At 42.3% G+C, this 288,358-nt stretch overlaps 7 protein-coding genes and 1 pseudogene across 9 annotated transcripts; 2 read left to right on the top strand and 6 right to left on the bottom strand.

Annotated features, from left to right (window-relative positions):
* The first annotated feature begins 6,561 nt into the window (after positions 1-6,561).
* On the top strand, positions 6,562-10,838 carry smpdl3b (sphingomyelin phosphodiesterase acid like 3B). The gene is made up of 7 exons (XM_038977506.1): positions 6,562-6,738; positions 6,952-7,049; positions 7,170-7,313; positions 7,801-7,970; positions 8,231-8,411; positions 8,681-8,814; positions 9,789-10,838. Exons 1-7 carry the CDS (start codon positions 6,695-6,697, stop codon positions 10,149-10,151), a joined length of 1,134 nt encoding a protein of 377 aa, XP_038833434.1. The 5' UTR covers positions 6,562-6,694; the 3' UTR covers positions 10,152-10,838.
* A 6,392-nt stretch (positions 10,839-17,230) lies between these two features.
* Positions 17,231-25,132, bottom strand: LOC120030769 (annotated as a pseudogene).
* Positions 25,133-44,026: 18,894 nt separating this feature from the next.
* LOC120030763 (protein lin-28 homolog A-like) lies at positions 44,027-58,980 on the bottom strand. The gene is made up of 4 exons (XM_038976183.1): positions 58,950-58,980; positions 57,954-58,126; positions 48,176-48,360; positions 44,027-44,246 (listed from the first exon to the last, which is right to left on the bottom strand). The coding sequence occupies exons 1-4, from the start codon at positions 58,978-58,980 to the stop codon at positions 44,027-44,029; spliced, it is 609 nt and encodes a 202-aa protein (XP_038832111.1).
* A 12,620-nt stretch (positions 58,981-71,600) lies between these two features.
* On the top strand, positions 71,601-100,044 carry LOC120030826 (glycoprotein endo-alpha-1,2-mannosidase-like protein). Its single transcript, XM_038976287.1, has 4 exons — positions 71,601-72,096; positions 80,743-80,852; positions 94,867-94,943; positions 99,408-100,044. Exons 1-4 carry the CDS (start codon positions 71,601-71,603, stop codon positions 100,042-100,044), a joined length of 1,320 nt encoding a protein of 439 aa, XP_038832215.1.
* Positions 100,045-101,939: 1,895 nt separating this feature from the next.
* Positions 101,940-105,845, bottom strand: yrdc (yrdC N(6)-threonylcarbamoyltransferase domain containing). Its single transcript, XM_038976774.1, has 6 exons — positions 105,627-105,845; positions 104,550-104,745; positions 104,163-104,277; positions 103,839-103,958; positions 103,097-103,227; positions 101,940-102,910 (listed from the first exon to the last, which is right to left on the bottom strand). The coding sequence occupies exons 1-6, from the start codon at positions 105,799-105,801 to the stop codon at positions 102,841-102,843; spliced, it is 807 nt and encodes a 268-aa protein (XP_038832702.1). The 5' UTR covers positions 105,802-105,845; the 3' UTR covers positions 101,940-102,840.
* A 3,902-nt stretch (positions 105,846-109,747) lies between these two features.
* LOC120031693 (metal regulatory transcription factor 1-like) lies at positions 109,748-130,750 on the bottom strand. Of its 2 annotated transcripts, none has more exons than XM_038977487.1 (11): positions 130,576-130,750; positions 127,390-127,941; positions 122,475-122,713; positions 118,953-119,084; positions 116,874-116,947; positions 116,458-116,594; positions 115,901-115,976; positions 115,587-115,691; positions 114,832-115,490; positions 114,319-114,385; positions 109,748-112,772 (listed from the first exon to the last, which is right to left on the bottom strand). In XM_038977487.1, the coding sequence occupies exons 2-11, from the start codon at positions 127,873-127,875 to the stop codon at positions 112,231-112,233; spliced, it is 2,517 nt and encodes an 838-aa protein (XP_038833415.1). In that variant the 5' UTR covers positions 127,876-127,941; positions 130,576-130,750; the 3' UTR covers positions 109,748-112,230. The 2 variants fall into 2 exon arrangements, with proteins under 2 accessions (XP_038833415.1, XP_038833416.1); XM_038977488.1 differs by having other exon boundaries at positions 115,587-115,683; positions 115,899-115,976; positions 130,576-130,749.
* A 101-nt stretch (positions 130,751-130,851) lies between these two features.
* LOC120031692 (type II inositol 1,4,5-trisphosphate 5-phosphatase-like) lies at positions 130,852-156,548 on the bottom strand. 2 transcript variants are annotated; one of them, XM_038977484.1, is made up of 22 exons: positions 156,475-156,548; positions 156,274-156,371; positions 156,134-156,163; positions 155,933-156,043; positions 153,183-153,326; positions 147,524-147,620; positions 146,668-146,862; positions 145,294-145,395; positions 144,711-144,825; positions 142,492-142,608; positions 141,531-141,718; positions 140,818-140,929; positions 140,296-140,405; positions 139,789-139,924; positions 139,179-139,289; positions 138,159-138,324; positions 136,821-137,056; positions 135,564-135,671; positions 134,409-134,493; positions 134,041-134,168; positions 133,638-133,749; positions 130,852-131,427 (listed from the first exon to the last, which is right to left on the bottom strand). In XM_038977484.1, exons 2-22 carry the CDS (start codon positions 156,344-156,346, stop codon positions 131,318-131,320), a joined length of 2,586 nt encoding a protein of 861 aa, XP_038833412.1. In that variant the 5' UTR covers positions 156,347-156,371; positions 156,475-156,548; the 3' UTR covers positions 130,852-131,317. The 2 variants fall into 2 exon arrangements, with proteins under 2 accessions (XP_038833412.1, XP_038833414.1); XM_038977486.1 differs by lacking the exons at positions 153,183-153,326; positions 155,933-156,043; positions 156,134-156,163; positions 156,274-156,371; positions 156,475-156,548 and adding an exon at positions 152,248-152,350.
* A 50,344-nt stretch (positions 156,549-206,892) lies between these two features.
* On the bottom strand, positions 206,893-221,099 carry LOC120031537 (endoribonuclease ZC3H12A-like). The gene is made up of 6 exons (XM_038977337.1): positions 220,880-221,099; positions 217,422-217,893; positions 215,664-215,803; positions 211,766-212,000; positions 210,187-210,293; positions 206,893-209,887 (listed from the first exon to the last, which is right to left on the bottom strand). The coding sequence occupies exons 2-6, from the start codon at positions 217,814-217,816 to the stop codon at positions 208,761-208,763; spliced, it is 2,004 nt and encodes a 667-aa protein (XP_038833265.1). The 5' UTR covers positions 217,817-217,893; positions 220,880-221,099; the 3' UTR covers positions 206,893-208,760.
* Positions 221,100-288,358: the final 67,259 nt, after the last annotated feature.

The raw sequence follows: 288,358 nt of genomic DNA on the forward strand, positions 1-288,358 counted from the left end.
GTCATCTCTGGGTAAAGGTGGATAATAGTTACAGCTGCGATCCCATAAAAGAAAAAGAAATGGTGTACATAAAATAACAATTGCTGAACACCTCAGCCGAGTTCCCAAACAACTCGACACATCCCGTTGGATCTATTACCCCCACGCTCAGTCTCAATTCTGTGTTCTGAAAAAAACAAAAAACCGGGAACAGTTTGCAACGCACAACGTCTCCCCCTCCCCACCAAAGAAATCCCTCATCCTCTCCGCCCCGCATTGAGTAAGTGACAACGTAGCCCCCGTCCAGACCACATTAAAAAAAGAGGGAGAAAATAAAATCAATAGCCCAGCCTACATATACCTCCCCCAAGGGACATAGGGCTAATCGTTTGGACCAAATTAAACAGAAATGTGGGGCAGATCCTTAAGAGGGATCTATAGGATAAGTTGTTCGTTTTTATTAAAACGTAATATCATCAAGATAAGGCCATAGGCATAAAATTGACACATTGAGCTTCTCGTTAGGTCTCTAAATGTGTCGTAATCGACACCCTATAAATAAATGGTGGAGGCCTATGTGAAAATGATAACTACAAATAATAGTAATACAAAAAAAGGGGGAAATAAAAGTAGGCTGAAACGTTAGTAGACCTAGGTTAGGCTATAGAGCCTATTCCTCTCAGCTAAAGGAAAATAAATATAAATTCGACGGCTATAATGACATTTAGCGGGGCGGGTGGTAATAAGACCTTTCTTGACTTCACCCGGAAAAATAAGTCTCACAAACTAAAAAAGTCCGTCCTTTCTAACAAGAGAGTTGGAGGTCTAGAAGTGTTGGATTTTGTTGACATAAATAACACTTTCAAGATCAACTGGTTGAAAAGATGTTTGATCAATACTGATTCAATATGGTATTTCATTCCAAATAATGTGTTTAATAAGTTGGGAGGTCTTCAATTTTTACTGAAATGTAATTATATTCCTGAAAGTATACCTGCTAAATTGGCTAGGTTTCACCAACAAGCTTTAATGGCCTGGAAAATATATTTCCTGCACAATTTTTCCCCACTTAAAGCTCTTTTGTGGAATAATTCAGACATAACTGTAAGGAATAAGTCATTGTTCTACCCCAGCTGGCATTTCGACAACAAGGGTAATATTCTCATATATGACCAATTTATAACATTAACATTGAAAGAGTTCCCAATACCTTTCAGATGGCTTTGATCACAGAAATAAACTGTTCCCAGTGGTCTAACTGCACTAATGAAAACTCATCTTAGCTTTGGTAATGATCACAAAGTGTATCCAGAACTCAGATTGGAAGGCGTGGGCTTACTTGAGAAATCTTGTTGTAATAAATATATACGACAAATTCTTCATTCACAAAACCAACTTACACCGAGATGAAAGTTTTTCTGGAACATGCTTATTCCTGACATTGTCTGGAAAAATGCATGGTTAAGGCCTTACAAATATTGTATACCAAACAAAGTTAAGGAAGTGCACTTCAAAATTGTACATAAGACATATCCATGTAATTCTATGATATCCACATTTGTGGCTATTGATGATATCTGCGTTTTCTATGAAAAAGGTGAAAATCTGTCTCACTTGTTCTTTGAATGTAAATTTGTGTCAGAATTTTGGGAAAACCTTGCAAAATACTTTTTTACCATTATGAACACTACCTATGTTTTTGACATGAAAGATATAATATGTTACTATTGCAATAACAAGACCACTGAAATGATTGTGATTTTTTTTAAATTCTTGTTGCCAAATACTTCATACAAAAATTCCAAAATTACATTTTTTTTGATTGAATTTAACTATTTTATTAAAACATTAACCCTAGTGAACAATAACAAGAAAAACATGTTCCTAAATCATTACAATAAGATTTTTTCAGAGTGATTACAATTGCACTAGAATAGTTTATTTTTGTAAATATCTTTTGTTTGTTCCAGTATTTTCTCGTTAACACCTCGTTAATGTAAATTGTTGATCTGTATTTTGAATAAAAAATAAACACATTTAAAAAAAATGAGTATGTGGTGGCACTTGCTCGTAAAACATCTCATTCCAAAATCATGAGCATTAACAAAAGGCGACTCGTCATTCAGGGCAGGTGGGTAGAGCCCTACTTGTTTAGCTACAAAAATATATATACAGTATATATATTTTTTTTGTGTGCCTGTTTTGCATGTTATTTTGGCATTAATTCATGTCACATATCAGTTTGCAAACAATGTAAAATATAAATAATAACCACTGAGTTAATAAAGCTGCATACAAACATGGTCTCTTTTTTGCTTTCTTGAGTAAGGCAGCTCCAAAATGCAGGTGTTTCAGCCTAGCTCAGTGCTTTCTGTGATGGAGGGGCAGCCAGCCGAATACACGGAGTGTAGGGGTTGGACATCTCTAGGGGAGAGCTTGAAAATTCATGCCCCTTGAGTGCTGCCATAGAGTTACATTAGAAGTGCCCATCCAAGAAGGCTCAAGGTCATAGGCCAAAGATAAAATTATGTCAAATCACGTTATATCTACCGTAGCTTTGATTGGACTGATGTCAACATACTTTCAAAATCTTAGCTAGCAGTCATCACCCTGAAGTAGACAATCTACTGGCAAATCCTTTCCAATCCTTGTCATGTGAAGAGAAATTTTAGATAAAACGTATTGGTGCTCATCGGCCATTGGATATAAAAATGACACATCAAGTTGGAAATCGCAAATTCAACAATGAGTGGTTTGGAAGGAATCAGTGGGTAACTGCAAGCATTGCTAAGCAATCACTAGCCTGCTATTCAGTGGAGTGGGTATGTTGTCCAAGTTGGGTTTAAGGGTCTCTTTTCCAAGCTTAAAAGGATAAACATTCAACATTTGCCATGCAGTCAATCCAGCATGACTTCTGCCGCGTTCAAAACCACTGGAAACTCGGAACTGGGAAATCTCAGACTTCAGTGAGTTCAAGAGAACTGAACGGTCATCCAACTCGGAATTCCAAGTCGGGAACTCAGGCCTCTTTCTAGAGCTCCGACCTGAAGATCACTGACATCATGATTCAACCTTGTTTTTTTCTGAGTTCCCAGTTGTCTTGAAAGCACCATAAATCCAGAGAATGCCAGACTTTGATGACAAAGTTTGATGACAGAATTTTCCAATGAAGGACCTCCACGCCACCTTCCTGTTGAAGTGGGCACAGAACAACAAGGTGAGTCCAAAAATGTCTTGTATGCTGCTACATAAATGATGTAATATGACAGGGAGATATGTATACTGTAGCTAAGAAAGTAATACTAAGTGTACATTGTGTAGTAAGCTGTTGTGCCTCACCCTAATAATTTGATCCCTTTTCCCCTCATAACTTAGAATATACTGTTCTGACTTGGTGGTGCACATGTAGCCTATAGTCTGTTTCAGAGAAATGTCATCATCGAATATTGTAAGAGCTTTCATTGTCTGTGGTGTGGTGTGGGGGGGGGGGGGGGGGGGGGGGGGATTTCCGCAACATCAAACCTATTTTAAATGTGGTCACCCTAAGCAGGATAGGAGAACTTATGCAGCAGGTTAGGAGACCAAGTTTAAGGTTAGGAAAAGGGTTAGGGTCAGCAAAATTGAAGGGGAATCTTTCCCTTAAATTGGTCAACTATCACATTTACAGCTACCCTAGTACCCACGCCCTTTCCTTGACAGCAAAACAATTCACATCTCTTGTCGCCATTCGTTTAACACTCTCTCTGACCAGCAGAAACACAATTCTCACAAGACCATTTCTGGTTACCTTCACCGATTCCACAGCACCCATCTCTGTTTTCACCCACCATGAAACCACAAATGGATCAGCAAAAAGGCAAGGGTCCACTTGTCCCAAAAATGTCACTCCTACTGTCACAGACTCATCTTTATCCTGACCAAGTGCAAGCTTCGGGCTCCGAGAACTATCACCTCCGATACTTCGCCCTCATTCACTTCCATTTCTCCTCCTGTCTTCAATCTGGCGTACAGCTCACTCAGCTTACACTTTATACCAATTTTTTAAAATAAATAATCTATTTTTTCCTCTGTTTTTAACCGACTCAAGCTGACCCTCTTCCTCTCTTCGACCTCCTAGGTCTCTCTTTTTCCCTCCATTCCTCCTCCGTATTCCAAGTATACGTCTCTTTATTATAATAATTCACTTCTCCTGACATACATCTTGTTCATGCTCTCTCAAAGGATGCCAATTAACCAGCTGTCACAATCTCTGTACAATCAGCACGAACCTCTCGCTGTTCAAACCTTCTTCGATGAGGTTTAACGACGGTTGGCATCCAATATGTTGCATTACCGCCACCTACTAGACTGGAGTACAACTCCCTTATACTTTGCTTGAACATTAAATAAATAAACATATACCCTACCATCTAACACTAGAATCACTAAAAAAATCTAACATTTTAATAACAACACCCTACTCTACTATTTAAATCTATTTAGTCCTACCTCATGCCAACACCCTGAAAGGATGGGACATCACCATGTGTTAAACATCCAATCTTACTGAAACATATATCATTTGTTGGCCTATCCCTCTACTGGTACAGACTTACTACTCACACCACTCCTCTCATGATCCCTCCCCCTTGACCCATCTTCCTCTACTTTCTTCACTGCCTCAGCATATGACACCTTCTGCACTACTCTAACCCTGGAAACCTCAAACTGCCTCTCTCGCACGGAACATTTCTGATCCTCAGCCCCATGCGCACCCCAACAATTAACACATTCCACTACTTTCCCAAATGCTACACATTCCTTTGTCTCATGTCCTTCTGCACACTTCTCACACCTGGGAACCTCCCTCCTACCGACTGCTGCCACATGCCCATAAGCTTGACACCTGTAACAACGTAATGTATTCAGCACAAAAACTCGTACAGGATAACTTATATATCCTAACATCACTTTGTCGGGCAAAGACTCACCATCAAAACTCAAAAGAACAGACAATGACTCTTCATCGTTTCACCACTCTCGCCACCCTGTCTGCACAAACACCAGGAATCTTCCCCTTCAGTTGGTCAACTTTAACATTTACTGCTACCCCAGTAATCACTCATTTCAATGGCGCCCTTTTCTTGACAGCGAAACAATTCACATTTCTTGCCCCCATTCGTTTAACGCTGAGCGTCTTCTCCTTCTGACCAGCAGAAACACAAACAATTATCACAAGACCACTTCTGATTACCCTCACCGATTCCACAGTACTCAACTCTGTTTTCACCTACCCTGAAACCACAAATGGATCAGCCAAAAGGCAAGGGTCCACTTTTTCCAAAAACTTCACTCCTAGTGTCAGTCTCATCTTTATCCTGACCCTCGGTGCAAGCCTCGGGCTCTGAGAACTTCACCACACCTACCACTTCCGATACCACACCCTCATTCACTTCCATTTCTCCTCCTGTCTTCAGCTCACTCTGCTTACACTTTCTACCATTCTTCTTTAGCAAACCATCTCCATTTTCCAGCCATTTTTCAGACTCAAGCTCACCATCTTCCTCCCTCTCTCAGACCTCCTCTGCCTCTCTTTCCCCCTCCATTCCTCCTCTGTATTCCAAGTATACATCTCCTTATGATAATACTACACTTGTCCTGACATATATCTTGATCTTGCTTTCTCAAGGGACGCCATTTAACCGGCTGTCACAATCTCCGTACAATCAGCACGAACCCCACGGGACGTAGCGCTTAACAGTTTATTCCACTTATAATGCAGTTGCTTTGTCTTGATGTTATTTTTCATCAAAAGCTACAGCAACACTTTTCAATTTCTATCAAGCGCGATCTCTGCCTTCCTTCTCCCTTGCCGGTCACATGACAAGTTCCACTTCGTTGAAACCGGACGCTGTCCTAACCTACTACGAAAGTCACTTTTTATCGAATTGGCGTGAAAAGGGTGTGTCCCTGTTGCAGAGGACATGTTCTACTGCTGGGTCATCACACGCTCCATTTTATTGGAACCAAATTGCAAAAGAAAACATTAAATCTAGTTGTTGATTAGTGTTACAAATTGTATTTGCTAAAGGTCACAATAAATGTATGTTTATAGCCTATTTTGACAAATATGTTTAACCATATATGCCTAAGTCTATTAGTAGGTCTAATAGAATATAGAGATGAATAAGTATAACTTTAACCCAGCTGTTTCTTATCTTTCATTTTAGAGACTAGGCTATTCAACTAGGGACATGAGTCATGACTTCATAGATTACGGCGTGCACGTCTGTCCAGTGAGTCTACCTTCCCCATGACAGTCACAATGGCTGCGATGCAGACAATCCTCCTGTCCTGTCTTCTTTTCACATGCGGGAAAGTTCTGGGGCTGTCAGGTGAGTGCATAAAATGGCCTAACAATATACATTCAACAATTTAAATAATGTATTTAATATAGCCTAATCAACAATAGAAAACAATGCAGCTATGTGTTGTTAGTTGTTAGATAACCATTCGATAATGCTGTAGTCGATCTATCTGCGCGTCACCAGCACTTCTTTTTCCAGGAAACTTTTGGCACATCACGGATATTCACTGGGACCCATCCTATAAACACACCGAAAATCCCGAGCTTGTGTGTGCATCCAGTGGAAAACGTCCTGCGCCCAGTGCGGGAAAATTTGGACACTACCTCTGCGATGCGCCATGGGACCTTATTAACTCCACAGTGTATGCAATGAAACACATTCTGCCAGATCCGGATTTCATCGTCTGGACAGGGTACAACAAACTAACATTTATTTTATGTAGCCCTTGTGTGTGTGTGTGTGTGCGTGTGTGTAAATGTAACTACTTGTCCATTTACCTTCTTAAAGTCAAATGTTCCGTTGAAGAACATTGAGGATTGCTCCCATGTACTGTATATAAAGCTACACATGTGATTGACTTTATCTAAAAGAGGCCCCTTATAACAACCTGACATTTTCCCTACAGAGACAGCACGCCACATGTCCCGAACGAGGATCTGGGAGAAGAGAAAGTTCTCTCCATTATCAGCAACCTCACCCACATCCTAAAGCTTGTTTTTCCAAGTTTGTCTAACCTCCATTGCTTTTGAGGTGGAAGTCCCTCTGGGGCAAACTGAAATATATTTTGTTTTCCTTTTGGATATATTCGTCAAAGCCATATGATCAACTCATGCTACCTTTCAGGTACTAAAGTGTACTCAGTGCTGGGGAATCATGACTACCATCCGAAGAGCCAGCTACCCCCAGCCCAGAACAACATCTATGAACAGACAGCACAGCTGTGGCAGGGCTGGTTGGAACCAGAGTCTCAAACAACCTTCCGCACAGGTAAACTACAACAGATCCTGCCTAGGCCTGGTCAAAAGTAAAAAATATATATATTGGTCACATGCCCTGAATACAACAAGTGTAGACTTTACAGTGAAATGCTTACTTATGAGGCAATTCCCAACAGTTTAGAGTTAAAAAGTAAGACACATATTTGCTAAATAAAAAAAGGAAATGGTAATACAATAAAAACAATATATATACAAGGAATATCAGTACTGAGTCAATGTGCAGGGGTACGAGGTAGTTGAGGTAATTAATACAGTATGTGCATATGGGTAGGGGTATACCACTTGGGGCCAGTTTCCGGGGCACAGATTAAGCCTTCTGGACTAAAAAGCATGCACAATTGAAATAATTCATTAAAATAACTTTTTAGTTCAGGACTAGTGTTAATCTGTGTCTGGAAAACCAGTCCATGGAGTCTGGAATGGAATTAGTCAACTCCAGTCCAATTAGTATTGTCTTTCCCTTTTTTTCTTTATAGGTGGATACTATACAGAGAACCTGCTGAACCGACCAGGTTACAGGGTTGTAGTCCTCAACACTAACCTATACCACGACCAGAACAATGCCACAGAAAAAATTGACGATCCAGCCGGCCAGTTCAACTGGGCAGACCAAGTTCTTACAGAAGCTGCCAACAACAAAGAAAAGGTCTTACCACTCTCTCTATGTTGCAAGAAATAGCAAGAGAAGATAAGTGCCTAGTAACTCTGCCAGTAAAAGCCAAGCATCTGTTAGAAAATATAGAGATAACATACTCCTGTTTTCTTCGTATGTAGTGGAGGTGATTTGGAATCAAGCTCTCATGGAGAGGTAGCCCTGTCTGAGACTTGTAAAGCAAATGTTGCATACAGACTTTGAGGATATCCCTTTATGATTTAATCGCAATCCCACACCGATTTCTCTCTTAGGTTTACATCATTGGCCACGTTCCACCAGGGTTCTTTGAGAAGAAGCGGAAGAAGCCTTGGTTTCGAGCCAACTTCAACAAACGTTACCTAGAGCTGATCCAGAAGCATCACTCTCTAATTATCGGACAGTTCTTCGGCCATCATCACACTGACAGCTTCCGCATGTTCTACAGCTCGGAAGGTACAGTGTCATTTAACAGATGCACATACTATACATTTTGTTCCACCATCTCAAGACATTCAACATTAGCCAGGGCCATAGTCTGTTTCTGCTCTTTTGCCAACATTGCAGTAGAGTTGGCAAGAGCACAAACATATCTGGGACCAGGCTAATTCAACATTTGAACATGATTGTTCAAACATTGGATGCAGAGAAAAATGTATGTGTGCTGCCAATTTATAGTACTTGTGCCTCTAATCTATAGTATCTCACCAACTGTCTTTCCCCAGGTTCCCCCATCAGTACCATGTTCCTTACCCCTGGTGTCACTCCCTGGAAGACCACCTTACCTGGGGTTATAGACGGAGCCAACAACCCTGGGGTCCGCGTCTTTGAATATGACACCCAAACTCTTCTAGTCAAAGTAAGAGCCGTTGGACTCTTCTTAAAAGCCCCAAAAATCTGTCAATTTAATGGTTGCTCAGAATCAAAATCTTGCCACTCTGCCTCCTCCATTATTGCCTGATTAACACTATAGGGCCGAACCGAACCATACTGTGCTCGCTCAGATAGTTTCTTTTCACATTGCTCTTTCCTGTCTACCTCTCTAGCAGCACACACGTGGTCGACAACTGTGCTGGATGTGCTACCCTGCTGCTTACAGCTTTGTGGAGTATTTTCTGCTTTAATAATAATAATTTCTTAAACTTCTAAACTTAAACTTCTAGCGCTTTTCATAAAATAAAAAAATGTCAAGGCGCTTCAAAAGCAAAAACAAAATGGAGAAGGTCAGTTCATGGCTTTATCAGATGACATTTGTCAGGGAGATGGAGATGAAAAAAGCTGGTAGTGTCCAGATGCATCATTCAAATAAAAAAATTGCCAGCTAGCAGGAGGTGGCAGGTAGCTTAGTGGTTAGAGCGTTAGGCCAATAACGAAAGAACCCTGGTTTGAATCCCGAGGTGAAGAATCGGTCCATGTGCACTTGAGCACCGTTAAGTCGCTCTGGATAAAAGTGTCTACTAAAATGTAATGACTAATATGTAGCTAGCCAAGCCAAAAAAGAGTTGACCTGCCAGTCCATCTGCAAAATCTGTGGGTAAAAACCATCAGATATAAGCAATAAACTCACAATGTTATCCAAAACAGCTGATTAAAATAACTACACATTTACAGCAGCTTTGTGCTTAGGCTGCTACTATGGTGCCATGGCTTCTCTCTTTTCCACATTGTTCCCCTTACTTCAATGCTGTTCCCTATTGTTATTTTTAATGACGTAATGTGTGTTGTGAGTGACCCATGTAAAATGCACTTTAAATAATTCAGACTTGACTTCACTAAACTAGACTCATTAGTGTGAAAAAGGTATTAGTGTCTCCAATCTGTCTCAACCCACAGGACATGGTGACCTACTACCTGAACCTGACCCATGCCAACGTGGCCCAGGCACGCTGGGAGAAAGAGTACCGCTTCACTGAGAGCTTTCGTGTGCCTGACGCCTCCCCGGCCTCCATGCACCAGGCCGTAGAGCGCATGGCCAGCGACCGCTGCTACCTGCAGAAGTACTACGAGTTCAACTCAGTCAACTACGACCTGACAGAATGCAACAGTGACTGCCGAGTCGACCACGTGTGTGCTGCTAGAGAGGTAGACTTTGAGAGGTACGAGCATTGTCTGGAGAAAGAGAGGGCATCATCGACTGGTGTTGCCATGTTGCCAGTTCTATCTGTGGTGATCAGTATTGTCTGGGCAAGCTGTTAATGATCTCAATGTGCACCAAAGACATGGACCCATTACTACTGGCTGCCGACAATGAAAGGACTGAACGGCTGCTCCAATCTATGGAGTCCTTCTCCCAAATGTTGCGATTAAGGACATTTACCTTGAATGATTTAATCAGATAGATGAATGTATCCTTTTCTAACATAAGATCTTTCAAGAATGCCTCTTTTTGAATATAGCAATCAGAATTCACAGATTGACTGTATGCGGCATTTTCCAGTCTGTGCATCTCAATTTCAATCATGTACCACGCTTGTTAAAGTACGTTATGCTATGAAAATTTTAAAGAAAATAGTTTAATAGGAAGATCCACGACCTTTGATTTCAAAACTCTTTTTGTGACTTATTTTAACTCGTGTTAATTGGTGTAAACTAAAATTTATACCACCTGAAAATCTTTTTGATACTCTAGAGAGGCCCATCCTTTGTGGTAGACTGTAGCAAGAATGATCAATGGTTTAATTTGAATTTCTTTCTATATAGTCCCTATTTTAATAAATCACTTAATAATCTTTTGAAGATCAAGTTGGATCATGAAATTGTCAGCCGGTGATAGTCAAGCAAATAACTGTTGTCTCACGGTAACTGACCGTTAATTAACATAAATGGGTTTATGTCCTGGCTTGCACGCATAGCCTACAAGCCACTGATGCAGACCTTTGGAACATCTACACAAGTCTAATTAAATGGATATATATAGCCTACACCATCACAATAAATCCACTATTTATTCTAGACCGGTCTAAAGAAACATGATATGAAGAAAATGTAGTCTATTTTGTCCTTATGTTTGGCACTAATATGGCTGTAGTTCATTTAGCAGACAAGATTTTCTTAGAATTTCGTGGCATTATGTTTTATTATTTTCTAGTATGAAGAATACAATTGAACATAGCTGAATAAAATAGAAAGGATATTTTCTCCAAACGATTTCCAAGGAAGTCCGCACATGCAGCTATTCTGTCGAGCGGTTAATAAACATGTCCTCCTATATGCTAAATTTAGAGTTATTTAGTTGTTACAAACGTTGGGCTAAATGTGTAGATTAATACATTCTAAGGCTGCATGATGCGACTAATGATGATTTGATTTTTTTTTACATGAAAGGCATGATTTGTTTCTTGTGCAGACTGCACACACTTCTTCAAGCTCTCATTCACTCACCACGCCTCAAGTTTCCTGGCGGCATCCCCCTTGTGTGGCCATATGTTATGAATTTTATGAATAATGACTAAATGATGTATACATTTAACGTAGAACTATAACTAACAGAATTCTACCCTGTCACTGTATGATTGTATGAAATGTATTAGAATCATAAATCTAAATCTGATGTGTGTAGTTTTAGTCAGAACTAGTACAATGACTTTTTGTTCCTTTTTAGTATGTAAGCAGGGTGCGTGTGTGAGACAACGTATGAGATAAGAGGAGCTATCGACAGACAAGCTGTACTACTGTGTTCCTTTCAGGACATTCTGTCCCCACCCAGGGAGGGGAGAGACCTTGGGCTTGTAGTAGATTGTATAACAGGTGACAGGCAATGTATGAGAAGGGGAAGACTTGTGAACTATATTGTCATTGTTTCTGAGAGGAGGAGGGACATTTATGACAAAATGTGAGGTATATAGACCAATGTACAGGAAATGATAAGCAGAGCTCTCGTAAATAAACCTGCTGCCTAAGTAGACTGGCCTCTTTCATTGAATTGGTTAATGAACATGAGAACAAAATTCTCCTAACACCATAACATCCTCTAAAAAAATCCATGCCTTTTGCAGCCAAAGTGGCCATTGTGCCCTTGGGCTGAATATAATAATTATAATTCCCTCCTCCCGGCTGCAGTGCTCCGAAGCCACTTTCACTCACATGGCTCTCTCATATCTAAATTCTTATTAGCCAATGCCCGTCACGTGATCGTGTCCTTCTCACAGGCATCTCAGCTAAGAAGTAGGCTACAAGTGAAGACAGACACATCGGGGATGCAACTGCATGCGTCCCTTTTATTGGAGGCGCATATTGAAGACGTTAGAAGAACTGTCCACATTTAGCCTAATTTGTCAGCCAACAAAATGAGTAGGTCTAACAAACAGAAAAAGCACTAGCCTATAGTGCATTTGGAAAGTACTCAGACCCCTTCCCTTTTTCCACATTGTTACGTTACAGCCTTATTCTAAAATGGATTACATTAAAAAAAAGCCCAATCTGCACACAATACCCCATAATGACAAAGCGAAAACAGGTTTAGACATTTTTGCAAATTTATAATAAAAAAATATATACTTTATATACATACAGTACCAGTCAAAAGTTTGGACACATCTACTCATTCAAGGGTTTTTCTTTATTTTTTACTAGTTTCTACATTGTATGGAATCATGTAGTAACCAAAATATATTTTATATTAGATTCTTCAAAGTAGCCACCCTTTGCCTTGATGACAGCTTTGCATTCTCTCAACCAGCTTCATGAGGTAGTCACCTGGAATGCATTTCAATTAATAGGTGTGCCTTGTTAAAAGTTAATTGGTGGAATTTCTTTCCTTCTTAATGTGTTTGAGCCAATCAATTGTGTTGTGACAAGGTAGGGGTGGTATACAGAAGATATCACTATTTGGTAAAAGACCAAGTCCATATTATGGCAAGAACAGCTCAAATAAGCAAAGAGAAATGACAGTCCATCATTATTTTAAGATGTGAAGGTCAGTCAATCCGGAATATTTGAACGTTTCTTCAAGTGCAGTTGCAAAAACAAACAAGAGCTATGATGAAACTAGCTCTCATGAGGACCGCCACAGGAAAGGAAGACCCAGAGTTCTCTGCTGCAGAGGATAAGTTCATTAGAGTTACCAGCCTCAGAAATTGCAGCCCAAATAAATGCTTCACAGAGTTCAAGTAACCGACACAACTCAACATAAACTGTTCAGAGGAGACTGTGTGAACCAGGCCTTCATAGTCGAATTGCTGCTAAGAAACCACTACTAAAGGACACCAATAAGAAGAGACTTGCTTGGGCCAAGAAGCACGAGCAATGAACATTAGACCGGTGGACATCTGTCCTTTGTTCTGATGAGTCCAAATTTGAGATTTTTGGTTCCAACTGCCGTGTCTTTGAGACGTAGAGTAGGTGAACAGATTATATCCACATGTATGGTTCCCACCGTAAAGCATGGAGGTGGTGGTGTGATGGTGCTTTGCTGGTGACACTGTGATTTATTTACACTTAACCAGCATGGCTACCACAGCATTCTGCAGCGATACGCCATCCCATATGGTTTGCGCTCAGAGGGACTATCATTTGTTTTTAAACAGGACAATGGCCCAACTCACATCCAGGCTGTGTAAGGGCTATTTGACCAAGAAGGAGAGTGATTGAGTACGGCATCAGATGATCTGGCCTCCACAATCACCCGACCTCAACCCAACTGAGATGGTTTGGGATGAGTTGGACCGCAGAGTGAAGGAAAAGCAGCCAACAAGTGCTCAGCATATGTGGGATCTCCTTCAAGACTGTTGAAAACCATTCCAGGTGAAGCTGGTTGAGAGAATGCTAATAGTGTGCGAAGCTGTCCTCAAGGCAAAGGGTGGCTACTTTGAAGAATCTCAAATATATATTTTGATTTGTTTAACACTTTTTTGGTTACTACATGATTCCAAATGTGCTATTTGACCTCCAATAGTAAAATAAAGAAAAACCCTTGAATGAGTAGGTGTGTCCAAACTTTTGACTGGTACTCTAACTATTCAGACCATTTCCTGTGAGACTCGAAATTGAGCTCAGATGCATCCTGTTTCCATTGATCATCCTTAATATGGTTCTACAACTTTATTGGAGTCAACCTGTGGTAAATTCAATTGATTTGACATGATTTGGAAAGGCACACACCTGTCTATATAAAAGTCCCACAGTTGACAGTGGATATCAGAGCAAAAACCAAGCCATGAGGTCGAAGGAATTGTCCATAGAGCTCCGAGACAGGATTGTGTCGAGGCACAGATCTCAGGAAGGGTACCAAAAAATGTCTGCAGCATTGAAGGTCCCCAAAAACCCAGTGGCATCCATCATTCATAAATGTAGGAAGTTTGGAACCACCAAGACTTTTCTTAGAGCTGGCTGCCCGGCCAAACTGAGCAATCGGAGGAGAAGGGCCTTTGTCAGGGAGGTGACCAAGAACCCGATGGTAACTCTGACAGAGCTCAAGAGTTCCTCTGTGGAGATGGTTGTCCTTCTGGAAGGTTCTCCCATCTCTACAGCACTCCACCAATCGGACCTTTATGGTAGAGTGGCCAGACGGAAGCCATTCCTCAGTAAAAGGCACCTAAAGACTCTCAGACCATAAGAAACAAGATTCTCTGGTCTGATGAAACCAAGATGGAACTCTTTGGCCTAAATGCCAAGTGACACGTCTGGAGGAAACCTGCCACCATCCCTACGATGAAGCATGGTGGTGGCAACATCATGCTGTGGGGATGTTTTCAGTGGTAGGGACTGGGAGACTAGTCAGGATCGAGGGAAAAATGTACAGAGAGATCCTTGATGAAAACCTACTCCAGAGCACTCAGGACCTCAAACTGGCGCGAAGGTTAACCTTCCAACAGGACCACGACCCTAAGCACACAGCCAAGACAACACAAGAGGGGCTTCGGTACAAGTCTTTGAATGTCCTTGAGTAGCCCAGCCAGAGCCCGGACTTTAACCTGATCGAATATCTCTGGAGACCTGAAAATAGCTGTGCAGCAACACTCCCCATCCAACCGAACAGAGCTTGAGAGGATCTGCAGAGAAAAATGGGATAAACTCCCCAAATACAGGTGTGCCAAGCTTAGCGTCATACCCAAGAAGAATTGAGGCCGTAATTGCTGCCAAAGGTGCTTCAACAAAGTACTGAGTAAAGAAAGGGTCTGAATACGTATGTAAATGTCAGATCTGTTTTTTCTAAAAACCTGTTTTTGCTTTGTCATTATGGGGTAGTGTGTAAATTGATGAGGGGCTGTAACGTAACAAAATGTGGAAAAAGTCAAGGGGTCTGAATACTCCTCCCGAATGCACTGCATGTCAGTCTACTATCCCCCATAGTACAAAAGTTGACCTATTCTATTGGTCAACTTGTCCTTCTACTCAAGAAATAAATATTCCAAACATAGCCTACTCTGGGACAGTCGTGGGATGCAATAGAGCCCAAATTAATACAACCCCTCACATCAAAAAAACTTTTAAAAGCAATGAGGCTTATGCAACAGGTTAGAACGTTTAGCTTAAAATGTTGATAAACTATTAGTCTATTTCTTCACATTATAAGCGCAGCAATGCGCAAATGGCAGTAGGCTATAAGCGCAAATGTTCCTAAATGCAATCAATCAGCGGGAAAACTGTTCTCAAAAATGACCGCAAATGCGATTGTGTGTAATGCTTTATTATATAGGTACATTTTTAATGGTGAAAATGATCTTCCCAAACTTGAAACTCACACACCATCTACGTATGTATGCCAGTTTGGCTCTACACCGGTTGTAAAGCAAATGAATGTGCTTAATATTAAGAAGTTATTTGGCCACTTTAGTTGTGATACAAACCTTGTGAAAACACACAGGCCTATGGGCTAGGCTACAGGCGTGCGACTTATTTGAAAAAAAGTCGCAAAAAAAAGGCATGTGCTGTTTCTTGCCTTACTGCACATTCTGGGCATCATTGACAATTGATAATACATCATTCACAAGTGATAAGCTAATATTGTCACCCATCAGACTATTCTTCATTTAATGTTGTCTTTGCATATACTAAATAATGTGTTAAATTAGTTTTGAGTTACACCGAACAAAAATATAAAACGCAATGTGCGAAGTGTTAGTCCCACGTTTAATTTGCTGAAATGAAAGATTCCAGAAATGTTCCATATGCACAAAAAAGCTTATTTCTCACAAATGTTGTGCACACATTTGTTTACTTTCCTGTTAGTGAGCATTTCTCCTTTGCCAAGATAATCCATCCACATGACAGATGTGGCATATCAAGAAGCTGATTAAACAGCATGATCATTACACAGGTGCACCTTGTGCTGGGGACAATATAAGGCCACTCTAAAATGTGCAGTTGTCACACAACACAATGCCAAAGATGTCTCAAGTGTTGAGGGAGTGTGCAATTGGCATGCTGACTGCAGGAATGTCCACTGGAGCTATTGCCTGAAAAAGTCATGTTAATTTCTCTACAATAAGCTACCTCCAATGTCATTTAAGAGAATTTGGCAGTAGGTCCAACCAGCCTCACAACCGCAGACCACTAATAACCACGTCAGCCCAGGACCTCCACTTCCGTCTTCTTCACCTGCGGAATCGTCTGGAATTTGTTCACGTGGAACTTGACTGCAGTCATGACTCGTGACTGCCGGTGGCGGTAACATGGTCAGTGTAACAGCTCTAGTTGGACCCTGCAGTATTGTTTTTAAAGTAATAAACCTGTCTAATACGCGTCATGATCGTATTTGCTCGTGTCCATACAACAAGTAATGGGAACTCTATAAAATAGCTTAATCTTTCCCAAATGTTTATTGGTGTTTTACCAGAACACCATCTGTTGCATAACCACGTTAGCCTGGTCCCAGATCTGTTTGTGCCGTCTTGCAGAGTAATAACCATAGGAGTTGCCAAGACAGCACAAACCGATCTGGGACCAGGATATAACAATGTTACCATGCAGGAGAAATAAACATGTAGACAATACATAAAGTTGTCAAGGAATCCATGACCATTCTGAAAAAAATTCCATGAACTGTTGTCAGGAAAGATGACTTAAAGTGGTGCTAATAACATATATAGTGGACTTTGAGCCTCTACGGAAAATACGTGTGCTTGAGCAATGTTTTTCCGACAATGATGAAGCGGCAGCCTTGGGGCTGCAACCGTTGAACGTGCCGGGACTTCGTTTTGTATGCAGGGTCGTATTCAATTGGGCACCCAGTGCAAAAGACTGTTTCTTATTAGACAAGTCCAGGTAGTCCCTTCCTGTTTCAGTCCGTTTTCTTCCGTTTGGTGCCAAATGAACATGACCCTGAGAACAGCTGGGGCTGGTCAAAAGAGGGGTCACACGACCAGGACCTGTTTGGCTGAGGTGAACGGCTGCATGGCAGTGTCCAGTGCTTGCCGGAAGTCTTGGAGGCCTACCTCGGAACAGGCAGGTGCGGTCAGTTTTCCCTGGCGGATCAGGGAGCAGAGCTCATCCAGCAGTCCCCGTAAGACCCCCTCATCTGGGGAGACAGAAAGATCAGATCAGATCAAATCCACTTGAATCTCAGAACATCAAGCTATGGCAACGAAGAAAGTTCAGTTCAGTCACCTGAATACTTACTGTAAGTGATGGAGGAGTTCCGTTGTACTCTTGCCCCCAACTCCGTTCAGTGCCAGCTTAGGCCTTGGACAGGTCTATAAGGAAATTAAATAATGATATTTTTTGGGATGTAAATTCACTATCAGATTTAAGCCTTCAGAGCAGTGTTGAAATCAACAGACCTTGAAAAGTTCCTTCATTTCATGCCGCCTCAGGGTCTCCTCTTTGATCACGTGACTGGCGCCCATGGCCTTCAGCCTGTCAATAAGCTGTGTGAGGTCTGGCCTGTGAAAAGGGACACACAAGTACATGCAGTTCTTCAACACGGGCCTTCTTGAATACGCAACCTTGCTTAATATAATCACTGCTCTCTACGGAAGTTTCTATAGCAGTCTCTCTCACACATAGACATCACTTTATTAGGGTAGTAGGCTATATTATCACAGTGGGTTACTTACAACAACCCTGTTATAGAACAAGACTCAGTGCTGTTTTCATTATATCAGATTCCCAGCTGATAACCCAGTGTTATCATGAGGGCTGGAATCTCCCCCCTAAATTGTTTTACTTCAGCTGCTGAAAGGTCACATTCTTAAATCAGTCACTAATTCAGATGTTCTCTTTTTGAAATGTAGCTTAGTGCAGTATGCATTGGTTCTATTCACTCGGCACCAAAGAAATCAGACTGAAACGGGGAGGGAGTCGAGGGACTACCTGTGTCACGATCATCGTGGTAATCATACTCGGACCAAGGCGCAGCGCACGTAGAGTCCCACATGTTTATTAATTGAAACTCACAAAAACAATAAAGAGCAACGAGACGTGACGTTCTGTAGAGCTCACAGGCATCAACACGAAAACAAGATCCCACAAAAACCAGTAGGGAAAATGGCTGCCTAAATATGATCCCCAATCAGAGACAACGATAAACAGCTGCCTCTGATTGGGAACCATACCAGGCCAACATAGAAATAAATGCACTAGATCACCCACCCTAGTCACACCCCGACCTAACCAAAATAGAGAATAATAAGGCTCTCTATGGTCAGGGCGTGACAACCTGGACTTGACCCAGAAGAAACACTCATTTTTGTTTTCTGTTGGAAAAGATTTTCAGTTTCGTGCCCTAATGAATACGAACTGTCCGTTTGGATTTACCTGTCTCTGACCACGTTGATGGTTTGGATCTCCCCTGCAGCAGCAATCTGTATGACAGCCTGATCCACACCACTGTTGGCTGCATTCTGGATCACTGTGTCACCTGGAATGAACTCACATACAAAGAGCAGTGCAATACACATATTATCTAGTGTACTGTGATGAAGGAAGGTTAGGTTCTGTATAAAAGACTGAAGCTCACTTGTATCCTTTTCACACTATTGGGCCAACCCGAACCTACTTTGCTGGCTCTGACATTTTACTTTCATGTTTCTTTTGATAGGTTTGGAATTATGAACTTTAAATCCTTATTAATCATTAGTTGTAATAGAGAAATGAGGGGTGCCATAACCATGAACCTTTGGTGTTAATAGCCCCTTGGCTATCTGAAGGAGGAAAGTATATGGTGGGGGCAATTAAGCTAGGAATGTACTGAGGGTAGGGGAAGCGATCACATGTGGCAGGCATTGATAAAGGGAGAGAGCCATGGATTAGTTATGAAGGGGGGGGTTGAGATCAGGTCAGGGAGAAATAAAAGTTTATGGCCCGTATCACTTAGTGTCCTGCCTTGCAGGAAAGACACAATGTTTGTACAGATGTGTAGGAGGAGACTCAGCCTAGGAGGAAGGGTTAAATATCAGTGTGAAAAGGTTTTTGTCTATTGCAGCTGTATTGATCCTCTGGGAAGAATACACTTGGTTAAGCTTTCACAGTGTCTGTTGAGTTTTTACTCTGAAAATCAGAACCTAACACTTTCCAGCAACTTAGGTGGATGTATAACAAGGCCAGAATCATATAGCACCGCTTGGCTTAGCCGCAGTAGTGTGAAAAAGGTATTGGATAAGGGTACAATGGGCAAAAATGGGTAACAGCTAGCTTAGCATCTACATGTTGAAATGGTGAACTTAGCACACCCGGTTTCAGCTCCTCAAAGTCAGAGAGCATCCTAATGGCAGTGCAGGGGTTAACCTCCAGTGTGGCTGCAGAGAACAGGGGGATGTCATTGGGCAGCGAGATCACATCGTCTTCAGCTATAACCGCTGCTGCCCTCCACGTCCCTGCTCAGAGAGAGGGAGAAAAGGACGGGGTCGTATTCATTAGGCACCAAATAGAAGAAAACGGACTGAAACAGGGAGGGACCACCTAAACTTGTCTAAGTACTTGTTTTTGTTTTCCGTTGCAAAATGTTTGAATACTCTGTACCCCACCCTAATGAATAAGGCCCTGCGGCCTAATTCATAAACATTGTGTGGGCACAAAATATGTCCCAAAACATAAGTATGCCAGTTCATGTAAAGGTTGGCATTTATAAAAACTGGACTTCACGCAAGAATGCCTCCTGCAATTCTTTAGACCATGGATATGCACAGTTTCTAGTGGTTGAAGTATTGCATTGCAAGAACGCATGAGTAGCCTAGTAGTAGCCTTGTGCAAATGCGTAATACGATGACACTCTTATTCGTAACAAAAAAACAGGTAGGCCTAGCGAAATATAGGAACAAGATGCAATCATTTGCGGTTAGTGAGAAGAGCGTGAACCCAATTTATATATTTGCATGCTAAAATAATTAGAAATAGGCATATACTGTGTATCTGTATCCTAGTATTTCATTTTCATGATCATTGCAAAATAAATTCTTCACCTATTCTGACTGCGATGGTTTCATAGGCTACTCGCATAATAGCCTATAGGCCTACAACAAGTTAGGATAGATGACCATTTGTCCCATCATTTAACTGGACACACTTCACAGTAGTAAATAGTACGATAAACTGCGCTTCAGATTGTAATGGTAGAACAGACGGTTCACCTTTTCTAAAGACGTTTGTAGGCTACGCCTGAGTACTGTAATGTGAAATGTATTGAGGAGACAATTTCATATAAACATAAATCATACACTCTAAATACAAAAGTATGTGGACACCCCTTCAAATTAGTGGATTCGGCCATTTCAGCGACACCGGTTGCTGACAGGTGTATAAAATCTAGCACACACCCATGCAATCTCCATATACAAATATTGGTAGTAGAATGGCCTTACTGAAGAGCTCAGTCACTTTCAACGTGGCACCGTCATAGGATGTCACCTTTCCAACAAGTCAGCTCGTCAAATTTCTGCCCTGCTAGAGCTGCCCTGGTCAACTGTAAGTGCTGTTATTGTGAAGTGGTAACGTCTAGGAGCAACAACGGTGCCATTGAACACCTTTGGGATGAAAGGTGTTAAATGGAGTTGAGCCAGGCCTATTTTCCTAACATCAGTGCCCAACCTCACTAATGCTCTTGTGGCTGAATGGAAGTGTCCCCGCAGCAATGTGGATGCTGTTATAGCAGCAAAGGGGGGACCAACTCCATTTTAATGCCCATAATTTTTGAATGAGATGTTCGAAGAGCAGGTGTCCTAATACTTTTGGTCTATGACATGTATATCATAACCTTTTCAGAATAAATTCCTCACCTTTTCTGGCCATGATGAGTTTATATTCCCGTAGTATCCATACACCAAATTACCCTGCACATCTCTCAATTAATTGTGACTATTAGTTAGGCTATTATAATTTCAAGTTTTTGCTCTATGCATCTGACAGGGTGCGCGGTTGATAACATACAGTAGAATTTAACATATTTACGTTCGGGAAAAAGTGAGTGCAGGTCTACAACAAATTACAATTGTTTTTGTCTTTCAGAGACGGTCAGATACCGCAAATTTCACTGCAAAAGAAAGCATTCTGCCAACACCTCCAAAGACATTTAATCAAGTTCACCATTGCTATATCCTTTAGATACTGTCTTGACCTAATTCCAATACTTCCAAACAGCAAATAAAGGCGTTATTGTGACCACAAAAGGTGAATGATGGGAATTCCTCAGGCGGAGTTATAATGCTCGTTCACGCGTGCACAGTTTCACGACAGGTCTGATTTATAACGAGAAACATGCATACGAATGTACGAACCGCGGCGTAAATTTCACACTAAATATCTGCGTGCGCCATTTATGTAAAGACTGCACACATACAAAATATTGAGATTTATAAACTTGGCGCACGCCATACATATGCATGTTTCCGTTATAAATCAGACCCTTCCTGAAACTGTGAAAAACGCCCATCATTCACCTTTTATGGTGACAATAATTCCCTTATTTGATGTACACTTTGGAAGTATTCGAATTAGGCCAATGCATTTTCCTAAAGGAAATAGCAATAGCAAACTTGATCAAATGTCTTCGTAGGTGATGGCAGAATGTTAAACTTTTGCAGTGACATTTACTGTAGGCCTAGGCTATCTGACAGACAAAAGGTTTATGAAAGACAACAATTGCAAATTGCTGTGGACCTGTAACAGACCGTCTGAATTTAATAGGGACTAATGTTTTGGATTTACTTATTCTCGAACCTATGCTGCACTGCCCGAATTCTGAAACATTGTCTACTCACAGTGGTAGCCATACACACATCAATGCAAAAGATCAACTGTCTGTTCACCTGTTCAATTCTACTGTATGTTATAAACCAGCTTCCTTTCTGATGCATAGAGAAAAATACTTGAAATAATAGCCTATCTAATAGGCTCAATTAAATGAGAGATGCACATGATAATTTGTTGTAGGCTATTGTAGGCACAAGGGTGCGTTCTGAGCCCTCTCCTGCCCTCTCCTGTACTCCCTGTTCACCCACGACTGCGTGGCCATGCACGCCTCCAACTCAATCATCAAGTTTGCGGACGACACTACAGTGGTAGGCTTGATTACCAACAACGACGAGACGGCCTACAGGGAGGAGGTGAGGGCCCTCGGAGTGTGGTGTCAGGAAAATAACCTCACACTCAACGTCAACAAAACAAAGGAGATGATCGTGGACTTCAGGAAACAGCAGAGGGAGCACCCCACTATCCACATCGACGGGACAGTAGTGGAGAAGGTAGAACGTTTTAAGATTCTCGGCGTACACATCATGGATAAACTGAAATGGTCCACCCAGGAGGCTGAAGAAATTCGGCTTGTCACCAAAAGCACTCACAAACTTCTACAGATGCACAATCGAGAGCATCCTGTCGGGCTGTATCACCGCCTGGTACGGCAACTGCTCCGCCCACAACCGTAAGGCTCTCCAGAGGGTAGTGAGGTCTGCACAACGCATCACCGGGGGCAAACTACCTGCCCTCCAGGACACCTACACCACCCGATGTCACAGGAAGGCCATAAAGATCGTCAAGGACAACAACCACCCGAGCCACTGCCTGTTCACCCCGCTATCATCCAGAAGGCGAGGTCAGTACAGGTGCATCAAAGCAGGGACCGAGAGACTGAAAAACAGCTTCTATCTCAAGGCCATCAGACTGTTAAACAGCCACCACTAACATTGAGTGGCTGCTGCCAACATACTGACTCAACTCCAGCCCACTTCAATAATGGAAATTGATGGAAATTGATCATAAATGTATCACTAGCCACTTTAAACAATGCCACTTAATATAATGTATATGTATATACTGTACTCTATATCATCTACTGCATCTTGCCATCTTTATGTAATACATGTATCACTAGCCACTTTAAACTATGCCACTTTTATGTTTACATACCCTACATTACTCATCTCATATGTATATACTGTACTCGATACCATCTACTGCATCTTGCCTATGCCGTTCTGTACCATCACTCATTCATATATCTTTATGTACATATTCTTTATCCTTTTACACTTGTGTGTATAAGGTAGTTGTTGTGGAATTGATAGGTTAGATTACTCGTTGGTTATTACTGCATTGTCGGAACTAGAAGCACAAGCATTTCGCTACACTCGCATTAACATCTGCTAACCATGTGTATGTGACTAATATAATTTGATTTGATTTGCCTACTTCGAGAATATGAACCCATCATGACCAGAAAAGGTGAAGAATTTATTCTGCAATGGTGATGAAAAATGGATTATGTGTATGAATGCAATATTGTCTACTCAAGAAATGTGAAATTACAGTATTCAGAAGTAAGCTACAGAAGTAACCTACAACTGTCTGTTCCACTGTTAATAAACTGTGCTCCGGAACGGATGGCATAGAGCAAAATACTTAAATGAGCTTATCTATTTTACTACTGTGAAGTGGGTCCAATTAAATGAGAGATAGGACGAATGGTATCCTTGTTGTAGGCCTATGCTAACTATTTAGGCAAATGCTACCTCGTAATTATAAAACCATCACAGAAAAGGTGAGGAATTTATTATGCAATGATCATGGAAATTAAATAAATAATAGCCTAGGAAATAGATGCCTATTTCTAAATATTTTAAAATACAAAGAAATCAAATATATTTTCTCTCTTCTCACTAACGGCAAGTTGATTGCATATTGTTATTAACCTGTTTATTGTTATAAATAAGCCTGTCCCTCATATCCCCCATTTGAACAAAATTCTAATCAACTTGTATGCTTGCAACGCAATACTTCAACCACTATAAACTGTCCGTACGCATGGTCTAAAGTTTGCGGGAAGGTGAGCACATTTTCACGTCAAGTTCAGGTTTTATAAATGACAACTTTTGCATGAAAGCTGGCGCATGCATGCTTTGGGGTATATTTAGTAGATTCGCACAGTTTATAAATGAGGCCCCTGGTTTCTAAGGCATGAAGGGCCATTGAAAAGGCTTGAATGTAAACCTAGACAGATATTTCATCTCAGTAGTATCTCGTGAGCATTGAAGTATTAACTCACCTAATCCAGCATCTCTTGGGATCACCTGGGCCACTCCCTCGTTTCCTCCTACTGCTGGAAGGTCAGGTAGGATGGCATAGGTACCTGCAGGACCAAATACGGACATTGGCTTTGGATATAAAACAACTATGGTTAGGATCAATTTGATCTCGATCCAGTGCATTCATGACAGGAACTAAACAATAAATGTAATTGTGTGTGTCACCACAATAAATGTAATTGTGTGTGTCACCAGTGTGTGTTGTTTTTTTATTTCCTTTTAACCTTGGATCATGTTTATGTGAGAAGGATTGACTGGGGCTGCCAACAATTTTACAAGGACACTCTTAGCACCAACAGAGGGAAGCTACATGCTCTCCAACCTGTAAAACACACAAGACATATTTGAAGTCTTCTGGATTCTCTCTTCCGAGACATCTGTAACTATGACAGTACGTCACGGCAGCATTGCATTTACATCCAGACTCAATGGTACATAGTACTCAATATTTTAACATAGCTAACAGTCTTACTGAACAACTTGAGAAGGCTCCCCGTGGTTTCTGTACAATAGGGCCATACAACCATTGATTGAAGATTCAGTTGAATACTTACAAATACTACCCCTCGCGCTTGATAGCTGTTGTTGTTGAGTGGTGCATCCACTGGTGAAGGTTCTACATACTGTATGCCTCCTCACCTCGGTTCTTTTACATGATAACCATGCGATACTTGACACCCTCATTTTAAAACATAAAAAGCATAAACCCGTAAACCTGGCCATCTTGGATTAACCCTTGGCATGTCAGAGTCAAGTAGGCGTTCCACCACTTCCGAATTCGCCAGAGAATGTTCCGCCCCCACCATTCATTTTCAACAGGAGCACGCAGAGCAATGCGCAGGAGCGGTGCTCTGCTCTACTTTATGCAAATTTCACGTTGCCACCACTGCGGTTAAGCAAGCAGGTGAGTAGTAGAAGATTGCTCATGAAACACAGATCAGCCTGTCATTAGTTCTGAGCAAGCACACCAAAAAAGATGGAGGAAAGCAATGTCTGGTTTTCCAATTCTATAAGATTTTGCTTTGCTATACTCAGCAAATAAAGAAACGTCCTCTCACTGTTAACTGCGTTTATTTTCAGCAAACTTAACGTGTAAATATTTGTATGAACAAGATTCAACAACTGAGACATAAACTGAACAAGTTCCACAGACATGTAACTAACAGAAATTGAATAATGTGTGCCTGAACAAAGGGGGAGGTCAAAATCAAAAGTAACAGTGAGCATCTGGTGTGGCCACCAGCTGCATTAAGTACTGCAGTGCATCTCCTCCTCATGGACTGCACCAGATTTGTCAGTTCTTGCTGTGAGATGTTACCCCACTCTTCCACCAAGGCACCTGCAAGTTCCCGGACATTTCTGGGGGGAATGGCCCTAGCCCTCACCCTCCGATCCAACAGGTCCCAGACGTGCTCAATGGGATTGAGATCCGGGCTCGTCGCTGGCCATGGCAGAACACTGACATTCCTGTCTTGCAGGAAATCACACACAGAACGAGCAGTATGGCTGGTGGCATTGTCATGCTGGAGGGTCATGTCAGGATGAGCCTGCAGGGGAAGGGTACCACGTGAGGGTGGAGGATGTCTTCCCTGTAACGCACAGCGTTGAGATTGCCTGCAATGACAACAAGCTCAGTCCGATGATGCTGTGACACACCGCCCCAGACCATGACGGACCCTCCACCTCCAAATCAATCCTGCTCCAGAGTACAGGCCTCGGTGTAACGCTCATTCCTTTGATGATAAACGCAAATCCGACCATCACCCCTGGTGAGACAAAACCGCGACTCGTCAGTGAGAGCACTTTTTGCCAGTCCTGTCTGGTCCAGCGTCTCACATTACGGACATTGCAATCTATTGCCCTGGCCACATCTGCAGTCCTCATGCCTCCTTGCAGCATGCCTAAGGCACGTTCACGCAGATGAGCAGGAACCCTGGGCATCTTTCTTTTGGTGTTTTTCAGAGTCAGTAGAAAGGCCAGAAATGTTCATTTCTTGTTTATGGTTCATTGAATAAGCATGGTAAACCGTGTTTAAACCCTTTACAATGAAGATCTGTGGAGTTATTTGTATTTTTAGGAATTATCTTTGAAAGACAGGGTCCTGAAAAGGGACGTTTCTTTTTTTGGCTGAGTTTAGAATACAGAGACAAAATCAATGGCATGGAGGAGGATTGCAGAGATTGTTGGTGTTGATGCTGGGTGAAGAGGGATTTGCTCAATGTTTGCTTCTGCTGCTAGCTACCTATGAACATCAAGCAACCTTAACCTCAAAACTGTGATCAAAGCCACCATTTGTGAATGTGTTGAGTAAATTAAATTGTGAAATGTGCCCACCAAAGGACAGAAATCACCAGTAACACACAGTATAACATTGTAAATGATACAGAAAGCATGAATTTACCATGTAATATGCTATCAATTGGATTATGGTATCTTAACATTATGATTCTCATCTATTTTAGCTAATTGCTCTTTCACTTTCACTTGTGTCATGACTGATGGTTATAGCTCACTTCCTGTAAAATACATAGGCCTACATGCACATGAATGGGTACTTTGGGTAAAGGAAATTGTGGCTTTGCAAATATATCTTTACCCACCTTCAACACCAATATCTCTGCAATCCTCCTTTATGTCACTGACCTTCTTTTAAATGTACGAACTTTAAAAAAAACAGCCTTCAATTTATTACAATTAGCCCTATTATCTCTCTGTCTCTGTAGTTTTCCTCTCTAGAGACTAAAACTGGAGAATATTTTCATGTCATCCCACAACCTGCCCTATCTAACTACTACACCTACTCAGTGGCGACTCGTCATTCACGGCAGGTGGAGAAAATACCCACCTGTTTTGAGCCCAAAATGTTTTTTTGTTGTTGCCTGTTTTGCATGTTATTTTGGCATTAATACATGTCACGTATCAGTTTGCAAACAAGGTCAAAAAAGAAAATCATTGAGTTGATAAAGCCGCATACAAACATGGTTTCCTTTTTGCTTTCTTGAGTAAGCCTTGTTCAAAATGCAGGTGTTTCAGTCTAGCTCAGTGCTTTCTGCAGTGGTGGGACAGCTAGCAGAAAATACGGAGCATAGGGGTTGGTAATGTTCTCTAGTTGCGCCATGATTGGTTCATCGTTCTGTCAGTCATGGGGACACTACATCACCGCAAAATCTACGGGGAGAGCAAAAACATTCAAGCCCCTTGGCTGCTGCCACAGAGTTACATTAGAAGGACCCATCCAAAAAGGCTCAGGGTCATTGGCCACAGATTAAATTATCTACTGTAGCTTTGATTGGACTGATCATGTCAACATCATACTTTCAAAATCTTAACGAGAAAGCTAGACAAGCAGTCATCATCATGAATAACGTCGACAATCTACTGGCAAAACCTTTCAATCCTTGTGATGTCAACAGAAATGATAGATAAAACGTATTGGTGTTCATCGGCCATTGGACATAAACGTTACACAACAAGTTGGAAATCGCAATTTCAACAATGAGTGGTTTGGAGGGAATCAGTGGCTAACTGCAAGCGTTACAAAGCAATCACTAGCCTGCAATTCAGTGCAGTGGGTGTGTGGTCCAAGTCTGGGTTTAAGGGTCTCTTTTCCAAGCTTAAAAGGATAAACATTAACATGCCATGGGCCAGAAAAGTTTTAATATATTGGCCGCGTTCAAAACAACTGGAAACTCAGAACTGGGAATTCTCAGACTTCAGTGAGTTCAAGACAACTGGGAACTCTGGGGGGAAAAAACTAGCTCTGACTGGGAAAATACGTTTTAAGTGGTCATCCAACTTGGAATACCAATTTGGGAACTCTGGCCTTCTAGAGCGCCGACCTGAATATCACTGATGTCATGATTCAACCTTGTTCCCCACCCCCCGCTGCTGCATAAATTATGTAACATGCCAGGGAGATATGTACAGTGGCAAGAAAATGTATGTGAACGCTTTGGAAATATCTGGATTTCTGCATAAATTGGTCATAAAATTTGATCTAATCTTCATCAAGGTCCCAACAATAGACAAACATAGTCTGCTTAAACTAATAACACACAAACAATTATACGTTTTCATGTCTTTATTGAACACTCCCAGTCAGGAGCCGCCAGAGCCGCCCGCCAGTCAGGAGCCGCCAGAGCCGCCCGCCAGCCAGGAGCCGCCAGAGCTGCCCGCCAGCCGGGAGCCGCCAGAGCCGCCCGCCAGCCAGGAGCCGCCAGAGCCGCCCGCCAGCCAGGAGCCGCCAGAGCCGCCAGCCAGCCAGGACCCGCCAGAGCCGCCAGCCAGCCAGGACCCGCCAGAGCCGCCAGCCAGCCAGGACCCGCCAGAGCCGCCAGCCAGGACCTGCCAGAGCCGCCAGCCAGCCAGGACCTGCCAGAGCCGCCAGCCAGCCAGGACCTGCCAGAGTTGTCAGTCAGCCAGGACCTGCCAGAGCTGCCTGTCACGCCGGCGATGCCGGAATTGCTCCTCAGTCCGGAGCTGCCCCTCAGTCCGGAGCTGCCCCTCAGTCCGGAACTGCCCCTCAGTCCAGAGGTGCCTTTCAGTCCTATGAGCCCATTTATTGGGGTTACCAGGCCAAGGTCGGCGGCGAGGATCGCCGCTCGTAAGAGGCCACGGGGGCGGTTAAGGAGGCGGACAAAAACTATGATGAAGTGGGGTCCACGTCCCGCGCCAGAGCCGCCACCGCGGACAGACGCCCACCCAGACCCTCCCCTATAGGTTTAGGTTTTGCGGCCGGAGTCCGCACCTTTGGGGGGGGTACTGTCACGTTCTGACCTTTATTTTCCTTTGTTTTGTCTTTAGTTAGTATGGTCAGGGCGTGAGTTGGGGTGGGCAGTCTATGTTATGTGTTTCTATGTTTAGGTTTGTCAATTGGCCTGATATGGTTCTCAATCAGAGACAGGTGTTTTGCATTGTCTCTGATTGGGAACCATATTTATGTTGCCTGTTTTCACTGTTGGTTTGTGAGTGTTTGTTTCCTGTGTCTGTGTTCATGCCACACGGGACTGTTTCGGTTAGGTTACTTTGTTATTTTGTATTTTTTGTCGTGTTCAGTGGATTATATTAAAACATGGACACTTACCACTCTGCGTCTTGGTCCGATCCCTGCTACACCTCCACCTCTTCAGACGAAGAGGAGGAAATCAGCCATTACAAAGTGTATGTTGTGTAGTAAGCTGTTAGTAGCCCATGTGCCTCATCCTAATAATCTGGACCCTTTCCCCCTCATAACTTAGTCTACTGTTCTGACTTGGTGATGCACATGTAGCCTATAGTCTGTTTTAGAGAAATGTAATCATCAATTATTTTAAGTGCTTTCATTGTCTGCTTATGGTGTACAGGAAGAATACTGTAAGAATGGCCCAAGTTCCGAATTCTGTCGCTGTACATTTCAAAAGTGCTGAACAAATAGTTATATTGACTACGTCCGTCCTAGCTCGCTCATTAATGTCTTAATCTGAATTACGGATTGCCTCTTATGCACTAGTCGTCCCCTTATGCCATAGTTTGTACATCTCAATTGTCAGTAGAAACCACATTTGTTGAAGCAAGTGAGCCATATCAGCTATATTGTTTTGAAAGGAAGTAAATGAGGCTGAATGAACTGTTTCACTGCCAGACAAAGCTCCGCTCATAGCCAGGTTAAACAGCGGTAAAGATTCACTCCATGGTGCTGAAAAGAAAGTTCTGCTGTTGGGACAGGTTTATGTAGGTCCTAACAGTTTGAGGGCACCGTTTGTCACCGTTATAATGCAATTCATGTATTGTTTAGCGTTGTGCTGTGTAGAGGCTTTGCTGGCATGCATAATATATATATATTTTTTAATTCCCCACCAAGATTTACATGCTAAAATCTCCACTGCACCTACTCCCTTTGATAGCTGGAGCAGAAAATTCATTCACCCTCTTCCATTGCTGTTATCTACAAATGGATTTGGAGCATAAGTTTTTAATTTACAATGATAAATAGGCCTACATCAAGATAACATGCTAATATGAAGTTAACTAGCTGATGATATTTCACTTAGCTATAGTATGTAAAGTTGGCTAGCTAGCTACCAAGCAGACAACATTAGCCTACACACAGTGGCCTGCTGTAGCCAGCCAGCTAGAAGCTATAGAGAGAGAATGGCGCCCGAGGGGATGGCTGCCGTTTGACAGGGTCCTAACCAACTGTGCTATTTTGTTTGTTTTTTCGATTTGTTTGTAAATTATTTTTTAAACTTATTTTGTACATAATGTTGCTGCTACCATCTCTTATGGCCGAAAATAACATCAGAACAGCGATTATTCACCTCGAACTGGACAAAGATTTTTTTTTTTTATGAGCCTGACGCGAAGGATATACTGCTTTCTTGGGAATGGGCCCAAATCCCTGTCATTTGCATTAAGAAAAGACGGCGAAAAAGGGGTCCGAGGTCGGGCTGCCTTCTGAGAATCCGTAGGCTAGTGAGTAAACCTCCACTACCATCCGTTGATATACGATCAAGACTATCCTACCAACAGGACATTAAAAAACTGTAATATCTTGTGTTTCACTTGAGTCGTGGCTGAATGACAACACGGATAATATAGAGCTGGCGGGATTTTCCATGCATCGGCAGGACAGAGAAGCTATGTCTGGTAAGATGAGAGGCGGGGGTGTGTGTCTATTTGTCAATAACAGCTGGTGTCTGATGTCTAATATTAAAGAAGTCTTGAGGTATTGCTCGCCTGAGGAAGAGTACCTTATGATAAGCTGTAGACCACACTATCTACAAGAGAGTTATCATCTATATTATTCGTAGCCGTCTATTTACCACCACAAACCGATGCTGGCACTAAGACCACACTCAACGAGCTGTATAAGGCCATAAGCAAACAAGAAAATACTCCTCCAGAAGCGGCGCTCCTAGTGGCCGGGGACTTTAATACAGTCCAACTTCAATTCATTTTACCTCATTTCTATCAGCATGTCACATGTGCAACCAGAGGGAAAAAATCTCTAGCCCACCTTTACTCCATACACAGAGATGCATAAAAAGCTCTCCCTCGCCCTCCATTTGGCAAATCTGACCATAATTCTATCCTCCTGATTCCTGCTTACAAGCAAACACTAAAGCAGGAAGTACCAGTGACTTTCTCAATAGGGAAGTGGTCTGATGATGCGGATGCTACACTACAGGACTGTTTTGCTAGCACAGATTCGTCCAATGGCATTGAGGAGTATACTACCTCAGTCATCGGCTTCATCAATAAGTGCATCGACGACGTCGTCCACACAGTGACTGTACATTCATATCCCAACCAGAAGCCATGGATTACAGGCAACATCCGCATCGAGCTAAAGGCTAGAGCTGCCGCTTTCAAGGAGCGGGACACTAATCCAGACGCTTATAAGAAATCCCGCTACGCCCTCAGACGAACAATTAAACAAGCAAAGGGTCAATACATGGCAGGGCTTGAAAACTATTACGGAAAACAAAGGGAAACACAGCCGCGAGCTGCCCAGTGACACGAGACTACCAGACAAGCTAAATGCCTTTTATGCTCGCTTCGAGACAAGCAAGACTGAAGCATGCATGAGAGCACCAGCTGTTCCGGACGACTGTGTGATAATGCTCTCGGTAGCCGATGTGAGCAAGACCTTTAAACAGGTCAACATTCACAAAACCGCGGGGCCAGACGGATTACCAGGATGAGTACTCAAAGCATGCGCGGACCAACTGGCAAATTTCTTCACTGACATTTTTAACCTCTCCCTGACCGAGTCTGTAATACCTACATGTTTCAAGCAGGCCACCATAGTCCATGTGCCCAAGGAAGTGAAGGTAACCTGCCTAAATGATTACTGCCCCACAGCACTTACATCGGTAGCCATGAAGTGATTTGAAAGACTGGTCATGGCTCACATCAACAGCATCATCCCGGATACCCTAGACCCACTCCAATTCACATACTGCCCCAACAGATCCACAGATGACACAATCGCAATCGCACTCCACACTGCCCTTTCCCACCTGGACAAAAGGAACACCTATGTGAGAATGCTGTTCATTGACTACAGCACAGTGTTCAACACCATAGTGCCCACAAAGCTCATCACTAAGCTAAGGACCCTGGAACTAAAGACCTCCCTCTGCAACTGGATCCTGGACTTCCTGACGGGCCGCCCCCAGGTGGTAAGGGTAGGCAACAACACATCCGCAACACGCTGATCCTCAACAATGGGGCCCCTCAGGGGTGTGTGCTTAGTCCCCTCCTGTACTCCCTGTTCACCCACGACTGCGTGGCCAAGCACGACTCCAACACCATCATTACGTTTGGTGACGACACAACAGTGGTAGGCCTGATTACCGACAATTATGAGAGCCTATAGGGAGGAGGTCAGAGACCTGGAAGTGTGGTGCCAGGACAACAACCTCTCCCTCAATGTCAGCAAGACAAAGGAGCTGATCGTGGACTACAGGAAAAGGCGGGCCGAACAGGCCCTCATTAACATTGACGAGGCTGTAGTGGAGCGGGTCGAGAGTTTCAAGTTCCTTGATGTCCACATCACCAACAAACTATCATGGTCCAAACACACCAAGACAGTCGTGAAGAGGGCACGAGAACACATTTTCCCCCTCTGGAGACTGAAAATATTTGGCATGGGTCCCCAAATCCTCAAAATGTTCTACAGCTGCACAATCGAGAGCATCCTGAGCAGTTGCATCACCACCTGGTATGGCAACTGCTCGGCATCCGGTGTCAGAGGAAAGCCCAAACAATTGTCAAAGACTCCAGTCACCCAAGTCATAGACTGTTCTCTCTGCATGCGGTACGGGAGTGGCCAAGTCTAGGACCAAAAGGCTCCTTAACAGCTTCTTAGACTGCTGAACTATTTATCAAATGGCTACCTGGACTATTTACACTGCTGCTACTCGTTGTTTATTATGTATGCATAGTCATTTTACCCCTACTTACATGTACAAATTACCTTGACTAATCTGTACCCCTGCACATTGACTCAGTACCGGGTCCCCCTGTATATTGCCTAGTTATTGTTATTTTATTGTGTTACTTTTTAGTATTTTTTTAATTTTAGTTTATTTGGTAAATATTTTCTTAATTCTTTCTTGAACTGCATTGTTGGTTAAGGGCTTGTAAATAAGCATTTCACGGTAAGGTCTACACCTGTTATATTCGGCGCATGTGACAAATAAAGTTAGATTTGATTTAATAATACAGCGTTTTTTAACATTTAACATTAACATTTACTTAGCCTATTTACTAGAATAGGTTCACGCCTAGTTGAGCAGTCTGAAATCCTGGCACTCCGTGTCCTTTCCAACAGCTCTGCTAAAAAACACTGTGCTCACATGAAAAAATACTGCCACTCCAAATTCGCTACATTCATTAAAATCACAATTTAACCAACACCCATCTATTTTTTTGAATACCATTTGGTTTTGAAGTATTGAAACCAAACCATATGATTTGAATGAAAAGTATTTTAATAAACTTTTTGGGGGACTTTTTTTGGCAGTATTCGGAAGTTTGGATGACTGAGGTGCCCAAAGTAAACTGCCTGTTACTCAGGCCCAGAAGCTAGGATATGCATATAATTGGTTGATTTGGAAAGAAAACACTCTAACGTTTCCAAAACTGTTAAAATAATGTCTGTGAGTATAACATAACTGATATGGCAGGCAAAAACCTGAGGAAAATCCATCCAGGAAGTGGGATTTTTGTGATGTGGGTACTTTTCAATTGAATGCCTACACAGTATGTAATGGGTTAGGACCCAGATTGCAGTTCCTATGGCTTCCACTAGATGTCAACAGTCTTTAGACATTGTTTCAGGCTTGTTTTCTGAAAAATGAGGAAGAATGAGACCATTTTGTCAGTGGACTGTAGAATGAAGCGTGACCGATTGCGCGCCCTTTGTTGTTTATCCTTTCTATTGAATACGCTATTGTCCAGGTGAAATATTACCGATTATTTAGACAATAGACAACCTGAGGATTAATTATAAACATCGTTTGACATGTTTCGACGAACTTTACCGGTACTATTAGGATGCATTCGTCTGCATGTTGTGACCGCCTTTGAGCCAGTGGATTACTGAACAAAACGCGACAACAAAACAGAGTTTTTGGGATATAAAGAGGGACTTTATCGAACAAAACGAACATTTATTGTGTCACAGGGACTCTTGTGACTGCAACCAGATGAAGATCATCAAAGGTAAGTGATACATTTTATTGCTATTTCTGACTTTCGTGACTCCTCTACTTGGCTTGAAATCTGAAAAAGCAGATTTGTATGCTTTTGTAAGCGGGGCGCTGTCCTCAGATAATCGCATGGTATGCTTTCGCCGTAAAGCCTTTTTGAAATCTGACACAGCGGCTGGATTAACAAGAAGTTCATCTTTAAGCCGATGTATACCACTTGTATCTTTTATGAATGTTTATTATGAGTATTTCTGTATTTTAAATTTGGCGCTCTGCAATTTCACTGGATGTTGTCGAGATGGGTCGCTAGCGGAACGCCTATCCCTAATTAATAAACATGAAAAGGTGATCGTAAGAAGCGCTCATCATTTCAAATAGGCTACATGCAGGGTTGGGTCGGTTACTTTCTAAATGTAATCCGTTACAGTTACTAGTTAGCTGTCCAAAATTGTAATCAGTAACATAACTTTTGGACAGGGTTGGGGAGTAACAGATTACAAAAAACTGATAACTGTAATATGTTACATTACCAGTAAAAATATTGTAATCAGGTGACAGATACTTTTGAAAAACCAGATGATTACTTCAAGGATTACTTTTAAATTCCGAAAGATGTTCGCAGGAAAAAAATCTTTGACACCTCTGTTTTCTCAATGACATTCAAATTAGCCTTGAAAAAAGGTGCAAATGTAAGTTTGTTCCACCTAAGTGAGTCTGACCACAAGTCAGAGCCCACTATGATGACACACCAAATGTGTTTGATTGATCGCGGGAAAAGCACAGGAATAGGCTTTTGTAGTCTACAGTCCAAGGTATGTCTTCCAATGGTGCGACTGCTGTCGTCATCCAAAGATTATCCAACTTGAATAAACACTTGGAGGTAAGGATGACAGCATTGGTATAGTCTACGGCGATAGGGATATCACTTATTATTGATATGTACATAGCGCATTGATGTGAATCACATACTAATAAACATACTTTATGAATTTAAAAGTAATCCTCGAAGTAGTCATCTAGTTTTCTAAAAGTATCTGTAATCTGATTACAATATTTTTGCTGGTAAGGTAACGGATTACAGTTACTGTTTTTTGTAATCCCTTACATGTAACAGATTACATGTAATACATTACTTCCCAACCCTGGCTACATGTCATATTACACAGCATATAAACACTCTAAATAGATCAGGAGCCAGACAGGGAGCCTAAGAGGAATGGAAATGAATTATCTAGGCTATATTATTTCAATTATTTCAAGGCTTACAAAGCCTACAAAGAAGTACATTGTGAAGGATTTTCAAGTGGGACACACTAGGCTGGTAGAGAGTCATGGACATTAAGCGCTCAGCATTTAAACACCATTTCATTGTATTAAATCATTAGGCCTGTAGTCTATAAATTGGCATATAGGCTGTGACTTACTTAGAATTAAATCCAAATTAAACGAAAAAAATGCATTATTATGCTCAGTCTACAGCAGTGTATGTGAGTAGTGGTTGAGTGGTCGGAAATACCGCTCATCATACATGGAGTGGTGTTTAAGCACGACTTGCCACATTCTTTCCAAGCGCTCTGCTAAAAACAGTTCCACTCACAGGAAATAAAACTGTGGCACCAAATTCGCTCCATTCATTAAAATCACAATTTAACCAACACCTATCTATTTTTGTGACTACCTGGACCAACCATTTGGTTTTGAAGTATTGAAACCAAACTATATGATTGGAATGAAAAGTATTTTAATAAACATGAAAAGGTGAATGTAAGAAGCTCTCATCATTTCAAATAGGCTACATGTTATATTAAACTGCATATAAACACTCTAAATAGGTCAGGAGCCAGACAGGGAGCCTAAGAAGGAACGGAACGGAAATGAATTATCTAGGCTATATTATTTCTATTATTTCAAGGCTATAGCCTACAAAGAAGTACATTGTGAAGAATTTGCGAGTGCGACTCTAGACTGGTAGGGAGTCAGGGACATTAAGCGCTCAGCATTTAATTAAACAACATTTCATTGTTTAAAATCAGCATAGTAATTACATTGCGCACGTAGGCTGACTTACTTATAATTAAATACAAATTAAGCGAAAATACCTTATTAGGTTCAGTCTACAGTGCCTTTGAATTCATTTTTAGAAACACCAGTTTGGCCTTAATCTGTGTCTTCACCCTCATGCGATGGTGCCTGGAGAGCAGGCCAGAAACGGAGAATATCACCTCAGCGCTTAAGCTAGGAATGCTAAACACCATTTTGGTCACTCTTGGCAGTATGGGCAGGGATGCAGATTATTATTTTTTTCTATATCTAGGCCTAAAGGTTTTTTAGGTAAAAACATTTAATTGAAGCCTGTTTTTTTTAATGTTCGTCCTCGGATATGGAGAGCTGCGAAAGCCTGTCTGCAGATGAAGAGGTCCCAGTGAATGTCCCAAGAGACTGCTGGCACATCCTTGTATGCCATGGGTTGTATCTGTACATATGTTAGCAAATGTTGTATATAACACACAATGTAGGCTACAAACGTATTGCAACTGTAGCAGGCCAATCCTTCTCCTGGAGGTATGCTGGGTGTGCAGGCTTCTGTTCCAGCCCAGCACTAACACCCCTGATTCAATTTATCAAAGCTAATGAGTTGACTATAATGTGTATTATTGCTGGGCTGGAATAGAAGTCTGCTCAGATCAGGTAATGGAGCTCTGGTGGCCACATCTGGTATGGACTTTTTTTCACTCTAAATGATGCTTTAGTTATAATAGCTTATGAAGATGTGTAACATTACCAAACAAGTTAGATTATTTGTACATTTTGAAATATATTTTGATTCATTCATTGAAGTGAAGTGTTTGAACTTGTTTGAATTGTTAACTTAAAAACATGATTCAAAATGAACTAGTGTCAATGTAAATTCATCACAGATCACAATTCTGCAATAAAAAGGTGTGAAGGGGATCTGTCTCTAATATGTCTGTGTTTCTGTGTTGCTTTCGCAAACGAACATGGCCTTTTTATCCTGTTGGGAGCTTTCCAATCGGTTTTATTTGATTGTCACTGTCTCAGGATATCAGCCATGTGAATCAATTTTGCAGCTTATCATAATGGCATGCGTCACCAATGAAGCCAAGAGGCCTACAGTTTGATGGTATAACTGTGCAATCAAAGTGCCCCTTGTCATTGCACATCTGAAGCAGAGAATAGCTAAACTCTCACATAATTTGCATATTGATGAGCTAGCTATATGTTCTCAATTGAAAATTATACCAGTAGATAATGTATAGGAGGCTAACCATAAACCTGATTTTACATGATTTTTCAGACATAAAATTGTTTATTGCAAATCCAATACTTGTATTCTAGGTACAGCACTGCACCTGAAAATAAGGAGCTGGCAATTTGTAGCCTAATTAAAAATATAAAAAAGTAAAATACCTTGTTTATTTTCTGAGAATGATTTTAAAATAAAAAGACAAAATCAGAAGGTCAGTGGCATGGAGGAGGATTGCAGAGATATTGGTGTTGATGGTGGGTAAAGATATATTTGCAAAGCCACAATTTCCTTTACCCAAAGTACCCATTCATGTGCATGTAGGCCTATGTATTTTACAGGAAGTGTAAATGTAAATAACCTAAAATATATAAGAATCCTAATGTTAAGATACCATATTCCAATTGGTAGCATATTACATGGGAAATTGATGGTTAGTGTATCATTTACAATGTTATAATGTGTGTTACTGGTGATTTCTGTCCTTTGGTGGGCACATTTCACAATTTAATTTACTCAACACATTCACAAATAGTGGCTTTGATCACAGGTTGGAGGTTTAGGTTACTTGATGTTCAAAGCTAGCTAGCAGCACAAGCAAATATTGTTGTGCAAATTTCTCTTCACCCAGCATCAACACCAACAATCTCTGCAATCCTCCTCCATGCCATTGACCTTGTGATTTTGTCTCTGTATTCTAGTAAAGCAAAATCATATGGAATTGGAAAACCAGACACAGCAATGACTAGTGGGCTCCCGAGTGGCGCAGCAGTCTAAGCCACTGCATCTCAGTGCTAGAGGCGTCACTACAGACACCCTGGTTTGAATCCAGGCTGTATCACAACTGGCTGTGATTGGGAGTCCCATAGGGTGGTGCACAATTGGCCCAGCATTGTCCGGTGTAGGCCGTAATTGTAAATAAGAATTTGTTCTTAACTGGGGTGGCAGGTAGCCTAGTGGTTAGAGTGTTGTGCCAGTAACCAAAAGGTTGCAGGATCAAATCCCTGAGCTGACAAGGTAAAAATCTCTCATTCTGCCCCTGAACAAGGCAGTTAAGCCACTGTAGGCCGTCATTGCAAATAAGAATTTGTTCTTACCTGACTTGCCTAGTTAAATAAAGGTTAAAAGCTGACTTGCCTAGTTATATAAAAAAATGACTGGCTGTCCTCCATCTTTTCTGGTTTTGCTTGCCCGGAACTAATGACAGGCGGAACTATGTTTCATGAAAGGAAGATTTTCAAGCAAACATCTGCTCCTCACCTGATTGGTTAACGGCAGCTGTGGCGTGCAATTTGCATAAAGTATAGCAGCGCTGATCTTTTTCTATCGCTCCGCTAGCAGGGTTCGCACCGCTGACCTTCCCACAATCCCCTGCGCATTGCTCCGCGTGCTCCCGTTGAAAATGATTGGGTGCGGAACTTCGTTTGTCGAATTTGGAAGTGGTGGAAACCGTCAGCCGCTATCATCTGGCCGCCACTCAAGTAAGAAGAGGACTAGAAAACCTATGGAAAACGTTATTGAACAGCTTTTGTGAAAGGAAAAATGCAATCTGCGGTCATAAAGAGAGAAAGTAGTATTCAACATCTAGCGAGAGCGCTAAATGGACCAGAAATAATTGATCTCGTCGCACGGCTCCAGCTGCGCTCTGCTCACATACTCTGGTCAGAGTATAAACAAGAGTAGACTGCCCCTGGCGGATGAATGCGGAACAGTTTTCGACCATTTAATGCAGATAATCAGTGGCCAGACAAACTTTTATTCTAAAGTGTAAACATGTAAATGTATATGAGCAGCATTGTGCATATTGTTGCATTGGGAGAAAAAACTACAACAGGAAACACATTGAATAGTGGCAGATGTTTATTATTCACTAGTAGGAAATTGTATCTTCACAAATCAGTAAACTGTTAGTCAGTTTTTTTGGAATGCATGCTTTACACCATTTAACGAAATGAGGAAGTGAATAACAAATCCAACCAATCATCCCAGTATCCTGAGGTGCCTGAGATACCTGAGCATAAGATTATATGGTTCAAGAGCCAAAGGTTTATGGCAGTAAACATTGATACATTCCTCAGTATAATAAATGCACATTCTTTGGAAATGACAGGCAACATCCCCCATAGATACCACACCACTGCATCAAATGGCCTATGATCACAAATGATGTAATAGCACAAAAAGCATAAACATGACACAAGAGTCACTTGTGTATGCAGTAGCATATATGTTTTTCTGTGGTTTCCATGTAACCCCGAGGACATAATAATATACCCAGTCCTTTGCCTTTTAAGATAAATCTAACTCATCTAACAATCAACAATCAAATCACAATGTGACAACAACACATCAATGGGGAGTCAAAATAGGTTGAGGTAAAACAGTTTTGCTCAAACACACATAGTTCAAAAACAACTTTAGCTGTGCCATACAAGATACCAATTTAGCTAATATAGTTATTGAGGTACAACAAAGCTTTGTTTACATTATATTCATTCAGTTTGGCACTTGCATTGCTTATTTCTACTCGTCCAGAACAGTGAAACAGTGTTATGATCTAAGCAATGACCTCTGCAGAAATGAATAATATTACTTTTCATCAGTCCAGTGGAGAATTTGAGAGATAGTAGAGGGTTGTGAAACAACTCTGATGTCATTTAATCATCAGAGGGCTTACTAACCAGAGATGAGCAAAATACACGTGAGTTGTGTCTCTCTTTTTTAATGGGAAGGGTTTAGGTCATCAGTGGCAACCAGCATTCATTGACATTCATACCGCAACATTTTCTAAACCCGGCAAGTACAAATGTTCATTTAAAAAAAACTTGAATCTTATTATACACAGACGTCTATGCGCGCTATAGTCCCCCACATGACTGAATCAATGGCCATGTGCTTTCACCACATTTCCTTACATGACAAAATCCAGAGTTAAAACATGTATCACTTCCTTAAACGTGTACGACTTGGAAAATATTATATCCCATCACCCAATAACAATCTGGGAAATCTTTGATAGTCTGAAATACCATGTTTTAGCCACGTATTGAGACGAGACAACCCCAATGTGTATAATACTACTAGCCCCAATCCCTTAATATGGTAACAATATTCTCATAAACTCCCCATCAACAACGATTATAGAGGGAAAAATACAATAATAAAGGAATATTATAGGCCTGTCATGACATATTATTATGTAGGGCAAAATAATACATCAGCAGATGTGGTATTAGATATGTTGACTAAGTATATAATATAGTGTGTAATAACTCATATAGTCTCACATGTCAAAACATTTTAAGACTAGTTTTAAGGACACGCTATGAATTTGTTTTATTCTTCATGATTAACTGCCATTTGAAAGCATTTTGTGCGGATTAGAGAAAAAGAGAGTTTTACTGTTTTGCCGAGACATTCAAATCTGGACCCAGAGGTCCTCTACCGTTTTCTTGTCATGCACTTTGATTTGGCACCAGAACACTCCCTTGTCTTTCACTGCACACATACAACTAATATAGACAAACATTGCACCCCAATCCCATCCCTCCCCAACCCTCCTCCATCGCCCCTTCCAAGCCTTCGAAAATAAATCGGAAGTATTCCCTGAGTTTTCAGATTTGTGATTCCTGAGGGACGAGCCTGAGTGGAGGTTATATATACGTTTCGTTCACCACCTACATACAACAAGTATCTTGTAAATCAAAATATAAAAATATGGAACACATATTCATAAGATTAAACTGAATAGAATAGAATAGAATAATGCATCTCCTACATGATTAGTGCAAGAGTGACATTTGCATTGGTTTTGGCATAGATAAAAAGAGAAGATTCACAACACTGGAACGCTAATTGTGTGTAGCAGTAAATCATACAAATGAATTATTAAAAGGGTCATTATAAACTTTGTCAGATATTTTTAGACAACAAAAGTCGTCTTATGTCAAGATGAATCCACATCCTATGCCATTGGTGGTGTAGATGCAGCTATATGCCTCAACTCCAAATGAATGGAAAAGATAAGCACTGCAATTCCATTTTGGATTATGGCATAGCTGGATACAAAACTTGCCTGGGACATGGATTTATCTCAACAGGAGACCCCTTTGAGGTATCTGACAAACTTAGATTTTAGGTGTTACGTCCCTTTAAACTCAAACAGCATTGAACACGATAAAGGCAGACACGAGTGGCTAAGATATCCGATGTCTAGTATGTGATGGAAAACCCACCACAGTTAACCTGGTCCTAGATCTGTTTTTGTTTGGCGTAACAATGACCATAGGAGTTGGCAAGACAGCACAAACAGAGCTGGGACCAGGCAATCACGGAGTGACCTTAACCTGAATATGAGGAGAAGCTGCAGCGCAATTTAGATACAAATAAATAACAAGCACTATTTTAAAAAGGCTTCGTAATAATTCTAAATATATATTAATTGGATGTTAGAGGTCTGTCTTTCAGCTTCTCCTGTAAAACGGGAGTAAAGGCTGATTGGCTTAGCTAGTTCTACATGCACCTCCATGCAGGGCTGGGTCGATATTCATTAGTGCACGCCGTAGCAGAAACGATTCGCGACAAACGAAAACAAGCGTTTCTTATTGGACAAATTCTGGTAGTCCCTCCCTGTTTCAGTCCGTTTTCTTCCGTTTGGTGCCTTGTGAATACGACTGTGGTGTTCCTGTATAGTCCTCACAAGCGGCTTTGGAGGCAATGTCTTAAATAGGTACCTAGTAATTGACGACACTGAATAAAAATGTGCTGCTCCCGCTTTTACTCTTGAAAAAATGTGTTCTCAAAGGGGTTCTTTATGGTGGGAAAGGGTTCTATATGAAGCCTTTTTCACTCGAAGAACCCTTATGGTTCTAAGCAGCACCTTTTTTTCTAAGACAGTAGACAACGCCTGATGCTGCCGCCTGATGCTGCTGCTGCTTCGACTGTCAAGTATAAACAGGACAAGTATGATTATGTAGATTTATGAATCAACCTCAGTAATCCATTAAAATCTTGCATCTGATTTCAACATGATAAATTACTTATGTTGGATACATTTCACAGGTATTGGTGCGATTACTGGAGTCAGTGATTAAATTCCAAATACTGATGTATGTAGTCTAAGCAGAGGATGATCAAGTTGATTATAGAGATGTAAGATCTTAATTTAAGGCAGTTTGCTATGGCAGGAAAATAAATCTGCAGCAACAGGAAATGTGAATTATTATGTGGATTATAATTAATGGACATTTTATATAAGGGTTGATACATATTTCTTTAGGGCAAATCAAGTCTGACATTTTCAAGTGGAAATCACAAACTTTAGAAGCCTTGAATACACTACAAGTTGCATTTCCTGCGGTGCGGGAAAATTCTCAGCAACAAAAGAGTGATCAAATTAAGATCCTACATCTGTAGGGTTCTAGTGTATGGTTGTAATGTAGCAGCAGCAGATCAGACATGTAACAGAAATGACGCAACCACAACAACAACCGAAAGCTGGCCATAAATGCCATACTTTTTGGTTTGACATTCATTTGTCCCCAGGACATCTGGATGGTCACCTACAATATTGGTACATTGCCTATAGCTATTACCCATTACCCCGTCCCGTTGGTTCGTATGTACCCGCCCATTACCACCCATGAGTCTAACATTCACTGCAGAGGTGTAGTGTCACAACTCTGTCTTTCTCGGATATAGTGGGGTGTAAACAATCAGGAAAGTCAAGAAGTTGTAAGGCAGCAAAAGTGTTGAGCTATCTACTTGACACTGTGATTTTAAGCTTCCTGGTGAGTTTAGTATAGTAGCGTGCTAGTGTGAGTGGTTTCTCATGATCTGCTCTGTGAAAAATAAACAACTTTCTATTCTATAAAGACATCAAAATAGTATGTGATGTGCCATAACTTATTACAAGTTTAAACCCCTCAATAGCGGTTCCATACATTTGTACAAATATTTCCTGAGTGCTATAATAATACAGCTGTATTTGTGAGTGTTACACCAAAAAAGATGAACTTCAGTAACATTCTTTCTTCATGATCGTTTTGTTTACAAAAACCTGAGGTAGTTCCAAAAGCGTCTTATACAGTTGAAAGGAAACTTAGCGGTCATCTATCCAGTAAAGCTTCCCCAAGCTTCCTTCCTGCGTCTCCTCGTTCAATCGGAGCTCACGGGGGGCGGGGGCGAGTGGCCTTGTTCCTCCTCGTCCCCTTTCAAGGAGGAGGGCTTTCCCTGAGAACGTGGCGAGGACTGCTGTGCTTTGATTGGGCAGTTGGCAACCATGTGGGAAATGCTCTGGCAGAAATGGCACTTCTTGGGCTGAGGCGGCAACTTGCACTCCTTGGCATGGTGGTCCAGGCCTCCGCAGTTGTAGCACCTAAAAAACAAGACAAAGTGCGTGTTTGATATTGAAGACACTGCACAGAATGACTGATCTACAAATCCCCTCTCAAATAACTACTCGTTATCTGATGAAGATGAGCGATTCTGCACCTCAGCTCAAACTGATCCCCTAAACCAGGCTGATAAATGTAGGACTGGGCCATATGTATCAAGCGTTGCAGAGTGGTCCTGATTTAGGATCAGCTTAGCCTTTATATCACAATGAATAGGATTGTATGGACAGTGAGGACCTGATCCTACAGATGTAGGATCTTAATTTGATCACCCAGTTGCAGGAGAACTTTCCAGCGATGCAAAAAACTTGTAGTGTATTTGAGGTTTAAAAAGGCTTCTGAAGTTTGTCCTTTCCACTTAGAAATTTCAGACTTGATTTTCCCTGTAAAAAATGTATCTCATCACCTACACAAATGTCCAGTAATTGTAATCCACAAAATAATTTACATTTCTTATTGCTGCAGGATTATTTTCCTGCTTTAGCAAACTGGCTCAAATTAAGATCCTACATTTGATAGGAGTGTTGGGCCAGTAACCGAAAAGTTGGTGGACCGAATCCCCGAGCCAACAAGGTAAAAATCTGCCATTCTGCCTCTGAGCAAGGCAGTTAACCCCCAACAACAACTGCTCCCCGGGTAGCGATGACGTGGATATCGATGGCAGCCCCCCGCACCTCTTTGATTCAGAAGGGTTGAGTTAAATGTGTTAGACACATTTCAGTAGAATGCATTCTGTTGTACAACAGTTGTACAACAATGCATTCAGTTGTACAGTCAGACCTTTCCCTACATATGGCCCCTGATCTCGTATTGAGTGAGATGCGCTGTCACCTGCAATCCACAAGAGGGCAGCATATGCCAGTTAGGCTAGTGCTGCAGCAGCAAACCAAGAAATCTGGCCAGTTCCATGCTGTGGCCTATTTATTTATTTTATTTAATCTTTATTTAACTAGGCAAGTCAGTTTAGAACAAATTCGGCCTACCCCGGCCAAACCCTAACCCGGACGACGCTGTGCCAATTGTGAGCCGATCTATGGGACTCCCAATCACGTCCGTTTATGATACAGCCTGGAATCAAACCAGGGTCTGCAGTGACGCCTCTAGCACTGCCTATGACCATCCTTTTTATGAGAATAGGATGATTAAAAGTGGGTTAAAAAGTGCAAATTATCTTTGTTCTACCACCTGTGCAAATGCAAATTGAATACAGGATGTACGCTATTTATAAAAGCATGTTTTCTCTGTATGTTTCAGTAGGCTATTTGTTACTTTGAATGGCCTCCCATCTACAAATTAACCACCCTTTTCATTCTTTATCCACAGTACTTTGCTGCAATGAGGTCTTTTTAGCTACATCAATTATATTCCTTCTCCATAGAAAGTACACAGAGTATCACAGTCCATGCAGAAGGGTTAAGGTCAATGGTAGCCATAAGAGTAGCCTTCCTTTGATAGCTTCGGTTTAAACAGGACCTATAGAATAGCCACGCGTCCAGGGGCGGCTGACAGATGGGCAGTGGGAGTGGGGCTGTCACCGCTGCTATGCCACTGAGGCGCTATTGAAGACCTCCTTCCCCAAATGATGCAGATGAGGCTTGGTCAGGGGAGGCTCAGGGAGGTCAGTTGCTTATACTTGTACCACAGTTGCTTGTACCACTGGCCGTTGGGTTGGTGTCAAGGTGTACCAACACAGAAGCTCTGGCCTGGCCCAACTGTCTCAACATCGATCAGGGAGCGTGAGCAGGAAAAGGGAAGTGGTCCTTTGTCTAAACAGCTGCAGCAATGATCTCCCAACTCTGACCTCCGCAGTCCTCTCTAACCCCCGCAACCCCAACCCCCGACATTTTAGTCATACACGGTTGCCATGGTTACAGTGACCTCTAACCCCCTCCCGGGCTCCTACATCTGTTATCAATTAAATGGACAGGGTTTTCTTCCCTCCCTGCATCATATTTACCTACTAAAGGCGTCAGCATGCTTCAGTTCGGATGGCAACTAGCTGAAGTCGGCGTGGCGAACCGAACGCGTGTGATTGCACACTCCCTTGAAATACCTTCAAAGTCGCAATAGTACTGTTTGTCCATTTTGAGTCGCCGTAGCCAGTACACTTCCTCAAAATAGTCTGAATTAATCTAGGATAATGCAAGAAATCTGTCATTAATTTTGACGTTTTTGCAGAGGAGATCTTAGTCACGCAATTTTACATCTAACTAAGATGTTTGGTGCAGTATTTCTCAATAAAAAAAAATGTGCATGAAAACGAGTCGTCTCTCGTTGAATGACAACAAAGGCTTTACTGACGAACCCTTATTGTTGACCAATCACCGACGAAGGGGCGTAGATTTCGGCTACCGACTTCAGCTTGTCTCAAGAAAACATTTCGTATGGCCGAACAACCGAAAAAGCCCTTACCGAAGTCCAAAATGAACAAAAACATCACAAAATGTCATCATAATATATGCACAAACTTTTCCGAACTGTTTCAGCACGGAAGAATATGGACACCTTAAGGTGGAATCAGAAAATAAATTGTGGCTGACTATGGCCATATTTGAAGAAATATGGAGAGTCCAGATAACACTGTTGAAACGAGTGCCAGGGCCCTCTGTTTCTAATCCCATGCAAACACCGCCACCTAATAAAGAATATTGAATATGCCATTGATGAAAATCATTGACAAAAATTGTTTAGAATCTTAGACCTATGTACTGACTAATCTTCAATACATACTATAAAACAGTTGATCTTATTCTCCATTGAAAATGTTGGAGTTGGCCCCATATGAATCCTCTTATAAGGACCAGCATAATCTTGGGAGAGTGAATCGTTCACCACAGGCCTCCCAGGACTCTTTGAGGCTGTAACAATCTCCATTCTCACCCTGACTACACTCTGGGCATAATCACAATTGACAGGAGGCCACATTGATACCCCTTTCTAACCCATCACAATATCCACAACGGACAAAGGACCCACAATGTTGGCCCTCTCACTTTTACTTTACTTTACGGTGAGAAAAAGCGAAGGGATTTGTGGATTTTAAAAGGAATGCATTATGCAAGTAGTGGGGTATGGAACCTTTTTCATGCAAAAGGGTTCTTCGGAACCTTCTCAATGGAAAAAAGGCTCCTAGAAGGGTTCTTTATGGATAAAATGGTTCTACCAAGAACCATTAAGAGTTATTTTAAAGGGACACGCCCAAATGACTCTTATTTTTGTAGATTGGTTATTATAACTAACATGAGTAATATTTCAACATCAAACACTTTTTTTTATAAATAAAAAAACACCTAGAATTAAATATTTCATATTTTACTAGTTCTAAACTGTAATGACAGGATAATTATAATTCATCAACTGAAGTGATTCAGAAACATTCATGTTACCAGTTCAGGTTACCACCACAAAAACACATTTTGTGGAAGAGGTTTGGAAAAGGTTTTTCAAGAGAGAACCACTGGGTTTAAATCCACAAGGGACGTCCAGAATTAAACAGCTATTGATCCAGGTCACACGCCAAGCCTGCCTGTGTGACCCTAACCCCGGCCAGGGGTGGGGGTCAAGGAAAAGAAGAGGACAGAACAGGATAAAACGGAAACACCATTTTGCATCATATCCAAAATGGATGCACTATTGCAGATGTGAGATCCAACCACAATAAAGAAAATACTTTGTCCCACCATCTTTTGAGTATGTTAGACCCCTACTACGAGATGAATAAGTACATTGCTGCTTATCTGATAAGGCATTTTCTGTCCATTTTCGTTTTGTGAACCACCTCTTTTTCACCTGACATCCGTGTTAAATAGCTTTTTTGAATATTTGCAGGAATTACTTTCTGTTTCAGTGTATTAGTGTATACCTTGTACCCATTCGATGTACAGAGTGTGCATACAAGGCAGGCACTCACCTATCTCCTTTGGAGTGCCGTTTCTGGACGCTCTTGCCTTTGGGTCTCTTCTCGCTGCCCACACAGTGTGTGCCCTCTGGCCCAGTGACTCTCTGGGACTCCAGGCCTTTGGCTGACTTCTTGAAGGTGAACTCGACCGCCTCCCCCTCCTTCAAGCTGCGGAAGCCCTCCATGTGCAGCTTACTCTGGAGGGGAGAGAAAGACAGTAGAAGGAAACATCAGAACACTATTAGAAGTTTCACATTCATTCCTGTGCCCCTTTCCAAATTCATCTCAGAGTAGGAGTGCTGATCTAGGATCAGCTCCCGCTCTCCATATAATTCTAGTCATTATGATCTAAAAGGAAAAACGTATCCTTTAATAGCACTCCTAATTTGAGACTCTTGTGAATATGGCCCTGTAACCTTTCAGAGGTCATATCAAACATCACATTTTGAACATAGAGAGGGACTTTCCAAGGGGCATTTCAAACATATCTTGGAGGATTGTTTAGTCGTTACACATCCGTACGAACAGATCTTAAGTCTCGCTGCATGATATGCTACAAATCAATGACGACGCAATCACAAAAACCTTGCAGCATCAGCTAACAAATCAACCAAGGGAGACGCTGAGGAGTGACCCTCTATGAACACTATGCTATCTTCAAACTTTTCTAACAGAGATAGGCGCTATCTGGCATCTGTCCTAAGTCTCCTGACTGTTGATCATTCTGTCTAACCTCATAAATAAACAACAACTACAAAGCCTCTTATTGTCAGACAGACTATTTGTCCTCCCCTCCCTAGTCTGCATTGGTCTGTTGCCCAACACTGGCCACAGTGGCCTGTGAGTCTCTTGTGTTTGAGTGGTAAACCTGATGTGATAACCTTCACCCATCCCCCTCTGCCAAAGGACCGGCATTCCGCACTACAATGTCCCCTACCCCCCAACCTCTCTTCCCAACTACATCACAAAGAACCACTAACACACTAACCACCACTGCAGGATTCTTGCTGGGAGGGATAGGGTTGGGGGTGGGGTATGGGGGGGGGGGTTCAGGGAAACATTCCTTGGATGGTTGTTTGGCAGAGAGACACGCAGATAAGATGAGAATTAACACATCGTCACTCCAAATGATAGGTACCTGCATGCTTAGAGTTAATAATCGATTGATTGTTTTACTCAAATGTGATACATTTAGCATGGAATCAATATAAACTCAAAGCCTGAAAGCATTCAACAGCTCAAGAGTATGGACACAATCAACACCATGATCCTTAGATTAACGCTAAAGACTATGCTAACCTCAAACCAGGTTCATGTTCATAAGGGCACACAACAGAAAACGTTTGAAACGTTATGAAGCGCGAAACTAAAATAGTCCCATCCTGTTTTATTGGTGCCAAATTAATACGACCCAGTACTTTAAGCTACAGTATCCTACAGACCCCTTTTTCGGATCCCATTCTGCTGCCTTCACCTCAGTTGACCCAGGTAGCGCTGTTCAGCAGAGAGAAGTTCAGCCATGAGATGCCTTGGAGCCTCGGAGGAGGGGAAAATGAGGGAGGGGGGGATGAAGAAATGGGGGGAGGAAAGGGGAGGCTATGAAAAAGGGGATTGGGCTGTGCATTAAGGGGTAATGCCAGAGGCAGCCTGGGTGAAACAAGAACCCTCCAAAAGAGCTTTTGGATTGGTGGTATGGTATATCTGCAACCAGGCAGCAGATATCATTGATTTTGATATGATTAGCAATGAAACCTGGTGTTTCCTATCAGAAGTTTCAACTAACCTTTGAGAATTTCACCATTAGAGGGTGATCAATATTTAGCTGCGAACAGAATTCCACAATTGTAGAGCCAAAAACCCAATTATTTCTCTCATGCTCAGGTCAGTGTCAGGACAAGACTGATGGCTATGCCACCTCATTTAGGTATTTCCTAGGCACCAAGTGCCATTTGTCTGATTTCATGGACCCATTTTAGGAGAGGAAAGACATCAGCCATGCTCACCACAGAGGATTTCCTCTCCAGAACTGTCAATGGCTACCATTGTCAGGCTGGGACGATCTTATATTATTTGAGGCAATCTTAAGGATATATGTAAAAGACTAGGGGGTGGAGTCCCAGAGCCAGATTGAGCCTCGTCCTTGACTAAAAAGCAAGCTCAATCAATTGAAAATGCATTTTAGTCCAGGACTAGGAATAATCTGTGAATGGGAAACTGCCACTATCTGATTTATCCTTCTTTGACAGCCTTCTCTGCATATTGCTTCAAATATCAACAACAACGTGTGTGTAACTGTGCAGTTGCTTTGAGGGGAAGGTTTAAACAGTTACAATTAGGCTAGCTTGAAAATAAAAGCATCACAAAATTTGGTGCCATAGATCGTATTTTAACCAGGACACTAATTCAAATACAAGCCACATGGCCTACAAAGAACTGCATCTATTGTGTCATGAAAACTAGCAATGCAATAGCATCTGTAAGGAGGAAAATGACAGTAGAGTGAACCGTTCCTTCATACTTTAATGGTCACTGATGAGCATCTGCTGTGAAGTTACAAGCAGATCTGGGACACACGATGGGTCATCCATAACTCCATTTGGGTGACAGAAGTGGCCCCTTGAAAAGCTGCTCCATTGTGCATTGGCCCCAGTGACTGTTAACCCACTTCCCCTCACACGTGTGACCTCCCCTGCTCCACAGGAGTGGGTAGGTTCATCCATACACACCCCCAACACAGAGAACATACCATGTGGAAAGAGGAAGGAGACTCCTAGTATGGCCTTAAACCCTACCAACCTGGTGAAGTGCATTGGAGGGCGATATGAAGCTCTACTGTAGGCTATGTCCATACTAGCTTGAAGAAAACAGAGTGGGGTAGATGAATGAAGACATACGAGGAGAGAGAGAAAGAGGACAATGGGAAGGGATTGCTGCTAGGACAAAGAGGGGCTGAGGGGCTCGGTCACGGCCGAGAGGAGCATGCTTCATTGGGATTCGTGGTCCTATTGTTCACCTGCACACAAAGGCCAGCAGGCCCCGGGAGTTCATGTTCTCTACCTGACACGCAGCGACTCATTTCAGGGCCAAAGCCCCATTGCCATAATACACCGTAGCCATAACTCCCATCCATCCATCATGGATGAACATTGGACACACATGATCTCGCCTTCCTAACAATGGCTAGCAGGGTTGGGGTCACTACCATTTCAATTCAAGAAGTAAACTGTAATTCCAATTCCGAATTTTTCAAGGATTGAGTTTGCTTCCTGAATTCAAATGAAATGTAATTGACCTGAACCCTGATGGCTAGGGGAAGAAATCAGCGGAGAAGTCACTACTTAAGATGTCAAAGGACAGGGTTCAGGAGGACATTGTCCCAGTTACATCGTTAACAGATATTGTTCACTTATTCAAACATATGCTTTAAAAGGCTTGGAATCTAGAGTGGCAGCACTAGAAGAGAGATATAAGTATAAGTATTTAGTCATACAAATTACTTATTGAGAAATAGATTTATATTTAAGGAAGGTTTTCAGGAACAATGCATTCATTTGGAGCGTGATTGTAGTCCTGGCCATTTCAACAGATTAAAAGTTCAAATAGTTGAAATAAATGGTCTAAAAGGCAGTGGTTCTGAAAAGGAGGAAAGAGTTATAATTACATATAATGGCTCAGATACACCAATACTGTTGGAGTGCTTCACACTTCTGAACGTAATTTGCGACGCGAGCATGCACTGATTTTTGTAGAATCGGATTTAAAATGTTGTCAGTCAGAGGTCTACAGCTGGTGGTTATTCACATACATATTCAGACCGTTTTCTATGAGACTCGAAATTTAGCTCAGGTGCATCCTGTTTCCATTAATCATCCCTGAGATGTTTCTACAACTTGATGGAGTCCACCTGTGGTAAATTCAATTGACTGGACATTATTGGGAAAGGCACACACCTGTCTATTTTAATTTTTTAATTTTACCTTTATTTAACTAGGCAAGTCAGTTAAGAACAAATTCTTATTTTCAATGACGGCCTAGGTGGGTTAACTGCCTTGTTCAGGGGCAGAACAACAGATTTCTCCCTTGTCAGCTCTGGGATTCGATCTTGCAACCTTTTGGTTACTAGGGCTCTAACCACTAGGCTACCTGCCACCCCACTAAATAAGGTCCCACAGTTGACAGTGCATGTTAGAGCAAATACCAAGCCATTCGGTCGAAGGAATAGTCCGTAGAGCTCCGAGAGAGGATTGTGTCGAGGCACAGATCTGGGGAAGGGTACCAAAAATGTCTGCAGCATTGAAAGTCCCCAAGAACACATTGGCCTCCGTCATTCTTAAATGGAAGAAGTTTGGAACCACCAAGACTCTTTCTAGAGCTGGCCGCCCGGCCAAACTGAGCAATTGGGGGAGAAGAGTCTTGGTCGGGGAGGTGACCAAGAACCCGGTGGTCCCTCTGACAGAGCTCAACAGTTCCTCTGTGGAGATTGGAGAATTTTCCAGAAGGACAACCATCTCTGCAGCACTCCACCAATCAGGCCTTTATGGTAGAGTGGCCAGAGGGAAGCCACTCCTCAATAAAAGGCACATAATAGCCCACATGGGAGCTGGCCAAAAGACACCTAAAGACTCTCAGACCATCAGAAATATGATTCTCTGGTCTGATAAAACCAAGCCTGAATGCCAAGAGTCACGTCTGGAGGAAACCTAGCACCATCCCTACGGTGAAGCATGGTGGTGGCAGCATCATGCTGTGGGGATGTTTTTCAGCTGCAGGGAGTGGGAGACTAGTCAGGATCGAGGGAAAGATGAACGGAGCAAGGTACAGAGAGATCTTTGATGAAAACCTTCTCCAAAGCACTCAGGACCTCAGAGTGGGGCAACGGTTAACCTTCCAACAGGACAGCGACCCTAAGCACACAGCCAAGACAACGCATGGGTGGCTTTGGGACACGTCTCTGAATGTCCTTGAGTGGCCCAGCCAGAGCCCGGATCTGAACCCGAATGAAAATCTCAGAAGAGACCTGAAAATAGCTGTGCAGCGACGCTCCCGATCCAACCTGACAGAGCTTTAGAGGATCTGCAGAGAAGAATTTGAGAAACTCCCCAAATACAGGTGTGCCAAGCTTGTAACGTCACACCCAAGAAGACTCAAGGCTGTAATCGCTCCGAAAGGTGCTTCAACAAAATACTGAGTTAAGGGTCTGAATACTTATGCAAATGTTATATTTCAGTTTCTTATTTGCAATACATTTTCAAAATTTTCTTAAAAGCTGTTTTTGCTTTGTCATTATGGGGTATTGTGTGCAGATTGATGGGGGGGGGGGAGCAATTTAATCAATTTTAGAATAAGGCTGTAACGTAACAAAATGTGGAAAATGTCAAGGGGTCTGAATACTTTCCGAAGGCACTGTAGAACCACAGTATGTAGAGAACGGCGCAAACGGACCTCCTTCGGCTCCGTTTGGGTAGACTGTGTAGACCCCTTTAAGGAACATTTATTCCTGGCTATCTTAACACATCAAATTAACACTTGCCTAGTTAAATAAAGGTTAAATAAAATAAATAACAGATTAGTTAAAAAAGCTTATTTCTCTCAAATTTTGTTCACAAAATTGCTTAAATCCCTGTTAGTGAGCATTTCTCCTTTTGCCAAGATAATCCAGGAATCTGAAGTGAATGAGCAGCTAAAGTGGACTTCTCTCAATGAGATGCTAAGGCCTTTATCTTCTCAGCTAGTAGTGGAAGGGTCTCACTCACATGGAAACTAGGAGGGAAAAGGGTGCCTCCCCTTCACTATTGGTCAGGATGGATAGTTTCCCAATACACTCATGGGACCTGGACACCATGAGGATGAGAAGACACTGGTCGTGTTCGAGAGCTTCAAATTTGTGATGCGTAGTGGGTCAATTGCATCTGACTGATCTACAAATAATGAGTTGTTATCATTGATGCAAAGTGATTTGTTGATTAGTCAGTTGGCAATTTCCTGCAATGTCGAACAAGCCCATTGCCTCATAGGTAGGCCTGTGGTCTTCACTTGTAATAAATTACCATGCAATGAACGTTCAAGTGTCAAGACAAAAACACAGTTAAAAGGAAAAATCAGTGTTTTGGATGGCTCCTCACCTTAAAACTAGCCTATTTGCCAAAAGAAATTGTAAAAACACATCAAACTTCAGATAACTTCAGCCATCACTAGCAAAACATCAACGTAAGTGAATGAGGCATGCATTACATGTGTACAAAAGTGACCAAGTCACTTTTAAAGCTGCACTATGCAGAAATTGCGCCGCCAATTGCTGATTGCTAAAATTCGAATAGTTCGCCTAATTTCAGTTTATGTGACAAAACAAACACGTACAGTGCATTCGGAAAGTATTCAGACCACTTGACATTTTCCACATTTTGTTACGTTACAGCCTTATTCTAAAATGGACTAGATCCTTCTCTCCCTCATCAATCTACACACAATACCCCATTTAGATATTCTTGCAAATTTATTGAAAATAAAAACTGAAATATCACATTTACATAAGTATTCAGACCCTTTACTCAGTACTTTGTTGAAGCACCTTTGGCAGCGATTACAGCCTTGAGTCTTCTTGGGTACGACACTTTAAGCTTGGCACACCTGTATTTGGGGAGTTTCTCCCATTCTTCTCTGCAGATCCTCTCAAGCTCTGTCAGGTTGGATGGGGAGCGTCGCTGCACAGATATTTTCAGGTCTCTGCAGAGATTTTTGATCAGGTTCAAGTCCAGGCTCTGGATGGGCCACTCAAGGACATTCAGAAGCTTGTCCCGAAGGCAAATCCTGCATTGTCTTGGCTCTGTGCTTAGGGTCGTTGTCCTGTTGGAAGGTGAACCTTCGCCCCCAGCCTGAAGTCCTGAGAGCTCAGGAGCAGGTTTGCATCTTTCCCTCGATCCCGTCTCCCAGTCCCTGCGGCTAAAACACATCCCCAAAGCATGATGCTGCCAGCCATTCTTCACCGTAGGGATTGTGCCAGGTTTCCTCCAGATGTGACACTTGGCATTCAGGCCAAAGAGTTCAATCTTTCATCAGACCACAGAATCTTGTTTCTCCTGGTCTGAAAGTCCTTTAGGTGCCTTTTGGCAAACTCCAAGCGGGCTGTCATGTGCCTTTTACTGAGGAGTGGCTTCAGTCTGGCCACTCTACCATATAGGCCTGATTGGTGGAATGCTGCAGAGATGGTTGTCCTTCTGGAAGGTTCTCCCATCTGCACAGAGGAACTCTGGAGCTCTGTCAGAGTGACCCTCTGGTTCTTGGTCATCTCCCTGACCAAGGCCCTTCTCCCTTGATTGCTCAGTTTAGCCGGGCGGCCAGCTCTAGGAAGAGTTGGTGGTTCCAAACTTCTTCCATTTAAGAATGATGAAGGCCACTGTATTCTTGGGGACCTTCAATGCTGCAGACATTTTTTGTTACCCTTCACCGGATCTGTGTCTCAACACAATCCTGTCTCGGAGCTCTACGTACAATTCCTTTAACCTCATGGCTTGGTTTTTGCTCTGACATGCACTGTCAACTGTGGGACCTTATACTGTATAGACAGGTGTGTGCCTTTCCAAATCATGTCCAATCAATTGAATTTACCACAGGTGGACTCCAATCAAGTTGTAGAAACATCTCAAGGATGATCAATGGAAACAGGATGCAACTGAGCTCAATTTCAAGCCTCATAGCAAAGGGTCTGAATACTTATGTAAATATAGTATTTCTGTTTTTGTTTTTTAATCTTTTAATACATTTGCACAAATAAAAAAACAAAAACATTAATACATTTGCAAAACAAATGCGAAATATTTTTTTTAGAAATTAGCAAACATTTCTAAAAACCTGTTTTTGCTTTGTCATTATTGGGTATTGTGTGTAGATTGATTAGGAAATGTGTTTATTTAATCCATTTTAGAATAAGGCTGTCATGTAACAAAATGTGGAAAAAGTCAAGGGGTGTGAATACTTACCGAGTGCACTGTATAGTGTAGAGAATTATTGTACCATCTAAACCAGCTGTGAAATGTATTTTCCATAACCCAAAATATTGTATTTTCAGCTGTTTGAAGCTGAAAGTAAACAATGCAAAAACAAAACGTAAGAATGGGAAGCATAGAAATTGCGCACATAGAACTGATCTACCACTTCTTAGACTTGCTTTTAATGAGAATGACAGATCTTTAACTCACATTTCTATGTGAATTTGGTCAGGTTAAACGTTAAACCCACTAGGGAGCCAGGCCCACCCAATCAGATCGAGCAAATATCTCTACTTGGCAGTGTTCCAAACTGACATCATTTGTATTTTTACCTATACATGCAAACACCATCAGATATAATTCATAGCAAGCAATGCACTAGAATGACATACAGATGAACTGGAATGACATTCACTACCATAGGATTGGTGGACAAAAATAACTAACTGAAAGCCACATACCCAATAAGCCACAAGTATGAACGCAATGAGGCATATGTCACTGTGCTTCTATTGCTATATGCACTATGCCACTGCCTTCTTCGTTTGTTCATTTAGCAAACAAGACAGCTTATAATACAGTGCCTTTATCAGCCAATAGGATCCCGAGTGGCGCAGCGGTCTAAGGCACTGCATCTCAGTGCTAGAGGCGTCACTGTGGGGGGAATGGCCACATGCAGGAACGGCCCGAATTGCTGGCTGCAGTTACACACTATTGGAAATTGTTTACACCCTTGATAAAGATGAACAATAATGACTGTATAAAATAAATAATTCAAATACTGAGCTATATTGTATGTACACGGATTTAAAAAAAATATATATATTATTTCATACTAATACAATTGCTCAGAGAAATAAAGGTAAGGGTCAAAATTACTCTTGAATGAATTGTGAATAATGATGAGTGAGCAAGTTACAGAGGGTCAAAGATCATAACCCCAAGACATGATAACCTCTCACTATTACCAATAACAGGGGAGGTTAGAATGTCTTGGGGGTATGATCTTTGATCCTCTGAAACACAACCAAAATGAACTGCAAATGCATCCAACAAGTTTGTAAAGTCACAAGCTTGATGTAGTTATTGAGTGCTAGAGACATGGGACCAAATATTAATATTTTGACTACATTATTTATGTGAAATGTTAAACTAAACTTTTATTTAACTAGGCAAGTCAAATTCTTATTTACAATGAAGGCCTACACCTGCCAAACCCAGACGACACTGGGCCAATTGTGAGCAGCCCTATGGTACTCCCAATCATGGCTGGTTGTGATACAGCCTGGATTTGAACCAGGGTGTCTGTAGTGATGCCTCTAGCACTGAGATGCAGTTCCTTAAACCACTGGGCCGCTCAGCTTCGTTCTTTCCTTGTTTTTCCTCAGCATTCTTAGCTAGAAAACGGGGAGAAATCGTTGCAAAACTGATCGATATGTTACGATTTGATTTATCAAATCACCCAAACCAATTTGATCAATAACCAATAATATGTATTTCTCTGAGCAATTGTATTAGTATAAAATAATATAATTGATATTTTCTTTATTGCATACAATATAGCCTAGTATTTGAATTATTTATTTTATTCAGCCATTATTGCTCATCTTTATCAAGGATGTCCATGATTTTGGACCCCACTGTACATGACCACGAGGTCACATGGTAAGCCAGCAACGCGTGTTCGTTTGAGATAGAAAACTGCCTGAATATGTTATTCTGTGTCAATGTATAGTTCACCACATATTTGGTTTGAGAATTAGACGGTAAGGCAGTTCGTTTTAAAACCAAGGCGCCCCTCTTACCTGATGGACGAACACATCGACCGGAGACTCGAGCGGGACCCCCTCTTGGTTGGTCATGGACAAAAACCCAAAGCCCATGCGCACGTTGAACCATTTACATACGCCGACACCGTGGAAAGATTCCGAGTCCTCCTCAGTACTTGGTCCTTCATCCTCTTCGGTCTTGCAGACTCCTGTAATTTAGAATAATATGTTAAACAATGTTCGTTTTACTATTTACCAGAACACTAAGAAAGGAGTGTACGCGTAAAATTGCCATTCAGCTTTGTTCTGTCCTTGTTTTTCCTCACGCATTCATAACCATTAGGTAGAAAACGAGGAGAAATCGTTGCAAAACCGATCGATATGCTACGATTTGATCAATAACCAATCATATCCATAGGTCTAAATATAGACCTATCTACAAATCATTTCAATACATAAACAACAATATTGTAAGTGTCCGTAATAACAATAAACTAGAATTCTATCTATGGATAGAATTATTTGTTATTCTCCCATCTTATATTTCAATCTTTCACACGTAGGAGCTATATATTTCACACTCATAGTGAGTATATATTAAGTGTACTAGTATGTGAGGAAACAACACAGGCCGACACGAAACGAACGACGAAACCTAGTATATCTCTAAATGGCTGGCCAACGTTGAACTGAATTATATGTGCCTCTTGTTAGCTGCGTTTGTGCGACAGAAAAAAAGTTACGTCGTGAAAATAAAACCAATTCATTTGCATTTACAAGACTACATTTGAAAATTCGTGTACAAAAATTACATTTACATTTATAAAGTGCCTTACTTTGTCAACAACACGATAACTTAAGTCGGGTTAACCTATTGCGAACAAAATAAAGCATGTTTTGGTATTGACTAGACAATTTAAAAAGGAAAATAGTTCCATACTGTACACAATTTTAAATTGTGGTATTCATTCTGTATGTCTTTAGAGACAGAGCCTACAATAAACACAATATATCGTCAGATTTTTACTCAACCTGTGAATTCCTGGTTAGAAACAGAACCCATCTTGCCAATTCACGCCTTGAGTAAAAGGAATCACCCAAGTTAATGTTGGCTATCCTTTTCCCCTTTCGAGCAGCGTAATGCCCACGGTTTCCCACTTTCATGCCAAATGCGCTGAAAAGCAAAAGCTTAACTTCGGTGGGAAAGTGGGAGGGCGAAATAAACAAAAGGGTCTGGCAACTTATCGCCCCAAACAATGAGGGGTGGGAGTCACAAGGAAGAATTTGTAGAATAATTACCCAAGATCTAAAAGACAATGCAAGGTAACACAGCCCCCTAAACCTCTTCATCTATGGCCAACAGAGACTCCTTGGCTCTATAGCGTCAAACCAAATAACCAATCAAAGTGTTTTAGTCCAAATTGTTGGCCTACCTTCTGCCATGTTCGGTCCCGCTTGTCTTTAGTGTATATCAGTCCCTGTCCCCCCTGTGTTTTTGCCTGGACGTTTCGGGTCCCGCTCACGTCTTTATTCCTCCCCTGGTCAGGATTCACTCTTGGTCAATATAGAAAGGACCAGGGAGCATCTTCTTCCTACCACCAACCAACCCCAACCCTCTCGGTCATGTCCACGTGATTCCCAATTAGCCTACATGATTAATTGCACGTTCTTGATGTTGGAGGGCCCCACATATGTCGAGTGACCAATCACAATTCAGAGAGACCACCGCACAGTTGCTTATGCAGAGAGACCACCGCACACCACACCACTGCTTATCACGGCGCTAGCTCTGAGCCCCCACCCCCTTCATCTCTCTCTGTCTTGAGTGCGTATTTAGTGGCCATCGACCCCACACAGCCTAATAAAATACAACGCAAATGATCAGAGGCAACTGCAAACCCACCAGACAACATTACACCCGAACATGGTCCATATATGGGAGATGTTGAATTTGAAATGTATAAATCAAATGTGTGCGTAATTTATGTTTAATAAATATCCCTTAAATAATAGAGGATATAATAGGCTATTGAAAACAACTCCATGTTATAACTAGGTCTACTTTTATTTCGAAATTGGGTGACGAGATTAAGTGTAACGTGATTGGGTTAATGTTGAATACTCGATGTGTTCCATCGCAATCAGTCATTTTGCTGCTGTCGCAATGTTGCGGACGGATGCAAAAAGTTGGTTTGGAGAGGTAAGTAAACCAGTTGTGGTTCATTTGAGGTGACGCATGGGAGGGGGATGGGACTGGATGGCCACTTTGGCCACGAAGAGGTTCGGATCGGTCATCATCAAACCACTGCATTTTGATGTAGCCAGTGGATTTTGACTCAATTAATAGCCAAATCTTCAGCAGGAAGTCCGAAGAATAGCCTAAAGAAATAAAACCGCAACGACTCAAACGAAACAATTGTCTTTAGCGTACACCTCTTCTGGAATTGTGGCACGAAAAGACAGGCCTATCTGGTCAAACGAATTCCCAGATCGATGATGACTGATCACATAATGTTAAGTTGTTGTTGACTGTTATCCTTGTAGAATGATTAATGAAGCAAAAATAAAACAAATAACTTCTCCTATTTAATGCTCTCATTGACCTTTCTCTGAGGTGGTATAAGCCTAGTAGTTATATAATAATACAACATTTGATGGTTAAAATCTAGTAAAAATATAATAATACAATATAATTATTTGTATTATTATTGTATTTATTATATATCTGCACATTATTTAATTAATATACCAATGGTATTAACGAACATGTCATAAGACTTTATTATAATGACTAAGTTATGCTGTTAAGATAAGCCCTGCAGTGTTAATTAGCTAACTTTTTTACAATCCTGTCAAACATAATAATGACAGGGAAACGTGTTTCAGGAAGAGATAAACCATTTTAGCTTCCACATTTGGTTGTGTTAGATATCCTTATCACCACGACCCTCTGTGGGTATTTGAAACAACGTGTTCGAAAAGATAACCAAGACAAGTGATTTAAACGAAGGAGAGAGGTTGAGGTTGACAGAATTCAATAAACTTTGTAATTATATTCTTGACTACTGGACCTAAGAGATTTTTCTTATGTAGGCCAATGGTTTGTGTATTCCCTTACCGAAAGACTGGAATTAGGAACCAAAACCAATGCGTGGATGACACAGACAGGGGCGCCATACTAATAAAACTAACGGTTTCTTTTTCTTTTCTTGTTTTTGGCAAAAAGTAAACATCCAGAGAGCCTCTTAGAGATGGATGGGAGTCTCTCCTGTCTGAGGCAACACTGATTGCTATGCAAATGAGGGTTGCACCTCAATTTAGCAAGGAACACAGCCTCTAGAGGAAAAGGAAGAGATTCCACGATGAGACCTCTCAAGAGGAGACAGCTCAGGACAGTGCAGCTACGGTGTTTCGAAACACAGTGTTTTTTACTGCTATGGACAACATCCTATCGCAGTGGTGTGGACACTAAGTTCCACACCACTGCAAAAATTGTAGGATCATTTTCTGCTGTTTTGAAAGTTGTGCAGATTAGTGAGGATAAAGTCCCTTCTGTGTGCCAACCACTGATCATGAAGCATTCCAGAGATCTTACACCGGAGTTTCAAAATGAAGTAAGACACCTGAACACTGTATATGCTGCTACTTCCCCCCTAACTTGTCCCATCTTGGTCTCCTGAATGCAATTTGTAAGATGCAGCTGCAAAGCATTTTTGGAGAATTGTGCATTGCTTTATGTATATTTTACACACTGTCTGTGACTGTTGCTGGTGGTGAGAGAGCTTTCAGTAAGCTAAAACTTATAAAAAACTATTTGAGGTCCACTATGTCCCATGACAGGCTTTGCAGTCTTGCCATTGAAAGTCAGTTAGCTAGAAAGCTGGACTTCAAAGACTTGATCAGTGACTTTGCTGGCAAGAAGGCTCTGGCGCTGGGCCCTTGGTGAGTAAGGCTGAGCAAGGGCCAGTGATAACTGTTAAATGGCATGGCTATGGATATTGGATCACTACACACATGATGCCCACAGGCTGAGAACAAGACTGAGAACAGACTGAGAACAAGATATATCTCAAAGTAATGGCTGGATTGCCATAACATTTGTTGTGCACAATCAAGACCCCAAGTGGAAGAAACCTATTGATTTGGTGACCTCTTGACCTTTCCTCTAGCGCCACCATCAGGCCTTATCATTTCCATTTCCATTTTGTTTTCCATTTTCAATTTCCACTTTTACAGCTGCTTATTTTCTAGTTGGTTTGTATACTTAATTGAAAAATCTGCTGCTGATTTTATTATTTTGTTTGTTATATAATTATATAGATGATAATGTTACTTTATTTTAATTGAAGAAGTTAATGTATATTTAAGTTATATTTATTTTAAGTTATTCATTAATGTTAAGAGAATTTTCCATTAAAATTACATTTAGAATGTAAAAGATGGCCTTTAGCACATTTCTTATAGAGGGTATCAGTCTTGCATCAAATAGTGAATACCACTGTATGCAGAATGTTGCATGCATGTCTGCACAGTGTTATATTTTCACAGCTCACTGTCAGTTAATAAGGTACAGTAAATATTGGGCTACAAGAGAGTTGCAAGCCTGCAAAGGTAGAGATATTTAAAGGTTTGAATGGGTCGATTGGGTTCTGGAGGTGTGTGGTTACAGAAACCGCGCAGGGTTGGTGTGGCCTGTGGTGGTGGGGCCCAATGTGATATCTTTTCATGGGGCCCAAAATCTCTGGCGGCGCCCCTGGATACAGAGAACGCCATCAATCGTTATCTTCATTGGTTAATAGCCCATGAGCCATATATGGATGGTTCTGTTCATAACTTTAATTCTAGTTGGCAGTAGGTCCTATGTCATCCATATAAACTTAGTTGTCTTGTTTATTGTACAACCTGCTGTTTCCTGTTCGAAATAATTGTATAGCTTGATTAGGTTGCGTCATACACTTACGAATTGATTAATAAAATGTAGTTGAAGAGAACAATGGCAATTGCTTCCAGTGGGAGTAAGGGGACACCGTCATTTCTGCAAAGTTTTAATTCTAAAAACAAAACACGAAAAAAATGCATTTTAAGCTATAGGCTACAAAGTGCTTATGTTAAATCTCTACTGTAAACAAACGGCTGTATAAGGTTCCACACATCAGTAAGCGTTCATAAATAGCACAGTTGCACATAAGCTCCACACATTGAACTGGTTCACAACCTGTTGCTCAACTAAAGCTGCGTTTACACAGGCAGACCAATTCTGATCTTTTGCCTAATCATTTGCAAAAAATCTGATCTGATAGGCCAAAATACTATTAGTTGAAAAAGGTCAGAATTGGGCTGCCTGTGTAATGCAGCCTAAAACTACTAGGGGAATGCAGACAACTGCCAATGGTGTTGTCAATTACAGTGGAAACCTCAACGCCATCTGCAAAAATAATGATTTACTATTTCGAACCAAGGATAAGACATTCCGTCATTTACCAATATGGTCAAACATAATATGCACCGCCCCCCAAAAAATGATGACCATCATTTATAGGCATATACGACAGTGTTTCATCAAATGCTTTTGCTATCCCTTATGGATAAAAAAAAATACACATGGACAAAAGCATGTGGACAGTCAAGTCAGGGGTCAGGGCTCTGTGCAGGCCAGTCAAGTTCTTCCACACTGATCTTGACAAACCATTTCTGTGTGGACCTCGCTTTGTGCACGGGACATTGTCATGCTGAAACAGGAAAGGCCCTTCCCCAAACTGTTGCCACAAAGTTAGAAGCACAGAATCGTCTAGAATGTAATTGTATGATGTAGCGTTAAGATTTCCTTTCACTGGAACTAAGGGGCCTAGCCCGAACCATGAAAAACATACCATTATTCATCCTCCACCAATCTTTACAGTTGGCACGATGCAGTGGGGCAGGTAGCGTTCTCCTGGCATCTGCCAAACCCAGATTTGGCAGTTGGACTGCCAGATGGTGAAGTGTGATTCATCACTCCAGAGTCCAATGGTAGCGAACTTTACAACACTCCAGCCAATGCTTGGCATTGCACATGGTGATCTTAGGCTTGTGTGTGGCTGCTCGGCCATGGAAAACCGTTGTGAAGCTCCTGACAAACAGTTGCTTACAGAGGCAGTTTGGAACTCGGTAGTCAGCAACAAGTGTGGCTGAAATATCTGAATCCACTATTTAAAAGGGTCTCCACATACTTTTGGCCATGTAGTGTATATATAAATATACATGTAGTGTATATATAAATAAGACACAAAGGCATTATTCCTACATCTACATCAAGAGTATGAAGACATAGTTGCATTATTGTCACGTTCCTGACCTATTTCTGTTAGTTTGTTGTATGTGTTAGTTGGTCAGGACGTGAGTTTGGGTGGGCATTCTATGTTTTCTGTTTCTATGTTGGTTTAAGGGTTGCCTGGTATGGCTCTCAATTAGAGGCAGGTGTTTGGCGTTTCCTCTAATTGAGAGTCATATTTAGGTAGGTTGTTTCACAGTGTTCGTTGTGGGTGGTTGTCTCCTGTGTCAGTGTTTGTCGCACCATACGGGACTGTTCGGTTTGTTTTTGTACATCGTCATTTTGTGTAGTCTATTTTCCCTCTTCGTGTTTAATGTAAGTTCGTCGTCCAGGTCTGTCTACTCCGTTTGTTGTTTTGTTAGTTATAGTGAAGTTCGTGTTTTTTCGTCTTGTCTTTAAATAAATTATGTGTTCACAACCCGCTGCGCCTTGGTTCCCTCACTACTCCTCCTTTTCGGTTGAAGAGGAGGAGGACCACCGTTACAATTATTGTGTATTCCTACATCTACATCAAGAGTATGAAGACATAGTTGCATTATTGTGTATTTCTACTTCTACATCAAGAGTATGAAGACATAGTTGCATTATTGTGTATTTTATATATCAACTGAAGTTGAAAAGGTGCTATCCTGATTTCAGTCTTAACCATGCCCTTCCCACCAAATACACATATGCAGGTTTCTAGCACATTCACATAGATTGATGAGAAAACCTGAACAAATAGGCTACAACGATATGCAGAACCATCAAGGAACACCCTGGTGTAGGCTACTGACAAAGCCAAACTTTTATTTGTTTATTTATTTATCCAGGTAGGCCAGTTGAGAACAAGTTCTCATTTACAACTGCGACCTGGCCAAGATAAAGCAAAGCAGTGTCGACACAAACAACAACACAGAGTTACACATGGGATAAACAAACGTACAGTCAATAACACAATAGAAAAATCTATATACAGTGTGTGCAAATGTAGTAAGATTAGGGAGGTAAGGCAATAAATAGGCCATAGTGGCAAAATAATTACAATATAGCATTAACACTGGAGTGATAGATGTGCAGATGATGATGTGCAAGTAGAGATACTGGGGTGCAAAAGAGCAAAAATAGATAACAATATAGGGATGAGGTAGTTGGGTGGACTATTTACAGATGGGCTGTGTACAGGTGCAGTGATCGGTAAACTGCTCTGACAGCTGATGCTTAAAGTTAGTGAGGGAGATAAAAGTCTCCAGCTTCAGTGATTTTTGCAATTCATACAGTCATTGGCAGCAGAGAACTCGAAGGAAAGGCGGCCAAATGAGGAGTTGGCTTTGGGGATGACCAAGGAAATATACCTGCTGGAGCGCGTGCTACGGGTGGGTGTTGCTATGGTGACCAGTGAGCTGAGATAAGGCGGGGCTTTACCTAGCAAAGACTTGTAGATGACCTGGGGCCAGTGGTTTCTGCGACGAAATATGAAGCGAGGGCCAGCCAACGAGAGCATACAGGTTGCAGTTCGGGGTAGTAATATGGGGCTTTGGTGACAAAACGGATGGCACTGTGATAGACTACATCCAATTTGCTGAGTAGAGTGTTGGAGGTTATTTTGTAAATGACATCGCCGAAGTCAAGGATCGGTAGGATAGTCCGTTTTACGATGTTTATCAGCATGAGTGAAGGAGACGTTGTTACGAAATAGGAAGCCAACTCTAGATTTAATTTTGGATTGGAGATGCTTAATATGAGTCTGGAAGGAGAGTTTACAGTTGAACCAGATGCCTAGGTATTTGTAGTTGTGAACGTACACATACACAGGCCTACCAAGACATAGTTAAAAAGAGGAAAAGATCCATTCACAATTCTCCCATTAAAATGCCCCGGTATAAAGGAGAGGGAAGATTTCGTCCTTGAGTTGTTTTAGAATTTTTAGAGTTGAGCATACTATGCTGGATGTTCATGCTAATGACGCACAGTGAGCCAAATAGAATCTACCACTAGAGGCCAGTGTAGTTCTTCCACAATACAGATAAGGTTTGCCATGTGGAATTGTTGAGATAATATGCTAATGACCACACAATACACGTTGGTTATACAGTAGGCCGCCCCCTACCATTAAAACGAAAACAGTGTGCAGGTTTGACTTTCCAAAATGATCAGATGCACTTTGAAGGAATACCCTACTATGATGCTTGATGAGATTCATTCGGGGAGGATGGAGACTGAAAGAATGCCATGCACTCAGTAATCAGAGTCGTACCCCTTTGCATTTCAAATGTGGTTTGGGCCATTTGTGTCCTTCCTTAATATTCACCACCCAGATTACGTCAAAACCATCCTGGCATCAACAGGTTGGTCTCTTTGGAACGACAAGACTCACATAATTATTTAAACTAGTTGCATCTATGTAATGTCTATCTATGGAATCTCACTACATGTGACAGAATACCTGTTTCTCAAAACCAAGTCAAATCAAACGTTATTGGTTGCATACACATATTTAGCAGATGTTATTGCGGGTGTAGCGAAATGATTGTGTTCTAATCTTGGTTACCCAGAAGTAAAATTCTCCCACAAGAGATTACACTCTAGGAGAAAAAGGTGTTATATAAAACCTAAATGTTCTTCGGCTGCCCCCCTTTGAAGAACCCTTTTTGAACCCCCGTAGCTTACTTAATAAACACAATAGTCATATAAAAATGTTCTACTGCTGGCTTTATGCAGTATAATACAGTAGTCCTAAATCTGCTTTTTTACAATATCCACACACAAATAGTTCAGGAAAGTCAAGTTGTGTACGGCCCAGTACATCACTGGGGCCAAGCTTCCTGCCACCCAGGACCTCTATACCAGACGGTGTCAGAGGAAGGCCCTAAACATTGTCAAAGACTCCAGCCACCCTAGTCATAGACTGTTCTCTCTGCTACCGCACGGCAAGCGGTACCGGAGCACCAAGTCTAGGTCCAAGAGGCTTCTAAACAGCTTCTATCCCCAAACAATAATACTGAACATCTAATCAAATGGCTACCCAGACTATTTGCATTCCCCCCCCCTGCTAGTCTCTGTTGTTATCATCTATGCATAGTCACTTTAATAACTCTACCTACATGTACATATTACCTCAATTACCTTGACTAACCGGTGCCCCCGTACATTGACTCTGTACCGGTACCCCCTGTATATTGCCTCGCTATTGTTATTTTACTGCTGCTCTTTAATTATTTGTTACTTTTTTTCCTTATTTTTCTGTTTTTTTTCTTAAAACTGCATTGTTGGTTAAGGGATTGTAAGCATTTCCCTGTATGGTCTACCTACACCTGTTGTATTTGGCGCATGTGACAAAAACTATTTGATTTGATTATTGATTTGATTTGATGATGCTTTTGAAGTTTTGCAAACCAATGAACAAAAGCAAACAAACAAGCATCAGTCCCTATGAGTTATCAACAGCCCTTGTTTCCTATGCCTACTCTTATGTGCCCTTATTTGACACCCGATGTACTGACGCTGCGCTGCGGTTCATCCGTTGTACTCATGTAGGTAGACGTACGGCTGCTGATGAGGATGTTGAAACGATGTGACAGACACCCTGGAGCTATTTCCCCTTTCACGAAGGTTAGAAATATGCCAATGAGCTAATGAGTTCATACTGTCTGTGTGTGAGTGTGTGAGTGAGTGAGAGTCGATGTCCGCGCCCCTGTGGAAATCGAATTAGCATAATAAAAATATCCCCATAAAAATATGTCATTTTAAGGTAGAGATGTATATATTTTTTGCATTGGATGCGCCTCAATCCACCACATCTGCTGATGTCGCAATTCTGCATCTGTGGTGAAAGGTGGCAGAGCTAGTGCTATGTTTGTCAGACCATGAGACATCCCCAAAAAATTGGTCTTCTCACAAAATCACCTGTACAGTCCGAACGGTTTGGCATACAAACTATGCCCACAGGCCTCACAAGACTAATCTGAAGGTTCCCGGTACCAGTTAAAAAAATGTGTGGAAGTATATATGGAGTCTGTTTAGTGGCAAAAAAATAAGTGGTTAAATACATGTAAAAAATATATACACTACACACTAAAAGTTTAGGGCCACTTAGAAATGTCCTTGTTCTTGAAAGAAAAGCAAATTTTTTGTCCATTAAAATAACATCAAATTGATCAGAAATACAGTGCAGACATTGTTAATGTTGTAAATTACTATTGTAGCTTGAAACAGCTGATTTTTAATGGAATATCTACATAGGCGTACAGAGGCACATTATCAGCAACCATCTCGCCTGTGTTCCAATGGCACGTTGTGTTAGCTAATCCAAGTTGATCATTTTAAAAGGCTAATTGATCATTAGAAAACCCTTTTGCAATTATTGTCACACCCTGATCAGTTTCACCTGTCCTTGTTATTGTCTCCACCCCCTCCAGGTGTCGCTTGTTATCCCTGGTGTATATATCCCCGTGTTTCCTGTCTCTCTGTGCCAGTTCGTCTTGTACATACAAGTCAACCTGTGTGTTTTTACTGTGCGCCTGCCTTTTCTATTCTCTTTTACTAGTCCTCCCGGTTTTGACCCTTGCCTGTTTTCTGGACTCTGTACCCACCTGCCTGACAATTCTGCCTGCCCTGACCTCAAGCCTGCCTGCCACACTGTACCTCCAGGACTCTGAACTGGTTTTGACTTTTTGCCTGTCCACGACCATTCTCTTGCCTACCCCTTTTGGATATAATAAATATCAAAGACTCAAACCATCTGCCTCCCGTGTCTGCATCGGGGTCTCGCCTTGTGCCCTTATATTTATGTTAGCACAGCTGAAAGCTGTTGTTCTGATTAAAGAAGCAATAAAACTGGCCTTCTTTGACTAGTTGAGTATCTGAGGCATCAGCATTTGTGGGTTCGATTACAGGCTCAAAATGGCCGGAAACAAAGAACTGTCTTCTGAAACTCGTCAGTCTATTCTTGTTCTGAGAAATGAAGGCTATTCCGTGCGAGAAATTGGCAAGAAACTGAAGATCTCGTACAACGCTGTGTACTACTCCCTTCACAGAACAGCGCAAACTGGCACTAACCAGAATAGAAAGAGGAGTGGGAGGCCCCGGTGCACAACGTAGCAAGAGGACAAGTACATTAGAGTGTCTAGTTTGAGAAACAGACACCTCACAAGTCCTCAACTGGCAGCTTCATTAAATAGTACCCGCAAAACACCAGTCTCAATGTCAACAGTGAAGAGGCAACTCCGGGATGCAGAGTTCCTCTGTCCAGTGTATGTGTTCTTTTGCCCATCTTAATATTTCCTTTTTATTGGCCAATCTGAGATATGGCTTTTTCTTTGCAACTCTGCCTAGAAGACCAGCATTCCGGATTCGCCTCTTCACTGTTGACGTTGAGACTGGTGTTTTGCGGGTACTATTTAATGTATCTGCTCCAGATACTCAAGTAGTCTTAAGAAGGCCAGTTTTATTGCTTCTTTATTCAGCACAACAGTTTTCAGCTGTGCTAACATAATTGCAAAAGGGTTTTCTAATAATCAATTAACCTTCTAAAATGATAAACTAGGATTAGCTGACACAACGTGCCATTGGAACACAGGAGTGATGGTTGCTGATAATGGGCCTCTGTACGCCTATGTAGATATTCCATTACAAATCAGCCGTTTCCAGCTACTATAGTCATTTGCAACATTAACAATGTTTACACTGTAGTTCTGATCAATTTGATGTTATTTTAATGGACAAAAAATGTGCTTTTCTTTCAAAAACAAGGACATTTCTAAGTGACCCCAAACCTTTGAACAGTAGTGTGTATATATATATATATATATATATATATATATATATAAGTTTCCTGATCATTCTTATATATTTCTCAGATATAGGACAGACACTTCAGAACGAACTTCCTCTAGATGTTTTTTTGGGACTCGCTGTTGTCCCGTGTAGTGAATATGTTATGCAATGCGTTTATATGGTCTAATAGAAGTTAGGCCAAAAATACTTTTGCATCAAATAATTTTTAAAATATATTTTTGTTATACTTCAAGGGGTCTTAAAATTCAAAATCAAATAGCAAAATTGTCCTTGGTATGACCTTAAAAAATTTCAAATTAGCTTAGTAGACCCCTGGCTTAGACAGGGCTTAGACTGTTATGGGTTAAGGCAATACCACTTTCACCGATGACCACCTCATTGGAAAGGAAGAAGGCATTAAGTATAAGTTATGAGTTAAAGACTGGAGTCTATATGGCTTCATTGTTCATTTGACAGCATGTTCATCCTGTAGGTTCATCCTGTAGGCTACACTGCAACTTTGCAACTCTGGCCTTATTGTGTATGTAACTTACAGTCTATTATGATCATCAATAAGGCTCCAATATCCTACTTTGTATAGGTACATGCATAGCCTATAGTTGCCATCCATCAGTCCCCTTGCGCCAAACATAATGTAAAACAAATCTCAGTATAACACCAGCCCGGCCAAAGCTCCGCCTCCATGTAGCAAAACATGGACGGTAAAAAGCAGCCATCGCTGATGGCGTATTGCTACCATGGACAGCGACCACGGAGTGTGCACGTCCAGGATCTTGTTGCATTGAATTTAGAACGTTTTCGTTGCTGTCACTACGTGGGTTTACTTCCGAGCCTAATGTAAAGCATTAGGTAGGCGATACATCGAGCCAGCAGCGAAATAGCGTAGCAGCGAAAAGCGAAATAGTGTAACAGAGTGACGACAATTCAGCCATCAGGAGCCAACGTCTGACTGTAGCCTATAGACGATAGAAAGATATCAGAGAGATTTGATCACTTGACATGGAGGCTATTCTTAACTCGAAATGTGCACATTTTCTCCAAGAGCGCATATAATCAGATGGTGGTATAGCCTTCACCATTGCAATTGGGGAAAACTAATCAAAATGTGCCATGTATCCTTATTTCACATTCTCCACTACAACAAGGTAAAGTGGGCTCCTTAAGACAACGATGTTCTGTTAACTGGTTGAATTGAACAAGTTGACGCCGCTTGAGAACCTGATAAAGGGACAAATAATTTCACATCACTGAGATCTAAATGCAATGCCAGATTCCACTGCGTCATGCAACGCGACCACTAGGCTTCGTCCGCAATCATGTAGGCTAATAGTTATTAGGCTATTCGTCATAAAGTTATACATTTTCTGCGTTCCGACAGCGACTGCATTTATGAATAGTCTATATGAAGGCCTGCATTGTATACTTTTCCAGAGTGTAGTAGGTGAACTTGTAAGATAGGCTAACTGTTATAGTATACTGCCTATAGGCTATACGACGTTTGGAGAAAAGCAAGTCTTATCCACATCGCTGACTTCAGCCGACCACGAACCCCCGGTTCACTCCAGCAGGAATCACATCTGAGAGACAATCTATCCGCAATGGCCAGGCTGCGTAAGAAAGCGTGCATAGCTCTGTTTTTATTTACACTCTTCATTTTTGGAACCATGATGGGTTTGAGAACTCTGAAGCCCAGCGATGGGTTCTCAGACCTGGCCCCGGGGTTGGGCCTCCTGCCGATGATTGGAGGAAGGATGGACCGGCGCTCGGTGTCCCAAGACGTCGTCTCCTCCCCGGGGCAGGTGCGCGCCAAAGTCGTTTTATCAAATTCGGGACCTGAAGGAACCATATTTTACGACGTCCACATATTCTACAGCGTGTGGTACGGGAACCCGTCGATGGATGGGAAATACATGCACTGGGACCATGTCCTCGTGCCACATTGGGACCCCAAAATCGCCGCCAGTTACCCGAAAGGGAGGCATATGCCGCCGGAGGACATCGGCTCCAGTTTCTACCCTGATCTCGGTCCGTACAGCTCGAGAGATCCGGATGTATTGGAGTCCCACATGGAGCAGATTGGAGCGGCTGCTGCAGGTAGAGTGCAAAGGTGCAGTGGTTATTCTATACTGAAACATACAAACAAGTTTTAACATTCGTATTAGTTGTGTTGCTGCACTGCCTGTCCAGTTAACTTTAAAGTTTTAACATTTGGTTCAACTTTGAGCACAGCTACAATAGGATATATATGGGCCAAAGATTTGAATGACTAACTTTGATGCATATAGGCTATATATTCTGCCAGATGTATACTGTTATGGCTCATTTGAATCCATTGCTTGTGTTGCATATTGCTCGTGCTGTCTGTCTCCCTTATTCCAACAGACAACCATTCTACTATATCCTTAGACAGAATAAGTGATGCCTTATGTCTGAGTGATGAAATATGCCTTCTTACATGCAGTGACTCTTTAGACCCCTTTTTTTAATCGTAATGGTGCGTATCTTTCAGGACACGCATGAAGTGACAGCTCATAAATGTATATGTTGCAGCCAGAGAAATTATTGTCCACACCCTGATAGAGGGGAATATCAAAAACGGTTTCTGTCAAGCAGCCAGCACAGCAGGCCACTGGCACAGACATACAGTATGCATGCAGCTAATTGATCAAGCCATGTCCGTCACAAGCTGTGTGGCAGCCTTGTAAGGGGTGCGTAACCGGTGGCAGGGAAGTCAGACGCAGGAGAGCAGAACTTGGTAATAGCTGGAGCAGTTTAATAGCAAAACCAACGGCATAAAAATAACAAGATATTGGGTACAAAAACCCGTCGCGCACCAATAAACATGTGCACAAGCACTTAGAATAAACAATCCCACACAAAAACATGGGGGGAACAGAGGGTTAAATACACAACAAGTGATTCAGGGAATTGAAACCAGGTGTGAGGAAAAACAAGACAAAACACATGGAAAATGAAAAGTGGATCGATGATGGCTAGAAGACCGGCGACGCCGACCGCCGAGCGCTGCCCGAACAAGGAGAGGACCCGACTTCGGCGGAAGTCGTGACAGTACCCCCCCCTTGACGACGCCGGCCTCGGGGACAACCCGGAGGGCGATGCGCAGGGCGATCCGGACAGAGATAGTGAAACTCCCGCAGCATTGAAGGGTCCAACACGTCCTCCACCGGAACCCAGCATCTCTCCTCCGGACCGTACCCCTCCCACTCCACGAGGTACTGGAGGCCCCTCGCCCGACGCCTCGAATCCAGGATAGAGCGAACGGAGTATGCCGGGACCCCCTCGATGTCCAGAGGGGGCGGAGGAACCTCCCGCACCTCAGACTCCTGGAGCGGGCCATCCACCACCGGCCTGAGGAGAGACACATGGAACGAGGGGTTAATACAGTAATCAGGGGGAAGCTGTAACCTATAACAAACCTTGTTCACTCTCCTCAGGACTTTAAATGGCCCCACAAACCGCGGACCCAGCTTCTGGCAGGGCAGGCGGAGGAGGAGGTTCCGGGTCGATAGCCAGACCCGGTCTCACTGTGGTGACGGTCTGCGCTGGCTTTCTGGCGCAGCACGGCCCGCTGGAGGTGAACATGGGCGGCGTCCCATGTCTCCTCCGCGCGCCTGAACCAGTCGTCCACCGCAGGAGCCTCGGTCTGATTCTGATGCAAAGGCGCCAGAACCGGCTGGTATCCTAGTATGCACTGGAAGGGGGAGAGGTTAGTGGAGGAGTGGCAGAGCGAGTTCTGAGCCATTTTACATTTACATTTAAGTCATTTAGCAGACGCTCTTATCCAGAGCGACTTACAAGTACATACATTCATACTTTTTTTGTAGCCATCTCGGCCCAGGGCACGAACGCTGCCCACTCCCCCGGCCGATCCTGGCAATACGACTGCAGAAACCTGCCCACATCCTGGTTCACTCTCTCCACCTGCCCATTACTCTTGGGATGAAACCCTGAGGTAAGGCTGATCGAGACCCCCAGACGTTCCATGAACGCCTTCCAGACCCTCGAAGTGAACTGGGGACCGCGATCAGACACTATATCCTCAGGCACCCCTTAGTGCCGGAAGACGTGCGTAAACAAGGCCTCCGCAGTCTGTAGGGCCGTAGGGAGACCGGGCAGAGGGAGGAGACGGCAGGACTAAGAGAACCGATCCACAACGACCAGGATCGTGGTGTTTCCCTGTGAGGGGGGGAGGTCGGTAAGAAAATCCACCGACAGGTGCGACCAAGGCCGCTGTGGAATGGATAAGGGGTGTAGCTTCCCTCTGGGCAGGTGCCTAGGAGCCTTGCACTGGGCGCACACCGAGCAGGAGGAAACATAAACCCTCACGTCCTTGGCCAAGGTAGGCCACCAGTACTTCCCAACCAAACAGCGCACCGTCCGACCGATCCCAGGATGACCAGAGGAGGGTGACGTGTGGGCCCAACAGATCAACTTGTCACGGACAGCAGATGGAACGTACAGACGCCCAGCGGGACACTGGAGGGGAGCGGGCTCTGCACGTAACGCCTGCTCAATGTCCGCGTCCAGCTCCCACACTACCGGCGCCACCAGGCAGGATGCCGGGAGTATGGGAGTGGGATCCATGGGCCGCTCCTCTGTGTCATACAGCAGACGCACTGTCCCGAGACAGTGCGTCTGCTTTCACGTTTTGGGAACCTGGTCTGTAGGAAAGGGAAAAAAACTAAACAGGTGAAAAACATGGCCCACCTTGCCTGGCGAGGGTTCAGTCTCCTCGCTGCCCGGATGTACTCCAGATAGCGGTGGTCAGACCAGATGAGAAAAGGGTGTTTAGCCCCCTCAAGCCAATGTCTCCACGCCTTCAGAGCCTTGACGACAGCCAACAGCTCCCGGTCCCCCACATCATAGTTTCGCTCTGCCGGGCTGAGCTTCTTCGAGAAGAAGGCACAGGGGCGGAGCTTCGGTGGCATACCCGAGTGCTGAGAGAGCACGGCTCCTATCCCAGCCTCGGACGCGTCCACCTCCACTATGAACGCCAAAGAGGGATCCGGATGGGCCAGCACGGGAGCCGAGGTAAACAGAGCCCTCAGGTGACCAAAAGCCCTGTCCGCCTCAGCCGACCACTGCAAACGTACCGGGCCCCCCCTTCAGCAGTGAGGTAATGGGAGCCTCTACCTGACCATAACCCCAGATAAACCTCCGGTAGTAATTGGCAAACCCTAGGAACCGCTGCACTTCCTTTACCGTGGTGGGAGTTGGCCAATTACGCACGGCTGAAATGCAGTCACTCTCCATCTCCACCCCCGAGGTGGAAATGCGGTACCCTAGGAAGGAGACGGACTGCTGGAAGAACAGGCATTTCTCAGCCTTGACATACAGGTCATGCTCCAACAGTCGACCAAGCACCCTTGCGCACCAGGGACACATGCTCGGCGCGTGTAGCGGAGTATATCAGAATGTCATCAATATACACCACTACACCCTGCCCGTGCAGGTCCCTGAAAATCTTGTCTACAAAGGCTTGGAAGACTGATGGAGCATTCATCAACCCGTATGGCATGACGAGGTACTCATAATGCCCTGAGGTCGTAATGAACGCCGTCTTCCGCTCGTCTCCCTCCCGGATACGCACCAGGTTGTAAGCACTCCTGAGATCTAGTTTGGTGAAGAAGCGAGGACCGTGCATTGACTCAATTGCCGTGGCGATAAGTGGTAGCGGGTAACTGTGCCTCACCGTGATCTGATTTAGGCCTCGGTTGTCAATACACGGGCGCAGACCTCCCTCCTTCTTCTTCACAAAAAATAAACTCGAGGAGGCGGGTGAAGTGGAGGACCGAATGTACCCCTGACGCAGGGATTCGGAGACAAGTGTTTCCATAGCCGCCGTCGATGGGGATTTATCGCACAATCGCCCCGTCGATGGGGTGGTAATTGAGTCACCTTCTTTTTGGAGAAGGCGAGAGCCAAATCGGCATATTCAGGGGGAATGCGCACGGTGGAGACCTGGTCTGGACTTTCCACCGCAGTAGCACCAACGGAAACCCCTAAATACCTCCCCGAGCACTCTCGCGACCACCTCGTGAGAGCCCTCTGTTGCCAAGAAACAGTGGGGTCACGACAAGCTAACCAGGGTAGGCCTAGCACCACGGGAAACGCAGGAGAGTCAATGAGGAACAGACTAAATCTCTCCTTGTGACCACCCTGCGTCACCATACCCAGAGGAGAGGTGGCCTCCCTAATCAACCCTGACCCTAATGGTCGACTGTCTAAGGCGTGAACGGGGAAGGGCACAGCCACGGGAACAATGGGGATCCCTAAACTAAGGGCGAACGATCTGTCTATAAAATTCCCAGCCGCGCCTGAATCGACAAGCGCCTTATGCTGGGAATGCGGGGAAAACTCAGGGAAAGAAACATACAAAACCATGTGTGCAACAGAGGGCTCTGGGTGAGAAGGGTGCCGGCTCACCTGGGATGACGCCAGAGTGCCCTGCCTGCTGCCTCGACCCCCAGTGGAACCAACCCGGCACCGACCGGCAGTGTGACCTCTGCGGCCACAGACGGTGCACGAGCCGGAACCTCCTCCGGTCTCCCTGCGCACAGCACCTCCCAGCTCCATCGGTACCGGAGCGGCGGTGCTGGGGGATGGAACTGATAGAACCCAATCTTGACGTCCGCGGGTAGCCAGCAGGTTATCCAGCCGAATGGACAGGTCCACCAGCTGGTCGAAAGTGAGGGTGGTGTCCCTACAGGCCAAGCCCCGACGGACGTCCTCGCGCAAACTGCAGCGATAGTGGTCGATAAAGGGCCCTATCATTCCATCCCGCGCCGGCGGCCAGGGTCTGAAAATCCATGGCGAACTCCTGGGCGCTCCTCGTCCCCTGCCTCAGATGGAAGAGACGTTCACAAATCCTCGAAATGGTCCAGCGCCGCATCTCCTTCTCGCCACACGGCGTTGGCCCACTCCAAGGCTTTCCCAGAGAGGCGTGAGACGAGGGCGGACACCTTCTCACGACCTGAAGGAGCCGGGTGGACGTTGCCAGGTAAAGGTAAAGGTCGAGCTGTAACAGGAAACCCTGGCAGCGTGCAGCCGTCCCGTCATACTCCCTTGGGAAGGAGCGAGACGAATCCCACTGGAACTGGGTGAAGGGGGGACGCGTAGTGGAGACCCTGGTTGTGCTGGTGGAGGCGCTGGAGGAACTCCCTGTCTCTCCCAGCGGTCCATAGTTTGGACAACGTGGTCCATGGTGGCGCCGAGATGGTGGAGCATCGCCGAGATGGTGGAGCATTGCCGCATGCTCCCGGACGCGCTCCTCCACCCCTATTCCAGGGGCACCTGCTCCTGCTGACTCCATATAGGTGGTGTGGGATTCTGTAAGGGGTGCGTAACCGGTGGCAGGGAAGTCAGACGCAGGAGAGCAGAAATTGGTAATAGCCGGAGCAGTTTAATAGCAAAACCAACAGCATAAAAATAACAAGATATTGGGTACAAAAACCCATCGCGCACCAATAAACACGTGCACAAGCACTTACAATAAACAATCCCACACAAAGACATGGAGGGAACAGAGGGTTAAATACACAACAAGTGATTGAGGGAATTGAAACCAGGTGTGAGGAAAAACAACACAAAACACATGGAAAATGAAAAGTGGATCGATGATGGCTAGAAGACCGGCGACTCCGAGCGCCGCCCGAACAAGGAGGGGACCCGACTTCGGCGGAAGTCGTGACAAACCTTTTCTCACAGTAGTTTTAGAAAGGTGTTAATCTTGACATCTACTTCCAAGCAATCTTGAATGTGAACAATTGAACACTTGAGTAATATGTGTTTACTGCTTATCTGTATTTCACTGAGATCGAACATACAAACAGATGAACGTCAGGCCGCGCGAATAGGAAGTCCCCTTTTTACTCTAAAAAGTTATTGAAAATCCATCAGTCAGTAAAAGGAGCCCTTAAGTCTTATCAGGAAGTGGCCATGACTGTCCACTGCAAAGGTCAGCACTGAAAACATTACCGGAAGTGGCATGTACATTGTCTGAAATAAGTAGCCTATGTTTTCAACGAAAAATGTAAGCTACTTGTATTGACCAAAATGGGAGTGATGATGCCTTGGAGTTGAGTGTGAAAACGACTGATGGGGCAGCCAATCGAGCCATGCTAATGTTGTCTGCCTTCGGCTGAACTGGTTATTGTACACCATCCGGAAAATAATCGTCCCTTCCCATTTCTTTCCCTTCCCTTCCCCTTAAACCGAACACTGTGACAGATGGAACACAGAAAGGCCAACTGAATGTGCTTAGTTAAAAGGAGTCAATTTAATTAAAGCCACTGGCACAAAGACCATAAAAAATTCCAAATAATATCCTGCTTGCAGCCTTGACTGATTCCACTCCGCGAGGAGCCCATAATAAAATGAATAGTGCGGACATAACTTCTTAATACATGTGACCATGGCTTTTTAGAAATTGCAATCAAATATTCCACACAGCTTGTGACCAAAGTGGACATGCCTGCCTTGCTGGCTGCTTGACAGAAACAGTTTTTGATATTCCCCTCTATGAGTGTGTGGGAAACAATTCCTCTGGCTGCAACATAGACATTTATGAGCTGTCACTTCATGTGTGTACTGAAAGATACTCACACTTACGATTAAACCAGAGTGCAAAAAGATTAACTGCATGTAGGAAGGCATATTTCATCACTCAGATATGAGGCATCACTTATGCTGGATAAAGATACAGTAGAATGGTTGCCTGTTGGAATAAAGGAGACAGAGAGCACGAGCAATGTGCAACGCAAGCAATGTATGCCAAATGAGCCATAACAGTATACAGTTGAAGTCGGAAGTTTACATACATTTAGGTTGGAGTCATTAAAACTCATTTTTCAACCACTCCACACATTTCTTGTTATCAAATTATAGTTTTGGCAAGTCAGTTAGGACATTACTTTGTGCATGACACAAGTAATTTTTCCAACAATTGTTTACAGATTATTTCACTCATAATTCACTGTATCACAATTCCAGTGGGTCAGAAGTTTACATACACTAAGTTGACTGTGCCTTTAAACAGCTTGGAAAATTCCAGAAAATGATGTCATGGCTTTAGAAGCTTCTAATAGGCTAATTGACATAATTTGAGTCAATTGGAGGCGTACCTGTGGATGTATTTCAAGGCCTACCTTCAAACTCAGTGCCTCTTTGCTTGACATTATGGGAAAATCAAAATAAATCTGCCAAAATCAGCCAAGACCTCCACAAGTCTGGTTCATCCTTGGGAGCTATTTTTTAACGCCTGAAGGTACCACGTTCATCTGTACAAACAATAGTACACAAGTATAAACACCATGGGACCACGCAGCCGTCATACCGCTCAGGAAGGAGACGCGTTCTGTCTCCTAGAGATGAACACACTTTGGTGTGAAAAGTGCAAATAAATCCTAGAACAACAGCAAAGGACCTTGTGAAGATGCTGGAGGAAACAGGTACAAAAGTATCTATATCCACAGTAAAACGAGTCCTATATCAACATAACCTGAAAGGTCGCTCAGCAAGGAAGAAGCCACTGCTCAAAAACCACAATAAAAAAGCCAGACTACGATTTGCAACTGCACATGGGGACAAAGATCGTACTTTTTGGAGAAATGTCCTCTGTTCTGATGAAACAAAAATGGGACCTTTTGGGTATAATGACCATCGTCATGTTTGGAGGAAAAAGGGGAAGGCTTGCAAGCCGAAGAACACCATCACAACCGTGAAGAACAGGGGTGGCAGCATCATGTTGTGGGGGTGCTTTGCTGCACGAGGAACTGGTGCACTTCACAAAATAGATGGCATCATGAGGGTGGAAAATTATGTGGATATATTGAAGCAACATCTCAAGACATCAGTCAGGGAAGTTAAAGCTTGGTCGCAAATAGGTCTTCCAAATGGACAATGACCCCAAGCATACTTCCAAAGTTGTGGAAAAATGGCTTAAGGACAACAAAGTCAAGGTATTGGAGTGGCCATCACAAAGCCCTGACCTCAGTCCTATAGAAAATTTGTAGGCAGAACTGAAAAAGCGTGTGCGAGCAAGGAAGCCTACAAACCTGACTCAGTTACACCAGCTCTTTCAGGAGGAATGGGCCAAAATTCACCCAACTTATTGTGGGAAGCTTGTGGAAGACTACCCGAAACGTTTGACCCAAGTTAAACAATTTAAAGGCAATGCTACCAAATACTAATTGAGTGTATGTAAACTTCTGAATTCAACTGTACATCTGGCAGAATATGTAGACTATATGCATCAAAGTTAGTCATTGACGTCAGTGGAACTCTTGAGGGATGTTGGCACATAGAGATCCTATTGTAGGCCTACAACTGGCAGCGATCACATCAATAAGTCCTTCAAGCCAATCCAGAACCCTTAGGGGAGGTAGGCAGCTATCACATATATCAATGTCAACCTCACACTGACCAATACGACTTCAAATGGTGTAACAGTGACATCATGAGGTTCAGGATTGGGTATCAGAGATGTGTGGTCATTGAAATAGAATGACTAGAATGGACAATCCCATTGAAGTCAATGTTCTGTGATAGGTGGACCAGCAGCCATATTGGGTGTATTGTAAAATTGCCATGCTATGAGGGTCTTTTCCCTTTCTAGTAATTTTATTTCCCCATTCTAGTTAATTATATTTCTGTGTGGGGTATAGCCAACCTGAAAGGTCCTGTGTGGAGACTTAGAGAGACTTGTCCTGTGTGGTCTAGGGGTGCTGGTGCTGTCCTGGTATCCTCCGGGCCTGGCCGATGACAACGGGGAGCCCACAGAGGACCTGGTGCCGGCCGTCCTGGACGCTGCTCACAGACACAACCTCAAGGTAAGGAACAGATAGACAGAGAGACAGACAGACAGAGAGACAGACAGACGCTTTGCTTTGGAATCAGTTTTTGGGATTCATGAGCTCTGGATAAGAATGTGGGAAGGAATGGTAAGGAATCTTCCAAAGAACAAAGAACAAAGTTACACAACCAACTGGTAAACATATCCTAATACTGTACAATAGTATTATAATACACAATAGTGTACCATTACTTCAAAACAGTTGAGAGCCAAGTGTGACATGACTTTGAGTAGGCAGCGGAGAAGGAGGATGAGGACATCTCTAACTAAGAGCAGAGGGGACATAATAAAGCTGCCGGCGGGAACTGTTGTTTATGGGACTGGATGAGCAGGGAAACACATCAGGGAACTACATGACCTATTGCCAATTAGGTTGGAAGATGCTATCCCAGAGATAACGACTGCAATAACGTCGACTCGTCGAGTCCCCTCTGCCTGCTGTCACGGACGGCATTGAAGCTCATGAAACTTTTAGAGGGCCCGTTCTTCGTAATTCAATATGTGTAACATCAGATGGTAGATGCACATTAGATGCAGCAGAGACGTAGTAGCTATTCAAGATGTTGAAAGGAAAAAAGATACTCCAAGTGAGCTGTACTGGCTTGATCCGGCAGCATCTTGGATGACATAACCGATATATAAAAACAGCCACACAGCCATTTGAGTGGTGTGTATCCATTCACCCTGAGCGGTTGGAAGTGTGTGAGAATGTGTCTAAGACCCTTTAAGGCAGTTTAAGTGGTGTACATTACGCATGCTGAATTTTGATATATAGCACTTTGGGTGGTATATCCAGGGGTGAATTTTTCAAACACCTGAAACAGCATTTTCCTGCAATCTAGAGCAATAATTATTATGCCTAATTCTATGTAAAAACAATGTATATTTTTCTCCATGGGTTATCTAAGCATACCTCTTTATGTGTGTGGCCCCTCCGCAAAATACCGCTGAGAGATCTTTTTTTATAAATAATAATGATAAAGCGTGGGCTTAAAAATTAAGTTGAGTATTTCATTTAACATCTGAAAAATAAAAAACAGGACAAATCTGAGGGGGCACTATGGGCAGAAAACTTCTGGGTATCTGTGTGTAAGTAGACAGCTGTGCGGCAGGATGACTTGCATTTGTGTGTGTTTGTTTGAAAGATCCACTGCAGCTGTTTTTATCTCAATAAAATCACAGTACTGTGACAGTTTTCAATTAAAATGGTCAAAAAGAAACAAAAATAGCTTCTTAGCAAAGAGCAATTTCTCAAGCAAGAATATTGCTAGGACTGTGGTAGGGAGGGGAAAACCATAAACTACCTGTTATTGGCAGAGGTTTGGAATTGGTTCTTATTGGTTTATTAACTAATTTACCGCCTGGTGATTTATTTTTATTTTTAAATTGAACCTTTATTTAACTAGGCAAGTCAGTTAAGAACAAATTCTTATTTACAATGACAGCCTACCCCGGCCAAACCCTAACCCGGACGACACTGGGCCAATAGTGCGCCGCCCTATGGAACTCCCAATCACGGCTGGTTGTGATACAGCCTGGAATCGAACCAGGGTCTGTAGTGACACCTCTAGCACTGAGATGCAGTGCCTTAGACCGCTGCACCACTCGGGAGCCTGGTGATGTCACCAGGCAGGCCAAAACTCCATCCTACCGCAACAGGCTGAAATTTCAGGCAATCTTTTCAAATAGGTCTTACACTAAAATGGCATTATCATGATTTTCACAATTTCACAATATTATTCCAACCATATAGTATTGAAATATATATCAAAACACAGGAAAACACATTTTTGACTGCATTGGGCCTTTAAAGACTGATCAGGTGTAACGTCCTGACCAGAGTTCTTATGTGTTTTACTTGTTTAGTGTTGGTCAGGACGTGAGCTGGGTGGGAATTCTATGTTGTGTGTCTAGTTCGTCTGTTTCTATGTTCAGCCTGATATGGTTCTCAATCAGAGACAGCTGTCAATCGTTGTCCCTGATTGAGAATCATATATAGGTGGCTTGTTTTGTGTTGGGGATTGTGGGTGGTTGTTTCCTGTCTTTGTGTTTTGTCTGCACCAGCAAGGACTGTGACGGTTAGTGTGTTTTGTCAGTTTGTATCGTGTTTTTGTTTTGTCTTATTAAATTTCATTATGTCTAATTACCACGCTGCACATTGGTCCTCTGATCCTTCTCGCCTCTCCTCGTCTGAGGAGGAGGACGAAGTAGACTGCCGTTACATCAGGGGCATTGCGAGCCTCGTGCCTGTGTGAATGAATGCGGACTGAGTGCAGTGTGACGAGAGACAGGCTAGAGCCCCTTTCTCCAGCTGCGTTGCATCGATAATACACACGCTGTGTTTGCTCAACACACAGTCGCATTTAAAGAAAATTGAGAGCGGATTTGTTTTTGTGTTTGCATGAGAATCTCTGCTACATAGAAAATCATGCAAATAATGCAGGCCGATATTCAAAAGAGCACAAGTACAGAAAATAAATGTCTGTCGTACATGTAATGTTGTGAACGTTATTCCGCAATCCAGTCCGTGTATTTGTACAGAAAGATTCCAGTTCCATGTTTTACACGCAACCGATAGTTGTGCTAGGAAGCCTTGTGAATAACCATGTAATGCCAGCGTAAAGTAAAGTTCAACTAAAGTATATATCAAACTCCCCGACCTCAGTTCTTATAAGCATAAGTATTCAAACTAAAAGTACAGAGGTTATAGTTCATTCTGAAGGATTCAGAATTTGCTATATTTTTTTATGCAAAAATATTGCAGCTTTACTGATACAAGAGAGCAGTAAAGAAATAAAGGCAAAAAAGATACCTTTAACAAACAACAACAAAGTTGTCCCCGCCACTTTTTTGTAAACAGCTAAGGGATGGGGCCTATATACACTGTATATGGACACCCCTTCAAATTTGTGGATTTGGCCATTTCAGCCACACCATTTGCTGACAGATGGATAACATCGAGCACACTGCCATGCAATCTCCATAGACAAACATTGGCAGTAGAAGAGCTCAGTGACTAGGGTGCCACCTTTCCAATAAGTCAGTTCGTCAAATTTCTACCCTCCTAGAGCTGCCCAATTCAACTGTAAGTGCTGTTATTGTGAAGTGATAGGCCACACAAGCTCACAATGGGACCGCATAGTGCTGAAGCACGTAGCGTGTAAAAATCATCTGTCCTCGGTTGCAACACTCACTATCGAGTTCCAAACTGACTCAGGAAGCAACATCAGCACAATAACTGTTTGTCTGGAGCTTCATGTAATGGATGCCAGGAGAACGCTACCTGCCCAACACTACCTAATCGCCCAACATCAGTGCCCGACCTCACTAATGCTCTTGTGGCTGAATGGCAGCAAGACCCCGCAGCAATGTTCCATCATCTAGTTGAAAGCCTTCCCAGAAGAGTGGAGGCTGTTATAGCAGCAAAAGGGGGACCAACTCCATATTAATGCCCATGATTTTGGAATGAGATGTTCGACGAGCATACTTTTGGTCAAATACTTATTTTAAAAGTCCAAAAATGGATGTACCAATCCGAGATTGACCCTTTAATAACCTTGTTATAGAACATTTAGAGTGGTACTCTGCAGCAGTATCCTGTTCAAGTGCCCACTTTCTCCTGACCACATTCTCCTCTCCCACTGCACATAAGGACATCTATTGTTGGAGTGCCTTTAGTGCAAAATCTTCACAAACTGCTGATCGTAGAAAAATAAGTCTTGGGTCTCTAATAATTTTGAGCTACGACGCAAAAAAAAAAAAATATATTATGTAAAAGAGGCCCTCTTGCAATTACAATCTTCCTGGAATTTTCTGCAAAGACAAGGCAGATTAAAAGGTATAATTGTGCCTCCTCTTTCACACCAATATGTAAGACGGGGTATTAGCAGTAGAATGCATTATCGCTCTGGGTTGAACCCTAACATAAGATCCATGGGCATAACTTGTCCCATTGTTATCGATGCATGGCTTATGCAAAAACATGTAAGCATATGGATTTCAAGTTAGGATTCGGCCCATTATACTCAGTGGCAGCATCCCACCATGCATTTCACTTCATCATGGGGCTCTTTGACTTGCATATACACTCTAATGTACTCCTTCTGAGGGATCCTTAGGGGCAAAAGTGAGCAATAATTTGAGGTCCCAATGTGTGTAGCCTCTTCAAAGGAAATGTGAATGTTGTAAATGAAAGATAAATGTTGTTATATTTCATGGACACAAACAATGTTGTCAAAGAAAGAGACTAGAAGAGAAAGTCTTTAGGGGGCACCAGCGTGAAGTGTTTGTCACTGTTGCAGGTGAACGTCTGACATGGTACCTGCTCAGTCAGTCCATCGCTCTGTTTATCAGTCTTGTCATCCCTCTCCTGTCAGATCTGTCGTGACGGAACTTCTCTTTACAGTCTGACCTGAGGTGATCACAATGAGCGGAGGCTACAGAGCCTTCATAACTTGCTGCTTGACAGAGCAATCTAAGGGAGCTCTGTGTGTGACGTGGTCTGAATAACAGCAGACAGTCCCGAGACGGACATGCTGAATCTTCACAGTCTGAAAAAGCCTTAGAAACACAGGCCAGAACAGGTCTAGACTAGTCTACCAGGGATGTGGGGTCATCAGCGATTGGATCGTCTCAAACCAATCAGAGTATCAAGCCCACGTGTGTTCTGGCTCTGGCCCAACCCATCAGTTTCTGGACCAATCAGACGGCCCGAGTGTTCACATTCGGTGAAGGGTTGAGGAGGTACTCAGATCCAGACTCATTGCGGAAAAGAAACTAACCTCTGTGGCGGGTGTGGCGTAGCATTTGGACGGAGCGAGGAGTCTGGGTAGCAAGGCAATACTACTATGGCACTGACTTAGACTCCTAAATCTTGGACCTTACACTAGATGACTCTGCAGAAAACAGACTGTTTTGTTTATATAAGAATAGCATTGGAAAAAGCCCCTAAATCAAGTTTGGGCACCCACACAGCTTTTGTATTATGTATGTACGGTTGGAGTTTAAGAGCAGATCCTCTTGCGTTTGAAGGCTCCAGAGCTCCACTGAGTTGAACAATTGTGGTCACACTGCTTGCTTGGAGAGTAGCTCAGGCTGAAACTCCCATCTGGCCCTTGAGGGGCTGTGTGTGTGCTCGGGGGGGGGGGAGATCGGGATATGCGGGGGTGATGGTCCCATGACTCAGTTTTCCTCCCTGAACAATCCAGGTCCCAAGGGGCAGGAAAGTAGGACATGTTGCAGAGCAGCAGCAGTGCAGAGATGCCCATGTGTGGGCAGGCCATGCTGTCAGGCACACTTCCCCATCTCCAGATGCCCAGCACAGCATGCAGCTTCCATCTTCCATCTCACAAGACTTTGCTTGCATCCCAAATGGCACCCTATTCCATTCATAGTGCACCAATTATGATGGGCCCTGGTCAAAAGTAGTGCACTACATAGGGACTAGGGTGCCATTTGGGGTGCATGGTTAGTGTGCCTGCTAAACTTTGATGTTGATGAGAAGTTGACAACCATAGTGTGTAGAACCCTACTGAAATCAAACTAATATAACCGAAAATGTTCTTGGAGGTACGAAGCGGCAACATCTCATGATACGTTCAATACTGTTTGGCGTTGACTGTTTTGAAATGCTGTCTGGGTAGTTTAACGGATGGTTGAAATCCCCTCCTAAGGGCCCGTTACAGTGCATTACGTTGTATTCTACTCGATTCAGCCAATTCTATGCTCTGGTGATGGTGATAGGGCTGGGTCTGTCTGTGAGAAATGCTCTTGGTTTGCTTGGGTCTCTCATTTCCGTCTAAATTGCTGCTGTGTAATGACCTTATGTGTCTCGGGTGGGAAATGAGCGGGCTATTCCAGAGGCGGCAGTCATCTGCGGTGAGCGGGAGTTGAGATGGTGACAGCTCTTTTTCTTAGGGAGAAATAATTAGACAGTCAGAGAAACGGCAGGCTTTAAAAACTATAATGACTTTTTTTCGTCCGAGTCACTCAGCTTTCAATCTAAGTTATTAGCACAGAAAGAGTTGTAACTTTCCCTCTAATGATACCTTGCCTCGAGACATTAATCAGATTACGGAGAGTTGTTCCTACACTTATCGCCTTCGACACTGATTTCAGACGAGTGGCCTACACAACCATAGTGAGCTACCCTGACACGGGGGCTCGAAATTAAAATATATTTTCATCCGACACTGAAGCACTTAGCTGCTACCATTAGCGACAACAACGATTTTCTCCCCATGACCACATTTAACTATACAGGACAACAGTTTAAAACCGCCTTGCCTCCCATCCCTAGCCAGCACCACTCCAATCCATTAGCGCACTTCTGTCCCAAGGTCATGGTGACACTTTGAGCCCTTGGTGTCACCAAGTTACATCACCACGGCAACTGGTTAGGAAGCCCCAGTAGCCACTCGCTTTCATTTCAATACTGCCATACCCCCTACTCCAACCTATCCCAATCTAATGCATTATACTTGGCTACAGTCCCTCTCCATAATAAGACAAAGACAATTCCCAGTCATGAAAAATGCACAACATGCATAGCCTAACAACATGTAAAATGTTTAGAAGTTTATGCTCCATAGTGAATGGTATCCTAACCGCATCATGACAAGTCTTTTTTATAGCATAAAAGACCATTCCCAGTCATGGAAAATGCACAACATGCTAAACCTACAACATGTCTAGCACTTTAATCTCCTCAGCCCATGGTAAACACTAGCTAACCCCATAATGACAACAAAGTATTTTATAGGGTAGTTCTACCGTGTCTTGGCAGACAGAACCAGGGAGTGACGAGGCAGAGCTCAGACAGGAATTTAATCAAGCGTCAGGTGGGAATGGTGGATCTACAACAAAAGCAGCACTTATGTTAGCAAACTGGCGAGGTGTTGCTGCTTCCATTCTGCTTATGGCTCTATCCATCCAGTTTCCTTCATGCTGGGTCCCTGGGGAACAAGTTGTGGGAGAAGAAAAGTGGTCCACTTCGATCATATATAATTCAAAGTAGTGAAATTCTCCACGCTTACTCTTAAAAATTCAAGTTAAGCATTTTTGTATTTGTTTCGTAGCTGATCCATCGTGTGTTCAGCCACTCTGTTCCTCATTGAGGAATAGTCAGCTGGAATAGAACTATGATTCACTGGGCTTTAGTGGATGACAAATGAATTTGGGATAGATGTGTCAGGCTATTTGTCATGGCACAACACCAGTGCTGAAACAGTCATTGTCTGAGACAATCCTATAACACAGTCTGTAAAGGTTGTACAACATATTAACACCACCACTGTGTGCTTTTATTGTCTCTTATGAGGATATTTCTGTGCACCCACTTCGTCCACTTCTGTTGGCCGAGAAATTTGACTGTTGCGAAAGCCGCAGCTACTCTTACTGGGGTCAACACAGAACATGAAACATGACATAATACAGAACATTAATAGACAATAACAGCTCAAGGACAGAACTACATACATTTAAAAATGTCACATAGCCTACATACAGTATCAATACATACACACAAAATATCTAGCGCCAATAGGGGAGAGACGTTGTGCTGTGGGGTGATGCTTTATCTGTTTTTTGAAACAAGGTTTGCTGTTCATTTTAGCAATATGAGATGAAGGGAGTGCCATGCAATAATGGCTCTATATAATACTGTACACTTTCATGAATTTGTTCAAAAAATCTGGTGGCATGTCTGGTGGGGTAAGTGTGTGTGTCAGAGCTGTGCGTGAGTTGACTATGCAAACAATTTGGAATTTTCAACACATTAATGTTTCTTATAAAAACAAGAAGTGATGCAGTCAGTCTCTCCTCAACTCTTAGCCAAGAGAGACTGGCATGCATAGTATTTATATTTGCTCTCTGATTACAATAAAGAGCAAGATGTGCCGCTCTGTTCTGGACCAGCTGCAGCTTAACTAGGTCTTTCTTAGCAGCACTTGACCACATGGCTGGACAATAATCAAGATAAGACTAAACTAGAGCCTGCAGGACTTGCTTTGTGGAGTGTGGTGTCAAAAAAGCAGAACATCTCTTTATCACAGACAGACCTCTCCCCATCTTTACAACCATTGAACCTATATGTTTTGACCACGACAGTTTGTAATCTTAGGTAACACCAAGTAATTTAGTCTCCTCAACGTGTCAAACAGCCACAGCATTCATTACCAGATTCAGCTTAGGTCTAGAGCTTAGGGAATGATTTGTACTAAATACAATGCTCTTAGTTTTAGAGATGATCAGGACACATTTATTACTGGCGACCCATTCCTAAACCGACTGCAACTCCTTGTTAAGGGTTTCAGTGACTTCATTAGCTGTGGTTGCTGACATGTATATGGTTGAATCATCAGCATACATGGACACACAGGCTTTGTTTAATGTCAGTGGCATGTCATTGGTAAAAATATAAACAAGTAGGGGGCCAAGAGAACTGCCCTGCGGTACACCACACCTTACATTAGAGAAGCTAAAGAAGCTTCTATTTAAGAAAACCCTCTGAGTTTCATTAGATAGATGGCTCTGAATTCACAATATGGCAGAGGTTGAAAAGCCATAAAACATAAGTTCTCTCAACAACAGGTTATGGTCAATAATATCAAAGGCTTCACTGAAATCTAACAGTACAGCTCCCACAATTTTCTTATTATCCATTTCGTTCAACCAATCATCAGTCATTTACATCAGTGCAGTACATGTTGAGTGCCTATCTCTATAAGCATACTGAACGTCTGTTGTCAATTTGTCTACAAAGAAATGGAAATATTATTTGGTCCAACGCAATTTTTAGAACCAGTAAAGGCTGCTTTACCACTCTTGGGTAGTGGAATGACTTTCTCTTCCCTCCAAGCCTGAGGACAAACACTTTCCTCTAGACTCAGATTAAAGATATGACAGATAGGAGTGGCCATAGAGTTAGCTATCATCTTCAGTAGCCTTCAAATCTAAATTGTCAATGCCAAGACGTTTGTCATTATTCAGCGCTAAAAATGTTTCCACACACGAACTATACACAATTAAAAATGTCAATGCTTTTCTTTCATTATTAGTTTTTTAATGCATGAATATGATGGCTCACTGTTCGTTGTTGACATATCCTGCTTAAGTTTGGCCACTTTGCCAATTAATCATTCAAATAATTGGCAACGTCAAATGGTTTTGTGAAGAATAAGCCATCTGCTTCAATGAAAGATGGAGTTGAATTTGTCTTTCTGCCAATAATTTAATTTAAAGTACGCCAAAGTATTTTTCCCATCATTCTTTATATCATCGATCTTGGCTTCATAATACAGTTTCTTATTCTTTTTGTAAAGTTTAGTCACATCATTTTTCAAATTGCAGTAAGTCAGCGAGTCAGATGTGCTGCCAGACTTATTAGCCACTCTTTTTGCCTCATTTCTTTCAACCATACAGTTTCTCATTTCCTCATCAATCCATTGCGACTTAACAGCTCTAACAGTCAGTTTCTTAACAGGTGCATGTTTATCAATAATTGGAAGAAGCAGTTTCATAAATTCATCAAGTGCAACATCTGGATGCTCCTTATTAATCAGTTCAGACAAACAAATATTTTTACATCATCCACATAAGAGTTACAGCAAAAACTTTTGTATGATCTCTTATACACTATTTTAGGCCCAGCTTTTGGAACCTTGGTTCTCCTAGATATAGCCACTATATTGTGATCACTGCATCCAATGGGTACGGATACAGCTTTAGAGAAGAGTTCTACAGTATTAGTAAACATTTGATCAATACATGTGGATGATCTTGTTCCTGTAGTGCTTGTAAACACCCTGGTAAATTGATTAATAACCTGAACCAGATTACAGGCACTGGTTACAGCGAGAAGCTTCCTCTCGAGTGGACAGCTTGATGAAAACCAGTCAATATTCAAGTTCCAAAGAAAGTAGACCTCTCTGTTTACATCAAATACACTATCAAGCATTTCACACATATTATTTAGATACTGACTGTTAGCACTTGGTGGCTTATAGCAACAAATCAAAATAATAGGCTTTAGATATTGACTACTTCAATAACACTTGACATGAGATCTTCTCTAAGCATTACTGGGATATGGCTCTGAATATACAGTACCAGTCAAAAGTTTGGAAACACCTACTCATTCCAGGGTTTTATTTCTTTTTTACTATTTTATACATTGTAGAATAATAGTGAAGACATCAAAACTATGTAATAACACATATGGAATCATGTAGTATGTCACGCCCTGACCTTAGAGATCCTTTTTATGTCTCTATTTTGGTTGGTCAGGGCGTGAGTTGGGGTGGGCATTCTATGTTTTGTGTTCTATGTTTTCTATTTCTGTGTGTTTGGCCGGGTGTGGTTCTCAATCAGAGGCAGCTGTCTATCGTTGTCTCTGATTGAGAACCATACTTAGGTAGCCTTTTCCCACCTGTGTTTTGTGGGTAGTTGTTTTCTGTCTTTGTACCAGACAGGACTGTTTCGTTTCATTCTCTTTGTTATTTTGTTTAGTGTTCTGTTTTAATAAATCAACATGAACACTTACCACGTTGCGCTTTGGTCCGATGATTCCTCATCTTCAGACGACGAACGTTACATAGTAACCAAAAAAGTGTAAAACAAATCCAAATATATTTTATATTTGAGATTCTTCAAAGTAGCCACCGTTTGCCTTGGTGACAGCTTTGCATACTCTTGGCATTCTCTCAACCAGCTTCATGAGGTAGTCACCTGGAATGCATTTCAATTAACGGGTGTGCCTTGTTAAAAGATAATTTATGGAATTTTCCTTCATGCGTTTGAGCCAATCAGTTGTGTTGTGACAAGGTAGGGGTGGTATACAGAATAAAATCAAATTTTATTAGCCACATGCGCCGAATACAACAGGTGTAGACCTTACAGTGAAATGCTTACTTACGAGCCCCTAACCAACAATGCAGTACAAATAAGAATAAGAAATAAAAGTAACAAGAAATTAAAGAGCAGCAGTAAAATAACAATACTATATATAGGGGTGTACCGGTACAGGGTCAATGTGCGGGGGCACCGGTTAGTCGAGGTAATTGAGGTAATAAAGTGACTATGCATAGATGATAACAACAGAGAGTGGCAGTTGGGGGGAGGGATGCAATGCAAATAGTCTGGGTAGCCATTTGATTTGATTTTCAGGAGTCTTATGCCTTGGGGGTAGAAGCTGTTTAGAAGCCTCTTGGACCTAGACTTGGTGCTCTGGTACCGCTTGCCGTGCGGTAGCAGAGAGAACAGTCTATGACTAGTGTGGCTGGAGTCTTTGACACTTTTTAGGGCCTTCCTCTGACACCGCCTGGTATAGAGGTCCTGGATGGCAGGAAGCTTTGCCCCAGTGATGTACTGGGCCATACGCACTACCCTCTGTAGTGCCTTGCGGTCGGAGGCTGAAGCAATTGCCATACCAGGCAGTGGTGCAATCAGTCAGGATGCTCTCAATGGTGAAGCTGAGGAACCTTTTGAGGACCTGAGGACCCATGCCAAATATTTTCAGTCTCCTGAGGGGGAATAGGTTTTGCGTGCCCTCTTCATGGGTGTCTTGGTGTGCTTGGACCATGTTAGTTTGTTGGTGATGTGGACACCAAGGAACTTGAAGCTCTCAACCTGCTCCACTACAGCCCCGTCGATGAGAATGGGGGCATGCTTGGTCCTCCTTTTCCTGTAGTTCACAATCATCTCCTTTGTCTTGAAGATAGCCCTCTTTGGTAAAAAACCAAGTTCATATTATGGCAAGAACAGCTCAAATAAGCAAAGATAAACGACAGTCTATCATTACTTTAAGACACGAAGGTCAGTCAATCTGGAAAACTTCAAGAATTTTGAATGTTTCTTCAAGTGCAGTCGCAAAAACCATCAAGCGCTATGATGAAACTGGCTCTCATGAGGACCGCCACAGGAAAGGAAGACCCAGAGTTTCCTCTGCTGCAGTGGATAAGTTCATTAGAGTTACCAGCCTCAGAAATCGGCAATTAATTGCACCTTAGATTGCAGCCAAAATAAATGTTTCACAGAGTTCAAGTAAACAGACACACCTCAATATCAACTGTTCAGAGGAGGCTGTGTGAATCAGGCCTTCATGGTCGGATTGCTGCAAAGAAACCACTACTAAAGGACACCAATAATAAGAAGAGATTGCTTGGGCCAAGAAACACGAGCAATGGACATTAGACCGGTGGAAATCTGTCCTTTGGTCTGAGGAGTCCAAATGTGAGATTTTTGGTTCCAACCGCCGTGTCTTTGTGAGACACAGAGTAGGTGAACGGATGATCTCCGCATGTGTGGTTCCCACCGTGAAGCATGGAGGAGGAGGTGCGATGGTGTGGGGGTGCTTTGCTGGTGTCACTGTCAGTGATTTATTTAGATTTCAAGGCACACTTAACCAGCATGGCTACCACAGCATTCTGCACCGATACGACATCCCATCTGGTTTGCACTTAGTGGAACTATCAGGCGGTGTAAGGGCTAATTGACCAAGAAGGATGGAAGGCTGCATCAGATGACCTGGCCTCCACAATCACCCGCAGAGTGAAGGAAAAGCAGCCAACAAGTGCTAAGCATATGTGGGAACTCATTCCAGACTGTTGGAAAAGCATTCCAGGTGACTACCTCATGAAGCTGGTTGTGAGAATGCCAAGAGTGTGCAAAGCTGTCATCAAGACAAAGGGTGGCTACTTTGAAGAATCAAAAATATATTTGATTTGTTTAACACTTTTTTGGTTACTTCATGATGCCACATGTTATTTCATAGTTTTGATGTCTTCACTATTATTCTACAATAAAGAGAATAATAAAAATAAAGAAAAACCCTGTGTCCAAACTTATGATTGGTACTATATATAGCAACACCTCCCCCATAAGCATTCCTGTCTTTTCTATAGATGTTATATCCTTGTACTGCGGCTGTTGTACTGCGGCTACTGCTGTATCATCAAAGCAATTTTCTAAGTGAGTCTCAGAATTGGCTAATATATGAACGTTATCTGATGTTAGCAAGTTATTGATTCCATGAACCATATTTCTGAGGCTACATATATCAATATGGGCTATTTTCAGTCCTTTCCTGGGTAGCTTCTCAGAGATAGACACAATATGGAAAAGAACAAAGAAAGAGAAAAACGACAACATACACTTAGCAGTCCATTAATCAGTTGGTGTGTGTAAGTGTGTTTGTGTGTAAGTGTGCTGTGGGGTTGAAGCTACAAATCTATAGGCTTGGCTCTCTCATCCCTTTCAGGCTTTTGGGAGGGAGGGTGAACAATGAACAACAACCTCAGAAAATTGACGACTATCGGCCTGTGCCTGTCACCTGGGCTGGAGGTGGGTTTTCCAGTCCCGTTGGCGTGCTCCAACTCAATCTTCCTGTGGTCCATCTTCAGTTTCTCCGAGATCATTTTACTCACTTTGTCCTCAGACTCCGTCGAGGTCATGTGGAGATTCTGCACTTCCATCTACAACAACGTTGTTCCGCCTCGACTGTCCTTCGAGATAATCTGATTTCTCCGTCATTGTTATCACGGATTCACATACAGAACTAATGTTCTCTCTCAAATGCTTACAGATTGTTGTCATCTTGCCCTTTTCATGTTTAAACTCACCGAGCAGACCCTGGGAGAACTGCAAACTGGTCAGATTATGTTATTAGTTGACTCCACCAGTATTTGGACACAACAATTTAAGCTATTTCCTTGTTGTTGTAACAACTGCTTATTATAATGGCGGCATAATAATGGCTGTCATGCTCCCCCTGCATCCTTAGGCTTTGAATAGCTCTCAATTTAGACCCAAGGGGCAGCTGAACACGGCCCAGCTCCTGTCACCTTTCCAAATGTGAATATTCTCTAGAGTTTGAGTCAATACAAACTCGTCACCTTAGATGATTGGGTTGGCTGCATAGACACACTTACAAATATGTGACAACAATGTAATGAATGGAAGGCCGTGGACTAAGATGTTTTTCATTTTCTTCCCAGGTTGCATTTCACCTCCAGCCTTACAGAGGGCGGAGCGACCACAGTGTCCATGACAACATCAAGTATATCGTCGACAGGTAGGTGTTGTCTTTGTTTAGAATAACTTTAAACTGAAGTGGACACAAAGTAAAACCTTGTTGAACTTTCTTGTTGAAACAGTAGTTTTCAGACAACATAGACCCTTTTAAAGGACTGAGACACAGTTCACTTCAAATCAAATTCTATTGGTTGTATACACACGTTTAGCAGATGTTATTGCGGGTGTAGCAAAATGCTTGTGTTCCTAGCTCCAACAGTGCAGTAATATCTAACAATACACACAAATCTAAAAGTAAAAGGATGGAATTAAGAAATATAGAAATATTAGGATGAGCAATGTCGGAGTGTGTGTGTAATATATATATATATGCACACACACACACACACACACACACACACACACACACACACACACACACACACACACACACACACACACACACACACACACACACACACACACACACACACACACACACACACACACACACACACACACATACTCAGCTAGAAAAGAAATGTCCTCTCACTGTCAACTGCGTTTATTTTCAGCAAACTTAACATGTGTAAATATTTGTATGAACATGCCAGTTCTTGCTGTGAGATGTTACCCCACTCTTCCACCAAGGCACCTGCAAGTTCCCGGACATTTCTGGGGGGGAATGGCCCTAGCCCTCACCCTCTGATCCAACAGGTGCCAGACGTGCTCAATGGGATTGAGATCCGTGCTCTTCGCTGGCCATGACAGAACACTGGCATTCCAGTCTTGCAGGAAATCACGTACAGAATGAGCAGTATGGCTGGTGGCATTGTCATGCTGGAGGGTCATGTCAGGATGAGCCTGCAGGAAGGGTACCACATGAGGGAGGAGGATGTCTTCCCTGTAACGCACAGCGTTGAGATTGCCAGCAATGACAACAAGCTCAGTCCGATGATGCTGTGACACACCGCCCCAGACCATGACGGACCCTCCACCTCGATCCCGCTCCAGAGTACAGGCCTCGGTGTAACGCTCATTCCTTCAACGATAACTGCGAATCCGACCATCACCCCTGGTGAGACAAAACCGCGACTCATCAGTGAAGAGTACTTTTTGCCAGTCCTGTCTGGTCCAGCGACGGTGGGTTTGTGCCCATAGGCGACGTTGTTGCAGGTGATGTCTGGTGAGGACCTGCCTTACACCAGGCCTACAAGCCCTCAGTCCTGCCTCTCTCAGCCTATTGCGGACAGTCTGAGCACTGATGGAAGGATTGTGCATTCCTGGTGTAACTTGGGCAGTTGTTCTTGCCATCCTGTACCTGTCCCGCAGGTGTGATGTTCGGATGTACCGATCCTGTGCAAGTGTTCTTACACGTGGTGTGCCACTGCGAGGACGATCAGCTGTCCGTCCTGTCTCCCTGTAGCTCTGTCTTAGGCGTCTCACAGTACGGACATTGCAATTTATTGCCCTGGCCACATCTGCAGTCCTCAAGCCTCCTTCCAGCATGCCTAAGGCACGTTCACGCAGATGAGCAGGGACCCTGGGCATCTTTCTTTTGGTGTTTTTCAGAGTCAGTAGGAAGGCCTCTTTAGTGTCCTAAGTTTTCATAACTGTGACCTTAATTGCCTACCGTCTGTAAGCTGTTAGTGTCTTAACGACCGTTCCACAGGTGCATGTTCATGAATTGTTTATGGTTCATTGAACAAGCATGGGAAACAGTGTTTAAACCGTTTACAATGAAGATCTGTGACGTTATTTGGATTTTTACAAATTATCTTTGAAAGACAGGGTCCTGAAAAAGGGACATTTCTTTTTTTGCTGAGTTATACTGTATATACACAGAGTTGAAGTCAGAAGTTTACATACACCGTAGCCAAATAAACTGAGTTTAAACGTTTCACAATTCCTGACATTTAATCCTAGTACAAATTCCCTGTCTTAGGTCAGTTAGGATCACCGCTTTAAGAATGTGAAATGTCAGAATAATAGTAGAGAGAAGGATTTATTTCAGCTTTTATTTATTTTAATACATTCCCAGTGGGTCAGAAGTTTACATACACTCAATTAGTATTTGGTAGCATTGCCTTCAAATTGTTTAACCTGGGTCAAACGTTTTGGGTAGCCTTCCACAAGCTTCCCACAATAAGTTGGGTGAATTTTGGCCCATTCCTCTTGACAGAGCTGGTGTAACTGAGTCAGGTTTGTAGGCCTCCTTGCTCGCACACGCTTTTTCAGTTCTGCCCACAAAAGTTCTATAGGACTGAGGTCAGGGCTCTGTGATGGCTACTCCAATACCTTGACTTTGTGGTCCTTAAGCCATTTTGCCACAACTTTGGAAGCATGCTTGGGGTCATTGTCTAGTTGGAAAACCCATTTGCGACCAAGCTTTAACTTCCTGACTGATGTCTTGAAATGTTGCTTTAATTTTCCTTTCTCATGGTGCCATCTATTTTGTGAAGTGCACCAGTCCCTCCTGCAGCAAAGCACCCCCACAACATGATGCTGCTACCCCCGAGCTTCACCCCCTTTTTCCTCCAAACATAACGATCGTCATTATGGCCAAACAGTTCTATTTTTGTTTAATCAGAACAGAGGACATTTCTCCAAAAAGTACGATCTTTGTCCCCATGTGCAGTTGTAAACTGTAGTTTGGCTTTTTTATGGCGGTTTTGGAGCAGTGGCTTCTTCATTGCTGAGCGACCTTTCAGGTTATGTCGACATAGGACTCGTTTTACTGTGGATATAGATACTTTTGTAACTGTTTCTTGCAGCATCTTCACTAGGTCCTTTGCTGTTGTTCTGGGATTGATTTGCACTTTTCGCACCAAAGTACGTTCATCTCTAGGAGACAGAACACGTCTCCTTCCTGAGCGGTATGACAGCTGCGTTGTCCCATGGTGTTTATACTTCGGTACTATTGTTTGTACAGATGAACATGGGACCTTCAGGCATTTGGAAATTGCTCCCAAGGATGAACCAGACTTGTGGAGGTCTACAATTTATTTTCTGAGGTCTTGGCTGATTTCTTTTGATTTTCCAATGATGTCAAGCAAAGAGTTTGAAGGTAGGCCTTGAAATACATCCACACGTACACCTCCAATTGACTCAAATTATGTCAATTAGCCTATCAGAAGCTTCTAAAGCCATGACATAATTTTCTGGAATTTTCCAAGCTGTTTAAAAAGGCACAGTCAACTTAGTGTATGTAAACTTCTGACCCACTGGAATTGTGATACAGTGAATTATAAGTGAAATAATCTGTCTGTAAACAATTGTCGGAAAAATTACTTGTCATGCACAAAGTAATGTCCTAACCGACTTGCCAAAACTATAGTTTGTTAACAAGAAATTTGTGGAGTGGTTGAAAAACGAGTTTTAATGACTCCAACCTAAGTGTATGTAAACTTCCGACTTCCACTGTACGCACACACACACACACACACACACACACACACACACACACACACACACACACACACACACACACACACACACACACACAATGGGATGTATAGACCAGTGACGCCTATAAATCCCATTTTTTCATGAGCATGGCCTTATTTCTATTACAGCATATTGGATTCATATTCCATTCACCCAGTTCATTGTAACAGTGATAGGTTTAGGCTACTACATGACACTCAGATATTCCCTATACGGATCATGAGGTTGCTACAACCTAGCCTTTGAATGAAAGTTTACAACGTAGGTGCACACAGGTTGAGACAAGTTTGTAATCAAAGTGACCGCCTTGCACACTCTTGCCTGCACCCAGCTGATATAGTTTGTAATCATTAGTCTAACAGTTGCAAACGAGAGTTTCCATTGGACAAATTCAGGCATGTTTATCCCCATTTTTGTTCCGTTTGCTAGTGACAGTGATAAGTTCAGGGCAGGGTACTGGGTGGAGTCTAGCTAGTGATGGCTATTTAACAGTCTGATGGCCTTGAGATAGAAGCTGTTATTCAGTCTCTCGGTCCTAGCTTTGACGCACCTGTACTGACCTCGCCTTCTAGATGGTAGCAGGGTGAACAGGCCGTGGCTCGGTGGCTGAGGTCCTTGATGATCTTCTTGGCCTTCCTGTGACACCGGGTGCTGTAGATGTCCTGAAGAGCAGGCAGTGTGGTTCCGGTGATGCGTTGGGCTGCGGACGGTGCAGTTGTCATACCAGGCGGTGATACAGCCTGACAGGATGCTCTCAATTGTGCATCTGTAAAAGTTTGTGAGGGTCTTTGGGGCGAAGTCAAATGTATTCAGCCTCCTGAGGTTGAAGAGACAGCGTTGCACCTTCACCACACAGTGATGTATATGCCGAGGAACTTGAAGCTTTTAACATTCTCCAATGCGGCCCCATCGATGTGGATGGGGGCGTGCTCCATCTGCCGTCTCCTGAATGCTAGATAACATGTATATAAATCTAGTATGTGCTTCCTATCTTATTAGGTTACTTCTAGGTAATTTTTTCCATGCAAATATTCAAATCTGTACCAATAATCTCCTGTCCATTTATTTGTGTTTGAAGGTACGGGGACCACGGAGCCTTCTACAAGTTCACCTCTAGCACGGGGAATATTCTGCCTCTGTTCTACATTTATGACTCGTATCTGACGCCGCCCGAGAACTGGTCCGACCTGCTCCACCCCACGGGCTCCCACAGCCTGCGAGGCACGGCGTACGACAGTGTCTTCATCGCCCTCATTGTGGAGGAGCGCCACAAGCACGACATCCTTGCCGGTGGTTTCGATGGCATGTACACGTACTTCGCCTCCAACGGGTTTTCTTTTGGTTCGTCCCACCAGAACTGGATCGCGGTCAAGGCGTTCTGCGACGGTAACAACCTGTTATTTATACCTAGCGCCGGGCCGGGCTACATCGACACCGCGGTCAGACCATGGAACAACCACAACACGCGCAACCGCGTCAACGGCCGCTACTACGAGACGGCCTTGCAGGCAGCGCTGAACGTGCGGCCCGAGATCGTCACTATAACGTCGTTCAACGAGTGGCACGAGGGCACACAGATCGAGAGGGCTGTGCCAAAAAAGACGGTGACCAGGTTGTATTTGGATTACCAGCCGCACCAACCTGAACACTACCTGGAGCTCACCAGGAGGTGGGTAGAGCAGTTCAACAAGGAGAAAGAGACATGGCTCATGTGAACTGGCACTGTGTGTGTGAAAGAGAGAGAAAAAGCATGAGTGACTGTAGAGGTTTATGAATGTGTGAGAGACAAGTGCGTGGGAATTGGACTGGCGGAAAAAAAAGAGAACAGGGAGAAATCCTCTTGATTTTACTTTTTTGTTGGCGAAAAATTGCATTATGTGGTAGATTTGGCATATTCTACAGTTGACACTTATGTGCAACAATAAGCTCCCCATCCTGCTTGCCATATCTCTGCCCTGGATTTTGTCTACTGATAACCTCCAGACAACCCCCATCCCTGCTACAAGCATGGATTGACACGTCAATAGTCCAATATACAGTACACTCTGTCCTACTTTGACAAACCACTGCCCAATGTAACCATCTGTTTGAAACAATGCACCCTGGCATGACTTTCCTGTCTGCACAATCCTTTTAAGTTTTAAAATGATAATTCCAATAAAATAGACCGGGTGACATTTCTAGGATTTGACTTTCATCCCCAAGCCATCTCTTCGTTGGAAAGTATGAGAGAATAAAGAACAGGAGAGAGAAAGGGCTTGTGGAGCTGGACGATTATTTTTTCCTCTTCATTAAGTATAGTCTTTTCTCTTCACTCAAAGCAAGTGTGCTCGGTGCCAAGTAAAGGGGTATTTCCTGTGTGGCTTAACAAGGATGTGGAGCTCAAAGATGTCGGGTGAAGCTGTCCCCTAGAAGTTGATCTTGGGTCAGTTTTACATTTGCCCCACTAATGGCTAAGGTTTAGATTGTGGGAGCTGATCCTAGATCGGTACCGAAGGAAACTTAGTTACCGATATAAACCAAAGTGTAAGGGAAAACGGCATGGTTGACCACCAAATGGTTTAATGTCAGTGCACTAGGGAGAGTAAGTGGTTTCACAGAGATGTTGGGGTATCGGAGCATGTGATTGCAGCCAAACCAACTCAGCCAAGAGGAAACGCCATGTCCACAGCAGTTTCCGTTTATCTGAAGACAGAAAAACAACCAACACCACCAGAGAGAAACTACATTCAACGAATTTCATATTTTAAGTCGAGCACAATTACCAGTTTTAATAAATGCAATCTGTTCAAAACAAGTTTTTCAGATTCATTCAACATTACAGTTGGGACATTGTCCGTTAAAATAATTTGACATTTTATAGAAATAAACTGTCACTCGTGTGCAGGCAATGTAAATGTATAGTCAGGCCAGGCTGGGTACTGGAATATGAATGATAAATTCAGTGTGTATGACCTATTTGTACCTAGGCTTACTGAAATCTTGCTGTCCATTACTAAAATGTAAACCGACAATTTAGGAATAAAAGGATGTGCCCTCTGACTTATCTTTAAAACAAAGACTATCCATTCTGTGAGGGAAAAAAAACAACTTACAGCTGCAGTGTTGTGAGCCATTGCGAGTTAACTCAAGTCACCTGATCCAGCTTGGCAGTCCACGCAGCCACTGTTAATCATTCTCTAACAAACTAGCAGGGGAAGGGAAAAGGGGACACCTACTAAGTTGCACAACAAAATGCATTCAACCAAATTTCGTCTTCCACATTTAACCCAACCCCTCTGAATCAGAGGTGTACCGGGGAGCAGTAGATTTTGGGGATTAACTGTCTTGCTCAAGGGCAGAACAGCAGATTTTTCCACCTTGCCGGCTCAGGGTTTTCAAAACAGCGACCTCTCGGGTTACTGGCCCAACGCTCTTAACCACTAGGCTACCTCAATGTATATGCATTGCTGAATACTGACCATCTACATTCCCAACATGTGAGAAGACACCAAAAAAAGCAATTGAGAGTTCTGTTGACGGGAGCTTCTGCAGTAGTTTATCCACCACACTGACATTAAACCAGTGCTACAGGCGAGGAGAGAAAACCAACACAAGCGATCATGATCAGCATAATGCATGCCATTTATTCTCAACAACATACTCTCATTGGTCCATTATACAAACCAGTAATCAGGTACTCATAACCATCAAGCAATAATACACTAGATCACAGCTAACAGGCTGCGTTTACACAGGCAGCCCAATTCTAATATTTTCCCCCCACCCATTGGTCTGACCAATCACATGAGATCTTTTCACAGCTGATCAGATTGGTCAAAAGACCAATTTGTTAAAAAAATATATAAAAATTGGGCTGCCTGTGTAAATGCAGCCTTACTCTGAAATTGGTGTTAAACCATGTTAAATAAATTCTCCATGAAAATAAAATGCATTTAAACAATGTTCACATCCCTGAAACTCCAGAATCAGTTCATAAAACACACAGGCTTGATTTAGAAATGCATGAAAAAAAACACTTGAAATAACTCATAGTAGCTTTGCTTAACCTAGCCATAGCTCAAAATGACAGTAACAGGGTAGAACTCCAACCGTTACTCTGTGCCAAGTCTGCCATTTTAACCCACTAGAGAGGAGGCAAGAGTGGGGTCTTCTGTTGGGTGTAAGCATGCTTGAATAAAACAACCTAGTTTCCACACTATAAAGTCAATTTGTAAAGCAAAGACTGAGTTAAGTGCCTTGGGTTTTCCCATAGAAACAAGAATGCCTGGACAACTAATAACCCAGAAAGACGAAACAAATCCCTTAAGTAAAACCCAGAGCTTTCCACAATAGCCTGCAATGTGCAAAAGGGCCATCCTTCCTTCAGAAAGATGAGCGATTTCGATTTCGTCACTCGCCTCAGCGTTGCAGGCATTGCCATCATTCAGAGTTGCATTTGGCCACGGTAAGCACATGTTCTTGCTGGTTGTACGTTTCAGCATGTGGTATGAATTTGGAGGGGGCAAACCTCACTGATCCCCTGTGTCTTCTGACAGTCCATATTTGTGCTCCAGCACATCAACTGTGGAAGAGAAGGCACTGAAAGAAAAGAGTAGGGGGTTATCACTTCCACTATACTGTATGTTTAAACTACTACTCACAAAATGTGCTCATGTACTTTTAACTTGGATAAATTAACAAAACGGAATTACCTGAACATAACTTGATTGAAATGTATTAGTCAGTGGCCTGTGATCTGCTAAGCAGGCCAGTATCACTACTCACCAGCCAGGTCTGATGATGCGGTATTTGCCGAGCACCGATAGGTCGACCACTGTTGACCCCAACCGACTCTTGTCTCCTATTGGTCCGCCATCCACCACCACTGCTAACCGGGGCCACAGATCCTGGAACTCCTGTGGAGAAAATCCCTGTATAACTATTTTGCCAAAGCCCTTCTAAGCATCAGTGAAAAATGATGCACTGACAAACCTTGGTTGGTTGTAGATGATGCAGTCCCACCTCCCCTCCAGTTCATGTTATAAAAACAGTTCTCACACACACACGGTGGGTTCTCACACACGGTGGGTTCTCACACACACACACGGTGGGTTCTCACACACACACACACACGGTGGGTTCTCACACACACACACACACGGTGGGTTCTCACACACACACACACACGGTGGGTTCTCACACACACACACACACGGTGGGTTCTCACACACACACACGGTGGGTTCTCACACACAAACACGGTGGGTTCTCACACACAAACACGGTGGGTTCTCACACACAAACACGGTGGGTTCTCACACACAAACACGGTGGGTTCTCACACACACACGGTGGGTTCTCACACACACACGGTGGGTTCTCACACACACACGGTGGGTTCTCACACACACACACGGTGGGTTCTCACACACACACACGGTGGGTTCTCACACACACACACGGTGGGTTCTCACACACACACACGGTGGGTTCTCACACACACACACGGTGGGTTGTCTCTACATACATGTATAGCCACAGTGCTGGAGTGTGAGCTGATGTTGGCGCTGGTGAGGGCAAGAGGTTCCCCACACATCTGGCAGAGGCGTCTCATGAAGGCATGGTCCGGGATGCGCACTCCTACTAACTGGAAGGAACAGGTAAACACATCATCAACAGCCCAATACATGCAATAAATAACTTACGAAGTGCCAGACCAAAATCTAGCATGCAGAAAAGCAACACACATTTTTAAATTGAGTGGTTTATGAATTATAGTATAATTTGTCATCTTTTAGGGGCAGTGAATTGTCCGTGTCTGTGTAATGGTCCGTGTCTATGGAAGTCTTACCGGAGTGAAGGGATTGAGGTCAGTGTTGAGTACTTCAGCTCGTTCCAGAACTAGAGTGACAGGGCCAGGCAACAGTTCCCCTATCAGCTCTTCCTTGACTGACACCTTACAGTACCTGCCACCATAAGTAAAAGGTCAAAATAGAACATTTAGGCTAGGTTGCAATATTGCCTTTTTCACATTATAGGGCCGACCCAAACCTTACTGTGCTGGCACCGATATTTTCACTTGGTCCTTTCCAGCAAGGTAGATTTGATCAACTACGGTGGATGCGTAACAAGGCCAGTCCAGCTCAGCTTGGCTCTATAGTGTGAGTCAGGCATGTTGCAAGACATTGAGACATAAGAACAATTATATTTATATTTAACACCATCAATGCACGCTTACTTGTAAATGTCTTTGATTTCTCCAACACAAATGGCCAGTGGTTTCTGACCCTTACGTCCTTTGATGTCATACACCTTTTTGATGGCATTGGAATTCTGAGCCAAGCAAGCCAGCCCATATATTGTGTCCGTCGGCACAGCCACAACTTGCCCATCCTTCAGTGCCTTCACTGTTGAATTCAGGATTTCAGCACCATCTACACTTCAAAAGCAAACCATTAGGAATGAAAGGTCTTATGCAAACAGCTTACATTGATTGGTGTATGATCTCATGTCATCACGAGTAGACATTCAACAACCTCCCCCACAACAGAACGTGGCTAATGCAAAGCATTTGACAAAAAGTCTTAAGATTTATTTATTGCAGAATACATTAAAAAAAATATGTTTAAATGTAACCTTTATTTAACCAGGCAAGTCAGTTAAGAACAAATTCTTATTTACAATGACGGCCTACACCAGCCAACGCTGGGCCAATTGTGCGCCACCCTATGGGACTCCCAATCAAGGCCGGATGTGATTTAGCCTGGATTCGAACCAAGGACTGTAGTGATGACTCTTGCACTGAGATGCAGTGACTTAGACCACTGCGCCACTCGGGAATTAATAAATCATGCATGTGTGTTATATTAAACAGAGGGAGTAAAATGTAGGCAAGCAATAAACATTTCTCTACAACTACTAGTCGAATAAGACATGGGAGAGATGACGAACTTTGGCAAAGAGATTTATTTATAGACTAATACACTTGAAACAAATATCCAAACCTAAAACATGACTAGTGCCTCCTCCGCGATCAAACCGACATAAAAAATAAAATGAAACACAGCCTAACGTGATCAGAAATCTCAACAAGCAAGCAAGTCGCAGCAGCAAAGAATTGAGTGCGTGCGCGTTCACGGGGGGGGGCACACAACACCGGTTTGGGTACGATGTAACACGTGCACTTAGATGAAACCATGAGAATAAGATAGTTAGCTTCTCATATATTCTCATATGTACAATCATGACCTCTATTCAACTTAGAATATTTTCATTGTAGAACTTTGGCGTTTGAATGGTGACATATTGAACCTACCTTGCAGTCTTTCCTCACACTGGGCAGATGGTCCATTCACGACGGACTGCGGTGACAAGCGAAGCATTTTAGTCATCAGTTCTTTGCACCTAGCTCTTTCGTCTCGGGTCGCTAAGGCTGACTTATAAACCCGTCTTAATATCATGAAGTAAGAACTAAACTTAAAGGTATTCATAGAAAGTGTTGGTGCTACATGCTGTGTCGGCTGATGACATAACATTGACCGTTTTCCGGGTAACGCCCTCAAAACAATGACACGCATTTCCTTAAAGTGAAAGCACACAGCGTTGCTAAACGTTTATAAAATTAGTTAAATTAGTATAAACAAGGTCAAAATGTGCTTTGTAATTTGTATAACAAGTGGCTGATATTCATCCAAACTAATAACAAAATAGTACGGTACATGCCCATTACATCAAATGAACAAGGATAACTTCAGTTATTCAACTTGTACAATGCCTCCAATCAATTACTAATTAGTACAACTATATCACGTGTAACCGACAAGTGTACAGGCCAGGGGTTTTCAAGAGAAACAAAAAATACGTCTGTTCCAGGTAACAGTTTACTACACAAATACCCATATATCTGTTTAGTTGTTTAATTGTAATGTAATTTACATTGTAAATAATATGGTGAGGGCTCAAGCTCCCCAAAATGATGAATACAGACTCTTTAAACACACAGGTTGGCAATGGGACTTTAATTTATTCTTCAAAAAGTACCTCTAATTGGAGGTAGTAAACTGAAGGTATCCAGACACTTCATCTCAATAAAATTCATAACCTTATTTATGGTCAACTACATTTATGTGCTTTACTGAATTATGAGGTTTTACATTCTATTGGTCTCTGGTTAGTAGGGTGACAACTTCATTTTATTACCAAAAAGTCAACTCCTTGTTTTGGTCAGCGCAGTTACTTGAAGACCTCCAAGACCAGTTGGTCTCCCTGAAGGAACAGATGGATCTCTGCAACACTGTTCTGAAGGACTTGGTGGACCTGCGGGGTATTTTAAGGATATGTTTCTCCATGCTTCAAACTCTGAAAAATGTGTCAACCACCAAACCGAAGTATCTCTCTGAACCCCACAGGAGAAGAACCTTAGTGATGGATCATTCCCTGCTCCGAAGTGACTTTTACTCATGGTGGAAATGTGTATCATTTTGTATGTCAATAAAAACTATCATGGATCATCTAACTTATTTGCTTGGGCAAAAATGGGAGACACGTCCGATAAGATTTCATTAGTATTATATTGCTCTCAATTCAAAAAGTAATTGCTTTATTATACAATACTACTTCATACAAAACAAGCGTAAGCAAACCAATTTCACATGATACGTTCTTTTAAAAATAGAAACCCTTCACTTCTCACTCTTTGGGTGTTGAAGACAGTCCTCTGGAAGCTTTAAGTTTCCCCCTCATTTTACACATGCTCAAATAATCATGTGTACTTAACTATGAACAGAATTCCAAAATACAAACGGTGCTTTTTCCAAACAACTGCCAGTGTTTTGCACCTATGAACTCACCATTCTAAGCATCTGACCATTGGCTACAAAAAAATCCCCATTTCAGCTGTTATTTGCCTGACAATTTAACCTAAAGGTTAAGTAAAATGTATTCCATAAAGGCTGAACATGAGACTCAACCCTTGTTTAAACAGCTCTACTGGGGTCAGAACCATGGTTACGTTTACATTTTAGTAATGTAGTAAACACTTTTATCCAGAGCATTTAGGGTTAAGTGCCTTGCTCATTGGCACAGACAGATTTTTCACCTGGTTGGCTTGGGGATTCGATTCAGCGACCTTCCGGTTATTGGCCCAACACTCTTAACCGCTAGGCTACCTGCTGCTCTGGCCACTGTGGAGCTGGTGCGAGATAAGTGTCTGAAAACGTACCTCTGGGATATTCTACTGTACTCAATTTTACCTTTACACAGATCCATAGAGAAGATTGAAATACTGCTAGTTTTCCCTGAAAACTATAATTTTTGTGCTCCTGCTAGCTAGCAGTATTCACCGTAGCCATTTTGGAATGGCAGTGTCAGCCAATCAGCTAGCTTCTTTGTTCAATGTGACTTGCTCTTGGTCATCACTAGCTGCTACAGACATAGACCCTGCCATTTCTCTTCTCAAAATGTGGTTTTAAACCTAATCACACTGCCAACCTTAAATTAAGAAAAGCACATTTTTGTTTTCATGAATTCAGTCATAAACCCCACCTATTTCTTCCATTTCTCTCCCCAAAATGTAATTTTAAACCTAACCTTAACCGCACTGCTAATCTTATGCCTAACCCTTTCCTTAAATTAAGAAAGCTTGTTTTCATGACGTTTTACAATATAGCCAATTTTGACTTTGTGGTTGTGGTAACTAGTGGATATCTGTGCTATTCCATAATGGCTGCTGTGGCTACTGCTAGCTAGCATGAGGATGAAAAGGGCAATTTTTTTTGGAGTACAGTGGCATATCCCATCCCTGCATTGAGGTACGTTTTCCCACCCATATCTCGTGCTGGCTCCAGTGTCTTAATGTAACCAAGATTGCGTTTTGAGCCTAGTGCAGCTCGGTGTAAACAAGCATAACAGTAGGGTCAGTATCTTCTAGCAAAGGTAGAACCAGCACTTTCAATTCTAACAATTGGTCTAAACTGTTAAATTGGGTTAACAAATCGGGTCCAAATTTGTATCACCCTTACAGATTAACGTAAAGTTAATTGAGATGACTTGAGCAAAAATAGCACATACAGTATGAGAACACAAGAAAAGATGCTTGTTTTTCACCCAAAACTTTTAAAAAGATGCAACGTACAACATTTGACACAAATAATTCTTACAACAGAATCATATTGTAGTAATTTTTCCCGAAGCAAATCCAGTTAGTGTTTAACCAGGTAACTCACATGGGAGGCAAAACAAGTACATGTAAAAATGACACGATTCAATATTCAATGGAAAGCAATGGGGGTAAAATAAAAATAAAAATTTCAATGCCCAGGCTCACAGCCCCACCTCAAACATGATACATCACACATAATAAATTGGACCTTCACATAAAATGGATGATCATGGTGATCAAAATAGGATGCCAAGTTGGTCATACCGCTAAGTTGAATACTGAAAGATTGGTGAGCAAAATTGGTTACGTACATGGAGCTTCGCAAATGAGAAAGTTGAGCCTTCAAAGTTGACATTAGCAAACCTGAATATTGATTTAACAGAATTACTTGGACCAAGACATTGACGTAAAAGGTTGGTCATGACTTTTGTTGCATTTTGTACTTTAAGGAATACTGCAGTCAAATCATTGCATAGATATTTTCTTTAAAAAAGGTATGCATCGAATTGGATGTGAACATCTTGAGGGCAGTAAGAGAGTGGGTCAGGGTTCATATTTACAATACATCAAGTTATTGACCAGCATTGTGAGGGGGAATACCTATACCGAACAAAATATTAATGCAACATGTAAAGTGTTGGTCCCTTGTTTCATGAAAATAAATAAAAGATCCAAGAAATGTTCCATACGCCCAAAATGCTTCTCTCTAATTTCATGCATAAATTTGTTTTACATCCCTCTTAGTGAGCATTTCTCCTTTGCCAAGAGAATCCATACACCTGACAGGTGTGGCATATCAAGAAGCCAACTAAAAAGCATGATCATTATGCTGGGCACATGATGTCAAGTTTTGAGGGAGCGTGCAATTGGCATGCTGACTGCAGAAATGTCCACCAGAGCTGTTGCCAGAGAATTGAATGTTCATTTCTCTACCATAAGCCACATCCATCGTTTTAGAGAATTTGGCAATACGTCCAACTGCAGGCCACGTGTTACCACGCCAGCCCAGGACCTCCACATCCAACTCCTTCACCTGTGGGATTGTCGGAGACCAGCCACCGAGACAGCTGATGAAACTGATGATTATTTAGGTCTGTAATAAAGCCCTTTTGTTGGGAAAAACTCATTCTGATTGGCTGGGCCTGGCTCCCCAGTGGGTGGGCCTATGCCCTCCCAGGCCCACCCATGTGAAATCCATAGATTAGGGCCTAATGAATTTATTTCAAATATACTGATTTCCTTTTCTGAACTAACTCCGTAAAATCTTTCAAAAATGGTTGCGTTAATATTTTTTATTTAGTATAATAAAATAAAATAATTATTTAACATTTGATAATTCACATTCTAGTGGACCCAATTTTAAGTGCTAACTACATGAATCAATATTCCAGGTCATCAAGTTTTGGTATCGGTTAAATCTCAAAACAGGAAAAGGGCAAAGCCCATGTTAGTTTACACATTTCTCCTACTCAGGTATGCCAGACAAAGATTTCCTGCGTACTCGGTTATCCTATGATACATGATGACGCCTAGGTTGGATCTCAGTCACTCTTTACATGCTAAATAATAGAACATGATAGCTGCTGTCAATCAATGCCTGTGAAGTAGCAATTAAAATGTTGATGTAATTACAATTTCCAACTACAACATTGATGTAGTGATCTGTAAAATAAAGTATTAAGTTGTCTACAATACAGTACTACAAAAAAAATTCAGTCTACAGTATATTTCTGCAGTAACATCTTCACATAAAAAATGACAACAGAAAAATAATAATTGGGGGATCATTTGATTTGTTGGAAGATTTAACAGATAAATGTGCCAACAAAAAATGAAGCATTTCTTTTCAATGTAATTTTGTCCACTTGTAGACAGCTGCTAAAAGGCATTGAACAAGACTAGATGAACAGGAGGAAAGTCAGGCAGCGTGTCCAAATCAAGCCATAGGCAAAGATTGACAAGACAAGGAGCCAGCTCAGTAAGCCACAGCAAGTGAGATATCCTGTAGTAAGGCAAGTTTGCTCTACACATGATATTTGGGCATAATGCCTTCTCTCCAATTATTTTTGTTGTTGTTTTATAAATCATTGCATTATGTCCCATGTGAAACAATATCGTCATATACTCTAAGAAAGTTACTTACAGTTGCATTTGAAAATAAATACTATGTTGACTGCACAGAAGCCAATGGCCCTAAAACTAACCATTATAAGGCTTCATTTTATACTCTTCTGCATAAGATGTGTGAGCATCTGCATGGGGGCAGAATGCAAAGACAAAGGGCAGCGCAGGGGGTATTGTCTTTAGTTTCCAAGGTTCAAGTCTACATATTCAAAATGTATATACAAAACAAATACATTCTAAAACAAGCTGAAGGAATAAGTGTTCATATATTTAAATGTAATGTATTTACACCATCAACACCCTTCAGAAACCCCTTCTGACAGCAGTGGTATTTAAATATTGTCATAGTAATAACGCAGATAACTAGTCATTTAAGACAGTGCACAAAGAGGGGAGAGTGCAGCCAAAAAAGGGGGCTACTACAATCGATGGGCATCCGGGCAGTTGACTGCTAAAATGTCTAAATGGACAATCTCTTATTAAATAAAGGAAAATCTCAAGCTGTATAAATTAGATATGCCATGATGCATCCCTGAGTGGGTCCAAATTCATAGAGAAACAGTGTTGTGAGCAATTATTTTCATAATTGATTCATGATTTCATTGTGAAGACATTTTGCTGACCAAAACTCAATTTAGGACCTTTGACAACCTTAATATACAATTAATTGCGTTGTGTTGAAACAGCTTTCTGAAACAGATTGAGAGGGGCTCCATAAAACAAAAATCAGTAACAGGGGGGACTAAAAAAGAAACCTTGGGCGAAAAGTGGAATAAATTAACAATGATTACAATGATGATGAATAAGCTGTGACTTGATGACAGTCTAAGGTCAGAGATTTTGATATTTTTTCTCCAATAAATAAAAATTATTGACAAATTAAATATTAAGTTATAGGCTTATTACTAATGTATTTACTTCTAAATTATATTTAAAAAGGCAAGCAAATTGTGTCACAGGCAATTTCTTTTTCAATTAGTAAATATACCTGTAAAGAAAGACAAAAACGAACAAAGCAAGACAAAAGACAAAACAATGATCTGGACTACACTAGCTAATTTAGGTAAAACACTGGAAATTACTCTTCACATTATGGCATTAGCAAGACATTGCTTTTAAGGGAATGGCAACACTGCCACACTAATTCCTTGTAGGAAATATAGTTGATGAAATTCCAATTCACTTCACATGCAGTGCATTCTGGTCAATCACTTACCAACTAATCATAATAGTTACAGTTAAGAACTATTGTACAGTACATGGATATAGACAATGTTTTGTTGCTCTCAGGAATCAGCTTCACGCCATATTAGAAGCACACAATAGTTCCTCGGGCCTTTCAAATGATCAGTGCTTAGGACCTTGTTTGATGGAGAGCCAGCCAATTAAGAACACTTTTCTAGACTGGCATGCATTTTGTGGCTTTTTCAAAATAAGCCCCCTCATTAAGTTCCACTTACAATACTTGAAAAGCAGATGCGTAGTGGGTGAATCGGCAAGTACGGCTGCATATGTGCATATGCACACTCCCTTTAATTTAACAATGGTAGAAACTCCCTCTGCCCAACGCTTACACAAAAATGCTTTTAAATCCATGACTGGGAGTATGCAAGAGAAGAGTGGAGAATAGGGACCACTAGGGGTTGGTGGTGGTGCTAGTGCCAGCGGTGGCCATAGTGAAGTTATCATTGCTGGTCACCAGTAGCAAAGCTTCGATGTTGGCCGTGCTCTCGGGGCTCTGCAGGGACAGGAAGTCCGACACGGATGGTTTGGCCACCATGGACGTGATGGTGGGGGGGTTGGTGGTCGCCGTGGCCACCCCTGGGGGGAACGTCTGTACAGAGGTTGAGGGGGAGGGGCTACCCGGTCCTAGTACCGCTCCTGTTTGGGGAAGAGGAGGGGACTCGTTCACTTCCGAGGTGAGCGGTGGGAGGCAGCACAAGGGGGAAGAGGGTGCCGGGGGGGGTACGGGGGGAAAGGGCAGTGTCATGGGAGCGGGGGGCGGTAGAGGAGCGGGGAGCACTGTGGGCTGTTGTTGTCGTGCTGCCGAGGCGTTGCTGCTCTTGTTGGAGAGCTTGTCTTTAGCAGAGTCCCTGCAGGCACACTGGCACTGGCAGGACTCCTCCTGTTTGATGATGATGACGGGCAGGCTGAGGCCGATCTGCTGGACAGAGTTGCCTGTAACACATTACAAAACAAGGGTTGTATATTTCATTAGGCACGAAACGGAAGAAAACGGTTCAAAACCCAGTGAACACTCCAATAAGAAACGCCTGTTTTCGTTTTCTTTTGCACAACACTTTGAAATACAATGTACCCTAATCAACACAAACAGGAGCTATAGCATAACTACAGACCAAGCCAGCTGTCCAATAACATCCAATCCTATGTAATTCAAATTTCATTAAAATGCTACTAGGGGACATCAAATTAATTTGTGCCATGTAAATACATTCAACATGGATGACTTTTCTAAATGACGGACGAGTTTGCTTTTTAAATATCCTGATTCATTAAACATTGGTAGGCTACCCCACATGAAAAAAATACTACAGTACTTACTATATAATTCTGTAGTATACTTAAGCAGTAAAGCCAGAGGAGGTGTGGTATATAGCCAATATACCACGGCTAAGGGCTGTTATTTGCATGATGCAACGTGGAGTGCCTGGACACAGCCCTTAGCCGTGGTATATTGGCCATATACCACAAACCTCCGAGGTGCCTTATTGCTATTATAAACTGGTTACCAACGTAATTAGAGCAGTAAAAATAAATGTTTTGTCATACCAATGTTATACGGTCTGATATACCACGGCTGTCAGCCAATCAGAATTCAGGGCTCGGACCACCCAGTTTAAAATTAAGCAATAAGCCCCGAGGGGGTGTGGTATATGGCCACTATACCACGTCTAAGTGCTGTTCTTAAGCAGGACACAACGTGGAGTGCCTGTACACAGCCCTTAGCCGTGGTATATTGGCCATATATCAGAAAACCCAGAGGTGCCTTATTGCTATTATAAACTGGTTACCAACATAATTAGAACAGTAAAAAGAAATGTGTTGTCATACCCATGGTATACGGTCTGAAATACCACAGCTTTCAGCCAATCAGCATTCAGGGCTCGAACCACCCAGTTTATAATATGGTATACATACTATAGTATTTACTGTAATGTTTTCGCTGAATTTATTGTAGTGTAGTGTTTTTTTTTGTGTGGACATGATTAGTATACCGTAGTATTTACATAAAGTGGGAGCTTTCTCCTTGAGGGAACCTACTGGACAAATACTAAAACAGCACATTTTCCATAACCTGTAGGTAGGTAGGACCGTGGTCTGAACAAATAGTTCAGAGCTTCAGCTCTTTTCTAAAACCTGAAGGGAACACAATATTTGTAGGTTTCTCACTTATGGGTGGCACAAATTGGGATATGGGGAAGGGGAATGGGCAGACTATATGCAAATTAAATACATTAGTATTGCTATAGTTAAAAACTAGTGTTTTTGCAAACTGTACCGTTTTTGCAGACATTACTGTAGTATTTACTATAGTGTTTTACCATATACTACAAAATGATATAGTGAGTACTGTACATGATCAAGGGATACTACAGTGTGTAGTATATTATTCTACAGTATACTATAGTATTTTTTTATGTGGGTCAGGGCAGCATTATTGCTGTTAATAATCACACTGGTAAAAGTAGGGGACAAATCTCACCTGAATTTCCTCCCACTGGTATGGCTGTGGTAAAGAAGACCTTCTCCACTTTTGGACCTCCATGTGGCTGGAAACAAACAACATTGATGTCCACACAAATGCATCAGCACCCAACCAAACTATCAATTCAATGTTAACCCGGGTGCCTCCCGGGTGCCTCCCGGGTGGCGCAGTGGTCTAGGGCACTGCATCGCAGTGCTAGCTGCGCCACCAGAGTCTCTGGGTTCGCGCCCAGGCTGGGCTGGGTTCGCGACCAGGCTCTGTCGCAGCCGGCCGCAACCGGGAGGTCCGCGGGGCGACGCACAATTGGCATAGCGTCGTCCGGGTTAGGGAGGGTTTGGCCGGTAGGGATATCCTTGTCTCAGTATGTAAAAAAAAAAAAAAAATGTAATATGTAAAAAATGTAATAAAAATGTATGCACTCTACTGTAAGTCGCTCTGGATAAGAGCGTCTGCTAAATGACTAAAATGTAAATGTAAATGTTAACCGGCATGTCAAACCGGCACTCTTACCGCTTGCTCTGGGTTCTGTTGGCTGTTGGCAGCGGTGTTAAGGATCCACTGCAGGTTCTGGTCGGACATGACGATGCTGGGCTGCAGCAGGCTCTGGGTGTGGCTGTGGCTTGGGGCGATGGTGGGGGCAGAGGCTGGGGGCGCCAGGGCAGGGTTGGTGTTGCTGGCCAAAGGCACGGTGTGTGTGTGAGCCACGGCGGGCAGCGGCACAGTCTCTGTGGGGGTGGCAGCGACTACAGCGCCCAGAGCCGCGTTGGCGAGGGCTGGGCCTGGCACCACTACTGGCGCAGCAGAGGGCACTATTGGAGCGGTCTGGGCGGGCAGCGCCACGTAGGGGGCAGGCACATCTGGTGTCTGCAGGGCAGTGGGTAAGGGTACGAAGGTGGCAAGGGGCTGGGTGGAGCTGATTGCGGTAACATTACTAATGGTTGCAGGAGATGCTGGCGGTTGGGAAGAGGGGGTTTGGCTAACAGGGAGCTGGGAGGAAGCCTCCAGGACAGTGGTGGAGGTGGTGTCGGAGTGAGGGTGAGAGTGTGGGTGGGTGTGGGAACAGGAGGATGAGGAGGAAGGGACGAGGGAGAATGAGAAGGAGATGGGGGTGGATCCATCGCCCATGGTGGACTGACCAGTCTCCTGGCCAAAGGCTTCGACAAGGCTCTCTGAAAAATATCAACAAATACAAAAAGAGCAAAAGTTAGCCTGAAAATGCACTGAAATCAACCCGAGTTAGTTTATAGATTGTGATGGGTACTTGCCGTGAGGATGTGCATCGTCTTGACTGACACTGTTCTCCGGACTCTGGAACATGAGCTCGAAGATCCTCACAGGGGTAACACTGCTCAAGTCCAAGTTCTGAGAATGTAACACAGATGTATCAAAGCATTACACGATAATACATGTCTGTCTTACAATACATCTTTATTGGTCCTTTATACAGAAACAAAATAAATATGGTTGTTTTTGCTGTCATAGTAACCCACCACAAAATAAAGTGTTCATACATGGACAAAAGCAGAAGGACCTATAAAGTCAAATAAGGGCTGATGAAATAATGCGCGCACACTCACATTGTGGATGTTTTCTCTGAGCTCCGAGTCAGTCGAGATGAGGCTCAAGTCACTGAGGCACAGTGAATGATTTGCATCCTGTAATTAGAGAGGAATAGGCCCAAATTAAATGTTCCACTGCCTAGAAACATTAACAGAACGAGACATTGGAGAAGCCAAGAAGCCTTCCTTTATTGAGCAAAAGCCGTCTAAAGTCATAAATATGCATAAGGATAGAATGTAGATCATAAAAACATAGAATGTAGATCATAAAAACAATCAAAACAGACTGTACTGACAGCAGGCACAATGTTGTAGGTACAAATAAATGAGTTTACCCATAAAAAAACCCCGGATATCTTAAAATGACTTCGCAGGCTAATCCATGTTAAAAAATACTAACAATACACTCTATTCAGTCACTTTTATCAAAGAGTGAGTGCATACTTAAAAAAAAAAATTGGTGGCCGTAGAGGGAATCGAACCCACGGCTATGACGTTGCTAGCGCCATGCTCTTACCAAAAAATGAGCCACACATGATCTGTCTGAAATAGATGCTTTGATTTATGTATGGCTCACCTCGGACAGGGGGTGTGTGAGGGTGACACTGAAGGGCTGGCCTTTGTCCCCATGGCCCCTGACGTGACTCTTCAAACTGTACTGGCTGCTGAATGCTTTCTCACAGCCGTTGCTGGGACAATTGAAAGGCTTCTCCCCTAAGGGAAGGAAGGATGGTGGGGGAAGGGCGTAGGGAGCGAGACAAGAGAGAAGGGAGGAAGGAAGAGGGTCACCTTCACTGTATGCCAAGGGAAATGACTTTCACAAAGTAATGTTAAAAAAGTAATGTTAAATCAAACGCTATCATTTCCTAATATAAAATATTGGAAAATGTTAAGAGATATTAAGCGCTACTCTCTGTCTCGGAGGTGTGGAATATGGATTAATGATTGGTTGACTGTCATTATTTTCTAAACAGAAGTAGTAGTAAAGCGTACCTGTGTGTGTCCGCACGTGCGTCTTTAGGTGATGGCTGGCAGCAAACGCCTTGCCGCAACCATCATGGTCACACCTAGAGGGAAGATCACACAAATGATCGGTCAATGTAAGCCAAACAGCAATAGAGAAAAACCTGTGGAGATTAAGCTGACGAAGAATAACTTAAAAATGCGGAAATTAGAAAAGCTGGTGCATAATATATATATACACTGCTCAAAAAAATAAAGGGAACACTTAAACAACACAATGTAACTCCAAGTCAATCACACTTCTGTGAAATCAAACTGTCCACTTAGGAAGCAACACTGATTGACAATAAATTTCACATGCTGTTGTGCAAATGGAATAGACAAAAGGTGGAAATTATAGGCAATTAGCAAGACACCCCCAATAAAGGAGTGGTTCTGCAGATGGTGCCCACAGAGCACTTCTCAGTTCCTATGCTTCCTGGCTGATGTTTTGGTCACTTTTGAATGCTGGCGGTGCTTTCACTCTAGTGGTAGCATGAGACGGAGTCTACAACCCACACAAGTGGCTCAGGTAGTGCAGCTCATCCAGGATGGCACATCAATGCGAGCTGTGGCAAGAAGGTTTGCTGTGTCTGTCAGCGTAGTGTCCAGAGCATGGAGGCGCTACCAGGAGACAGGCCAGTACATCAGGAGACGTGGAGGAGGCCATAGGAGGGCAACAACCCAGCAGCAGGACCGCTACCTCCGCCTTTGTGCAAGGAGGATCAGGAGGAGCACTGCCAGAGCCCTGCAAAATGACCTCCAGCAGGCCACAAATGAGCATGTGTCTGCTCAAACGGTCAGAAACAGACTCCATGAGGGTGGTATGAGGGCCCGACGTCCACAGGTGGGGGTTGTGCTTACAGCCCAACACCGTGCAGGACGTTTGGCATTTGCCAAAGAACACCAAGATTGGCAAATTCGCCACTGGCGCACTGTGCTCTTCACAGATGAAAGCAGGTTCACACTGAGCACATGAGCACATGTGACAGACGTGACAGAGTCTGGAGACGCCGTCGAGAACGCTCTGCTGCCTGCAACATCCTCCAGCATGACCGGTTTGGCGGTGGGTAAGTCATGGTGTGGGGTGGCATTTCTTTGGGGGGCCGCACAGCCCTCCATGTGCTCGCCAGAGGTAGCCTGACTGCCATTAGGTACCGAGATGAGATCCTCAGACCCCTTGTGAGACCATATGCTGGTGCGGTTGGCCCTGGGTTCCTCCTAATGCACGACAATGCTAGACCTCATGTGGCTGGAGTGTGTCAGCAGTTCCTGCAAGAGGAAGGCATTGATGCTATTGACTGGCCCGCCCGTTCCCCAGACCTGAATCCAGATGAGCACATCTGGGACATCATGTCTCGCTCCATCCACCAACGCCACGTTGTACCACAGACTGTCCAGGAGTTGGCGGATGCTTTAGTCCAGGTCTGGGAGGAGATCCCTCAGGAGACCATCCGCCACCTCATCAGGAGCATGCCCAGGCGTTGTAGGGAGGTCATACAGGCACATGGAGGCCACACACACTACTGAGCCTCATTTTTACTTGTTTTAAGGACATTACATCAAAGTTGGATCAGCCTGTAGTGTGGTTTTCCACTTTAATTTTGAGTGTGACTCCAAATCCAGACCTCCATGGGTTGATAAATTTGATTTCCATTGATCATTTTTGTGTGATTTTGTTGTCAGCATATTCAGCTATGTAAAGAAAAAAGTATTTAATAAGAATATTTCATTCATTCAGATCTAGGATGTGTTATTTTAGTGTTCCCTTTATTTTTTTGAGCAGTGTATATATTTTGGTGCGCCACAAAGCAGTGTCATGCCCCTCTTCCAATACAAAACCATATATCTAACTATTCAGAACAGATGAAAGATATAATCCCCTCAAGTTGCATTTTTCCCACTCCATTAGGCTACATTTGTTTATATGCATAGAAGATCTCATATCAAGAAAAAGGCATCCTCATTCAAACATGACCAGATAATGTCCTTGCTTTATATTCAAGGCAGCGGTCTTCCTCCCCTTGTGAAACATAAACCACAGTGCGTGCGTGGAGTCGGAGAACTCACCGGAATGGTTTCTCCCCTGTATGAGTGCGAATGTGCTTCCTCAGGTCACTGAGTGTGGTAAAGTACTTTGTGCATCCCTCCGATTCACAGTTGAACGTCTTCCCCGTGTGCAGTCTCTGGTGCGCTTTCAGTCTGCCGAGAGGAGATAATTACAATCAACCACGGGGAAGATTTAAAAAGGAGCTACGTGTAACGTTTGGGGGATAAATTCAATTTCCTTGTCGTTTTTGAAGAACACGTCTTAGAGATAGCTTATTACTGCTTTCTAACCATGTCATAATTTTATTCCTTTACTACAAATATAATAACTGACATTTAAATGGTAGGCCTACTTCCAAGTGGAAATGTAGCTCTGTTAATAAGAGCAAAAATATTGAGCTCCTGAAAATGTTCTCACCGTCTTGAATTAAATAAACATTCCAAAAACATTAGAACACAGCAGACTGTTAATGTGCAAACACTTGGGCCTGGAAGATTAGGTAGCACTCCAGAGAAAGAGACCAAATTGGAAAATAACAACCTAATCTTGCTTTAAAAACTTTAAGGACACAATCCAGGGTCATGTTGATTAGGGGAAGCAATGGAAAACCAAAATTAGCAATTCTTATTGGACAAGTCTAGGTAGTCCTTCCCTGTTTCAGTCGGTTTTCATCTGTTTAGTGCCTAATGAAAAAGGACCCGTAGCCTAGTAGAAATGTAGTGCCACCGTTTCTCTTATAGGAGAGGACAAGAGAAAAGTAATGTGATTAGGGGGAAACAACACATTGGCTTGGCTGTGCTGATAAATGGACCCTGACAGGGGAGTCGATGGTGGCACGCTTCCACCACCGCCTGTCTGTGGCCTTCGGTTCAATGTCACAACACTGGAGCCACTGGCTGACTAGCCTACTACTGGCCTAGCTGAGGGCCTCCATTTATAACGCCTTCATTGAGTGCTAAACCGAAGAAGCTAAATGTAGCAGACACTACAAAACCAAGAACTCAGTCAAATTAGAAAACTAAATTGGGAGATAAAACAAAGTCCAAATCACTGTAAGGTCTACTGCTGTAGGGTCTACCTGTTGTATTCGGCGCATGTGACTAATAACATTTTATTTTGATATTAGGCTAGAACACCCAACAATGCACAAAAGCACTGTTCAGTACTTAGACTGACAAAATGCTTGGGCCTACAGACAAACTGTGCTGTAGATAAGAAAAGCAAGCACATCCTCTTCTTTTGATACATCCTTCTTTATGCTATGTCAGACTGAATGAAGAAACTAGGCCTAGGGCTGGCACGATTACCATATAACTGCGTAACTGACGGTTATGGATGAAGGCTGTCATAAAAATAGCCAGGTTTTTTTGTGGAACTAACGGCTGACTGAAGATGGGAAAAGTTTTGCTATTAGAACAGTTATTACCGTGACATCGATAAATTAGTTGACCAATAACAGTCAACCAAAACACCATGAGTGTCACAGCCCTAAACCTACACATTGTTTGCTAATCTACTATGGAAGAATACCTCTGAATGGGTGTAGGCAGGGCAGAAAATGTACACCTGCCACATGCAGGTAGATTTAGGTATTGGCGGGTAAGAATGTCTATTTCACCAACAACTTGCACGGCTCTACAGTGAGAGCGTTACATTCGTAAATAAAAATAGTCAAAAGTCAAGTATGAGCATCTGCGGGTTAGAAAGATGCTGCAGTAGCATTTCCAAATGATTTGTGCTGTTTTATTTCATAACTACTAAATCGCACAAATAATTACAAATCCTATATCCCACCTCGCGTAGCAACACTGCCTGGCAGGGGAGCTGTGCGCACTGAGTGAAGCGCTGATAGATTCATTTTTGGTGGCGCTGCAAACACACCGCCAGCCCGCTCATTAGGCAGGATTAGGCGTCCGTTTACGGCGGCAGATTGACGAGGGCGGCATTTTCCGAGCCAAACTGGCCAAGATGCACCTCCAACAACAACACATAAAACCTAACTTAATTCTGCCCAAAAAGAATGACAATTTCTCTCAACCAGTGGCATATTGGCTTTTTAGGTGAGTGCTGATGCCGCCTTTTGATAAGCAGTGGCCACTTTTTGAAGGCAGGGCGCAAAATATTTTGACTGTCCATTCCCAACACTATGGTTCAGATTTTGTACGGTCTAAACCAGCCTTGATTTGGGCCCAAACATAGACATCTATAAATTACTTATTTTCAACTTTCAATCAAAACGGAAAAAAATTGCCTGATTTCAACATCCGGAAAATACATTTTCAACATCTGTAAAATATGTATTTTCAACATCAGGAAAATAAGTATATTTTCACCTTTCATTCAGAACCTAATTTGAACGTCTCTTCAATGTCTGAAAAATAGTTGTTTTTTTAAACGCCATTTCACTTACTGGGACGGGGTAAAAATGAAAAATGTGTCTAATTTAGTCTTTGTCCTCGTGTTTATTGGCTATTTACATTGTTTTGTTCACAAGCTCGGTTGTTTTTCAACATTAGTTGAGTCTGCTGCTTCAACTGATACCGACGAGACACCCTAGTCTGATCCCAAATCACAGACACACGTGTGACACGACTCAAGTGGCCCCATTACCACGGTAAACCTTCCACCCTTAAAGAGGCTGCTGAACATTTTGGATAAAATAATGAAATTGAGTAATATACCACATTACTTCTAATACATTTCTTGTTTAAGAAAATTAACAAGCATGGTCATCTGTTGTTTTGTGTTTTTTTTTTAATGGTAAAGAATCTGAGTGGCTGTGGATGGTGGACCAAAAAATACATTTTAGGCCACAAGTGTAGACTAGATATGTCACTTTACATATTTTTATATTGTATCTATTATCTTAGTTATTATCTATTTTACATGTAATTTATTACCTGTTACCTTTGATCTATTATCTATCCATCTTTAGTATAGGACAACATATACAGGTAACTGCCAAAATAAAGGAAACACTTGAGTAAATGAGGGATACAAAGTATACTGAAAGCAAGTGCTTCCACACAGGTGTGGTTCCTTAGTTAATTAAGAAATTAACATCCCATCATGCTTAAGGTCATGTATAAAAATAAAAATGCCCAGTTGCCCATTATTTTGGCTACCATGACTACAATAAGAGATCTCAGTAACTTTGAAAGAGGGGTCTCAAAAGAGCTTAAAGGGTGTGTGTGTGTCTCAGTCGCCAGCTCTCAACCCAATTGAACACATATGGTAGATTCTGGAGCGGCGCCTGAGACAGTTTTCAACCACCATCAACAAAACCCCAAATGGTGGAATTTCTGGTGGAAGAATGGTGTCGCATCCCTCCAATAGAGTTCCAGACACTTGTAGAATCTATGCCAAGGTGCACTGATGCTGTTATGGCGGCTTGTGGTTGCCCAACACCCTATTAAGACACTTTATGTTGACGTTTCCTTTATTTTGGCAGTTACCTGTAGATAGATAGTCATCCGATTAGTCAGCATGTCTGGGAATATTTCGACATGCAGCTGGTAAACTTTGTGTTAGTCGAGCCTCACCTATACAGAGTGTTGAAGGCCTTCTCGCAGCCCTGCACGTCACACTCAAAGGGCTTCTCCTTGGTGTGAACGCGCACGTGGATCTTCAGGCTGTAGGAGGTGAGGAAGGCCTTGCCGCAACCCAACTGGTTGCACACAAACGTGTACTCGCCCCGGTGGGTCTTCTGGTGCGTGCGCAGGTTGCCCGCCGTGCTGTAGGTCCGTGTGCAGCCCTCAAACATGCACTGGTACCGCTTCACCTGAGTGACAAACAAGAAGACAATTACTTTTTCTTAATTAATCTTTCCTCGATTCTTTGCGACATCTCTCCTCGCCTCTCAAAAGACTTTGGATAATAAGGTCCGAGGGGAGGGACCTTGGACCTTCTCCTACTCCAATATGGTTGAGAAGGAGGCGAGGCGATAGGATGAGAGCCAGAGTGAGAAACAAACGGGGTATGTTTACACAGGCAACAATGACACGGCGCATGAGCGGGTAAGCGCACATGACATCAGTGACTTGACCCCCCCATCCATTTCCACCGGACTGATTTTGTTGTGCACCGTGTTTCAACTCAGCAGTCTCTGCATTCAGCGGCCGTGGCAGTCAGTCTGTCTTATGGCTCTGTTCTGCTCTCACACAAAAGGCCCCGGGGAGAGAATAAAGCCGGCTCCTTTCCCCTCCTTCGTATACCCATAGAACACACTAGCCTACATTGTCATAACACAAAGCCTTCCCATCCAAGCTTTATCCCCCCCCCACAAAACAAATCTATTTTCAGAGCTTGCATTATACCCCATAACTTAATTCCTTGATCCTGTTGTAGACTAGGGGTAAAAAAATTACACTTTGTTTACGCAAATTTCAAAAGAAAGTCAACCAGCCCTGACCTCGTAAAAACAACACTCTTTTCCCTTAATAAATAGTCAACAACGGCTTACATCCCCTTATGTAACTCCTGGATAGCCACATTGCACACAGAGAGGCCCTACTAGACACAATAGTGAGGCAGCCTGTCCAATTCCAGTTATTTTTTTAGAGCTAGCGGTCCTCTATTATTTCTCCAAAAGGATGGATTCCAGCCATGACAACTGGTCCACTAGCAGTCTCCGCATGACACTACAAATCACTGGAGCCTAACAGAAACGCAGCGGGAGTAGCCTAAGACAACTGTTGGCCTATGTTTAAGGAGGAGATAGAAGGAGAAACCCACAGCCGGAGGTCATATTCATCAGGGACCAAACGGAATAAAACTGACTGAAATACGGAAGGATTACCTGAACTTGTCCGTTGCAAAACGTTTTGCTACATTGTGCACTAATGAATACGACCCAGCATTACCTGTCCCTTGGTGATACTAGGCCTAATGACTGACTGGTTGTGCTATTCATTCAAGTTTCAATGTCATGTGCAAAAGTACAGTGAAATGCTTTCTTGCTAGCTCTAAACCCAACAATGCAGTAATCAATATCAATGTTGTAAAAATAACATAAGGTAGAGCGAAAACACACAAGAAATAGAAATAAGAACATGAGAAAGTAAGAAGCTATATACAGGATCAGTCCAATACCATATTTACAATATGCAGGGAGTGTACTGGAGTGATATGTATAGGGGTAAGGTGACTAGGCATCAGGACATAAGATAAACAGAGTAGTAGCAGAGTATATAACGAATGTGTGCGTGCGTGTAGTCAGAATAAATGTGTGCATGTTATGTGTGTGTGAGCAAATGAAGTGAGTATGTGCGTGTGTGTGTTGGAGTGTCAGTGTGTGTGAGTGTGTAAGGTCCTGTGAATGTGCATAAAGAGTGCAATTATATATATATATCTTTTCTAACACAAGTGCGAAGGAAGGGAAGTAAGAAGTATGAACATGCACCCCACACTGAGGAGCCTGGCTGCTGTGCTGCTACAGCGTATCAGCTGTACTGTATTGTTATTCAACCCCCACAGCTTCACGACTGACTCCCCCACTTCTGCAGCATCACTTCAAATTACACAGGTTCACTAGATTGGCATGCCATCGCCTCCCACATGCACAGCGGGGAAAGAGCTCTCTAGTAGTAGGCTACACAGAGAGTGTCTAATGCAACTAGATGCTGCAAGGCCTACTGAAATGGTATGTAAGAATGCTGCAAAGCCTACTGAAATGGTTTGTAAGAATGCTGCAAGGCCTACTGAAATGGTATGTAAGAATTCTGCAAGGCCTACTGAAATGGTATGTAAGAATGCTGCAAAGCCTACTGAAATGGTTTGTAAGAATGCTGCAAGGCCTACTGAAATGGTATGTAAGAATGCTGCAAAGCCTACTGAAATGGTTTGTAAGAATGCTGCAAGGCCTACTGAAATGGTATGTAAGAATTCTGCAAGGCCTACTGAAATGGTATGTAAGAATGCTGCAAAGCCTACTGAAATGGTTTGTAAGAATGCTGCAAGGTCTACTGAAATGGTATGTAAGAATTCTGCAAGGCCTACTGAAATGGTATGCAAGAATGCTGCAAGGCCTACTGAAATGGTATGTAAGAATGCTGCAAGGCCTACTGAAATGGTATGTAAGAATGCTGCAAGGCCTACTGAAATGGTATGTAAGAATTCTGCAAGGCCTACTGAAATGGTATGTAAGAATTCTGCAAGGCCTACTGAAATGGTATGTAAGAATTCTGCAAGGCCTACTGAAATGGTATGTAAGAATTCTGCAAGGCCTACTGAAATGGTATGTAAGAATTCTGCAAGGCCTACTGAAATGGTATGCTAAGGACTGCTTTGGGTTGCATTGAGACATTTAGAACACCTAGGCTCGAGAAACATTGAAAATAACATCTGCAATGTTTGGCATCCACATCCGCAATTATGACAAAAGTCAAAAGGAAATGAGGAGGACACACATTTTGGAGAAGCAACATGAACGGATGACAAATCATGAGTTGGGAGAGGAACAATCGTTTGGGGTGATTGCATATTTGGCTCAGTCTGTAGATGAGATTTCATAAATCCAATTGTAAGTAAGCAAAATGCATTCTCTCTCCCTCAATGACATCATGCAAGTAGCTAGGATAGGAGGGGGAGGAGTGGTCTGGCTCCAGCAGAGCACTTCAACACAAAGACAGCACAAGGACCCTAATGGCACTGGCCAACATGGTGACAAAGGGGGACCCTGGTAACAAACAGGAACTTTGTTGCATTGAGGGTGCAATATTTGGCCGGGCCTCATCATGATAGGTTAGGAGTAGTGTTGAACTGATCACTGCTGTAACCCTGAGCTAGCCTGTTGTTACGGTGCTGCTTTGCATTTTAGGAAGAAATAGCCTAGAGGTGCAACCCTCCAACAAGCTCCATTGTACTCTTTTGCATACCAGCGTGCCTTACACAATGATTAAGAGCTAGCCGTAAAGTCTGAAGCCACTAGACCTGCCATCATAAAGTAAAACACAAATAATGACACTGCACAAGCTTCAGATGAGTCATTTACTATGTGTGCTGTACACAGCAGAGGAGGGGTTAAACATTTATCATATAAAAGATACAGTGGTGGAAAAAGTACCAATTGTCATAACCAAGTAAAAGTCACCCAGTAAAATCCTACTTGAGTAAAAGTAAAAAAGTATTTGGTTTTAAATATACTTAAGTATCAAAAGTAAATGTAATTGTTAAAATATACTTAAGTATCAAAAGTAAAAATTACTTCAAATTCCTTATATTAAATCATGATTTTCTTGTTTTATAAATTTACGGATAGCCAGAGGCACACTCCAACACTCAGACATAATTTACAAACAAAGCATTTGTGTTTAGTGAGTCTGCCAGATCAGATACAGTAGGGATGACCAGGGATTTTCTCTTTAAGTGTGTGAATTAGACCGTTTTCCTGTCCTGCTAAGCATTCAAAATGTAACGAGTACTTTTGGGTGTCAGGGAAAATGTATGGAGTAAAAAGTACATTATTTCCTTCAGGTATGTAGTGAAGTAAAAGTTGTCAAAAATATAAATAGTAAAGTAATGTACAGATACCCCAAAAAACGACGTAAGTAGTACTTAAAATATTTTTTACTTAAGGACTTTACACCACTGAAACCAGAAAGGTCTTGAGAAGAACGTAGCTCACTAAGTAAATCAAAGCATTTCGTTCACCCAGTGGATTTACTCTCCCTGCTCACGCCTCACGTTGCTCCCTTTCAACATGGGGTCTCTATTATTTTTACTTAACACAACACACTAGGCTAATTGTGTGTTGAGATCAAGTACATTTAAAATCAGGCAGTGCAAAATCCCTGATCTACAAACCACCTAGCATTCCGAATGACTACTCATTATGTGATCAAGATTAGTGATTCTGGGCCTCCCGGGTGGCGCAGTGGTCTAGGGCACTGCATCGCAGCGCTAGCTGCGCCACCAGAGACTCTGGGTTCGCGCCCAGGCTCTGTCGCAGCCGGCCGCGACCGGGAGATCCGTGTGGCGACGCACAATTGGCCTAGCGTCATCCGGGTTAGGGAGGGTTTGGCCGGTAGGGATATCCTTGTCTCATCGCGCACCAGCGACTCCTGTGGCGGGCCGGGCGCAGTGCGCGCTAACCAAGGGAGCCGGGTGCACGGTGTTTCCTCCGACACATTGGTGCGACTGGCTTCCGGGTTGGAGGCGCGCTGTGTTAAGAAGCAGTGCGGCTTGGTTGGGTTGTGTTTCGGAGGACGCATGGCTTTCGACCTTCGTCTCTCCCGAGCGCGTACGGGAGTTGTAGCGATGAGACAAGATAGTAATTACTAGCAATTGGATACCACGAAAATTGGGGAGAAAAGGGGGTAAAATTTATTTTTTTAAAAAGAAAAAAAGATTAGTGATTCTGCGCCTTGCCGAAACTGATCCCCTCAAACACGCTGTATGACCTCCACACAGCGTCACATAACGCATTTCAGCGGCGAGGGGGCACGTAAGCCAACATACCTCTCTTTGCTTGGTCTCCGGACACTCTGAGTGCAGGGTGAGGGTGGCCCCCTCGATGTTGCGCGGCATGGCCATGGACCCCGGGTTGATGATGAACTGGATCTGGTCGGGCGAGATGGTGTGATGCACGTATCCCTGCGACATGCCGTCCTGGTCGCCCATGAAGGTCATAGAGCCTTCCTCCTCTTCCTCCTCCTCCTCATCGACCAGGAAAGTGCCCCCGTCGTCGTGGTCCCCCCCGACGCAGTGTCCATGGTCCTCCTCTCCCTCCTCGTCCAGCCGGATGGGGTCCTGCTCGATGAGCACCGTAGTGCGGTCGTAGACGCGGGAGCCCGAGGGTGCCGACATCAGGTCGTCGTCATCTTTGTCGTCGTCGTAGTGTGCCATCTTGTCTTCATCGTTGTCCTCTTTGTCATCGTGCTCGAGGCGGTCCACCCCCACCTGCAAAAATATGGAGGCCTCCGTGCGAGGGCCACGCTCGCTCATGGTCCCGGCTGGGCTGGCCGCCTCTGGTGGGTGAGTGTGCACAGAGGAAGGCGTGCTCACTTGTTCCTGCACAGAGGAGGATAGACAGGAAAGTGTGAGGGTGGTGGCTATTAGGAGTTGTGCTGTGCCCCTTCAAAATCAAAGTGTTCATTTTAAATGCAGGGCTGTGAGTGCTGACCTACCTCTTTCTGAATTTCAAAACAATTCTGTTAACAAAAACAATCTCTCTGCTTGCTACGTCTAGAGCCATTGAAGTAAAGAATATAACAAATTATGATTCCTTGCAATGAAAGTAGCTAGAGCCTAGCTTCAGTCAGTGACCTGGGCTAACGCTGTAGCTATTTGGCCAAAAGGGGAAGGACTACATGACTCCAAATAAAATACAGTAAACAGGAAATTTGAGGGGAAAAACAAAAAGGCTTCAACACTTGAGGCTAATTTTTCCACCTTCCAAGAGCAGAATATAGATACTTGGAAAGTTATTTGGTTGAGTATTACAAAAGGTAGGTAAAGTGGGACAACGCAGAGCAGCTATTTTTTTATGCCAAAGACAAGCATGGGTACACTTGCTCTAGAAGCAAACACCTAACTGTTGAGAATGCAGCTAGAGAAGATACATGAACAGTTCTCTGGCAGTACCCGTTTAAAAACCACCAAATCTATAGCCTAAAGTTTGGTTACTAAAGTAGTATAGTGTAGGCTACTCGTCATCTTCAAACATGTCATGCATAGCGCCATAAACACTTGTCTAAAAGGTGGACAGTTATACCTATTCCCTAATGCTGGAGTGAAATGATAAAACTCATCTATTCTCTACGATGCATTGGAATAAGGTCTAGATGTAGCTATAAATGAAATTTGTTGTATGAATTAGCCTGAGTATGACTGTTATAGGGGTAGATTTGAACCATTTCCAATAAGGAGCCAGCTCAACTGCAGAAGGCTACTAATTCGATGTAGAAAATGTGTCAGAGTGGCTAACAAATAGTAAATAAATCCAATAACACCCAAATGGACCTCTATACCAGGCGGTGTCAGAGGAAGGCCCTAAAAATTGTCAAAGACTCCAGCCACCCAAGTCAGAGACTGCTCTCTCTGCTACCGCACAAGAAGCTGGACCGATGAACAAAGTCTGGAACCAACAAGACCCTGAACAGCTTCTACCCCCAATCTATAAGACCACTAAATACTGTAGTTAAATATTTAATCAAATAGCTACCCAGAGTATTTGTATTGACCGTTTTTACACTATTTTGACTAATCCCATACACTGCTGATACAGTTCATGATCTATCCTGTTGCCTAGTCACTTTATTCCTACCTAGACACACACACTTTTTGTTTTATTTCTACCTATATTATCAGTTAAGAACAAATTCTTATTTACAATGATGGCCCATCCCAGCCAACGCCGGGGCAATTGTGCGCCGCTCTATGGGACTCCCAATCACAGCCAGAAGTGATGCAGCATGGATTCGAACCAGGGACTACAGCGATGCCTCTTACACTGAGATACAGTGCCTTAGACCGCTCGGGAGCCCATATATACATAGGGAGCCTAAATGTACATACACCTATTACCTCGCACACAGACTCAGTACTGGTACTCTCTGTATATAGCCAAGTTACTCATTGTGTATTTATTCCTAGTGTTATTTTTCAATTTTTTCTTCTCTGCATTGTTGGGAAGGGTCGTAAGTAAGCATTTCACAGTTAGTCTGCCTGTTGTTTACGAAGCATGTGACAAATAACATTTGATTTGGTTTCATTTGAATGGTCTGTATGTTCCTAGGCACTAACCATCTCGCCACCCATGGAGGTCGAGAACTTCCTGATTTCGTTTGACAGCACAGTGGTGCCAGCCAAAGTTGATTTATCATGGACAGTGAGCATTACACCAACGATATTTACAAACACTTTCAGGAGACAAGTTAAAGATGGCATGTCACACTCATCTGTGATTTCGCCTTTTGACTAAAGGCTCCATACAGCGCGACGGCATCACTAGTAGCTAGCGCGTTTGTGAATAGTTGTAATTATTTGGCTAGGTAGCTAACGTTCGTTGGGCAGCTAACTTTAACGTTGCAAGGACAACCAACTTCCATCCTGATAACGTTCGTAATAACTAGATAACCTTAGCTAAATAAATATATCAATAGTTAGTTGACTTCGATCGACATGACAGTTCAATTAACTTAGCTAGTTTGCTAACGTTAATATGTAAATGTCTCGCTAGTTAAACACTTTCACATAGCATGTTAACTCAAATGAAAACATGACAGCTAATTTTTTTTTTTTTTTTTTTTTTTTTTTTTACAACGCTATTTTGCTAACGTTTAGCTAACGTAACGTTGGTTTGAACGATAGTGTTTGTTGAAAATGTCAATCTAGCTAACGTTAATCAACGTTTCAGACTAGCTATAATACCAATGAACAAGTGCATGTTAAGCAGCTACCAAGCATGCAGCGTAAAACAACAAGCACGGTATGTTATGCTTAAATATCAAACATTACTAGCTAACTAGTTAGGCAACGTTATCGTTAGCTAAAAATCTGTGAACTAACGTAGTGCTAGCTAGCCAGCTAACGTTAGTTTGACTGGCTGTCTGTCGATAAATCTCCCGTCGAAGCAGATAACTTTTACTTTGCCAATTTTCAGGGCTCCACTAGAAACATATATACAACACAGAACACATTTACCGGTGCAGCGCAAATGCCGACTTGGTTTATGTTTCGGGTAGCTTAGCACTTTCTTCCCATCTCCTCCCTAGTGGTACCATGATTAAATATAAACGTCATATTTCAGCCTCCCCTCGTGTTGTATTCTGGGAAATATACCCCTCCCATGTACACTAGTCCCCCTATAATGAAATCGAAACTACTGAAATTAAATATTAGATTTAAAATAATGCAAAGCTAATAAAGCAATCCCCAATCAGTACTAACAGCCAAAGGACCACATTGGATAGGCCAAGGGCAAATGTGACAGTGGGTTTATTAAATTCCAAACTAACTTTTTTCAATTTGCTTGATAAATGGGGAGAAAAAAAAGTCAAACCACAACTGTTTGAAATACTTTCATATATAAAATAACGATCCGCTGTTTTTCCTTCACAAAAACAGCACAACATAGTTTTTTCTTTAAATAAACTGGTAAATATACATACATTAAAAATGGTCAGTTTACTACAGCTGCTCAGTGATAGAATAAAAGCTGTACATCAACAGCTTACAGGTTAAACATAGTTTGTCAAAACATAGTTGATTTCAAATCAAAGGAGCGTAAGCCTAATCAATTTGACTGACTGTGTACCTATACAAAGAGCCATCTATATGAATAGGAACTTATTACATGTATTACAAATACTGAGCTGTACATTAAACTACAATAGTATCTAAAAGAGTTTGTAGCATGTAAGACATGGCAGGAAAACACTTCCATTCAAGAGAGGTCCTGGACTAGGAAATGCTGAAAAAACTCTTGGGTCTTCTTCTTCTCTGCAAGGTCCTGCTTCGTGGGTGACCTCAGTAGCAAGGCAGCAAAAATGGTGGCTGTGAGGGATGACAGGGCACAATGTCAATAACATAATAATTACTAACTGGCACTTGAAGTAAGATTAAATAGTTGCTTTTTTATTTTGTATCATAAATTATTAAATAAAAGGAGAACAATGAAAAAGAAACCAAATCCAGAATCTGACCCAACATTATTACAGCTAATATCATAGCTACAGTTGAAGTCGTAAGTTTACATACACCTTAGCCAAATACATTTAAACTCAGCTTTTCAAAATTCCTGACATTTAATCCAAGTAAAAATTCCCTGTCTTAGGTCAGTTAGGATCACCACTTTATTTTAAGAATGTGAAATGTCAGAATAAGAGAGAGAATGATTTATTTCAGCTTTTATTTCTTTCATCACATTCTCAGTGGGTCAGATGTTTACATACACTCAATTAGTATTTGGTAGCATTGCCTTTAAATTGGGTCATCATTTTGGGTAGCCCACAATAAGTTGGGTGAATTTTGGCCAATTCCTCTTGACAGAGCTGGTGTAACTGAGTCAGGTTTGTAGGCCTTGCTCGCACATGCTTTTTCAGTTCTGCCCACAAATGTTCTATGGGATTGAGGTCAGGGCTTTGTGATAACTACTCCAATACCTTGACTTCGTTGTCCTTAAACCTTTTTGACACAACATTGGAAGTATGCTTGGGGTCATTTGTCCATTTGGAAAACCCATTTGCGACCAGGCTTTAACTTCCGGATTGATGTCTTGAGATGTTGCTTCAATATATCCACATAATTTTCCATCCTCATGATGCCATCTATTTTGTAAAGTGCAACAGACCCTCCTGCAGCAAAGCACCTCCACAACATGATGCTGCCACCCCCGTGCTTCACGGTTGGGATGGTGTTCTTCGGCTTGCAAGCCTCCCCACTTTATCTCCAAATATAACGATGGTCATTATGGCTAAACAGTTCTATTTTTGTTTCATCTGACCAGAGGACATTTCTCCAAAAAGTACAATCTTTGTCCCCATGTGGAGTTGCAAACCGTAGTCTGGCTTTTTTATGGCGGTTTTGGAGCAGTGGCTTCTTCCTTGCAGAGTGGCCTTTCAGGTTATGTAGATATAGGACTCGTTATACTGTGTATATAGATACTTTTGTACCCGTTTCCTCCAGCATCTTCACAAGGTCCTTTGCTGTTGATCTGGGATTGATTTGCACTTTTCGCACCAAAGTACGTTCATCTCTAGGAGACAGAACATGTCTCCTTCCTGAGCGGTATGACAGCTGCGTGGTCCCATGATGTTTATACTTGCGTACTATTGTTTGTACAGATGAACATGGTACCTTCAAGGCGTTTGGAAATTGCTCCCAAGGATGAACCAGACTTGTGGAGGTCTACAATTATTTTTATGAGGTCTTGGCTGATTTCTTTTGATTTTACCATGATGTCAAGCAAAGAGGCACTGATTTTGAAGGTAGGCCTTGAAATACATCCACAGGTACACCTCCAATTGACTCAAATTATGTCAAGTAGCCTATCAGAAGCTTCTAAAGACATTACATAATTTTCTGGAATTTTCCAAGCTGTTTAAAGGCCCAGTCAACTTAGTGTATGTAAACTTCTGACCCACTGGAATTGTGATACAGTGAATTATAAGTGAAATAATCTGTCTGTAAACAATTGTTGGAAAAATTACTTGTGTCATGCACAAAGTAGATGTCCTAACCGACTTGCGAAAACTTTAGTTTGTTAACAGGAAATTTGTGGAGTGGTTGAAAAACGAGTTTTAATGACTCCAACCTAAGTGTCCGAATTCAACTGTATAGCTAGTATTGCATTACTAGGCTATATTTTTAACTAAGTAAATAAATTATAACGGATTGCCCTAAGGTGAAAAAGGAAAAAAAGCATATGCACAGTATCACAGTACAGAAACACTACTATGGCCTTTCTGGTTATTTGGAATATAAAACCCAAACAAGCTTGCATAACCATTTGCATGCAGTGGAATAAATCAGGCATTTTATCACAACAGTCCCTGGTGCTATTGTTTTATTGCGACACATGGAAATTGTTACGGCTTCTGATCTTAAACTTGCACTGCTCGACTTTGTAAACATTGAACCTCTTTGGTACTGGTCAAGAAGACCATGAAGTTTCATTTAACCCTTTCAAAACACATTTCAGGCAATTGTTTGTGTGTTTGAAAAGAATGCAAAATGTGTTACACAATTTTTCCATTTCAGCTTACCTAAAATGTTGACATCCAGGCTATTGTGTGTAGAATGCTTCAACAACTCACGGAGAAAAGCCGTTATGTAGTTAAACACGTTTTTATGGCACTGAGGTAACAAGGATACAACCTGAGGATGAAGAAAAACATCACTCAATAGCAATCAACACCATAGACAAGCTAAAACACCACAACATGAGAGCAAATCACAGACTAATTCCCCACAACTGGGTTGGGTTCATTAGGGCACGCAACAGAAAACGTAAAAAAAAACATGTTAGACTCTCCCTATTTCAGAACGTTTGAAGCCTAATGAACAAGACCTAGTACAGCAGACAATCATTACATACAGAGTATCCTACTATAGGGGCACTGAGAAAAGTAACGTCTACTTTTAAGAGTGAGTTGAATTGGTACTGACCTTTTTACACTGACTGGTGTTGGAGCAGCACTCCAGGCACTGCTGGTACAGGGAGAAGGGGACCACAGGCTCAGGGAGGGCATCGAGGAAGATGAGCAGTGCTTCTGCCACAGAGTGGTTACTGCCAGCTAGGGGTCAACACGGGTCAAGGGGCATCAACCACTTAAAAAAATACAGTGTAGACACTAAGACTTAATGGACACAACCCTGGATAAATTAAGGCACAAAATGGAAAACTTTTGCAAAAGAAAAATAAATGAGCATTTCTTATTGGACATGTCCAGGTAGTCCTTCCCTGTTTCAGGCCATTTTCTTCCGTTTAATGCCTAATGAACACAACCCAGGTGTATATCAGTTGTTAAGGATACGGAGCGAGTCTGGCATGCCAGTGTCAAGGCAATCCCTTATCTCCACAAATTCACTGCGGAGCCCAGGTTGTTGAAATAGTTCCCCCTTGAAATAGAGGCAAAAAGTTAGTTGTACTGTAAACACATAACTTCAAAGCACACAAAAGGTAGCCGGCAAAAGGAGCAGCATTTCAACTGATCGGGGAGTAATAGAACTGTGTTCATGTCAATATTGTAGAGTATTATGCATTTGACTTTAATTAATCAACTAATAAATCTTTTTCTTTTACCCTTAACATTCAAAGCCAGGTTTTACAAAAAAGCAAACTGGGCATCACAGAGACAAAACCGTTCTGTTGAGTCATTCCAGCCTGTTGGTGGATGCCAAAGACAAATAGAATGTTTCCAAACGTTCCTATTTTCACTCCGCTGGTTTGCTGTGGTGAAAAAGTCTGTCCTTGTAAAAATACAAATTAAAGCACACAGCTGGGAGGACGCCAAAAGCTGCCCAACTCAATTTAAATTCTTTGAGGCTGTGCAACTAACTGGGAAAGGGGAGTTAAGTAGGCAAAAGGTACTAGCCAATGTCCGTGAAAACTAGTGTATTGTCAAGAACCGAATGCCTGATTCTGACCCGAGCTGTACTGGTTCTGATTTTTTCTTTTCACATCGTCCCTTCCAGGCAACAACAACAACTATTGTGGAGGCATAGTACAGCTCAGGGCCCGTTTTACCAATATTTTTTATTTACTTATTTAACTATGCAAGCCAGTTAAGAACAAATTCTTATTTACAATGACGGCCTACATGTAAAGCCTACCAGAGTGTAGCCTACAAATAGAACACAATTGACTGTACATGAAATTGATTTCAATATGTTTGAAATATAAAAGGCCTATAGGTCTACTGTAGGCCTATTTATTATTTAATGCAATCAGTTTCCATTTGAAGCATCTTTTGCTTGTTCAATTGTAAAGACATTGGCAACTTTGTATTTGTAGTCAACTTCGTTCCGTTAGAGGTCACAGAGAGACAGATAAACAGCTTGATTCTATGTTTAGAGGAGATTTTCTGTGTATAAAGTGAGGGGCAAAAAAAGCATCCAATGACGCACCTAGCTGTTCTAGGTTTGGTTCAGTAGTGCGTAAATGGTAAAAGATTTCTGTGAGTCCTGACCTGTTTAGGAGCATTACGGTATAGGTGGTCCACCATCTGCCATATCTCTTTAGGGATATCCAGGGGCTTATCGATGATTACGGTTCTGGTCTCATCGCCTGATGACGTCTTTAGAAAGAAGACAAGAAAAATGGACAGTTGAGTGAAATGGGTTTAAATTCTGGACCTAACCTTTCTTTAACAACATATCCTGAGAGGACAATGTGTTGTAGCTATTTATGCTACCTGTATTAATTACTAGCGAGCCATAGATAATAAAATTAAAATATCAAAAAGGGTGAGACATCTTTGGGCTTCTTTATTCTCAGAATCTATCATCTTTTCATCTGGTCAGTTTTAGCATAACACTGACTGATGATCAAACACAAAAGCTTCTGGAGAGGGTTGCTCTAGTGTACATGACAGCCATGCTGTTTTGCAACACTAATGACCCTGTGGATACTCAAACACTAATGACCCTGTGGATATTCTCCCCTGGCAACAGTGTGTTCTGGACCAATGGGTGATTTGATTCCCTGTTTGGAAACAAACTTCAGACACAACATCTCCTATTTGGTTCACACAGTGCAAAAAAACATTACAAACAGTTTCTGTTTTTACACAAGAAGTAGGCTTAGTAAGACAAAAGGGAAATGGGGGGCTATAACGAAAAGCTTACAAACAGAATTTCCTTTTAGCTTCTGTCTTTAGTGCAAATGTGTCTAGTCTCGTTTCAATGAATTTGGGGAATATAGACTGCAGCTAGTTCAACATTCACAATTCCTGGTCATTTTTAGATGACTGTGCATTTACATAGAAAACAAAGTCATACAAAAATTATCAGCAGGACAGAATCCCCCCAGAGCACTTTCACTTTTAATTGTTTTTACTCTGGGCAAGGCCTTTAATATAAAATGGCCCTGAAGAGGGGGACATTTCCAGGCCACAGTCAGGTGTTGTGATTCCTGATTCTCCACCCTTTTCCCAACATGTGCACTTGCATACTCCATATTTCACAATGGTGGAAACTCCCTTCAGCCAATGCTTAGGTTACACCAATCTAATACTTTTAAATCCACGATGGGGAATATACCAGACCACTGCACACTTTTGGAGAAGTGTGAAGAATGGGAAAGCAGCCTTCTGAGTCAGACTGCACCTGGGTCGTATTCACTCAGAACCATGAATGTGTCCAATAAGAAATGCACATTTTTGCTTTCCATTGCAAAATATATACAATAATGAACACACTCCTTGCTGGCTATAATGACCACTCACCAGCTCCCGGATGGTCTCCAGGGGCATTTCCTGGATGGGGTCCCTCAGCTGACACAGGGTCTGGATGGATGAGCCAAAGCAGCTGGGCAGGTAGTTGCCTGACACAGAGAGGAAGTAGTCCTTGCCCCGCTCCAGGTGGAGCACCAGGATGTCCTCGATTTGCTGGCGGCCTGCGTTGAGCTCCGTGGCGGTGGAGCGGTTCACAAACACTTCCAGGTCAATGTCCATGTTGCCGCCTTGGTGAACAGCACGTTGACGGGATCAGGTATATTTCAATGATTTATCAAATGGAGGAACATTTCAGAAAGGCACCAATTCCTGATTACCAATTCCCTGAGACACAGATGAACAGGGTTGTGTTCTTTAGCGATCAAATGAATGAAAACTCTACTGACAAACTGAAGGAGGGACTACTTGGACATGTCCAATAACCCAAAAGATTCCGTTTCAAAATGTTTGAAAATGTTTTTTGTTGCATGACCTAATGAACATGACCCTGCTCTATGTAAATGTGCTTTGTGGAAACCTGTTGACGAGTGGTGTTGACCTACCATAAGCTAAGGTTGTACTGTACACTAAGCATTACTAACTGCACGTGAATGTGTGAAGGAAACCCTATTCATTTACAGCTGCATCACTACATTGACAACTCCAGAACTAAATGAGACAAACTGTTAAAACACAGACTATCAGCAAGACCCAGAGAGGCAACGAGCACTGAGGCACATCCACCACTCCTTCCACCCTAAGCCTTGAGATCTCCATTATTTACAAGTCTCTCGTGTTAGACAGATCTGAAATTGCTTCCCAACCATCAAACACTGAGTTGAGAAAATGCCTCTATCAATTGCAGTCACCGGGAAAACTCAAATCTAATCATTCACTCAGAACACAGAGCTATGATGTGGTCTCTCGCTTCATATGTCATAGAGCTCATGACATTACGTCAAACATAGCGGGGAGGCCAGGTGCTTATATAGATTGATATCCATTCCTGAATGTAAGTCTTAGGCCCTGTTCCAATACTTCAGAAATGCCTTCCGACCTTCCTTGAAGTACTCACTGATCTGAATGAGTTAGGTTGAAGAAAGTAAATGGAGTGGCAACCTTGCTGTCATCAGGCCAAACTCTAGATCTGGGGCTGTATGTATCAGATGTTTTAGAGTAGGAGTGATAATGTAGGATCAGTTTTACATTTGAGATCACAATGAATTGGATTACATGAACGGAGGGGGGCCTGATCCTAGATGAGCACTCCTACTCTGACACACTTGATAAATGTGCTTACCTCAAGAAAACACGGAAGAAAGAATAGGGCCACGGTCCTGCTGTACTCACCCTGAGCGATGAAGCCCTTGGCCGGGTTGGCGGTGAGCCAGGGCTTGCAGTAGGTGGGCTCATCCAGCTTCTGGATGAACTCAAACTGGCACGGGACCTGTCCGTCGTTGTGGAGGGTCAGAGTCTCTGCCTGGTGCTGCCTGAACTTCACGTCTTTGAAGTGGAACTGGGGAGGGAGAGTGATTTGGATTAGGTTTCACAGGTAGGGAGTAGGGGGTGTGAAAATCACAGAAAAACCGTGACGGCCCTGATGGAGAAATTGCGCAATAATTGCAAGTACAAAGCACGAGCTCTCAAACACCGTACGTGGCATTAACAACAGATTGTTGGATGTCTATGAAAACGCGGTCATACATCACTGCAACGAGCAGTGGGACATGATCTACGTACTGACAACATGGAGGAGAGGCACACAACAGAGAACCTAAAATGACATTAATACCATTGTGAGCGGGGGCGAGCGCCGCCGGGTAGGGTTTCCTCTAGTTATCAAAATTGTCAATATCATAAAAATTAATGAAAACTTAATGTAAGGTTAGGCTTAGACTAAGGTTAGCAGTGTGGTTAGGTTTTAAAATCACATTTTAAGAAGATAAATTGTAGAAATAGACGGGCTTTATGACTTTGTGGCTGTGGTAACTAGTGACAAGTATGTAGGAATTCCAGGACCGCGGTAGATTGAACTGCATTGACCCCTAGCGGTCATACACAGAACCACATCTGAATAGTGAATTCAAGTCATTTGAATTATTTTTCTTTGAACATTTAAACAATAAAAAAAGTGCAGTTTAAATGTGAAGAGAAAATGTACATTTGTACATGTAGCACAGACGTTTTCCCTCAATTTTACTCCTGTTCGTAAAGAGCAGAGCTCATATGATAAGCGTTGTTCACAAGGTTCTGCTGCTGTCAATGTCCACTGATAATGTTGTATTGTGTATTATGAAAGACCAGAGCAATATTAACATATTCTTCATCTATAACAATTCAAGTAGAATCACTGAACTCTTGACCACTCACCTCTCGCGTGGACAGAGTTACGGACGGAATGCACTCGTTCTCCATCTTGTCCAGCGAGCGCACAATTTCCTCAAATGTCTTTTTGTAAGACTCTTCGTTCACCAGCTTGATCTGAAGAAACAGCAGAGAAGGGAGGTTAAAACACAGATGAATGGGGGAAACTAGAAGCATATCATTATTTTAACATTTAAAAAAAAATGCCATGCAACAGAATATCTAGAATTACAATCCAAATACTTGTCATGAATGGATAAATGAAATGCTAAAATGCACAATGCTAAATGTTGTCTGATCCCTAAATATATGGCTCTGGGGGAAACTCAGACTGGTCACAAGAATTAAAAATAAAACTCACTTCTAATAGGGAATTCCCATACTTGGTAAAGACAGGACGTCTAGCAGCAAGGCATTGGGAGAGGATGGAGCAAGATGAAACTCTGCCCACCTCCTTGCTTGCTCTGCCCTATAGTGTGACTAAGATTATAAAAGGCCTACCTGAACAATCTTGGATTAGCTATAAGATTCTTTGGTTATGACCCCCAGCGTAAACCAACCAAAACCTCATGGTCTCTAAGAGGTCAAAGGACAAATGGCAGAAACTAATTCTCACCCCTATCTCCAGCAGGGAGCTGACTGGCTTGTGGTCACTGGTCTTCAGGTCCATGTGACTCTGGTAGTGCAGCTGCCGCACATTCTTGCCTCGCCACAAGATCCGGTCGCACCACGCCGGCACACGACACTTTTCACTGAGGGCGTGAAACATGAAACTAAGACATTTCAGAGACGAATTCCACGCAATAAGATATTTAAGAGTTTTGTAACACTTTATTCTGCAGCTATAATGCTTTAAAACGTATTATAAGAATGTATGCGCCTTTGTAATGCATTATAATAAGGCTTATAATATATAATGTCTCCCTATGTATCAATATTCCAACTCAAAACGCCTTAGGCTCATAATGCGACAACAATAAGACATAAGGGGTTCATACATGTTCTTACGATGCATTATAAAACGTCATTATAATGCAATATATCTGCAGGCTTTTAGTAAAGTGTTATTGTTTTCTCCATTGCCTTTATAGATAATACTAGACATTTAGAGAGGAGAAGTTACCTTGTGTCCCATTGGTCGGAGCCGGTGTCGTATTTGTAAGTGGGCAGGAAGCCGATTTCTCCCTCCACAAAGCCCACGAAAACAGCCTTCTCATCGATCTGTCTCTTCAGCTGAGGACCACAGAGCCACAACAAGACAGCGTGACAATTATCACACTCATCAGGGTGTAATGTGACTGGCACTGAACACAGAGATTAGCAGTCTTACTCATTAGGGCATAATGTAGCAAAACGTTTTGCAACAGAAAATTTGTGTTTCTGATTGGACAATTTCAGGTAGTACCTCCCTGTTTCAGATCAGTTTTCTTCCGTTTGGTGGCTTATGAATATGACCCTGGGAATAATGTTGTGGAACTTTCAGATATTACGTAGAACAAACCTCCCTGTCTGACAAGTAGAGTAAGGAATCATGTCAGCTCTATTCATGACATTATCTGCAACATTCTTCAACATTTGCCTACTGAACACACCTCAGAAGTAGACATTTAAATGGCTTGAAGTTAAGCGGCTTGAGATTACCTACCTGGTCATAACTGTGCAGCGTTTCAAAATCCTTCTTGGCGATTAAGTCCTTCACATTGTCGACATCAAGGTCACTTAGCCTGTAGTTGAGATCACCCAGCCATAGGACCACACTGTAAGCAATGAAAATATGATGCATTGAGAATATGGAAAATCATAGAAATATAACTACTCTTCTATATTATATACTTCAATATTGAAAACGGTAGCGGTGGCTTTGCATGTGGTTCTAGAACTCATCCCATTCTACGACTGCATCAAAACACTGCATTAATTTCAAATGTTCATGCAAGCCATTATAAAGTTCTGTGAAATTGGCAAGGTGCACTGGTCTTGTGATCAAAAGGTTTCCATAATACATTCGCTATTTTGTTCCCTTGAGAAAATGGCACCATGCTGGAATAAATACAAAGCATGGTGTACCAGCACAACTACCAAATCCAGGGTCCTGTTCATTAGGCACAAAATAACAAACAAAAGACTGAAAAAAGGCAGGGATTATCTGGACTCGTCCAATAAGAAACACTCTTGTTTTCCTTTGCTAAATATTATCGATGTGTGCACTAATGAACACAACCCAAAACATATCCACTAAGAAATGCTCATTTAAATGTTTTGGTTCCAAAACATGTTTAAAAAAAAAAAATGTCATGCCCTAATGAACACAACCCGGAAAAGTGGAAATACTGCTTTGTACTAAAGACTTGTTCATACTCATGCTTCATGATGGCGAGTGGGGCCAGGGCGGGGTCGTGCTGGCGAAAAAGCAGCCTGCTGCAGATGTCCTTGTAGTCCTGGTTGCGCCTCTCGTACTCCTCGATGTGGGCGGCCAGGTGGGAGTTGACCACACAGATGTCAGAGTTGTGGAAGCGGAAGCGGATGGCCACAGCACCTTTGTTTCCCTGAGAGAGGTGTTTGTAAAACATTTTACATTATGTGCCTTTAAAAAACAAACCATATCCCTGCTGCGTCATGAAAAGTAGCACACACAGTTTCAGAAAAAGCTTTGTTTATCTAGCAGTGGATACGATCACATGCAAATTCAAATTCAGCACGTGCAAGTTATTAACAAACACGGAATCAGATGGTCATTGTCACCAACATTGCAGATGTCAGAGAATTGGATAGCTAGCAAGCCTGTGAGGCAAGGTAAACTATCACAAATAGAGCTAGATAAAGCCAGTAGAATAATCAACTGGTTGAACATGGCTATAGCCATCAGTCTTGTGTGTTTTCATGGTCATCACTCACTGTTAAGTTTGTCAAGGTCCCGACTTTAGCGTTAGCTATCCTGCTACAGAGCTTTTTGGTACCGGGATGTGAGCGCGTCACTCGAACGCGACGTCTGTATACAAAAAAATAGCTCTATGAACAATAGGGAATCTAATGTGCTTTCCTAACATACATTGGTTCCAAGTCTGGTGTATTTGGGGCTACAAATGTGAGAAAAACTGGTTTTCTAAACCCTGGTTAAAGCTGAGTTTGTAGGTAGAAGGGGTTGTAGTGCAATATAACTCCTTATCCAACTGTAAAATAGAAGCTAAATGAAACTAGTGGACGCCATCCAACCTCCTGCTCTAAACTTCCAAGACTGCTAAGCAATTGATTACAGCCCGCTTAGCGGCCAAGGATAAGTACTCCTACTATACCCTCACTGGACACACACACAACCTACCATTCTACCCATGATGCCGGTGCCCACGGTCTCTGCCTCCATCTCAGAGATGTGCTTGGCGTGCTCATTCCTCACATAGAACAGCAGCATGATGCCCACCAGACGAACCAGTTTCACCTGTAGGGATACACAGGGGTCATAGGTCACAGACAGGACAATACACTGGTCAAGCATTGGCGATTAGCCTGATCCTAGATGTGTTTGTGCTGTTTATGAAACACCTATGGTTGTTGACGTAGCGTTAGCGGAAGGGGTAAACAATAGAGATCTGGTCAGGAGGACCGCAGTGAAGTGGCATACAGGACGATGCAATATTGTTCATGTCAACACTGCAGGAGCAAAAGTGAGAAATTGCTAACAGTATGATTGTTCCACATTCAATCCTGTCAAGGATATAAACCTAGGATATAACACAACATTATCATATTAATGTGAAACCAGCCATTTCACAGACTCTTGCCCTATGCTATGTCAATTACGAAGCGACCAAGTGTGCTAAATTCACACCAGTGACAGAGGACTGACAAATTACATGTCATCATACTGGATGGTTGAGTGAGAAAATCTTTACGAGCCTTCAAAGAGGAAGAAGCAGTTTGGCTTGAGTCTGCAATTTATAAAAAGGGGAAATAGGCCTAGATAAAAAGAAGATTGGAAGAGAGAAAAGCTCATGTACAAGCTCTCACCAGGTTAACAAAACCACACTTTACAGTATAAAGGGAAGCAAATAAGTCATTACAACATCATAACACTTTGCTTTGGAAACATCTGTAGTACAGCGACACTCAATTGTACCAACTGTGACCACATGCATCCTTCCTCACTGACTTGAGATAATCACTGACATGCATGTGCTCAGACAAGTAAAAGGAATATTAGCACCCCACTTCTTTTACCAATCCAACCCTCTCACATCGTGATTATTTTATTTTAAGGAAGGAAGGATGTGTTTTTGGCGTATTCAAACAGTGCCTCAGTTATAAAGAACAAACATGCATGTAACCTTCCCCACAGTCCCATTAGGGTGATTTCTCCCCTTCTCTGCTGTCTGTTTCAGCCAATCAGTGTGCTCGAATGGACATTTGGACTCTGGCCCCTCCTACTCTAGCTCAGAGTGGTTATCATCTTCAGCTGATGAGGACGCAAAGTTTGGCCGGGGACCAAGTTTTCAGTGTGTTTTCGAGATGTGTTTGTGCGTGCATCCACAATGAAAATTGGGGCCTTCTACTGTTGTGGATGTTTAATGCATGCTACTGAAACCTTGCTAGTGTTGGTTATCTTGATACATATGTACATTTGTTCTGTCGCAGGCTGGTAGCATTGTTTACTTCATGCATGTCGTCTAATTACAGAACTGCCAGCCACTGTAACTATTGCACGTCTGCAGCTATTATCACAAGAATTAAGTGCATGTTTCAACTACTGCAAGAGAGTGTGTTATATTCAAGCTAAAGTAAGTTGTGGAAGATTCTAGAAAGCCTGGTGCACTCGAGCATGTGCACTTGATTTACAGCCTTGGCCCAGTAATTATTATTTTTTATTTTACTAGGCAAGTCAGTTAAGAACAAATTATATTTACAATGACGGCCTATATCAGACTATGCTGGGCCAATTGTGCACCACCCTATGGGACTCCCAATCATGGCCGGATGTGATACAGCCTGGATTTGAACCAGGGTGTCTGTAGTGATGCCTCAAGCACCGAGATGCAGTGCCTTAGACCGCTGCACCACTCTGGAGCCCCAAATTAAGCAAAGGTGCCTCCTAAAAATCAGATAAGATCTCTAGCTGGTTGGAGAGACTTCGCCATAAATCCTGACTGTCAGCTAGCCTCATCAGTGATTAGCTCCTCTCTCCGCTGATATGCATCTGTAGTAAGGCCTACTGTGTTAGCATAGCATTACACACACATTAGCTATACTATGTACAGACCTGACTATATAGCCGCATTACCAGTTGTTCATTTTCTTTCTTTCATAGAACCACAAGATAATTTATGTGTGAAGAATACAACTTTGGATATGGACACGTGCCTGGTTCTTCCTGGAACGCCTGTAGTGGGTCAGACTAAAGTGGAGTCAGCAATAAGTCACTAGCGGATGAGGGCATCTACAGCTAGACATTTTTACATTGGTATTAGGATACACAACCTTGTGGCAGTAGCAAGACTGGGCATGACAAGTGGCCAGTGGTTAACTGAAGGAGAGGGAGGTTCTTACTAAGGCATACTTGGCGTCTGGATGCAGCCCCTCAGACACAGCCCTCATCCACTCGGTCTCCTTGGGCGTGTCGTTGAAGAAGAAGGCCTCCTTGCTCAGGTCCAGCTCCTGGAACCTGCAACACAAGGTCATGTTCAGTAGGAACGGAACAAAACGGAGGTAATATCAAAAGGTAACCAATTAATAATTATTTTGTTTTTCCGTTGCTAGGCATTTTGCGACAGCGTGCCCTGATAAACATGATCAAGGAGAGCGTGAGTCCACTCTTCTCAACTGACTGTCTCTTCTACGGTTGAAAACCTTGTGTTAAAGTTCCTAATTCGCAGATTAAATAAATGTTTTTTTTTTATCATCTGCAACACCACAAGACTAGTCATGCACACTGGGATGGAGACACGATTCATAGAGGTTTGGCTGAATTGGCTCTGTTGCTGCTGTAGCAGCTACGACTGTCTTCCCACTCAACACAATCTGACTTAACTCACCCTCTTGTAGTGGGGTCTCAGACAGTACAGTCAGTGTCTATGTGGGCTATGGATTTAGAGGGGAATTGATTTGTAATGCCTGGGTGGATGGGACTTACCCCACGCAGTACATGTCAGGGGGAGTGGATGTGGAGCCCAGCCAGGGACGGAGGCCTTCTTTGGGGGTTTGGCCGTTCACATTGTACGTGCCTAGGAAGAAACTGAGAGATAGAGAGGAGTGGTAAGTACAAAGTCAGAGAGTGGGAGCAAAGCCTAACATTGCCTAATATAGGCGTAACTGGTGAACTGTGAGGGTGTCTGGCAGACATGACCTTAGCAAGCCCCTTCAGATGGTGCAATGGGCAGCAAGAACCTTAACACTTCAGAGAGCTATGTGTGTGTCCACCACCAGAGGGCATTGTAGTATAAATCACTTGTCATCATAACACTGTCCATGATCTGTACTTATCGTGGCATCTGTACAAACCTCCTGCATCCTAATAATCTTTTCTTCCTCCTGAAGTGTGTACTTTCCCACTACTGCCCACAAATGTAAAAGCATTGGATTGGTGTAGACATGGGCTAGACGAAGTTTCCATAAACCAGTCACTTACTTTCAAGTTCGTAAAGGGAATTGTACAAGTGGGTGGAGAGATTGGGACAGAACCAAATGCTTGTTATCACCAAGACATTTGTAAAACCCTTTTGCTTAAAACCTGCATTAGAAATGAATTACTATGAGTTTGGATACTAGTAATTCGAGAGCAACCATTTCCGTCAACATTACATGGAAATGGACAATTCTTTATTTCGTCAGTTATAGCTATGAGATGTTCTCACACAACTCTACACTGACATCCTGTTAACCGCAAAATGTGTCAACCCTGTAGCTTGCGTTTTGAATGTCGTTCCTGATAATTGTGATGAGTCATCGATGTTGGTTTGCATAGAAGTTGGATAACTACAAATACAAAAACTGGGTGGTTCGAGCCTTGAATGCGGATTGGCTGACAGTCGTGATATCAGACCATATACCACAGGTATGACAAAATATTTATTTTTACTGATCTAATTACATGGGCAATCAGTTTTTAATAGCAATAAGGCACCTCAGGGGTTTGTGATATATGGCCAATATACCACAGCGTTGCGGGTTGCGTCGTGACTAAGAACAGCCATTAGCCGTGGTATATTGGACATATACCACACCCCCTCCAGCCTTATTGCTTAAACATACCTTTTTTACACTATTGTGCCAACCCGGAGCAAATTGTGGTAGGTGGGATATTTAATTTAACAAGGTCCTTTCCAGCAACTGGATGTGTTACCAGGCCAGCGCAGTACCAGTCGGCTTGGCTTGTGAATAAAGTAATAGAGTAGCGGGCTAGTCACTGGTCCAGCAATGGCGGACACCTAACCGGCCCAGCAACATGAAAAGGATATAAGAATACATGTTACAGTGACTTTGATAGGGACAGAGGCAGGGGGGTTACCTGAAATTCTCCAGGTAGGTGTAGATGTCCTCGTTCTTGAGCAGCTCACAGCGGACGAGGTTGTCGCGCAGGCCAAACTGCGGCATGGCTAGCATTGTAGCTTTGTTGGACGCTGTGTGGCTGGACTGGCGTACCAGGTCATCCCTGCCCTCGCGCTTCAGCTCATCCCAGCCCTCACGCTTCACTTTCCCTTGGCTGCGGGGCCACAAGACGGGACGTTTTTACTTGCAATGATTGTGCTACGTGGAGGTTTCAGCTACCTTAGTAGAATGCACTGATGGTAGGTTGCTCTAGATAAGAACGTCTGCTAAATGACAAAATGTGAATATAAAGATGGTCTGGGTGGGGGGACAGGAGTGTCAGAAATGTAGTTGTACTCCTTTACTACTGTATAACATCTACTACACATCTCCTTTCAGACTAAACCAACTAAAGGTATCACAAGAGTGTGTTTGCACTTGGCACCAAGTTCTTTCCTATGCAGAGCTACAATTAGGCTATCATTATTTCATGTCTAGGATGGTTTGTGTTGTGGGTGTTTTTTTTTTCTTAAGTCATGATGTTCATTAGCCTGGACGGAAGCTAATGTTGTGAGAGACATTATATAGTGATTTTGTAATAGGGTCAAGGGGGGCCTAATGTAGGCTACACATGCAGTATACCTTCCAGCCGGGCTAATGAACAACATGGCTAATGAATAACCGCAACACAAACATTTCAATGTCCTCAATACAGGACAGGGGTTAGAGGACGAGAGGAGAAATGCAATATGGCACACTGGTCCTTATATCCTTCTTCAAGCGCCAACCATTTGCATACCACTGTCAGAGAGAGGAGAGTGGTGTTCAGTACTTACCTCACTGGGCCGGACTCCACTCTGGGGTGCTCCACTCCACTGTTCACCCTCTTGTTTCCTTCTACTGGGGATCTGCTTACTGCGTTCAATGAGTTCCCTGTTGAGTGAGTGAGAGAAAGACAAAGCAAGAAAGAGAGCGTGGGAGGGAGTTGAAAGAGCAGGAAATAAAAAAAGAGAAAAGACAACAAAAGAGAGTGAGCGAGCGAGCAAGAGAAAGGAAGAGAGACACAGGAGTTGTAAACCAAGTCATTCTAAATCAGGAAAATACATTGCCATGTGCCAACACTAATCCTATAAAGGCCCCTGGAGCTAGCAATGCAAATGCTTCGCCGGTGAAGAATCAATCAGCTCATGCCTGAAATAGACCCCACACAGGTCAATAGTGGAGTTGATTTGGTCCTTGCCTACTCGGATGTATGGAAAATGGACTGAGGCTGTCTTCAAAAGCATTGCATTACATATAGCATTTTATTATATTCTATAGTGAAAAATATACACAAATATAAAAACGCAACATGTAAAGTGTTTATCCCATGTTTCATGAGCTGAAATAAAAGATCCCAGAAATGTTCCATACGCACAAAAAGCTTATTTTCTCGCAAATGTTGTGTACAAACTTGTTTACATCCCTGTTAGTGAGGATTTCTCCTTTGCCAAGATAATCCATCCACCTGACAGGTTTGACACATCAAGAAGCTGATTAAACAGCATGATCATTACACAGGTGCACCTAATGCTGGGGACATTAAAAGACCACTTTAAAATGTACAGTTGTCACAACACCATGCCACAGATGTCTCAAGTTGAAGGAACGTGCAATTGGCATGCTCACTGCAGGAATGTCCACCAGAGCATTGATTGTTAATTTCTCTACCATAAGCCGCCTCCAAATGTTGTTTACGAGTATTTGGAAGTACATCCAACCGGCCTTACAACCACGTGTAACCACACCAGCTCAGGACCTCCACATCCGGCTTCTTCACCTGCGGGATCTTCTGAGACCAGCCACCCAGACAGCTGATGAAACTGTAGGTTTGCACAACAAAATGATTTCTGCACAAACTGTCAGAAACCGTCTCAGTGAAGCTCATCTGCATGCTCGTCATCCTCACCGGGCTCTTGACCTGACTGCAGTTTGAGGTCGTAGCCGACTTCAGTGGGCAAATGCTCAGCTTCGATGGCCACTGGTACGCTGGAGAAGTGTGCACTATAAGGATGAATCGCGGTTTCAACTGTACAGGGCAGATGGCAGACAGATGGTATGGTGTTGTGTGGGTGAGCGGTTTGCTGATGTCAACGTTGTGAACAGAGTGAGATGGTATGGTGTTGTGTGGGTGAGCGGTTTGCTGATGTCAACGTTGTGAACAGAGTGCCCCATGGTGGCGGTGGGGTTATGGTATGGGGAGGCATAAGCTACGAAAAACAAACTGCGTTTTGTCAATGGCAATTTAAATGCACAGAAATACCATGAAGAGATTCTGAGGCCCATTGTCGAGCCATTCATCCGCCACCATCACCTCATGTTTCAGCATGATAATGCACGGGCCCCATGTCGCAAGGATCTGTACACAATTCCTGGAAGCTGAAAATGTCCCAGCTCTTCCATGGCCTGTATACTCAGACATGTCCCCCATTGAGCATGTGGAACACTCTGTACCGACAGTGTGTTCCAGTTCCCGCCAACTTCGCACAGCCATTGAAGAGGAGTGGGAGAACATTCCACAGGCCACATTCAACTCTATGCAAAGGAGATGATGCACTGCATGAGGCAAATGTTTGTCACACCAGACACTGACTGTTTTTTAAAAGATATATGTGGCCAACAAATGCATATCTGTATTCCAAGGCATGTGAAATCCATAGATTAGGGCCTAATTCATTTATTCCAATTGACTGATTTCCTTACATGAACTATAACTCTGTAAAATCTTCAAAATTGTTGCATTTGCGCTTATATTTTTGTTCAGGCATAACCTTTATTTATCCAGGTTAATCTCACTGACATCAAATCTCTATTGCAAGATACCCTAGACAAGACATTGCATTTTAAGTTGTTTAAATCAATGGAAGAGTCAAAGCCTGAGTCTAACACAATTTGGCCACTGTCTGCTACTGCTTGGCAGAAGAAACTCTACGAACATGGCAAGTGTATTAGAGAGGAAATTGCTTTAGAGGGAGTATCGTTTTTTTTGTTTAACCACCAACCGTCTTATATAGCTGTATCTGATTGCGAGTTCATTGTTTATTGCATTCTGTTTTCGGGAATCAACTAAATACAAGCTGCTGTGCAAGAAAATAGCCAACATGTTTTCATGCACCAGTACTAGGCCTACAAGCTTTTGAGATTTCTTACACAGTATGAGGACAAGATAGCAAAAACAGATCTGGTACCAGGGGTGTATTCACTAGGAACCAAACAGGAATGAAAATGGGGAGACCTAACTGAATTTATCCAATAGAAACTCTTGTTTATTGCTAAATGTTTTCCATTTGCTACGGTTTGGACTAATGATTACACCCAAGGCTAAGCACAAGATGTATTGAGTTCAGGAACCAATAGCTTCCTGCAATAGGATAGGACTTGGGCCAACCTCTCTTTAGAAAAACAGTTGGAAGTTAACATAGGCTAATACAACGTAAACATAGGCTCATCCTTTAGCAAAGCCTAATTCGAATCACATCACACACGTTCTTACCATCTCGGGGTAATTCCTTGCATACTATACACTCTCACAAGACCGTCAAGGTAAATGTTAGCTTTATCTATTGTTTATGGAAAGTGATTGCAAAACAATACCAGAGGAAGAACTCAAAGTTCTGTAGTGCAATGAAAATCGCTTATAAATCAGAGACTACAGCTACCTGAAAAAAAAGTCTAATAGCTCACCAAAGATACAATTCCTGATAAAGACTGCAGAAATATTGGAATATATTGTTTTAACGGCTAGCCAAGCGTGAGAGGGTGAAGTATAGGCTATTGAATGCTGTCTTTAGGCATACTGGTGTCCAAAACAGGGGTATTAGAGAACCAGTATGCTATTTTGAGTAAACAAAATGGCAGTATCAATTACAGTGTGGTGGGGCTGCGGCACAAATTTCCATTTGTAGTGTGTGCGAGCATGCTATTGGAACACAGGAAATGGAAACAAACTACGCCCTGTGAGATCAGATGGAAACTCCCAGAGAGCTGTGAGAGACCAATGTGGAGGAGTAAGCCCCAACACACAAGATCCCTAGTTCCCAACTCCCTAGACAGCTTCCCAGTCCCCAAGCCAGGCTCATGTTGAAAGTCAACATCTAGACCTAGGACTACATCGGATCTCAGCTATTTCCAAAGGATGACTTACTGCATTTCACCTGAGTCCTAAATAATACACCACAAGATCCCAACTCCCAAGGGAGCTTCCCAGTCCCTGACCTAACCTAATATTGAAAGTAAACATCTAGGCCTACATTGGCTTTCATTTGGCCTATTTAAGAAGAACGATTCACTGCATTTTACCCTCCTCCTGTCCACAGAGAAGGGAAGATGAGCAAGCCTATAAAGTGTCATATTAGCAGGATTTATGGTAATCCGCTGCATGTTTTATATTCCTCTGTGGTCATTGTAAGGCTCTTTAAACCTGTTAAATGCTACACCAACAAACAATCTACTGTAATGGCAAAATTACAGTGCATGATCAAACCCTATGAGAATTGAATGGATAGCTTTCAGACTTCTGCATACATATACCAAGCATGAATTTTGATACAAAAAATGTCAGTGGAGAGACCAATCCAACGGTTGGAACTATTGATAGCACGCCTCCACTATTCATTCTATACAGCAAGCTCCACTTTCACCCTTCAGTCTTGCGATCATCACTAATTGCAGTCTAAAAATAGAAAAGTGTGAGTCAACCACTCAGCTGTAGCATACTACAGTGTGGGTGCACAAAAGTCGGTGCTCATCACAAAGTTCAGCATTGCATATAATAACCCTTTGTACCTAGGAATAATAAAATGGGCAGAGACATATAATGTTCTTATCTGCAGTCTACTAGTATGGACACTTTCCAAGATACAAAAATAAAGAGAACCCAAGACAATCACAAACTACAGTGTCCATCCATTTCCAATGGAAAATGCCAAGTGGCTACTAATTGCCCGTCTAACTTTACACGTTCAGTTGACAGATACTGAGATAGTCAAGACAGTGAAAATCCCAACGCTGCTGGACGTCAGGTTTGCATGGTGCATTACCAAACCCAAATCAGGACACAATGACAGATGAACTGTCGCAAACCTACAGCATATGGCCTAGTTTATCTAGCTTGCAAATATAGATGGCGAACCTTTACAAACCATAATATTGACATGCTAATTACCTAGCTAGCGCGCTCGTTCCAAACCACAACTCTGCTCAAAACATGCACATAAAGAAAGCCACTTAGCTAGCTAGAGTATATAGTTACTTCAACTAATACGCTGGCTAGCGACATATCATTTTGTCAACGTTTTAACTTGAACCAAGGAAGGACAAGTACTGTTAATCTGTGCATATTTAGCTGGAAGCAGAAAGTAGAGCTAACGTTAGCAACAAAAGCTAACAGACGTTAGCTTCTTAGCTAAGCTAGCTAACATGAAAAATGCACTGCTGCATAAAAAAAGTTACTTGCGTTTCAGACTGCGGTAGCAAATATACCATCTAAATACAACAGTAAATAATAAACATGTCCCCATACCAGTGTCTTTAATCACGCTAGACATCTCCAAGTAGGGCTTCCACGCATTATGTGCAGTGCAATGTCCAAGGACCTGTTCGTGCAAGGAATGTTGAGAATACATTTTTTTCACGCGCACTCGCGCAAGTGAAGACGTGCCACAGACCAAACTAATCAACCATGAAAACATTGGACGGTCTCTGGTAAGAGGCAAATGAAAAAAAGCTTTAGTACAAAAGTTTACACAACTATAAAGCGTTTATTTCGGCCAAATACAGTCTTACAATTATTTCCATGTCAACCAATTTTTAAACTAATGTGAAATGATATGCATTCAACATGCATAAAAAAAATAGCATATGGTTAGGCCTTGCATGAAATAATGAAAATTATGTTTCAGTGGCAGGAGAAAATCTAACGATACAACAACAACAACAACAACAACAAAATCAGCATTGCAAATAGCATGTAGATGTACAGGTTTGGGCACTTGGCTTATCAATGGGAGTGTCAGAGCAAATAACTTCCTTTGACATTGGCTGACACTGACAGGCACAGTGCGAAAGCTTTCTCACAGTGTGAAGATAGATTCATTGTGAAATAATTTTTCTAGACTTAAAGCCAACATGGAAGATAATGTTGTCACTCTCCCCAAAGTTTAACAAGACCAACTAACATCAACAAGAGACATGTCACACAACCATAAGAAATGACATAGCTCTGTGATGTCACTTTGGAGGGCGCCTCCTAGGCTTTGGATCAGATACAGTTATCATGATCCAAGAATCATGGTTAATTATCAATCGTGTGCTTTCTTAGTGTAGGCCTGTAATTTCATTCAGCTGTCAGCAACACAAATTTGCTAGATATTACCACACAAAGGGCTCTGTGTGATAAGGTTAGAAGTTCAGGGACGGTACTGACTGAGAGGGACACAAAGAGGGCTGTTGGCTTACCTGTTTTCTTATGCTGGCTGATCTTGGTGTGTGTCGTTCCCAAGGGTGCAAGGGTCTGTTTGACGCCACCTTGGCCTTTGGAGGCTTTGCGGTACTTGTGGAGCCACTCAAACTTCGGTGCTTCCTTGGGAGACTTGCAAACATCTGAAGGAGGAAAAAGGGAAGCATGAAAAAGGCACTTACACTAATCCCAAAATATGCCATTTCAATTGTAGGCTATAAACATACTTTGCTATTCAAATGGTTTATATTTGTTGCTCCAATGCTCCATAGAAGTGGAGAAGCTGGAGGCGCATTAATGATAAGGAAACAATTCCAAGAGATCCTCAGCAGCGATTCACAGAACACACAATGAGGATAATTATCAATAATACAGTAAACTGAAAATGACCCACAGCATTTGTTTCATTCAAATAGGTACTCAAAAGTAGAAAGTGATTCAGGGGCAGGTTACTTCACATTCTCACGAGCTGGTTGCCTTACAATTGTTTGTTGACTAAAAACTTTTGTTACTGTGTGGTTGAAAAAGGTATTCAGTTATGTTCCCGCTTTCATGTGGTTCACACACACAAACACACAGACACTTCCTCTTACACGTACATTTGAGCTACCTTGAGAATATTACCGCACCAAAATCACTCACTCTGCTATTTTACTTTCAATAAGACAACACACTTGTACAAAGATGTCACTTTTCTGCTTACCTTGCGAGTTTCTCACATTCTTCCTGTTCACAATAATAGCTGCCAGGTTACCAAAACTTTCCATCACTATTTCCTCTCACAGAATAAAAGTGAGTGTGGCCCTTTTTAAAAAAGAACTTTAGTCCTCCATCTTAAATTTAAGAGCTCCATTTGGTAAAGTAGTGAGCTAATGCCAAAAATGACACATACATAGCAAAGTAGACTGTCTCTCAACAAATCCAGTGGCTCATCCCATTGAGATGAACAGGAAAAAAACATGTAAAAGCCGAAAGCAAATATATAAGTCAAATGGAAGGAAATATTATATAGCAACAGACATATACTACCCAGGAAGAGCACACAGCACTAAAACTCTGAGCCTCCCCAGTCTCTTTTCCTTCTTTCACTTGCTCTCTTTCTCTGATGCCATCTCTCTCTCTCTCTCTCTCTCAACTATGCATCACATTTGGCTGTTGTCTTATAGGTGAAGTGACAACTGGTTCCCCTCTTTTTAGAGTTTTGTGTAACTTGTGGTGTGTCTTTCCCCATCTATTACATCACTTGTGCTTTTATCAACTTGAATTAAGGCTATTGTTGTCAAGTGAAAATTTTCTGAACCATCTGCCATTTTTCTGAGTAGCAACAAGTACATACAGAACACAATATACTTATGGTAAAAAAATATGTGATTGTCAGGGTTGGGTATGTTCCTTTCTAAATGTAATCGGTTACAGTAACTAGTTACCTGTCCAAAATTGTAATCAGTAACATAACTTTTGGATTACCCAAACTCAGTAACGTAATCTGATTACATTACATTACTTTTAGATTACTTTCCCCTTAAGAGGCATTAGAAGAAGACAAAAATGTTTGTTACCAATTGAACGACATCTATTGCAGGATAAATCAATGTTAAAGTTTACATAGCTGGCCATCTATGGATTTTACTTTATGGGTTGGTTAATTAGGCTTCTTCTAACCCATTGCTTTCTACTACATATAATAATACGATTAAATTATATCTTTACATTAAAGACCAAAGTTTTTTAGAATTCCAGTGATTCCAATAAATGTTATACCCCTTGATCTTCAAGAATAGGACTTGGAAATATGGAAGTATAGATTAGCCAAATTATTTTTCTGTTGTTTATGATTTTGTTGTCATGGAGGACTGATTGGGCTCACTGAGTCAAATGCCATATGCTACATTTGCTATAGGCCTATTGTTTACCTGGATATTATTTTTATATTTAACCAGGCAAGTCAGTTAAGAACAATTCTTATTTACAATGATGGCCTACCCCGGGAAAACCCAGACGACACTGGGCCAGTTGTGCACCGCCCTATGGGACTCCCAATCACGGCCGGATGTGATGCAGCCTGGATTCGAACCAGGGACTGCAATGACACCTCTTGCACTGAGACGCCGTGCAACGCGGGAGCCCTACTAGTAGTTCATGACATGAAATTAACTTACTGGCAAAAAAAAGAAGTGTTTTATGTGATACGGTATCTACCAAATGACTAAAATTGAGATTAAAATTCTAATCCATTATTTTAGGGCAGTTCACTTGCAACTGCACTGAAATTATCATATATTAAATGGCATATATTAAATGATATGTCATACAGAAATGAGCACACATCTCAAATTACTGGCCAGATTTGATTATTGCAACATCAACAAGTAAACCAGGGTCGTGTTCACTAGGCCCCCACCGGAAGAAAACAGACTTAAACAGGGAGGAACTACCTGTGCTTGTCCAATAAGCAGATTTGATTTTTTTTCAATTCACAACATTTTGTAATGGTGTGCATGACCCTTTACTTGGTTATGTCCCAATTATTTATCCTTCCTTCTAAAGTGTGCACTTGTTCACTTCCCCTCACTGATTTGAAAGGAAATTACTGGTTTAAGAAATATGTTGGAAACCCCCTCTTGCCCATGCCTCCACTGATCCAATGCTTATAGATTTGTGGTAAGTAGTGACCAGGTGTATACTTCAGGAGAAATCATTTGGATGCAACGCTCGTGATACATTTATGGAGAAGTAAGTCATGTCTTACCACTCCAGGCTCTGTTGACCTCACTGAGGAAAAGGCGAGAGTGGGAGCCAAAGGGAAGCCTCACCTCCAGCTCCCCATCTTGGAAGTTCAGCCTCACTCTAGTGTCTGCACCTATATAAATATCATGTAATATACATTTAATAACTTGGCCCTACGAACATACCAGGGGCAAATTGACCCAGGGAAAAAAAGAAAACTCACCCACAAAAGAAAGTTCATCTGCCGAGGACACTGAGGAAAGAATAACATGTTATTACAATGCATTATGAGGCCCATGCCTTCACCTCCATTGTGCATATTATAATAATCAAGTTAAAACCAATGCATTAACTTTTGCATACTTTCCACAACCGCAAAGTCATTAGAGATGGGGAAAATTTCCTCCAATGTGACATCTTCACCAGTTATCGCCATTCTTCTATGGGTAAAAACAAACAGCCTATAGGAAACAAAGGTGGAACATTACTATGGGCAGGTGTAATGCATTTTTCAGAGCATTTATATTTCATAAGTCTGGTGGAATAGCATAAATTTCAACTTACGCATGTTCCTTGGTGCGCTCCACCAAACCCAATAGTCTGCTTTCAGTGACATTGTCCACAAAGACAAGACATTGAACAGCATGTTTACAACAATCTGGTTAAGGGAATTGCATAGATTTTTGCACAATGTCACATTTGAAAATAGGCCTACACAAGTGTTGATATCAAAATGAAAAGTGTTTTTTTTTATATTGGGAAAAACATTATGCAGCAATTACCTTCAAAGAGCAGAGGCCTAGTCATTGCTATAAAACAAATCTAATGTCTGGAAAGTATGAAGGTCTAGAGTAGGCTACAGTTAAGGATTCGGCCCATGTGACAAATACAATTGAATTTGATTAGCTTGTATAAGATTGCCACCCAGTGGAGGACCTATCATATTGTACACAAAAAGCTCAAACTTTTCTGTTTCCATCTACTTAGCCCGGGACCTGTGTCTCATTGGCCATGGCTCCAGCGGTCCTGCTCTCACTTGGGGCCAAAGCCAGGCCACTGGTACTTTTCAGTTGTCATTTACATAACAATGGCTAACTGTGAACTTTAACACCTTCTTATGCAGAGGTTGTTGATTCTGCTCTTCACAAATCCCCAGTCAGCCCTAGCTATTGAAACACAATGTCCATAGTGTAACATAAGGGCGTATACTAGTGTAACACTTGTGTTACAATCGAAAAGCAGCACCAATGTCCTAATTAAGCAATTTGCAATTCTTCTTCTTTACACTCAAAGCCTATTAAATCCAAACAATTGTACTATTGAATGAAATATACAAAATTTCACCCCATTCAGATACACACACGTATAGCCTATTAGGCCTTGACAAACAAACTCCACGGCCTCGCCTTGGGTGAACTGCCGGTAGGCTACGTCGGAATGAAACATTGTCTTCTTCTTCCAAAGGAAGTCAAACATCAGCCTTTAGATAACGCACTCATAACATCGGAGTGATACAAAAAACATTCAGTGCGCACTATAAAGGATACTATGACGCAATTTTCGCCTTGTGGCAAAATCTCTTGAATTGCGAAGGATTGATCCATTACTTAAATCCGTTACTTTCGTGCAAACTCTCTCCCACAAAATACAGATTGAAGCGAGAATAGACACAGACCAATCGTTTCTCTTACAAAGTTGGGCTAGACCACCTTCTTATCGAGAACACAAAACAACAAATCCGAACACATTTTTGCTTTCACAGTGCGTAAAAGTGTATTGCCGTGTTCCGACATGATTCCGTATTCTTCTAGATGTCCTTATTCCCTTTTCCAAGATGTTTGTGGACCTGCCACGCAGAGATTTCAGCAGCTAAAACTGACGTCATGTTTTGGCTGTCGTTTGAGGAAATATTAATCGGATTACTCACTGTTTAATCTGACAGATGCAGGTGTAATACTAAATTGTAGATGTGCTATCTACTTCACACACACCGGGGTTGGATAGGTTACTTTCTAAATGTAGTCTATTAAGTTACCTACTAGATACTTGTCCAAAATTGCAATCAGTAATATCATTTTTGTATTACCCAAATTCACTAATGTAATTTTATTACTTTCAGTTACTGTTGGATTACTTTCATTTAAGAGGCATTAGAAGAAGACAAAAAGGGTGGTCATTTGGTGTGTTATCATAGTAGTGGTCTCTGACTTGTGGTCAGATTGGCTAAAGTGGAACAAACTCAAACTTGCACCTTTCTTCAATCCTAAATGTAATGTCATTGAGAAAAGATAAAGGTGTTATAATGTATTTGTATGCAAACATCGTTTCTGAATTTAAAAGTACTAATCATCTAGTTTTTCAAAAGTATCTCTAATACGATTACAATATTTGTTGGTGTTAATGTAATTGATTACAGGTTAAAAAACAACAACATCAGATTACATGTAACTGGATTACATGAAATTAGTTACTCCCATATCCTGATACACACACATATCAAACCCTTGTTCATCAGACAAAATAAAGATAAATTATTATATCATTTGGACAGTATTGTGTAGCCATGCCTAGCCAAACATCGTTTTTGTAGTTTAATAGGAAAAAACATGGACTTTTTTATTAAGCTAATCCTGCATTGGATTGAAGTGTTGTAGATGGCATTTCTCAGGAAGAAAATTAAGGAAAAAAATGTCACAATAATGTATTATGAATGTCTTGTTGTACTGTGGCCCAGCTCTATTCTGGTGCCTATTTTGTGTTCTATTAATGTGCCTCATGGCCCCATGAGAGCCAATTGGACATTCATTCCTGGCTCTCTTCCTGGCAGGCCAGTCCTCTGCGTCACACCCCAGGCAGTGGCACCTCTTCCTATTGTTGGACTGAGACTCAACTCTCAGTCTCTTGTAGGAATGCAGAGATCTCAACTGGAGAGTCAAAGTCCATCTGAAGTCCTGGGCTGAGGATCAAGAGGGAAAAAGTGTTAGATGATGAAAAGGAAGAAAACAAAGCAGTATACAAATGTAAGGATCTGTAAAAAAACAACAACAACAAAAAAGTACTATAAGTGAATGGACAGTATGTGGCCTATTGTGTGCATATATGATTTTATTTTTCATTTACAGAGTCTTATAAGCATATGTGGGCTGGGCATCCTGAAGATGCAAGACACTATAATAATAAATGAAATCATACTACACTACTAAGAGCCCTTATTGTGTTCCAGAGGTGCCATAGGTCCTCCTTAGTGAATGCAGAGCATACGTACAGCTGAGATCCACATATTTCATAGTTCCTCCTAAGTAATATTTTAATTTAATTCAACTAGGCAAGTCAGTTAAGAACAAATTCTTATTTACAATGACAGCCTAGGAACAGTGGGTTAACTGCCTTGTTCAGGGGCAGAACGACAGATTTTTACCTTGTCAGCTCAGGGATTTGATCTAACAACCTTTTGGTTACTGGCCCAACGCTCTAACCACTAGGCTACCTGTAATAGTAGAGCATACATTTGAGGTGGCTGTCTCAGAATGCTTGCTGTGGGTGGAGCCAGAGTATCGGGAAATGTCCTGGGAGTCTAGGACGGAGCTCGTGGTTGTTGTAATGTACATAACCTGTTCATCGTCAACATGAGTTGCAGAGTGGCGGGGAATGTCCTGGGACTCCAGGAAGAACCTGGTGGTTGTTCACATGTTACATTCTATTTAACTAGTACAACACATCATCCTCAGGAGTTAAAAAGCAACGGGGACTGTCCTGGGGAGTCCAAGCCCTCTGGTTAAGAGTCTCCCTGGGGCTGTTGGGCTGCTCAGGGCTCCCTGCTCTGCTGGAGTCAGGAGTCCAGACACGGAGTGGCTCTGTGGATCAACAGGGACAACGTGACAGATGGCAAAGAGAGTGGAACAATACTCAAACAAACCAATCCAATGCAAAATCAAGCAAATTAGACAAATTAGGCAAACTAGCACACGAGACAGAGGTAGAACTCATAACTGACAGGTAGCCAGGGTTGTCATAGTGATCATAACTAGACTGGAACGATTGTCTCCAGGCGTTCAAATGAGGCAAGACCCAATCTGTAGATCAAGAGGGGGAAAAAATTGTTCGTAAAGAGAGTGGATCAAGCAATTTACCAGAAAAATGAATTTACCAGAAAAATGAATTTACCAATAATCAAAGTTTAGCAGACTAAGCAGCATGGTAGAGTAAGATCTTACCCGAGAGGTGGTTTCAGCTACTTTGGAGCTCCTCGTTCCTGTTAAGGTTAAGGGAGTAGACATCAGTGGTCTCAGACCAACAGGACTGGGTCAACCCAGAGTGGTGAGGACGTTCCTGGGGAGTCAAAGCCCTCTGGTCAGGAGACTCCCCGGGTCTCCAGAAGCAGGGTAGGTATGTGGATCAACAGGGACAAAGTGTCAGATGGTAAAGAGAGTGGAACAACACACTGAAACAAACCAATTGTTACGTTCCCCAGTTTCTGTGTTGTGGTTTTGTTTGGATGTGTGTGTTTCAGGATGGCTTCCGGAAATTCTAAGCAGCTGATTGGTCGGCCCCATCGATGATTGTAGATCTGACCCCACCCCCTCATCAGGAGATACAGCTGTCTTCAATTATCGACTCCTTCTGAAGATATATAAGCCAGTGTTCCTTTTTTAGGAGAGAGAGCTGATGGTGATGTCCTGTGTTGGTTGTTGCTCAGAGGCAGGTTTTTGTTAAGTATTTTGTTGCCGCTGCTTTTTAGGTTTGTGTGTCCCCATAGGATGCAGTGTTTTTGATTATTGAAATTGTTTACTTATGTTTGTATTCGGTTTCATTTGTTCCCAGGGGGGAAGGGGAAGGCACCTTGGGAGTGCTTAGGCAAGAGACCTGCGGGCATAAATATACCCGAGTATGTACTTTGTCTATGCACGCTAGGTAAGACCTGGCCGGACCATCCCCTGTATTTTGGTTTGTGTGCCAGGTGGTGCTAGTTAGGTAAGTTGTGGGTAGGTAAAGTAGGACAGGGGGCTCTTTAACTTGTACTTTCTTTGCTTTGGTTCCGTCCAGCCCCTTTTCCCAAAATTACCGTGTGACGGAATAAATTCCCTGTAAACGGTAAATTCTCTGCCTTTGTCATCCTTACCCGCACCTACAATTCCATTCATCTTTCACTCCACGGGGAGTTGAGTTGTAGCAGGGTGTTGCGTTCCCTCTTCCTAGAGGTGTGCGTAACACCAATGCAATACCAAATTCAGCAAATTAGATCAACTACCACACTAGACATAGATGGAACTCATAGCTGTTAGGTAGTCAATGTCTTTGGACTGAGAGAACTGGTCTCCATTGGATAAGCTGTCCTGAGACATGTCCAGGAAGGAGGTTGGCCCATCACTCTCCCAAGCAGATGACCACATAATTGACATCCTCATCAACAATTGATTATGCAACAAACTGAACCAAATCTTCAGGGGTACTCATAATATAATATCATGAATCAAAATAAAATGGTGCAACCTACCGGGAAAAAATAATTTACCAATATTCAAAGTTTAGCTAAGATCTCTATGGTAGAGGTGTTTGTTTTTTAGATTTTTCTTAGCTCTTACCTGAGAAGTGGTTCACAAAGTTGGTTGAATGGATCACATCATTGTCATCCTCATCAACACCAGGGTTGGAGGGAATGGAGTCATCTATGAACTTATTAACAAGATCTCCAGGGGTCCTATTGGGACCCAAGGCTGGTGTTGAAAAGGATGGGTGATCGTTTGCATTCATAGTTGCATCCATAGTCACACATCTGCACTGTATGAGCAAGATGTCTGTTCTGAATTCATTGTGTTAAATTGTGTCTTTTGGTGATAATGTTTGAATTTGACATGACATTTATGCTGGTAAGATGATGCAACCTTTACAATTGTAATGATATTTCAACAATATTGCTTTAGCCATAGACTATACCAATAGTGTTATATATCTATGGTTTTAGCCACAGCTACAAAAAAAATGTTTCTATGTGGTCTTAATAACAGCCATCTCCATGGTAATCAAATTCTAATGCATGGTGCATAGAGGCACGGAATACAATGTTTTGTCATTGAAATGTTTTACTTTAATCTATGTATGAATTCTGAATGGCCGATACTTTATAAGGTACAATTACCAAATAAGAGCAAGTCTACAAGGACCTGGCCTGTTCTCTTGTAGAATATCGGTTGTTTCTTTTGATATATAAGTCTAGTTGATTCAAATACAGTTACATCAATCTCTTAACAGGGGAACTCTGCCGACAATTTCAAAGAAAATATGAATCTTTTGTTTTGGTCAAACATGTCACGTTCCTGACCTGTTTTCCTTGTTTTTGTATGTGTTTAGTTGGTCAGGGCGTGAGTTGGGGTGGGCATTCTATGTTATGTGTTTCTATGTTGGGTTAAATGTGTTGCGTGATATGGTTCTCAATTAGAGGCAGGTGTTTGACGTTTCCTCTGATTGAGAACCATATTAAGGTAGGCTGTTCTCACTGTTTGTTTGTGGGTGATTGTTCCTGTGTCTGTGTCTACCACACGGGACTGTTTCGTTTGTTCGTTCATTTGGGTAGTCTGTTCCTGTTTCATGCGTTCTTCGTGTTTATGTAAGTTCTTATGTTCAGGTCAGTCTACGTCGTTTGTTATTTTGTAATCAATTCAAGTGTTCTTCGTGTTTCGTCTTTAAATAAATCAGTATGTCATCATACAACGCTGCGTTTTGGTCCGACCCTTACTCCTTCTCCTCATCCGAGGAGGAGGAATTAGACAGCCGTTACAAAACATTTATTTAATTCATATGACTTTAAAAGCAGTTGTTACAGTTTGTACACTATACACAATGTAGAAAGTATCCAACATGACACATTTCTTTTAGTAACTTTTCTCCAAATATTAGATATGACATAGGTGTTGAATGCCAACTTTCCATGAAACTACTGCAAAAATATACGCTTAGACATTTTGATAACCCAATTTTATAACCCATTTTTATGAATCAATTAACACATTGTTATGATGGTAAATTCTGAATACAGCTAAATAAAAGGCGTAAAACACACAGTTGTACAGTGTATGACTACATTCACAGATATGAAGTACACCTCTATGTGTCAGCACAAATATTTCAAAAACCTTCTATAGCCCAATATATATGTTTTAAAAAGTGCATAAATTGTCAATCTGTCCTTCACAATATGCTAGCGAGGACTAGGTAATAACTGAGTTATTATGCAATATCTGTAAAGAACAGATGTTTGCTTTTGTATTGGAGAAAGTGAGTGCCTGAGTGCCAGTCTGTTTGTGCTATAATGCTAAACTCCTTGTCCTGGGCATGTTTGGTTTGTCTATGAGCAATTGAGTTAGCAAGAGCACAACCAGATCTGAGACCAGGCTAGAAGGTCTTTGCAAGTGCAAAATCAAAGAAAACATGCAAGTCATCATGCAAACTACTGGTAAAAGAAAATGTGCCTAAAAAAAAGAGGATATTTATGAAAATGTCATAATTGTAAATATCATCTTACAGAAATCTCAATAAGTAAGAAAAACCAGATAATTAATTACCGTACCATACATTAGGTCAGTCATCTATGATCGTAAATAGCTATCATCTTCTGTGTATTATGTTTAACGCAGTATTGATTTATAAATGGGTATGATGGTATGGTTGAATAGCTTTCTGTAGCCATATTAATTGTCATATTCTTCAATAAATCCCTTTAAACCCATTTGGTTTGGACTCACATAGGGGAATCATTATCACTTATTAAATCATCTAAATCTCTCAAAAGCACATATGAGCCCTCACATAAAGTATCTCAATACATCTTATATACAAGCAAACAAACAAACAAAAACAGAGTAGGCTAGACCTACAACCAGTATAGTATTCATGTGGAATGGAAACCAGGTTTCGCTGTGCTAACTACTACCGCTACTGTTTAAATTCAAGCAATGGCTCAGTGGGTCGACACATCAGGGTTGTTCATTAAGTCACACAACAGGCAATGTTTTAAACCATTTTGCAACGGACAAGTCAAGGTATTTCCTCCCTCTTTCAATACATTTTCTTCCGCTTGGTACCCACTGAACACCACCCAGTTTAAACCAGGGAACCAATGCTGAGCAGACAAACCAGCAGAGCAGCAGTGATCAATGCTAAAGGGAAGTGAGGACCTCTAGTGGCAGAAGAAGGAACGTTCAGAGTACCATCCAGCTTGAGGCAGGATGTTATGGAGGTGTTGCAGCACTCTTGGTGGCATGTACCTGTTGTGGTCGTACACCAGGTGTTTTTTGTGCAGTCGGCATTGCAGCCTCCCATCCAGATCGTTGTTGAACCAGTTGTGATCTTTTTCAACTGAAGAGAGAAACGTGGATTGAGAATGCATGGAGTTAGATGAGTTTAAGGATGTACGAGATTGGCGAAAGGAAATTCTCTCTTGTTTGAGTGATATTATTGAGATGATAACAGATAATCGTTCTTGTCGTGGCCAAATGTATTTTCCTTCTTTCGTTATAAAATACTTAAAGTGTACATTTGTATCCTACAGCATTTACAGTTCAATGAAGCATGTCTAGTTTGTCTACTATGGGTATAGAATGATGAATAGGGTAGAGTGGGGGTGCACTATTAAGCCTACCTCACAGTAGGGCTGGTTGAGGGGACAAGGCATTGGGTCTTTGTTCATCCAAGTCTTGTAACAGTTCTGCTCTATGCACTGAAACATCTGGCACTTCTTAAGTTTCTGTAAATAGATGGATGATGTTAACAAAGGCTGGTAAATTCACAGACATTGAGTCTTTTGCACACACACACACACACACACACACACACACACACACACACACACACACACACACACACACACACACACACACACACTAGGGCTGGACAATTTCCGTATAATCGTGTAACTGATAATTATGGATGAAGACAGTCATGAAAATCAAATAAACTTTATAAGCGTTTTAAAAAACAAAGTATTCACACCCTTTGACTTTTTTGACATTTTGTTGTGTTACAAGTGGGATAAAAATGTATGTAAATGTCATTTTTTGTCAACAATCTACACAAAATACTCTGTAATGTCAGAGTGAAAGAAAAATTCTAAGACTAAATAATTTACAAAAAATACAACACTAATATGCAGTATCTTGATAAGATAAGTATTCAACCCCCATGCAGCCACCACTATGCTTGATCATTTGGAGAATGGTACTCAGTAATGTGTTGTATTGGATTTGCCCCAAACATAACACTTTGTATTCAGGACACTAAAGTATAACTTTAGTGCCTTGTTGAAAACCAATTGCATGTTTTGGAATATTCTTACAGGCTTCCTTCTTTTCACTCTGTCAATTAGGTTAATATTGTGGAGTAATTACAATTAAACTCATGTGGAAATCTGACCAAATTACAGATTTTAGACTAATCAGACCAAAGGACAGATTTCCACAGGTCTAATGTCCGTTGCTTGTGTTTCTTGGCCCAAGCAAGTCTCTTATTATTAGTGTCCTTTAGTAGTGGTTCATTTGCAGCAATTCGACCACGAAGGCCTGATTCACGCAGTCTCCTCTGAACAGTTGATTTTGTGTCTGTTACTTGAACTCCGTGAAGCATTTATTTGGGCTGCAATTTCTGAGGCTGGTAACTCTAATGAACTTATCCTCTGCAGCAAAGGTAACTCTGGGTCTTCCTTTCCTGTGGCGGTCCTCATGAGAGCCAGTTTCATCATAGCGCTTGATGGTTTTTGCGACATCACTTGAAGAAACTTTCAAAGTTCTTGAAATGTTCCGCATTGACTGACCTTTATGTCTTAAAGGAATGATGGACTGTCGTTTCTCTTTGCTTATTTAAGCTGTTCTTGCAATAATATGGACTTGGTAATTTACTAAATAGGGCTATCTTCTGTATACCACCCCTACCTTGTCACAACACAACTGATTGGCTCAAACGCATTAAGAAGGAAAGAAATTCAACAAAGGAACTTTTAACAAGGCACACCTCTTAATTGAAATGCATTCCACTACCTAATGAAGCTGTTTGAGAGAATGCCAAGAGTGTGCAAAGCTTTCATCAAGGCAAAGGGTGGCTACTTTGAAGAATCTCAAAAACACTTTTTTGGTTACTACATAATTCCATATGTGTTATTTCATAGTTTTGATGTCTTCACTATCATTCTACAATGTAGAAAATAGTCAAAATAAATAAAAATGAGTAGGAGTGTCCAAACTTTTGACTGGCATTGTATATATACAGTGGGGTCCTGAATTATTGGATCCCTTGATAAAGATGAGTAAAAAGACTGTATAAAATAAATAATACAAATACTGAGCTATATTGTATGCTCCCTTTTTTAAAAACATTTAATTATTTTATACTAATACAATTGCTCAGAGAAAGAGATTTTGTTTAACAAGTAATACAAACGGTCAAAATGACTGGATCCCCTGTTTTCATTAGTTCCCTTGCGACGATAACGACACTTCTCTAAAATGTTAGGAGATTTGAGAACACACTGGGAGGGATCTTGGACCGTTCGTCCATACAGAATATTTTCAGATCCTTGATATTCTACATCTGCGCTTATGGACATGCCCTCTTCAATTAAAACCACAGGTTTTGAATGGGGTTCAAGTCCAGAGACTGAGATGGCCATAGCAAAATAATGATTTTGAGGTCAATTAACCATTTATTTGTGCTTGGGGTTATTGTCTTGCTGGAAGATTCACTTGCACACACACACACACACACACACAGTCCCAGATTGCACCTTCAATGTGTATAGAAATGTACCCTAACATATTGGGAAATGTACTGTAGTAGGCCTACATCAACCTGAGAACTTCAAGTTGCCCCGCCCAGAAGCTAGTTCTTACATTGGTTGGTATAGCAGTTGTAGTGGCTGCTGCTGTTGTTGTGGTGGTGGTGGTGGTGGTGGTCATCATCACTGTAGTCACTGGAGGAACAATTCAAAAAAATTTTTTTAGATGACTCATGTCTCAATACTGTATATAGTACATTGTACTTTCATGCTCATATAAATGCAGTTCAGATTTATTCAAAGTAAATAGCATGTTTTACAAATTAAAGGAATAGTGATAAGATACTATGCATTGTACTTGCACCCCAGTATTTCTACCTGCACATTCATCTTCTGCACATCAATCACTCCAGTGTTTAATTGGTATATTGTAATTACTTCGCCACCATGGCCTATTTATTGCCTTACCTCCCTTACCTCATTTGCACACACTGTATATAGACTTTTTTCTACTGTATTATTGACTGTATGTTTGTTTATTCCATGTGTAACTCTGTGTTATATGTGTCGAACTGCTTTGCTTTATTCTTGGCCAGGTCGTAGTTGTAAATGAGAACTTGTTCTCAACCTGCCTTCCTGGTTAAATAAAGGTGAAATAAAAAAAGTAAAAAAAAATAAATAATTGTCAGAAAACTAATAGTTCAACAGACATAGCTCAGCCCCATACAGTAACAGTCTCCCAATTGATGTGGTGGTGGTACATGTAAGCATGAATCTCTCACAGTAAAAGACAGGGTTTTTACAGGCTCACCAACTCCAACCCTAAGGACACCATAGTACGGTTGGACTGACTTTACTGAGTCTTGCACACAGTTTACAAGGAAACTGAAGAAATGCAGAATAGCATAGAAAACAGTCATTATACAGGGCACTTAGATATCTAATCTAGGACATTTCATTTTTTAATGAGTGGGCTAGTCCCACTCCTTAGGTATTTTTTGTGTTTATTAGACAGGATGGATAGAGGAAAGTAAGGACTTCCACCGAAGTCGGTCCCTCTCCTTGTTCGGGCGACGTTCGGCGGTCGACGTCACCGGTCTTCTAGCCATCGCCGATCCACCTTTCATTTTCCAATTGTTTTGTCTTGTCTTCCCACACACCTGGTTTCAACCCCATCAATTACATCAGTTGTGTATTTAACCCTCTGTTCCCCACATGTCCTTGTCCGGTATTGTTTTTTGTAAGTGCTTGTGTACGTTATGTCTGGGGTTTTGTCCCATTATGATTATTGTGTTTTGTTCACGGTGATTTTTATCATTAAACTGCGCCGTTGGAACAGTCTTTGCTCTCCTGCGCCTGACTTCTCTACCGCCAGTACGCACGCCTCACAGGAGGAGAGATGGTGCTTGAGCAGTGGGATGGATTTGAACCCATGCTTTCAGAGGTACACAGTGCATGTGATCCAGAGAAGCGGTTTAAACCAGTGGACCACTGCAGGCCACAGGACATTGATTTTCTTTATTGTATAAAAAAATGATTGGAAAAGAAAAAAGGTTTACCTGTTGTAGTGTTTGCGCGAACCATGGAGGCCAGGGTAGAGCTAAGACAGCCAGTGGAGTTGCAGCATCCCATGGTACAGTTGGTCTGAGTGTTATTGACACAGGCATTCCTGCAGGAGGAACTGCAGCCACCGGTGTAAGTCATGTCTTCCTGTCTCTTCAGCTGAGAAGGCATCACACACATTTTGTTAGCACACTCTTAAAAACAAATACACTTACATTTTTTGACATTGTTAAACAAGGGAATAAAAGATGAAGTTAGAACAACATTCCGGTATAGTTTTATCAAATGCAACTGACAAAACAAAAATAAATGGTGTGAACATTTTAGTAGTAGGGCCAGGAAGATTATATCTAAAATAGGTGTGACACGAATTAATGACAGCAGATGCAACATGAACTATAGCATGCAAAAAAATATATAGTTGTATAAGACATTTTAAGTACATTTGTATTATTCAAATTCTAAAATTCAAAAATTCACGCGTAGCATATACTGTACCTCACAGAAGGTGATATTAGCGTTGCATGAAACAGAAGTCCTATTCATGTACACATCGTAGCAGTCTGAATAGTTACAGGAGAACTGGCGACAGGATATCTATGAGAGATAGCGAGAGAAAGAGAGAGAGAGACGATCAGATCACCGCATCTATCTATGCTTTCTCCAAACAATCAAACAGCAATATCGGTCCGACTTTGAATTAAGTACAACTTAGAAAGTCTATATAGCATACATAAAGTCTGCACTACACAGATCAACTATACTTGTATGTCATACTGTCACGTCCTGACCATAGTTCTTATGTGTTTTGCTTGTTTAGTGTTGGTCAGGACATGAGCTGGGTGGGAATTCTATGTTGTGTGTCTAGTTTGTCTGTTTCTGTGTCCAGCCTAATATGGTTCTCAATCAGAGGCAGCTGTCTATCGTTGTCCCTGATTGAGAATCATATATAGGTGGCTTGTTTTGTGTTGGGGATTGTGGGTGGTTGTTTCCTGTCTCTGTGTTTTGTCGTTGTAAGTGTTCACTGTTTTCGTTTAATTAAACATGTTGAGCACTGGCTACGCTGCGTGTTGGTCCGATCCCTGCTACACTCTCTCTTCTAGTGAAGAGAGGGAAGGCTGCCGTTACACATACTCTATAATAAAGGGTGCATAAAGGCTGCAATGACCAATGTAGAGGGCATTGCTAAACTTGACATAATTGGCTAATCCCGCCAAAAACGGTGCTTTATAAAGGGCGACATCGTGCTAATTGATGTGAAATTGCTTGTCTTGAGGAAAGCTCCCAGGATATATTGTTTCATTGGTTTGTTTAAGCTTGTAGCCTACACATTTGCAGCTAAAAGCTGAATTGTAGTATAGGTCAACAGATAAAAATAAAAAATGTAAATTGACATAACAATTAGGTAGATTAACAAAACAAAGAAATTGATGTTGATGAAGCCAGCTCTGAGAGTTCCTTCACAACAGAGCGTACCCACTTATGACAGAGACTGGTGCTTCTGACAACCCACCTCTGAAACTGCTACAGCGCAAAAAAAGTTCACCACACATCAGTCCAGAGCAATAGTCAGTCCGGTCTCATTCGTCAAGAAGTCGGTGCTTAGTGAGATCTTTTATATGCAAACATTAGCTAGCTAACTATAGCCAAACCACACAGTAGACTTGCAATCAGTCCTTCAACTCCATGGATGAAAACAACCAGATATACCCAATAAACACTAAATGACTTCGCAAAAACAAAAAACACTTAAAATCATCAAAAATATGTACAAAATATAAAGAGCTTTTTGTCTAGGCGGCCTTATGGTGCCATGGCAACCACAGAACACATTATATTGATCGGTTAGCAGACGACGTCACCGGAAATGATGCATGCGCTTCAAAAAGGCGCATATCAGCAAATTCAACTGAATTGTTTGCTAAGACAATTTGCAGTAATTCCAAGCACTATTTACTTAGTGGCCTCATGAATGATGTTGAATAAAACATGTGTAATGAAGGTTGCTGTTAATGATACTGCAACATTCACAAAGGTGTCATGATTGGCTTCATAAAGATGATATAGATTCATTATGTATACCCCCTTCAAATAAAGTGTTAACGTAATATCATATACTACTAAAGTACTAAAGTACTAGACTCACCATGGTCATGCCACTGGTGCCCAATGAAGTAGTATTGGCCGTGCTTGTGGTTCCACTACCTGTGTTAGCAAGGACAAAATGTAGTGTGAGAGCAACGTGGCAAAAAATATATATCTACCATATATCCTGAATGTGAATTCATAAAACAATCAGTATTTTGTATTATCCGTCACTGTATTCCCTGAGTTGTCAATGGTTCCACTTCTTGAAGTGGAGGTCATGGCTGTTGTCATTGAACCTACACTGAACAAATTGGAGGTAGAGGTAGCCGTATTAGCAGCACCTTGAACCTTGGTAGCTGCCATCGTAGTTGCTGAGTCGGATGCCATTGTGGTATTCATAGAAGAAATGCCAGACAACATGGGTTGGGGAGTAACGGATCAGTTACACATAAGGGATTACAAAAAAAAAACGGTAACTGTGATGAGTTACCAACACAAATATTGTAATCAGATTACAGATACTTTAAAAAAACGAGGTGATTACTTCTAGGATTACTTTTAAATTCAGAAAGGAGGTTCGCAAAGAAAATCTTTGACACGTCTGTTTTCTCATTGACATTCAAATCAGCATTGACAAATACTGGTGGAACAAAATAAGTTTGTTCCACAAGAGCAAGTCTGACCAAAAGTCAGAGACCACTATGATGACACACCAAATGTGTTTGATCGATTGCGGGAAAAGAGCACAAATAGGTTTTTGTAGGCTACAGTTCAAGCTATGTCTTCCAATGGTGCGACTGCTTTCAGCTTCCCAGATTATCCAACTTTAATAAACACTTGTAGGTAAGGATGACAGCAGTGGTGTAGTCTACGGCGACACGGATATCACTTATTATTGTTATCTACATAGCTCATTGATGTGAATCACACTGCTGCTCTCTCATTTAGCTATTTGCACCTTACGGATTGTGGTTGTTGTGGATGGCTGTTCACAAATCTAAATGTGTATTTGAACCCAATAGTGGTTGAATTCAGGAAGTTTAAGCTGCCTATCAATCATTGTTTTTGAAACCAGTGGACAGCCAGTGAAAATGGGCTTTTGCAACTACATGATTCCATATGTGTTATTTTATAGTTTTGATGTCTTCACTATTATTCTACAATGGAGAAAATAGTCAAAATAAAGAAAAACATTTGAATGAGTAAGGTGTTCTAAAACCTTTGACCGGTAGTGTATATATACACTGCTCAAAAAAATAAAGGGAACACTAAAATAACACATCCTAGATCTGAATGAATGAAATATTCTTATTAAATACTTTTTTCTTTACATAGTTGAATGTGCTGACAACAAAATCACACAAAAATTATCAATGGAAATCAAATTTATCAACCCATGGAGGTCTGAATTTGGAGTCAAAATTAAAGTGGAAAACCACACTACAGGCTGATCCAACTTTGATGTAATGTCCTTAAAACAAGTCAAAATGAGGCTCAGTAGTGTGTGTGGCCTCCACGTGCCTGTATGACCTCCCTACAACGCCTGGGCATGCTCCTGATGAGGTGGCGGATGGTCTCCTGAGGGATCTCCTCCCAGACCTGGACTAAAGCATCCGCCAACTCCTGGACAGTCTGTGGTGCAACGTGGCGTTGGTGGATGGAGTGAGACATGATGTCCCAGATGTGCTCAATTGGATTCAGGTCTGGGGAACGGGCGGGCCAGTCCATAGCATCAATGCCTTCCTCTTGCAGGAACTGCTGACACACTCCAGCCACATGAGGTCTAGCATTGTCTTGCATTAGGAGGAACCCAGGGCCAACCGCACCAGCATATGGTCTCACAAGGGGTCTGAGGATCTCATCTCGGTACCTAATGGCAGTCAGGCTACCTCTGGCGAGCCCATGGAGGGCTGTGCGGCCCCCCAAAGAAATGCCACCCCACACCATGACTGACCCACCGCCAAACCGGTCATGCTGGAGGATGTTGCAGGCAGCAGAACGTTCTCCACGGCGTCTCCAGACTGTCACGTCTGTCACATGTGCTCAGTGTGAACCTGCTTTCATCTGTGAAGAGCACAGGGCGCCAGTGGTGAATTTGCCAATCTTGGTGTTCTCTGGCACCTGTGGACGTCGGGCCCTCATACCACCCTCATGGAGTCTGTTTCTGACCGTTTGAGCAGACACATGCACATTTGTGGCCTGCTGGAGGTCATTTTGCAGTGCTCTGGCAGTGCTCCTCCTGCTCCTCCTTGCACAAAGGCAGAGGTAGCGGTCCTGCTGCTGGGTTGTTGCCCTCCTACGGCCTCCTCCACGTCTCCTGATGTACTGGCCTGTCTCCTGGTAGCGCCTCCATGCTCTGGACACTACACTGTCAGACACAGCAAACCTTCTTGCCACAGCTCGCATTGATGTGCCATCCTGGATGAGCTGCACTAACTGAGCCACTTGTGTGGGTTGTAGACTCCGTCTCATGCTACCACTAGAGTGAAAGCACCGCCAGCATTCAAAAGTGACCAAAACATCAGCCAGGAAGCATAGGAACTGAGAAGTGGTCTGTGGTCACCACCTGCAGAACCACTCCTTTATTGGGGGTGTCTTGCTAATTGCCTATAATTTCCACCTGTTATCTATTCCATTTGCACAACAGCATGTGAAATGTATTGTCAATCAGTATTGCTTCCTAAGTGGACAGTTTGATTTCACAGAAGTGTGATTGACTTGGAGTTACATTGTGTTGTTTAAGTGTTCCCTTTATTTTTTTGAGCAGTGTATATATATATCCATTGATTCTTGAAGAATATAACTTATAAATGCCTCATGTCACACATGAATGAGAACCCAACATATAAGCTTGTTTTTCTCCAATGTTTGTAAACATTGTAAATGTAAACAAACAATGTATAGCCTCATAACATGGTTAAAACAATAATTTGGATATCATGATTGGTCAGTCCTTGCATCCATAGCTCTGTCTATTAATCTGAGAGTGGTTACATTTCTTCAAGCCCATCCCTCAGCTTTTAACCAAAACAGAGGCGGGGCGACAATTTTGGTATTGTGGATTTGCCCTTTAAAAAGCTGCATATTATCAACATAACAAAGTGTCACCAACAAAAAGGTCAACAATAGGCCTGTAGCAAATGCAGCATATGGCATTCATTTTTCACATGTAAATAGCACTTTTCAGTAGTGCTCAAAGCATAACATTTCATGGGCGCAACATTTATTTTTCAACTCAAATCAATGAGCCCAATCAGTCCTCCATGACAACAAAATCATACACAACAGAGTAGGGCTGGCTAATAAGTCCTTAGTTTTGGGGTTGTGCTCAGGTAAAACAATTTGGCTAATCTATACTTCCATATTTCCAAGTCCTATTCTTGAAGATCAAGGGGTATAACAATTATTGTAATGACTGGAATTCTGATAGACTTAGTTTTTTTAATGTAAAGATATACTGTCATTTAATCGTATTTATATATGTAGTAGAAAGCGGTGGCCTACATAACCAACCCATAAAGTAAAATGTATCATCCATATATGGCCAGCTATGTAAACTTAAACATTGATTTATCCTGCAATATATGTTGTTCAATTGGTAACATATATATTTTGTCTTCTTCTAAAGGCGCTTAAGGGGAAAGTAATCTAAAAGTAACTGAATGTAATCAGATTACGTTACTGAGTTTAGGTAATCCAAAAGTTACGTTACTGATTACAATTTTGGACAGGTAACTAGTAACTAACGGATTACATTTAGAAAGGAACCTACCCAACCCTGCAGACGACATTGTAGCATTCGTAGAAGACATGGCAGACGACATTGTAGCTTGAGCTGTGGTAACTGTCACGGTAGCTGTTGCAGAGTCAGTACTCATGGCAGTTGACAACACAGTTATTGCAGCCACCGTGGTTGTATCATTGGTCGTTGAATTGGAACTTGAGGTTGTGTTTTGTCCTGAAATAAATGACGATGGCTGCAGTCCCAGTAGTAAGAAGAGCAGGAGGCCTGTTCAGAGAGAAAAGAGAGGCATACAGCTGTCATCATTTAGCAGGTCCTGTATATTAAACATAACAAGCTCTTAACCATGCGTGTTATTGTCTTTTTTATGTGGGCAGTAAGCCTCTGTTTTGTTCGGCTAGATGAGTCTTTCCCTTACGAAAAAAAGTTTGCTTTCAGAGTGCAGTATAGCTGCAGGACACTGCAGTTTAACTCTAGTTAGAGTGCAGTATAACTGCAGTATGCTGAAAATACTGCGTCCAAAATAACACTTTTTTTAATGTCAGTAATTTTGCAGTTTAACTGCAGTTGCAGGTAAGGTCTGGAATCTTAAAGATACAATCTGGGATCTGAAAATCTGTCCATTTCAATTCTTGATATTTACCCATTGATTCTTGAATAGTATAACTTCTATAACTTTGATTCATGTTATATAAGTTATATTATTCAAGAATCAGTCGGTATGCCTCTATGCAATTTTTTTAGGCAATGGGCATATTTAGAAAGCAAACGTACCTGTGCCTTTAAAAAAAGCAGTTGAGGCCATAGTCTTCTGGAGGGAGTAGGAGCCCTTAGTCCAGTCTAGAAAGGGAAAGAGAAGTCACGACGAGCTCATTTCGACCCAGTATATGTTTGAACATGATATTCATTATCTCCAGCTCCATACCAGTATCTACAGTACATACAGTATGTGACTATGATGATTTTGTACAAACAATAAGAAGAAAAGTTCCTAAGAAAATGAACCCCTATAATCTTAAAACAATATAAATAACGATTGTGTCCCTTTAACGATTAACACTGCTACAGTAGGACTTAGGCACAGAAGATCTAATACATTTAGAAATAAACTGAGAAACAGTGTAATGTGACACCCTGAACATGGTGATATAAAGGTTCCTTATTGTCTTCTAGCATCGTGGTTACCTGACTATTGAATAATGCTTCCTGGAGCATGAAGAGGAGAAAAGTAATACCACAAACACATAAGTAAAGACCCAAATCCATAGGTCTATTATGCCTTTGCTGTTGACACATGACCAAAGTCAGATTCGGTAGAGCAATCAGACTGTTTACACATCTCCATTCATTATGTCCCACCTGGACTTATCCGTTGATCTGATGCCATCATCTATCTGAGGGCTCCTCCGCAAACAATTCCCTAATTGTTCTATGGGGAAACTGATCTGATGATGGTTTGCATTGGCCGCAGCGCCTGATTTGTAAGTCACATTGTGTTAAATGTAGGAAAGAGAGGTAGAAATGAGAGTTAGGAATAGAAAATAGATGTTGAACTGTAAAACAACCATCTACTCACAACAACATTGTGGCTGGTAAATTACAATATTGACCATTGCCAAAATAATCAGACACAAACGTGTGGCATCAAAGGACATGATTTTGTTCTGTAGTGTCGGTTGGCAGCCGCTCAGCCGTGAACACAATTAAAATGTGTTTATTCCTCGTGATGTCCCCGGTGCAATATCACTAAGCACGGCATGTTTTCATCCCTCCCTAGGAACCAACCACAGTCTCCTTTGGGCTCACCACCCTGGATACTGAGGGTCAAACAGTGGCCAATAGTGTCATGTTGTATAAATGATTGGAGACAGGCGCAGGAATACGTAATAGGGGGTTTTAATACTCCACCCAAAAATACAACATGCCATGAAAGGGACGGGGACGAAGCCCAAAACAAACACATATACAAAAACACAGGGATGTAACCCAAACAAAAGAGCAAGGTGAAACCTCAAATAAATACATGGAACAAGACCGGCAATACACTACACGGGGCGAGACCCATAATAACAAATGCACAGCAATACACGGGGCGAGACCCGTAATAACAAGTGCACACAACACGCAGCATGAAAGCCGAAATAACAAAGCACAGGTACTCACAGACCAACGGACATGGGAACAATAACCGACAAGACAATGGTGAACAGAGGGCACATATATACAATTACTAATCAGGGGAATTGGAATCAGGTGTGCGTAATGAGACAGTTCAGTGACGCCTAGAGGCATGTGACGTAGACCTCCGGAACTGGTGCACGGAATGAGCAGGAATACCAGGGAATCCGTCATCAAATAGCCCACTTTAAAAAAAGTAGTATAAGTATAGGTGTGTGTGTAAAGGAGAAAGTTCATATTACTTAAAGTATATCAAATGTAATATATAATGCCATCGGAAAGTATTCAGACCCTTTAAACTTTTTTCACATTTTTATACATTACAGCCTCAATCTAAAATGGATGAAATAAAAAATACCTCATATTGACAAAGAGAAAACAGGATTTTAGAAATGTTTACAATTTTTTCTAAAACAAATACAGAAATACCTTATTTACATAAGTATTCAGACTCTTTGCTATGAGACTCGAAAGTGAGCTCAGGTGCATCCTGTTTCCATTGATCATCCTTGAGATGTTTCTACAACTTGATTGGAGTCCCCCTGTGGTAAATTAAATTGATTGGACATGATTTTGAAATGCACACACCTGTCTATATAAGGTCCCACGGTTGACAGTGCATGTCAGAGCAAAAACCAAGCCATGAGGTCAAAGGAATTGTCTGCAGAACTCTGAGACAGGATTGTGTCGAGGCACAGAACTGGGGAAGGGTACCAACAAATTTCTGCAGCATTGAAGGTCCCCAAGAACACAGTGGCCTCCATCATTCTTAAATGGAAGAAGTTTAGAACCACCAAGACTCTTCCTAGAGCTGGCAGCCCGGCCAAACATGGAATTGGGGGAGAAGGGCCTTGGTCAGGGATGTGACCAAGAACCTGTCGGTCACTCTGACAGAGCTCTAGAGTTCCTCTGTGGAGATTGGAGAATCTTCCAGAAGGACAACCATCTATGCAGCACTCCACCAATCAGGCCTTTATTTATCATGCTGTGGGGATGTTTTTCAGCGGCAGGGACTGGGAGACTAGTCAGGATCGAGGCAAAGATGAACAGAAAAAAATACAGAGAGATCCTTGATGAAAATCTGCTCCAGAGCTCTCAGGACCTCAGACTGGGGTGACGGTTCATCTTCCAACAGGACAACAACCCTAAGCACACAGCCAAGATAATGCAGGAGTGGCTTTGGGACAAGTCTCTGAATTTCCTTGAGTGGCCCAGCCAGAGCCCGGACTCAAAGCTGATCGAACATCTTTGGAGAGACCTGAAAATAGCTCTGCAGCAACGCTCCCCATCCAACCTGACAGAGCTTGAGAGGATCTGGAAGAAAGGAATCGGAGAAACTCCCCAAATACAGGTGTGCCAAGCTTGTAGCGTCATACCCAAGAAGACTTGAGGCTGTAATCGCTGCCAAAGGTGTTTCAAGAAAATACTGAGTAAAGGGTGAATGCTTATGTAAATGTATTATTTCAGTTTTTTATTTTCAATAAATTAGCAAAAATAAAAATGTTACTTTTTTTTATTTGCCATTATGGGGTATTGTGTCAAAACATGTTAAAATCAAGCTCGGTCAAGTTGGTTGTTGATCATTGCTAAATAGCCATGTTCATCTCTTGCCATAGATTTTTATGCCAATTTAAGGCAAAACTGTAACTAGGCCACTCAGGAACATTCAATGTTGTCTTGATAAGCAACTCTAGTGTGTACTTGGCCTTGTGTTTTAGGTTATTGTCCTGCTGAAAGGGGAATTTGTCTCCCAGTGTCTGTTGGAAAGCAGACTGAACCAGGTTTTCTTCTAGGATTTTGCCTGTGCCTAGCTCTAATCCGTTTCTTTTTATCCTAAAAATGTCACTATTCCTTGCCGATGACAAGCAAACCCATAACATGATGGGGCCACCACAATGCTTGAAAATATGAAGAGTGGTACTCAGCAGAGGTGGGACCAAGTCACTATTATTTGAGTCACAAGCAAGTCTCAAGTCACAAGGTCCAAGTCGCAAGTCGAGTCCCAAGTAGAACGGCTCGAGTCTCGAGTCAAGTCCAACTTGTGCATTCTAAGAGCAAGTCAAGTCGAGTAGTCACACGTTTTTTCAAGTAAAGTCTCAAGTCAAGTAAAACAAATCTATACATGCAATGAACTGCAACTACAAATCTTTGCCTATTTATTGAGTCTACCAGGCGGCCCTTTTCATTATTTTGTCTACAACACTTTTGAATTTTGTCATTGTAAAATAGGGTCCTTTTAGCAGTCATAAGGGCATGAAATCAGCAGAAGACAAGACAGGTTGACTGCTCAGAGTGTAGATTTATTTACAGGTCCTGGTGATCCAATGATGAAAGTGCCTTATCATACAAAATATACAAGCAGATTGACCAAATATACACTGGCAATAGCCCAAAAGAAATTGCCTCGGTATCATGCTTAACCTAGCCTATATGAAAGGACACAGGTAGAGGGTAAGACTGCACAGCCTCCGCTTTGCCGCAAATTGAATCAGTCTAACAGGAGCTCAAACAGGCACATATAATGTAGTCAACTGGGTGGGACTTCCAATGTTATTGGCTGATCCCTCCTGGTGACCCTGTTGGAGTCATGTCAAACCTGGTCAAAATTGCCTACTTCAAAATTGTGATTGCCTCAATGGTGCTGCCCCGCTCCCCATGCTGTCACAAACACTGAAGTGTCACAGATACAAAGATGAGTCCTCTATCTATCTCTATGGTCCTAGGTCTGTCATTCTGGTTGTGAGTGATAGTAGCACATGCCTCAGTGCGCATAAAAATGCGCAACGCTTTGCAGTCAGTACATTGAATAAGAGAAAATTATTGTTCCATGAGTGAATGGTGATGAAATGTCATTAGGCTACTAATCATTAAGTCTCATTAACATGAATGTACCTATGTAACAATTGATGTGGAAATTGAATTTTACATCGTAGAACACAGTTTTTGTGTTGTAATTACCAATTGGTTAATTGTATGGTCCTGTGAGGAGCCAAGTGCATTAAACCTCTTAAGGATCCACCCCTTCTTTTAATTTTTGCCTAAAATAACATACCCAAATCTATATGCCTGTAGCTCAGGACCTGAAGCAAGGATATGCATATTCTTGATACCATTTGAAAGGAAACACTTTGAAATTTGTCGAAATGTGAAATGAATGACTACATTAAAATGGTGGAAGCCCTCAATGAAGCTACCCATGCTAAATGGTATTTTGTCCACTAGAGAACTCTATCCTTCTCTATGCATAGGACTATGCATAGGACACAGACACTTGGAACTCCGACATAACCCAGTAAATATGAACAAAGGAAACCAATTGAATTAAATAAACATAGCTTCTACCTCAGGAGTCTTGCAAATATTCATGTAAACAATAAACATCGCGCCCACTCAGAGGGTCAGAGGGTAAGACATGCTAAATTAAAATGTATCTTATTAAACGTCATGAAACATAAATGTATAAGTGTTGCAATAAACGCTACGGGGAAGGAATGACGAAACCCTAGCAATTATTGTAGGATTAAATGAAATATAGATTTGCCACATATTCATTAAAACGTGTGAATGCAACAGCAAACATTTCAAAAAGAGAACAACGTGTTCTCCACTGGCGGGAGTTTGGAGAGCACAAGTGGAAAGACGCGCCTATGGTGCATATTCTCTGCAGTAGGCTAATAATACATTTTAACAACACATTTCAAATGTAAGCTCCATGAGTAAATTATCAATTTCAAGCAATTTTGACATGCTGAAAGACCAGTAGGAGAAAACTGAGGATGGATAAACGTTATAGTTACTCCACAATACTATCCCAATTGACAGAGTGAAAAGAAGGAAGCTTGTACAGAATAAAAATATTCCAAAACATGTTTGCAATAAGGCATCAAGCTTACTTTAGTGTCTTATTGCAAACAGGATGCATGTTTTGGAATATTTGTATTCTGTACAAGCTTCCTTCTTTTCACTCTGTCAATTAGGTTAGTATTGTATAGTAACTACAATGTTGTTGATCCATCCTCAGTTTTCTCCTATCACAGCCATTAAACTATTTTAAAGTCATATCTTTATTTTAAAGCCTGTATCTTTGTAGTGACTGGCTGTATTGATTCACATAATTCCACTTTGACATCATGGGGTTTTGTGTGTAGGCCAGGTACAAAAACATCTCAGTTTAATACTTTCAGAAGGCACTGCACTATGTGAAAATATGAAAGCATTCGATGCCAGTAACATAACCTTATATTTATTGTTGTGAAGTAAACCTGAGCAACATTATTCTCTACACTATCATCTTTAAGCAACCATGGCAACCCTCCTTGTTGAACTGAATCAGCCTGAGATAAGCAGGTAATGGCACAAAATAACGCAAACAAATGTTTAACTAAATGTTTTCCGGAAAAACAACAACAAACGCTTACCCTTGTGTAGCGTTGAGCAAAAGTCTGAGGGTGAAACTGTCTGTATCAGCTGTGGATGATGTGTAGAGCCTCTCTCTCTCGGTCTCTCCCAGTGTCACTACCCTCTGTTCTTCCTAGTGACAGCACAGGAGAGACAACCTATTAAGTGGAAACTCTCACCTGCACACCCACTCAATTACTAGTCACAACTAGCAGAGAGGAGGAGACTACAGGCAGAGAGCTGGATGGGTTTAAACTACCGTACAAGGGTCCAGAGATCAAATTAGGGTAAACTTCCGGCCCGCCAACTCAATACACACCTATAATCACAGGAACCAGGACCAAATCTGGAGTGCGCTGGCCAGTTGACAGATGGTCATGTGAGACTAATTAATACAATTATGTAATCAGACATATTTATGAAACAAAATGTCAAGGGAGCAAAGTGAATCAACAGGTCATAGTCATGTCATTAACATCTGCAACCCAAAACAATCTTAGAAAAATTCTACATCTCCTTATAAAAAATAAAAAATATTTACAGATCACCTCATTTTCCTTTTCTTTTGCAAACAAAATGTTCCCACAGTCTTCTACAACTTAACAGAGAGCCCTTCAAAAGCGCTCATCTACTGTATAGAACGACATTTAAAGATGTCTGTCTGAAAAGAAAAGCGACAGGATTGTAGTGAAGCCCTTGCTGCCTCATGAGTTTCTTGTGAGATAATTCCCATACTGGTGAGGTGATTTTGGGGAACCTTCTGGTTTCTGTTCAACACAATGAGAAATCACCCCCCCCCCCTCTCTGCAGAATAAACCCCCTTGACAACAATTACCTCTTTGTGGCATTGTGGCTCTTGGAATGTGGACTACCTAACCTGGGCACCACACAAAGGCACCTGGGCCACTCAGGTGACAAAAAAATCCCTCCTAATAAACCTGAACATTTTGTGAGAAGAACACCTCAAAGAAAAGACACACATAGGCTGCTATAGCTTTTAGTTCTCTCATGGAATTGTACACACTCCAACCACATACAACTGTTTGCACTAATCCATTCCATGTAAGTTTTCATGGTCAAAGCTATAGTTGGCACAAAGGCATTACTCATGGAAGTGTCTATCATAGTGAAATTGTAAGAATTTAAAATATTTAGTTACTTACTGTATTTGTATTACAAATACATCATTTCATATTAGTTTAAAGTTATTTTGTAATTGAAAAACATGAAGAAAATGTGTGTGTGTGTGTGTGTGTGTGTGTGTGTGTGTTGTTAACATACATATTATCCATGGAAATCCCAACACCAAGCTATTGAAACTACAAGGATATGTGATATAAACATGCTTTACATTTGATTCCATCACACACTATGTGTTGTTTCCTTTACATTGGTTATATGTTCGTTATATATGTTTACTTTACATTTGTTATATGGTTGTTATATATGTTTCCTTTACATTTGTTATATGTTCGTTATATATGTTTCCTTTACATTTGTTTTATGTTCGTTATATATGTTTCCTTTACATTTGTTATATGTTTGTTTCATATGTTTTCTTTACATTTGTTATATGTATGTTTCATATGTTTTCTTTACATTTGTTATATGTATGTTTCATATGTTTTCTTTACATTTGTTATATGTTTGTTTCATATGTTTTCTTTACATTTGTTATATGTTTGTTTCATATGTTTTCATTACATTTGTTATATGTTTGTTTCATATGTTTTCTTTACATTTGTTATATGTATGTTTCATATGTTTTCTTTACATTTGTTATATGTATGTTTCATATGTTTTCTTTACATTTGTTATATGTTTGTTTCATATGTTTTCTTTACATTCCCAGCCGGGATTTTCGTCAGTTATCACCAAGTATCATCATGCAAAATGTTGCCTCGGTGTAAAAGACAACAATAATAAGAGCTTTACCAACAAGCCAATAGCCAAATGAGGTAGGCATACACTGTGCAAGACTGAGCTGTGAAGATAACTCTCTAATACAGACTCACCCTACCTGTCTGTGTTTCATAATAGTGAGAGGGGTCAACTTTACCAGGCAATAGGGTTACCAAATTTGAAATTTTGCACCACCGACCGAACACTGTACAAACTCTTTAAAACCGGACCGTCTTTTGGAAAATTAGAAAATCTGGCAACCCTACAAGGGCAAGAGAACCCTCACAGTTTCCCTTGAAACAGGGAAAAGTAAGTCATAGTTACTGTAATAGTAATAGAAAATTATAGCAAATTTATGACCATTCAAACACAAAACAGTCAACCTCCCAGATATTACCTACAGGCTCACATTTCATTTCAATGCTGTGCTTTACTTTGAAACCAAAGACAGTTCCTCTCCACAATGGAGAGAACAGGAAACCAGGAGAAAAATAATGCTGTTATGCTCGTTGCCCCATTAGTATGACGTGTGATGCAAGTTGATATGGGCTGAATTACAGACCACTTGTAAATAAATCTCTTGTTCCAAGTAATGAAAGTATGAGTGACTTATTTCAATGGGGATTTATTTTAAATACTGTACAGGTAATGAATGTGTATGAAACAGGTTGAACCAGTCACCACTCGGAAAGCAGTGCTATCCGTCACTACATAATATTTCTCCACAACAACAACCCACCACTTCTCTTCAGCAACAGGCAGGTCAATAATTTGGCTACACCATTAGTAACGGTAATGACCTGTGACCTATCTCTTTTTCTTGAGTTGTGTTAGCCAGGTGAGACCTGTTCAATGCAAAACCAGTTTGAGCTATTCAAGGGAGACAAGTTTACATGTTTGTGTTTACGTGGTATACTAGCAGTCATTGACAACGGAAGCAAAGTGAAAAAATAAAGTATAATGGTGATTGTTAATATGTTCGTAGGACTAAATAAGCATATTTTCTAATGAAGATGGGTGAAATTAGTATACAGCATATTTTATTATCTAATGCTTTTCTAATGTTACACAGTAGCCATTCAAATCAGGAGTGTATACAGTATCCGGTGCCTATGAAATGTACTTTATTATAAATCTGTGTAAGTGGTGTTGTACACACAGAGAAAGTGTAAAAACATACAAAAGATCACACGTAGATAGCAGGATTGAAGACCATTACATCAGAATTCCTATCACTTTAATTTCTCCTTCGACGGGTACAAAAATGTGACCATCGAACTGAGATTCAATCACATTGCAATGTCAAGTGAAGATAGGAGTGTTGCCGAAACAGTAAAGTGTGTATTGTAATATTTCTGATTATGATTGGGTATTATCGCTCATGTAAAAGTGACACAATATACCATACGCTCTTCAGACGCAAATAAATGAGGATGGAAAAGAGATAGATCCCGCAGGTATGCAAAATGGCAAGATGTTGAATCAAAGAAAACAACTCGTTTTGCATGGCCATTCAGAGCCATGACCATTCATTTATTTACGGCGTAAACAAAGGCCATCAATGCAAAATTATATGCAAACAAAGGGCTGTGTTTGAGAGTGACAGGATGTCTGTGCTTAAAGCAAACGCATGCCGTTGACCTTTAGGTCATTATTTTGTACGGTGTCCATATTAGGACAACCTACACATGTCTTGGCTGTCCGAATATTGATACCATAAATATAATATAACCCTATAAGACACAGTGCGTTCTGCATGACTATCAAATATTAAGAGAAAAATATCAGCCAGTACAACAATTCAGGACTGTTTACTCGAATATGCCATTGAAAGGAATATTTCCCCACCAGCTCATCAAGATATGCCTACAGTAGTTTGTAAAATGATTGGAATTGACCGTGGCCAGCATTAAACTGCATCAACAACACCACCCACTCACTGTGTTTTTCATGAGGAGGCCCGGGAGGCAAAATTAAGCTGCTGTCTGGAGGGACATGGCCATGGCAGCCTGACTAAGAAGATTAGATGAGATTTACTTGTCAGCAACACTGCTCTCACGACACTGGACATAGCAACAGGTCAGTGGGTACTATATGGAGTTCTAGCATTCACCATGGAGTGTGACGGCATTGACCTGAAAAGAGCAGAGCTATTTTCATTCTGACATTCTGACTTTCATTCTCTTCACCTTTATTCTTACCATCTGGCTGTTGGGAAAGGTCTGTACTTAGCCTCCTATTTGTATGTATAAAGGGTAGTGCTATTACATGTTTGCTAGTGCTATTGCATGTTTGTTAGGGCTATAACGTGTTTGTTTGTAATGGTTTGTTGAAGCTCTCAGTGAATGAATCTCCAGAATTAGCTGTATTACAGAGACATCATCCGAATGGAGGTGGTAGAATTGTGGATGCAGTACTGATATCATATAGCCTGGTCCCAGATTTTTTTTCTATGGGCAACACCTCAACAACAACTTTCTTTTCTCAATTAGGATAGGACAATGTGAGGTGATACTACAACAGCATGGTGACGCACATCCTGTGGTGTGCGTTTGCATGGACATTCAAGGGTCTGTTATGTACCTGCAGGTTCTTCTGGGTGAGTGCGTGTCCAACAGCCTGGTCGCAGATCTGTTTATGCAACTCTTAGCCAAGAATGACAATGACCATAGGAGTTAGCTATACAGCACACACTGGGCCATGTGTCCTATCTCATAATTATAGCTTTGACAGCCCTCTTGCTCTGGAAATACTGTACGACTGTCATTGATTTTTGATGCAGGTGAGCCCATACTACTCAATCAAATACATGCCCAGTGAACCTCACAGAACACGGAAGGATCAAGTGAAACAAAAAACAGGTAACGGATGAGGGTTGTCCTCAGTAAAGAATGAAAACAGAACAAAATGTAGACTACTGTGATACAGACTAGCATAGGATTGGTGTTCTAAAGGACTCTACTCTAATCCTCTCATCTATGTGTGTTATAATCTCAGCAAAGAAAGACACGTCCTCTCACTGTCAACTGTGTTTATTTTCAGCAAACTTAAACATGTGCAAATAGTTGTATGAACATTACAAGATTCAACAACTGAGACATAAACTGAACAAGTTCCACAGACATATGACTAACAGAAATTGAAAAATGTGTCTCTGAACAAAGGGAGGGGGGCAAAATCAAAAGTAACAGTCAGTATCTGGTGTGGCCACCAGCTGCATTAAGTACTGCAGTGCATCTCCTCCTCGTGGACTGCACCAGATTTGCCAGTTCTTGCTGTGAGATGTTACCCCACTCTTCCACCAAGGCACCTGCAAGTTCTCGGACATTTCTGGGGGGAATGGCCCTAGCCCTCACCCTCCGATCCAACAGGTCCCAGACGTGCTCAACGGGATTGAGATCTGGGCTCTTCACTGGCCATGGCAGAACACTGACATTCCTGTCTTGCAGGAAATCACGCACAGAACGAGCAGTATGGCTGGTGGCATTGTCATGCTGGAGGGTCATGTCAGGATGAGCCTGCAGGAAGGGTACCACATGAGGGAGGAGGATGTCTTCCCTGTAACGCACAGCGTTGAGATTGCCTGCAATGACAACAAGCTCAGTCCGATGATGCTGTAACACACCGCCCCAGACTATGATGGACCCTTCACCTCCAAATCGATCCCGCTCCAGAGTACAGGCCTCGGTGTAACGCTCATTCCTTCGACGATAAACGCAAATCCGACCATCACCCCTGGTGAGACAAAACCGTGACTCGTCAGTGAAGAGCACTTTTTGCAAGTCCTGTCTGGTCCAGCAACGGTGGGTTTGTGCCCATAGGCGACGTTGTTGCCGGTGATGTCTGGTGAGGACCTGCCTTACAACAGGCCTACAAGCCCTCTGTCCAGCCTCTCTCAGCCTATTGCGGACAGTCTGAGCACTGATGGAGGGATTGTGCGTTCCTGGTGTATCTCGGGCATTTGTACCGATCCTGTGCAGGTGTTGTTACATGTGGTCTGCCACTGCGAGGACGATCAGCTGTCCATCCTGTCTCCCTGTAGTGCTGTCTTAGGCGTCTCACAGTATGGACATTGCAATTTATTGCCCTGGCCACATCTGCAGTCCTCATGCCTCCTTGCAGCATGCCTAAGGCACATTCACGCAGATGAGCAGGGACCCTGGGCATCTTTCTTTTGGTGTTTTTCAGAGTCAGTAGAAAGGCCTCTTTAGTGTCCTAAGTTTTCATAACTGTGACCATAATTGCCTACCATGAAAAGGATAGCTGATAACACGTCTTGGAAGGTTGGTGAATGGTGGACGTCTTGAATGGGTGGACGGACAGGCAGTTCTGTAAGCTGTTAGTGTCTTAACGACCGTTCCACAGGTGCATGTTCATTAATTGTTTATGGTTCATTGAACAAGCATGGGAAACAGTGTTTAACCCCTTTACAATGAAGATCTGTGACGTTATTTGGGTTTTTACGAATGTCTTTGAAAGAGAGGGTCCTGAAAAAGGGACGAGTTTAGAATATAATAGAATAGAATGCTCTAATTCTGGTCTCTGTATGTGTTGGATTGTTGATTTCCATGCTCAGCGAATCAGGAAATACCAGGAAGTCATGATAGCAGTGCCATGCAGAGGAGACTGTCCAAAGCTGAGAGGGAGATTCAGGCCCTCAAGACCCAGATCACCTTTGAGAGGGCAACATGGGAGAGGAAGTTTGTGGAACTGCAGGTGAAACAGCAGGACCTACGTTATCAGGTGTGTGTGTGTGTGTGTGTGTGTGTGTGTGTGTGTGTGTGTGTGTGTGTGTGTGTGTGTGTGTGTGTGTGTGTGTGTGTGTGTGTGTGTGTGTGTGTGTGTGTGTGTGTGTACCCAGCTTGAGAAAGCTGCTGTAAGGGGTGAGTTCTGTCGCTCTATCGCTGAAGGGCTGAGGGAGACTGAGCCTCTTCTGCGCGCAGAGGACACCATGGACCAGAAGTGGTCATCTATTAGCTCAGTGCTCTGTCAGGCAGTGGCCCACTCCATTGGCTACAGAGGTAGGAAACATCAGGACTGGTTAGATGAGAACTCTGACACCACAACAACCTTACTGGACATTATGCACAAAGCACACAGGGCTACTCTCAACAGCCCCACATCTGCTACACTCCGCCAGCAATGGCGTGCATCACTCAAGGAAGTGCAAACAACCTTGCATGCTCTGCAGAACGAATGGTAGACGAGCAAGGCACAGGAAATCCAAATTTATGATGAAAAAAACGATATGCACAATTTCTACAACTCAGCTAAAGCTATCTATGTCCCTAGAAGTTGCTCCATCACCCCCCTGATAACAACTGATGGTCTGACTCTCTTGAAGGACCAAAACCAGATCCTGATGAGGTGGGCTGACCACTTTGAAGCACTACTTATGTCACGAATCCCGCTTCCTGAGTCTGGGTTTGCCTGTGTGTCTGTCCTGGAGTGTGTTTCAGGTGTCCTGGAACGCACCCTGTCTGGTTGCCGGGCGAATTAGCTCATTGGGAGATTGATTTCACCCGCACCTGTTTCCCGTCAGTAATCTGCACACCTGTCCTGATCATCATCTCTACCCTTCAAAAGCTCTGACCTGACTTCCATTCCCTGCCGGATCGTTAGCCATGAACAGTATGTTGTGCCTGAGTACCAGACTCCAGTTGGATAGAATTTGTTTTGTTGTTTTCATTTACGTATTGCTTGCCTTGAACTTACCTCCGTTTGTTTTGTCTTCAGTTACTCACCTGGATCATTCACTCCATTCCCGCCTGGTTGACAGAGGATTCTGCTACTACATTGGATTCACCTATTTCCTCTCATCTACTCACCACCGCTGCCCGCTACGCCATCTGGATATATCTACCTTTTCACATTTCACTGTAAATAAATACTCACCTTCTTCCTACGCTCCTTGTCCTGGTCTGCTTCTGGGTTCGATCTTGAAAGATCGTGACAGAACGATCCGGCCAGTAATGAACCCAGCGGACCTGGACTCCGTTTGCCATGCCATTACCCTGCAGGAGAAGAAATTGGGACAACACAATACGGCGCTACAGGAGATAGCGAGTTCGATCCAGAATTTATCTGCTAGCTTGACACAAGTCCAGGATCAGCTCAGTTTGCAGGTGATTCATTCACCACCGGTTTCACCCATCTCACCTGCCGTGTCTGAAGCGGTTCCATTTCGTGAACCCAAGGTACCGATGCCTGATAAATATGAAGGGGATTTGGGAAGATGCCGTTCGTTTCTTATGCAGTGTGGGTTAGTGTTTGATCTACAGCCCCATTCTTACGCCACTGACAAGGCTAGGATAGCCTTGGTTATTGAACTGTTGCGTGGAAGAGCTCTGGAATGGGCTTCAGCCGTTTGGGAACAACAGGGAACCTGCACGGCTTCATATCAGGAGTTCACGGGAGAGATGAGGAAGCTTTTTGATCATCCAGTCCGAGGTAAGGACGCAGCTAAACGTTTGTTCTCTCTTCGCCAAGGAGATCGCAGTGTGGCAGATTTTATGATTGAGTTCAGGACATTGGCTGTGGAGAGTGGTTGGAATGAGGAGTCACTACAAGCGGTTTTTTACAAGGGGTTGTCAGATGAACTTAAGGATGAGCTGATTTCTTATCCAGAGCCTAGTGACTTAGACAGCTTGGTCGCTTTATCTATTCGGGTTGATAATAGAGTCTGAGAGAGAAGGAGGGAGAAGCAGTGGGGTCTATCCAATCAATCTGTAACTCGGTTACCATTCGGTTCAGGAGGTGAACCAGGACGTATTGATCGTTATTCTCCACACGGGATTAGTGGAGGAGTCTTGCCACCAGATTCTGAACCAATGCAAGTGGGGCGACACGGGCTAACTAAGGAGGAGCGCCAACGTAGACGTGAGACCAATAGCTCTTTCTACTGTGGTAGATCGGGACATTACAACTCCGCTTGTCCACAGCGCCCGTTAAACTGCCCGGCTCGCTAAATTTGGGAGGAATTTTAGCGAGCCAGTTTCAATCTCTCAAGGATCTTGTCAGACCCCGTTTTCCTGCGACCCTTATGAATAAGGATCAGAGTTTTGACCTGAACGCTTTTATCGATTCAGGTGCCGATGGCAACTTTATGGATGCCGACTTGGTGGAACAGCTGGGGCTTTCCAAGGAGCAATTGCCGGAAGCCATTGAAGCAACCACTCTGAACGGCAGTAGTCTGGCACGGATCACTATGAGGACTGAACCGGTTAAGATGTTGGTGTCGGGAAATCATTCAGAGTTTATCTCTTTCTTCATTTTGTCCTCGCCCCATGTTCCTCTGGTTCTTGGTTACCCCTGGCTGAAGGAACACAATCCCTCGTTTGATTGGGTGACAGGGAAGGTAACTAGTTGGAACATTGAGTGTCATGCTAACTGCCTTAGGACTGCCTGTTCTCCTGCTGTTTCCAGTCAGGTCAGTGACTCTGCTCCTCCTGATTTGTCCCTGGTTCCAGAAACATATCACGAGTTGGGTGAGGTATTCAGTAAACAGAAGGCTCTGTCTCTTCCTCCCCACCGACCTTATGATTGTGCGATTAATCTGTTTCCTGGATCTGCCTTTCCCAAGGGACGGTTATACAGTATCTCTCGACCGGAACGTGAGGCCTTGGAGACCTACATCAAGGAGTCTCTAGCTACAGGTCTCATTCGGCCATCGTCATCACCTTTGGGAGCAGGATTTTTTTTTGTGAGCAAGAAGGATGGTTCTCTTCGACCGTGTATTGATTATCGGGGTTTGAATGAGATTACGGTTAAGAACAAGTATCCCCTGCCCTTGATGAGCTCGGCTTTCGATTCCTTACAGGGTGCTACGGTTTTTACGAAGCTTGATTTACGTAATGCTTATCATTTGGTTCGGATCAAGGAGGGGGACGAGTGGTTGACTGGGTTCAATACTCCGATGGGACATTTTGAGTACCAGGTGATGCCGTTTGGACTGACCAACGCTCCGGCGGTGTTCCAAAGTATGGTGAATGACGTTTTGAGAGATATGATTGGTATTTTTGTGTTCGTTTACCTGGATGATATCCTCATCTTCTCAAAGGAGCTTTCTAGCCACGTTCTGCATGTCAAGCAGGTCCTGCAGCGGTTATTGGAGAACCGTCTGTTCGTGAAGGCGGAGAAGTGTGATTTTCACGCCCATACAACGTCCTTCCTCGGGTACATCATATCCAGGGGAGAGATCAAGATGGACCAAGAGAAGGTTCGGGCGGTTCGGGATTGGGTCCAGCCCGGTACAAGATTGCAGCTCCAGAGATTCCTGGGGTTTGCGAATTTTTATCGGAGGTTTATCCGTGACTACAGCCGGGTGGCTGCACCTTTAACTGCCCTGACGTCTTGCACCAGAAAGTTCTGTTGGACTCCTGAGGCAGACCGAGCATTTCTGGACTTGAAGAGCCGATTCACCAACGCCCCGATTCTCTCTCAACCTGACACTTCCCGTCAGTTCGTTGTGGAAGTGGATGCTTCTGATGTGGGTGTGGGCGCCATCCTGTCCCAGCGTAGCTCCACTGACGGTAAACTCCATCCCTGCGCTTTCTACTCTGGTCGTCTTTCTCCAGCTGAAAGAAACTACGATGTGGGTAACCGGGAGCTTCTCGCTGTGAAGCTTGCCTTGGAGGAGTGGCGGCACTGGTTGGAGGGAGCGGAGCAACCGTTTGTGGTCTGGACTGACCACAAGAATCTGGCTTACGTACAATCGGCTAAACGTCTCAACGCCCGTCAGGCTAGGTGGGCCTTGTTTTTTGGACGTTTCAATTTTTCCCTGACGTTCCGACCTGGGTCTAAGAACGGGAAGGCGGACGCCCTGTCCCGGATGTTCTCTAAGACGGAGGAGAGTGGGGTCAAGACTGAGACGATTCTTCCCCAGAATGTTGTCGTGGGAGCCGTTACATGGAGGATAGAGGAGGATGTGATGGCGGCCCTTCGGACGCAGCCCGGCCCCGGTAACGGTCCACCCGGTCGGTTGTTCGTACCCGAGTCGGTCCGTTCTGCTGTCCTTCAGTGGTCCCACGCCAGCAAGATAGCTTGTCACCCTGGCGTTGCTCGGACTATGGCACTACTGCGCAGACGTTTTTGGTGGCCTGCCATGGGAGAAGATACCCGGAGGTTTGTTGCCGCATGTCCTGTTTGTGCCCAGAACAAGAGTACCAATCGGCCCAGCTCTGGGCTTCTTCACCCCCTACCTATTCCTCGGCGACCTTGGTCGCATCTGGCCCTGGATTTTGTCACGGGATTGCCCCCTTCTGTTGGGAACACGGTCATTCTGACCATTGTGGACAGATTCAGCAAGTTTGCTCATTTTGTTCCTCTCTCCAAGCTTCCATCGGCTACGGAGACGTCCGAGATCCTGGTCAGGGAGGTTTTCAGGGTTCACGGATTGCCCAGTGACATTGTGTCTGACCGTGGTCCTCAGTTTACCTCTGCTGTCTGGAAATCCTTCTGTTTGGCCATTGGAGCTACAGTCAGTCTCACTTCTGGATTTCACCCACAATCTAATGGTCAAGCGGAGAGAGCCAACCAGAAGATGGAGTCCACGCTGCGTTGTCTTGTCTCCTCTGATCCCACCTCTTGGTCATCTCAATTACCCTGGGTTGAGTATGCCCATAATACCCTTCCTTCATCTGCCACTGGGATGTCCCCCTTCCAATGCCTTTACGGATACCAACCTCCTTTGTTTCCTTCTCAGGAGAGGGATCTCTCGGTTCCCTCTGTCCAGACCCATATTCGTCGTTGCCACCGGACCTGGCATCGGGCCAGGAAGGCTCTCCTTAGAGTTTCTGACCGGTATCAGATACAGGCGAACCGTCGCCGTATTCCTGCCCCAGCTTATACGGTTGGAGATAAGGTTTGGTTGGCTACACGGGATCTTCCTCTACGGACGGAGTCAAGGAAGTTGTCACCTAAGTTCATTGGTCCGTTTGTAGTGGAGAGAATCATAAATCCTGTGGTGGTTCGACTCAAGTTGCCTGCAACACTTAGAGTGCATCCCACTTTTCATGTCTCCTGTCTCAAGCCGGTTCACCTCAGTCCTCTGTTGCCTCCTCCTCCTCGTCCTCCTCCTCCTCGGATGATCGGAGGTGGTCCTGTCTACACGGTGCGCCGCATCATGGACTCCAGACGGCGGGGTCGAGGGTACCAGTTTCTAGTGGACTGGGAAGGATATGGTCCAGAGGAGAGGAGTTGGATTCCTCGGCGACAGATTCTGGATGACGACCTGATTCGTGACTTCTACCGCCTCCATCCTGGCGCTCCAGGTAGTCCGCCCGGTGGCGTTCGTCGGAGGGGGGGTACTGTCACGAATCCCGCTTCCTGAGTCTGGGTTTGCCTGTGTGTCTGTCCTGGAGTGTGTTTCAGGTGTCCTGGAACGCACCCTGTCTGGTTGCCGGGCGAATTAGCTCATTGGGAGATTGATTTCACCCGCACCTGTTTCCCGTCAGTAATCTGCACACCTGTCCTGATCATCATCTCTACCCTTCAAAAGCTCTGACCTGACTTCCATTCCCTGCCGGATCGTTAGCCATGAACAGTATGTTGTGCCTGAGTACCAGACTCCAGTTGGATAGAATTTGTTTTGTTGTTTTCATTTACGTATTGCTTGCCTTGAACTTACCTCCGTTTGTTTTGTCTTCAGTTACTCACCTGGATCATTCACTCCATTCCCGCCTGGTTGACAGAGGATTCTGCTACTACATTGGATTCACCTATTTCCTCTCATCTACTCACCACCGCTGCCCGCTACGCCATCTGGATATATCTACCTTTTCACATTTCACTGTAAATAAATACTCACCTTCTTCCTACGCTCCTTGTCCTGGTCTGCTTCTGGGTTCGATCTTGAAAGATCGTGACAACTTAATCAGCGTTCTCCTACAGACCACTCCATCCTGGAAGAACTGCCTGTCTGTCCACCCATTCAAGACATCCACCATTCACCAACCTTCCAAGAGGTGTTATCAGCTATCCGTTCCCTCAAGAACAACAGCGCTCCTGGCGCTGAGAGCATCCCGGCAGAGCTACTGAAGAAGGGAGGTTACTTGTGCACCAGAACGCTCCACCAGTACATCACTGAGGTTTGGGATGGGGAGATCGTCCCACAACAGTGGTGGGATGCAAACGTTGTCACCATCTATAAGAACAAGGGTGCCAAGTCCATCTGCGACAACAGCCGGGGGATACCCCTTCTGGCTGTTGCCGGCAAGGTCCTGATGCGCCTTCAGAAAGAACAGGAGTACGGTTGACATGATATTCACTGCACAGCAACTCCAGGAGAAGTGCTGTGAACAACATCAGGACCTTCTCATGGCCTTTGTCGACCTCTCAAAGGCCTTTGACACAGTGAGCAGGGAACTACTATGGGGCATACTACTCAAATTTGGCTGTACAGACAAATTTGTCAACATCCTTTGCCAGTTCCATGATAGGATGATGGCTCGGGTGTCCATAGGAGGGCAGGAGTCAGTGCCCTTTGGAGTAAGCATCGGTATGAGGCAGGGGTGTGTGCTGGCACCTGTACTCTTTAACATCTTCCTCCTATGTGTCACCCAGCTTCTCCACAAGGAGCCTGAGGATAGCAGCAGGGTTGCGGTGGACTTCAGGCTAGATGGAAACCTACTCAACATCAGGAGGCTCCAAGCAACCACCAAGGTTTTGACGGAGCGGGTTCTTGAACTGCAGTATACTAATGACTGTGGTCTTGTGGCCCACACTCCGGAAGACCTTCAGTCCGTGAGGGTATATAGCAGGATGGGACTGTCTAGCAACACCGCCAAGACAGAGGGGGTCTGACAATGGAGATCCAGCCCTCCACCCACCATGCCTGTCTTCACCATTGAACACACATCACTGGCAATAGTCACATCCTTCAAATATCTGGGCAGCATCCTCTCAGAGGACTGCAGCATCGACCTCGAAATTAAAAATAGGATCAAGCAAGCATCAGCTGCCTTCGGGAAACTCAGATGCAGGGTCTTCCAAAACAGGGATCTCCACCTCCACACCAAAGTCGCCATCTATCAAGCCGTCTGCATCACCACACTTCTTTACAGCTGTGAATCCTGGGTCACTTACAGTTGCCACAACAAGCAGTTTGAGCGATTCCACAGAAGATGCCTGCATCGCATCCTGGGAATCACCTGGTGTGACCGTGTGCCCCATACAGAAATACTTGCTACTGTAAGACCAACTGCAAGAGTATGGAGGCCATGGTCACCCAACACCAACTGCACTGTCTCAGGAGCGCTTGCAGCGGAAAATCCTGTATGGGCAGCTACATCTTGGCTGGCGGTCTGCAGGCGGGGCCAGCTACATCTTAGCCGGCGGTCTGCAGGGGGGGGGCCAGCTACATCTTGGCCGGCGGTCTGCAGGGGGGGCCAGCTACATCTTGGCTGGCGGTCTGCAGATGGGGGCAGATGAAGCGCTACAAGGACCAGCTGTAAACATTGCTGAAGAAGTGCAACATCAAACCCACAGACCTGGAGGATTTTGCTGCTGACCGTTCCACCTGGTGGCAGCTCTGCCAGAGCAGTGTGCAGAGGTGGGAGGGGAGGAGCACAAAGAGACAGGAAAAGCAACACAGGAGACCTACAACCACGCCTGCCCCCGCCAACACAGACTGCATATGCCTCACCTGCAATAAAGTTTGTGAATTTCGGATTGGACTCTACAGTCACCAAAGAATTGACCGTTAACTCAGAAGTGGAAGTCATCATCGGATACGATGAACTAACGTAACGTAACGTGTGTCTGAGTGTGTGTGTGTGTGTTTGTGCACGCCTGTATGATTATGTGTGTATGTATTTCATAATTTAGTCATAATAATAATTTGATGACAGCTTTGTTTCATTTTGATCAGCTGATCTCTGAGACTGTAGCCAGGCCTGGAAGTTTACATCAGGTGGGCAGCTTCGAGGACCTTGGCGAGTCAGAGGTGGAAAACAGACAGTCTTACGATGGAAAGGACCAGGACAGCTCAAGTAAATCACATGATCAACAGTACTTGATTTGCTGTAATCATCATATGGGATTTAAAGGGACATTGCACTCCAACATAAAAGTTTGTCAGATGTTTCCATACCTCAAAAGTAGACTAGTGTTCAGATAGGTCCACGTCACAGGCCATTTGTTGCGTAGATCAAGCTATATGCTTTAATCCCAAATTAATAGAAAGGATAAGCGTTTTCCTACTTCCAGATTTTATACGGTGCTCATCTTTTCCATTAATTTGTGGTTAAGGCATATAACTAGATCTATACACCCAGTCTTGGAACATGTATTCATCTTGCCATTGGACTAGTTTTGAGGTCTGAAAACATCGGACAAATGTTTATTCTGAAGTGTAATCTCCCTTTAATATCTGCATTTTGAATAGCAAAGAATAATCTTATCCATTACTTAAAATAACAGGCAGCTTGAGCCATTCCAACCGAAGCAAAGGGTCTGAGAGGATGTCATCAACAGGCGACACATGCCAAAGCAGCTTGTCTGGCAGCCAGGTCTCATTGAAATCAGCATTTGGCTCCAGACCCATTTCTGCTCTGTCTACAGCCACCAGGTAGAGCCATTTCTCTTCACCTGTTCCCAGCTGTGTCAAAAGGCCATTACACTTAAAAATCTATGTTTGACACTTGTTTTCAGACCTCAAAATTGGTCCATGGAAAGCACCATGTAATTTCCAGATTTGCAGTGCTTATCTTTTCCATTCATTTGGAGTTGAGGCATGTAGCTGGATCTACGCAAAAAAGGACTACTTTTGAGGTCTGTAAGGCTGTCTACACAGCCAGCCCAATTCTGATATTTTTTACACTAATTGGTATTTTGACCAATCGCATGAGATCTTTTTCAGAGCTGATCTGATTGGTCAAAAGACCAATTAGTGAAACAAAGATCATAATTGGGCTGCCTGTGTAAACATAGCCCAAAGACCTGGGTTAAAATACATGCGTAGTTAAGTATTTGTTATTTAAATATTTATTTGAGTATTTAAAAATAATGTGGCTAAAATTGACCACTTAGATTTGAAGTATTTAAAAGTATTCTTTTTAAATAATCCTATAGCCTACTATTTAAAACAATTTTCAAATATTTGTTTCCAAATTCATTATTTCAAACACCCCTAGGACCAAACAGACCTGGGTTTAAATGCATGGAGTATTTAAATATTTGTATTTGAAAATACACTGCCTGTATATTTGAGCATTTTCAAATGCATTCCAATATTCAAAAGAAAAATATCAAAATCCTTACTTCAAAATGTCTTTGAAAGTAATTGAATTGTATTTGAACCCAGGTCTGATCTGAAAACGTTGATTTTATAGTGTAATGTCCCTTTAAATCCTATTCATTTTAAGCCATCTGAAAAGAGCAAACCTTCCGTCCCCCCAGTGGGAGCTCCTGGCGGAGCTACACCGGTCCACACCGGGTCTTTGTGCCTCACTCCCCCCTGGACCTGCAGACGGGACACCGGGTTCGAGTCCTGCTGCCCTCGGGACGGATCAGCACAGGCACGGTTCGTTACCTGGGCCACCTGGAGGGGGAGCCAGACTTCCATATGGGAGTGGAGCTGGAATCACTTGAACACGGGCAGCAAGATGGCACACACAGGGGACAGTGCTACTTTGAATGGTAACTCTTCATTTACCAAGAATTTGTAGTCTTAAATCAGTTATTCTGTAAATAAGGGATGTTTCATCCTTACATTTTTACATTGGTAGAATTGCTAGAGATCTGCTGTCGAGTATAAATATGTCTCTATTTTTAGAGGTGACAGGAAAAGTTTCAACAGTGCTTTTAGTTATAACTGAAGGGTTTATTTACTTGAAATAAGTTATCCACTGAATCCTGTTGTTTACAGTAGTCGGGCCTCCAGGCCGCTCATACACACAAGTAACAATTTGAAATAATTGTTTATTGAAAAATCTATTTATTTTCTAAATGACATTGTGGACATGAATGGAAAGTTGTTTGATTTTGAAACAGTGTTTAGAGCCTACGGGGATGTTTGTACAAATCATATGTATGCTCAATTGCTCTCTGCTATATCCCCCACATGGAAAGCTAAGATGAAGAAAGTAAAGCATAATTTAACTGTATGCAATCCTACTATAAAAAAAACAAAAAAATGGATTCAAAAAGCTAAAATCAACTCTGAAATATACCAACTCACTTTCCATCGCCTATCTGCAATTCCATACAAATTTCAAACGTATTGGAAAGATCCCAATACCATGGAACCCAATACCATGGAAGCAGGTCTTCAATTTCACATACAACACATCAATAGATACTCAAGAGACTTTCAGTTACTTTTGTATTATTCTTAGCCAGTAGTTCTGAAAGTAGTGCCCACAAGCAAAAAGTGGTACCCGAAAATTGCATACTACATCACATATGTGCAGATATTCTCTCTCTTACTCTGCTGTGTGTGATTCTTTCTAGCTGTCAACAAAGAAAATGCTGTCCATTTAGTGTATTGAGCAAGACTCTAAATGAAGGTTCGGTAATGAAGAGGAGGAGGACATAATGCATCTGTTTTGGTACTGTCAGACAGTGAGCTAATTTTGGCTACAGGTTCAAGGCTGGCTTTCCCATCACCATCTACCACTACGTATTAACCCCCAACTTATCATCTTGGGTGACGTCAATGTCCCTATCCCCTCAATTAATGACACAATACTTGTGCTAGGTAAAATATTCATATTCAAAACACAAAGTTCTACATCTCTAACAGCCAACCTATTTAAAAAATGAATTAGCCATTCCCGGGGGCACCCACACATAAAATGAATGCACACTTGACTGTAAGTCGCTTTGGATAAAAGTGTCTGCAATATTATATTATTTGGGTAGCCAGGCAATATTTATTTGAGAAAGTCCACAACGTTGTTATTGAACAATATAAATTAAAATTAACATATGCTACTATAAGGGTAAAATGATCCATATGCCATGGAGTGTAAGCAAACAATGTTTTTCCTTATTTATTTTTGTATTAGAATACTACACCATGGCATTGCTGATAACTGTCTTGTCCAAATGTGTTACATCGTGTGTTTTTCGTTTTGAGTATCGTCATGATTGTACATCACCCTCCGTTTTTATGCTTGTCTTATCACTGTATTATCGACTTGATTGTATTTTGTAAAAAAAAAGAATATAACAAATATGGTTCCGTGCTCAAGACACACTTTGACATGTGCTGCTGACGTTGTCATTGGTTGACTTAAAAACATGCAAATATCAACCTCAAAGCAAGCGTGAGTAGCACGTGTTTGTCAAAAGAGGAGAACCAAATGATATGAAATACTATGTACATGTATACAATGTTATATGTGGGATGAGTACTAACACTGTTTTCTTTGTGTTCTGAAATACAATAATAGTCTAGTAGCATCAAATAGTAATTGCTTATTATGCATTTCGATAAAAGTACACTATACATACAAATGTATGTGGACACCCCTTCAAATGAGTGGATTCGGCAATTTCAGCCACACCCGTTGCTGAGAGGAAAATAAAATCGAGCACACAGCCATGCAATCTCCATAGACAAACATTGACAGTAGAATGGCCTTACTGAAGAGCTCAGTGACTTTCAACGTGGCAACGTCATAGGATGCCACCTTTCCAACAAGTCAGTTCGTCGAATTTCTGCCCAGCTAAAGCTGTCCTGGTGGAAACGTCTAGGAGCAACAACGACTCAGCTGCCAAGTGGTAGCTCACACAAGGTCACAGAACAGGAACGCCGAGAGCTGAAGTGCGTAGCGCGTAAAAATCGTCTGTCCTTGATTGCAATACTCACTACCGAGTTCCAAACTGCCATCGGAAGCAACTGTTCATCGGGACCTGCGCAATGCCAAGTGTCGGCTGGAGTGGTGTAAAGCTCGCCGCCATTGGACTCTGGAGCAGTGGAAATGCGTTCTCTGGAGTGATTGATCACACTGGGTTTGGCGGATTCCAGGAGAATGCTACCTGCCGCAATGTATAGTGCCAAATGTAAAGTTTGTTGGAGGAGGAATAATGGTCTGGGGCTGTTTTTCATGGATCGGGCAAGGCCCTTTAGTTCCAGTGAGGGGAAAATGTAACACTACATTATACAATGACATTCTAAACGATTCTGTACTTAGGGAAGGGAAGGCCCTTTCCTGTTTCAGCATGACAATGCCCCTGTGCAAAAATCGAGATCCATACATAAATGGTTTGTTGAGATCTGTGTGGAAGAGCTTGACTGGCTTGCACAGAGCCCTGACCTCAACCCCATCGAACACCTTTGGGGTGAATTGAAACGCCGACCGCGAGCCAGGCCTAATTACCCAACATCAGTGCCCAACCTCACTAATGCTCTTGTGGCTGAATGGAAACAATTCCCAGCAGCAATGTTCCAACATGAAAAGTCTTCCCAGAAGAGTCCATATGAATGCCCATGATTTAGGAATGAGATGTTTGACGAGCAGGTGTCCACATACTTTGGGTCATGTAGTGTATTTATTCTCTTTATCGGGAAATATGATATTTAGTAGGGATATTTTTATAACACTGTGCTATATTACCCAATGGTCTGCCTAATTTTTACTCTAAGGTATTGAAATCTAACTGCCATGTGGTGACTGTCTTTTTCCCTTCCCTTGCAGCAAGGCTGGCCACGGTGCCTTTGTGCCATTCACCAAGCTGTTGATGGCCTGGGAGTGATGACATCACAGTCTCTATGGTGGAGGGTCACATCTGGATGAATCATATGGACTCTTTGGCATCAATTACGAATGGTCTCTGAAAGTAAACTTACACTACTGGTCAAAAGTTTTAGAACACCTACTCATTCAAGGGTTTTTCTTTATTTTTACTATCTTCTACATTGTAGAATGATAGTGAAGACATAAAAACTATAAAATAACATATGGAATCATGTAGTAACCAAACAAGTGTAAAACAAATGAAAATATATTTTATATTTGAGATTCTTCAAATAGCCACCCTTTGCCTTGATGACAGCTTTGCATACTCTTGGCATTCTCTCAACCAGCTTCACCTGGAATGCTTTTCCAACAGTCTTGAAGGAGTTCCCACATATGCTGAGCACTTGTTGGCTGCTTTTCATTTACTCTGCGGTCCGACTTATACCAAACCATCTCAACTGGGTTGAGGTCGGGGGATTGTGAAGGCCAGGTCATCTGATGTAGCACTCCATCACTCTCCTTCTTGGTAAAATAGCCCTTACACAGCCTGGAGGTGTGTTAGGTCATAAATCACAGACAGTGTCACCAGCAAAGCACGCTCACACCATAACACCTCCTCCTCCATGCTTTACGGTTGGAAATACAAAATGAGGAGATCATCCGTTCACCCACATCGTGTCTCACAATGACACGGCGGTTGGAAACAAAAATCTCCAATTTGAACTCCAGACCAAAGGACACATTTCCACCTGTCTAATGTCCATTGCTTGCGTTTCTTGGCCCAAGCAAGTGTCTTCTTCTTATTGGTGTCCTTTAGTAATGGTTTCTTTGCAGCAATTCGACCATGAAGGCCTGATTCTCCTCTGAACAGTTGATGTTGAGATGTGTCTGTGAAGCATTTATTTGGGCTGCAATTTCTGAGGCTGGTAACTCTAATGAACTTATCCTTTGCAGCAGAGGTAACTCTGGGTCTTCCATTCCTGTGGCGGTCCTCATGAGAGCCAGTTTCATCATAGCGCTTGATGGTTTTTGCGACTGCAATTGAAGAAACTTTCAAAGTTCTTGAAATGTTCCGTATTGACTGACATTCATGTATTAAAGTAATGATGGACTGTCGTTTCTCTTTGCTTATTTGAGCTGTTCTTGCAATAATATGGACTTGGTCTTTTACCAAATAGGTCTATCTTCTGTCTAACACAACTGATTGGCTGAAATGCATTAAGAAGGAAAGAAATTCCCCAAATTAACTTTTAAGAAGGCACATCTATTAATTGAAATGCATGAGGTGACTACCTCATGAAGCTGGCTGAGAGAATGCCAAGAGTTTTGGCACACTTGTTTGGTTACTACATGATTCCATATGTGTTATTTCATAGTTTTGATGTCTTCACTATTATTCTAGAATGTAGAAAATAGTAAAAATAAAGAAAAACCCTTGAATGAGTAGGTGTTCTAAAACTTTTGACCGGTAGTGTATAGGCACAAGTTTACTGGGAATATTGCACCTCTGATGTACAACCAACATGCTTCGAAGATCAAGGAACTGTCAATATCGGCCCTGTATTAATGACCAACATTGGCAAAAGAAAAAGAGGAGAACAAAATTATAAATACTATATACAGTAGTATATGCTGTACATGTATACAGTGGTATATGTGGGATGAGCACTAACACTGTTTTCTTTGTGTTCAGAAATAATGTAACACTCTTGTAGCATCAAATAGTATTAGCTTATTATGCATTTCGATAAAAGTACACTATACAGTATATCTTGTTCATGACATAGCCAATAGAAATATTTGGAATTATGGATGTGCAATAAACATTTAGAGTCTCCCAATGACAAATACTAGAACATACAGTGCTGTGAAATAGTATTTGCCCCCTTTCTGATTTGATCTGTTTTTGCATATTTTTGATACTGAATGTTATCAGATCTTTAACCAAAACTTAATGTTCGATAAAGGGAACCTGAGTTTACAAATTACAGCAAAAATGTATACTTATTTGATTTGCTTAATTAACACATTTATGGAGCACCCAATTCCCCTGTGTGAAAAAGTAATTGCCCTCTTTACACTCAAAACTGGTTGTGCCACCTTTTGCTGCAATGACTGCAACCAAATGCTTCCTGTAGTTGTTAATCAGTCTCTCACATCGCTGTGGAGGAATTTTGGCCCACTCTTGCATGCAGAACTGCTTTAACTCAGTGACATTTGTGGGTTTTCAAGCATGAACTGCTCGTTTCAAGTCCTGCCACAACATCTCAATTGGGATTAGTTCTGGACTTTGACTAGGCCATTTCAAAACTTCAAATGTGTTGCTTTTTATGTAGACTTGATTGTGTGCTTTGGATCATTGTCTTGCTGCATGACCCAGCTGCGCTTCAGCTTCAGCTCACAGACGGATGACCTGACATTCTCCTGTAGAATTCTCCGATACAAAGCAGAAATCATGGTTCCTTCTATTAAGGCAAGTTGACCAGGTCCTGAGACAGCAAAGCATCCCCAAACCATCCCACTACCACCACCATGCTTGACCGTTGGTATAAGGTTCAGGGTTATGGGTTATGTCTGGCAAAAACCAAACACTGCATTCCACAGCAAGAACCTCATACCAACGGTCAAGCATGGTGGTGGTAGTGTGACGGTTTGGGGATGCTTTGCTGACTCAGGACCAGTACGACTTGCCTTAATAGAAGGAGTCAGTTCTGCATGGAAGAGTGGTCCAAAATTTCTCCACAGCGATGTGAGAGACTGATTATTGCAGCTAAAGGAGGCACAACCAGTTATTGAGTGTAAGGGGGCATTTCCTTTTTCATACAGGGGAATTAGGTGTTGCCTAACTTTGTTAATTAAATAAATAAAATAAGTATACATTTTGTCATTTGTAAACTCAGGTTCCCCTTATCTAATATTATGCTGTTCAATGATATCAGTTGACCTGTGAATGCCTTACAATGAGAGATTTACACAAATATATTAAAAATCATGATTTACGATACTGTCAAAACGGCTGGATCATGTGATTAGCATTTCTAATTCAGGACTCCAAAATAAAAGCTCACACTCATGAGGTGTCATAACATACATCGATTCTGGAGATATCCAAGCATTAAAGTGATAATTCACTTTTTGTTGTTGAAGTTTTTGTTTATTTTTGTGAACTATCCCTTTATCTATCACTTTAACGCAGATGTCAATGAAATGACTTATTGAATGACCAAGACGAGTTTCATCAAGCTCTTGCTATTACTGGATTATTGGTTATTGTACTGGGCATTGTACAAATGTTTGATAATAGGATCGCCAGAGTTCGCATGAAGTGTTTACACATGGAACAACAGGTGCAGTACTATAAAGAAGTGTCTCAGATCTAAGTTATGTGGTATGCTATGCATCATGCACCATCTATTCATTCCCAGCTTCAATTAATTCAACCCTTTTTCCCTGCAACTCTTCCCCAGGTTGTTGCTGTAAACGAGAATCTGGTCAAATAAGGGTAATATATATATATGTTTCAAATTGTGCATAGTGTGTACAAATGACTCCTATCTTGAGTTGTATTTGACTGATCGATTGATCATTGCGAAATAAATTCTATCCATTTCCTCAAGCAGAGCATCTTTGTGAAAAAGAGTTACCCTCATTTCCTGTAACTAGGTTGTGCAACTATTTATGAACTATTTTTATGAGTCACACTGTACCTTTATGAGTCACACTGTACCGTACCTTGGCCCGGTTTCCCACGAGTATCTTATGGCTAAATTCATCTTTAGAACCTTCGTAGGAGCATCGTTAAATCTACGAGCTGTTTCCCAAAACCATCGTTTCTAAAGCTGCTCTTAAAAACGATTGTTATTTAATGATTGCCTCAGACCGCACTTAGAACGGCTAAGTGCGTCTTTAGAGGCGTTTTTGCCCTTCTGCGTCACTGTATTCACAGATCTACGCTAAACACAACATCCAGATGTTTATCCGTCTTTCTGTGACCGCCGATAACTTCAAAACGAATGTGATTCCTACAATTACCTTTCTAATTTCTTTGCAATCGTTACTAACAAGCGAAGAATATACCGATGCTTCAAATGAGATGACTGTATTAAAAGATAAATACATCAGTCTTTCATGTTTCTTTTAATCAAGTTTTATTTAGCTACTTGTATGCTACTGCATGTTATTTTTTGCCACAATATATTTGATGATATGTAACATGTGCGCAATAATGTGCTAAACGTTGATTTAGTTTATAATTATAGGATAAGCATTAAAATACGCCTCCTAAATATTTGTAGAAGGACAATAGCACACATAACATCGAGATAATATAGTATATGCCATGTAACAGACAATTCTATCCAAAAGGGACTTACAGTTGCGCTTGCATACATTTTCACATGGATGGCCCCAGCGGGAATCGAACCCACAATCCTGGCATGTTGCGCTGCAGGAAGTGAGCCACACAGGACCCCATTTTTTTTGCCGTTCACATTCTATACATGTAGTCAGAAATATCACATCTGTTTGTTTCTACAAAGCCTTCACGGTCTGACAATAAAGCAGCCCCTTTCTCTGAGACATGGCTGCTTGCCCCAACACACGGCTGACTTTAATAAGGTCTACAGTCATGTCTCAGGGCAAGTAGCCTTGTGTCACTTAGGGAAAGGCAGCCCCCATCTTGGTATCTCTATAACTCAGTGAACTCAGAATATGACATGAAAATGCACTACAGTCACATACCTGTACAGATCTGAAAGGGGAATATTAGTGGGAGGTTTTCAAGTACCTACAATAGCATTCCTTAAAATACAGGGCAAAGGGAAACCCGTAGGGCTTGGGAGTGGAGGCTTGAGATCTGAGGCTGCATGTCACCGGCTTAAAAACAGAGAAAACAGTCTGGAATTCAGTTTGAGTGTTTTGCTAAAGCTTGCAATGTGAATCATAGCCGCACAACGATCAGATTTGAAAACCTATGCTGGATTTTCAAAGAATATAGGGTGTGTGTATGGGATAGAGAGTGAGGAGGCCGATGTGCGGAAGAGCATGAGCATGATGCATGTTAGCTTGGCATATTCAATAACTAGCTTCATCAAATCTGGCTTGAGTCTAAGCCTTAAAAAGGTGCAATTTTGCAACATCCATTTTTGGATTGATAAATTAATGATATATACCCAGTGATTCTTGAAGAATATAACTTATTAATGCCTCATGAGTTCAACTGTAGTACCCCGTCAGAACCACAAATAAAAATATTTTACTCCCATGTTTGTAAACAAAGTAAATGTTAACACTATATAGCCCCAGAACATAGTTGAAGCTATCATTTTGATATCATGGATTGTCAGTCCTTGCCTCCATAGCGCTTTCTCTGAATTTGAGAGTATTTCTCCAGCCCCGCCCCTCAGCTTTTTAGCAAAATGGGCTGGGAGGACGCTTTGTTAATGTTTCAACTGCTGATTGCCCCTTCAAAAAGGAGACTTCCGGGTCTATCCAATCAGATCTGCTTTAGCCGACATCTGCATAGCGGTTGTTTTGGTCGGAGGTGGAACTGCGTTAGAGCTGTCAAATCCACAAGCGGCTCCTGGCATTATACCGAAAGCGGACATTGCCATTGGTTGCACTGAGTCGCATTAAGAGAACTCCTATGCAGCCTTGTTTACAAGTTCGAACACTGGAATGTGATATGTAATCTACACCTAGATTAGGCTGATAGAAATCCTCATTATTTCATTTAATGATGTTCTATTTAGCCTACACTTTCTCATTCTGAACTTCTAACGCGAGTGGAACGGGTGCTTCTTCCTGACAATGATCAAGAGCAGCTGCTCACTGATTTGACATCTCCAATGCAGTTACACCTCCGACACCGTCAAAAAATATCAGCTATGCAGATGTCGGCTATCGCCGGTTAACGCTTGAATCGAGGTATCTCACCACATTTTACCCTCCTGTTCAGCACCATAATAATGAATATGAGGATAATAAAATGGTGGAATTACACTTAAAGGTAACTCTGTATGACATTCAATTAAATGAAGATTCTTTGTTACACTGTGTGCCTAATGTATATTTACAGAATGACAGGGACATGCCATCACATGTCTCACAACATGTCTAAAATATCTACATGACATGGCATATTTAAATGTTATTTAGCTAACCTATCGTAGCAGGCGTAAAACACCTGAGCGGGACACCCCACATTCGGGTCATGAGAAAAAAAATTAACTGTTTGGAGAGGTTCTCTTCTGCACTGTTCAACCAATCCAGTAAATGTGGAGGAGGAGTTAAGATTGTTAGCAAAGCGACACTTTTTGGATGGAAACATCTTCAAAGAGCAAGCATGACGTGGCTAGCTGCTAGACAGATACTATCTAGTTGTCTAGCGATAATGGAATAGCCGGGAAAGTTGACAAGAACGAAATTGGTACGTGGTTTCTGTTGACTTTGTGGCAAGAACTTCATCTCGCTAAAACCTACATGAGGGTGGCTCTCCAGGAACAGGGTTGGAGAGCCCTGAGCTATGGTCATCATCAGATCCTCATCATGGAGCATATGACTGTCTACACTGTCAGGCACTGAAACAAGAGACACAATGGACGTGCCATATCATTGTGCGGTAGCTTGAGACAATACAGAGACATGACATTAGAAAATACAGACAGGTATATTTCAAACCTCTCATTTTAGTGTAACATGATTTCCCAACATTCAAAGGCAGTGGTTAAGTGCTATATAAATGAATAGAAAATGAGTGAGTAAACCTTTATTACAGATAAGTACTAGGTACTGGTAAATACTTGGCAACAAATTGAACTATTTGGTATAGTAGCTATTTGTAGTCTGAAGAAACAAAGTGGCCTACTCTAAAAAGATATAATAATTGCTGAGAAATAAAATGCCTAGTGTTACCTGTTAATTATTTCAAGTACCTTGTAGTTATGACTGCGTTAATACTAATAACCTGATTTGAAGGTGGTGGTACCATGAGATAGCATAATAACAACATTCTGACTTTAAATACCTAGCTAGTACTTACCGTACTGTTCAATAAAAAGTTAAATAAAATAAAAAGTTTAACAATTTGTTTAGACCAAGAACTCTACTCCAAATGTCCATGATAATTGAATTATACATTTGACATGTTTAGGCACTTAAAAATCTACAAAGTGGATAGCCAGCAACTATCATAGAAACATAGTTAAAGTAATTGTCCAGTGAAAATCTCACTTTAAAAAAAGTTATTCTGTTAACTCATACCCAAATAATGTTGATGACTCATATTATACTCGTATGTGGCCAAAGCATTAATTGGAGAAACCATTTAAAAAAAAAAGACCCTTAAACTCAAACAAACAGCAAGCATTTTATAAAATATTTCCTCAGAGGATGATGTCATCCTCTTGAAGAGCTTGAGCTGGCCAATCAGCAGTCTATTCGCATGAATATATATATAAAAAAAAAAACGATGTACACCCACACCCTTCCAACACAGAAAAGCTGCTTTTTAAACATACTTAAAACATTGGAGGGAAAACTATTTCACTCATACTGTATTGTAATTAATTATAGGTCATATTTCATAAAAATCTGGAAACACTGGACAGTTACTTTAAAATATCTATTCGATTTACCCAGTCTTTGGTGATACAAGAGACCCTCACAAGCCATACAGTACATATTACAGTACACATATTTTTATACATTAATCTTGCTGAAAACGTCACATTCTGGTCTATGAGGGAATTAGAACATTTGGATCAATGACAAAAAGTGCTTCTCCAACATTAATTGATTTCTTTGGCAACTTCCACATATACTCTTGGTTAAAAGGATACTGTATAGTGTTTGGGGCTCTTTGGGCGTAGCTTTATACCATTGCATTCCACACTGCATAAAGAGATGGAATACCGAATATTTGTCTATGAGACAGGAAATACATTACGGCCATCAGAACCACAATATTTAAAAAAACATAGTAAAAAGGTGGCATTTTAGACAAGGACATTATTTTAGACAATTATTTCTTATTGCATGAGAGCTGAATTTCAGACAAATGAGAGATCACATACCGCATATCCCAAATGATGATACAATATGAATCAACAGTCAAACACTCTAGATTCACGTTTGCCGTGGTACTGAGTCTAGAGGCAAGATTTGACGACACTGTTATAATATACAACTTCAATAAGTCAAAAATCGCAAATAATCCAGTTAAACACGACAGGGGATTCATCCCGATTCTCCACACTTCTCCCAAACTGTGAACACACTACCTGTCAAGGATTTCACATAAGCTATGCAAGCACATGACCGCGAAGAAAGGACAACATTGACAACAAAATGTTGCCCTCTCACATTCAAACGGTTCAAACCGTTAGAGTAAATTAAAGGAAAAGCGCAAGAGAATTACCCAAGGCACATTTTCACCCAAGTATCCCATTGACATCAATGAATGATTTACGTGGAAGTTAGAGTTGTGCAAGCTTATCTCAACCCTGAATCAACTCCTTAGACAAGATGCTTAGAGGCATCAGAAGGCACCTCTCTGAGATTTGAGGTTGAGGATCTCTGCAGCCAGCTTCTGGGCATCCATCAGGTGAGGGAACATTCCCATGACCGTATCCACCTGGTGGGGGTTGAAGATGGCCTGCAGTTTCTTACGGAGCTCCTCTCTCTCTGTGTCAAAGGCAGAAGGTGGAGGTGGCTGGGCCCAGGAGTCGTGTTCCTGCTGATCCCTGTAAGATGAGTGGGGGGCTCCATGCGGGGTAGGGGGCTGATGGAGGTGGGGGCCGGGGGGGAGGCTACAGGACGCCCTAGCCTGGGGGACCCCGCCATGGAAGGGGTCTGACCAGTACTTCTGGGGGTGCTGATGGGGGTGGAAATGGTGTGCCCCCACCCCATCTTGCTGGAAGTTGCAGGGGAGGCTGTAGTGGTGCATGTTGGGTGGGAACAGAGGAGGCGAGTAGGTGTCATACCTCGGCTGGGATTGGGAGTGGGACTCGAGGTGTGGGTTGCTGTGGTGCTGCTGCTGGGGACCCGAGGAGGGAGCCAAATGGAAACACCTGCAGGGCTGGGGGCTGTCCTGGGCCAGACTCTCTGGATGCATGCCTGGATGTCTGGAACCAGAGGGGAAGCCCTGCTGTTGCTGCTGCCTGGACCTGAAGGCCTTGCTGTGGCCTTGGGACACATCCGAGTACTGGCTCTGGCTCTCATAGGAGCCAAAACCAGAGTCCAGGCACTCATGGGAGATGCTGGCATAGGGGAGGTCAGTAGTAGTGGATGGGGAGAGCATACTGGGCCAGTCCATCTGTCCTTGGCCTACTGCTGTGGGGCTGCGGGCCTGCTGGTTCCTACTGGAGCGCAACCCATCCCAGTATAGCAACATGTTCTCAGTTACCTGGCTCTTGGGACCCTCCCTCAGGGAACCGCGGGGCTCTAACGTCAGCCTGTGCTCCAGGTCATTCTCCAGAGAATAGGAGGGAAAGGATCCCGGGTCGGACTGGTGGCCCCTCAGCTGTGACATCATGGGATTCCGGTCCTCTTTTGCCGAGGAGAGCCTTGCCTTCTCCCTTAGCTCGTCAGCCAACGAGGAGTGGGATTGGTGAGTGCGCTCAGGGTGGTAGAACTTACACTTTACACCGTAGGTGCATTTTTTACCTGAAATAGAAAACATAAATGACAGTTACTAAACATGACAGTTATTACAGTATTACTACCTAAATCTAAAATAAACTAAAATAATACTGTTAACTCTACAGGAGAAAGTATCTGGATTCTTCACAATGAGTCTCAGATTAGAAGTGCTGATATAACATCAGTTATGCCTAATGGAGACCTGATCCTAGCTTAGTACTTTGTTTCAACAAGACAGGTTTTAAACTAAGCTTCAGTGTTCAGACAATCAAATTAGAACCCTATGGTACCTCACACACATATCTCTATGGTTGATATCTTACCATAAGGACAGAGTTGGCGCTTGTGTTCTGGTAGTAGAGGCTTCTTCCTAAGGAAGTTCTCCAGACTGGGACCATGACGGCCAAGCGGGTCATCTGGGGGCATGAATCTGGGCCGGGAAATGGGTAATATTGATCAGAAAACCACACAGGCAGAGAAGTGATAGAGGATCTAATCTATAAATCGACAAGAACAATAAAACGTGGTGCAGTCAGAGGGAATGTTTGCTTTTCCTGTCTGAAATAATGACATGAATACATGTCTCATTAATCATCCTCTAACCATACAGGAGTGGTCACCAACCTTTGAGTCAAGATCACTTTGAGTCAAAATGCAAGCTGAGATCTACCACACAGATATTTTTTTTTAGAAGATTACATAAAAAAAGCCTTTGCAATATTAACCTATTAAAAACAGTACTGTAACAATTAGGTTTATGCAGTAGGCTATAGGCCCAATACATTGTCACCGCATATTGGCTTTGCTTGAATTGTCCTGCAAATGTATTGTTGTTCCCACCATTTTTATAGATTTTAGGTAGGCTATACAATCACACCGGTAATAGATCAGTTGTTGTATTACTTGTGAGGCACAGCCGAGTGAACTACATTTAAATAATAATGTATTTTACTGGGCTGATGGTGCCTGCATCTGATGGTCAGTCTCAGTAGAGGGAGAGAGCAGCAGACTGAAGGTTCACCTCTTAACGTCCCTACGCTTTCCCTTTCCTCCGTAGACCAAAAAGGGACACCGTCTTCCAGCTAATGGCAAAACTCGAGTCGCACAACATTATTTCTGCCTCTGGACAAATACATGTTGTTACTCCTTTGAACAGAGAAAGTTAAATATTCCTCGATATTAAAAAAGACCCAAGCCGCTAATAATAACCAGACAAGCCTATCGATACACCTTCCTACTCATTCATTACAGCTTCAGTGCTGGTTGAGGCGCGAGTGGGAGTAGGATGAACGTGCATTTCATGGATAATAAAAGTGTTGAATAAAAAGTGTTGAGTGCTGAGCAAGAACGTAAACAGGAACACACTCATAAAAACACCAGCTTGTCGCTGTATTTGTTGAATCATGGTTTTAAAAGTCAACAGTGCGAGACTAATAAAAAACAGAAACGCAAGGCTTTATCGTTGGGTTTTTTACAGAAATGTTTGGCGATCGTCTAGGAATGCCTTGGAGATCGACCAGTTGGTGACCATGGCCTTACAGTATATTACACTACGACAGTATCTGCTCTAAAAGGTCAAATCTGCTTTTCGGAACCAAGTTGCTCGCTATTTCTGGGCTGAATCCTGACTGGAGCACTATGTGCATGACTCATAGTTCTACTCAAATAGTTCTACATCAATCCATGATTAATAAAAAACATTATTAAAAGTTAAAAACCTGTTTATACATTTCATGTTTCTGTCCAAAATCAGTATTAATGACAGATGTCACCTGCTGAAACCCCCCATACCACATGTATGGTCCCCCTGCCCGGGGGGGGGGATTGAATTCCTGGCCTCTTCACCATTGTATCTTCTCCCCTTAATTCATGCCTGCCACTGTCAACCCCCCCAGTACTCACTTGTCATTGACGAAAGAGTACATAAGCAGCCTCTCCTCGATACAGCGCTTCCACTCCGGACGCTCTCCCTGCAGGTCCCTATAGGTGTCGTTGGACACGATCACGCCGTCCGACTCGTAGGCATGCTTCACAATAAAACGGTCGTCGTAGCAGACCACCCGTTTACCACCGACGCGTCTCGAGGGAGTGAAGACAACGATCTTCTTCTTCTCCAGCTCCATTAGAATGTGTTGGTCTGGAAATAAAATGTGCAGATGTTTCACCAAGTGTTTTATTATGTCCCAGTCAAGGGCCTTTATTCATAAAGCTTCTCAGAGTAGGAGTGCTGATCTAGGATCAGTTTTGCCGTATAGATCATAATCAATACGATTACATGGACAGCTGTTGTTGGTGATGTAAGAAGCAGAGATGGTTCGCTTTATGTTTGGTCTTTCATCATATTGGAATTCTGTTTGACACAAATTATTCCACTGCCTTAATGGTTAATGTCTTCTTAGTACACATTAACATGACTAATATTTCAAAACAAAAACAACATATTCTATACCTTTGCATGATAAACAAGCCAGGTGACACTATGATAATAAAGGGTTGCTGTCACGTTCGTCGTAAGGATCGGACCAAGGCGCAGAGTGAGTAGAGTTCCACATAATTTTAATGAACAGAAACTCACTTAACAAAACAACAAACAACCAACCGAAACGTGAAGCTATACGAATAGTGCAGACAGGCAACTAAACATAGAACAAGATCCCACAACACAAACGAGGAAAATGGCTACCTAAATATGATCCCCAATCAGAGACAACGATAAACAGATGTCTCTGATTGGGAACCATATCAGGCCAACAGACATACAACACCCCTAGACATACAAAACTAGCGTACCCACCCTAGTCACACCCTGACCTAAATATATAGAAAAACAGAGTTATCTAAGGTCAGGGCGTGACAGTTGCATAACATTGCTTTAGTCAAATATGGTATATTGTCCCAAATCAAACAGGGGACACAAAACAAATCCATCAACTGTGGGAAAAAAAAATCCCTGAGACAAAACCATCAATCACTTAAAACAAATATTACATGACTGGCTAATTATTACATAAGCTGTTCAAACTTCACAACCTACATCCCCAATATCACATAACATGGAAACCTCCCAGCAGACTAAATTAAAACATTGACAAATACATTAAAAATGAACGTTGAATAAATGGACCTGTGTACACAGTGTGAAAATGGACAATGGAAATTGTCATTTAAATAAACAAAATGGATAAGCTAAAGGCAACAATGTTCAGTAATCCAACTTTGGAAAGAACTGGTGCCATATTCATATGGTGTCTCAAAGTAGGAGTAGCGATCGAGGATCTGGTCCCCCCTGTCCATGTCATCTTATCCAATATGACCTAAAAATGATGTCCTAGAACAGCACTCCTACTGATACACTTGAATATGGACCCTAAATATGTGTGAGACATAGGGCTCCATATTGAACAATTTTCTTTAGGTTTTTAGAGACTACTATTGACTAAAGCCTGAAAATCACTCACAAATGTCAACTGTCTGTGTTAAAAATGCTTTGATAGTTCAGGTAACAACAATTACTTGACACTTAAACCTTAACGCTCTGCTTGATTGGAAACAGTTAAAGACACAGACAGTAACCTGGGTGTGAGAAAAACAGTTGCACTTCCTGGTTGGGGATTTCCCAATTCCCAGGTAGGACTGACGGTCGCGGTTAATTTTACTTCCTGGTTACTGGGATTGAAAATAACTTTTGGCTTGCTTGCTCCACCTCAGACAGATCCACTGAACCATGCAAGCAGCGGGTACTAGGCGATGATGTATCAGCTTCAAATAGTGGTCCGCCCTACTGCACACTGGCTTTGTTAGTGGATACGCTAGGTTAACACAAACACCTAACAACTGATAACCGATAGCCTTCAGGTACATGGACAAGAGTCACTGCTGTGCTTGACAACATGTGGGTTGAAGCAATCACAATTGGGTCAATTTATTTATAATTTCTTTCAGAAAGCCTAGAGTATGACGTCAGGCAGTAGTTATGGATTTCAGTATTTCAACATTTGTCCAACAATACTCTCCGGTGGAGTTTCCCAATGCCTTTTGCCTCAGTCTCATGTTACAGACACATCACATGACTGGAAACATACTGTAGGTGCAGTGAGTGTACTTACCAAACCCCTGCATACCAATGAGATAAGGGAATGTATTGCATTATTTTAAAGCAACAGTCAATGAATAGAGTACAGTATTTTATTGTAGTGTGTTGATTTAGTTTGTGTTTTCAAAATCCCCTGGTATTAAATAAGTATTAATATTCAGAAAGAGATACTAGTCTAATTCGAACTACAGTGCATTCGGAAAGTATTCCGACCCCTTGACTTTAAAAAAAATGTTTACGCTACGGCCTTATTCTAAAACAGATTAAATGTTTTTTACCCCCTCATCAATCTACACACAATACAACATAGTGACAAAGAAATTTTAATAAATATTCATACCCTTTACTCAGTACTATGTTGAAGCACCTTTGGCAGCAATTACAGCCTCGAGTCTTCTTGGGTATGACGCTACAAGCTTGGCACACCTGTATTTGGGGAGTTTCTCCCATTCAATCAATCAAGTTTATTTTATATAGCCCTTCGTACATCAGCTAATATCTCGAAGTGCTGTACAGAAACCCAGCCATTCTTCTCTGCAGATTCTCTCAAGCTCTTTCAGGTTGGATGGGGAGTGTCGCTGCACAGCAATTTTCAGGTCTCTCCAGAGATGTTCGATCAAGTTAAAGTCCCGGTTCTGGCTGGGCCACTCAAGGACAGAGACTTGTCCTGAAGCCACTTCTGCGTTGTCTTGGCTGTGTGCTTAGGGTAGTTGTCCTGTTGGAAGGTGAACCTTCGGCCCAGTCTGAGGTCTCGAACGCTCTGGAGCAGGTTTTCATCAAGGATCTCTCTGTACTTGTTTCCTAGTCCCTGCCGCTGAAAAACATCCCCACAGCATGATACTGCCACCACTATGGCTCACCGTAGGGATGGTGCCAGGTTTCCTCCAGAAGTGATGCTTGGCATTCAGGCCAAATCATTCATTCTTAGTTTCATCAGATCAGAGGTTTCAGATCAGAGGTTTGAGAGTCCTTTGGGTGCCTTTTGGCAAACTCCAAACGGGCTGTCATGGGCCTTTTACTGAGGAGTGGCTTCAGTCTGGCCACTCTACCATAAAGGCCTGATTGGTGGAGTGCTGCAGAGATGGTTGTCCTTCTTGAAGGTTCTCCCATCTTCATAGAGAAACTCTGGAGCTCTGTCAGAGATGACCATTGGGTTCTTGGTCACCTCCCTGACCAAGGCCCTTCACCCCCGATTGCTCAGTTTGGCTGGGTGGCCAGCTCTAGGAAGAGTCTTGGTGGTTCTAAACTTCTTCCATTTATGAATGATGGAGGCCACTGTGTTCTTGGGGACCTTCAATGCTGCAGAAATTTGTTGGTACCCTTCCCCAGTTCTGTGCCTCGACACAATCCTGTCTTAGAGTTCTGCAGAAAATTCCTTAGACCTCATGGCTTGGTTTTTGCTCTGACATGCACTGTCACTGTGGGACCTTATATAGACATGTGTGTGCCTTTTAAAATCATGTCCAATCAATTGAATTTACCACAAGTGGACTCCAATCCAGTTGTAGAAACATCAAGGTTGATCAATGGAAACAGGATGCTCCTGAGCTCAATTTTGATTCTCATAGCAAAGGGCCTGAATACGTATGTTAAGGTATGTTTTTTTATTTTTAATACATTTGAAACATTTTATGAGAATGTTTTGTATTTAATTAATTTTAGAATAAGGATGTAACATAATCTGAATGCACTATTTGTGAATCTCACCTGTGATGGGGACATCAGGCCTGGGCTGCTCCTTGCGCCATGAGGGCACAAACACAATGACGGTTGAGTGACCTCTATCCAGGAAATAGATCACTGCCAACTCAATTCCCCTACAGGAGAACACTTGTTTGTTACCATGACTAGAAGGGAGACAAGAGAGCAGGAAATGGGATAAATAAATATGTCATTACTTTCGATGAATCAACAAACATTTCTAGTGAAGAGGGCAGAGAGGTGAAGGTGCAGTTATGTCGATCTGATTTTTAAAATCTTTTTTTTAATCAATGAAACAAAGTAGAGCAAAGCTAATTTGACCAAATCATTTCTCGTCTGTCTACAATGCATTCGCCTCACAGTGGCAATGCAAGCGAATGACAAGGTTTGCACAGTAAAAAAAAAAAAAAAAAAACAGGCTCTTTCTGAGGAGTAAAGTAACACGACATCATTAAAGTAATATAAGATAATAACATATGACAGAATGACAGCTATACTGTACATCAAGGTCCTATTTTACGTATAGCAGAGCTAAATAACACTTGCAGAGAGACCTTTGAACTTTATTGGACAATAAATATAAAACACCAGGTAAAAAAAAAAAAAAGCTTTGGTGATGACATTTTACCAAGACAAATATGATTCTTTATGTTCTAAATCATTCAGTCGGGTCTTTAACATATCATTAACATTATATCCAAAAAAAGTCTGATTTTGCATCCTAATATATCCAATAATAAGCACTGAGCTCTGTTGACAGAGCGTTGACGCTCCTTGCAGCAACTTTTTAGGATTTGACATGTTGTGCTCTTCTGCCGTTTCTGTGGGTCGCAAAAGGCGAAATAAGCACGACACGAGTGGAATTAAACGTAAAAGTCTTAGGATCAAGTGCCTTGCTCAAGGGTACATCAACAGACTTTTTGGGGATTTGAGCCAGCGATCTTTCATTTACTGGCCCAATGCTCTGAACTGCTAGGCTACCTGTCGCCACATGTGAATCGGACATTCCTTTGAACATACACGCGGATTGTGGTTCCTTATTGGTTTATGACTTGAATAGAGTACAAAACACACACTGTATACTCAAATAGCTAGGTAATCAAACTGTCATCAACAAGATAAAAAAAAAATTGGTTTGGGTCCATCCATGTAATAAGGAGCAGGCAGTTAAAAATGGTCGTATATGCAAATACTTGAACTAAGAAGACATAATAGGACTTGAGTGACAATGTCGTCTGGCCTGTTCAATATGAACTCTATCCTGACAATATAAACACCGCCTTGACACATAGCTATCACTGGGAGCCAGTGCGAGGCAGAGACTTGCGTAGGAGATTTGCATATAGTACAGCATTAACCTTAGCAAAGGCATGCACAGGCATGGCCAACTACCTCTTCAAACACAGCTGACAAAATTGCATTAAGGTGTATGAGAAGAGCGTGTGATTCTCGTGTTGGAAGGGTCATAGTTCAACAGCTGATAATGAGTAGTTGCACACCTGTAGTTTTACAGGTATTCTTCACATAGCTGCCTGTCATTATCATTGTGATGTACAACAAACCACATGAGGAGAACATAATACAATACATCCGCTTCATCTAATTTCTCAACCACAATAACACCTTAATTAACCCTTACAGGACAGGACTGTCATGAACATGACATACACGTATGCACCAACACAGCTGAACTCATTGAAACACTTCAATGGAACGCTAGCTCTTACAAACATAACAAGAAAAGAAGTGATTTGACTCGCTCACCTCATGGCCACATTGCTGCCGTCAATAACGATAGGTTTCAGTCCACTGTCTGTGTCCTTCCTGTCTTCCAGTGATGGGACTGGTCTGTCTCTCTGGGGGCCATGGGTCCTAGAGGAGGCCATGCTGGAGCCTGTGTGGCTTGTGGGGCCAGTAGTATTGTCACCACTCTCAGGGATGGTTGAGTTAGAAGTACTAGTGCTGGCTTCACTGCGGACCAGCTCCCCCAGTACAGAGTTGGTGTCTGTACTCAGGCCTAGCTTAAGCAGGGCGGCCCGAACCTCCATGGGGGAGTAGCCCAACTTTCTGAAGAAGTCCACCCTGAGCTGGAGCTCTCCTGGGTTGGGTTCAAACGGACCAGTGACTGGGGTCTGGAGGCTGGGAAAGGCCTGGTCCATGCTCTACTACTGTCTGTCTGGGATTTATTGTACAGCATGGGAGGGTTATGACCTATTTTTCATGTTGATACTGTTGCCTGGATTGAACAGAGAGAGACTTCAGTTAAATTCAAGACAATGTTATGGAAATATACTGAACAAAAATAGTCCAAAAAACATTCTTCTTGATGAACATCCAGGTGCTTTTTGGCAAACATGAGTCAACTTTTTGGATAGCAGTTCTCCCATTATGTCTGGCGAAAACCAAACACTGCATCCCACTGTAAGAACCTCATACCCACTGTCAAGCATGGTGGTGGTAGTGTGATGGTTTGGGGATGTTTTGCTGCCTAAGGACCTAGACGACTTGCCTTAATAGAAGGAAAAAGGAATTCTGCTAAGTATCAGAGAATTCTACAGGAGAATGTCAGGTCATTGGTCTGTAAGCTGAAGCTGAAGCGCAGCTGGGTCATGCAGCAAGACAATGATCCAAAACACACAATCAAGTCTACATGAAAAATTGCTAAAAAGCCCCAAACAATTGGTTTTGGAATGGCCTAGTCAAAATCCAGACCTAATCCCAATTGAGATGTTGTGGCAGGACTTAAACGAACAGTTCATGTTTGAAAACCCAAATGTTGCCGAGTTAAAGCAGTTCTGCACACAAGAGTGGGCCAAAATTCCTCCACAGCGATGTGAGAGACTGATCAACAACTACAGGAAGCATTTGGTTGCAGTCACTGCAGCTAAAGGAGGCACAACCAGTTATTGAATGTAAGTGAGCAATTACTTATTCACAAAGGGGAATTGGGTGTTGCATAACTTTGTTAATTAAAAAAATAAATCAAATAGGTATCCATTTTTTGTTGTTGTTATTTGTAAACTCAGGGTCCCTTTATCTAATATTAGGTTTTGCTTGAAGATCTGATAACATTCATCATTAAAAATATGCAAAAATAGAGAAAAATCTGAGAAGGGGGCAAATACTTTTTCACAGCACTGTATAAAACGCAACAATTTCTAATATTTTACTGAGTTACAGTTCACATTAGGAAATCAGTCAATTTAAATAAATTCATTAGGCCGTAATCTATGGATTTCACAAGACTGGGAATACAGATTTGCTTCTGTTGGTCACAAATACCAACAACAAAAAGGTAGGGGCGTGGATCCGAAAACCAATCATTATCTGGTGTGACCACCATTCGCCTCATGCCGTGTGACATCTTCGGATAGAGGTGATCAGGCTGTTGATTGTGGCCTGTGGAATGTTGTGCCACTCCTCTTCAATGGCTGTGAGAAATTGCTGGAAATTGGCGGTAACTGGAACACGCTGTTGTACACGTCAATTAAGAGCATTCCAAACATGCTCAACGGGCGACATGTCTGGTGAGTATACAGGCCATAGAAGAACTGGGACATTTTCAGCTTCCAGGAATTGTGTACAGATCTTTGCAACATGGGGCCGTGCATTATCATGCTGAAACATGAGGTGATGGCGGCGGATGAATGGCTCGACAATGGGCCTCAGCATCTCATCACTGTATATCTGTGCATTCAAATTGACATAGATAAAATGCAATTGTGTTTGTTGTCCGCAACTTATGCCTGCCCATACCATAACCCCACCGGCACCATGGGGCACTCTGTTCACAACTTTGACATCAGCAAACCGCTCTCCCATACTTCTGCCATCTGCCCGGTACAGTTGAAACCGGGATTAATCCGTGAAGAGCACACTTCTCCAGCGTGCATTTGCCCACTGAAGTCGGTTACGAAGCCGAACTGCAGTCAGGTCAAGACCCTGTTGAGGATGACGAGCATGCAGATAAGCTTCCCTGAGGCGATTTCTGACAGTTGAAATTCTATGGTGTTACAAACCCAGTTCCATCAGCTGTCCGTTCGGGTGGCTGGTCTCAGACGATCCCGCAGGTGAAGATCCTTGGCTGGCATGGTTACATGTGGTCTGCGGTTGTGAGGCCGGTTGAAAGTACTGCCAAATTCTCTAAAACGACATTGGAGGCGGCTTATAGTAGAGAAATGAACATTCAATTCAGCTCTGGTGGACATTCCTGCAGTCAGCATGCCAATTGTACACTGCCTCAAAACTTGAGACATCTGTGGCATTGTGTTTCACATTTTAGAGTGGCCTTTTATTGTCCCCAACTCAAGGTACACCTGTGTAATGCTCATGCTGCTTAATCAGCTTCTTGATATGCCACACCTGTCAGGTGGAAAGAATATTTTGGCAAAGGAGAAATGCTCACTAACATTTTTACATACGGTCTGGAGTGATTTACATGTGCTATTATGGTTAAGTGTCCTGCTCAAGGGCACGGCAACAGATTGTTCACCTAGTCGGCTCAGGGATTCGAACCAGCAAACGAAACCCAACATTCTTAGCCTAGAGGTTATCTGCCACCCACTAATAGGGATGTAAACAAATGTGTGCACAACATTTGAGAGAAATACGCTTTTAGTGCATATGGAACATTTCTGGGATCTTTCATTTCAGCTCATGAAACATGGGACCAACACTTTATATTTTGGTTTAGTGTAGTTTGGCTGACATGCTGTATTATGTCAGAGTAAAATGCAAATTATTCAGTTGACAACTTGACATATTGACTGTACTGCATTACGTTTCAGGCCTAATATCATTGTATTCACATTAGGCTAAAGTGTCACAGGTCTACAGCAATTGCAAACGGTTTTTAGATTATTGCAATGTATCACAGAAACCACACAATTAAACTGGTAACTTCCCAAATGTTATTCAACATTACCATAGCCTGAAACACCCTGGACGAATCAACGACTAGATTAATCCCAAACGAATATTAAGTATTTACCCATGTAAATAATAAAATAGCATACACAAAAACTACATTACAAAGGCCGACACTGGATTAAGGTATTCGTCGGTACAGAAGGCGAGCCTGGCGCCGTGTTTTTCCTCACGACAGTGAATACAAGGACAGGTGACACGTAAATCAGATTCATGTGACGTTTGAGTGAAAATAATAGAGTAAATCATGATCTTTGTACAAATACACAACCCTGACAATGGTGTTTAGAATTTACCTTAACTTTCAATTAGTGTTCCTCTTCGTGGTGCTCCATTTTCACCTCGACCATACCGCATTTCCGATTTACGCTATGGCTATGACTTCGCAACCGCAGCACCTCCCTCTCTCGTACTCAAAAGTGTCCTTCCTTTATTCCTGTGCGGCCACGGGCCCAATTTGTTAAAGTCCTCCCAAGTCGCCTTCAAATTATAGCCTACGCTACTGTAGAGCTACATTTTCTCAGTCCTAGCCTAGAAGTCAAATTCAATTCTTGAATTTCTGAAACTGAAACTAACCCTGTCCTGTTAAGGTAAAGTCTGATTTCTAAATCAGTTCACCAAAATTATGGACATGTTATACCTGTAGGTATAGCAGCAGTAAATAGGGGTGCTGAGGGTGCTGCCTCCATAAAAATCGGAATAAAAAATAATAATTGAAAAAAAAGCTAGAAAACGTTTCTTTGTCTCACAAAAGCAGTGCACTGGGCCTTTACTAGTCCTGTATTAGAGGACCAGCTACCCCTCCCCCTTCCCCCCACCGCAGCACCACACCACAACCCCAAACATCTTCCTGCAGCTATGCCTGAGGGGATATGTCGATCAGCTCTGATATTTGCTGCACTCCTGCCCAAACTGCACGCTTCCAAAATTGCGCGCTTCCCGGCTGTATGTGATTGAAATTTAAAACAATCCACAGCAATTAAAAAAAAAAAAATTAACCTCTGTGGCTAAATCATGTTCTCTGGTGAAGTTATTTTTTTAAATATACATATTTTTTACTTTTCTCCCCTTTTCTCCCAAATTTCATGGTATCCAATTGGTAGTTAAGGTCTTGTCTCATCGCTGCAACTCCTGTATGGACTCCTTTCTGGAGCAAAAAGTCTGGGAAAAGTCAAGAGCTGTGCGTCCTCCGAAACACAACCCAGCCAAGCCACACTGCTTCTTGACACAATGCCCGCTTAACCCAGAAGCCAGCCGCACCAATGTGTCAGAGGAAACACCATGCACCTGGTGACTGTGTCAGAGTCAGAGTGCATTGCACCCAGCCGGCCACAGGAGTCACTAGAACTGATGGGACAAGAACATCCCTGCCGGCCAAACCCTCCCCTAACCCAAACGATGCTGGGACAATTGTGCGCTGCCCCATGGGTCTCCCGGTCACGGCCAGCTTGTGGACTCGAACAAGGATCTCTAGTTGCACAGCTAGCATTGCGATACAGTACCTTAGACCACTGCGCCACTCGGGAGGCATTCTGGTGTTGTGTTTTGAAGGAATTTATTTATTTGTGTTTAGACAGGAGTACATCATTTTGGCAAGTTCCATTCAATTTACATTAAGGGAAGCTTAGCTTATTGGACACGCCGCCTATGAGTATGTGTAAAGTTTTGCATGTGTAAGGCTTTGCATGTGTGTGATATGTTACTTCAAAGGTGAGGTTAGGCAAGTATGTGGATGTGTGTCACGTCCTGACCATAGTTGTTATGTGTTTTGCTTGTTTTAGTGTTGGTCAGGACGTGAGCTGGGTGGGCATTCTATGTTGTGTGTCTAGTTTGTCTGTTTCTGTGTTCGGCCTAATATGGTTCTCAATCAGAGGCAGCTGTCAATCGTTGTCCCTGATTGGGAATCATATATAGGTGGCTTGTTTTGTGTTGGGGATTTGTGGGTGGTTGTTTCCTGTCTTTGTGTTTCTCTGCACCAGCTAGGACTGTATCGGTTTGCCACATTTGTTATTTTGTATCGTGTTAAGTGTTCACTGCTTATCGTCATTATTAAATATGTTGAGCACCAACTACGCTGCGTCTTGGTCTGATCCCTGCTACACCTCCTCTTCAGACGAAGAGGAGGAAGGCTGCCGTTACAATGTGGCCAGTTTGTCTGTGTATTTCAGGTTAATGAATTAGTTTGGTTGGTACCAGGGTGGTAGCACTTTATTTTACAGTGCTAAAACAACAGGGTAACGTCCAGAAAGTAATAGGAAACAACAGCGAAATAAGACGGTAACGACCAGGTAAGAACACGGTAATAACCCGTTAATAGTTACTATGTAGCTGCTAAATACTGATATAAAGTTCTATACATTTCCCTGGTTGTTAGGCAAGATTCTCTGGTCTAATTGATTCAAGATTGAACTCTTTGGCCTGAATGCCAAGCATCGCGTCTGGAGGAAACCTGGCACCATCACTACGGTGAAGCATGGTGGTGGCAGCATCATGCTGTGGGGATTCTTTTTAGCAGCAGGGACTGGGAGACTAGTCAGGATCGAGGGAAAGATGAACGGAGCAAAGTACAGAGATATCCTTGATGAAAACCTGCTCCAGAGCGCTCAGGACCTCAGACTGGGGCGAAGGTTCACCTTCCAACAGGACACAGCCAAGACAATGCAGGAGTGGCTTCAGGACACGTCTCTGAATGTCCTTGAGTTGCCCAGCCAGAGCCCAGACTTGAACCTGATCAAACATCTCTGGAGTGACCTGAAAATAGCTGTGCTGTGAAGCTCCCCATCCAACCTGACAGAGCTTGAGAGAATCTCGAGAGAAGAATGGGAGAAACTCCCCAAATACAGGTGTGCAAAGCTTGTCAAAAATCACTGCCAAAGGTGCTTCAACAAAGTACTGATTAAAGGGTCTGGAAGTTTACGTAAATGTGATATTTATTTTTTATTGTTTGCAAACATTTTCTGAAAACCTGTTTTTACGTCATCATTTTAAGGTATTGTGTGTAGATTGATGAGGGAAAAAAACTATTTTACCCATTTTAGAATAGAATAATGTAACAAAATGTGGAAAAAGTCAAGGGTCTGAATACATTCCGAATGCACTGTATCTCCTGTACATAAAGGTGGAGGTTTAATTAATTAATTAATTTAACCTTTATTTAACTAGGCAAGTCAGTTAAGAACAAATGTGGAAAAAGTCAAGAGTCTGAATACATATATAGGTACGGGTTTTATTTTTTTAACCAGGCAAGTCAGTTAAGAACAAATTCATATTTACAATGACGGCCTAGGAACAGTGGGTTAACTGCCTTGTTCAGGAGCTGAATGACAGATTTTTACCTTGTCAGCTCAGGGATTCAATCTAGCAACCTTTCAGTTACTGGCCCAACACTCTAACCACTAGGCTACCTGCCACCCCAAAGTGACTAGCAGCAGCGCATTTGAGGTGTGTGAGTGTGTGTGTGTGTTATGTTTATGGGGTAGTTTGCAGTGTGTGTATGTGTGTGTTGGGTTGTCAGTGAAAGTCAAATAAAATAAAATCGAATTGTATTTGTCACATGTGCTGAATACAACAGGAGTAGACATTACAGTGAAATGCTTACTTACAAGCCTTAAACCAACAATGCAGTTTTAAGAAAAATACACAAAAAAAGAAATACAAGTAACAAATAATTAAAGAGCAGCAGTAAAATAACAAAAGCGAGGCTATATACAGGGGGTACCGGTGCAGAGTCAATGTGTGGGGGCACCAGTTAGGTGAGGTAGTATGTACATGTAGGTAGAGTTATTAAAGTGACTATGCATAGATGACAACAAAGAGTAGCAGTGGTGTAAAGAGGGGGTGGGGGCACTGCAAATAGTCTGGGTAGCCATTTGACAAGATGTTCAGGAGTCTTATGGCTTGGGGGTAGAAGCTTTTTTGAAGCCTCTTGGACCTAGACTTGGAGCTCCGGTACCGCTTTCCGTGCGGTAGCAGAGAGAACAGTCTATGACTAGGGTGGCTGGAGTCTGACAATTTTTAGGGCCTTCCTCTGACACCGCCTGGTATAGAGGTCCTGGATGGCAGGAAGCTTGGCCCCAGGGATGTACTGGGCCGTACGCACTACCCTCTGTAGTGCCTTGCGGTCGGAGGCCGAGCAGTTGCCATACCAGGAAGTGATGCAACCAGTCAGGATGCTCTCGATGGTGCAGCTGTAGAACTTTTGGAGGATCTGAGGACCCATGCCAAATCTTTTCAGTCTCCTGAGGGAGAATAGGTTTAGTCGTGCCCGCTTCACGACTGTCTTGGTGTGCTTGGACCATGTCAGTTTGTTGGTGATGTGGACACCAAAGAAGTTGAAGCTCTCAACGTGCTCCACTACAGCCCAGTCGATGACAATGGGGGTGTTCTCGGTACTCCTTTTCTTGTAGTCTACAATCATCTCCTTAGTCTTGATCACGTTGAGGGCGAGGTTGTTGTCCTGGCACCACACGGCCAGGTCTCTGACCTCCTCCCTATAGGCTGTCTCGTCGTTGTTGGTGATCAGGCCTACCACTGTTGTGTCATCGGCAAACTTAATGATGGTGTTGGAGTCGTGCCTGGCCGTGCAGTCATGAGTGAACAGGGTGTACAGGAGGGGACTGAGCACACAACTGTGAGTGGCCCCCGTGTTTATAATCAGCGTGGCGGTTGTGTTGTTACCTACCCTTACCACCTGGGGGCGGCCCGTCAGGAAGTCTAGGATCAAGTTACAGAGGGAGTCCCAGGGTTTAGTCCCAGGGTCCTTAACTAAGTGATGAGCTGTGAGGGCACTATGGTGTTGAACGCTGAGCTGTAGTCAATGAATAGCATTCTCACATAAGTGTTCCTTTTGTCCAGGTGTGAAAGGGCAGTGTGGAGTGTAATAGAGATTGCATCATCTGTGAATCTGTTGACCGAGTCCCTGGTGGTTCCTGCTTTAATTTTTGCTTGTAAGCAGGAATCAGGAGGATAGAATTTTGGTCAGATTTACCAAATGGAGGGTGAGGGAAAGCTTTGTACGGGTCTCTGTTTGTGGAGTAAAGGTGGTCTAAAGTTTTTTTCCCCTCTGGTTGCACATTTAACATGCTGGTAGAAAGAAGGTAAATACCTTGCGGGCTGCTGCAGTATTCTGTGGCACGTTATTGAATTGTCAGCCATTTTTTCTGTTAATGCAAGTTACTGCTAGTTTGACCACCAGAGGGCATCTTTGAGAAGCATTTGTTAGTCTTCCATATTGGCATTACCAGAGAATTTAAAAGCTTTTTTGTAATAACATAGTATATGGGATTGATTTTAAGAAATTTGGCTTAATAAATTTGATTAATATTATGGTGTTTCTATTCCGAGAAAAACGAAAAACGAAACCGGTAGGATGGAATGGAAAATATGGCGCTGTACATTGTGATGGTCAGGAGTAGGCTAAAGCATAAGAAGATTGGAGGATTCTAAATTAATTTCTAAGGGGCATAACATTTCCACCCCCTAATTGTAGTGTAACCAATACCCAAAACTCTCATTGATTTATCAAGACCAGTCCCCATGCTGGACTCAGAGCAGCATGAAACCACCTGCATTTGTTTATTAAGCTACTGTGCAGTCTGACAAGTAAACATAGCCTACAATACATACTGTAGTAAACATGGGAAAGTGCTTATTTCCTTACACAAGGGAGAGCAGGCCATGTCCAGACTTTCTCTGTGACCTCAGGTACCTTCAATAATGGCTGTACTAAAGAATGTGAGCACGCGGGAGACTGGGGTTCAATTCCCTGACGGGGAGGGGAGGAAGTATATCTGTCCTTGTAAATAAATTAGAATTTGTTTTAAATTATTCCATATGTGTTATTTCAAAGTTGTGATGTCTTCACTATTATTCTACAATGTAGAAAATAGTAAAAACTTTTGACTGGTACTTGCTAATTAATTTTATAAATTTTATGGTGTTCTTTTCCAAGAAAAACAAAAAACCCTCTGGGTTTCCTTTAGGATGTAATGAAAAATATGGCGCTGTACAACGTGACGGTCGGCTGGGCTATTTAGCTAAAGAATCCCTGTGTTGTGTGGCCAGGGTACACGGGAGACCGGGGTTCAATTCCCCGACGGGAAGGAAGGAGTAGGCTGTCCTTTTAAATAAGAATTTGTTCTTATCTGACTTGCCTAGTTAAATAAAGGTTACACTAAGAGCATAACATTTCTGCACCCTAATTTTCTAATTCTAGTCTAACCAATACCCAAACGGAGATTAAGTGAGAATAAAAATCTCATTGATTTATCAAGACCAGTCCCCATGCTTGTCTCAGAGTAGTGCGAAACGGTGCTAAAATAGTTGTAGGCTTTTGCTTCAAATCCTATTGCTTCTAACTTCAATATGCTCTTTAAATATATAAGACCTACACCCCTTTTATCAGCACATTACTCAACACTAGTGACTCATGCCGCCTACGGTAGGCCTACAGTATATTGAAAAATATGACGTGACTCTCCGCCAATAATTACATATAGAGGATTGGAGGATTCAAAATAAATTAAAACCAAAAGCCACCTCATGGTGGCTGGTGCTGGTGCTGTTGAAAAACGAAATGTTAGTCTAAAATAAATGTGAGATAATGTCAAAATCAAGTTTATAAAGTGCTTGGCTGGGCTGATGAGACGGAACAAAGTAAATAGGCACTTTAACATCATAGATTTAGCCGGTGGTAACTTGTGGAATAGACACGGCTGGAATGCGGTTTCAACCAATCAGCATTCAGGATTAGACCCACCCGTTGTATAATTAAGCAATAAGGCCTGAGGGGGTTAATTAAAGCAGTACAAATACATGTTTTGTCATACCCGTGGTATACAGTCTGTTATAAACTGGGTGGTTTGAGCCCTGAATTCTGATTGGCTGAAAGCCATGGTATATCAGACCGTATACCACAGGTATGACAAAACATTTGTTTTACTGCTCTAATTATGTTGGTAACCAGTTTATAATAGCAATAAGGCTCCTCGGGGGTTTGTGATATTATGGCCAATATACCACAGCAAAGGGCTGTGTCCAGGCACTCCACATTGCGTCGTGCTGGGAACCATATATTGGCAATATACCACACCTCCTCGGGCCTTATTGCTTAAATATACCTTGGCTGTCAGCATTCAGGGCTCAAATCACCCAGTTTATAATATGCTATAAACTGTCTCCAGAACCACTGAATAATTTTCGATTTTGAAACCACCCAAGTCCCGTTTTGTCCACGGCAGGCAGTGATTGGCCCCTTCGAGCCTTGACTCATATTGCCCTGCTGCCGAGGGTATAATACGCACTGCCCTGCCAGAGAGTGTCACTCTAGCGACCCATTCAGCCCCCGTAAATACTAACAATCGAGATGTACAAACTATGGAATAAGGGAACGACGAGTGGATAAGAGGCAATCCGTAATTTCGATTAAGACTTTAATGAGCAAGCTAGGACAGACATAGTCAATATAACTATTTGTTCAGCACTTTTGTAATGTACAGCAACAGAATTCAGTACATAGGCTGTTCTTACAGTGTTCTCCCTGTACACCAAGTCAGAACCATAGAATAAATGAATGAGGTATATAAGGACACAATGAAAGCTCTTACAATATTTGATAATTACATTTCGCTACATGTGCACCACCAAGTCAGAACAGTAGACTAAGTTATGAGGGGGAAAGGGACCAAATTATTTGGGTGAGGCACATGGGCTACTAACAGTTTACTACACAATACACACTTGATATTACTTTCTTAGCTACAGTATAAATATCTCCCTGGCATATTACATAATTTATGTAGCAGCATACAATAGATTTTTGGACTCACCTTGTTGTGCTGTGATCACTTGAACAGGAAGGTGGCGTGGGGGTCCTTCTTGTGGGCAAATTTTGTCATCAAACTTTGTCATAAAAGTCTGTCATTCTCTGGATATATGGTGCTTTCAAGACAACTGGGAACTCAGAAAAAAACAAGGTTGAATCATGACATCAGTGATATTCAGGTCAGAGCTCTAGAAAGAGGCCCGAGTTCCCGACTTGGAATTCCGAGTTGGATGACTGTTCAAAACTTATTTTTCCAGTCGTAGATAATTTTTTTCCCGAGTTCCCAGTTGTCTTGAACTCACTGAAGTCTGAGATTTCTTAGTTGTTTTGAACGCGGCAGAAGTCATGCTGGATTGTCGGCATAGCCATTGTTTTCAATCTTTTCTGGCCCATGGTGTGTTGCAAGTGAATGTTTATCCTTTTAAGTTTGGAAAAGAGATTCTTATTATTTTTGTTTTTATATTTATTTTATGGGGCACTTTTTCGTGATATCCAATTGGTAGTTACAGTCTTGTCCATTGCGGCAACTCCCATATGGACTCGGGAGAGGTGAAGGTCGAAAACCATGCATTCTCTGAAACACTATCCACTATCAAGCCGCACTGCTTCTTGGCAAACTGCTCGCTTAACCCAAAAGCACCAACGTGTCGGAGGAAACACCGTACAGCTGGTGACCAAAGTCAGCGTGCATGCGCCCAGCTCGCCACAGGAGTCACTAGAGATCGATAGGACAAGGAAATCCCGGCCGGCCAAACCCTCCCCTAACGACACTGGGCCAATTGTGCGCAACCTCATGGGTTTCTCGGGTCACAGCCGGCTGCAACACAGCCTTGAATTGAACCCGGATCTGTAGTGATGCCTCTAGCACTGTGACACAGTGCCTAGACCACTGTGCCACTCGGGAGATGGAAAATACATTCTTAAACCCAGACTTGGACCACACTGAATAGCAGGCTAGTGATTGCTTTGCAAAGCTTGCAGTTAGCCACTGATTCTTCCAAAACACTCATTGTTGAATTTGCGATTTCCAATTTGTTGTGTAATGTTTATGTCCAATGGCTGATGAGCACCGATACGTTTTATCTGTAATTTGTCTTCATATGACAAGGATTGAAAAGGATTTGTGAGTAGATTGTCGACTTGATTCATGAGGATGACTACTTGTCTAGCCTGTTAGCTAAGACTTTGAAAGTATGACGTTAACATGATCAGTCCAATCAAAGCTACGGTAGATATGTGATTTGACGTCATTTTATCTGTGGCCAATGACATTGAGCCTTCTTGGATGGGCACTTCTAATGTCAATATATGGCAGCCCCCAAGGGCTTAATTTTTTTTAGCTCTCTCCATAGATTTTGCAGTGACGTAGTGTCCCCATGAGTGGCAAAACACTGAGCCAATCACGGCGCAACTAGAGAACATTACCAACACCTACGCTCAGCATTTTCCGCTAGCTGCCACGCTATCACAGAAAGCACTGAGCTAGGCTGAAGCACCTGCATTTTGGAGCGGACTTACTCAAGACAGCCAAAAATAGACCATGTTTGTAAGCGACTTTTGTCACAAGTGTAGAGAGGAGTAGGCAGGAGGCAGGTTTAGAACTACTGAATTTATTAACGCACCATATATAAAAGCAGGACGAAACCCAAAGTGCTAAATAATAAAGTACTCAGGAAATAGTAGGAGATATTCCCCTCAGGAAAACAAGCAACATTTACAATGCCCGACAAAGACAAATGACAGAGGGAGTATATACAGTTGAAGTCGGAAGTTTACATACACTTAGGTTGGAGTCATTAAAACTCATTTTTCTGGACATCTACTTTGCGCATGACACAAGTAATTTTTCCACCAATTGTTTACAGACAGATTATTTCACTTATAATTCACTGTATCACAATTCCAGAGGGTCATAAATTTACATACACTAAGTTGACTGTGCCTTTAAACAGCTTGGAAAATTCCAGAAAATTATGTAATGGCTTTAGAAGCTTCTGATGGGCTAATCAGGTGTACCTGTGGATGTATTTTAAGGCCTACCTTCAAACTCAGTGCCTCTTTGCTTGACATCATAGGAAAATCAAAATAAATCAGCCAAGACCTCAGAAAAAGAATTGTAGACCTCCACAAGTCTGGTTCATCCCTGGGAGCAATTTCCAAACGCCTGAAGGTACCACGTTCATCTGTACAAACAATAGAACGCAAGTATAAACACCACGGGACGACGCAGCTGTCATATTGCTCAGGAAGGAGACGCGTTCTGTCTCCTAGAGAATTAACGTACTTTGGTGAAAAGTGCAAATCAATCCCAGAATAACAGCAAAGGACCTTGTGAAGATGCTGGAGGAAACAGGTACAAAAGTATCTATATCCACAGTAAAACGAGTCCTATATCGACATAACCTGAAAGGCCGCTCAGCAAGGAAGAAGCCACTGCTCCAAAATCGCCCCCCAAAAAGCGCATTCAACTATCCAGCAAGATAGTCATTCTCTGGACAAAGCCTTGGCCTGTGCTGGTATACCAAAGCACACAAACAACTGGTCAGAACGGTGCAGGCTTCTTGTTAGATCAGCATAAGCTGAGAGTGTGTAAAAATGTTACTCTTCTTCTGAGCGGAAAGGAGAGGGGGTGGGGGGGGCACGTAGTCAGATCAATAACCATAGATTTACAACCAGATGTAATGATCTTAGGCAAATAAGCGGGGTTTAGGTGTCAATGTAACCCCCTGCTTGTCCTCCGAGAACACCGTGCATGAAAGGTGAATGGAGAGGGCCGCCAAGTCACCTACCCGCTTTGCAGAGGCAAGGGCTAATAGAAAGTGTGGCTTTCCTTGGGCTTACCATCTATATCAGCATGGCACACCGATATAGCAGCCAAATAGACCTTCAATGTAGAAGGAGAAAGGCCTTTATCAAACAGCTTCTGAAGGAAGCTCAGTATGATACCAATACCACAGTGCAGTGGTTCTTCACTATGTGCCTCACACCAGCACGCAAACTCTTGCCACCTGTATGCGTAAAGGGAACGTGTTGAAGGAGCCCTAGCGCTCTGTATGGTCTCAATAACCGCCAAAGGTAACCCGTGACTAAGAAGACGTTCCAGGTCAGGTACCAAGCGGCCAGCCCATTTGTGTGAGGAGGGGTGGAATATATCCACTCCCGCCTGAGACAAAAGGTCTGTACGTAACAGGAGTGTCCAAGGCGCTCCGGACACCATTGAAGTCAGGTCTGCAAACCATGTCTGTGAAAGCCAAAACAAGACCACTAGTATCATATCCAGTCTGTGCTCCCTCACTCTGTCCAAGACCTGTTGTAGCAGGGGAATTGGAGGAAATGCATATAGACTAGCTTGGGCCCATTGGTGGGCCAGGACATCGTGACCAAATGGTGGGTTGTCGTTGAGAATGGAATACTAAAGAGGGCAGTGTGTTGCACTTCGAGATAGGAACAGATCTACATGGGCTCATCCGAACTGGCGCCAAATTGCTAATATCACCTGTGGGTGGATACGCCACTCCGCAGGTTTGAAGCTCGCCCCTCGATAATAGGTCTGCAACAAGATTCAACCGGCCTGGAATATGCTCTGCTGACAGTGAGTGCAGGTGTGTGTGCCCACATATGTATCCGTGATGCTACTTGGTGCATGGCCAGTGAATGTACTCCGCCTTGGCATTTGACGTACGTGATTGAGGTTGAGTTGTCGGAACGAATCAGAACATGATGCACCTCTATCTTGGGGGCAAAATGTAATAGAGGCAGGCGAATTGCTTCCAGCTCCAAAACGTTTATTTGGTGATTTTTGTGTTCTTCCTACTGACCGTTTGTTATGCGTCTGTTGTAAACTGCCCTCATCCCTTCAGGGAGGTTTCAGTCTTTATGACAACCCGCAAGGCTTATGGACCCAGCTGAGAGCATGCTCGGGTTTTGCCAGAAGGATACGCTGTGGCGACAGCTGATAACGATTTCTTTTCAGATGAATGCGTTGGCTGATAAACCATCGTTGGAGAGGTCTCATGCATAATAGGCCGAGTGGTAAGATTGCTAATGCTGCAACCATCAGCCCCAGTAAAACCATAACCCAACCAGCCCTGACTGTCTGGCTCCGGTTGAGTGCACGTGCTGCAGTCAGAATGCATCTCTGTCTGGTGACAGTTAGACGCGCATGCATTGACTGAGAGTTCAGTTCCAAGCCTTAGAAGCTTGTCTGTTGGCGAGGAGTGAGACAACACTTTTTCCAGTTAATCAGGAAACCCAGATTGCTGATATGGTTTATCACTATCCTGGTGTGTGTCTCGGCCAATTTTCTCAACTTTGCTATTATAAGCCAGTCTTCTAGATAGCACATTATCCATATCCCCTGTGATTGTATGGTGGACGATAGCTGCGAGGGCTTAAGCTTAGGGCAAATGGGAGGACGCAAAACATGCATGCTTTGTTCTGAAATGAGAACCTGAGAAATGTTCTGTGCCTTACCACAATAGGTATGTGAAAGAACGCATCCTTCAGGTCCACCGTGGTAAAATAATCTGCCTGTCTGACTGCTTTGAATAGGCACTAGAAAATATTTCTGATAATGACCTGTCATGATTACAGGTGAGGATCACAATGGGTCAGATCAGCTTGGCAATGCCCGACAATCACCAGACCCCCTCCCACGCACAAAGGGGGGGAGGAGGGAACGGTGGGAATTTTGACACCTCCACACACCCGGTCGTAAATTTTATGCAGCAGAGGACTCTCTGGCTCTCTAGCTAGTATGAACCAAAGAATGTCTTTGTTCACAGACTTTTGCCAAAACTCTAACGTCCAAAAAGTGAACTTTGGAATAATATTTCTTCCATCCGAATGTGGTAAATGGTCAGTGGGTAGATGTTGAAAACGGTCATATTGCTTTTAATTTGTATGAACCAAATACTGTATGTTAGGAAGGATACCCCCTTTATGTGTCAAGATTCCATCCAATACGTTGTCTATGTGATATGAAAATGGATGAAATTATTTTTGTTAAGATAGGAATGTGATTTTAGGAGTCATAAGAGATAACTTCTAATCACATCTTTTGCACATTAAAACCTCTCTGGGATAGCGGGACGGTAGCGTCCCACCTGGCCAATAGCCAGGGAAAATGTAGAGCGCCAAATTCAAAAAAATTATATAAAATCAAACCTTCATTAAATCACACATATAAGATACCAAATTAAAGCTACACTCGTTGTGAATCCAGCCAATATTTCAGATTTCAAAAAAGCTTTTCGGCGAAAGCATAAGATGCTATTATCTGATGATAGCACAATGTCAACAAAGAGAGTGTAGCATATTTCAACCATGCCGGCGCTACTCAAAACGCAGATATAAAATATAAAACATGCATTACCTTTGACGAGATTCTTTTGTTGGCACTCCAATATGTCCCATAAACATCACAAATGGTCCTTTTGTTCGATTAATTCCGTACATATATATCCAAATTGTCCATTTATTTGGCGCCGTTGATCCAGAAAAAAACAGCTTCCAATTTGCGCAAAGTCACTACAAAATATCTAAAAAATTACCTCTAAACTTTGCCAAAACATTTCAAAGTACTTTTGTAATACAACTTAAGGTATTTGTAAACGTTAATAATTGATCAAATTGAAGACGGGTCTATCTGTTTTCAATACAGGAGATCAACAAACAAACGCTACATTTTTTAGTCTAGCGCAACCCCCAAACAGTACACATGACATTACTCTACTTCCTGATGGCCTTCTTCTTCATTGCACAAATGAATAACCTCAACCTATTTCCTAAGACTGGTGACATCCAGTGGAAGCAGTAGGAACTGAGATCACAGTGATTAGAATTCTGGCTTTCCAATGAAAACTTATTGAACAGACAGTGACTTAAATATATATATATATTTTTTATGGTTATTCCTCTGGGTTTTGCCTGTTACATAAGTTCTGTTATACTTACAAATATGATTCAAACAGTTTTAGAAACTTCAGAGTGTTTTCCATCCAAATCTACTAATAATATGCATATCTTATATTCTGGGGATGAGTAGAAGGAAGTTGAAATTGGGCACGCTATTTTTCCCTATAGTGAAAACTCTGCCCCCTATCCTAGAGAAGTTTTAAGTAGCCATGCCCCGAGTGAGGCCAGAGAGCTTGTCAGCATGATGGAACCGCCCTTTAAGAGAAATTAACAGCAGACCAGAAAAGAGGGAGCGTTAGCTACATGTGGGAAATGGTTGAAATGTTGAACCAACACGAGGTGAAGAAATAACTTCACCTTCCTTTAGACCAGAAAAGTGTGGAACGTTAGCTACATGTGGGAAATGGTTGTAATGTTGAACCAACAAGAGGTGAAGAAATAACTTCACCTTCCTTTAGACCAGAAAGACGTGAGACCGTGGTCCACACGTTGAAATGGTTAGAAACTCTGAAATTCTCAACATGAGGTGAAGAAAATGAGCTTACCAGACCAGAACATTGCCGGTTTCGGCTAGCGTGTAAAGTGGTCGGCAGCCGAACCCTGAATAATCAACTTTTAGGCCAGAGAGACAAAGAGCTGCAACTCATGTCCATCGTGGTCCAAATCCTGAATGCCAACACGAGGAGGAAGAGAGGAGAAGCTCACCTCAGACAATTACTGTACAGTTCATTAGCTATGTTACATGGAACCCAAACCGGCTGCACGCGTGCGCCATCGTGCGCCATCGTGCATGAATTTATTTTGTCCCCCTACACCAAACGCGTTCACGGCACGCAGGTTAAAATATCAAAACAAACTCTGAACCAATTACATTAATTTGGGGACAGGTCGAAAAGCATTCAACATTTATGGCAATTTAGCTAGTTAGCTTGCACTTGCTAGCTAATTTGTACTATTTAACTAGCTTGCTATTGCTAGCTAATTTGTACTGGGATATAAACATTGAGTTGTTATTTTACCTGAAATGCACAAGGTCCTCTACTCTGACAATTAATCCACACATAAAATGGTCAACCAAATCGTTTCTAGTCATCTCTCCTCCTTCAAGGCTTTTTCATCTTTGAACTTATATGGTGATTGGCATCTAAACTTTCATAGTATTACTACACCGACTGGCAACACAGTTAATCTTTCAATCACCCATGTGGGTATAACCAATGAGGAGATGGCACGTGGGTACCTGCTTCTATAAACCAATGAGGAGATGGGAGAGGCAGGACATGCAGCGCGATCTGCGTCAGAAATAGAAAGGACGAGAAGCGAGCGTTGTGGTCAGCCTGTTAAGTCAGATATTGAGAAAAGCGAATTGAAGTGAGACTATTCTACTACGCTCATCACCCATGTGAATCATTGAAGCCACAGACAACTAAGAAGAAGGACATAATAACCTTTGGTGGACAATCAGAGCCTTACACCCATGGGAGAGCCCACCGAAACAACTTTCTGAGAGGGCTTGGTCTTGACCGAGATAGACGGCGAACGAAAGGCAGTCAACACGTAAATGCATTCATTATTCTCTTATCCCAAATGGGCGGTGATTCGTGTGCAAGGTATATGATTAATGTGAGGACAGTTCTAGAATGTAAACCCACGATAAATGTCCCTTTTTCTCTATCTCTCCATTTTCCCCACCCCCTTCTCCATCTCTGTATAATAAGCCACCATATCTTGTCAGTCCACTAGGGACCTTTGTCTCATGTAAGTGTGTATGTATATTCTGTGTTATTATTTAGTTAGTAAATAAATAATTAAATCACTTTGTGTAGTACTGAATAAAGCTCAAGGTTGGGGTTCTTGCGGATCCAAGGTTGCGACTGTTCAGAATGAGACTGATATGAGGTAATGATTAATAAGTGACTGTTATCGATATCTAATTTATATATCTTCTTGAGTTTAATTCAGGAGATGGTAACTCGTTAAACAACTACTTCCGTGGTGCCCCAAATTCCTAATGAGTTAATTGTTACATGATTAATTTAATCGGGTAACAATTAAACATAGTTAGTAGATTAAATAAGTAACAGTCGTCAGATTAATGAAAGTCACGTCACGACAGACCTGTATTGTTGTCTGCTTCCCTCATTGGGTCAATAGCTCCTTTTCCAAGAAGGGAGATTATTTCCTGTTCTAGAATAGAGGCTGCTTGAGCTGAAACTGTCTTGGGTGTGACACCAGTGAAACCCGGTGGCCTGCGAGTGAACTGCAAGGCGTAACACTTCCGAATTGTATTCAGCAGTAGCCAGCGCATTCATACGTAGGCCCAGACCGGCTACACTAACAATAAATTAAGTTCCATTAATGAACATTGTAGCTTAATTACTTGCGATTGTGTTCGTCTGTCTGTGGAGAAATTGCATGAAATTAAATCTGATGTACCTAAAAGTAAAGTTATAAAGAAAGTAACAGTAAAGTACATGGTAACAGGAACAGATGTTTGCTTTAGAATAGTGGCAAGGACCCACGGGTACACTGGAACTACAGTATAAAGAAATGACCAGTTCCTCAAACGTCCTTTTCCAAAAATTCCAAGTACATTCTTAATAAGTATAGATGGTGCTGCTGAGAAGAGGGGAAATGTCCTTAATTACTTACTACGTAACTTTTGCTTACTAGCCTCTATTATTGATAGTTCTTCAGTAACAAATCACAGTTTCTTCATAACAATCAGGAAAATTCATATAACTTTATGTCATAATTTAGCAGCTACATACTAACTAATAACAGATTATTACAGGGTTCTTACCTGGTCGTTGCCGTCTTATTTCCCTGTTGTTTCCTATTACTTTCTGGACAATACACTGTTGTTTTAGCACTGTAAACTAGGTTGTTTACATGTGTGTGCATGTGTGTCTGCACACACACACACACACACACACACACACACACACACACACACACACACACACACACACACACACACAGGGTTAATAGCACGGTCCGGTTGGAGGTCATTCTGTCGTGTCCTAGGTTAATGGCGTGTACTGAGAGGAGTTCCGGAGACTGGAGAAACTAATCAGGGCCAGTTGCCAGGCCAATGCCTTCATAGAGGTCCCATACCACTGGTCCCACGTCTCTGCAGGGAGGGTTGATATTACTGCAGAGCAATGAGCTATAACCAGACAGGATGACTTCTCCCAGCCTCCACCCCTCCACCCAGCACCACTGTCTGACCCAGCCTCCAGCCCCTCTACTGCCCCTCTCTATCCCTCAACTAACCTGGCAACCACAGGGAGAGTGCAGGCATTTTAGTATGTCTCATGAGCAGGAGAGATAATATGATGATACAATGTTAGAGAAGCCTATGTAATTCTGTAAACATATTTGTGAAGCATGTAGAGACTATATACTGTTTGGAATATCTCCTGTATTGCATCCAATGATACTAATATTAAATGTATTGGCCTGTAAAATAATAGTAACCTTGTAAGGGCATGATATTTATCATCAGAAGTCAAGGCAGGTTGAGGTGCTCAAAGTGTAGATTTATTTATGTGATCCAACAGTGAAAATAATAAAAAATATACAGCACATCTTCATCTTAGATTTACAATATAATTCACTGGCAACAGCAAAAAGAAATAGCCACTGAATCAGGCTTAACCTGTCCTAAACTGAAAGGACACAGTGTATGGGTAATACTGCATAGCCTCCTCTTAAGAAACCAAATCAGATCTGCCTTACAGGTACACAAACAGGTAGGCCTAAAATCGACACATGCTCAACTATGGGGTAAAACGTAAGGACTTGGTTTAGATTGTTGACAACATGTAAACTATATTTTGTCTCCTAATGTTAATGAAAACATATACGTTTGCACAATGAGCTCTTGTTGTCTCTCAAATACATTGTTACAGTTGTTGGTTAGCTAGATAGCGGATTTTTACCATATTAGCATAGACATGCCATGAGACAAACCACTTCGAAACAAGACATGGTATCAATAACAAGATACAACGAGCTGAAACGAGCCACCTACGATTCCCACCATGATAGGTTATTGTCATTGTTGCTAGCTAGTTGACCATTCAGAATAACACAACAAGACCTTCTACCTCATCGATGCGCACACATCATTTTCATGACGTTATCAGACTACCCATCTATAAGCCCCACCCAGGATCATACCATTACCAGATTGGCATCAACCAATAAACTGGTGCTAAAGGCAATTTCCTATCCTTCATTACATTTGTAAATTAGTGTAGCCCTTTCCTGCAGTCAAATGACCCAGTGGCCTCATGGGTGGAATGTTATTAATATTTTTCATAATTTCACAATTAATAAACAATAAACGCAGAGAATCCGGTGTTTCTATGTCAAACAGTTTTGTTATATTTCAGTCTTCTGTGATGTGTATAAAGTGTAGTATTGGGATGCAAACTCAAAATGGTATACATTTCAAATCTATATCTGACATGGTACCGGTGTTTTCTTTTTTTAAGCACATAACCATATGTGTGAGCTGTATACTTTTGTTTCAAAGTAGATTTGTTTAAGACTACCAATAAACACTCTGTGTGATCCTGATTTAGCCCACTGCAGTAAACGGTTCAATCATAATATTTCATCAAGAGTTCACACACCGAGGACTTTTCATAATTTTCTCTCTACACAAATAACTTAGTATTTTACCCATTGGTTAAAAGATGCGTTTTTGATTGGACACCCTATAATACACCAGAGCACTTGTAAATACACACCTCCCCTCTGTAAGCATCAAAGCAGAGCAGGAGAAAGAGTGCATGCTGGTCTGATATGACTTACTTGTTCAAGACGACCAAGAAACACTCTGTGTGATCCTGATTTATTCCACTATAGTAAAAGGTTAAATCCTAATATTTAATCAGAGTTCACACACCGAGGACTTTTCATAATTTCTAAACTCAAATTAGCAGACTGCAAACTTGACGCTCAGGCCACATATCAGATTTCTATGCGTCCTCAGGTGCATGGAAGGAAAACTCCACCCCAAAAATTAGCTTTTCGTATTTGTTTCATTAGTCCATTGTTGATATAGTCCCAAAATGTTTTACAAGTTTTCAAGATATGTAACTTTCAAAATACAGAAATCTGGCCCGTGTGATGCAACATTATTAGGACATTATTAGGATATGCAACATGCATCATACGGGCCAAATTTCTGTATTTTGAAAGTTAGATATCTTGAAAACTTGATTGATGACATGCAAAACATTTTGGGACCATATCAACAATGGACTAATGAAACACATATCAAAATATCGTTTTTGGATGGAGTTTTCCTTTAATACAAGACAGAAACCAGACACATGCACAGATGAAGCACTCCAAACAAAAGACATTGAGTATGTTTACATGCACACTAATAATTCAACATTAAACTGATTATGGCAGTAGGCCGAGTATGGCAATAGTCATGTAAACACTTTACTCTGCTTATCTCAATTGGCTTAAGTTCAAAATCGAAGCAATTATCTGCCGATGAAAACAGCTGGTATTCTGAACAATCTTTTGAATTATTAGGACATGCAATTAAATTAATCGGCGTTCCAAAAGTGCATTTGATCGGCACATGTGCCAGCACTGGTAGCGCAAGCCTCCCTCTTATGCAAGCAAGTGAAGTGAGTTCGGAAAAACTGAAAGTATGCATCTTAAAAATTGTTTTCACATACAAACTTTATATGTCCGAACTCAGAATCAAATAGGCTTCGCAAAAATAACCTTCATGGGGTTGATGTGAGCCATGACCAGCCATTCAAAGCCCTTCATGGCTACAGACGTGAGTGCTGCGGGTCGGCAGTCATTTAGGCAGGTTACCTTAGTGTTCTTGGGCACAGGGACTATGGTGGTCTGCATAAAACATGTTGGTATTACAGACTCAGACAGGGAGAGGTTGAACATGTCAGTGAAGACATTTGCCAATTGGTCAGCGCATGCTCGCAGTACACGTCCTGGTAATCCGTCTGGCCTTGCGGCCCTGTGAATGTTGACCTTTTTAAAGGTCTTACTCACATCGGCAACGGAGAGCGTGATCACACAGTCTTCCGGAACAGTCTTCCGGTGCTCTCATGAATGTTTCAGTGTTATTTGCCTCGAAGCGAGCATAGAAGTAGTTTAGCTCGTCTGGTAGGCTCGTGTCACTGGGCAGCTCTCGGCTATGCTTCCCTTTGTATTCTGTAATGGTTTGCAAGACCTGCCACATCCGACGAGCGTCAAAGCCAGTGTAGTATGATTCGATCTTAGTCCTGTATTGACGCTTTGTCTGTTTGATGGTTCGTCGGAGGGCATAGTGGGATTTCTTATAAGCTTCCGGGTTAGAGTCCTGCTCCTCGAAAGCAGCAGCTCTAGCCTTTAGCTCAGTGCGGATGCTGCCTGTAATCCATGGCTTCTGGTTGGGGTATGTACGTAAGGTCACTGTGGGGACGACGTCATCAATGCACTTATTGATGAAGCCAATGACTTATGTGGTGTACTCCTCAATGCCATTGGAGGAATCCCGGAACATATTCCAGTCTGTACTAGCAAAACAGTCCTGTAGCTTAGCATCTGCTTGATAAAATACATTTTTATATTCAAATGTAGGAACTGGGGTCTACAGTTTGACCCCACTGCTGTCTCTGGCTCCACACCAACCCTCCCGGCCATCTAGATGTGTGAAGTTTAGTGTATTTTCTATAGGGAAGCTAATCATTCATCATGAATGACATTCCTGGGAGTGTGTAATTATTTTTTTTTTAATTACCATAGCATTTTTGTATGTTCTCTCTAGTTATGTGTATAAAATTTATAAATTGACCAATTCGGGCTCATTTGGGCAAACTCCTGGCAGACTTGATACAAAATATTGTGTGGTGATGCAATTATTAACTGGATCAGCCTGAAACGTTGCACACACGTTGCTGCCATCTTGTTGACAAAATCTAAATTACACCAGGCATCCTAAGTCAATATATGACCTTTCTCTTGCATTTCAAAGATGATGGAACAAAGAAATAGAAAACGCATGTTTTTTGTTTGTATTATCTTTTACCAGATCTAATGTGTTATATTCTCCTACATTAATTTCACATTTCCACAAACTTCAAAGTGTTTCCTTTCAAATGGTTTCAAGAATATGCATATCCTTGCTTCAGGTCCTGACCTACAGGCAGTTCGATTTGGGTATGTCATTTTAGGTGAAAATTGAAAGAAAACGGGTCCGATCCTTAAGAGGTCCATCAGGTAGTCTAATTTCAGATGTATCTATGTAAACAGAATTATTAGGGAAATTGTTTCTTCTTGCAAAGCATGTAAACATTTAAACAAACTATTGCATTAATCTGACTATCCACAGTAATCAAAGTGTTCACTCCGATAATGAGAACGGTAAATGAACGTGATAATATTTTCATGAACAGAAATTACCGATGTAATAAAACACTAACATTCTAGATTAGGCTACTGCCAATGCCGGGATTTAACGGTCAATTCAATGCTGGTGATATAGTTTGTGGGGATATTTAACAAACAAATGGGAAATAATTCACACAATGAAACAATGAACATGTACCCCAGAATTGGCGGGAGGCAGCTAGAGAGTAAACTACATTTGTGGTGAGAGATGCCTGGCGCTCACTTCATTACAAGGCCTTTATGCTCAATGCTGATTAAATGTTGTCCAGAAGTTTCAATCAATTATCAAATTGGATTTCCATTGAAAAAACAAGTTAGGGATCCCTCTGTGTAAGTTTGGATCACTTTAAATTCTCTTTAGTTGTAGGCCTAAACTAGCTCTTATCATCTAGCTAACAGTAATCTCATAGCAAAGTCATACCAGTTTGATTCTTTGCATGAGTATGGATAAGGCCCGTGAGAGTATTCTGTTGAAATAAACCATCTCTAATAAGCTGCTGATTTAGATATTAGACTAATGCAATTGCATACACTACGATGTCAAACCAGTAAAAAACATTGTAGGCATATCAGGATTACATGGAATCAAATTGGCCTCAAGTGTACAATTTGTATAGTCAAACAGCTTTTAGTCCCAGGTCACAATACATTGTTCATTATGAATAATAACAAGGTACATTGAAATACGTTTTATTGATCATGTAGTTTACTAATAACAACCAATAGTTTCAGTAGGCCACTTCTGTTAGGAAATGGTAGTTTAGAGTATTTATTTAGTGAGACAGCAGTACCACATAATAACATTCCTGCCACCAAATGGTTATTGAGAGTGAGGTGGCTCGCTGATTGAGATGAGGTCCCGGATGTTGGTGGGGCTCAATCCATTCAAGTCTTTAAATACAAACATGAGAATTTTGAAGTTGATCCTGTAGTTGACCGGTAGCCAGTGGAGTTTTGCCAGGATTGGGGTGATGTGGTCTGAATTCTTGGTCCTGGTCAGGACTGGCAGCACTGTTCTGGATTAGTTGGAGCCTCTGTAGTGATTTGGCTGGGAGGCCCCCAAACAGTGCATTGCCATAGTTGATCCGTGAGAAGATGAAGGCGTGGATGAGTTTCTCAGCATCTAGCAGGGGAGAGTGATGGTATGATCCGGGCAATGTTTTTAAGATGTAAAAATTATGTTATACATATTTGTTTAATGTGGGCATTGAAGGACAGAGAAGGATCAAACTTGACTCCTAGATTGGAGATGACAGAGGACAGGTAGATGGCCTGGCCGTTGATTGTAGGGCAGATGTTTCCAGCACTGGTGACCTGCTTGGGTGTCCCAATAAGCAAGCATACCCTCAGTCTTGCTATTGTTCAACTGGATGAAGTTCTCTTTCATCCATGCACTGATGTCCTCTAGGCAGCTGCTGAGTTTTGCTAGGGCAGAAATTGTGTCTGGTTTGGTGCTAATGTAGATCTGGGTATCATCAGCGCAGCAGTGGAAATTGATGTTATAATCTCTGAGGATTTGGCCGAAATGGAGCATGTCAATTACATTTACATTTACATTTAAGTCATTTAGCAGACGCTCTTATCCAGAGCGACTTACAAATTGGTGCATTCACCTTATGATATCCAGTGGAACAACCACTTTACAATAGTGCATCTAAATCTTTTAGGGGGGGGGGGGGGGGGGGGGGGGGTTAGAAGGATTACTTCATCCTATCCTAGGTATTCCTTAAAGAGGTGGGGTTTCAGGTGTCTCCGGAAGGTGGTGATTGACTCCGCTGACCTGGCGTCGTGAGGGAGTTTGTTCCACCATTGGGGTGCCAGAGCAGCGAACAGTTTTGACTGGGCTGAGCGGGAACTGTACTTCCTCAGAGGTAGGGAGGCGAGCAGGCCAGAGGTGGATGAACGCAGTGCCCTTGTTTGGGTGTAGGGCCTGATCAGAGCCTGAAGGTACGGAGGTGCCGTTCCCCTCACAGCTCCGTAGGCAAGCACCATGGTCTTGTAGCGGATGCGAGCTTCAACTGGAAGCCAGTGGAGAGAGCGGAGGAGCGGGGTGACGTGAGAGAACTTGGGAAGGTTGAACACCAGACGGGCTGCGGCGTTCTGGATGAGTTGTAGGGGTTTAATGGCACAGGCAGGGAGCCCAGCCAACAGCGAGTTGCAGTAATCCAGACGGGAGATGACAAGTGCCTGGATTAGGACCTGCGCCGCTTCCTGTGTGAGGCAGGGTCGTACTCTGCGAATGTTGTAGAGCATGAACCTACAGGAACGGGTCACCGCCTTGATGTTAGTTGAGAACGACAGGGTGTTGTCCAGGATCACACCAAGGATCACGCCAGGATCACACCAATTAAATATAGGATAGGCCCCAGCACTAACACCTGTGGGATGCCGCATGTGACTGCAGACTCCTCTGATCTGGACCCTCCAATAGTGATGTATTGCTTTCTATTGGAGAGGTAGGAAGAGAACCAGTTCAAAGCTGTTCAAGAGACAGCAGCGTGCTCTCTGAGACGCCGCAGGAGGATGTTGTGGTCTACGGTGTCAAAAGCAGCACTGAGATCTAAGAGGAGGAGGATGCTAGGAGATCCAGAGTCAGTAGCCATTGGTAGGTTGTTGGTAACTTTAACCAGAGCTTTTTCATTTGTGTGCAAGGTCCGGAAGCCAGATTAGAAAACCTTGTACAACTGATTAGATGATAGATGCGATTGAAGCTGGTTTGCAACCACTTTCTCCTGTACTTTTGATAGGAAGGGGAGATTGGAGATGGGCCAGTAGTTGGATAGGATGTCCTGGTTAAGGTTGGGTTTCTTCAGTAAGGGGGTGACTGCAGTTGTTTTGAAGATCGATGGTACCTCTTCAGGTCAGCAGGGACTTGTTGAGCAGGGTGGTAACATACTTAAGCATGCTAGACAAGCAGGTTTTGAGTAAGAATGTACGGATAGGGTCAAGGGAGCATATTGCTGACCTTGATTTTAGAGATGACTGACTGCACAGCTGTGGATGAGACTTCTATAAAGTTGCTGAAGGGAGGGGCAATCTGGGTTGGGGGCTCAGTGGACGGGGTGCAGGCCGTCTTAGAGGCCATGATGTTTGTCCTGATGGTGTCAATCTTTGTCTTGAAAAAGTCTGAGAAGCGATTGCACTGCTCAGAAGGGGCTTCAGGAGAGCATGAGTTTGCAGATAGTAGAGAACAGGATTCTGGGGTAACATTGTTATTGTCAATCGTGACAGAGTAGAAGCTGATTGAGCTCCTTTTAAGGCAGCAGAGTAGCTTACCTGGTGGTCTTTATAGGCCAGTAGGAGGCCATCCTTCCTCCAATGTCTCTCAAGCTTACAGCCATGAGTCTTCATTCTGCGGAGTTCATCAGTGCACCAAGGAGACGAGTGTTGGAATGTTACTTTAGGTTTTTTTCAGGGGCAAGGATGTTTAGAGTATTACTCAGAATGCTGTTATACAGATTGACCATGTCATCGAGGGCTAGTTCACTGCAGTGGGCTGTATTTGTTCCTGAAAGAGGGATGGGTTAAGTATCCTCAGGTTGCAGAATTTATTGGTCCTCATTGGGCAGTGGAGAGGAGTTGGAGCAGTCAGAGACAGTATCAGAGCCTTGTGGTCAGAGACGCTTAGCTCGATGACATCCAAGTCAGAGGAAGGGACATTGCCAGTGATAATGACGTCCATGTGTGTTGCACAAGGTATAGACAGACCAGCAAGTTAAGGAAGTCAGCAGCCACAGAGCACTTGGGTGAGTCAACATGGCTGTTAAAGTCTCCCAAAATTACATTGTTGGAGAGGGTGGGGCTCAGAGATAAAATAGGTGCTTGTCTTGGGGGAGCGGTAAACAAGGATAACAGTGAGATGATTTGGTGGTTTACATTTAAAGGCAAGGCACTCAAGCAACAGTCAGTGGGTTTTAAATAAAGCAGTCTCTGTATAAAACTGCAAGGATTCCACCATGGCAGTGGCTGCGCACATTTTCTATGTATTTGTATCCAGGCGGAGCTGCTTCATTAAGATGGTAAAAGTCACCCTTTCTGTGCCATGTTTCAGTGAGGAAGATAATGTCCAAATCATTGTCAGAGATAACAACTCTCTGTATGAGTTTCTTTAAGGATTGTAGATTGTAGAGTGCAAAACGTTTGGAGGCATTGGTGGAAACAGATTCCTTGCATTTTGGTTGGTCCACTGTGCTCTGTCTGGCTGTATTGGCTTGGAGTGGGTGAAGTCAATTGCCTGAGGATCAGCCTAGAGAACTGGCAAGTGATCTTTATTGTCCAACTCCGAAACACTGTGAGTGCACACAATAGGCTTTAATTTGCTAATCAGTTTCTGGTTGACCTTGCTGTCTGCATGTTTTCCGTGGATCATGTATTGGATAAGACTGTTCTTGAGCTCCTCGCACAGGTTTGTTTTAATCTGTTAAAAACTCATTTGGAATCATTTTGTGTAATGGAGGAAAGCTGCTGCCATTTCGTAATCTTTTGTCCAGCCTTCGGTCCAGGGGATGAGATAAAATGAGATGAGAGGAAGATCTAGTCTGGAATTCAAATCCAAACAATTAGCTAGTTGATTGGAGAAGTAAGCTAATATCTTGTCTAGTTTAACGTTTTCGGTTTCAATAACTACATTTATGTATTCAGTACTTGATTAGCTTTCAAAAAAACAAAAAGTTGATAATAATAATGCACATAAAAACACTTAAAATAAATCATTATAGATACATTAACAGGAAGGAGTAACTACCAAGGCTGCCACTAGGCGCCATGGCAACCATGGAATCCCACGAATCAACGTTGTTTCCACATCATTCGAACAGCAAAAAAATATAAGTGATGACATTGAATCAATGTGGAATCATCGTGGAAAACTGGATTGGATTTTAGGTCAAATTCATGTCATTTGACAACTCTATCAAATGTAAATGAAAACTAGACGTTGAACTGATGGCTGTGTCCAGTGGGTGTGCTCTCAATGCTACGCGGAGATTCTTCTTGTTTGGAGCTGATCAAATGAAGGGCGTGATGAGCGCTCACTCTGTCTTTGGTTTGGGACTTTCAGATGTCATGTGGTGGTGAGAGTCGCTCATCCGGTGTGTTTCTGTATATGGAGACAGGATGGACTGACTGGATGGACTGATGTTGACTGATGGACTCAAGTGCCTCGGACACAGACGTAGCAAGTGTAAGCTTATCAGTAGAGTTAGTAGTCTGGCCTACTGTTTTCATAACACTACAGAAATATATTTTCTTTGTTTGTTTGTGTTGGCTAGGAACTGAACAAATTGCATCAAAGGCCAACCTATTTGACCGTTTCTCATGGCCATGATCAATATCCTCACTTGCTACAGTGCATTCATTGATTGCCGATGCATTTCTCACTGATGCAGTTGTTGTAAAACTATGTCCATTAAAAATTGAACTTAATTGGGTAATTGTTTGTAAGGTTTTTTCTTTTTTCTCTCACTCAATTCCTCTTCCGCTCTCTTTCTCTCTGTTATTGTTTCATTGCTCTTTCTGAACACACACGTTATTTGAAGGATGCGTAAAGTAGTCCTGTCTATGTTTAACTCGCATAGAATCTCTCATCAAAAGCTATATCTGTCACGCCCTGACCATAGTTTGCTTTGTATGTTTCTATGTTTTGTTTGGTCAGGGTGTGATCTGAGTGGGCATTCTATGTTGTATGTCTGGTTTGTCTATTTCTATGTGTTTGGCCTGATATGGTTCTCAATCAGAGACAGGTGTTTTGCGTTGTCTCTGATTGGGAACCATATTTAGGTAGCCTGTTTTGTATTGTGGGTTGTGGGTTATTGTCTATATGTAAGTTGCCTGTGTCTGCACTTGTCATTTATAGCTTCATTTTTGTTTTGTTGTTTTGTATTAGTCTGTTTAGTGTTTCTCTTCGTTTATTAAATAGAAGAATGTATTCGTATCACGCTGCGCCTTGGTCCTCCTCTCTTTCACATTACGTCGAACGTGACAATATCGTAGTGTTTCTTTGGTAGTACTTGCAGCTGTATATCTGTCAACTTTGATTGACAACGAGCAAAGGAACCTATACTGAAAATTGCACTGTTGGAAATCTTGTTGTTGCACAGTATTTTATGCTGTCCCTTCAATAATACCTCTTATTTGTTGAAGCAGAAAAACTTGAACTTTGGATACGAGACAATTTTCCACCTATGGCAAAACATAAATGTAAAGGCCTACACCTCTCCAGGAACACAAAAGACCCAGTGATGGATATAATATAAAAACAATAGTGGGGTGTTTTTGATCTGAAGGTGGAGCAAACACTCTACCACACATCTACCATTGGCTTTAGATTGACAGCTTTCCTAAGGCTAATGTACTGTATATCTGGAAGTGGCATATGAAATTCTCTCTCTCCCTCCCTCCCCCTCACTGTTGAAAGTCAATGCTAAGTGTACTGTACAAACCTCAAAGTACAAACACGTCTAGAATGCCTTCATTACATAGGCCAGTGCTAGATTCTGGTTAGGCTATATACTGTAAGGTCAGTAGACTAAGACCCGTTTCCCGCTATCGTGCCGACCCAAACAGTACTGTGTTGACTCTGTAATTCCCTTTCACATTGTCCTTTCCAGCACGGTTCTAGCAACTATGGTGGATGTGTAACCAGGCCAACCCAGTACAGCTCAGATTGGCTCAGATCAGAAGTGTAAAAATGGTTATACAGCAGATTGCATAGTTTCAACACCAAATGCCTCTTTCCCAAATAGCTTTAAAGGAGAGACATTTGTCCTCCTTAAGTCGTATCTTTTTAACACAGCAGGCTTAGTTTGACAAGTTTGGTTGAACCTGAGACAGTTGATCAAGTATTCGCCAAGCCTCATTGTGCAGTGAGAAACGTTGGATCTGGTCTTGGACATCCGGGCTGATAAAACAGTCTTTGTCACAAAAATGTATTTTCATATGATTTCTTAAAAAGACCCAAAGAGAAGAAAAGGGAGCCCTTTAACTCAAGTCATCCATCTTGTGCCGCATGTCTAAGGGTGAGACACGATTTCCAATTTAGCCAGGGTTTGAATGTAAAGTAAATCAGCCATGGCGGCTCCACCCTTTGTGCCACCAGATGACTCAAACATTCTCTGACAGAGCCTTAAAATGAACATATCCCTTACATTCATCTTGTTAATTTCATGCTCTCGACACCCTAGTGCTTTCCCTACATAAATCACAAAACCTAGTACTCTCTCACATTGTGTGAGTTTGGATACGGACGGAGGTATTATAATGGATTGACACTGCACATAGAAAGGAAAAGCAAATTGTACTACAGAGCCTTGACAATTCTCAAGAATTGAGTTCTGGATTGATGTGGCTTTGATACGTGAACTTAAAGGAATACTTCCCCCAAATTACAAAAGTACACATTGGTTTCCTTACCCTGTAAGCAGTCTATAGACAAGGCGTGACATCAATCCAGAATTCTGAATCATTTTAGAAGCCTTTACATCACCGTATGTACGATAATACTTTATTTGAAAGAACAGACAAACAACCTTGCTCATTCTAACACATAACCTAAAGGGATTTGTATCAGCCAGCAATATATCATTTCTAAAAATACCTTTTGTTCAGGTGTGGCAGATTCAAATGCTATTCCTGCCACAGCAGGTGCAGCCTCAGTGTGTAGCCTCACTCACGAGCAACAACACCAGCACCCTGATTAATAGCTCCTGTCGGCCTGATGCAGAGGTAATTTAATCTTTCCTGTTATTCTACATAACACACACACGTATACCGCCCTGTTTGATACCAGCTCAGGTAGTCAGGAGGCAATACTCCAAGGTATTCATTACTATGGATGTCAGAATCTAGAACTAGTAGTGATCACTGCACCTCCTCCAGTCTGTACTGTTTAAAGCTGACTTTTTTTTCTGCCCAGCTGTTGTTCTCTCTCCACACTGGGTCGACTGTGATGATTAATTCACTCTGTGCTGGGATCCTGGGGAGAGAACCAAAAGTTTCTCAACAATGGATGTGTACAGTAGGTCTTGTACTATACTCTTGTACTACACTCGTGTACTATACTTGTGTGCAAAAACATGGATTAAAATACAGTACAGTGAGTACACTGATTTGTGCACTGCTGTAATTCAAACTCGAACATGCATGCCAAACATGTATAGAACCATTATTTACAAAATATGATTTGAAAGTTGATTATGGATACCATTACTGTCATGCCAATGCATGCAAAACAATAGTTTATTACAGTCAGAATATCTTGTGACAACACATTGTCACAAAATATTGTTATTGTTGGAGGCAACCACATTTATTATTCACCCAATGTATTTTGGCGGATTATACCCACAGGTTCATGGTGGGATATTGACACCTTGTATGCACCACTCTGTATGGTGTGGGCATCGGTTTGATGTCAGGGTTGCCACCATGGAGTGACAGTTATCATTAGCTGTTAGAATTTTGATTCGCACCCAGCAGGAGTGATTTCTCAGGGCCGCAGCTGCCAACTGGCAGGGCCAGTCTAAGTCTGATCCTTGCTTTGTCCTGTCCTCCACTGGCAAAGCCTAGTCCGTCTCGGAAGCATCACACCTCTACCTGTCACCCTTGACTCTATCACGTCTGTCTGTCTGTCTGTCTGTCTGTCTGTCTGTCTGTCTGTCTGTCTGTCTGTCTGTCTGTCTGTCTGTCTGTCTGTCTGTCTGTCTGTCTGTCTGTCTGTCTGTCTGTCTGTGCGTGCTGATAATCAGGGTCATCTAGAGTCAGGGCCATGCCTGGACTGACTGAGTGGAAAGGGAGGCTGACTGTCAAGAAAATGGCAGATACCAATAGTAGCCTACAGCCAGGTTGTTTTTGGTTTATATTTCCATATGAGCTAGATGAGAGAGGCTTTTAACTCTACCCAGTTGCAAAATCAGGGATCACTCACTTACTCCTCCCCATTGTGCCGATTGGCAAATAGTGCAGCAACCAAGGAACTTGATTTCTGGTACACTTCAGGGATATTTGATTGAAATGCCAACATAGAGAGCTCAGTCTGAGGGGTCCACCTTGGTTGCCTGGTGATGACAGTGTGACATTAAGCAGGTCAAGGAAGAAGAACCAGGGGGCGGAATGATAGTAGAAATGAGTGATGAACTTAAAGCCTAGGATATGATACGAAACCAGGGGAGGGGACCATAAAATAGCTATTATTTAATCCGGCAAGGCAAAATTAATGGCAGACGTTAGCGGGAAAAGCCAGGAATGCCCTAGTTTGAAACATGGGCCATTTTGGGACCTTCGTATGATTAATGAACATCTTTGGCATTGACAACTCACTTCTCGCATAGCACTATTAAGACCGCCCAAAAAGGATTGATAGCTGATCCATTCCATACAATGCTATCACCATTTTATTGTGTGTGCCTTGAGGTCTTATTGTACTGTTTTGATGGGCACTTAATAATTTATTGATAGTGGGAGATACTCCATTGAGAATCCACTAAAGGAGTGATATTTCTCTTTTGTGGTTGGTAATCTTTCCACAAAGAGCTTTAAACCCTATGTCAGGCTTTAGTTTTCCCCATGGGTGATGTGCAAAACTGTAATTAATTCTTAGCGTTTACAACCCAAACAAGCAACCATTCAATCAGCATCTGCCAGGTTTTATTTGCACAGCTCCAATTCACTTGTCAGTTGTTGGCCATGAATACCTTAAGTGGCAACATTTTGAATGATTAAATACTCAGAGTAGGCACCCTATAAAAGCTATTTGGCCGGTTTGCCTGATACAGAATAAGCCTAGTCCTGGACTAAAAATAATTCACAATTGAAATGTATAGTGCTTTTTAGTCCAGGACTAGACTTAACCCTGTAAGACCCAAGCATAGATTCAAATGAGGAAAACATTTTATTACCTTTCAGAAATACGTTTAATAGGCCTCTGATTATTAAAAGAATATGTTTGTAGAACAATTTTCTGGAAATGTTGCAAGAATTTACATGTGGGAGAGCAAAATTACAAGATTATGTTATAATACTGTTTATTCATCTAATTGCTTTGATGAGTACTTTCTCATCTGTGTCTGTGTGAACTGAGAGGAGCCTAAAAACCTACAGCTGGCATTCCATAGATAAGATGTGGTGGGTGTCACTGAGATAGAGAGAGCCTGGAGGAACAGAACAAAACCCTTTATCATGTTTTAGGGAAGACCCAGATGCAGACAGTGTCGACAGCATTGTACATAATTTTTCTGCCACGGTCTCTTATGACCGAAAAGAGCATCTAGATATCAGGACATCGATTACTCACCCAGTACTGGAAGAAGATTTTTTTGTCTTTAACGAGTCGGACACGAAGGATTTACTCCAGACACCCGCAAGGCCCTCATCCCTGTCATTTGCAGGATAACGAGACGGAAATATTGGGGATGTAGGTCTGGGTGCCTTGTAAGGATCTGACGGTGAGTGGGTAATCTGCCTTTACCATTGATCCTATTAGCCAACGTACAATAACTGGATAATGAAATAGACGAACTACGAGCATGTATATCCTACCAACGGGACATTAAAAAATGTAATATCTTATGTTTCACTAGTCGTGGATGAACAATGACATGAATAACATACAGCTGGCGGGTTTTATACTTATTCGGCAGGATAGAACAGCTGCCTCTGGTAAGACAAAGGGTGGCGGTCTATGTATATTTGCAAATAACAGCTGTTTCACGAAATCTAAGGATGTCTCAAGGTTTTGCTCGCCTGAGATAGAGTATCTCATGATAAGATGTAGACCACACTATTTACCAAGAGAGTTTTCATCTATATTCTTCGTAGCCGTCTATTTAGCACCACAAACGGATGCTGGAACTAAGACCGCACTCAATGAGCTGTACACGGCCATAAGCAAACAGGAAGACGCTCATCCAGAGATGGAGCTCCTAATGGCCAGGGACTTTAACGCAGGGTAACTTAAATCCGTTTTACCTAATTTCTACCAGCATGTTAAATGTGCAACCAGAGGGAAAAAAACTCTAGACCACCTTTACTCCACACACAGGGACGCGTACAAAGCTCTCCCTCGCCCTCCATTTGTTAAATCTGACCATAATTATATCCTCCTCATTCCAGCGTACAAGCAAAAACTAAAGCAGGAAGCACCAGTGACTCGGTCAATAAAAAAGCGGTCAGATGAAGCAGATGCTAAGCTACTTAACTGTTTTGCTAGCACAGACCGGAATATGTTCCGGGATTCTTCCGATGGCATTGAGGAGTACACTACATCAGTCACTGGCTTCATCAATAAGTGCATCAATGACGTTGTCCCCACAGTGACTGTACGTACATACCCCAACCAGAAGCCATGGATTACAGGGAACATCCGCACTGAGCTAAAGGGTAGAGCTGCCGCTTTCAAGAAGTGTGACTCTAACCCGGAAGCTTATAAGAAATCCCGCTATGCCCTCCAATGAACCAGCAAACAGGAAAAGCGTCAATTCAGGACTAAGATTGAATCGTACTGCACCGGCTCCGATGCTCGTCAGATGTGGCAGGGCTTGCAAACTATTACAGACTATAAAGGGAAGCACAGCCGTGAGCTGCCCAGTGACACGAGCCTACCAGACGAGCTAAACTACTTCTATGCTTTCTTTGAGCCAAGTAACACTGAAACATGCATGAGAGCATCGCCTGTTCCGGACGACTGTGTGGTCACGCTCTCCGTAGCCAATGTGAGTAAGACCTTTAAATAGGTCAACATTCACAGGGCCGCAAGGCCAGAGGATTTACCAGGAAGTGTACTGCGAGCATGCGCTGACCAACTGGCAAGTGTCTTCATTGACATTTTCAACCTGTCCCTGACTAAGTCTGTAATACCAACATGTTTCAAGCAGACCAACATAGTCCCTGTGCACAAGAACACCAAGGTAACTTGCCTAAATGACTACCGACCCATAGCATGTCTGTAGCCATGAAGTGCTTTGAATGGCTGGTCATGGCTCACATCAACACCATTATCCCAGAAACCTTCTGACCCACTCCAATTTGCATAACGCCCCTACAGATCCACAGATGATGCAATCTCTATTGCACTCCACACTGCCCTTTCCCACCTGGACAAAAGGAACACCTATGTGAGAATGCTACTCACTGACTACAGCTCAGTGTTCAACACCATAGTGCCCTCAAAGCTCATCACTAATCTAAGGACACCTCCCTCTGCAACTGGATCCTGGACTTCCTGACGGGCTGCCCCCAGGTGGTAAGGTTAGGTAACACATCTGTCACGCTGATCCTCAACATGGAGGCCCCTCAGGGGTGCGTGCTCAGTCCCCTCCTGTACTCCCTGTTCACTCATGACTGCATGGCCAGGCACGACTCCAACATCAACATTAAGTTTGCCGATGACACAACAGTGGTAGGCCTGATCACCGACAACGATGATACAGCCTATAGGGAGGAGGTCAGAGACTTGACCGTGTGGTACCAGGACAACAACCTCTGCCTCAACGTGATCAAGACAAAGGAGATGCTTGTGGACTACAGGGGAAGGAGGACCGAGCACGCCCACATTTCTCCTACCCTCGTTTACACTGCTGCTACTCTCTGTTTATTATCTATGCATAGTCCCTTTAACTCTACCTACAGTTGAAGTCAGAAGTTTACATACACTTAGGTTGGAGTCATCAAAACTCATTTTTCAACCACTCAGAAATGTCTTGTTAACAAACTATAGTTTTGGCAAGTTGGTTAGGACATCTACTTTCTGCATGACACAAGTAATGTTTCCAACAATTGTTTACAGACAGAATATTTCACTTATAATTCACTGTATCACAAATCCAGAGGGTCATACATTTACATACACTAAGTTGACTGTGCCTTTAAACAGCTTGGAAAATTCCAGAAAATTATGTCATGCTTTAGAAGCTTCTGATGGGCTAATTGACATAATTTGAGTCAATTGGAGGTGTACCTGTGGATGTATTTCAAGGCCTACCTTCAAACTCAGTGCCTCTTTTCTTGACATCATGGGAAAATCAAAAGAAATCAGCCAAGACCAAAAAATTGTAGACCTCCACAAGTCTGGTTCATCCTTGGGAGCAATTTCCAAACACCTGAAGGTACCACGTTCATCTGTACAAACAATAGTGCGCTCAGGAAGAAGACACATTCTGTCTCCTAGAGATGAACGTACTTTGGTGCGAAAAGTGCAAATCAATCTCAGAACAACAGCAAAGGACCTTGTGAAGATGCTGGAGGAAACAGCAAGGAGGCCTACAAACCTGACCAGTTCTGTTAGAGGAATGGGCCAAAATTCACCCAACTTATTGTGGGAAGCTTGTGGACGGCTCCCCAAAACGTTTGACCCAAGGTAAACAATTTAAAGGCAATGCTACCAAATACGAATTGAGTGTATGTAAACTTCTGACCCACTGGGAATGTGATGAAAGAAATAAAAGCAGAAATAAATAATTCTCTCTACTATTATTCTGACATTTCACATTCTTAAAATCAAGTGGTGATCCTAACTGACCTAAGACAGGACATTTTTACTAGGATTAAATGTCAGGAATTGTGAAAAACTGAGTTTAAATGTATTTGGCTAAGGTGTATGTAAACTTCCGACTTCAACTGCACATGTACATATTACCTCAATTACCTCGACTAACCGGGTGCCCCGGCACATTGACTCTGTGGACAGGAAAAAATATTTAAAGACTTTTACTTGAATGGATGGCCTACGACATGTGCTTGTGTAATGGACCAGTGAGGTCTCATACGTGTGGACAGGTTTCAAATATTTCAGAGGCTACCGATGCCACAATAATCATACCATCACACAACACAGAACAAATGCTAATTCTAAGATATACATCTGGGTCTAAGGTGATGCATTATGTAGTGTTTGACATGATTTTTGAGTTTAGGTTCTGTATAGGGTGCAATTTAGGAGATGTATTTTTACGTCGTTGGGTCTCACGTCGTTGTATGGAAAACCGGCCTTACTGTACTGTACAAGTAAAACATAGTTTTAAGGGGTATTTTGACTTTGTTGGAGGTGTGATGGTTTCCCGTACACAGATTAAGCCTAGAATCTCCATCGGAATAGATTCAAATCATTTTTTAATCCATGACTAAGATTAACCTGTGTAAGGGATACCCCCCCCCCCCCCTTATTGTAAAATTACTGTAAGTGGCCTCTATTTGGATATATTCACATTTGGTTGTAATCACTGGATTCCTGTTAAATAATGCTAGTTAAAGTCTGAACACAAAGACGTTGAATCAAATGTAATCAAATCAAAGAGATTACACATGGTACATGCCATCATGAAATACTGCCCATTTTAAAGCTTGTGTGATTTGATTAAATGACAGAGGCTGTGAATGATCCCAAACTAAAAGGAACTTTCCAATGGCTGTGTCCTATCAACTTCCGTTCAACTTCATCATCAACATATACAACACATGAATACAGAATCAAGCACCACAGCCTCAACAATAAGACCTGAACCAGCCAGATTTGCAAGGCATAAGCATTCTTAATCTCCTGTACAGGAGAAGACCATGAGGGAAATACAAATACGTTTCAATTACAATATACATGGAAAAGGGCATTTCGGCAGCCGGATTGATATGTCAGTCAAACAATGTCCAATTAAAAAGAGAGAATGCTTCCATTATTCCGTTATTTGAATACCCACGCCCGTAACGGCAGTCAAGACATGCACCTCTGTGGTTAAAGGTGGGGCTCTGTGAGGCGTGAAATGACTACAGCACACATATCATAATTCATATTTCCCCATGGCCCGCATAATTTATTTTTGCAATTACATTGTGCGTGTGTTTTTTTCCCTGAGCAAAAGGTAATGTGAGGACACATTACAATCTTGCGATTGTTGTGGTGGATCCTATTGAGGGGCCAGGGCCTGTATTCATAAAGCATATTGGAGTAGAAGTGCTGATCTAGGATCAGGTTCCCCTGTTCATAATATTATTAATTAAGACCTAAAGCAAGTACTGATCCGAGATTAGCACTCGTACTCTGAGATGCTTTGAGCAAATGGGCCCAGGTCTTTTTTGGAGCCATCCCACTGGACACAGATCTCCCTCAAAGTCTAGTTTTGATTAACATTTGGTTGAGTTGTCAACGGACGTGAATTAAATGACAGCTGTGATGGAAACAGGAAGTTTCAGTATAATTTTATAAATGCTGAGAATTTGACAAATACAAATATCCTTACTTATTCATAATAATCTCATCGTGTAGACTAGCCTACCCGCACAGCCTACACATGCTATATCTGGCAGCTGTTGGCTGTTGCGCAGGTGTCAAGACCAGAGTAGCGACATTTGATATTTAACGGAACAGTTTTTTTTTTACGGAACCATTGGTAGAGTTGAAAATGTGATGGAAACACATTGAACTTTAGATTTTTATTCGGTATATGAAAACGTAAGCGAAAAGTATGTGTCATCACTGTGTCATCACGCATGCATTTTTATCTGCAACAAGTCAGTTTGGTGGAACTGGTGGGAAAATGCGCAGATTTTCTTTATGCAGATTTTTTAAATATTTGCATGAAAATCTGTTGCCAATTGGATGGAAACCTAGCGACTCATTACATTTTTCAAATCCAATCAGTTTCCCACATTGATTCACCGTCATCACATTTGTTATAATGACCCAGAAACAAAGTTGATTCAACCAATTTTTGCCCAGTCGGATGCCTTCCCCTGGAGGACGGTGTGATAACCTCAAAGTAGAAGATGCTGTAATCTAAACGTCGATACAATAATCCCAGACATCAATTTCTGGTTCCTATGCTGTGTCTTGAGGGTTATACAGTAGACAAGATTCCTCTATTGTCTATTCGGTCCATTTTCTAAAGGTTCTGCGGACGTTACTGCCACAACCTTTTCAGGAACAGTGCATTCGTTTTTGTATGCAACAAATGTTTGAATATCATCACAAGGTGAACAGGTACAGCATGGTTAGTAAGTTGTAGGTAGTAAAAATGAACTTTGCTAGTGTATCAAAGTTCTGTCCATAACTTTATTTTTAAATGGCCCGGATGGTCTTTACCCTGACCCATTTCAAACCTTGCCGGAGCCGGGAGCCAAACAGAGCAGAGCACCCACCACACAGGCAGTAGCCAGCATCCTCTTGTATCCACTGGAAATTATGGAATATATTAATACCAATGGAGGACTCTGACCTTATACACAAATTGATGGCAATGAATATGTGCTCAACAAGTATGTTTTGAAAAATGGGAAACGAACGCTTTAAACTCCCCAGTGACAGCACTGGAAATATCTCAAGTGCTTAACAATAAGGTAGAAATGAAATGCCAGCTGAGTGAATTCGAGCATCGCACTCCGATAGCTACTACTTTGTTCCTAATAAGCCTGCCATGAACAACAGCCAGGGAGGAGCTGCATTTGAATATCCATTCATTGCCTGCTTGCTTTGCTAAATCTCGCAATTTACATTATGCTACGCTACTGACGATAGTATTACAGCAGCTTCTCCCCCTGCTATTAGCTCTGTCCTGTTTTTTTATGTCTGAATTGGATAATTGGGCTGACAGCCTCATCACATTGAGCCTAAAATGGCGGGTTTCAGTTTAATTGTCTCTCCCAGGGGTCATTTGTGTGTGACCTCCACAAAGTAATCAAAGCTGGTCGACTTCCATTTACTTTAATACAGATGAGCCCTGCAGTGCTGGGGGGGGTTCTACTAAGTTAACATATGGAATTCTTTGAGGATGCTCATATTTGATGAAACATTGAATTAGCCCATAGAAACGCATTGAATAACAGATTCATACATGGAAAAACAGATAGTCAAAATATAAATCAAAAGGAAATGGGTTTTAAATTGTCTGTCCTATATCTGAGAGATCAGATCAGGAGCTATTTTTTTACCCATATAAAACTTAAAAAATTGTCCACTGAACTACTTCCAAATCTACTTCCATGCATTTTTTAAACTACCTTCAGACGAGTGACAACTGGCATGCACGCGTTCGTGAGAGTTATGTGAGGCTTGTAGGCCAAACCGTTCAGGTGCTACAGATGTTTTGGTGAGAAGACTGATTTGGGGATGTGTCATTGTCTGACAAACAACACTGTAGCTCGGCCACCTTCCACCGCAAATGCGGATGTGGTAATTGAGACGCAGCCCATGCCAAAAAATATATCCAGCTTAAACTGACAGATTTTGCAGGGGATTTTTGTATTATGCTAATTACATTTCCACAGGGTGCGGACATCATCTCTTAATCACTGGATCTTCCTAAACCAAAATTTTATGGCCGACTTTTATAACTCTCTCTTCTCCGGAGCAGGGGGCACGGGGTCAGTCTCATCAAAATTAGATGTTGAGTACATCACATGAGTGTGTGTGGAAAGCCACCGTTCTTCTGTAGCGAAATATGTTTACAGAACGCAGGTGGCGAGCTGTTATTTATGGAAAAAAGGGTATGGCTTGACTTTGCAGAGACATGTTATTTGATTCCAAGATTGAGTTTCCCTTTCAGTCATTGGATAATTTTTTTTATCTGAATAAATACGTGTTTTTAAGTGTATTTCCTCAAACTGACAGAGGGTCAGGGAGAGGGAGGGAGAGAGAGAGAGCGAGAGAGAGAGGGAGGAAGGAAGGAGAGAAAGAGAGGAGGGCGGAAGGAGAGAGGGCAGGAGAGAAAGAGATGGATGGAGAGCGAGAGAGAGAGAGAGAGATAAAACGAGAGAGATTGAATGCAGAATAACCCTGAATGTCCTTCATCACACTAAACTCCAGGTGATTCATTGCCACCTGTCTATATCACGGTTCATAGCAATTTTACACATAAAACATGTCTGTGTTAGTTCATATGACAAAATTTTGGAATTAATTATGTATTAGAATGATTTTAATTAAAAGCAAAAAAAATGAAAAGCATGACACTCTCATACTTTTGCATATGTTACTCACCTTTTCCATGTAAGGGCTTCGCTGAGGCACAAACTAGCATTCAAACTAAGACTTCACCCCTTTCCCCACTAAAAGAGCTGCCTTGATCCCCTGTTACACCCCACAGGTAGACATCCAGGTATGGAGCACACTACATTTGAAAGAAAATGTTTAGAGAGCATACTTAAGAGAATTATTCACGTCCCCATGTTGTGACTTCTACAAGCAGCAGAAGCAGACAAATGAGGTGGTATTATAATTTTCTTCAGACTGTGTTTGAGAATTTTTGTCTCACTCGGCGCCTCGGTTATAATACTGACTTAATTCATTATTCGTCCTGCAGATGATGCTAGCAGAAACACACACACACACACACAAACACTTGATCTCTCTCTCTCTTTCTTTCTCTCTCTCTCGCTCTCACACACACACACATACATAGTTTTGCTTTATCATTATGGGGTAGTGTGTTTAGATTGATGAGGGAAAAAAACAATTTCAGAATAAGGTTGTAACGTAGCATAATGTGGAAAAAGTCAAGGGGTCTGATTACTTTCCAAATGCACAGTACTCTGACTCTGGAGTCAAAATGCTAGAAGATAGTGAGAAACATGAACTTTTTAAAATAGGCATGTAACTGACCTTGACTGAAATTGTCTACCTCTGTTTCTGTTAATATTCCCGTCAGTACTTTATGGGCATGTTGCCACTAAATAAATCAATGGCAAATTATACCAATCCATTTGGCGCCTGTGGATCTTCTGAAGCTAGATTTACCTGAACATTCAGAGGGTGGAAAAGTACAGAAACTGATAAAAGTAGTTAATTGATGATGCAAGGGCAGGCAAGCACTAAATGGAGTGAACATTTCATTCACATTGTGTCCATAGTGTACCTGTGTGCAAGTTCGTATGGATCATCAAGACTCTCTTTGTTGTCTACTAGACTAAACATTTTGTCTGAAAAGCCATGTCAGACTGAAGTTTATTCACCAATAAAATTCCTGGCTGCTTTGTGCACCTCTGTGACGGTCCTCAACTGAAGGGCTCTCACATCTTCTCCAGTACCAGTCTTTCTCGGCTAATTTGCATACTAAGCTAAATATACAGCCTGGTCTTATATACTATACATAACATAGTAAATGTAAATCCGGGACACTCAAATTAGTATGACATGTTACCTTTGGTATGGTTACATAAGACAGATGGTTAAAGCAAAAACGAAAGTAGGGTGGTTGGTTGGTCAGGGTGCGAGTATAATGCATCTCATCACGGACAAATGTAGCATTTTAGCTAATTAGCAACTTTTCAATTACGTACTACTTTTTAGATACTTTGCAACTACTTAGCATGTTAGCTAACCCTAACCTTAACCCTTTTAGCTAACCCGTTGCCCTAACACTTTAACCTAACAATTAACCCTAACCCTAACTCCTAGCCCAGCTAACGTTAGCCTGTCTAGCTAACGTTAGCAACAACAAATTGGAAATTGTAACATGTTTAGCAAATTTGTAACGTATTGTACGAATTGCAATTTGTATACATTTGTACGAATTGCAAGTCATATGAATTGTAATTCGTAACATCATACAAAATGAATGATGGACATCCACAAATTAATACATACCAGACGAAACATAACATATCATACTAAATAGAGTGTCTCGGATTTACATAGAGAATAAGAAGAAATGCTCTGAGACCAATTTAAATTAGAATGAAGTACTACATAAATAAAACCCTTTTATTATTACCTCGTTCAGCAGGGCCTCTCATTACATAGAGACCAAAGCAGTGTGGAGTGTATGGACCACCCTGGTTGACTGTCCAGCACTGACTCCCAAATGTGGCACTCAAAATGTCCACTGAGAAAGAGGAAGACAGTGGGTCTGGCACAGTGGAGCTGATGCCAGCCTGATTTCTTAGTTGATTTCATACACAACAGAAGGAGATGTACTCTCTCTCTCTCTCGCTCGATCTCTCTTTCTTTCTTTTTTCCCTCTCTCTCTCTTAGTTGTGTATTTTCTGTTTTCTTCTACTCCCCATCTCTCTCTCTCTCTCTGCTGGTCTATCCCTCCACCAGCAGGGGTCCCTCTGTGTCCAGGAAAAACAGGCTGCCACTATCCCCCAACACAGATGAAGAGAGAGGGAGAGAGAAAGAGAGAGGTAAACAGAACACAGGAGTATGAGCAAGGAAGAGAGTTGGAGAGAAAAACAATGATGGTCGGAAAGAGAGTAGTTGGTGGTTGAGAGAGTGAGGGAAATGGCAAGAGAATGGAGGTAGGACATTGTGAGATGTCAGATTGGTGCAGACAGCAAGACAAAAATATTTGGGACAGAATGTGGGCGGGATGACAGAAATGGAGGGAACAAGAGGGAAAGAGGGAGAGAAGGAGATGGAGGGATTCTGGACGGTTGAAAACCCTTTAACTCTAAGATTACAAATGTCCCAATTGGGACAATAAAGATGATTGATTTGATTCGATTCGATTTATTAGGATCCCCATTAACCGACGCCAATGGCGCCAACTAGTCTTACTGGGGTCCGACAGATAACGAAAAAGACATTACAGACAAAAGACTTTACAATTGACATACAGTGCCTTCGGAAGGTATTCAGACCGCTTGACTTATTCTAAAATAAATAAAAAATAAATAATAATCCTCAGCAATCTACACACAGTACCCCATAATGACAAAGCAAAAACTGTTTTTTTAGATTTTTTAGCAAATGTATAAAAAAATTAAACCAGAAATACCTTATTTACATAAGTAATCAGACACAGTTTCTACAACTTGATTGGAGTCCACCTGTGGTAAATTCAATTGATTGGAATGATTCGGAAAGGCACACACCTGCTATATCAGGTCCCACAGTTGACAGTGCATGTCAGAGCAAAAACCATTCCATGAGTTTGAATGAATTGTTCGTAGAGCTCCGAGACAGGACTGTGTCGAGGCACAGATCTGGGGAAGGGTACCAAAAATTGTCTGCAGCATTGAAGGTCCCCAAGAACACAGTGGCCTTCATCATTCTTAAATGGAAGAAGTTTGGAACCACCAAGACTCTTCCTAGAGCTGGCCGCCCGGCCAAACATGGAATCGGGGGAAAAGGGCCTTGGTCAGGGAGGTGACCAAGAATGCGATGGTCCGCTCTGACAGAGCTTCAGAGTTCCTCTGTGGAGATGGGAGAACCTTCCAGAAGGACAACCAAGATTCTCTGGTCTGATGAAACCAAGATTGAACTATTTGGCCTGAAAGCCAAGCATCACGTCTGGAGGAAACCTGGAACCATCTCTATGGTGAAGCATGTTGGTGGCAGCATCATGCTGTGGGGATGTTTTTCAGCGACAGGGACTGGGAGACTAGTTAGTATCGAGGGAAAGATGAACAGAGTAAAGTACAGAGAGATCCTTGATGAAAACCTGTTCCAGAGTGCTCAGGACCTCAAACTGAGACGAAGGTTCACCTTCCAACAGGACAACGACCCTAAGCACACAGCCAAGACAATGCAGGATTGGCTTCAGGACAAGTCTCTGAATGTCCTTGAGTAGCCCAGCCAGAGCCCGGTCTTGAACCCGATTGAACATCTCTGGAGAGACCTGAAAATAGCTGTGCAGCAACGCCCCCCATCCAACCTGACAGTGTTTGAGAGGATCTGCAGAGAAGAATTGAAGAAACTCCCAAAATGTAGGTGTGCCAAGCTTTTAGCATCATACCCAAGAAGACTCGATGCTGTAATCACTGCCAAAGGTGCTTCAACAAAGTACTGAGTAAAGGGTCTGAACACTTATGTAAATGTGATATTTAAGTTTATTTTATTTTATATAAATTAGCAACACTTTTTTTAAAAACTGTTTTTGCTTTGTCATTATGGGTTATTGTGTGTAGATTGATGAAGGGGAAAAAAACGATTTAATGTTTTTTTTTAAAAGGCTGTAACGTAACAAAATGTGGAAAACGTCAAGGGGTCTTAATGCTTTCCGAAGGCACTGTACATTTAAAAACATTAGCATGTAGTGTGTGCATCTATTGATTGATTCGCCAGTAGCATTGCTCATTATAAACCGTTGGATGTACAGTACAAAAAAAGCCATACAAACCAACTGGACATTGAAAGGACAGTAGTGTGATCCTATGGGTGATTCTATTTAGCAGGGTTTTTCTACACTGCTAAACTCACCAACAGTCCTGTCACACTCATCAATCATTCACAATGCCCCTGTTCCCCAAGGTAGCTGTCACCTAATCCTTTCTCTTCTCCAGGTCCAAATTCCCTCTTTCTTTCTCTCTCTCTTTCTGTCCATACCTATTGTTTCAGTCCTGCAAGCCAAAGAGTAAAAGTTAAAACACATTAGTGAATGAATACGTTTGGATTATCCCAGACGACCCTGTTGTGTTTAAGAGTGAACCTTCTCTCTCTTTACTTTTCTTAATGTTTCTTATTCTTCTTGTGAAAGGGCACAGAGAGAATGGCTCAAGGGGTAACCAAACATCCACAAGTGTTCTTGGAAGCACTTCTTGAAAAGTACCTTCAGTGTGTGTGTGAGCATGCTTGTACTGTATGTATGTGCAATGTTGCATGTACGCCCTTGAGTAAGGCACTTACCCTAATCGCTCCTGTAAGTCGCTCTGGATAAAAGTGTCTACTAAATGACTAAAATGTCAAATGGAGATGGAGGTATGGTATATCAATGTCAGTAATAGCATTCAAAACCGTGACTCACTTTGAGTTACTATTTGATGTGATCAACAGATTTGAAATGAGCCCTAATACTTCAGTTCCTTTCCAGGCAGCAGATCAACATCTTTCATATCTTGACGAGACACTTCTGAAACGAGCAGCCATAGGCCTTTTCATCACTCGGCCACAGTGTACTTGACTACACGATAATGAAGTGTAGCACTGTCATTATGGCACGCTGTCTCGCAACACTGACAACTGTAACAAATATTGCCTGTCTGCATAACAGAGAATTTTCACAAAATACAATTATGTTCAGATTTATCTGTATATCCTCTGAATACTCTGCAAAGTGGATATGAGGGATACAAGAACTAACGGGTTCTAATGTATTGGATCCTGTGTAAGACATCGAGTCACAGTAAGTCTGTCGCAAAACAACTTCTTTGTTGCTTTTATTTACCATTATTGTTAGCTCTGACCAAAAATTAATTATGGTTTCTTCTCCAGACAGAGATCGCAAAGTAATTTCACTGTCCCCCTCCTTTTATTTGAAGAGAAAATATATTTTGCAAGGAAGCCTCTCTCTCTCTCTCTCTCTCTCTCTCTCTCTCTCTCTCTCTCTCTCTCTCTCTCTCTCTCTCTCTCTCTCTCTCTCTCTCTCTCTCTCTCTCTCTCTCTCTCTCTCTCTCTCTCTCTCTCTCTCTCTCTCTCTCTCTCTCTCTCTCTCTCTCTCTCTCTCGTAAATGAGAGAGAAATTCTCGAACAGACGTTGGACTGTCTGTATTGCACCGTGCCTGATTAACCCCGAACATTGCATTGCTAAATTTGGATGCTCCAGATTTTCGTTCAGCAGTCATGTGATTTAAGTGTTACTTTGATAGACATGGAGGTGCATGCTTCTTCATCTTACCTTCGTTTCGGGGGCCTTGGCTGTTGTGGAACACAAAATTGTGGAACACAAAATCACGGTGCGTTACCCGATTCCCTTGCCTTCACTGCTAAAAATAAGGGTACTCTGCAGTTATATACAGAACCCTTTTGAAGGCCATATGAACCATTGAACCCTTTTTTTTTAAAAACACAATATTTTCTAGCAATGTAAGAAACAAATCATGGAATACAAAATGACAGTGATGGTGTGCTTTATCTAACCTCTTTGCTACAGTATTCTGTAAAATATAGTTCAAATCGATCACATGTAACTGTTCTTTCATAGATATACTGTAGATAGTGTCTGATGCTGTCAAGTGATTGATGGTGAAATAAACAGTATTCTATGAACAGTACAGTAAATTGTAGGTGGATAGATAAAGCTTCATTGGGCATTTTGCCATGTGTTTTTAGGAGAGCCCACTGTGAATGCATCACTACTGAAGAGTTCAGACATGCCTGTGCATGCTCACCATGACGTGGCCAAGATGTGCTCTCCAAGGAGCCACTGCCCAGCTCCAAGAGCTTACCAAAAGCTCCCCTGTGTCAACATTTGTGTTCACAGTAACACTCATACGCAGCCAATGACTGAATTTGTTATTGCTGAGGACGGAGAGTTCATCTTGCCTTGTGTCCTACTTAATATTCCTGGCAAACAACTGGATTTATAGACTAACAACTCTCTTGCTGTAGCCAGATGACTTAAGCCCCGCAATTAATTCAAACATGGTTTTCAGTGTGGGAAATCACTCAGTGATGGCAGTCGCGTTCATTAATAACCCCTCGTCTTAGTGTGGCTACAACACTTCCAGCATTGCTCTTCAATGCACCAGAATGCCGAGGGATTAGTAGGTATTAGTGTGTTCATGGAATAATAGCATACCAGATTTAAACAACAACAACTCTTTAACCATTGTGACAGCAAAATCGAAATGTGTTATCATAAAGTAAAAAAAACAAAAAAACACACAACATTGAAATTAGGACAATGTAGCATTGTTCATGATCTGTCACAAACCAGTCTGTCTGTCTGTCAGTCACAGATCTATCGGTGCTACAATGATGAAGGTGTTATATCAACACAAAAGGGAGACATGGTCATGGCTTCCTAACACTGATAGTTACAGTATTCTATTGTCAATCGGATGATTCACTATACTATTTTTCACAGAGTAATGATCAAACCTAGAATTATGGCATCTCTTATCGTAATACATGTCCATTTTACCAGACAAAACCGATAGGTCACTGTGATCCTTTCCAGACGCCTATTTCTTCACCAAATGTCATACAGGGATGTACAGGTAGTGTGTATTTAGCTGGGGGTGTATTCATTAGTGCACAATTTAGCAAACTGTAACAAAACCTTTTGCGACGGAAAGAGATGAAAACAATTCAGGTAGTTTCATCCTGTTTGCGTCTGTTAGGTTCTTAGTAAATACACCCCAGGTTTACCTTGTTATTACTTTACATTTCCATACCACAGGACATAATGCAAAGTTTAGGGGATATTTCTTGGTCAGCTTTACATATGGACATGACACAGACATTCAGTACGTCATAGTGTAGGTTCCAGCCATGTCCCAACCTGAGTTAGAACCTGGGACCCTCTCCACAACACTTCATTCCCACTGACCCAGAGAAACCAAGGGGTTTCTGAGGTGGCAGCACTTCTAGACTTCAGGGTCGCTACTAGCGCACATCACACAACCAACTAACTAGCTATTTGACATGGGCATCAAAAGTATGAAAGTAGATTGAGACACAGATGGACTCGAAAAACATTCATTACACATGCATTTGATGTCTCTTTGATAGGAATTCACTTGATGCTGGTGAGTGAGTCTGTGGCCATTTAACCAGCTGCAGCCTGGGCCCATTGTGACAAATGAAGACCAAACCTGATTCATTTCCCTCAATCAATATCGCTGGCTACTACCCTATTTCTGACTGCTCCTCTCCTAGAACCTAATTTCCTGCGTCTGATAATTATTTCCCATCCGCTCACACACACACACACACACACACACACACACACACACACACACACACACACACACACACACACACACACACACACACACACACACACACACACACACACACACACACACACACACACACACACACACACACACACACACACACACACATCAATGTGAAAAGGACAGGGTCTTGGTGTCATGGCAACAGGGGACATCAAAATCCAATGGAACGGAACTTTCTTCCACTTCACCAGACTGACAAATATCTACCTCCTTTACCCTCCTTCTCTCATCCACATTAAAATGACTTCGTAACATTTAACTTACCCATATCTACATTCGTATGAGCCCTGATAAGATGAATTAATGTTATCTAACTAGGGAAAGAAAAATGGCGGTTCCTTCCACACTACCCTTGAAATGAATAAGTGATAATCTGACATGGAAATTGTTTGGACACGGTACAAAACATTATTGTATGAACACTGAGTGATAAAGTAATGGTCTCAAACTCTGTTCCTATTAAGAATTAAATGCTCAGGCATACAGTCAAGTTATGTGAAATAATGTTTAAACAGTGGTGTAAAGTACTTTAAAGTACTACTTAAGTCATTTTTTAAATATCTGTACTTAACTTTTTATATTTTTGACAACTTTTACTTTTACTTCACTACATTCCTAAAGAAAATATTGTACTTTTTACTTTTTATTTTCCCTGACAACCCAAAGTACTCGTTACCTTTTGAATGCTTAGCAGGCCAGGAGAATTGTGAAATTCACACACTTATCAAGTGAAGACATGGTCATCCCTACTGCCTTTGGTCTGGCGGACTCATTACTACACAAATGCATCTTTTGTAAATAATGTCTGAGTGTTGGAGTGTGCCCCTTGCTATCCATACATTTTTAAAACAAGAAAATAGTGCCGTCTGCTTTACTTAATATAAGGAATTTGAAATGATTTATACTTTTACTTCTACTTTTGATACTTAAGTATATTTTAGCAATTACATTTACTTTTGATACTTAAGTATATTTAAAACAAAATACTTTTAGACTTATACTCAAGTAGTATTTTACTGGGTGACTTTCACTTTTACTTGAGTAAATTTCTATTAAGGTATCTATACTTTTACTTAAGTATCACAATTTGGTAATTTTTCCACCACTGAGTGCAGTTGGACATATTTCCATCTTCCTATCCCTTGACATGAAAGCCATCTCCGATTTTTCAGTGGGAATAATCTTTATGCTTAAAGATGCTGGCACATCCCTCGTGCATGTAGCATACTGACATACATATTTATTTCGGTGGCAAAACTTCCTTGAGAGCTGCGGTTTGTGTATCTTCCCAGTGAGCCGTGCAGCTTTGGACCTCGGCTGCCGCTGTGTTTCCACAGTATTTCCACAGCGTTTCCACAGCGTGTTAAACTGGGGGGCATCATCAATCAACTTCACCCCCACATGGGTGCTGCCAAGCCCCCAGAGAGAGATGCCGGTGCTGGGAAAGACAGAGAACCAGGCCCCCCGCCTCCGAAGACGAGCAGCATACATATTACGCCCCCGAGAGGCGGACCCAGTAATGTCTCTTAAGAGCTGCTCCACGCAGAGCTCAGTGGCGCTCAGCGGCTGCCCGGGGACAAGCAACTGCTGCAAGACTGAACACATGAGACTGAACACCACATTGATGCCAGATAGATCTGTGGGAGGGCTGCCTCTGCCGATTGAGAGGCCAGGCATACCACACCAATTAAAAAGGACATTTTTAACGATTAGCTAGCTTGATGGAAATAAACATGTGTTTTTTGGAAACAACTTAGAGGCAGAGAGAGAGAGGCCCGTGTGTATAAACGAGAGCATGCACGTGGAGAGCATTGAATAGTGGAGAGCACTTTTTATGTGCTAAGGACTGTTCCTAGCCCCACAGTGCTATGCAGGTTTTTTTTGTCTCCCACACACCCAACCCCACCCTTTCCACAATTTAATATTAATCAATTCCTATGATGTGACGATACCCAGGCTGTGTCTGAAAACAATACCAACTGTCAAATCCTTGACTCCTCCATCCTTGTTTCCTCAATTTCTCACCTCCTGCTTAAAGCACATTGGAGGAGAAGGTCAGAGAGAGGGACCTTGGATCCTTTCTTCAAATGTGCTTTCAGAGGTAGGTTAGTAATTGGGGAAACAAGGATTTGACAGCTAGTAGTATTTTAAGATACAGCCCTAGTCAGATAGCATTGTTTGCACTTTGTTGTATGTGCTTGGTGTGTGCTTTCTCAGCCCTCTCTCCTCTGAATAGCCATTACATTTGGCAAATGCTGACTGGGAGTGACTGTAATACATTGTAAAATAAATCAAAAGGCGCAGGAGAAAACATACTTGATAAAATCCTCTGACAATTGAATGATAAATGGGCCGGCCTGTGCTCGGGTGTGCTGCGGGTTGCCTGGAGGTTATTGCTATGCACTTTATCCACATTTGGCCATTCATCACCTGCGCAACACTGAACACTCGCAGGGCTCCAGTCACAACCTACAGTAAAGGTGTGTTCTGTACTGGTGAAAAGTTCCCATAACTCAGACCTGTAAGCATCTCTGGATTCCGCGGAATACATTTCTACGGTGTTCATATTAGTGTAGCAGGTAGGAGTTGGAAGCCCCACAATGTGGAAGGATTTCATTGGCCAGTTCATGTCCTCCTTGCCCCATAGAGATGTACAAGAGAGCTCATCTCCTGTCTTTGCAATGGCAGCTTCTGTGACAGCATGGCCAGCACCATTGAGGACTATCCATTTTTAAGTAGTCAATTTCTTCTTCTACTCCTTCTATGAGCGTATTGACAGTTTGTAAATAAACTGATAAGGTGCATACCACCACCTATTGTGCTGGAGTGTTGCAAATGTGTGCAGACGAAATATGTATAATGAAGATTGGAGTGAAGAAGGTCAGTTCTGCAATTGTGGTAGAGATCATGATCCAGAGTTCTTGGGGTTCCCTGTAAGTTGAGAAGTTGAGGTGGCATTAGTTAGGACAGTCCATCGGATTTTCTATGTGGAGGCAACCAAAAGAGTTGAGAAAGCAAGTGACAGTGTTGAAGATATGGTCGTGGATGCACCACAGCCTGTGAATGTGTCAAGCAAGTCAACCGGCTGTGCTGTTTGTTAAAAAGGTGGATACTGTAGCATTCATTGCAACTGTTATTAACTCTACGGCACAAGTATCAAAGTAATTGAAGAAGTTGGACATCATTGTGGCTGCAGCTGAAAAGTATTTGGGACTTCAGGAGTTCACAGCGGAAGACCTGCAAAGGGTATTGGCAATGGAAGATGTTCCGCCCTCCCAGGCTCCGGTGCCCGAGTAAAGATTTGGCGGTTTTGTTTTAACAGAAGAAATAGGATGTTTTTATTCTCATTTTTTTGGTAGACTGTATGGATATGTTTTCCCCCCTTAGAAGCAACTTCTCTGGTTTTAAACAGCCTATGTCCCGTCGATATGAGTCAGAAACATTAATTATACTGTCAAAATTGACTACAAAGTTTAAATAGGATAATAATGGTCATGAAGTCAGTCTTGTCCAAAATTGAATTTTGTAAGTGAGTTTGTCGTGATTTACTTGAGGGTCGGGTATGAATTACTTACATGCCCACTTTTGCCAATTATTTTTTAAATTTTATTTCACCATTATTTAACCAGGTAGGCCAGTTGAGAACAAGTTCTCATTTACAGCTGCGACCTGGCCAAGATAAAGCAAAGCAAAGCAGTGCGACAAAAACAACAACACAGAGTTACACATGGGATAAACAAACGTACAGTCAATAACACAAAATAAAAAACTGTATACTGTGTGTGCAAATGAAGTAAGGAGGTAAGGCAATAAATAGGCCAATAGTGGTGAAGTAATTACAATTTAGCAATTTACACTGGAGTGATATACAGTTGAAGTTGGAAGTTTACATACGCTTAGGTTGGAGTCATCAAAACTCATTTTTCAACCACTCCAGAAATTTCTTGTTAACAAACATTAGTTTTGGCAAGTCGTTTAGGACATCTACTTTCTGCATGACACAAGTAATTTTCCCAACAATTGTTTACAGACAGATTATTTCACTTAAAATTCACTGTATCACAATTCCAGTTGGTCAAAAGTTTACATACATTAAGTTGACTGTGTCTTTAAACAGCTTGGAAAATTCCAGAAAATGATGTCATGGCTTTAGAAGCTTCTGATAGGCTAATTGACATAATTTGAGTCAATTGGAGGTGTACCTGTGGATGTATTTCAAGGCCTACCTTCAAACTCAGTGCCTCTTTGCTAGACATCACAGGAAAATAAAAAGAAATCAGCCAAGACCTCAGAAAAAGAATTGTAGACCTCCACAAGTCTGGTTCATCCTTAGGAAAATTTTCCAAATGCCTGAAGGTACCACATTCATCTGTACAAACAATAGTATGCAAGTAGAAACGCCATGGGACCACGCAGCCGTCATACTGCTCAGGAAGGAGACGCGTTCTGTCTCCTAGAGATGAACGTACTTTGGTGCGAAAAGTACAAATCAATCCCAGAACAACAGCAAAGGACCTTGTGAAGATGCTGGAGGAAACAGGTACAAAAGTATCTACAGTAAAACTAGGCCTATATCGACATAACCTGAAAGGCGGCTCAGCAAGGAAGAAGCCACTGCTCCAAACCGCCATAAAAAAGCCAGACTACGGTTTGCAGCTGCACATGGAGACAAAGATCATACTTTTTGGAGAAATGTCCTCTGGTTTGATGAAACAAAAATATAACTGTTTGGCCATAATGACCATCGTTATTTTTGGAAGAAAAAGGGAGATGCTTGCAAGTCAAAGAACACCATCCCAACCGTGAAGCACGGGGGTGGCAGCATCATGTTGTGGGGGCACTTTGCTGCAGGAGGGACTGGTGAACTTCACAAAATAGATGGCATCATGAGAAAGGAAAATTATGTGGTTATATTGAAGCAACATATCAAGACATCAGTCAGGAAGTACTTCCAAAGCTGTGGAAAAATGGCTTAAGGACAACAAAGTCTAAGTATTGGAGTAGCCATCACAAAGCCCTGACTACAATCGTATAGAAAAAGCGTGTGCGAGCAAGGAGGCCTACAAACCTGACTCAGTTACACCAGCTCTGTCAGGAGGAATGGGACAAAATTCACCCAACTTATTGTGGGAAGCTTGTGGGAAGCTACCTGAAACGTTGGACCCAAGTTAAACAATTTAAAGGCCATGCTACCGAATACTAATTGAGTGTATGTAAACTTCTGACCCACTGGGAATGTGATGAAATAAATAAAAGTGAAATAAATAATTCTCTCTACTATTATTCTGACATTTTACATTCTTATAATCAAGTGGTGATCCTAACTGACCTTTACTCAGTAATTTGTTGAAGGACCTTTGGCAGTGATTACAGCATTGAGTCCTCTTTGGTATGACGCTACAAGCTTAGCACACCTGTATTGGGGAGTTTTTCCTATTCTTCTCTGCAGAAGCTCTGTCAGGTTGGATGGGATGTGTTGCTGCACAGCTATTTTCAGATCTCTCCAGAGATGTTTGATCGGGTTCAAGTCCGGGCTCTGGCTGGGCCACTCAAGGACATTCAGAGACTTGTCCCGAAGCCACTCCTGCATTGTCTTGGTTATTTGCTTAGTGTCGTTGTTCTGTTGGTAGGTGTACCTTTGCCCCAGTCAGAAGCTCATGAGTGCTCTGGAGCAGGTTTTCATCAAGGATCTCTCTGTACTTTGCTCTGTTGATCTTTCCTTTGATCCTGACTAGTCTCCCAGTCCCTGCCGCTGAAAAACATCCCCACAGAATGATGCTGCCACCACCATGCTTCACCGTAGGGATGGTGCCAGGTTTACTCCAGACGTGACGCTTGGCATTCAGACCAAATAGTTCAATATTGGTTTCATCAGACTAGAGAATCTTGTTTCTCATAGTCTGAAAGTCTTTAGGTGCTTTTTGGCAAACTCCAAGCGGTCTGTCATGCGCCTTTTACTGAGGAGTGGCTTTTGTCTTGCCACTCTACCATAAAGGCCGGATTGGTGGAGTGCTGCAGAGATGGTTGTCCTTCTGGACGGTCATCTCATCTCCACAGAGGAACTCTGGAGCTCTGTCAGAGTAACCATCAGGTTCTTGGTCACCTCCCTGACCAAGGCCCTTCTCCCCGATTGCTCAGTTTGACTGGACGGCCAGCTCTAGGAAGATTCTATGGACAATTCCTTCAATCTCATGGCTTGGATTTTGCTATGACATGCACTGTCAACTGTGGGACTTTATATAGACAGGTGTGTCTTTTCAAATCATGTTCAATCAATTGAATTTACCACAGGTGGATTCCAATCAAGTTGTAGAAACATCTCAAGGATAATCAACGGAAAAAGGATGCACCTGAGATAGATTTAGAGTCTAATAGCAAAGGATCTGTATGCTTGTGTAAATAAGGTATTTCTGTATTTCGCTTTGTTATTATGGGGTGTAGATTGGTCAGGATTGAAAAAATTAAATCCATGTTAGAATAAGGCTGAAACATAACAAAATGTGGAAAAAGTCAAGCGTTCTGAATACTTTCCGAAGGCACTATATGTATAAAGCCCTTTTTACATCAGCAGATATCACAAAGTCCTATACAGAAACCCAGCCTAAAATCCCACACAGCAAGCAATGCAGATGTAGAAGCAAGGTGGCTAGGAAAAACTCCATAGAAAGGCAGGAACCTGGGAAGAACAGAAAAAGCACTAGTTTATGTCAATCTACTATCTCCCATAGCACAACAATTGACCTATTCTAATCTGTGCGAGAAATGAATATTCTAAACATAGTCTGGGACTGGATATGATAGATCCCAAATGAATACAACCACTAGCATCAAAAAACTGTTTTACACAATGTGGCGGATGCAACAGATCAGAATGTTTAGCTTAAAATGTTGATCAACTATTAGGCTATTTCTTCACATTATAAGTGCAAGAATGCGCACATGGCAGTAGGCTATAAGCGAGAATGTGCCATTAGCGGGAAAACTCCATTATCAAAAGTTACCGCAAATGCAATTATGCATTTAATGCTTTTATTATAAAGGTGCATTTTTATGGTGAAACTTATCTTCCCCAAACTTGAAATTCACATGCTGCTTATGTATGACAGTTAGGATCTACACCCCTTGTTAAGCGATTAATGTGCTTAATTTTAAGAAGGTATTTGGCCACTTTAGTTGTGATACACACCTTATCAAAACATATAGGCCTATGGGCTAGGCTACATGAGGTGTGCGACTATGATTAGAATAAGTCAGAAAAAAAGGCTTTGTTTCTTGCCTTATGCTGGACATCATTCACAAGTGATAATATATAATTCACAAGTGAAAGGCTAATATTAGTTGAGAAATAAATATATTAGGCCTCGACTATAGAAAGTTGATGGGACCCTGCTCGTTTTAAGAAACATCACTCTGTTTCCTTGCCCAATTGTTGCACAACATGGGCTCATGGGCTCTCATGAAGTGTTTGATTCGATTTCCGATTACATCTGCATTGATGCCAGAGTGATTAGAGGGACAATAGAGTGCTGAGTACCAGGCAGTACCGAGTTTGGTAGGCTACTAACGACCATCAACAGCTTCAGAGCTTGGAGAAGCCTAATTACCGTGACTAAACGGTCACGTGGAATTTGACGGCCTTCATGACTCAAGACTGCCTGTGTGGCTGTAATACGGTCACCGCAACAGCCCTAATCTTACTTTACTAAACCGGTGTGGCTATAAAACAAGCCCTAATCTTACCTTACTAAACAAGCACCATTGTGATAAGTGGCACCATTGTGAGAAGTGGCGGAGTACCGCTTCTCAGCTGCATCCAATTCAGTAATAACTGTCACAATGTTGTAATCTCTTGTGGCCACATGCGCTGGGTGTCTTTGATTACAAAGGTAGGATGATCAATAGGCTCTAATTATCTACCCGAGAATGCACACTCTTCAAAATCTTCACTCAATGTTGCTAGCACTTGCCCCTTAAACGTTTACGAATATAATTTATTATTCATGTGTACGTTACCCATTATGACAACCTGAACCTCCTTGCCATCCAAGTGGGAAGATAAACACACTGGTACACCACAGACTACATGTAATATCTGCTTAAGCACAATGTAATTACTAGGTGTTACACAGGATTTAGCTAGTTAAAATGAATTGTATGTTGAGGGTTACTTACTTGTAATTAATGTGGACCTATATAGTACATTACCCATCCTGACGCCGCCTTTTCAGTTTGCTGCAGCTGGCGACTGGAATGAGCTGCAACAAACACTCAAACTGGACAGTTTTATCTCAATCTCTTCATTCAAAGACTCAATCATGGACACTCTTACTGACAGTTGTGGCTGCTTTGTGTGATGTATTGTTATCTCTACCTTCTTGCCCTTTGTGCTGTTGTCTGTGCCCAACAATGTTTGTACCCTGTTTTGTGCTGCTACCATGTTGTTGTGATGTTGTGTTGCTACCATGCTGTGTTGTCATGTGTTGCTGCCATGCTAGGTTGTCGTCTTAGGTCTCTCTTTATGTAGTGTTGTCTCTCTAGTCGTGATGTGTGTTTTGTCCTTCATTTTTAATTAATATATTTGTATTTTTTAATCCCAGCCCCCATCCCCGCAGGAGACCTTTTGCCTTTAGGTAGGCCGTCATTGTAAGTAAGAATTTGTTCTTAACTGACTTGCCTAGTTAAATAAAGGTTAAATAAATTAAAAAATTAAAACATCGCCCTTATTGTAAGGCTTCCAGAAGCGCCATCCAAGTGGGAGGATAAACACACTGGTACACCACAGACTACATGTAATATCTGCATAAGCACAATGTAATTACTAGGTGTTACACAGGATTTAGCTAGTTAAAATGAATTGTATTTCTATGTAATTACTTATTACTCAGTACCAAGTGAAAATACCTACTTTTGTCAACTTTATTGCAACGTAAAAATACCTTACATTTCTTACACAATAAAAATTATTTTTATTGTTCATAAATTGATTGCGTAGATTAAACAAAGATATAGGCCTACTTAATAACATAAATCTGTAGCCTACAGTATGGTGAGTAGCCAAGATCATTGTTTCCCAACAACAGTCTGGAGTATCCCCAACAGTACACATGTTTGTTGCAGCCCCGGATAAAAACACCTGACTCAACTCATAGAGGGCTTGATGATCAGTTGACAAGTTGAATCAGGTGTGTTTGTCAGGGGCTTCAATAAAACATGTGTACTGTTGGGAGTACTCGAGGACTGGAGTTGGGAAACACTGTCCTAGATAGCTAATTTAGAAAAATAGGATTGTCTATTTCTTGCTTTTTTAACATTACAAAATGGAAATCGACAGCTGTCTCTGTCTTCATTGATTTCTTTCTTGTAAGCATTTTCCCTTCCTATAGTCTGAGACCTTGTAGGAATCTGTGGTAGAGAAGAATATATGACAATTAAGCATAGACACTATATTACCCGTAGTTGTCATCATAATTTCTAAATTGTCATGACCCTACTTTCATTAATCTGAAGACTGTAATTTATCTAATAAACCTAAATATGTTTTATTGTTACCCGATTTAAATTAATCATGTAACAATTAACTCATTAGTGTAACGGGTTTCGTCCTCTTCGTCTGACGAGGAGTAGCAAGGATCAGACCAATACGCAGCGTGGTAAGTGTCCATAATGATATATTTAATCAATCAAACAGAACACTGAACGAAATAACAAAAATACAAAACAAACAACCCGAAACAGTCCCGTATGGTGAAAACACTAACACAGGATACAACCACCCACAAAACACAAAGAAAAACAGGCTACCTAAATTTGGCTCCCAATCAGAGACAACGACTGACACCTGCCTCTGATTGAGAATCATACTAGGCCAAACACATAGAAACAGACAACCTAGACATACAACATAGAATGCCCACCCACATCACACCCTGACCAAACAAAACATAGAAACATACAAAGCAATCTATGGTCAGGGCGTGACAGTACCCCCCCAAAGGTACGGACTCCGGCCGCAAAACCTGAACCTATAGGGGAGGGTCTGGGTGGGCATCTGTCCGCAGTGGCGGTTCTGGCGCGGGACGTGGACCCCACTCCACCATAGTCTTAGCCCCCTTAAGTGGCGTCTTTGGTGTGGCGACCCTCGCCGCCGACCTAGGACTGGGGACCCTAATAAAGGGAACCACTGGACTGAGGAGCGCCTCTGGACTGAGGGGCGCCTCTGGACTGAGGGGCAGCTCCGGACTGAGGGGCAGCTCCGGACTGAGGGGCAGCTCCAGACTGAAGGGCACCACTGGACTGAGGGGCAGCTCCAGACTGAGGGGCGGCTCCGGACTGAAGGGCGGCTCCGGACTGAAGGGCGGCTCTGGACTGAAGGGCGGCTCCGGACTGAAGGGCGGCTCCGGACTGAAGGGCAGCTCCGGACTGAGGGGCAGCCCCGGACTGAAGGGCAGCTCTGGACTGAAGGGCAGCTCCGGACTGAAGGGCAGCTCCGGACTGAAGGGCAGCTCCGGACTGAAGGGCAGCTCCGGACTGAAGGGCAGCTCAGGCGGCTCCTGACTGAAGGGCGGCTCAGGCGCCTCTGGACTGAAGGGCGGCTCAGGCGCCTCTGGACTGAAGGGCGGATCAGGCGCCTCTGGACTGAATGGCGGCTCAGGCGGCTCCTGACTGAAGGGCGGCTCAGGCGGCTCAGGACAGACGGACTGCTCAGGCGGCTCAGGACAGACGGGCGGCTCAGGCGGCTCAGGACAGACGGGCGGCTCAGGCGGCTCAGGACAGACGGGCGGCCCACGCGTCTCAGGACAGACGGGCGGCCCAAGCGGCTCAGGACAGACGGGCGGCTCTGGCGGCTCAGGACAGACGGGCGGCTCTGGAGGGTCCGGACTGGAGGGAGGCTCTGGAGCGTCTGGACTGGAGGGACACACAGGAGACTTGGTTCTTAGAACAGGCACAGTACTCACCAGGCTGGAGAGATCTACTGGAGGCCTGGTCCTTGGAGGAGGCACAGGATAGATCAGTCCGTGGAGGCGCACTGGAGGTCTCGAACTAAGGACCTGCACAACCCGTCCTGGCTGGATGTTGATTTTAGCCCGGCACTTGCGGGGCGCAGGCACAGGACGCACTGGGCTGTGCAGACCCACGGGAGACACAGTGCGTAGGGCTGGTGCCATATAACACGGACCGAGGAGACGCACTGGAGACCAGAGGCGCTGAGCAAGCTTCATCGCACTTGGCTCGATGCCCTCTCTAGCCCGGCCGATACGAGGAGCAGCAATGTAGCGCACCGGGCTAACCGTGCGCACTGGGGACATCGTGCGCTTCTCCGCATAACACGGTGCCTGCCCGGACCACCTCTCTCCACGGTAAGCACGGGAAGTTGGCTCAGGTCTCCTACTTGACTTAGCCCCACTCTCCGTGTGCCCCCCCCCCCCCCCCCCCGTGTGCCCCCTCCCCCCCCAATACATTTTTGGGGCTGCCTCTCGGGCTTCCAGCCGCGCTGCCGTGCTGCCTCCTCATACCACCGCCGCTCAGCTTTCGCTGCCTCCAGCTCTGCCTTGGGGCGGCGATATTCCCCAGCCTGTGTCCAGGGTCCTTCTCCGTCTAGAATCTCCTCCCATGTCCAAGAGTCCAGAACTCGCTGCTGCCCGATACCACGCTGCTTGGTCCTTTTTTGTTGGGTGGTTCTGTAACGGGTTTCGTCCTCTTCGTCTGACGAGGAGTAGCAAGGATCGGACCAATACGCAGCGTGGTAAGTGTCCATAGTGATATATTTAATCAATCAAACAGAACACTGAACGAAATAACAAAAATACAAAACAAACAACCCGAAACAGTCCCGTATGGTGAAAACACTAATACAGGATACCATCACCCACAAAACACAAAGAAAAACAGACTACCTAAATATGGCTCCCAATCAGAGACAACGACTGACACCTGCCTCTGATTGAGAATCATACTAGGCCAAACACATAGAAACAGACAACCTAGACATACAACATAGAATGCCCACCCACATCACACCCTGACCAAACAAAACATAGAAACATACAAAGCAATCTATGGTCAGGGCGTGACAATTAGGATCTGGGGCACCACAAAAGCGGGTCTTTAAAGAGTTACCATCTCCCAAATTAAACTCTCAAGGTCTTTACCTATTACATCCAAAAACAGTCAACTTATTAATCATTACCTCATATCATATCATCATTCTGAACAGTCGTAACCTCCTTGCATCTGCAAAAACCAGAGCCTTACTTATTATTCAATACTACACAAATTGGTTTCATTATTTATTTACTAGCTAACTAAATGGTAACACAGGATAAACATACACACTTAATACATTAGAAGCAGGTCCCTATCAGACTGACAACAATATGGCTGCTTGTTACAAAATACATGGATAGAGCTAGAGAGAGAGAGAGAGAGACAGAGACACTTAACATTGGTACATTTAGAAACTACTCCCACTTATACTTCACACATGAACCGTCTCCCTCTTGGATTAAGAAATCAAAAATGTATTTACGTGAAAATGCCTTGGTTCGCCGTGTATGTCTCCTAACCGGGCCACCTTGGAAAGGGGTACGCTTGTAAGGCTCTGATTGTCCAAAATGGTTCCTCTGTTGTTCTCCTCTGCATTCGTGTACTGTAGTCCTGAACAGAACTACAGAGTTTATTCTACTTCTATTCGCTCTGGAAGATGCTTCTTTGAAGATAGGCTAGCCAGCCATGTCGATGAATCCCAGCGGGGTGATGAGAGTAGCGGAATACGATGGTTTGAAAAGAGTAGTAGAATGGTCCCACTTAAGTTCACTTTTCTAAATCAGCTGTACCAGTGATTGTCCAGGAGGGGACTTTATCGTCTCTACCTCGTGTTACCGATTCAGAGTTTAAACCACTTTAAACGTGAGCTGGTCTCTCTGGTCTGATATGTTAATCTTAACCCATCATTTCATACAGTTTGTTAAAACCTCTAACGAGTCACAAACCCGGATCCGGGATCACCCCCATCAAAAAAGCTGACTAGCATAGCCTAGCCTAAAGCCACAGGGATATCATATAATAAAATGTTCATGAAATCACAAGTCCAAGACACCAAATGAAAGATACACTTCTTGTGAATCCAGCCATCATTTCTGATTTTTAAAATGTTTTACAGGGAAGACACAATATGTATTTCTATTAGCTAACCACCATAGCAAAAGACACAACTTTTTTTCCCCACCATTTTTTTCCTGCATAGGTAGCTATCACAAATTCGACCAAATAAAGATATAAATAGTCACTAACCAAGAAACAACTTCATCAGATGACAGTCTGATAACACATTTATTGTATAGCATATGTTTTGTAAAAAAAATGTGCATATTTCAGGTATAAATCATAGTTTACATTGCAGCCACCATCACAACTCTCACCAAAGCAACTAGAATAACTACAGAGAGCAACGTGAATTACCTAAATACTCATCATAAAACATTTATGAAAAATACACAGCGTACAGCAAATGAAAGACAAAGATCTTGTGAATCCAGCCAATATTTCAGATTCTTTAAGTATTTTACAGCGAAAACACAATTTAGCATTATATTAGCTTACTACAATAGCCAACCACACAGCAGCATTGATTCATGCACGTTAGCAAATAAACCAGCAAAAGATATTACATTTTTCACTAACCTTCTCAAAACTTCATCAGATGACAGTCCTATAACATCATATTACACAATACATATATTGTTTGTTCGAAAATGTGCATATTTAGCGGCACAAATCGTGGTTATACAATGAGAATAGTAGCCAAGCTGCAAAGAAAATGTTGGGAGAAATCTTGGGAGAGGCACCTAATCTAATCAATAACTAATCATTAACTTGACTAAAAAATACAGGTTGGACAGCAAATGAAAGATACATTAGTTCTTAATGCAACCGCTGTGTTAGATTTTTAAAATTAACGTTACTACGACATACAGCGCCCGTTAAAGCGAGACCGCACCGAAATTAATGGCGGAATAGTAGTTTTACATTTTTCAACAGAACAACGAATTAACATCATAAATAGTTCTTACTTTTTGATGAGCTTCCATCAGAATCTTGGGCAAGTTGTCCTTTGTCCAGAAGAATCGTTGCTCGGTTGTAGATTGTCGCCTTCAACTTTGGAATTAGCAGTAAACATTAGCCATGTGGCGAAGACGTGTCCAACTCACTATAACGCAGCACTAAGAAAATTCCGAAATTCGCAATATACTGATATAAAGTGATATAACTCGGTTTAAAATAACTACATTATGACGTTTTTAACACCTATATCGAATAAAATCAGAGCCAGATATATCTAAGGCCTATAACGAGAGCTTTCCAGAATGCCATCCTGAGGTCTGTCTCGCGTCATGGCGAACGTTGAAAAGAGTGCACCCCCGGTTCCAAGAGCCCTTATATGGCCTCAGATCTGCCTAGCAACTCCATTCCAATTCTCACTGCTTGCTGACATCTAGGGGAAGGCGTATGCAGTGCATGTCGACCAATAGAATACATGCAAATTAATAAACTGACCCTAGAACAGAGTGCCCGATTTCAGATTTCTCACTTCCTGACAGGAAGTTTGCTCCAACTTGAGTTCTGTTTTACTCACAGATATAATTCAAACGGTTTTAGAAACTAGAGAGTGTTTTCTATCCAATAGTAATAATAATATGCATATTGTACGAGCAAGAATTGAGTATGAGGCAGTTTAATTTGGGAACGAATTTTTACAAAGTGAAAACAGCGCCCCCATATTGACAAGAAGTTAAACAGGGATGGCAACGTCAGGCTGGCACGCTCTCTGACCTCACTCAAGGGAGCGATAACTACTTACTGTGCACAGTTATAGAAACAATTTCCTCTTATAGTTTCTAAAATCACATCCCTCTCTTAACAAAAATACTTTCATCATTGTTAATTTTGCATGCAAAGGATGCACAGGATGGAAACTTCCTACATGTAGTGTATATACTTTTCAAGTTACAGTATTTCCTTTATAAAATGTTGAATGAATCACAAATCTAGTGCTCCGTTTAGAACGTGTTAGAGTTTCGGCGGGAAAAGTCTTCTTAAAGAAAGGAACATTCCTCTGGTGAATTTGGAGAGGGAAACCTGAATCTTCTCTCCTTGATTTACAACATGGTGTGAGGTGTTAACCCCCACCAGTTCCCTCCTCCCTCCTCCACAGGTGAGAGGGGGTCTGGTTGAAGTTATTTATTGCAAAGCTGATCTGACATATTTGGATCCTCAGAGGACAGTCATGACATTAGGCATATAGCTAGGCCTACCTAGCTATTAAGTTTGCTAGTGTTTAGCTACATTGAAAATGAACCAACTAGCTAGCTAGCTAACGTTAACGTGCTTGGTGTGTCTCTAATTTTTTGTGCATTTATAAACCATTATTCAACCAAGCTTAATAGACTTACAATTTGGTCAAGCATGAATGACTATTTTACTATTTTAACCATACTGTAAATGTTTATTAATGTGTCTAAAAATGTTTAATTGATGGTTAAAGTAATTGACCCATTGTCAAATGCACCGTTAAATGATTTAACAATTTAAAGTGTTTTTTCTTCAAGTGAGCAGTCTGTGGGCCTCCCGAGTGGCGCAGTTGTCTAAGGTACTGCATCGCAGTGCTAGCTGTGCAACTAGAGATTCTATGTTCGAGTCCAGGTTCTGTCGCAGCCGGCCGCGACCGGGAGACCCATGGGGCGGGGCGCAATTTGCCCAGCATCGTCCGGGTTAGGGGAGTGTTTGGCAGGCAGGGATGTCTTTGTCCCATCGCGCACTAGCGACTCCTATGGCAGGCTGGGTGCAGCGCATGCTGACAGAGTCACCAGGTGCACAGTGTTTCCTCTGACACGTTGGTGCGGCTGGTTAAGTGGGCATTGCGTCAAGAAGCAGTGCGGCTTGGTTGGGTTATGTTTCTGAGGACGCACGGCTCTCGACCTTTGCCTCTCCTGAGTCCATACGGGAGTTGCAGCAATGAGACAAGACTGTAACTACCAAATGGGTACCACAAATTTGGGGAGAAAAAGGGGTTAAAAAAAGAAGAGTGAACCATCTGTGAAACCATTTTTGGCATTGGGCAAGTGCATCAGATTCGAGAGCCCTTTATTGCAAAGTTATGTCAATGAGGTGGTCAGTTTTCTATTGGCTAACACTTTGATTTTGCAGGCTGAAATATGTGTGTGGTCCGTGCAATCCTGGATCATTGGGACATCCCATTGAAGTGGACATTTAAAATGGTTAAGGTAAGGGTTAAAGTTAGGGATTAAGGTTTAGGGTAAGGATGTCCCAAGGATCCCAGATAGCACCAACATGGTGCGTTGGAATGTTATCGGAAACTTTAACATTTTTATAAAGCATGGTAACAAGCGTTCATTGTTAGACCTCTGTAATTACAGACTGCAATTACCACCAGTTACATGTTGTTATTACAGTGTAATTATGAGCTATTACAATTAATTACAATACTTGTTACAGTGTAATATGTCATAAGGAAGGTAGACTTTTAAAATGGGATTGCGTGAAGTAGCATCAAATATGTTGAATGAGCAACTAATGAGCATGGAGAGCCTCACAAGTTTGACGAAAATAACTTATATCTTTCAGTCTAATATGCCTATTTACTTACTTTTGTAGCTCTTCGTCAGAAGCACACTTTTTGTTAGTAGTTAGACCTAACAGTCCTCTCCAAGTTTAGCAGTAATTTTAACACAAAATTATTTGACAAATGCGATTGGTTGAACATAAGGCCAATGACACTGACCTATGTCTCCTCTTGCGCTGTGCATAATATTAGATCTCAACAATGATTGGAGAAGTGTTTAACATCACCAGTAGGCTACCACATCCTTATGATATACAAGGCCAAATATACACTGGAGTTGCTTACAAAGACAACGTTGAATGTTCCGAAGTGGCCTAGTTACAGGTTAAACTTAAATCGTCTTGAAAATCTATGGCAACGATCAACAACCAACTTGACAGCGCTTGAAGAATTTTTATACAATCCAGGTGTGCAAAGCTCTTAGAGACTTACCCAGAAAGACTCACAGCTGTAATGGCTGCCAAAGGTGATTCTAAAATGTATTGACTCAGGGGATTGATTACTTATGTAATCAAGATATATATTATTTTTCTTCCACTTTGACATTACAGTGTATTTTGTGTAGATCGTTGACAAAAAAATTACAATTAAATCCATTTTAATCTGTCACGCCCTGACCTGAGATATCTGTTTTCTTTATATTTTGGTCAGGTCAGGGTGTGACTAGGGTGGATTACGCTAGTTGTTGTATTGTCTAGGGGTTTTGTATTGTCTAGGGATTTTGTATGTCTAGGGTTTTGTAGGTATAGGTATTTGTATGTTTATGGTGGCCTGATATGGTTCCCAATCAGAGGCAGCTGTTTATCGTTGTCACGTTCTGACCTTAGTTCCATTTTTATGTCTTTATTTTGGTTTGGTCAGGGCGTGAGTTGGGGTGGGCATTCTATGTTCTATATTCTATGTTTTGTTCTATGTGTTGTATTTCTGTGTTTGGCCTAGTATGGTTCCCAATCAGAGGCAGCTGTCAATCGTTGTCTCTGATTGAGAATCATACTTAGGTAGCCTGTTCCCACCTGTGTTTGTGGGTAGTTGTTTTCTGTCTTTGTATTAGTTACCAGACGGAACTGTTTCGGTTGTTCTTTGTTGGTTTATTTTGTATTTTAGTGTTCAGTGCATTTTAATAAAATGACGAACACTTACCACGCTGCACATTGGTCCGATCCTTCCTACTCCTCCTCAGACGAAGAGGAGATCCGTGACAATCGTTGTCTCTGATTGGGGATCATATTTAGGTAGCCATTTCCTCTTTGGTGTTTGTGGGTTCTTATTCTATGTTTAGTTGCCTGTCTGCACTATTTCATATAACTTCACGTTTTGTTAGTTTGTTCAGTGTTCTTTCTTTAATAAAGAAGAATGTACGCATACCACGCTGCACTTTGGTCCGATTCTTATGACGAACGTGACATAATCCCAAAATGTGAAAAAAGTCAAGGGTTGTGAATACTTTCTGAAGGCACTGTATATTATGGTGTGCATTTTCCTGGCATAGTATAGGTCCACTTGCTGAATCTATGCCAACATGCATTGAAGCTATTTTGGAAGCTCGTGGTGGCCCAACACCGTATTAAGCCACTTTATGTTGGTGTTTCCTTTATTTCGGCAATTATGTGTTTATAATAAAACTTAATCCACAGTTAAGTTTTAGAAATGATTGATCCTGTTACTAAATTGTGCTATATCGGTTGTGTTTTGATTATTGAAAGCAGGCTTCTGTGGTTAATATTTTTTTTTCTCTGCCTCTCGGGCCCCCTATGGGTTTAGGCACAGAGCCCCTGTATTAATCCGGCCCTGTTGAGGACTACAACAACTAGAAAACATCATTTGGTGGTTATATGGGCACAGACCCAATCTTCCTCCTCAATGTTCCAATCATTTATTTATTGGGTTGAGACTTTCATTCTACAGTCAGATTATTACTTTTGTCCCGTTGGTTCATTTACTTACATGGGCTGGGGTACATTCTAGTGAAGCACTCATGGAAAATTATTGCTTTCAACACAATCTTTTCTTTTCTGAGAGTATGAGAAAATCTCTATAAATGATGTGCAGTTACAGTGTCTCATTATAATATGCAATAGAACAGTAATCACTTTTACTGGCAACCAGCATTCCTTGGAAAGGTTGAGGGGCAGAACAACATATTTTTACCTTGTCAGCTCGGGGATTTGGTCTTGCAACCTTTCAGTTACTAGTCCAACGCTCTAACCACTAACCACAACGCTCTAACCACAACGCTCTAACCACAACGCTCTAACCACAACGCTCTAACCACTAGGCTACCTGCCACCCCTTATACTGTAGTATTCCTTTCAAAACGCAGGAAACAACATTTCTTCTTCCCAAAATCAGTAGTTTAGTTCTGAAAGTGGTGGATAAAAGCAGTTCAACAGTCTTGTGACAACGGAAATAAACATGACTGACATGCATTTCTTGGTAAATTAATTTCCCCTGAATAGCAAGTCTCCCATTTTTAATGCGTAGTTATTCATGAGCAATAATGATAGCAGGGTTTCTGTAAAACTGTATTACATATTCACACACAGGGAATTTTCTTATATAAACAAGTTAAACTACTTAATGCAAAACTAAGTCTGCAATGATTTACTGAATTAGTTGGAGGAAGTGGGATTGAACATTTTGAGTAATTCCACGGCTGAGCCTTTCCTTAGGTTCAGATATCTCCCTTGTAGTCAGTGGTTTCTTATTCTACATTTTCAGAAATTCTTTATACACTCCTAGATTTATTGGGTTTACAGACCTTTCTCCAGGTTGCTCATTCATTTTGGAGAAGGATTTGAGGTTGTTCCATTTAACCATAGGGTTGTTCCATTTAACCATAGGGTTGTTCCATTTGTTGTTCCATTTAGTACATTTATCAGCCTAAACATGACACACACCCTATATTCAAGAGCATGCTGTATCTCAACCAATGGCAGGCACAACACAAACACCTCAGATGATGTAAAATAGGGTCTCAGCTGCAACATAAGAAAACCCCCAAAAACTGAGTTTACGCATTTTTTTAAATAATTGACGCTAAAGGTAAAAAAAAAAAACAGTCCATTTTTATTTAAAAACCTTTTTTTGAAGAAATGATCAAATTGAAATGATCAAATTGTCTAATATTGTTTGACAACCCTGTTTGTGAGCTTTAAAATGATATCAAACACAACCATTTATCTCTTCCAGTGATGAAGACATGAATGTCTGATGTGGTGGGGTATGCAAAATGGGTCAACTTTCGACAACTCTATCTCCACTTCTGAAATAAACATGTACTCCAAGAAAGTATTGATGAAAATATTTCCCTGCAGATGGACACCGGAAAGCGCAACCAAGGCAGGCCAAAATCAATGTGGGTACAGACAGTGGTGGCTGAGCTGGAAGAGATGTTCTCATTGGACAGGTCACAAGCTGTGGCCAAAGACAGACTCCAGAGGCAGAAGATTGTTGCGGCCTCATCCAAGTGGACTAAGTACATGTAAGTAAGTACATGAAAATACAGGCTCCTAAGCACTATCATTAAAATTCGGTAACTGCAAAACATAAACATGGAGTACAAAACAGCTTTTGCAACTTTTTAACTTCAGGTGTGTACAAGGCCTCACTTACTGCAGAGGGTGAAAGTGAAGAATGGTTCTCACAGTTGAATGTCGGTTTGAATTTGATACAAAATGGCTGAGCTAGAAAGAACCATATATTCTCAGGGTAGAACAGGAAACAACAAAACAAAGACCGGAGATACAATAAACACACACCAAGCGCACCAACTACAAAGACCGTAAGTGACAGAGCTTAGACTGTTACATCTGGTAGCGACGGACATCTTGTCCATCTTGTCCAGTGTTACCTCAATATGTAAGATCTTTGTGCTTTTTCTTTCTAGTTGTCACCCTGTGTTTTTCAGCCATCTGTCAAGAAAGATGTCTGTGTACTGCGCTCACCCCCCTTTGTCTCATAAATTCAACTTCTTTCATCCACAAGACTACAGAGAATTGTCGCTCGATGGAAATAGACCCACTGTGTTTTTGTTTTTTCACAACAAAGCTCTTCCCATATCAAAACCACAATGGATCTGTACGTACCTTGAAGTCTTAGCCATATTTAGAAATCATGTAAATCAAGCCCTGATTTTATACTGGAAAAGTTGTTGACTAGCATGCATGAAGAGCTGTCAGAATAATGACGATGACTGGAGAGAAGCTATTTCCTTGCAGCCTCATCAAGGAGGAAAGTGTATCTAGTCTGCACTTTGTTTGGAGAACATGACATTGATTATGAAGGAACTATTAAGGTCGAATCATTTAACGGCATTCCTCGTAATGACTTTGGAAATTAGAGCCCGTGAGACCGATTTTGCCAATATTG

This window comes from Salvelinus namaycush, chromosome 37 (genome assembly GCF_016432855.1).
Source record: "Salvelinus namaycush isolate Seneca chromosome 37, SaNama_1.0, whole genome shotgun sequence".
NCBI lineage: Eukaryota > Metazoa > Chordata > Actinopteri > Salmoniformes > Salmonidae > Salvelinus > Salvelinus namaycush.

Bases quoted from the DNA above. Each gene is read 5' to 3' on its own strand.
- LOC120030763 (XM_038976183.1), bottom strand. From the start codon at position 58,980: ATGGGTTCTGTTTCTAACCAGGAATTCACAG. The intron at 58,127-58,949 runs GTTGAGTAAAAA...TCTAAATTACAG, and splicing joins TTCTAACCAGGAATTCACAG to GAGTCTGCAAGACCGAAGAG. The intron at 48,361-57,953 runs GTAAGAGGGGCG...TCTCCCCTCCAG, and splicing joins TCGATGTGTTCGTCCATCAG to AGTAAGCTGCACATGGAGGG.
- smpdl3b (XM_038977506.1), top strand. From the start codon at position 6,695: ATGAAACACATTCTGCCAGATCCGGATTTCATCGTCTGGACAGG. The intron at 7,314-7,800 runs GTAAACTACAAC...TTTTCTTTATAG, and splicing joins TCAAACAACCTTCCGCACAG to GTGGATACTATACAGAGAAC. The intron at 8,412-8,680 runs GTACAGTGTCAT...GTCTTTCCCCAG, and splicing joins CATGTTCTACAGCTCGGAAG to GTTCCCCCATCAGTACCATG.
- LOC120031692 (XM_038977484.1), bottom strand. From the start codon at position 156,346: ATGGCGATAACTGGTGAAGATGTCACATTGGAGGAAATTTTCCCCATC. The intron at 145,396-146,667 runs GTAACCCCCCTG...TCTATCTCTCAG, and splicing joins ACCTACCTGGAGAATTTCAG to TTTCTTCCTAGGCACGTACA. The intron at 139,925-140,295 runs GTAACTTCTCCT...TCACGCCCTCAG, and splicing joins TCCGACCAATGGGACACAAG to TGAAAAGTGTCGTGTGCCGG.
- LOC120031537 (XM_038977337.1), bottom strand. From the start codon at position 217,816: ATGGACCAGGCCTTTCCCAGCCTCCAGACCCCAGTCACTGGTCCGTTT. The intron at 210,294-211,765 runs GTGAGTACTGGG...TTCCCGGCCCAG, and splicing joins TACTCTTTCGTCAATGACAA to ATTCATGCCCCCAGATGACC. The intron at 209,888-210,186 runs GTAAGATATCAA...TTTCTATTTCAG, and splicing joins GCGCCAACTCTGTCCTTATG to GTAAAAAATGCACCTACGGT.
- LOC120031693 (XM_038977487.1), bottom strand. From the start codon at position 127,875: ATGAGCGAGCGTGGCCCTCGCACGGAGGCCTCCATATTTTTGCAGGTG. The intron at 116,595-116,873 runs GTACGCTTTACT...TCCTTCCCTTAG, and splicing joins GCACGTGCGGACACACACAG to GGGAGAAGCCTTTCAATTGT. The intron at 115,491-115,586 runs GCAAGTACCCAT...GATATTTTTCAG, and splicing joins AGACGATGCACATCCTCACG to AGAGCCTTGTCGAAGCCTTT.
- yrdc (XM_038976774.1), bottom strand. From the start codon at position 105,801: ATGAATACCTTTAAGTTTAGTTCTTACTTCATGATATTAAGACGGGTT. The intron at 103,228-103,838 runs GTATGTAGAGAC...TTTTCTCCACAG, and splicing joins CCAGCACTGTGGCTATACAT to GAGTTCCAGGATCTGTGGCC. The intron at 102,911-103,096 runs GTGAGTAGTGAT...CTTTTCTTTCAG, and splicing joins CGCATCATCAGACCTGGCTG to TGCCTTCTCTTCCACAGTTG.
- LOC120030826 (XM_038976287.1), top strand. From the start codon at position 71,601: ATGGCCAGGCTGCGTAAGAAAGCGTGCATAGCTCTGTTTTTATTTACA. The intron at 72,097-80,742 runs GTAGAGTGCAAA...TGTGTGGTCTAG, and splicing joins GATTGGAGCGGCTGCTGCAG to GGGTGCTGGTGCTGTCCTGG. The intron at 80,853-94,866 runs GTAAGGAACAGA...TTTTCTTCCCAG, and splicing joins CTCACAGACACAACCTCAAG to GTTGCATTTCACCTCCAGCC.